Here is a 288,358-nt window from a genome sequence, read left to right as displayed (position 1 = left end):
AAGGTTTGCACACTCAAACAGACTGAAAATGAAATCCGAATTACAACCCTGGAATAATCCGTACAAACTTAAAGGAGAATCAAAGCAAACTACCAAGACTCCTTCCGAGTAGGGAGAGGAGTAGCCTTCCAATTATTAAGCTTTGTTGTTGGCCCGACAAATTGCACTTCCGCGTTGCTAGAACCTTCTCCAATTTTCACCATGTTCACACTGTCGAACAACTTCTCAAATCTTTCAATTAACTCCCTATCCGGATCAATCACAGAACTGGAAATCGCGGTCACTGGGCGACTCCTCGTACCGGACTTGACAAATAATCTGGAAAGACGTGGGTCCGGCTTTGGAAGGACCCATGCCCTTGGTTTCAATTTCCTGGCTCTTTTTATGTCTGCGGCTGTGGGCTTGAATCCTAGACCAAATGTTCCCAAGTTTTCGGGAAGAGACAGGGGTTGTATGATGCCTTGCAGAGCTGCTCCCAAACCCTTTCCTGGTACAAAACCATTCTTCAACATTTCATACACTACCATGACTGATACGGCGATTATCTTCGGATTTGGGATACACTTTCCTTCTGGAAATTTCTCGACTGACATTGCGTCAGAAACTTGGTAGACCCATGGTCCCTTGTCATCTCCCACTTCAATGAATGGCACAATGGTATTGCCGTGAGCGCACAAATTATCTTCGTCGTGCACAACTATTTCCTATCTGTCCCATTCAAACTTGACCATCTGATGGAGTGTTGATGGTACTCCTTTAGCGGCGTGGATCCATGGTCTCCCTAATAAATTGTAGGAAACAGCTATATCCAGCACTTGGAATTCCATTGTGAATTCTACTGGACCTATAGTCAGTTCCAACATTATGTCCCCGACCGAGTCTTTGCCTCCGCCGTCAAATCCTCGCACACAGATACTGTTCTTATGGATCCTCTCATCTTCTACTTTCAGCTTGCTTAGAGTGGAGAGAGGACATATGTTTGCACTTGAACCATTGTCAACCAATACTCGGGTAACCACGGAACCCTCGCATTTTACTGTCAGGTAAAGGGCTTTGTTGTGCTCAGTACCCTCTACGGGCAGTTCATCATCGGAAAAAGTGACTCTGTTTACTTCAAAAATCTTGTTGGCTATCTTTTACAGATGGCTTACCGAGATCTTGTCGGGGACATGGGCCTCATTCAAGATTTTCATCAGCGACTGACGGTGCTCATCTGAATGGATTAGCAATAAGAGCAATGGGATCTAAGCGGGCGTTTTCCTCAACTGTTCTACAACAGAATAGTCGTGCACTTTCATTTTCCTCAAAAATTCCTCTGCCTTTTCTTTAGTTACAGCTTTAGTTACCGGCGTTGGATTATCTTTAGCTCTTCTTAACTCCTCGGGAGTAAAACACCTTCCTGAGCGAGTCAAACCTTGTGCTTCACAAACTTCTTCTTTGATTTCTTTCCCTTTGTAAATCACTGTCACTCGTTCATAATTCCAGGGAACAGCCTTGTTGTTGATCACTGGAAGCTGAGTTACTAGTTTTATAATAATAGGCTCTATGCGAGCACCCTTCACGACCACAACAGGTTTACTTGCAACCCCTGGCACTACCACTTTAGCTTTCTCTGGTTTCACTACAACAGTGCTTGACGACCCTCTCTCAGCTACTACAGTAGGCTTATCGTCTACCTCTTTCAACTGGACCACTGATTTCCCACTGGTTACCTTCTCCTTCGAGCTGGTTTTGCTGGACGGATCATCATTACCGTCTGTGAGGGCTTCCTGGGCTCCCCCTCTTTGTGCATCAACTCAATCATATGTGTCTCATGGTGAGCTGGCAGTGGATTCTGATTGATATTCGGTGCTTCTAAGGCCTGAACCTCAATCCGATGAGTATCAATAAGCTCTTGCACAACTGTTTTTAGTTTCCAACACTTCTCTGTATCATGCCCAGGGGCTCCTAAACAGTACTCACAACTCACCGAGTGGTCAAGAATTCTAGGAGGAGGATTTGGCATTTTAGGCTCAATTGGATTCAGCATGTCCAACTGCCTCAACCTGTGGAAAAGACTGGTATATGATTCCCCCAGTGGAGTGAAAGTCTTTTGCTTCTGTAACCTCTCATTCTTGAAGGCTTGGTCGGAAACCCGTTCCGGGGGAATTTCTGTAGGCTCTTGGGGTGGATATGTGTTTTGTGGAGCTGGGTACGGATTTTGTGGAGGCGGCGCACGCCATTGTGCGTGTGCCGGAGTTTGGGTATAGGTTTGTGCATTATGGACGGAAAAATGGGGATCTGGCGGTGGGTAGTAATGTTGTCGAAGGCTATATGGAGTGTGGGGGTAATTTTGGTGGTAGGGTCGTGGTTGGCTATAGTAGGGTGACAGGCCTCTAGATCTGAACCAGGCTCCGGACTCAACAGTCGTGACATCTTCTTTCTTCTTCTTCCCCAGTACACCCCCAGTGCCGCTTTGAATGGCCTGAGTGGTTGCCTTGATCGCTGAATAACTCATGATTTTGTTGGACTTAAGCCCCTCCTCGACCATGCCTCCCATTTTTACAACCTCATTAAAAGACTTGCCAATTGCGGACACCAAATGACCAAAGTAAGTTGGCTCCAAAGCCTGCAAAAAGTAATCAACCATCTCGCTCTCTTTTATTGGGGGATCTACCCTTGCTGCTTGCTCCCTCCACCGGAAACCATATTCTCTAAAGCTTTCACTGTGCTTCTTCTCTAGTTTAGTCAAAGATAGTTGGTCTGGAATGATCTCAAGATTATACTGAAAGTGACAAGCGAATGCTTGTGCCAGATCATCCCATGTGTACCATCTTCCGTGATCTTGGCGGGTGTACCACTCCAATGCTGCTCCGCTCAAACTCTGACTGAAGTAAGCCATTAACAATTCATCCTTTCCTCCGGCTCCCCTCATCTTACTGCAAAAACCTCTCAAATGAGCCACCAGATCACCGTGTCCGTTGTACAAGTCGAATTTGGGCATTTTGAACCCTGCCGGTAGTTGTACATTTGGGAATAAACACAGGTCTTTGTAAGACATGCTTACCTAACCTCCTAGCCCTCTCATATCCCTGAAGGATTGTTCTATGCATTTCATTTTTCTGAACATCTCCTCATGTTCGGAATTTTTGGCTAGTCTCTCAGCTTCTCTCGGGAGATCAGAACGTGGATCATAGGGGTAGGTTTCGGGAGCTTTGAAGGTGGGCTCCGGGGGATAATACTGGTTGTCCTGATTTTGGAACACAGGTTCACTCGGGGATCTATGGAGTGCAGCTGGTGGAGATGCTACAAAGATAGAGGTGACTGGCGGAGGAGGGTATGGAATTGATTTTGGTGGTAGAGCTTGCGGCATATGAGAAGTAGTGCCATGTTAATGTTGATAAATGGGAAAACCTAGATCGATGGCGAGATGATCCTGAGACTGGGCTAATGGTGGGGTAAAAGCCGGGTTGGCTAGGTTAGATGGCGGTGATTGCTCTATGGACCAGGTCTGGTACATTTCGGCCATCTGTTGCTTAAGCTTGAGCATCTCCTCTTTCATTTTATTGACGTCCAACTCCTCTACCTCAACACTAGTGTCGACATCCGGGATAGACATGATTTCTGGTATTGGTCCTTTTGATCTGGTTTGGTAATGATAATGTGCCAGTATCCTCTAAATAAACTAACTGCTTGAATTCTCTGGAATACAACAAACTTGTCAGTTCTTAGAGTTTAACACATATGCAATTACACGTTGGGATGCAATGCACCTAGGCAATTAACCATTTTCTATCATGCATTTGCTTCGGTTGCGTGCGTCATTCCGGCCTCTCATAATTGTGCCCCTTCTTTTAAACTTCCTTTATTCTATCCTCCTTTATTTATTTTTCATTTCCCCTTATTTTTTAGTGGTGGTCGAATCCTATAGAGATTGCCTACGTATCATGTCCCCGCATGAATCAGACCGTGCGTAGTTCTGTCAGATAAGTGTGAAAGTAAATAAAATATTTTTGGGATTTTCAGCTTTTATAAAAACAAATGCTTCGATCACAAAGACTCAATACTAACAAATTTCAAAAGACTAACAGACTCTGATGCAAAGACAAAATATAGACTCTGAAATTAAGCTATCATACTTTAAAGAAATACAGACTCAAAACAGAGAGAAAATATAAACCCAACATGCCTTAAGACTCTGACAGAAAAGGAAATACAGACTCAAACTGAAAATCATAAGTACATCAATGCTCCTGGTGTTCGTGGGACATCATTCGGTCTCGCCACGGGCCTATGTGCAAGATCACTTTGAAGTCGGTCCAAGCTGTACATTATTTGTTTAACAAAGGTCATCACCGCTGCAAAGAATGTAGTGCGAGTCATATCCTCACAAATGTGGCACTTCATAACGATGTAGTCAGCGATGTTTCTAATTCTCTCTCTTATGACGTCCTCTTCTTGTAACAAATGCCCAATCTGCTGGGCCCTAGCCTCCAAAGTTTGCTTGGCTGCATAGTTTTGTTCCTGAAGTTGTTGCAAGTCTATTTCTAACTGCGTTAATATCGTGTAACAGTGTTCCCTTTCAACCTTGAAGTCTTTTGCCTGCTTGATCATTTTGTTTTCCGTGGCGATGACCCTTTTCTTCAACCCCGCGACCTCATCATCGTACCTTTCTCTTAACTGCTTAACCAGGCATATCCGTTCATCTGCATTTTTAGCCAATTGTTTTTGAGCCCTGGCCAGTTCACTTTCTGCTTTGTTCAAATAGAAACTATATTTACTTACTTTCTACTTTAGGTTAGCTACGAGCTTTTCATCTATGTTACTTCGGACTGGATTTTCTGCTGCTACTTTCAGTTTCTGCATTTGAGCTCGAAGGGCCTCATTTTCTTTGGCTAGCCTTTTCTTTTCACCCTCATCCTCCGCTGCTTGTAAGCCATTCTCGAATTGAAGGTCTTTGACTTGCTTCTCCAACTTTCCTATCATGGCCATGTACTCGTTTTCCTTGGCCAACCAAGCCCATGGTTCTTGCGATGCCTCGGCGAATTCCTGAATGTGCGATTTTTTGGCCGGTCTTTCTGATTCAGCCCTTGCAGTGTTCTTCTTTCTATACCAGGCAAGGTAGGCGGATGAGACCTCTCCTTTAGATAGGTTCCGCACTCGGGTGCTAGCCGTCAAATATTGGCACTCATTCTAAATAGAACGAACCATTACTTTGTGAAATTGGTTGTTGGAGCTAATCTCAACCGCGTGGACACTGAGATCTTCATCTGGATGTATCACCTGACACCTTCCTAATTGTCTCATCACTCGGTAGGGCGCGTAAGGTTGAATACCTCGAAGACCCATTAGGAGGAAGTAAAGCCCTGTGGCGGGTATATACACAATTTCTTCAACAGGAAGCCAACCTAGTGTCCATTCTATTTGTCCCGTAGTGATGGCGCGAAGGCGGGCTATCCATTCTCCAAACCCCTCCGGTAACTTGAACCCTGAAACCCTTGTGTTGAATTCTTCAATGCAGCTTTTCTCTGCGGATCCATAACTCATATACTGAGGGTGGTGGCACAAGTGCTCGATCATCCACATTTGTAGTAGCAAATTGCATCCCTCGAAGAAGTCTGCCCTAGCTTTACAAGCTGTGAGAGCTCGGTATATCTCAGACACTATCATAGGGGCGAGAGTGCTCTTGGCGTTGGTAACCAGGACCTTGACAACTCCAGCCACCCGCAAATCGATATTCCCGTCTTTTCGGGGAAACACCACAAGACCTAAGAATGCTACCATGAAAGCGAAACGCCTATGCTCATCCCATTTTGTTCGGTTCCCTTTACTACAAACCCCGTTTTCTGGATCATTGAACCCTCCTACATGCCCGTACTTCTGGTATATAAAACGTAGAGTGGAAAAAACCCCTTCCAACTCAGAATATGGGATTCCCTTATTTATCTTTAGCAAATCCATGAATTTGTGAGAGTTGACAGCCCTTGGAGCGATCAGATACTTATGCCTCAAACCTGCAGTACTTTTCATATAACCTGCTATCTCTTCCAAGGTCGGGGTGAGTTCAAAATTCGAGAAGTGAAATACGTTATGGGCCGGGTCCCGAAACGTAACCAAAGCCTTTATGATGTATCCTCTAGGTCTGATTTTTAATAACCAGGTGAGACTCCCCAAATTTAGATTGACCTTATCTTGCTCTGACTTGCCCAAATCTTCCCACCACATACGCAACTCCAAAGGGATCTTATTCATAACTGTTACCGGCAAATTCTGACTCGTGCTTATTCTGAATGTTTATTGGGGTGTTTATGCAAGATTTAAGACTTATTTGACTCAAAATAAAATTAACACATATTTTTCAAAAAATAAAAACCTGATTTCGCAAATACGGCCTTTCAGCACTTCGAGAACGAAAATTTTAAGGCTGTGTTGGCTCATTGGTGAAAACCTTGAAAAAAATGACCACAGGTGGTTGTTCTTGCAAAAACGGCCTTCCGACGCCCTTTTTTTAAGGACATTCGGCTATTTCTGACAAGAATGGCATCACCCTAACTAAAAAGTAAAATTTTGTTCTTTTGGCTATTTTTGCGAAAAAGGAAGTTGGACCCGATGAGGGTTGCCTACGTATCTCACACCCTGTGAGAATCAAACCGGCATAGTTCGGACAAATAAAACGAACTATTTTCAAAAACAAAACCCCTTTCTCATTTTTAAAAAATTCGGCAGAATTTCAGCGCCATTTGGACACTGGTTTTTCTTTAAACATGTGATTCACTCTCTTAACCCTCTACACTGCTATTTCTTTCCCAAATTCTCTGCTTTCATTCCAAAGCCGGTCAACATATAAATTCGAAGCAAATAAATGCGCAAGTAGCAAGTAAGATGCATCAGGATGGTCTTTTTATTTCAGGTGTACCTGTCCTAGACAGACCCAACCCCTGTGTTGAGTCTCCAAAGTCAGAATGCACATGGTGCAAACAAACGTTCCTACTAGGGATCCGACATGAGGTATTGTTATACTAGGTTTAAAAAACTAGGTTTATTTGTTCTAGACCTGGCTTACCCGAGTGGACAACTCGAGCTGAGGAGGGGCTGCGTACCGGTAACCAAAAGATCATCCGGCTTTGCAACTTGTCCGAACCTCGTTCTATTTAGGATTTGACACTAACAGAAAGAAGTCACGACCAATGTGCACTCCTTAGGAGGGAGAAGAGAGGGGTTTCGTAGCACTTTATATATACAGTTAAGATAATATCAAAGCGGTAAAAAGCAACAATTAGCACATCAGGCCCAAACATGTAATAAAATCAGATAATTAATAAAGCCAAATAATAACAATTATTCTAAGCTCGAATTCTGAACCCTGAATAAGAGATTCTGGGTTCGTTCCCCAGCAGAGTCGCCAGAGTTGTCACACCTCCTTTTTACCTACAACCCCGGAAGGGAGTATATGAGAGTTTTTCCAATTAAAGGACAATCGAAACGAGATTTATTATTAAGAATTCAGAGTCGCCACTTGGGAGATTTATGGTGTCCCAAGTCACCAGTTTAAATCCCGAATCGAGGAAAAGATTGACTCTGTATTACAGTCTGTGAACCAGAAATCCGGGTAAGGAATTCTGTTAACCCAGGAGAAGGTGTTAGGCACTCCCAGGTTTCGTGGTTCTAGCACGGTCGCTCAACTGTTATATTCGGCTTAGTTATATGATTTTAAACTATTTTGAACCTATGTGCAAATTCAACTTTAACTGCTTTTATTCATTTTTAAGAAGATTGCAACGTTATTAAAACACGTCTCGAACTACGTCACATAAATGCACTCGCGGTTCGCAACACAATTCCAGCTAACGTTGAGATTTGGATTTGGGTCACATAAATGCGCACCCGAGTTTAGGAAGATAATTTATTAAAACAACGCGCCTAAAGCAAATACACATTTGCAACTTTGCGAAGGCCGTAGAAATTTCCCTAAATGGCATGCCTTGAATTCTAAGGATTAAAACTTTTAATCAAGGTTACGAAGGCTATAAGCTACTTGCGTTATACGGTATAGCTCACCTCAATTTAATTTAAGAAGACTAGTTGATTAAGATAAAACTTAAAGGGATTCGCCACCCAAACTTATATAACAACTAACTGAAGAGTTAAAATTAACGAAATGCCACAGGCTCAAGTAGTCGAGAGGTAAGCAATCTTATGATAAAGGTCTTCGAGCTTGGGCCCAGAATGAGCCCAATTTTGGTGTTGAAAAGGAAGGCCATGAGCATATGGTATGCAATCTAGCTCTAATTTTGAACTCTATAACTGGGCCAGCTCTAGGCCCAATTTTCAGAAACTATGCATGTACAAATCAATTAAGTACCAATCAACCCAAAAAGCGCATGAAAATATGAGATCAAACTAGCGATTAATTCCGGGTTTCAATTACCAGTTGTGCTTCTAATTTCATATGACATGCATTTAAGTCCAACCCATGATGATAAAAAATCCGGCAATAAGAAACGCATTACTGGGCTCATAAAATAAGCTCAAGTAGAGAGTCCGGGGATGGATGAACCACACCTAAAACGGAGGCTAGGGGTTCGCAGGTCGAACCCATACAAGAAAAGGATGGCCTTAGGAATTTTAGAAGCCTCACAACTGAATTAATGGCAGACTAACATGCAAACAGACCCTTTCCAGATAAATCCTCATTCAGAACAAACTACGATTAAAGCTTAAATTGTACATAATATGTCTTAAGCCACTAAACCTCTACCAATCTTAATATGTATATCAACATGTTTCATTACGTAGTCATACTGAACCTCAAGAAACCAACCTAAATGTTACTGCCAATACAGGCCAAAACATTTCTTTAACTACAGCCAATTTCACACAAGGCTGATAACTAAACAGAAAAATCAAACCATTTAAACATCGATTCCATACTATAACGTCCTATTCATGATCGATGCACCAATCAGAATCTTTCTAAAGCTAAGTATTATAGCTAACATGAAATTGACAAAAGGAGAAATGAGAGTCAATAACAAATAGTACAAATCTTCATCACGTTTCTAGATCCAAACTTCAGATTACACTTAAGTGATATCCATAGTGCTGAAAATACCTGGAAAAGAGGGTAAACAATGAAGAAATGAGATTCAGCAAGCTCAAACAATCAGCAGTACAACAGATAACCTCAGATTCAAACCAACAGGTGTCGAGATCGACCCCAGAAACCCGTAGAGCATCTACTTGTTCAACCAACTTCACATCCGACTCAAAACGAAATCCATTCTTCTTTAAACACTTGAATGAACTAAACTAGACTAGACAAATTGAAAATTTGAGAAAAGAAAAATCGAAACAAGAGAGATTAATGAAACAGTGAACTAGGATTCATTTCAGGAATTCGAAATCTAAGAAATTACCAAGATAACTTAATGAAATAATAGTTTCTACAGCTGCCTGGTATTTTCAGAATTTCTCCTCTTAGTATTTTTAGAGTATCCGGATCTCCCTCCCCCCTCTTTTAGAATATCCAATTGCTATGTATATCTTAATGCTTATATCTCTCTCTCTCTGCCTCCCTCTCCTCTAATGTTCTCTGTGTATTTATATTCCTAAAACTTATCCTTTTCCAGCTCTTAATTTCAACAATTAAGGAACAATTTCCCCCCACCACCCTCTGATTTTCAAACACTAGAACAGGAATCTCAGTACCCTATTACCCCCCTTTCCTATTATTCTATTCAGCTGGTATGGGCAGCCTGATATTTAAATTAGGCGTGCCCTGACAGCCCATGTTGCTTCTAGTTTTCCACTAGTAAAGGCATTAATCCAACCTATCATTCCCCTTTTTCATTAGTTAATTCAAAAGGTTGTCAATCCTAGTTTTATTTAATGAGTTTTCTCTATCTCATTTTCAAATTACTCCTCTAAAGCATAATCATTTGATCAAAAACCCTGAAGGTTCTGACGAAAATCAGCAAATACCTCACACATGAACAATTAAATTGGCAAGAAATAATCAGTGAATGAACCAGAAGTTTAAGCAAATTCAAACAAAACATAGAAGGAAAGACCTAAACAGACGCAAAAGACAAACAAACAATCAAAGAAAGTGGCAACTTACCAAGTAGATTTGAAATTGATACCAACATTCCAACTCACCCCAAGATAATGTTAATCGCTCGTTCCTTTTCAAGAACTAGCAACCATCATTATCTGGTGGTAAGTTGTCCTTGAAAAGTTCAGAAAAACTCGAGAATAAACACTCCAGGGTTCAGACCTCAGATTGAAAATTCGAGACAATTGAAAGAGATTTGAGGGGAGCTATGCTCAGGTTCGGAAAGAGGGGTTCATGGGGATTATATGGTGTTGATTTGGGGTTGATGGGGTAAACTAGGGTTCGGGTCCGATCTTCAATCTGAAATTCGAGGGATTTGGCTAAGATTCAAACGCAATGGTTTGGGGATTTGAGGTGATGAGGTGAAGGAGAATCAGGGGTGTTAGTTTGGGGTCGATTGGAGGTGGCGCCACCACCAGAGAAAGTTAGGGCGGCGCTAGGGTTCATCTACTCGAATCGATATTCGACGGGTTCCTGGGATGTTCGAAGGATTTGGAGCAGGGATTTGGGAAGAGGAGATCGAGGGGGTTCTGGGGTGTATTTTTGGGAGGGATTGGACCACCGGAACCGCCGTGGGGCGATTTCCGGTGGACGGAGGGCGGTGGTGAGACAAGGTCGTCTCTGAATCGATGAGAGAGACGAATGGGAGGGGTTCTGATTTTGGGGGGTAGGGGTCGTTTGAGGTTTTTTGTATTATTAAAATGGGGTGATTAATGTGAACCGTTGGATGATAGAAATCCAACGTTTGTGATCAAATGGGCACGGAACGGGGTCGTTTTGGTTCTAGGGTTGGATCAGTTCAGAGATTGGGTCGGGTTGTGGGTGAGATTCTGGACCGTTTGATCTCATCAAATCAAAGGTCCAGATTGAGATGCTCGAAACGGCGTCGTTTGATTGAGGCTGGAGACGGACCGGGTTGGGACGGGTTTGGGCCGGACTGGGGGGGGGAAGTTCAGGTGTATTTGATTTGGGCCTCTTGAATTAAATTGAACTTGGCCCAAATTTGACTTCCTTCTCTTTCATTAATTCTTTTCTCTTCTTTTTTTCTTTTTTTTTTCTTTCAAAAATTAAACTTAAAAATCCTAAACTAAATTATAGAAGACTTAAATTAGCTTAAAAATATTAATTAACTTTAAATAACACCTATAACAAATAATTAAACACTTAAAATTAAAAAAAAATCACACAATTTGACCAAAAATACAAAACTATGTTATTTTTTGTGGATTTTCATTTTTTGGAAAACACCTAATTATTAATTAATTATAAAAATATCAAATCTTAAATGCAAATGCTATATTTTTTTAATTTGTTTATTTTTATTTTATTTTTGATGCATCAATAAAATTAAACATGCACACAAATACATGCAAACAATCAGGAAAATCACATAATAATTCCTAAAATAACACATAATCAAAGCCAAAACCTAATTTTTGGGAATTATTTTGGAGTAATTCGTATGAGGCAAAAATCACGTGCTCACAGCGGGCAGCTTTTCAGGTCGACAAGACAACACACATAACGTAAATCGCGCTATCCTATTACATACGGGAATATGACTGTTTATATATATATATATATATATATATATATATATATATATATATATATATATTCCCATATTTATCAAATGTCATCCTCTTCCGACAGTGTAGTTTTCTAATAATTTTAGATTGAAATTCGAAAATCTAATACTAATTTTTATAACATGAACAGGAGGGAGAAATTCATTAATTTACTCCACTGAAAATGTTAAATATCAATAAGATTTAGCAAGAATGTAAACATAATTTTATTTGAAATATTTTGGAACATAAACAAGTACATACACTTATTACAACTACATTACGAAAACAAAATACTACGTGTATCCTTGATAGTTGCGCACATTAGATGAACTTCAACCGGGAGTTGGGCTACCTCTGCCACCCAAACTAGCTGAAGGACATTTCGACGATCGTGTCCTGTTTGCGAGCATATACCATATTTGCGCGCATAAACGGTATCACGAATATCCATTTGGTTCCGTATACGAGTTCTTTTTTTCATATGTCGCTGACGCAAAAACTCCTTGTTACACACCATTTTAAATGGTTTTGTTGGCCAATAATGCTCAGCACCCACTGGTTGCAACTGCCCACTATAGGTGTTTAAGTATGCAACAACACTATTTTGTTTATCAACGTAGTTTGTTGGCCCGAAACCTGTATGTTGAAAGCACCTGATGGCATGTGAGCACGACATGTGGTAGATGGAGCATTTCTCATAAGAGCATAACCTTCTAGATTCATTTATGGTGTGTATATTATTTCCCCAATTTTCATGGATAGCGGTTCGAACTTCATAAATATTTCGATCGTGATCATACTATAAAAATAAATGCCAATATGCTCGCCGCCTGTATTTCTCAAATTTTTTCATTGGTAATGGCATAAATTCAACACCCCTTTTCATCAATAACGTTACAGCTGCAGCCCTTTCAACAAACCTCTCCGCCATCTGCTTGAATAATATCCGCACCATAGCAGTGACAGGCAACTCTCGTGCAGACTTCAATAACCCCTTGAAAGACTCTAATACATTTGTAGACAGAATTCCCTATCTTCTGGCACCATCCGCATACAAAGTCCACTTTTCAGGCTTATGTCGCAGTAACCAGTGATAGGCAGCCTCGTCTTCCTGCCTGATAGATTCCATGTGCCGCCGAAATTTATGCTCTTGGTGATATGTTGTAGCCATCCACATTAAATCACGCATATCCTTGTTGGGATGTGCCTTCTGGAAATTGGCCTTCAGGTTCCTCACACAGTAATGGTGGTAGGCATACAGTTCTTGCCATGCATGCAAATTCTCTACAAAACTTAAAATACCATCATGCCGATAAGATATTAGAAAAATACCTAAACGCCGTTTGACAACGTGCTCTTTCAAGTGATTCAAAAATAATGTTCACGTCTCTTGGCTTTCATTGGCACAAATAGCAAAAGCTAAAGGAAATATTTGTCCATTAGCATCTATTGCAACAACGATCAAGAGCTTAATATCATACTTTCCATAGACATGAGTGCCGTCTATAGATATTACCGGCCGACAATGCAGAAAACCATCAATTGCTGGTTTAAATGGTCAGAACATGTAATTGAATATATATTCTAGTATTTCCGGACTCCGCTCAAGTTTCCATTCAATAACGGTCCCGGGGTTAAAGTGTTGCAATGCGGCCATGTACCTGGATAGAGTTGCAAATGACTTATTCCAGTTACCATAAACAATTTCAAATGCACGTTTGCACCCGAAAAATATCTTTCTTTTGGTAATGGTGCAACCATATTCTTGGTGGACGAATGTAATGCACTCTTTGAATGTGTATCTTATGGATGCTTCAATGTGTGGAATCATGACAAGAGAAATCAAGTCAGCATCCAAGTTGAAGTGATTCCCATTGAATGTGACCATTTCACAAGTGTGGGTGCCAATGTATTTACCCACATTCCACATACATGTTTTCTTCTTGCTCGCACGCAGCATCCAATGACAACCCGTAAAACATCTACGGCAAACAACCTTGTATACATCCGGACTTGACTCCCATACCACCATCTCATGAAACTCTTTACGCTGTACATTTTTGCAGCCCTGCTTAGGCGCGTTTTATCAGAGAAAACAAGCCCTTTGCCAGCACCGTTGGTCTAGACTCATCCCACATTACTGTCTGAATTTCGTCAAAATCCCTTGTGAGGGAATCCACATCCGGTATACTTGGAAAATGATCAAGGTAGGGAATTTCCCTTGAATGAAATAACATTTGGGACTCGTACACTCTTGGTCTAATGAGGGGCGGAGCATACTCCCTCATCAAATCAGGTCCATCATTCTCTTCCTCCTCATTACCACCCTCATCAAGGAAGGGTGTGTCATATTTGAACTCATCGGCATTGTTGTCATAATCAATGTTCTCTTCCTGACTTTGTGCATCTGCCAGATCCCGATTAAATATGTCGTCTTCGGGCAATTGACTCAGGACACGTGGTTCAACTTGCTCGTTTTCACTGTACAAACAACAAAATAATAAGCTACTCAAATTGATAAAATACTTTACATATAGCTATATCACTTCACTTACAAGTCGTAATGTGTTGCCATTCCATGATGGACATTATCCTGTTGGTGATGACACCCGGATGGACCACCATGATTCAACACACCAAAACTACGCATATTCCAACTAGGCATGCATTCATAACTTATAAAATTCATATTTGGACTGTACCCCTATGTATTATATGAGTATTAATACAAGTTCAATACAACATAAATGAATATCGTAACACAAAGGAAAATTGAAGTTTACCACTCGTCTTATGGATTATGTAAAGTAAGAGAGAAATTAATTCCCCGCTCCTCATTCGCCCGTGGAGATAAGTTTAAATCAGGCCAAACTCTTTCAGCCATAACCTATTCGGCAAAAACTGCTCCAGAATAACCACCCGATGACTGAGGGTTATCCCTACTTTGCGCAACCTCATTACTGCGAAAGTCTTCAATCTTCACATACATTTCCAATATTTTTATCAAAAGAAATTTTCGGTATTCATCCGGAGTCCTCAAAAAATCACTCAACGCTTCATCATCCTCGATGTTAAACTCATCATAACAAGCAACCCCTTGCGAAGTGATAGAATACGGATATCTTCCGGTTACTTTAAGGTTCACCGAATATTTGCTCACACTCATTTTATTACACAACAAGGATACCAGTCTATCGTACTCCACTGTAAGTGGCAACTTAATATGACACTGTGGAGATAAACTATAGCTCACCAAGTTATTCTCCACCACAACCTCCCCCCCCCAATATAATGAAACCCTTACTTTTCGCTCTTCAGACATTATGATAAAATGCTTGAGAATTTAACAAGAAGAAAAAATTAACAAGAGTTGAGAATATTTCTGAATGGATTTTTGCAAAATCCTTAACGCCTTTAAATAAGGCAATGCCCAATCCGAGAGGAGTGTGGGGGGGGGGGATTTTTCGAGGTAAAACGTCCTTTTAAAGGGTGCTATGCCCATTTAAATTATTGTTATGTCAGTTAAGCGCAAAAGATTTATTGGTGGGCCTAGAAAATATATATAATGCTTTATTAAACCACGCTATACATGAACGTCTAATCAACTTCACGTATAGCGTTTTTCTAAAAGGCGTTTTATATAAAGCGTCCTTTAAAAGGGCGCTTATATATAGTTTGATCACTAAATTTTTTTCCACTTATTTTAATCTTTTGAGTCCAAAAAGACCATATTTAGGTTTTGAACTTTATACTCACTGGGATCGGATTTAACATTAGATTTTGTCTGGCTGAAATTACTATTACTACTTATTAATAAGAGGGAATAACAGGCACCTCAAGGTCAATGTGTGCTTCTTGGAATTATAGTGTGAACTGAGGATACTTTTGTCATTTCATTAGCTAATCTTGGTATGACCGCTCAGTTATGAGCTATTGTGGGCGGAACGTGGCCCTCTTGGGTGAACGTGACCTTCTCTGTATGTCCAATTTCATTCTCTTTAGTAATTACACACATAGCTTTAAAATGAAAGCCTTGAAGCACGTGTTTTCATCTTTCTCTTCTTTGCTTTTTTCTTTTACCAAATTTTAAAATTAACATTTTACAACTAAAAATAACAAACTAGCTAAACTACTGGAAAAGTTGGAAGATTTTTCAAACTCCAAAATCTAACAAAATGAAGTAAATTCTTAGTTGCCATCAAACTAGCTAACAAAAGTTTTATCACATATTTAATATCCATCAACTGCAACTTCAAAGTTGCAGAGCTTAAATCAAGTAAACATTAATGCACAATAATACATTTGTTATAAAAGTTGGGGGTTGAAATAAACAAAGTTCCTTACCAATCAATTAGATATTACTTAAAACCAGAGTATAATCTTGAGGAAATATAGGGAGTTGTATGAATAACAAGGATAAGATATACTTAGACGTACACAAAAGAGAACTGCGTATAGTTACAACTGGAGCATTGAGTATAGTATGGTACTTACAAAGAATGCATAATTACTAAAAAGAGTTAAAAGTGGCTTTGATTAATGAGAATATAACTCAAAATGATGTAAGTAATGAAAAACTACACCTGGGGCAAAATTTGACCTACCCACTCTTCCTCAATCACATTGTTCATTTTAGTTCTAACTCATTTACTAAATTTAAACTAATTTTTTTATATGAAAATTTAATCAATTTAAGTTTAATATTGTAGAAAGCTATATCAATATATTGTAAGTCGCTTTGAGAAACCAAAAAAGTATTAGTTAGTTTTTCAAATCTATCCTTGATCCGGTAAATAATCTGAAAAAAATGAGGATATATAAAGAGTAATTTGAGAAAATATAAATGATAACTCGATTAAAATTCTTATAGTAGTGCTATTAAATGATTTTTTTAATAGATCTGCCTAAGCCTTAAATTTGAATGGGAGAGGAAAATAATTTTACCTGAGAACTTATTTATAATAATTTTTTTTGACAAATCTACTAAGCAGAGTTTTTAGGGCTAATTTTTATATTGTTTTAAATAACTTGATATGATAGTATGTATATATAAATTTAGGCAAAAAATTTAATCATGAAATAAGCTCCTTTTAAAATTTAGAACCTTTTACATTTCTATACACTATATGAAACTATATTACTCTTGCTACTCAAGTTTTACTATAATTACATTTTATATACCCAATTACCATTTATATACATTTTAAAAGAATTAATGATAATAATTAGTGTCCTAAAATTACTCAAACATATCTTCCACTCCCCACGTTTCTCTCTCCACATCCCCTCCCCTCCCCCACCTATCTTGCTCCCACCCACGATTCTAACATTGACAACCATTAAAAAGCTTTGAAGCTTTGAATTCGAATTTGGATTTTCAAAAAATATTATTTGTTTGAATTGGATGTTGTTGCAAAGAATTGAGAATTCTCTATACGTCTCTCCCTATCTCTCACTCCTTAATTTCAGTAATGTAAATCAAAAGAAAAGAGAGCAGCAATTCCACCATTGACAGTCATTAAAAAGCTTTGAAGCTTTGAATTCGAACTTGGGTTTTCAAAAATCATTATTTGTTTGGATTGAGTGTTGTTGCAAACAATTATGAATATGGTTTGGAGTTTGTATCTCAATTTTGAGGGGTTTTGGTGAAGATTAGACTTGGTTTTGGCTGAATTTCAGATTGAAACTCGAAGAAGGAGAAGAAGACATGATATACATTATATTTACGAAATTATAGTAAAATTGTAGAAAAATTGTATTCTGTTGTTTATATATTTTTCTTTTATTTATTTAACTATTGTATGAAAGTTGAACAACATTATATTAAAATTATATTTAAGTTGTATGATATTGTGGTTGTATATAACTAAGTAGAAATAATGTTCGAAAATTGTAGATAAGTTGTATAATATATAATTAGTTGTATGAAATTTATTTTTACTATGTATAAATCAGATACAAAATATACAAAAGACATATTGTATAAATTTTGTATTTAAGTTGTATGTTATTGTAGTTATATTTAATTGGGTAGAAATAATGTGTGAAAGTTATAGATAAGTTGTAGATAAATTGTATAATATATAATTAGTTGTATGAAATTTGTTTTTATTATGTATAAATCAGATACAAAATATACAAAAGACATATTGTATGAAAGTTGAACAACATAGTGAATTCCCCCAAATTCACTGTGATTTCCCAATTTATATTATCTCTGATTTGTTGCTTTGTTTTTTTGTTTTCTTCCAATTCACTTATTTTCTCCTCCTCATTTTGAGTAACTGTTCTATGTGAGAATGCTAATTCATAAGCAGCATTCCGTTGTTTTTTCATGACTTTCCCATATGGATATGGTGGTTGAAGTACTGAGCAAAAACTTAGATAAAAGTAAGAAACTGAAAAATGCAATCATATACTTCTTCTGAGATTGAGATTTTATATGAACATAGTTCCCATTCTTGTTTTCTTATATCCTATAACCATGTAAATTATTTATAGTAGCTTAAGATAGAGGCAAATACTAATTTAATTTAAAGTAACCAATAGCTAATTTCCGAATCCGTTGTTGTTCACCATGAAGTTTTGCGGTATATCCTATGCAGTCAAGGAATTAGAAAAACAAAATTTTAAAAAAATGTGTAACAGAATTGCATTGAAGAACAATATTCCGATGAAATGGAGATAAGAGAAAAAGTAGAATGGGAAAAGAAGAAAAAAAAAACAAAAAAGAATAAAAGAAAACTGAAAAGAAATTAGCAAATGCTTTCGTTAATCTGAATTCTGAAACATTGGCCATGGGTATACATTAGCAGAAGCTCTATAATATTATTGAACAACAAACAATAATTGTTGGTTTTCCCTTATAGTTGGATTAAAAAGATTAAAGAGATAAATAAAAGTAATTTCTGTAGGCTGTAGAGCAAAATTGACGACTTGAATTAGTGAAGTGCATACAATTCCAATACTAAGAAATCGTATGTTTAAATTCATTTCTATGCAAGATCTATAGCTTCTGCCGAAAATACGGGGAGAAAGAGAGAATCTGGAGAGAAGAGGGGAAAGAGAAGAGGAAAAAAGGAAAATGGTGTAACTAAATCCCTTGATTGAATGCACAAATAATGGATTAGGAGTCTTTTAAGGTGGATTATATATATTTCGTAAACAAAACTTATTTATACTGGATAATTAACTAAACATGAATATTAAAAATAATAAAGTTTCAAATAATGTATAGGAATGAAAAAATCCCATTTAGCAGTGTTATTGGGCCCGAGCGCAGCTGGGCCTATCCATACTAGTTTGAGCTAGACGACAATCATTGAGTGGGTGAGGTGGGATTTGTGGTCATTAAATTACTCTTCAGCCACAAACTTGATAAAGGGACTCCTTAATTTGGTTTTTCGTTGTATTTGGGATGATTAAAAGTTCCCTTTAGGATATAGACTTTTCATACTTCATGAACAAATAATATATATATATATATATATATATATATATATATATATATATATTGCTTGTTCATGAAATCTATCAATTTTTGATTTTTTTTTATTTTCAAGTTTCAAAATTGGTTTGGGCTAGTTTTTTGGTGAAATTTTATTCTTTTACTCACAAAACCTAAACTTATTTTCAAGTAAAATACATGTTCAATTCACGTTCAAACATTATTTTTCAACACAACTTAAAAAAAGTTTTTAATCAAGCCTACATTCAAACGTTAGCTAAATTATTTACAAATGTTGGAAGGATAAAATGATTTACAGTACAGGTCAATTTGTTTCATAACAATCTCAACCCTTTATTTTATTGACTGCTTCAACCAACACTAGGACTTACCACTTTTGGTAGTATTTAAATACTGAATTCCTAAGCCACCCACCATGGGTGTCTAAGATTGCTCTTTGTAAAGAAAATTTTGCTAATTTCAAACCACGTTACCCTTAATTACTTTTCCTCTCTTTTCCTAGCAAATCAGGAAACAAATCAAATTCTTTACATTTCAACGGATGAATGAGCATACAAATGCAAGTTCATTGATGCCTCTTGGGAAAAGGACAAGGACAAAAAGGCCATGACCTAAAGAAGAGATGAGTACTCTATGAGAAATAGAGAGTAGACAAGTGAGGTTGCTCAGTTGGTAAAAATACCTTCATTCACGACCGTTAGGTCCTAGGTTCGAGCGTGGAAGCACTATAAATCCAGAGAATTTTTTTAAAAAATAAAGTAGAGAGAGAGCATATTGGAGCATTCTTATCCAACCCTAAATAGCTTTGACCCTAACGAAATACAGTTGGAAAGGCTAATGCCACAAAGGCAGCTTTCGTCGTTCCATAATGCTAGACAGACTCTTAATTGGCAATTGTATTTTCCGTTGTACTCTAGTTATGCACTCGGTGAGTAACAAAAACATATTATTTCAATTAGAGATAAAGTCAGCATTTGAAATTTATGAGTTCAAATTTTTAATTTTTAAGTTATTATGTTTTAAATTAATAATTTATATATATAATTCTTTTCTTAAAATAAATACATGATTTGGATAAAAACTGAATTCGGCCGAACCATAACTTCTAATCTCCCTCTGCCCTTGTTCCTAGTCAAGTAATGTTATACAATACAAGAAGAAAGAAAAAGAAGAAGCAATTTTGCAGTCTAGCATTTAGTCAAAATGTTAATTTCAGCGTCTATATCTTCTTATTTAAGCTAATCTTAGTCTTATATTGTATGACATCCAAATAAAAATTCATAAAAGTTCTTTATATTTTTTGTTGGCATATAGTTGTCTATTAGGATTAAAAAACTCATAAAAGAATTAGAATATAAAGTAAACATACTAATAAGACTAAAACTTAATCCAGTCAATTGGTATCGTCTATTTGATTATTTTTTCTTCCATGTGCCTTCTATTATACTAATTTGGCATGAATTTCAAGAATTGTAAATCCTTCAAAATAAACACTATTCATGTGATTCTAGGTTATCTTAGTTTTCTTTTAGAGCAACAAGTTCACTCACAATATTTCAACTCGATGAATCGCTTCACTTAATATCGCAAAACACGTCCAAATCAAAATTTTAACATGCTTGGCCAAATTTTTACAATCAATGTATTTTGAAACAACAACAACAACAACTTCACCTAGTATAATCTCACAAATGAGCTCCAGGAAGGATAGTGTGTGCATAGACCTTATCCCTACCATATGGATAAAAAGACCAACTTATTTGAAAGTGTTTTCTTATAAAAGTACTATTAGGGTAGAGCAATTTATATTTGATCAATCAATATAAAAAACACTTTTAAGCATCAATTTATATTTCTAGTTTTTTTATATCCGAACTAGCTTGCGCACAACTCAACTAATGTCACGGAATGCCGTCTACCTCCCGCCAGCAATAGGTACCAGGTAATCCATTCATCAAGGCTTAGAAATATGTGAAGGAATTACCTAGTATTTTTGTCTTTCGACGGATTTTAACCTGATACCTCAAGCTCTCAACCCATTTCATTGACCACTAAGCCATACACTTGGGTGCTTTGGCTAGTTTCTCAAAAGTAATTTTTTGTTTTATGAATAAGAACATAAAAAGATTTAGAAAAAATGCATAAAGACCCCATTCAACTTGTCCTGGAAAATCGTTTACATGCCTAAACTTTATGGGTGTCCTAACACCCCACTATTATTAAAACAATTGTATTTATTTACTCCCTCCTAAGCCCTAGCCCAATTATAATAACTTGAGTGGGAAACACGTGCTTTTATTATGAAGCCACGTAATTAAATTGTTCAGTAAATAAAAATAACAACCTTCCTCTATTTACTAAAACACTTTCATTCACCTCGTTAATAAAAATTCCCAAATTGAAGAACCTTAATGCCCCACCTTTAAAGATTCGATTTGCCTAACCAAAATCGATTTGCCTAACCAAAATCGAAGGGACCTGTTGCAAAATCCTTTGATTTCGTTGTTCCTTAGGGCTCCGTTTGTTGTTGTTGTTTCATTTGACGAGTTGGTGAAAGACTCGTTCGAAGCTGAAGGTCTTTAAAGAATCAAGTTCAAAAGTTATCTCTGTTTTAGTTTGGAGGTAAATACATCAATCATAGCATTTTCTATCATAAACCCTAAATGTTATCTCTATTTTAGTTTGTTTAATTTCATCCGTAACTAAGATTTTGAACTTGCTTCAAATTTCTTCACTGTAATGTTTTCAATGTAAAATCTAGTAACAGAAATATAATTTTTAAGGTGTAATAATAACCAAATTTCAGTTTTTTCTTATTGCATGTATTGTGACTTCTTATATCGGGGTCTAATAGTAACTATTAATCCTTAATTAGTTTATTTTCTACTATATTCAGGTATTTTAATATCTTTTGTACTTGTTACACTGAGATTGGAAAAATCTCCATGGATAAGCTACATTTCTTTTCAATGGAGGATTATGTTAGTGGAATGATTACTGATTGTGTTGATGTCGATGTTGTTGGGTTCTATATGTTTTGATGCAATGAAAAAGTCATACTTAGCTGGTTGTAGGCCATGCATTGGGTTGGATGAATGTTTTTTAAAATGGGTATGTAGAGGCCAACTACTTGTAGCAGTTTGCAAAGATGAAAATAATCAGATGCTTCCACTTGCTTCGGTTATTGTTGAGATTGAAAATATGCACACTTGGAGGTGGTTTGTCAACCTTTTAAAGGGTAATCTTCAGCTTGGAGATGGTACAAATCTGACCATTGTAACAGACGTGCAAAAGGTAAGCACTTGTAGTTTATTGTTATTTTTCTACTGCTATTTCACTTAAAACTAAATACCATTATTTATTTTTTAAGGGCTTGAGAATGTTATAATAGATCTACTTCCGAATTCTGAGCATAAGATGTGTGCAAGACACATCCTAGCTAACTGGTCTAAGAAATGGAGGGGCATAGAGAGAAGGAACTGTTTCTAGAGGTGTACAAGGTCTATCTATGAGTGGTAGTTGAAGAAAAATCTGGATGAAATGAAGAAATTGGTGAATAAGATAGTTGATGAACTGTTGTACTATAACATTGAAAGATGGAGCAAGGTGTATTTCAACACAGTCTGCAAGTGTGATAGTGTTGATAATAATATGACAGAATATTTCAATGCTTGGATTTTGGCAGCAAGGCAAAAGATTATAGTGACAATGCTTGAAGAAATAAGGGCGGAGACGATGAACATAATAGGTCAGCTCAGGCAGTTTGGAAACACTTGGATTACTGATTTTTCACCAATGACCATGAAAATCTTGAAAGAGAACATAGAAAGGTCAATGAAATGCAACATTTTCTGGAATGGTGAGTTTGGATTTGAAGTGAAACAAGGATCAGGTGCAAGTTAAGTGAAACATCTGGTGAACATCAACAAGCAAACATGCACCTGCAGAGCTTGGATGTTAAAAGACATACCATGTGCTCATGTAGTTGCTGCCCTGCATTATAAAAATCTAGAGTATTTAAACTAAATTTCTCACTAGTACAATAATGCCACTTACATGAAAACATACAATTACTTTCTTCAGTCTGTCTTGGGTATGAATATGTGGCCAGAGTCACAAAACCCAAATGTTATACCACCTCATGTCAAGAAGATGCAGGCAGACCAAAGAAGGTTAGAAGAAAAGAGCCAGGTGAAAATAAGACAGGAAAATTGTCCAAAAGTGGTGTGGAAATGACATGTAGCAATTGTCATAACAAGGGTCATAACAAGAGAGGGTGTCATAAAGCTGCTAGAAGTAATATTGTTGTTACTTCAGCAAGTTTTGCGTCTGCAAGTGTTGGTAGTTCAAAAGCCACCAAAGCAAAGTACTGGAAGAGGAAGGGGTAGGCCAAAAGGTTCTAAAGAAAAGGTGAAGTTCTTCCTTTTAATATCTTCTTTCTCTTTTTTAAATAATTATCAGATTCTTACTTTTAATTGGTTGATGTAGGATGTTGGTACTAGCACTGATGTAAGAACATAATATAACAGGCCAAGGATGGTTGAGATGAGAGTTTTACACACTCAAAGTGGCTTCAAATTTAAAATGTAAGTTCTAACACAACCTCTCATATTTAGGTGAATTCATTGTCTAATTTTCTATTGGATTTTGGCAGCCTGGAATGTCCTCTACAAACTTTAAAAATGTGAGATCTTCAGCAGAAGTAACTGGAGATCTAGGCCATCAACCAACATGGGGTGTTAAATGGAAAGGTAAAGAAGCTATGACATCAAGGCAGCTTCAACAATTGAGAGGCAAGAAACTCATTCAAACAAGGTCTAGGGCTGCTAAGTTGAGCAAGGAAAGCACCACTGCAAAATAACCCAATTGATCAAGCTATTGTTTTTGTTGATGACTGTATTGCAATAGACTGCTTTATGCTAAAATTTTAAGCAGCTATGGACTGCAATTCTGTATTATGATAAGGATTTTTAGGTAGCTATAGACTGCATTTCACATTTTGTTATCTTATGGTGTCTGTTTTACTGCTGCTACAATGACAACAAACAAATATTTTGTTATCTCATTTTGTGACTGTTTATTATGTATGTTTCTTTTAGGTCAATGCGACCAAATGTGTGTTTTAATACAGTTTATGCAACTGCCATATTAAGTCTTTTGTGTGTCTATTGTTGATTGCCAAGTTCTGGGCATACAAAGAAACAAACAGAACACACCTACAACACTTCGCAATGTAAAAACATGACTTCATTAGAAACAACACTTGATTACATTCCGTTGAAAGGTTCATTACATTCAAATAAAAGGTCCATGACAAACATACAAAATAAAACCTACAAGCAACAACTACATACATATTGATATGACAAAATTAGATTCAAAATGTCAACCTCATTGCATCTTCTTTCAATGATATTCCTGGATACCTACAAGCAACAAGTATAATACACATCCCCAATATAATGAACCAAAGTACATTTTTTCTAGCCTTGGACTTAGCCAATTTACTCTTCCACTTCTTTTTCTTCTCTTTAATGTTCTCCATATCAACTTGCAATTTCACCAATTGAGCCTCAATCTTCTTCATCTTCTCCCATTCTGTGGGGTTTCAACCTTTAAAGTTGCCCTCGGCTTGGCAAGATTTTCAAAGCCTTCTAATGCAGTCTCAAGTTCACCCATTTTGTCAAGCAATTTTGGAATAACAAACTTGGACCTAGGATCAATTTCGGAATCCTTCCAAACCCAAAAATCACAAGATCGTGGACCCTAAGATGAATAACAAAAGAAAATGAATCAATGATAATTTTTCACAACTCAATTATTGAAAGAATTTTCACTATCATTTATCCCATAGTATGAACAAACCCAATATCTTCGTCCTAGATTTCGAGCGGTCCAAGCTGTTAACAAAGGCAACACATAGCCATGGTTGCGTCGAATTTCTCCACTTGACTCATTTTCTTCCTCTTTCGTGCAAAGCCTTGTCAAATTCAAGCCTTTTGAAGGCGTTGCAACAACTACAACACAAACAGACAATGACAAAGTCAGATAATTTGCCTTTGCTTTCAAAGATCAGATAATTGAATTTTAGGAGAAAGACATAACAATAATAAAAGAAAGAAATTAGGATTCTTAAAAAGGAGAAAGATTAACCTTTGTTTTCAAAGATTAAAACTTCAAAGGGCAATTTGATGCAATTTCAGCAGAATTTAGAAGAAGAAGAAATTAAGGTTCTTCAATTGGGTTTGGTAAAATATTGGGGAAGAAGGGATTTTACCGTTGGTTAGGGGTTATATTGACGTTATTTTTTTTTGGGTGTTTTCAACGATTAAAAGAGAGCAAGGACGCGTTCAATTCGGTTGTCTAAGACGTGCGGTTGGCCAGGGTTTAGTAGGGAGTAAATAAATACAATTATTTTAACAATAGTGAGGTGTTAGGACACCCGTAAAGTTTAGGTATCTAAATATTTTTCCAGGACAAATCGAATGGGGTCTTTATGTATTTTCTCAAAGATTTACTCAATAGTTAATACTGTTTAAGTAGATAAATAATTTTAAATATTTGTTATAAAAGACTATATTCAAGTTTTCATCTCAAATTAGGTAAAATATGAAAATTAAATTGAAAGTACTTATTCTTTCAAATGATTTAAATATATTAAAGCCAATAAATATAGATATTGTCACCGCAAAACTCATCATATGTTAAAAAATTATACTAAAAATATAAACAAATTCGTAAATATTAGGGGAATTACATTTGGAATAGCTAAATATTAAGTTAAATTAGTACGGTTATTTTAGTGTATATCATAAAGAAGAGCAGTATTTTTGGCTAAATCAATATAATACCTGAGACCGCTTGATTTTTGCCCAAGTGACCTTTTTGATTTTTATTTCTTATTCAAAAGACTACAGAGGGATTCTTTACAACAAAGAGAAGGGAGAGCGTTGGCTAATGCCTTCAAACTTTGGCAGGATCGCTTCCAATGTACTTTAGGAAATAAGTTACAAGAACTCCAGTCCTGGCCTAGTTGATAGTAAACCTTAAACCACGTTCCTTCTCACAACCCTTTCATGCCTAATCACACTTTAACGGGTTAATTGAGGACCACCGATGAAGTTGCCTTAACCAAGGCTTATTAACAACTGTCTGGGCTATATAGTTCCAACCTTCAGCACCATTGGGATGACTCAATTGTTGCTTAATAGCAAATCATGTTTTGTGTGTGTGTGTGTGTATATATATATATTTGTTAAAAGCATTTTTAGCAAGAGAAAAATTAAAAAGAATATATGCTCTATTCAAAAAAAATTCTTTCTTCTAAAAGCTTAGTCAAATTATTTAACTTGAAAAAACAAATAAAATACGTAAAAAAAGAGACTGTGTATACGGTCAAAATCATATGCCTCCAATTTTGTAGGCTCGAGAAATAGCATCGAGGGCAAAATCTCGATATAGACCAAGCTTGGGCTTGAAGGTATAATAAGGGGCTCGAAGACCTAAGTGCTCGAGGAACGTCGGAGACAAGTACGACCAACTCCGAGACAATACCGTTATGAGTTTGTTACAGAAGGACAAGATTCCGCCACGTCCCCAAGATCATAGCGTAAATCCCGGAATAGATTTGTACGAATTAGTACGAATCCGTACTAGGTGGTTATACAGCTGTCCCAATAAGATTCCTAACTGTAAATAGAAATGTACCTTATTTAGGGTTCCCCTATTATATAAAAGGGACCCCTATCATCTGTAAAGATCATCTAATCATTGACAAAAAATATACTCTCTTGCTTTTCTCGCTCATTGTTCATCAGAATTGTCCTTTAGCTTTATTATTTTTGCTTTATTGTTCTTGACCAATCTCGAGGTCACTTGGGCTCGAGGTCGAGGCTGGATTATCTATTGGTTTGGTCGTACTTATTTCGTTCATCTATACTTCAAATTTCTTGATTATTAATTAGTATTGAACTAAATCACGCATCTTTAAAATCACAAATCAAATTTAATTGTTACTCATATTTTTGAGGTAAACAGTTTGGCGTCCACCGTGGGGCTAAATATAATAATAATTATTTAATTATTGATTCTCATAACACATGTTATTTTCACACTTATTCTTGTCAAAGATTGTTTGATTTCAGGATAAAACATGTCAAACTCACAGAATGCACCCGTACACGGTGATGACAGTCTTGGGTTCCACAGAGAAAATGATAACTTAATTTCTTAAGGGGTCGATGTACCACCGATAAACCCTGAGGAAGTGCCAAATGTGGAACCAGTGGATGTTAGTTCACACATTACTTTGAATGCAGATCTAGGTGCAGACCCCGAAGCAAGTGTACTTAGGGAAGTCAGATTTGGTGGCCAAAGAACAAAGTTTGTAGGAGATGGGGGAATCGGACTCCAAGTAATATTCGAGATGCTACAGGCTCAACATATTGCCATCACTCAACTTCAAAGTCAGAACAAAACTCCAAGTATAGTCGAGCTAGAAAACACTCGATGTACTGAGCGGTGCCAAAGAGATCAAACTGTAACGGCTTGGAGACTGACCCTACAATTATGAGGATGCTCGAAGAACTCACCAAGAGGATCGAGTCTGGGGAAAAGAAGATTGAGGACAATGAAAAAAAGGTGGAGACTTATAACTCCTGTGTTGATCAAATATCGGGGGCACCCCCAGTCTTGAAAGGTTTGGATGCCAAAAAGTTCATACAAAAGTCGTTCCCTCTGAGTGCGGCTTTGATGCCCATCCCCGAAAAGTTTCGTATGTACGATATACCAAAATACAATGGAACAAGCGATCCTAACGAGCATATTACTTCATACACTTGCAGGATCAAAGAGAATGACTTAAATGACGGCGAGATCGAATCAGTATTGTTGAAATTATTTGGGGAAACATTGTCGGACGGAGCCATGATTTGGTACCACAACTTGCCCCCGAACTCTATCGATTTGTTTGCTATATTAACAGACGCCTTCATGAAAGCACATGTCGGGGCTATAAAGGTGACAATGAGGAAATCAGAAGTTTTTAAGATAAAACAGATGAACGACGAGATGTTAAGGGAGTTCGTGTCCAGGTTTCAAATGGAGCGAATGGAACTACCACCAGTCTTGGATGATTGGGCAATACAAGATTTTATCCAGGGTTTGAATGAACGGAGTTTGATCGCGTCTTGATAATTAAAGCAAAATCTGATCGAGTATCCAACTATGACGTGGTCGGATGTGCATAACCGTTATCAATCGAAGATCAGGGTCGAGGATGACTAGTTGGGAGCCCCATCGGGCTCAATTCATCCTAATAGATTGGCAGCTAAGCCCTCGAGGGATACAAACATGGAATCAAGATCGAACAAGGAACAATATCAGCCATATGTTGATCGAAGAAACAACGGTTTGGGTCGTAACGCCGCTCAGAACGATCAGAGAAATGATCGAGGTCAAAGCTCTCGGGGACTCATGAGCAGGAATGGGTTAGATAAGCATACTGACCCCGCAGAGGCACCTCGATTGTCAGAGTATAATTTCAGCGTAGATGCATCAGAGATTGTGTTAGCTATTGGAAGAATAAAAGACACCAGGTGGCCTAAGCCTATACAATCTAATCCTTCTCAAAGAAATCCAAACTTGATGTGTAAGTATCATGACACACATGGCCATAGAACCGAGGAATTCAGGCAGCTAAGGGAGAAGGTAGCTCGGTTTTTCAACGAGGGTCACCTTCGAGAATTTCTCAATGATCAAGCTAAGAACCACTTCAGGAAGAGAGATATAAGAAGAAAAAACGAGCAGGAAGAACCACAACATGTAATCCACATGATCGTTGGCGGTGTCAATGTCCCACAAGGACCTGTATTCAAACGCACCAAGGTGTCGATCACCAGAGAACAGACTCGGAGCTATGTGCTCGAGGATGTCCTATCATTCTATGACGAGGAAGCAGAAGACATATCTCAGCCACACAATGATGCCTGGTAACTTCTATTCTCTTAAATAAAATTCAAGTTAAACGTGTTCTAGTGGATCCAGGTAGCTCAGCAAACATAATCAGATCGAGGGTCGTAGAACAACTCGGCCTACAGGATCAGATTGTACCTGCATCCTGGGTCCTAAATGGCTTTAACATAGTGAGCATAATAACGAAGGGGGAGATAATCCTACTAGTGAACGTGGCCGGGACCATCCAAGATATAAAACTCTATGTCATCGAAGGTGACATGAGGTATAATGCACTTTTTGGGAGGCCATGGATCCACAACATAAGAGCAGTACCTTCAACCCTTCATCAGATGATGAAATTCCCAATAATAGATGGTGTGAAAACGGTCAATAGAAAACAACATGCTGCAAAAGAAATGTTTGTAGTCGAGGAGGTGACTCCGACACCAATGCCTTCAACCTCGGAAAAATCGAGGGCCAAAGATAAGTAAGCGGCCAAATTTCAATCACTGATCCCAGCCCCAATCGAGTCGGAGGAACAAATAATCGAAGAAGAAGAAGAGGATATCCTTACTCCTCGAACCTTCATTATTCCCGAAGAGTCGGACGCAACCAAATCAACGGTCGAGGAACTGGAACAGGTCATACTGATCGAGCACATGCCCGAGAAAAAGGTATACCTGGGAACGGGGTTAACCACCGAACTCAGGAAAAAATTCATTCAATTTCTTATCGATAATATGGATTGTTTTGCGTGGTCCAATTTAGATATGACAGGTATCCCACCAGAAATAACAACACACCGGCTAAGCATCGACCCAGGTTCAAATCGGTGAAGCAAAAGAGAAGGCCTCGGTCCAAAGTGAAGCATGCATTCATAAAGGATAAGGTAGCCAAACTCCTTAAAATAGGGTCTATTCGGGAAGTAAAATACCCCGAGTGGTTAGCCAATGTGGTCGTAGTTTCTAAAAAGGGAAACAAACTTAGAATGTACGTAGATTATAAAGATTTAAACAAGGCATTCCCTAAAGACTCTTTTCCATTGCCTAACATCGATTGCATGATCGATGCCACGGCTGGCCACGAGATCCTAACTTTTCTCGATGCCTACTCAGGTACAATAAATTCAGATGAACCCGGAGGATCAGGAAAAGACCTCGTTTATCACCAAGTTTGCACTTATTATTACAACGTAATGCCATACCAATGTCTCGTTAACAAAATGTTCGAGGAAGAGATAGGTAAATCGATGGAAGTTTACGGGGACTTAGTTCTACGGAAAGTCACCCTCAATACTCGAGACCCAAATGAAGGGAAACCAACCCCGAATTAGGAAGGATCGTACCGAGTCATTAGAGTTGTCGGTAAAGGATCTTACAAACTTAGCATAATGGAAGGCAAACAACTGCCAAACAATTGGAATGTATCACTACTCAAACAATACTATTGTTAAAGTATGCCTTTCTCCTTTTGTCCATTTGAATTTAAAACTAATCCATTGCAGGTGACTGATGGAAGATATCAAGACACTTTTCTACACGAAGGCCTTAGGTTTTAAAGCACGTGTTGCACTCTTTTTCCCTTAGATCGGATTTTGTCCCAAATGGGTTTTACCAGCGAGGTTTTAACGAGGCAACAAATATGTGCTACCTAAGGAGAACTCAACAGTATCGAAGGCTTGTTTTCATTCAACCTCGAATACCGGGGGGCATCACCCTCGGAGGATATATTTTCGAGGAAAATACTTCACGCCAAAGAGGGCCTCGATAGGAGAACTTTATAATGGGCCAAACGGTTAGATGAACTGTGTCCATATAAAATAATCGAGCCTTGAAGGCAAAACATGTATGCATATATCAATTATTCAAAGAAGTATTTTTTCTATATCAAAACACTTTTTGTCTCAAAGAAGTCTACTATTATACGAGTTCTACACTTATAATTCCATGAGAAACGACCCAAAAGCCAGAACACAAATACACCCCGAATACTCGGGGACTATCATTGATAGTCTACATATCCTAGTCATCGAAAACTCGAATTCATAAGACTTCAAAGAGGCATCCCCTAGATATAAAGGCCAAGGCCACCATACTGGGGGACTAACCTTTCGAACAAGTTCGAGAGGTTATAGGGAAACAAGTCCAAGAAACATACCCAAAAGCTACGACCATATTAAAGACTACGGTCATATAAAAAGGCTACGACCGAAATAATACGGCTCAGAGATGTCCGACTTCCACCATAAATTAAAGGCCTTCAAATACTTTGAAAAAAATGGTTAAATCAGGCTACCCTCGGCAAAAGCAAATGATGAAGGGCTTCGATAAAATTAGCCCTCGAATAATTTAAAGGCTTCGATAACATCAGCCTTCGAAAAACCTCAAGAGATATTCAATTATATTTACACAAACAAATTACAATTAAGGTTCCGATCTGTTAAACCTTCGAAAAAACCAACGGGTAAAAAAACCACATGCTAAGGCATAGAAAAATTTTCACTAAGTCTTTTAGCCAAAAAGAGGAAAAAAATATAGCCGCTTTAGAGGTCAAATTGGCCCAACCTAAAAGCGCCTAAGGACCGATATAAAAGAGCCTAAGGGCCAAAACATATAGGGTTCGAGACCTTGCTCTCACTCAACTCGGACTCAAGAGTCCCATCATCCCGAGCTCGTGTCAAATCAACTTAAGCTTAGCTCAAGGATTAAAAAAAACATTAAGAGGTATTCTATTATAAAGATTGCCCATTGATCAATAAAAAAGCTAAGGGTTTATTATATTCTGAGTCCAAGCCACTATTCAGACTAATCATTAGAATTATAGCATCAAAATTCTTCACAAATGAAGACGAAATGGAATTCAATACAAATCGAAAATGAAGCAAAAAGATTCTTTATATTTATAAGAGATGTTTACAAAAGATATTTACAAAACCCACGAGGGACCCTTGCACAAAAACACAAAAACAAAATAAAGGAACCTAATCTACTTCGGGACCATATCTCCGAGAACTACATCTCTGGAAGCCACATCCTCGGGAGCTGCATCTTCGGGAACCTCCTCCTCGGGGACTTCATCTCCATCTCCTCCGCTCTCGGAGCCACTAGCAGAATCCTCGTCATCAGAGAGCAAAACGACAACCTCTTCCTCCAAAGTCTTTGCTTTTTCAATGTCGGCTGAGAGGTTGAAGCCACGTGCTGCACCTCCTCGAGGATTTCTTTTCGGGATTGTCGCCTGGCATGGTCGAGAGCACATGATAACTTAACTTCGGCCGCAACGAAGATCTCCTATTCCCAAGTGTTAGCGACTTCAGCGTCAGCTCGGTACAAAGACACAAATGCCTCTACATCAGATTTGGCCTTTGCAAGCTCAGCAGTAGATTTAGCTTCGAGCTCCTCGATTCTATGGCTCCAGGCCAAGCTTTTTTCCTTTGCGTTTTGAAGCTAGTGTTCGATTGAAGTCAGCTGCTCCTGAAGTGTATCTTTCTCTGAGGTGAGAACATGTGTTGTTTCCACCCTAGGGCTTCAACCTCTTTCATCTTGATCTCCTCTCGAAGCTGCTCCATCAGCTCGCCCTTCTTCTAAGCATGCGAAGTTGAAATGTTAGTCTCCAAATCAAGTAAATGCATAACGGACCCTCAAAGGCTATATTACCTTTTCAATAAGCTCGGTTTGTTCTTAACGAGCCTTCGCCAACTCGACTCGGAGATCATTGATCTCTCCCTCTTTTTTGACGTAGAGGATCTTAAGGTTGTCCCTCTTTTCCACGAGCTTCTTGAGTTTGGTTTTGCACCGGGAAAGCTCGGCCCGAGATTTGGCAAATGCTTATCGGTGAAGCGACACGACCTTCTCACAAAGAAAAAGAGTTAGGCTTAGAAAGGTGAAAATTAAATTCGAAGCGTAGTTATGAAGACAAAACTTACTTGTTTGAGAAGTTTTTCGGCCTCATCAAAAATAAACAAGGCATCAGGATCGGGGACATCTTCAATCCCCGCAAGGCACTCCCGAAAATATCACTTCCTTCATGGGTCGTTCCCATATTAGGAGTCCTCATGGCCTAGGCATCTCGGAATTGCCCCTCAGAGCCCTGCGGCGAATCATCTACATTGATTAGCCCAAGTGATTCACTTGGGATGTTATCCTGTCTTTGAAGGGCCTCGAAATTAGGCTCTTCGAGCTCACCCACCAAGTGTCTCCAGGGATGAGGCACACTTTTTCCACCTGATGGCTCGGGGACTTTGCTCGAGCTCCCCTCCGAGATTTCTTCAGTTCGAGAATGAACCGCATCAGCCATATCGATTCAATAGTCTTCTAAGCGTCAGTGCTTCCTCTTTTCCAAACTACCGACAAGCATTTGTCATATTCCCCCTCTTTATCCTCATCTCGAAGGCGTTGGACCATTTCTGAAGACAGGACCGGAGTATCGACCTTAGGCTTTCGAGCCTTGCTTTTCTTTGGCTTCAGGGAATTTACAGGTGGCCCCCTCTTTCTTTTCTTTTCCTTGGAAGGGTTTGGGGATCTCTTCTTCACCGGGCGAGGCGACCGCATAGCAACGATGTCTCCGAGGCTTGCATAAAGATAAAGTAAGTATTTCGCTAAGAAACATAAGTATGCAAACAAGAGAACTCACCATGATTTTTAGCTTCCTATCAAACTTTGGCCAGGTCACGCCAGTTGCACTCTGTGTATGAGGAAGTAAAGGCCAGTTGCTGAACCCAACCTTCGAGGTCTGGGACCGCACCAGGAAACCAAGCAACAGCTACATCATCAGAAAGGGATTAGATCAAGAAAAAGTGGGGAAAGTAGAATATGAAGTCACTATCGATGAATCTGTACTTACGTTTCATGTTCCATTCCTCGGGGAATGGCATCCTCTTAGCATGAATCAGGTTGGAGGTCCTGATTCGGACAAACCGGCTCATCCACCCTCGATCTTTGTCCTCATCAATGCTGGAGAAGAGAGTTTTCGTAGATCAGTATTGTAGCTTTATCAGACAACCTCGATAAAGGCGAGGGTTGTATAGTCTGATCAGGTGGTCGAGGGTAAAAGGCATCCCCTTGACCAAGCTCGAGAAGTATTTAATTAGGTTGACGATGCGCCAGAATGAAGGGTAGAATTGTTGGCAGAAATCAAGAATCAGTGGGTCTATGGGACCCAGAGCTGGATCTGCAGGACCTAACATGAATGGGTAGGTATACACACTTAAGTACCCTGCTTTATGAGTAGTGATGTCCTCGTTAGGGGAAGGGATCACCACATCCTTGTTCTCCCAGTTGCAGTCCCTTTTCACCTGCTCAAGCTCACTTTCGGTTATCAAGCAGATGTATCGGGACATGGGCTCACATCAGCCTGGTGTCGATACAGGTTTATCGATTTTGAAATCGGATGTTAGTTCGCACGGCAGGGGAATACACTTTTCGATACAAGGTGGCACCACCGTTCTACTTCTGGTCGGCTGCGATGATGAAGAGAATTTTTCCTTTTAGGGAATAGTTTTAGATGTTTTAGCCATTATGGTTTGGAAATTCAAGAGAAGAGAAAAAGTTGATGCTGAAGTAAGAACAAATTAAGAGAAAGGTGAACTCAAAGAAGTTGAAGGAGCCAAAGAAATTTTAAGAGTGATTTGAGAAGTAAAGTCTGCAATAATTATGAAGTTGGCCTATTTATAGAGATCACTTAAGAGTTTTGGGAAAGCCAAATAGCTGACCATCAACTGCCTCCAATTAATGGCCTTGGGAAACCGTGCAAACGCGACCTTTCAGTCACTTTAGTCGCTGACGTCACGAGATTGACATCATGATCGAGGCACTATCTGTATACGGTCAAAATCATATGCCTCCGATTTTGTAGGCTCGAGAATTCGCATCGGGGGCAAAAACTCGATATAGACCAAGCTCGAGCTCAAAGGTTGTCACGACCCAAAATCCCAACCCGGTCGTGATGGCACCTCTCGTGAGGACAAGGCCAGCCAATCAACAAAACAGTACATATCTTTATAATTACTTAGCAGGAATAAGTCTAAATCATGGGCAATATAATCTTAAATGTGAAATAAACGTGATAGAACAAGGAAAACCCTCCCAACTCAGCCCGAAATCGAGGTGTCACAAGTCATGAGCTACTACAGAGTTTACTAATATTTTACAAAGTCTGGAATTATCATAAATAACAAAGATAAGGGAGAAAACGGGGCTGCGGACGTCAACAGCTACCTCGTTACTCCTAGTCACCGCCTGGTCTGGAAAGAATCAGCGCTCAGGAGCGAACTCAGCTCTGCCTGTATCTGCACACATGGTGCAGGGAGTAATGTGAGTACTCCGACCCAGTGAGTAATAAAAATAAATAACGACTGAAAACATGAAATCTCATAACGGCACAATATAGCGCTATCCCAAGCAGTAAAATCAGTTATACAGTAAAATAGTGAGTATCAGATAATTCTTCTTTTAAAACAGTAAAGACAAATAATTTCCACAGTAAGGATAAATCAAAAGCTTGCCCCTCGGGCTCAATATGTAAATCTCAGTATAGTATCAGCCCCTCGGGCTCACTCCCAACTCACCAGCACACAACATCAGCCCCTCGGGCTCACTCCCAACTCACCACACACAAGCAACGGCCTCTCGGGCCCACTCCCAACTCACCTGGGTACCCTGCGCTCACTGGGGGTGTGTACAGACTCCGGAGGGGCTCCTACAGCCCAAGCGCAATATCAATAGGCCTGAAAGCCTTCACACATCACACACGAGGCCTGAAAGCCTCCTCATATAACACTCGAGGCCTGAAAGCCTCCTCACATCACTCAACATATCCTCACGTATGGCCCTCGGCCTCAATCAGTCCAGAAAATAATCATAAGCCTCTTGGGCATCAGTAAAACAATAGTGCTCAACTCAACAACATTATAAATGTCATTAAATCTCGAGTTGAGTATAAATGTAGCTGAGTTCACAAAATAATATAATTCAATTGGACTGAGTTCAAATAATATTTTAATTCGTGAGGAAAATAGTGATGTAAATTCACAAAAGATTTCAGATAATTGGCACGAAGCCCAAATATGGCAATAAGCCCAATCATAGTGAAAAACAATAAATCTTTATCAATTACGCGGTAAAAATATCAACTGGGATGGACCAAGTCACAATCCCCAATAGTAAATGACCCCGCGCTCGTCATACAACGCGTGTCTCATCTCAACATAGCAGTATGTTGTGCAATCCGGGGTTTCAAACCCTCAGTGCATCATTTAAAATCATTACTCACCTCAAGACGGTCCAATGTCTACTCCGCTATGCCCTTGCCTCTCGAATTTACCTCTTCGCGCATCGAATCTGGTCAAAACCACAACGAATACATTACAATAGGCTAAGGGAATATAACCCAATCGAAAAAACTCGAAAAATATCGAAATTCACGAAATTCGCAAAACCCGAGCCCCGGGCCCACTTCTCGAAAAATTACGAAAGCCATATCAGCGGATTCCTCGTCTCACCACGAGTCCGTACATATAAAATTTACCAAAATCGGAGTTCAAATGACCCCTCAAATCTTCAAATCTTATTTTCAAATCCCTAGGCCTAAATCTTCAATTTACTCCTCAAAACACAAGTAATCTAGTCGGATTATTCGATGATAATTCAATATTATAGAGTAGAAATAATCACAAGTGACTTACCTCAAGATTTCCCAAGATTTCTTGCTAAAAATCGCCCAAAATCCGAGCTTGGAAATCAAAAAAAATGACCAAACTCGGACTGCTGGACATTAAATCTGTCCAGAAATTTTCGGTACTGTTCACGCGGGGGCACTGTTCATGTGCACGAGGTCATTGTTCACTGTTCACCCGTGCGGTTACTATTCACGCGCGGGGTACTGTTCACTGCTGCAGAAAATACTGCAGCTTTTAAGAAATTTGCAGCACAACAATTTTTCACTAAAATGGCTCTAACTCCATCATACGAACTTGGAATTAGACGATTCTTGTTCCTATGAGTCACAAATAATAATACGAACATAACCCTTCAATCGAAACTCAATTCGGAGCTTGTTTACCCAGTTCAATACCCATTTCACTCGTTAAACAATTAACTCACATTTCACGTCAAAAACCCAATCACGACTTAATGAAATTAAACCAAAATTTACAGATCAGTCCTATAACTCATGATTTAAATTCTGAAAGTCTCGAAATCAAATTTGGATCTCTAGAACTAAAAATGAACCTTTAGATCATTACATTTATGCTCAAAACGGCAAAAACTTTCCAAAAATGACCCGTTGGGCATCCGAAACACACCCGAGGCCCCCGGGACCCCGACCAATAATACCAACCAGTCCCAAAATACATTACGGACTTGCTCGAGGCCGCAAATCACATCAAACAACGCTAAAATCATGAATCAACCTCCAATCCAAGTTTTATAAACTTTAGAATTTCCAACTTCTATTTCCGATGCCGAAACCTATCAAATCACGTCCGATTGACTTCAAATTTTGCACACAAGTCCAAAATAACATAACGAAGCTACAGAAATTCTCGGAATTCCATTCCCACCGTCGGATCAAAATTTCACCTATCAACCGGAAATCGCCAAAATACTAACTTCGCCAAATTGAGCTAATTTCTTCACCGGACCTCCAAAATTAATTCCGATTGCACTCCTAGGCCTTAAATCATCCCCCGAAACTAACCGAATTATCGGAATTCAATTTCGAGCCCTCTAACTCACAAGTCAATGTCCGGTTGACTTTTCCAAACTAATTCTTCCTTAAAGAGACTAATTGTCCCATTTCATACCATACTCGATCCAAATTGACTCAAATTCACCAAGTACTCATATTGAAACATGAATAAGCATTTAACGGGGAATACGGAATGAAAATACAGGAAACGACGGTTCGGGTCGTTACATTCTCCCCAACTAAAACAAACGCTCGTCCTCGAGCGAGTTAAGAAACATACCTGGAGTTTCAAATAGGTGCGGGTACCTGCTCCGCATCTCCTGCTCGGTCTCCCAAGTAGCCTCCTCCACGGGCCGACCTCTCCACTGTACTTTCACTGATGCTACATCTTTTGATCTCAATTTTTGAACCTGTCGACTCAAAATAGCCACTGGCTCCACATTATAAGTCAAATTTTCATCTAACTGTAATGTACTAAAATCTAAAATATGAGACGGGTCCCCAATGTACTTTCGGAGCATGGACACATGGAATATCGGATGAACACCCGACAATCTAGGCGTCAAAGCAAGCTTGTAAGCCACCTCTCCAATCCTCCTAAGTACCTCAAATGGTCCAATAAACCGCGGACTCAACTTCCCTTTCTTTTCGAACCTCATAACACCCTTCATCGGCGAAACCTTCAGCAAAACCTTCTCGCCCTCCATAAATGACACATCTCGGACCTTCCGGTCCGCATAACTCTTCTGACGCGACTGAGCTGTGCGAAGTCTTTCCTGAATCACCTTCACCTTTTCTAAGGCATCCTGGACCAAATCTGTCCCCAACAACCTAGCCTTACCGGGCTCAAACCAACCCACTGGAGTTCTACACCGCCTCCCATATAAGGCCTCATACGGTGTCATCTGAATACTGGACTGATAGCTGTTGTTGTAGGCAAACTCTGCAAGTGGTAAAAATTCAACCCAAGAACCTCCAAAATCAATCACGCAGGCACACAACATATCCTCCAATATCTGAATAGTACGCTCGGACTGTCCGTCCGTCTGAGGATGAAATGCTGAACTCAACTCCACCTGAGTGCCCAACTCGTGCTGAAAAGTCCTCCAAAACTGAGAAGTGAACTGAGTACCTCTATCCGAAATAATAGTAACTGGAACACCATGCAACCGCACAATCTCCTGAATAAAGATCCTAGCCAGCCGCTCCGCAGAATATGTGGTACACACCGGAATGAAATGCGCTGACTTGGTCAGCCTATCCACAACGACCCAAATCGAATCAAAATTCTTCAAAGTCTGAGGAAGGCCACTCACGAAATCCATAGTAACTCTCTCCCATTTCCACTCAGGAATAATCATCTGCTGAAGCAAACCGCCCGGTCTCTTATGCTCATATTTCACCTGCTGACAGTTGAGACACCGAGCCACATATCCCACAATGTCTTTCCTCATTCTCCTCCACCAGTATTGCTGTCTTAAGTCCTGATACATCTTCGCAGTACCCGGATGGATGGAATACCGCGAACTGTGGGCCTTCTCAAGAATCAAATCTCTAAGGCCATCAATATCGGGCACACAAATATGGCCCTGCATCCTCAATACGCCATCATTACCTATAGTCACATCTTTGGCATTATCATGCTGAATTTCTGTCCTTAAGGACAAGCAAATGCGGATCATCATACTGGTGCTCTCTGATGCGATCATATAAGGAAGACCGAGAAACCACACAAGACAACACCCGACTAGGCTCCGAAATATCCAACCTCACGAACCGATTGGCCAGGGCCTAAACATCAACCGCAAAAGGTCTCTCCCCAACTGGAATATATGCCAAACTCCCCATACTCACTGCCTTTCGGCTCAAAGCATCGGCCACCACATTGGCCTTTCCCGGATGGTACAATATAGTGATATCATAATCCTTAAGCAACTCCAACCATCTCCGCTGCCTCAAATTAAGATCCTTTTGCTTGAACAAATGCTGAAGACTGCGATGATCAGTGAACACCTTACAAGATACGCCATATAAGTAATGCCTCCAAATCTTCAATGCGTGAACTATGACAGCCAACTCCAAATCATGAACGAGGTAGTTCTTCTCATGAGGCTTCAACTGCCGAGAAGCATAAACAATAACTCTACCCTCCTGCATCAACACACAACCAATCCCAACTCTTGAAGCATCACAATACACAGTATATGAACCTAAGGCTGATGGTAAAACCAGCACTGGAGCTGTGGTCAAGGCTGTCTTGAGCTTCTGAAAGCTCTCCTCACACTCGTCTGACCATACGAATGGAGCACCCTTCTGAGTCAACTTGGTCAAGGGCGATGCAATGGAGGAAAATCCCTGAACAAACCGGTAATAATAGCCTGATAACCCAAGAAAGCTACGAATCTCTGTGGCTGAGGACGGTCTGGGCCAACTCTAGACTGCCTTTATCTTCTTCGGATCAACCTGTATACCCTCGCTGGACACCACGTGCCCCAAGAAAGCCACTGAACTGAGCCAAAACTCACACTTGGAGAATTTTGCATAAAGATTCTCCTCCCTCAGTCTCTGTAACACAACTCTCAAATGCTCCGCGTGCTCCTCCTGACTACACGAGTACACTAGGATATCATCAATAAATACAATAACGAACGAATCCAGATAAGGCCGAAATACACTGTTCATCAAATGCATGAATGTTGCTGGGGCATTGGTTAGCCCGAAGGACATAACAAGAAACTCATAATGACCATATCTGGTCCTGAAAGCAGTCTTAAGAATATCTGAATCCCTGATCTTCAACTGGTGATAACCCGAACGGAGATCAATCTTGGAGAATACCCTCGCTCCCTGAAGCTGATCAAATAAATCATCAATGCGAGGTAAAAGGATACTTGTTTTTAATTGTTACTTTGTTCAATTGCCTATAATCAATGCACATTCTCATCGTGCCATCCTTCTTCTTCACAAACAAAACCGGTGCACCCCAAGGGGACACACTAGGCCGAATGAACCCCTTATCTAGGAGTTCCTGAAGCTGTTCTTTCAATTCCTTCAACTCTGCTGGTGCCATACGATATGGCGGAATAGAAATGGGCTGAGTGCCCGACACCAGGTCAATACCAAAATCAATATCCCTGTCCTGTGGCATGCCCGACAGGTCTGCAGGAAAAACATCGGAAAAATCCCTCACAACTGGGACAGAATCAATACTAGGAGTCTCAGCTCCAACATCCCTCACAAATGCTAGATATGAAAGGCAGCCCTTCCCAACCATACGCTGGGCCTTCAAGAATGAGATCACTCTACTAGGGATATAATCAGTCACACCACGCCACTCGATCCGCGGTACACCCGGCATAGCCAAAGTGATTGTCTTAGCATGACAGTCTAGAATAGCACGACACGGAAATAGCCAATCCATGCCCAAAATAACATCAAAGTCCACCATGCTCAATAACAATAAATCAACTCGGGTCTTCAGACCCCCAATAATCACAACACATGACTGGTACACACGGTCCACAACAATAGTATCTCCCACCGGGGTAGATACATGAATAGGTAAAGAAAGAAACTCTCGGGGCGTACCCCAAATAATGAGCAAAATATGAGGACACACAAGAATAGGTGGAACCGGGATCGAATAATATCGAGGCATCTCTGTGGCAGATTGGAACAATATAGCTCTTAACCGTGCAATCATTTTAATTAATAGCAAACTCCCCAACTTGGATCAAAGCCATATAACAAAACGCACTCAATAAATCATAACGCACATACTCTATTGTTGCTGTAATACCATAGTGAGATTGAACTCACTCCTTCATAAGCTTGTGGAAACACAAATCATCTGGAATTTTTAACTCTTCTGCAATTCATGTATTCACTCACACAACAGTTAAGCCCACTCTCTAGGCAGCACAATTTAGATTTCAACGCATATTCTTCACTTGTAAATAAGATCTTCTAATAGCCAACATAAGGATCACACCACCTTAGAACACTCCGCAGGAGATAACCCACATGTTTTGCCTCCAATTAACATTTTATATACCTTCCACCACCATATACATTACACAATCACTTAATCTTCCTGAGTCCAAACTCATACCATAACATGAAATTTACTTCACTCCAGATAGGAGACATGAAAAGATTATTCACACGCCCATAACTCGGGGCTACACATCCAATTACAATGAAAATCAAACACTTAATGGTTCATCTATCATCCAGCAGACCTTCCTCGCCACTTCCGAGTCATATAGATACATCTCGCAGTACTGACATACTCATCACGTAGCTATCCAGACGTCATTTAAACCAATAGGGGCAATACCAAACATATAAGTTCAAAACACTTGCTCACACAATCAACACCTCGGTGCTCAAGCCATAGGCAAAGATCCGACCTCAAATCCTCCAAACCGGCCCAATATCAACTCATAGAGATCAAATCTCGCCCCTCGATCGGGGAATCACAAGCCGTTGATGCACATCTGATACTGAGCGCTCATACGCGCATACGAACACGTGGAAGGAATTTCAAGAGTTACTTTTCAAGCTGAATCAAGGACGCACGATAAGAGTTTCAAGAATATGAAATTTTTCCTAAAGGTTCTGCAACCTCTCGAGGATAAATACATACGTCTCCGTACCGATCCGCGAGACTCTACTAAACCTGCTCATGACTCGTGAGACTTAAGTAACCTAGGCTCTGATACCAACTTATCACGACCCAAAATCCCAACCCAGTCGTGATGACGCCTCTCGTGAGGACAAGGCCAGCCAATCAACGAAACAGTACATCTCTTTATAATTACTTAGCAGGAATAAGTCTAAATCATTGGCAATATAATCTTAAATGCGAAATAAACATGATAGAACAAGGAAAACCCTCCCAACTCAGCCCGGAATCGGGATGTCACAAGTCATAAGCTACTATAGAGTTTACTAATATTTTACAAAGTCTGGAATTATCATAAATAACAAAGATAAGGGAGAAAACGGGGCTGCGGACGTCATCAACTACCTCGTTACTCCTAGTCACCGCCTGGTCTGGAAAGAATCAGTGCTTAGGAGCGAACTCAGCTCTGCCTGTATCTGCACACATGGTGCAGGGAGTAATGTGAGTACTCCGACCCAGTGAGTAATAAAAATAAATAACGACTGAAAACATGAAATCTCATAACGGCACAATATAGCGCTATCCCAAGCAGTAAAATCAGTTATACAGTAAAATAGTGAGTATCAGATAATTCTTCTTTTAAAACAGTAAAGACAAATAATTTCCACAGTAAGGATAAATCAAAAGCTTGCCCCTCGGGCTCAATATGTAAATCTCAGTATAGTATCAGCCCCTCGGGCTCACTCCCAACTCACCAGCACACAACATCAGCCCCTCGGGCTCACTCCCAACTCACCACACACAAGCAACGGCCTCTCGGGCCCACTCCCAACTCACCTGGGTACCCTGCGCTCACTGGGGGTGTGTACAGACTCCGGAGGGGCTCCTACAGCCCAAGCGCAATATCAATAGGCCTGAAAGCCTTCACACATCACACACGAGGCCTGAAAGCCTCCTCATATAACACTCGAGGCCTGAAAGCCTCCTCACATCACTCAACATATCCTCACGTATGGCCCTCGGCCTCAATCAGTCCAGAAAATAATCATAAGCCTCTTGGGCATCAGTAAAACAATAGTGCTCAGCTCAACAGCATTATAAATATCATTAAATCTCGAGTTGAGTATAAATGTAGCTGAGTTCACAAAATAATATAATTCAATTGGACTGAGTTCAAATAATATTTCAATTCGTGAGGAAAATAGTGATGTAAATTCACAAAAGATTTCAGATAATTGGCACGAAGCCCAAATATGGCAATAAGCCCAATCATAGTGAAAAACAATAAATCTTTATCAATTACGCGGTAAAAATATCAACTGGGATGGACCAAGTCACAATCCCCAATAGTAAATGACCCCGCGCTCGTCATACAACGCGTGTCTCATCTCAACATAGCAGTATGTTGTGCAATCCGGGGTTTCAAACCCTCAGTGCATCATTTAAAATCATTACTCACCTCAAGACGGTCCAATGTCTACTCCGCTATGCCCTTGCCTCTCGAATTTACCTCTTCGCGCGTCGAATCTGGTCAAAACCACAACGAATACATTACAATAGGCTAAGGGAATATAACCCAATCGAAAAGACTCGAAAAATATCGAAATTCACGAAATTCGCAAAACCCGAGCCCCGGGCCCACTTCTCGAAAAATTATGAAAGTCACATCACCGGATTCCTCGTCTCGCCACGAGTCCGTACATATAAAATTTACCAAAATCGGAGTTCAAATGACCCCTCAAATCTTCAAATCTTATTTTCAAATCCCTAGGCCTAAATCTTCAATTTACTCCTCAAAAACATGTAATCTAGTCGGATTATTCGATGATAATTCAATATTATGGAGTAGAAATAATCACAAGTGACTTACCTCAAGATTTCCCAAGATTTCTTGCTAAAAATCGCCCAAAATCCGAGCTTGGAAGTCAAAAAAATGACCAAACTCGGACTGCTGGACATTAAATCTGTCCAGAAATTTTCGGTACTGTTAACGCGGGGGGCACTGTTCATGCGCGCGAGGTCATTGTTCACTGTTCATGCGCGGGTACTGTTCACTGCTGCAGAAAATACAGCAGCTTTTAAGAAATTTGCAGCACAACTATTTTTCACTAAAATGGCTCTAACTCCATCATACGAACTCGAAATTAGACGATTCTTATTCCTATGAGTCATAAATAATAATACGAACATAACCTTTCAATTGAAACTTAATTCGGAGCTTGTTTGCCCAGTTCAATACCCATTTCGCTCGTTAAACAATTAACTCACATTTCACGTCAAAAACCCAATCACGACGTGATGAAATTAAACCAAAATTTTCAGATCAGTCCTATAATTCATGATTTAAATTCTGGAAGTCTCGAAATCAAATTTGGATCTCTAGAACTAAAAATGAACCTTTAGATCATTACATTTATGCTCAAAACGGCAAATTTTTTCCAAAAATGACCCGTTGGGCATCCGAAACACACCCGAGGCCCCCGGAACCCCGACCAATAATACCAACCAGTCCCAAAATACATTACGGACTTGCTCGAGGCCTCAAATCACATCAAACAATGCTAAAATCATGAATCAACCTCCAATCCAAGTTTTATGAACTTTAGAATTTCCAACTTCTATTTCCGATGCCGAAACCTATCAAATCACGTCCGATTGATTCCGACCGTCGGATCAAAATTTCACCTATCAACCGGAAATCGCCAAAATACTAACTTCGCCAAATGAGCTAATTTCTTCACCGGACCTCCAAAATTAATTCCGATTGTGCTCCTAGGCCTTAAATCATCCCCCGAAACTAACTGAATCATCGAAATTCAATTCTGAGCCCTGTAACTTACAAGTTAACGTCCGATTGACTTTCCCAAACTAATTCTTCCTTAAAGAGACTAATTGTCCCATTTCATACCAAACTCGATCCAAATTGACTCAAATTCACCAAGTACACATATTGAAACATGAATAAGCATTTAACGGGGAATACGTAATGAAAATATAGGAAACGACGGTTCGGGTCGTTACAAAGGTAGAATAAGAGGCTCGAAGACCTAAGTGCTCGAGGAACATCGGAGCCAAGTACGACCAACTCCGAGACAGTGCCGTTATGAGTTTGTTACAGAAGGACAAGATTCTCGCCACGTTCCCAAGATTATGGCGTAAATTCCAGAATAGATTTGTACGAATTAGTGGTTATACAACTGTCGCAATAGGATTCCTTACTGTAAATAGAGATGTACCTTAATTAGGCTCCCCTTATTATATAAAGGGGATCCAATCATTTGTAAAGATCATATAATCATTGACGAAGAATATACTCTCTTCATTTTCTCGCTCATTATTCATTAGAATTGTCCTTTAGCGTTATTATTCTTGACCAATCTCGAGTTCACTTGGCTCGAGGTCGAGACTGACTTATCTATTGGTTTGGTCTTACTTATTTCTTTCATCTATACTTCAGATTTCTTGATTATTGATTACTCCCTACGGTTTACAATAAGTGACCAATTTGCTTTTGGCACGCCCATTAAGAAAATATTAAATTCTATACAAAAATACCTAGTATGACTAAACTACCCTTAATTAAATATTTAATGTGAGGAGTAAGAAAACTTTTTAGGGATATGTACATAGGGATAATTTTGTAAAAATAAATTGAATTCTTTCTTGATTATATAAATGAACACTTATTTTGGAGCAAAATAAAAAAGCAAATTGATCACTTATTGTGGACCGGAGGAAGTAGTATTGAACTAAATTACGTATCTTTAAAACCATAACAAATTTAATTGTTACTCGTATTTTCGAGATAAACAAGCTGCCATAAAAAAGAAAGTAAAAATAAAATAAATAAGAATTCAGTTAGTACAGACGCATGTGATATTCAAATGTGAAGAGAATCTAATAAATTTACCGAAAAAAAGATGTTTCCGGAGGCTTTCAGTAATATAGATCGATAATAGTACGGGAAAAGAGAACAGCTTTTTACCCCCACTTCCCGTAGTCTTTTTCCTTAGACCCCTAGCCTTTTCAGTCTTAGTCTTAGTGGTCGTTGGACATAAGAATTGTAAAATTTCAATAAAAAAAAGTAATTTTTTTTGTAAATAAAAATGGTATTTGAAAATTAGAATTGTGTTTGGATATGAATATAATTTTGGGCTGTTTTTAAATTTTTAAGAGTAATCTAAGTTAAAATTTTGAAAAATAATTTTTTAAATTTTTTTAAAAATTTTGAAAAATTACAGAATATATATCCAAGTGAAAATTAAATTTTTTATAAATAAACGCTCATACAAGTAAAAGTAAAATTTTTTAAAAAAGGAAAAAATTTCTTTATGTTCGAACAGGCTCTTACTCTTATTCGTCTATGAAACAAAGCAAAAGATATCTGGGCTTATATATATGTAGTCCCCTTTTCTCTACTTTTTGTTATCTAAACGTTGTGGCATATACTCACTTCTTCCTGTTTGGTCTAACGAGCGGCCGGTTTTGTTGTATATCCTAGGGCTTTTCTTTTTATTATCAGCTTTTACTTGATTTATTTATTGTTGCATATGTTATTTTCTTGAAGTATTTTTTTTTTCTCACGATCTTCGTTGTTGCTATGGAGGTTTGGTCTGGGAATGGTAGGTGATAGGAGTTGAATAAAGTTGGTGGGTAGTTTTTGGACAGGATTAGGGTTGTGGTTATTGTAAGAACGTGCATTGACTTTTTTGTCCTTTTTATGTTTGGATGATGTAAGAAAGATTAGGGTTTTGAGAGTGGAGTTCCTTCAAGTTCAACAGAGGATCTAACTGGTAAAAATTAAGCTGCTGACCTATGGATCCCTCAGCCCTATCAATAATAATAATATTGTTGGATAGGTTTGTGGCTTGCATATGTCAGGAGCTTCATTATTCTAAGTTGGATCCTTTTTTGGATTGAAGGGAGCTCTACATTCATCTCTCTTCATCTTATTTTCCCTATAATATTATCCCTTTAATTACTCTTGTCTGCTGTAGTTTCTTAGATATTTGTTATATAGTCTGCTTTCTGTTTAATCCAGTGTTACCTATGTTTTTAAAATCTTTAACAGCTGATTATATCCAGTATTTCTTCCTATATTTTAGTCTCCTCTAGATCTTGTTTTGCTATTTCTGGGTTCTGAAGTATATATGTAAAGATTATTTGTTATGCGACATGCATTTTTTCTATATTTGTTCTATTTTGTAGCTAGCTACTCTTTTAACTTTCTCATCATTTGATTTCAGAAAAAAAATTTGTAGATCAGAGAGTGCCAGAGGAGCAGCTTTCTGTTGTCCAGATTTGAGACGCTGAGCAAATATTTCGGGCATTACATTCCTTTAATCTTGCAACTTGAGCAATAAGGGGTCGTTTGGTTGGAATAGGGCTTATATACCGGTATAAGTTATGTTGGAGTAAATTATGCTTAGAGTAGTTATGCTGAGATTGTTGTTTATTTACTGTTTGGTATGTTGTATTAAGAATGATAATTGTGTAATTTATAAGAAGAAGGTATAAGTTATACCAGTGCTAATTACCCCATCTTTTATAAGGTATATTCCGGTGTTAAATATTAAGGTGATATTGAATTTTTATACCACTTCTATACCTTCTTATACCTCATGCCAAACGACCCTAAGAATGTTTATTTGCTTCAAAACCATAGTGTAATTTTTTTTTGTATTGCTCAAGTTTTTTAACTTCGGTGACTTAAAGTCTTACACTGCAGTACCAAATTCTTTTACACGGGGTCGTTTGGCAGGATGCAATAATTTTATGTATTAATAATACATTATTTGGTACACATTTTGAACTTATGCAAGCATTAGTTATATATCCTATTTGGTATTATCCTATGCATAACTAATGCATAGAAACAATGGTATTAGTAATGAAATGAGTTGTAATGTATGCATTAGTTTAGTTAAAGACAAAATTGTCCTTCGAAATTTATGCTTGATTAAAATATGATAGTTAGCATATTAATGCAAGTTCAAAATAATCCAAATAGTGAAAAATAAAATTATATCCCTAGTAAATAAATAAATACTTAGCATATTTTTTATTTTATAAATAAATATTTAATTTAATTTTACAATATAGGTAAACAAATCAAATAATTTTTTTTGTAAACTTTTTCATATAAAAATATTTCTCGAACATATGTTTCTTTTAAAAAGTTAGAGTGTGAACTAGTTTTGAGGGCATTTTTGTAAACAAACAATTCTTTTAGAAATTGTGCAATGCTTTAATACATCAAATCAAACAATGGATAAGAAATATGTCAGCATAACTAATACCAATATAACTAATACCAGCATTATTATTATACCCTACTCAGCATTATTATTATGCACCCTACCAAACAACCCCTATGTATTCTGGTGTTGTATATATAAAATAAACTAACAATTTTAGACGGCTGTTAAGCTTTGATTTAGCTTATTCTTATTCCTTTGATGTTATTGGCATATAAAATGCGATAAATGCTGTACTATTTTTACAGGGGCTGGCTAGGCGAAGTTAATCACTTAATTACTGGTTCCTTTATTTCCTTGGTATACTCGGGACTTCTACTTAGTAGTATTGTAGTAGGATTTATTGGGGTAAAATGGCTTACAGATACAATAATCCTTGTCTTTGAAACAGTTTGAAATTCATTTTTTTGTATTAGTATAGATACTTGTGCAAAAGCTAGAACTTATATAGTGGGCGTTTGGACATAAGAATCGTAAAATTTCAAAAAAAAAAAGTGAAAAAAAATTAAGTGTAAATGATATTTGAAAATTAGAGTTGTGTTTGGATATAAATATAATTTTTGGTTATTTTTAAAGTTTTGTGAGTGATAAATTTTTAAAAATTATATTTTAAAATTTTTTAAATTTAAAAAAATTTCCGAAATGTATTTTCAAGTAAAAATTAAAAATTTTATGATCAAACTTTGATTTCGAAAAAAAAAAAGTAAAGAATTTTCGAAAATAATTGAAAATGTTCTTATATCCAAGCGGTTTGGGACAAAAGTTTAGGGTTTGGGAGAGCATTCATCTCCTTGCTGAAAAGCTTTCCAACAAATCAGACTGGTGCTTGTGACAACTCAATAATCTCGAGGCCCGTGCTCGTAAAGCTGTAATGTGCAAGTCCGCACGTCAAAGGAAATTAAACATTGTTTTCTCGTATCTAGATTGTATGCAATATTGAAAAATTAAAACTTGAATTGTGGCCGGTGTTTGGACATAAATTTAGTTGAAAATTTTAAAAAAGAATTTGTTGAAATTGTGTTAGAATTTTTTTTTGGAAGTTGAACTTTTTTTTTATATATGTATTTTATTAGTAAAAAAAATTAAAAGTTTTGTGAGTGGAGAAAATTTTTCATCCAAAAATTATCTTAAACTAATTTTTGGGAACATAATTTTTTTTTTCAAACTTTTCAAAAATTGGTCATAATACATGAACAAACAATTTTTTTTTTTTGAAAAAAGTAGCCAAAATCTATGGTCAAGCATATATTCTGTTTTAGAAAATATTTTGTGTTCCATAATTTTGAATTATTTTAACTACTTTTAGCATTATATATCGTTTTATTGCGTTGAATGCTTACTGGATCGTCTGACTAGCTGGCTAGTTCTATTCACTCGTTCATAAAATCAATAAAGATAACACTCTCTTCGATCCCATATATTCAATCGTATATTCTTTTTAGTTTTTTGAAAATTATGACTGGTTTTTAAATTTTAAAATAATTTTATTTTATTTTCTTAAAGTTTTTACAAAAACACAAACGGTATAATTGTTTAATTATTTCAAAATGTTTATAGCTACATAGATATTAAAATCATATTTATTATCACAAGTTTTGAAGTCTTTCATATAGGGAGATAGTAAGTTATTAATGAGATTTTAATAAGTTTTTATCTCAAATAAAAGGGCGATAGTAAGTTATTAATGAGATTTTAGTAATTGTCATGTTAAACCTTTCTTTCCCTTCTTCAGAGCTTCCTTTTTTCATATTTTCTGCAACATACAAGAGAACATGCCATTAGCATCGGAGTTTAGCGCGGGACTTTAGTTCCCTAGCTAATATACGCCTTTTGCTAGGGATGTAGCTAGAGAAGTCCTATTTTCTTGCAATTTTTTTCGATTAAAAATTTAGTCACAAAATAGCTAGGAATTAACTAGGGACTATTCCTTGCTAAATGATAGCTACGGATTTTTCCTAGCCAAATTTATAACTATTTTTTTGCGGGAAGTCTAATTTGGTGCTAATTTTTTTTTTTTTCAAAAGATTGTAGGTTAGCTAGGGACACAATCCGTAGCGGATCCCTAGCAATGTGCTAGCTATGAAAGTCTCCTTAGCTAACCTATAGCCAAATTTTAGCGGGAATCTTATTTTGGTATTAATAATTTTTCTGAAATATTTGTCTTTTAGCTAGGATTACATTCCGTGGCTAATTCCTAGATAAAAAGTAGCTACAGACATTTCCTTGCAAGTCTATTGCTAAGGTTTAGCGGGAAGTTCCATGGCGCTACTTTTTTGTGTCAAATTTAGCGGGAAGTATGATTATTATTATTATTATTATTATTATTATTATTATTATTATTATTATTATTTATTATTATTATTATTATTATTATTATTATTATTATTATTATTATTAGAGTTTTATATCCATGTTTGAACTTTTGATTGAAATTCCTAAAGATCTGTCTTTGGGCTTTTGATTGAAATCCTTAAAGGCAACCTTTTTTCTTAAAATTGTAAAGTAATTAGCGCTTAAAAGTTAAAATCCTTAGTAATCTTATTTTAATTGGACTACTCTCGTTAAAATCCGCTAAATGCCCACGGACTCTTTCGCGTCTCTTCATCCCTCTAAACCGTCTTCCAATTCAGTGAAGGAAGAACTCTGATTATTGCTGCCGCTTGTAAGCTTTCGCGAAGGTAAGAATTTCTCCTATACCTAAAGCATTTGTGCAAAGAGGTCTTTTGTGAGTGTTTAATTTATCATGAGTGTTCATCAGTACCTTTCTCGCACCAGAAACTCCTTTCATTGTTTAATTTTACGTTAACTATGCAACTAAGAGAGATCAGTTCTCCCAACGATTTATATTCCTATCTTATATATAAAAATTGAACTTTCAGTAATGTGATTTAAACTGTTTCTACTTGTATGTTTTGTTTGGTTTTTGCTGATTATGAAATTGTTGTCTATATATTTTTATTGAACAACTATTTCTGGGTTTGAGAGGAAAATAATGAAGATTTATTTCTACTATTGTAAACCAAGTAAAATTAATTTAGACGAGGGCAACATGATTAGTGAAGAAGAATGCAACTAATATATTCTTATACTTGTAATATATGACTGGAAAAAAGAAGTTTATGTACCCTTTGTAGGTTTACTAGCAAACAAAACTGAGTGAGATAGTAAATTTCACTTACAAACATGTGTCTAATAGATAACAGATCCAACCCCTACTAGTTATTTTCTCTAAGTATTTTTTCTCTTAATTAAATGGTACGGTTATTCTGAATCCTTCTCAATTAGTTATTTATGGTATTGTCAATCTGTTTAAATTGATGAACTAAGAATATAAGAAGGTTTGGATCTCGTTTACTTTGAGTATTAACTAACTAATATATTATTAAGTACTAAAAATAGTATTTTCTCATTGTTTGTTAGATAGGAAGCATGAGTTCTTTTAGAGATGATCGTATCTGGATGTATAATAGGCTAGTGCCAAGTCGGAAAGGAGTTACTTCTGCGTTCATAAAAGGTGTGCACGTGACTTCGTTTCTAATGGGAGTATAAGATGTCTGTGTTCAAGATGTAAAAACATTAGTGGATTTCTTGAACCTCATGATGTTAAAGCACATCTGTACAGGATCAATTACATGCCTAACTATTATCAATGAGAATTACATCGGGAGCCGTTTGTACCAATTTCTAGGCCTTAATCTAGTGCTAATACAAGAAGTGAAATAGGTCATGACAGGACAACAGTAAATCCGTATTGCATTATGGTCTTGGATGTAATTGGTCCTAGTTTCAACTTTGAAAGTGGTGGATTTGATTTGGATGATGAAGAAGAACAACCTCCTAATCGAAATGCTCAAGAATATTTTGATATGCTAAAAGCTTCAGAAAAGCCATTGTTTAATGGATGTGTTAATCATTCTATGGTATTAGCAATGTGCAGGCTGCTGAACATTAAGTCTGAGTTTAACATGAGTGACAATTGCTATAACAAGATTTTGCTATTTTTGAAGGAGATCTTATCCGAAGATGCTAAGTTACCTCATGATTACTATAGGACTAAACAAATAGTTGCCAAACTTGGGCTAGAATATGAAAAGATAAATGTACGCGACACAGGTTGTATCCTATATTACAAGGATAACAATGACAAAATAAATTGTCCAAAGTGTGGTAAACCACGCTATAAGCCTAAGAGAGGAGGCAATGGAAGGCAAAAGGATGTTCCATATAAAGTACTATGCTACTTTTGTATAACTCTGAGATTACAGAGGTTATATATGTCAACAAAGACCGCTGAACATATGATATGGCACCAGAAATCTCATCGAGAACCTGGGTTAATGAGTCATCCAAGTGATGGAGAGGCATGAAAAAAGTTTAATCAATGCCATCCTTACTTTGAAGTTGAGCCTCAAAATATTAAGCTTGGACTTGCAGCTGATGGATTTAGTCCTTATGGTCAGATGACCCAACCTTATTCTTATTGGCCAGTAATCATCACACCATACAATCTTCCACTCGGAATGTGCATGAGTAGCCCGTATATGTTCTTAAGTATTCTCATTCCTGGTCCAAAAAGTCCTGGAAAGAATATAGACTTATATTTACAATCTCTTATTAATGAATTAAAGCAATTGTAGATTGATGGGGCTGAGACTTATGATTCTTATAAGAAACAAAATTTTCAAATGCGAGCTGCACTTATGTGGACTATCAATGACTTTCCAGCTTATGGAATGTTGTCTGGATGGAGAACCCACGGTCATTTGGCATGCCCTTGTTGTATGGGGAAAAGTAAGGTATTTCATTTAAAAGATGGAAGAAAGGCTTCATTCTTTGATTGTCATCGTCAATTTTTGCCAATAGATCATTCATTTCGGAGGGATAAAAAATTATTTTTTAAAGGAAGAGTTGAGCACTCTATTCCTTCTCCTAGGTTGTCTAGTGAAGAAGTTTGGAACAACGTGCGTGACTTGCCAAAGATTTTTTATGATCACGCCTCTGATAAGTTGCCAAGATTTGGGGATCAACATAATTGAACAAAACAAAGTATTTTCTAGGAATTACCATATTTCTGCGATAATATTATTCGGCATAATCTCGATGTGATGCATATCGAGAAAAACATGTTTGATAATATATTCAACACAATAATGGATGTAAAGGATAAAATGAAGGACAATTTAAAAGCTAGAATGGATGTGCACACTTATTGCAATCGTCCAAAGCTTGAATTGAAGGAGCATCAAGGGAAACTTTTGAAGCCAAATGCAATATACTCACTAACAAAAGAACCAAAAAAGTCGATATGTGAATGGGTGAAAAGTTTAAGATTTTCAGATGGTTATGTCTCTAATTTGTCTAGATGTGTAGACATGAAACATTATAAATTATCAAGGATGAAGAGCCATGATTGTCATGTATTTCTAGAAAGGTTGCTACCAATTTCATTTCGAGATTTTTTGCTAGAGCCAATTTGGAATGCCTTAATAGAGATCAGCTTACTTTTTAAAGGTTTATGTGCAATTGTTTTAAAAGTAGAAGATCTACAATAGCTTGAAAAAAGCATAAAGATTACAATCTGCAAGACAGAGAAAATATTTCCTCTTGGTTTCTTTGATCCTATGGAACTGTTGATTTATTTAGCATATGAAGCAATAGCTGATGATCCAGTTCAATTTCGATGGAAGTATCTTTTTGAGTGGTAAGAGTCTAAACTGAATCTTTGATTAGACAATTAATTTATTTGCTTAACAAAATATTAAAATATATTTTAATTATAGGGAGCTACACACTTACAAAAAGAAGGCGAAAAATAGAGCTCGTGTTGAGGGATCAATATGTGAAGCTTATATCATTCAAGAAATTTCAACATTCAGTTCCCATTCTTTCCAGCCTAACGTGCAAACTAGGCTAAAAAAAGTTACTCGAAATGATGATGGAGATGAAGTTCATGCACCTGATGGTTATTTGTCCATCTTTCTGCATCCAGTACGTTCGAGTGAGGGAAAGATGGTCAGTATTTGGCCGATAATGAGTGGGATGCAACACGTTTGTATGTTCTGATAAACTATGAGGAGGTTCAACAATTCGTCCTATAAGTTAAAATTTTTGACCTATTTAGTGCATATATGTTTCATGAATGGGCTAACATGATGTGACGACCCGGTCAGTCATCTCATGAGTTACCACTCTGTTTCCCCCATTTCTACTTCTTATTGCTTTATCTAGCTGTTCTATATATGATCGGGTTGGTTGGCTCGGGTTTGAAAATGATTAGGTAAGGTTTGAGACACTTAGTCTCTTTTGAGGAAGCTTAAGTTGAAAAAGTCAATGGGATGTTGACTTATGTGTTAGAGGGATCAGATATGCATTCCGATGGTTCAAATAGCTTTGGGAGGTGAGTTGGGACTTAGGAGCGTGATTGAAATGTGTTTTAGAGGTCCGGAGTAGATTTAGGCTTGAATTAGCGAAATTGAATTTTTGGCATTTTCTGGTTGGTAGGTGAGATTTTGATATAGGGGTCGGAATGGAATTCTGAGAGTTGCAGTAGTTTTGTTGCGTCATTTAGGATGTGTGCGCAAAATTTCGGGTCATTCGGACGTGGTTTGGTTGGGTTTTTGATCAAAAGTGGAATTTGGAAGATTTTGGAAACTTAGGCTTGAATCCTATGTGTTTTGGTTGATTCGATGTTGTTTGGGGTGTTTTGAAGGTTGGTAAAAGTTTGAATAAGGTTATGGGATATGTTTGTGTTTTTTGTTGAGGTCCCGAGGGCCTCGGGGTGATTTCAGATGGTTGACGGAGAAGTTTGGAATTTTGGCGAGCTGCAGATTTTCTGCTTCTGGTATTTCCACACCTGAGGATTGAGGACCGCAGGTGCGATGCTGCAGATGCGATGAATGGGGACGCAGAAGTGGAAAGGATCTAGGGAGTCAGAAACCGCAAAAGTGGTTGGAGAACAGCACCTGCGATGGCGCAGGTGCGGATAGTGGATCGTAGATGCAGAAAGCTGGGACTTAAGTGAGGACCGCAGATGCAGTGGCCTTGATCGCATAAGCGGTACCGCAAATGTGAAAATGCCCGGGTCAGAATGTATAAAGTGTTTCCTTCGCGATTTTTGAGCTAATCCACCATTTTTAAGTCGTTTTTGGAGTTTTTTGGACGATTTGGAAGAAAGATTTCAAGGGAACTTCATTGAGGTAAGGATTTTGGACCTAAAACTCGTCACTATGATATTATTTCACGGATTAAAGTTATAATTAATGGAATTTAAGGGTTAAAATTGGGGAAACTAGGGCTTGGTATTGGATACCTAGACTTGAGGATTTGAGGGACCATTTGTGGCTGGATTTTGGTACTTTTAATATGTACGAACTCGTGGGGAGATAAAGAATCTATTGATGTGAATTTTGTTGAATTCTGAGATGTGGGCTCGGGGGTCGGATTTTGGTAATTTAGGGATTTATGTTGTATATTGATTATTTTTGCTTGGGCTTCATTCCCTTAGCATATTTTGACGCCATAATTCTGATTTTGGATAGATTCGACGCGAGTAGAGGCCGATTCGAAGGGCAAAGGCATCGCGGTCTAGAGTTTGGACCATTATTGAGGTGAGTAATGATTGTAAATGCTGTCCTGAGGATATGAAACCCTGGATTGCACATCGTTGTGATATATTGAGGTGACGCACATGCTAGATGACAAGCGTGGAGTCGTGCACTGTTGGGAATCGTGACTTAGTCCGTCCCGAATGACTGTTTTACCGCGTATTGGACTGAAAACTATTTACTATCATCCTGATTTGGGCTTAATGCCATATTTGGGCTTCGTGCCAACTATTTGAAGGGATTTTTATTGATATTCCTCACTGTTTTGACTTTATACTTGAACTCAGTCGTGCTATATTCTATTGTTTTTCATAACTTATCCATGTTTACTCTGCTTTAACACTTAGGTGGTACTTTAAATGATATTTTGGGCTGAGCACTATGTTTTACTGTTGCCCAAACGACTGTGAAATTCTTACTAAGTAAGGCCGAGGGCCTATGTTATGAGGAAACACCTGATTTTGATTATGAGGCTGAGGGCCTGAGACTTATACGCCACGAGATGGCTTGTTGATATGAGACCGAGAGCCTGGTGATGATGCCACAAGATGCCTTGATATTGCGCTTGGGCCGTAAGGGGCCCCTCCAGGAGTCTGCACACCCCCAGTGAGCGCGGGTACCCATTGTGATATGAGAGATAGCCCGAGGGGCTGGTGTTGTTCTATGATCTTGCCGATGGGCAATTCTTTATGTGTTTATCTTTCTTATTGCCCGTCATTTATCTGCTTAATTGTTAAAAAGACATTTTATGAAATTTAAACTAAATTATATGACTTTACATATCTTTACTGATTTACTCTTTTTACTAGTTTTACTGCTTCATTATAGCCTGTAATGTGCCTTACGTATTTTCATATCTCTCAGTCATTTACTTATGAATATAATCACTGAGTTGGAATACACACTTTACTCCCTGTACCCCGTGTGTAGATTCAGGCGTTGCTGATTCCGTTAGCGAGTGTTGATCTTTCCAGCTTGGGCAGATCTGAAGATTCTCTAGGTAGTTATCGGCGTTCGCAGCCCAGAGCTTTTTCCCTTATCTTATTTCTCTTTGTTTTAGATTTGTTTTGAACTCTGTAGGCTTTCTTGTCTTATTCCAAATTTTTAGATGCTCATAATTAGTGACACCCCAGTATCGGGCTGTGTTGGGTTGTATTCCGCGAATTATTTTTATTGTCACTGCTTACTTTTGGATTTATAGCATGTTTAAGACTAAATGCCTATTGTTAAATTGCTTAAACTGGATTGGTAATGTGTCGACTGGCATTGTCTTCACGAGAGGCGCTATCATTACCAGGTCCGGGTTTGGGGTCGTGACAAGTTGATATTAGAGCCTAGATTACATAGGCCTTACGAGTCATGAGCAGATTTAGTAGTCTCTCGGATCGGTTCAGAGACGTCTGTATTTAACCTCGAGAGGCTGCAGAACCTTTAGGAAAAACTTCATATTTTTGAAATTCTTGTCATGCAAATTTGTTGATCTAAGTACTAAACTTCTTTATTCTATTATCTCACAGATGGTAAGGACACGCGCTACCGTTCAGGATGGATGACCACCAGTACCACTAGCTGTGGTCACTAGAGTCCGAGGATGCGGTCGTGGTAGGGTCAGGGGTGTGGCCTGCTCAACAGCTAGGGCAGTACCTACAAATCCACCAACCGCCTAGTTCATGATCAGGTCCCAGTTGTAGATGCTCCAACAACACTAGTTCAGGCACCAGCTGTGCCCATTGTGATTCTGGGTCTTCAGGAGGCCTTGGCTGAGATTCTATCCGTTTGCACTGTTCTAGCTCAGGCGATTTCAGTCACTACAGCCGTAGCTACTTCTCAGGTCGGGGGAGGCAATCAGACTCCTACCACTTGCACACTTGAGCAGGTCGTGCAGGGACTTCAGAAACCGGGGGCACATCCAGCCCAGCCGGTTGCAGCTGCTCAAGACTATGTGGTTCCTGCCATGCCAGAGGACGAGCAACGTAGGTTGGAGAGGTTTGGTAGACTTCAGCCTCTAACTTTCAGTGGTGCAGAGGGCGAGGATGCCCAAGGTTTCTTGGATAAGTGTTAGAGGATGCTTCGTACAACGGGTATTCTGGAGACCTGCGGGGTCACTTTCACTACTTATCAATTTTCTGGAGCTGCCTTCACTTGGTGGGAGACTTTTGAGAGGCGTAGGCCTGTTGGTGCAGTACTCCCTACCTAGCAGCAGTTCTCCGTTCTCTTTCTGGAGAAGTATGTGTCGCAGTCCTGCAGAGAGGAGATGCGTAGGGAGTTTGAGTGGTTGTGTCAGGGAGATGACTATGACGCAGTATAAGATGAGGTTCTCCGAGTTAGCTCGTCATGCTATTTGGTTGGTTCCGATAGATAGAGAGAGGATTAGGAAGTTTGTTGATGGCCTCACTTATTCATGACCTAGGAGAGGATGACTGGTGATACCTTTGAGGAGGTTGTGGATATTGCTCGTTAGATTGAGTCCGTTCATCGCCAGGAGCGAGATGAGAGGGAGGCCTTGAGGATCTGATAGTTATAGTAGTGCTATGTTGACAGGTCAGTTTCAGCACGACAGAGGCCGCCCATTCAGGCATGCTAAGCCAGCTCGCCCAGGTTATCGTTGGGCATCATCGGGTCATGGTTCTCATAGTCCTCATCAGGGCCAGTCATCACTTAGTGCCCTTCCAGCTCAGAGTTTATCCCGTGCTCCATCAGTTCAGGACTCTTCTATGCCAGGTGCATCTGCTAGTCATTCCGGTGTTAGGGGCTCCCTTTAGTCCCCTTATCCAGCACCCGGGAGTTTCTATGAGTGTGGAGAGATGGGTCATATGTGGAGGTAGTGTCCTTGTCATCTCGTGGGTCTATCTCAGCAGAGGGATCAGTCATTGGCTTCACCGCCAATTACTTCATCATCACCCACCCAGCCAGCTAGGGATGAAGGTTAGTCAGCTAGGGGTCGCCCTAGAGGGGGAGGTCAATCAGGTGGTGGTCAGGCCCATTTCTATGCACTTCCAGCTAGACCTGATGCCATTGCTTCTGATGCTATTATTACAGGTATTGTTTTAGTCTGCCACAGAGATGCCTTTGTATTATTTGATCCCGGTTCCACCTTTTCTTATGTGTCATCATACTTTGTTCGTTATTTGGGTACGCCCTGTGAGTCTCTTGTTTCACCTATTCATGTATCTACCCCGGTAGGCGTTACTATTGTTGTAAATCGTATGTACCAGTCGTGTGTAGTGACTATTGAGGGTCTAGAAACTCGAGTGGATCTTTTACTATTATATATGGTGGACTACGATGTTATTTTGGGCATAAATTGGCTATCTCCATGTCGTGCTATTCTGGATTGTCATGCTAAGGCAGTGACATTGGCTATACCAGGTGTGCCACGGATTGAGTGGTGAGGTTCAACTGATTATGTTCCCAGTAGGGTAATCTCATTCTCGAGGGCCCAGCGTATGGTTGGGAAGGGTTGTCTTTAATATCTAGCCTTTGTGAGGGATGTCGGTGTAGAGACTCCTAGTATTGATTTTGTTCCAGTTGTGAAGGATTTTCCCGATGTGTTTCCCACAGACCTGTCGGGCATGCCACCGGACATGGATATTGATTTTGGTATTAACCTGGTGCCGGGCACTCAACCCATTTCTATTCTGCTATATCGTATGGGACCAACAGATTTGAAGGAGTTAAAGGAGCAGCTTCAGGAACACCTTGATAAGGGGTTCATTCGGCCTAGTGTGTCACCTTGGGGTGCGCCAGTTCTATTTGTGAAGAAGAAGGATGACACTATAAGGATGTGTATTGATTATAGGCAATTGAACAAGGTAACAGTTTAGAAGAAGTATCACTTGTCTCGCATTGATGATTTATTCGACCAGCTTCAGGGAGCGAGAGTGTTCTTCAAGATTGATCTCCGTTCGGGTTATCACCAGTTGAAGATCAGGGGCTTGGATAATCTTAAGATAACTTTCAGGACCCGATACGGTCATTATGAGTTCTTGGTGATGTCTTTTGAACTGACCAATGCCCCAACAACGTTCATGCATTTGATGAACAACGTGTTCCGGCATTATCTCGACTTGTTTGTCATAGTCTTCATTGATGATATTCTGGTGTAATCGCATAGTCAGGAGGAGTATGCGGAGCATTTGAGAGTTGTGCTGCAGAGATTGAGGGAGGAGAAACTTTATGCAAAATTTTCCAAGTACGAGTTTTGGCTCAGTTCAGTGGCTTTCTTGGGGCACGTAGTGTCCAGCGATGGTATTCAGGTTGATCCGAAGAAGATAGAGGCGGTTCATAGTTGGCCCAGACCGTCCTTAGCCACAGAGATTTGCAACTTTCTTGGTTTGGCAGGTTATTATTGCAGGTTTGTTCAGGGGTTCTCATCTATCGCATCGCCCTTGACCAAGTTAACTCAGAAGGGTGCTTCATTTGTATGGTCGGATGAGTGTGAGGAGAGCTTTCAGAAGCTCAAGATAGCATTGACCACAACTGTAGTGTTAGTTTTGCATTAGCTTCAGGTTCATATACCGTGTATTGTGTTACTTCGAGAGTTGGTATTGGGTGTGTATTAATGCAAGATGGTAGATTTATTGCTTATGCTTCTCGTTAGTTGAAGCCCCATGAGAATAACTACCACGTTCATGATTTGGAGTTGGCTGCCATAGTTCATGCGTTGAAGATTTGGAGGCATTACTTGTATGGTGTGTCTTGTGAGGTGTTTACTGATCATCGTAGCCTCCAACACTTGTTCAAGCAGAAGGATCTTAATTTGAGGCAGCGAAGGTGGTTGGAGTTGCTAAAGGATTATGATATTACTATATTATACCATCTGGGGAAGGCCTATGTGGTGGCCGATGCTTTAAGCCGAAAGGCGATGAGTATGGGGAGTTTGGCATATAATACCAGTTGGGGAGAGACCTCTTGCAGTTGATGTTCAGGAATTGGCCAATCGGTTTGTGAGGTTAGATATTTCGGATCCTAGTCGGGTATTGACTTGTGTGGTTTCTCGGTCTTCCTTATATGATCACATCAGAGAGCGCCAGTATGATGATCCGCATTTGCCTGTCCTTAAGGACAGAGTTCAGCACGATGATGATAGAGATATAACTATTGGTGATGATGGGGTGTTGAGGATGCATGGCCGAATATGTGTGCCCAATGTAGATGGGCTTCGGGAGATGATTATGGAGGAGGCTCATAGTTCGCGGTATTCCATTCATTCGGGTGCCGCGAAGATGTATCAGGATCTGAGAAAACATTATTGGGAGAAGAATGAAGAAGGACGTTTTGGGATTTGTAACTCGGTGTCTTAATTGTCAGCAGGTGAAATATGAGCATCAAAGACCGGGTGGCTTGCTTCAGCAGATGGATATTCCGGAGTGGAAGTGGGATCAAATCACCATGGACTTTGTAGTTGGGCTCCCACGGACTTTGAAGAAGTTCGATGCTATTTGGGTGATTGTGGATCAGCTGACCAAGTTTGCGCACTTCATTCTTGTGTGTACTACCTATTCTTTAGAGCGGTTGGCAAAAATCTATATCTGGGAGATTGTTCGTTTGCATGGTATCCTAGTTTCCATCATCTCAGATAGGGGCACTCAGTTTACTTCGCAGTTTTGGAGGTCTGTGCAGCGAGAGTTGGGTACTCAGGTTGAGCATAGTTTTTCACCCTCAGACGGACGGGCAGTCCGAGCGCACTATTCATATATTGGAGGATATGTTGCATGCTTGTGTCATTGATTTTGAAGGGTCATGTGATCGGTTTCTACCGCTTGCAGAGTTTGCTTATAACAACAACGAGCATTCAGATGGTTCCATATGAGGCTTTGTATGAGAGGCGGTGTAGATCTCCAGTTGGTTGGTTTGAACCAGGTGAGGCTAGGCTACTGGGGACAAACTTGGTGCAGGATGCTTTAGAAAAGGTGAAGGTAATTCAGGAGAGGCTCCGTACAGCGCAGTCGAGATAGAAGAGTTATGCTGACATGAAGGTTCGGGATGTGTTCTACATGGTTGGTGAGAAGGTTCTGTTGCAGGTTTTACCCATGAATGGTGTTATGAGGTATGGGAAGAAAGGTAAATTGAGTCCTTGGTTCATTGGGCCTTTTGAGGTGCTTCGGAGGGTTGGGGAGGTGGCTTATAAGCTTGCTTTACCACCTAGCTTGTCGAGTGTGCATCTAGTATTTCATGTTTCTATGCTCCGTAAGTATATTGGGGATCCGTCTCTTGTTCTGGATTTCAGCACGATTCAGTTGTATGGTGATTTGACTTATGATGTGGATCCAACAACTATTTGGGAACGTCAGGTTCAAAAGTTGAGATCAAAGAACATAACTTCAATGAAAGTGCAGTAGAGAGGTCAGCCCGTGGAGGAGGCTACCTGGGAGACCGAGCGGGAGATGCAGAGCAGATATCCTCACCTCTTCGAGGCTTCAAGTATGTTTCTTGACTCGTTCGAGGACGAACATTTATTTAAGAGGGGGAGGATGTGACGGCCCGACAAATCATCTCATGATTTACCGTTCCATTTCCCCCATTTCTGCTTCTTATTGCTTTGTCTAGCAGTTCTATATGTGATCGGGTTGGTTGGCTTGGGTTCAGAAAGGATTAGGTAAGGTTTGAGACACTTAGTCTCTTTTGAGAAAGTTTAAGTTGAAAATGTCAACCGGATGTTGACTTATGTATTAGAGGGCTCGGATATGAATTTCGATAGTTTGAATAGCTCCGAGAGGTGATTTAGGACTTAGAAGCGTGATCGGAATGTGTTTTGGAGGTCCAAAGTAGATTTAGGCTTGAATTGGCGAAATTGGATTTTTTGGCGTTTTTCAGTTGATAGGTGAGATTTTGATATAGGGGTCAGAATGGAATTCCGAGAGTTGCAGTAATTCCATTGTGTCATTTGGGACGTGTGTGCAAAATTTCGAGTCATTCGGACGTGCTTTGGTTGGGTTTTTGATCAAAAGTGGAATTCAGAAGATTTTGGAAACTTAGGCTTGAATATGATGTGTTTTGGTTGATTCGATGTTGTTTGAGGTGTTTTGAAGATTGGTACAAGTATAAATAAGGTTATGAGATATGTTTGTGTTTTTGGTTGAGGTCCCGGGGGCCTCGGGGTGATTTCGGATGGTTGACGGAGAAGTTTGAAATTTTGGTGGGTTGCAGATTTTCTGCTTCTGGTATTTCTGCACCTGCGAATTGAGGACCACATGTGCGATGTTGCAGATGCGATGAATGGGGCCGCAAAAGTGGAAAGGAGCTAGGGAGTCAGAAACCACAGAAGTGGTTGGAGAACCGCACCTGCGATGGCGCAGGTGCGGATAGTGGATCGCAGATGCGGAAAGCTGGGACTTAAGTGAGGAACGCAGATGCGGTGGCCTTGATCGCAAAAGCATTACCGCAAATGCGAAAATGCATGGGCCAGAATGTATAAATTATTTCCTTCGCGATTTTTGAGCTAATCCACCATTTTTAAGTCGGCTTTGGAGCTTTTTGGACGATTTGGAAGAAGGATTTCAAGGGAACTTCATTGAGGTAAGGATTTTGGACCTAAAACTCGTTACTATGGTATTATTTCACGGATTAGAGCTATAATTAATGAAATTTAAGGGTTAAAATTGGGGAAACTAGGGCTTGGTATTGGAGACATAGACTTGAGGATTTGAGGGACCATTTATTGTTGGATTTTGGTACTTTTGATATGTACGAACTCGTGGGGAGATAAAGAGCCTATTGATGTGAATTTTGTCTAATTCCGAGACGTGGGCCCGAGGGTCGGGTTTTGATAATTTCGGAATTTGTGTTGTATATTTATTATTTTTGCTTGGGCTTCGTTCCCTTAGCATATTTTGACATCGTAATTCTAATTTTTGATAGATTTGATGTGAGTGGAGGCCGATTCGAGGGGCAAAGGCGTCGCGGGCTAGAGTTTGGACCAGATTGAGGTGAGTAATGATTGTAAATGATATCGTGAGGGTATGAAACCCCGGATTGCACATCGTTGTGCTATATTGAGGTGATGCACACGCTAGATGACGAGTGTGGGGTCATGCACTGTTGGGGATCGTGACTTAGTCCGTCTCGAATGACTGTTTTACCGCGTATTGGTTTGAAAACTATTTACTATCATCATGTTTTGGGCTTAATGCCATATTTGGGCTTTTTGCCAACTATTTGAAGGGATTTTTATTGATATTTCCTCACTGTTTTGACTTTATACTTGAACTCAGTCATGCTATATTCTACTGTTTTTCATAACTCGGCCATGTTTACTCTGCTTTAACACTTAAGTGATATTTTAAATGATATTTTGGGCTGAGCACTATGTTTTACTGTTGCCTGAGCAGCTGTGAGATTCTGACTGAGTAAGGCCGAGGGTCTATGTTGTGAGGAAACACCTGATTTTGATTATGAGGCCAAGGGCCTAAGACTTATATGCCACGAGATGGCTTGTTGATATGAGGCCGAGAGCCTAGTGATGATGCCACGAGATGACTTGATATTGCGCTTGGGCCTTAAGGGCCCCCTCTAGGAGTCTGCACACCCCTAGTGAGCGCGGGTACCCATTGTGATGTGAGAGATAACCCGAGGAGCTGGTGTTGATCTTGCCCGAGGGGAAATTATGTGTTTATATTTCTTATTGCCTATCATTTATCTGCTTAATTGTTAAAAAGGCATTTCATAAAGTTTAAACTGAACTAAATGACTTTACATATCTTCACTAATTTACTGTTTCTTTACTGCTTCATTATAGCCTGTAATGTGCCTTACCTGTTTTCATATCTCTCAGTCGTTTATTTATGATTATTAGTCACTGAGTTGGAGTACTCACTTTACTCCCTGCACCCCATGTGCAGATTCAGGCGCTGCTGATCCCGCTAGCGAGTGTTGATCTTTCCAGCTCGAGCGAATTCGAAGATTCTCTAGGTAGCTGTCAGCATTTGCCATTCAGAGCTTCTTCCCTCATCTTATTTCTCTTTGTTTTAGATTTGTATTGAACTCTATAGATTTTCTTGTCTTATTCTGAATTTTTAGATACTCATGACTAGTGACACCCCGGTATCGGGCTGTGTTGGGTTGTATTCCGCGAATTGTTTGTATTGTCACTGCTTACTGTTGGATTTATAGCATATTTAAGACTAAATGCCTATTGTTAAATTGCTTAAAACTAGATTGGAAATGTGTCGGCTGACCTTGTCTTCACGAGAGGCGCCATCACGACCGAGTCCAGGTTTTGAGTCGTGACATATAACTAAATTTTATTACTCTTGTAGTATTTTTGAAGCTGAATTAAAAAGTAATTCATAAAACATTAGCCTTCAGCAAATTGAGAAAGAGATAAATAGTAGATTTGCCAAATCCGACAAAGAAAAGAACTAGTCTCATGTTGTTCAAATGTGATTGGTTTGATCCAACAATGGGCCGAGGGATGAAGGTCCATAATCAATATGGTCTAATCGATATCAATCATAAGAAAAGTTTCTCGAGCGATGCCTATGAACCTTTCGTATTGGCTGAACAAGCAAACAAGTCTATTTTATAGAATATCCCAATATAAGAAAAGATAGGGTTGATTGGTGGGTAGTGTGCAAAATAAAAGCTAGAAGTCGTATTGATTCCCCAAATATCCTGTTCCAAGAAGATGAGGATTTACCCACAGTACTTTCAAATGTCACTGATGATCTTGACTGTTTACGTCATGAAAATGGTGATCTGGAAGTACATGACTTTGAAAAAGAGACTGCTGAAATGGAAAGAGCGCATGGTATTGATGATATAGAAAGTGATGAAGAAATAGAAGAATGTGGTTTTGACTCTGATGAAGATGAAGAAGAGAAACAAAGTGATTAAAATTTGAGCAAAATTATTGTGAAAATAATGACATTGAATGATAACAAGATGTTGAGTATGACAAATGACTTTTATTGAAAGTTTTTTATTTGTATTCTTTATTGTGATTGTTGATATTTTTTGTAGCTTGGTGTCATTTATAAGTGAAGATTGTGAAGTTTCTCAATCAAATTAAAAATTTACTAATATATATATCTTTTGAAATCTCTCCCTCTCCCACTCTAACTATATCTTCTGTTCTTGAGATCCCACATTCTCTCCATAAAAAAAAGAATTTTTTTTCATAATGTCCCCACCAGGTTGAAATCACAACCTGACTCCATTTCCTTACTTCCTTTTCATCTCTATGAAATATATACACACTGTAAACAATGAGTAGTCTAAACACTGCGGCCAAATATTTTTTCATTTGTGATTTGTGTAAAGCATTTCACTTTGGCATTTTTCCTCTCAGATTTTGTAGCATTAGCAGTACATATTACATGATAGCAACATGGTACGTCCCATATGGAAATTGGTAGTTCTCATTGCTCACATGGCTATTTTATTTTTGCTCTTCTACCATTCGTTTGCTCATCTCAAAATCACATAAAAGATTATTCACCAAAGCAGTTATAAACACATAATCCATGAGGTTATTCATATTTTCATCTCTTATGATATTGTTTTCTAGTAATTACCTTTGGATCAGTAATTACCTTTCCTTTAGTTTATTGATCATTTTGTGACTGTTTTCTAAACAATCACCTTCTCTTTTCTCTTTTCTGTATAAGCTAACACCAATTAAGAATCCATATACAAGTAATGCATTAGGATTATTTATCTTAAAATTTCCAACACTAGTAATGCACTGGGATTATTTATCTTAATACACTAAGGGAGGTGGTTGTTCACATTTTCATCTCTTATGATATTGTTTTTAAATAAATAGTTTCCCAACATTGGTAATGCATCAATTGACTATTATTTATCTTAAATTTTGAACTCTTGGGTTGTCATATCAAATTATGCTACATGAATTTCTTCTCTGGGCATCCATGGGTTTATTGATGCCTATTGGGATTCTTGTAATAAGAATTTAAATATATAGGTCTTTGTTATTCTTTTTCTAGCAAAATATTTGGCTCGTCAAATTTTTTATATTTTATATTTCCTGATTGGCTGGTATATTGTTGTTGTTGTTATTATTATTGTTATGTCACGATCCAAATTCCCACCATCGGGACCGTGATGGCGCCTGTCACGACCCAAGTTCGCCCTCCGTGAAATGTCGTGACGGCACCTAGTCTCTACAACTAGGTAAGCCTAACAATTGCGGAAAAAGAACAAAATGCGGAAAAACTAATAAAACTGATAATAAGCAAATATAGAAGCGTTTAAGATGCCGCTCGGCATATACTAATACAAGATCTCAAACTGAAGCTACATTTCCCAAAACCCTGAAACTTATGAAATCACAAGCTTTTGAATGACTACAAGTGTCTAACTCCAGAATATCTAAACAAAAGTAAATACAAAAGGGCTAATACTATAAGGGAGAATGGAAAGGGACTCCTCAGTCTGCGGACGCGGTAGATATACCTTGAAGTCTCTGGAGAATCGCCTCGCCTCACGGGTAGTTGGGCTGAATCGATTTACCTGGATCTGCACATGAAAAACACGCGCAGAAAGGGCATGAGTACACCACATCGGTACTCAGTAAGTGCCAAGCCTAACTTCGATCAGGTAGTGACGAGGAAAGTCAGGGCCCTACAAAGTTTAGATAAAAAACAAGGTATAACAATATAGAATAAGAGAGTATAATTAAGTGCAAATAGTAAGAAGTAACACAGGAAAGTAAGAATAACAACAACTATAACAGAGCCAAATAATCACAGAAGGAATACATCTCAACACAAAGATAACAACTGGGGTTCTCCTAGGATACCGTCCTGTAGTCCCAAATATAAATATCCAGTGGATCTCCTGGGTGCCACCCGTAGTCCAACTCATAGTGCGCGGGAATCTCCCGGAATACCAATCCGTAGTTTCAAATGTAAATACCCAGTATTGGGGGAATCTACCGGGTATAGTCCCGTAGTTCCAATATAAAAGTGCAAGGGGATCTCCCAGAATACAAATCCGTAGTACGAAAGTAAACATGCAGGGGGATCTCCCGGGATAGCATCCCGTAGTCCTAAAGTAAACACACAGTAGCAACATGAAGAATAATCAATTCAGTTCAAATTCTATACCAAGGTAAAACATGTATTTCTAACCTAGCATGCTGCACAGAATCCAAATAAGGCAGTTTGAGCAAGTAAAACAATTAAGTCAATTAGACATGCTTCCCTAAACTAACAATAGGCTTAAATTGCAAGTAGTGTAGACAGGAAAAGAAACATAATTATAGTTAATTAATGAAAAATAGGATTTTCAACAATTAGCACAAATACGCACTCGTCACCTCACATACAAAGCATTTCAAATATCAATAATACCAAATCTTAAGGGGAGTTCCCCCCCACAAGGTTAGGCAAGCCACTTACCTCGAACCGACTCAAATAATCAACCTGAAACCACGCTCGTGCCACGAGTACTCAACTCCAAATGGCCCAAATCTATTTAATTCAATTTCATAATGTAAATATAACTTCAAATAACTGATTCCACTAATTAATTCTAAGCTAATACGCGAAATTAGGAAAAATAACCAAAACGCCTCCTGGGCCCATATCTCGGAATCTGGTAAAATTTATAAATTTGGAATCCTCGCACTCCCACGAGCTCAGTCATACCAAAAGTACCAAAATCGGACCTCAAATTGTCCCTCAAATCACCACTCAAAGTGCTCCAATTAAACAAGCCCTAACCCTCAATTTACCACTGATTTTCCTTCAAATTTCATGCTAAAAATGATAAAAATCACCATAATAACGAGCTTTAGGACCAAAGACCTTACCTCAATGAATCCCTCTGAAAATCTCCCTTGAAAATGCTCCCCAAAGCTTCTTCCCGTTTGAAAAGAGATGAAAAATAACTCAAATTCGCGAAGGCATCTATTTATATGTTCTACCCAGCAAATCCGCTTCTACGGCCATGGGACCGCACCTACGGTCCCGATTCTATGGAACTAATGTCGCAGCTGCGACAATTCATTAAACAACAACATCCTCACATGCGATCTCTTTTGCGCAGATGCGGTGCCGCTTCTGTGATGGCTAGGCCGCATCTGCGGCCATCCCTAAAATGCCTCAGACTGCACCTGCGGTCCTCCAAGCGCATCTGCGGGCTCGCACCTGCGGTCCCCAAACCGCAGGTGCGGTTATGACAGCAAACTCAGCAGCTTCAACTACAAATTCCCAACTCCAAACTTTTCGTTAACCATCCGAAATCATCCTGAGGCCCCCGCGATCTCAACCAAAAGCATGAACAAGTCATATACCACTATCCAAGCTTATACCAATCCTCAAAACACCTAAAACAACATCGAAACATCGAATTAACCATGGATTCTAGCCTAAGAACTCCAAAAACTCTCAAATTACGCTTTCGATCAAAAAGTCTATCAAACCTCATCTGAATGACCTGAAATTTTGCACACATGTCACATTCAACATTACGGAGCTAATCCAAATTTAGGAATTCCATTCCAACCCTTATATCAAAATCTCACTATCGAACCGAAAACTTCAAAAATTCAACTTTTGGCATTGCAAGCCTAAATAAGCTACGGATCTCCAAAATACAATCTGAATATGCCCCTAAGCCTGAAATCACCCAACAGAGCTAAAGGAACCAACAAAATTCCATTCCGAGGCCGTCTTCACACTGTTCCGACTACGGTCCAAATTTTAAAACTTAAACTCTCATTTAGGGATTAAGTGTCCCAAAACTCTCTGAAACTCCAAATAAATCTTCCCGTCAACTCACAATAGCAGAAACAAATACGGGGAAAGTAGTTAACAAAGGATTAATACGTTAATTTTTAAAATGACCGGCCGGGCAGTTACATCCTTCTACACTTAAACATTCGTTTGTCCTCGAACGAGCATAGAGACATACCTGAAGTAGTAAAAAAATGAGGGTAACAGCTGCACATATCCTGCTCGGTCTCCAGGTCGCCTCCTCGACGGGCTGACCCCGACACTGAACCTTCACGGATGCAATGTTCTTTGACCTCAGCTTTCGAACCTGCTTGTCCAATATCACCACTGGTTCCTAAACATAAGATAGATCCTTGTCCAACTGAACTGAAATGAATTCCAACACATGCGACGGATCATCGTGATACTTCCGGAGCATCGAAACATGAAATACCAGATGAACTCCTGCTAGGCTAGGAGGTAAGACAAGCTCATAAGCAACTTCCCCTACACGCCGCAATATCTCAAAAAGACCAACAAACCTCGGACTCAACTTCCCTTTCTTCCCGAATATCATAACGCCCTTCATAGGCGAAACACAAAGTAGAACCCACTCTCCAACCATATAGGAACATCACAAACCTTCCGATCCGCGTAACTCTTCTATCTGGACTGGGCTGTACGGAGTCTATCCTGAATCACCTTAACCTTCTCCAGTGCATACTGAACCAAGTCTGTGCCTAATAATCTAGCCTCACCCGGCTCAAACTAACCCACCGGGGATCTACACCGCCTACCATATAGAGCCTTGTACGGTGCCATCTGAATGGTGGACTGATAGCTGTTGTTGTAGGCAAACTTCGCCAATGGCAATAATTGATCCCAAGACCCTCCAAACTCAATCACACACGTACAGAGCATATTCTCAAGAATCTGAATAGTGAGCTCGGACTGTCCGTCCATTTGAGGGTAAAATGCTATACTCAACTCCACTCGAGTACCTAACTCATGCTGTATGACTCTCCAAAACCGTGATGTAAACTGAGTACCTATATCTAAAATGATGGAAACTGGAATACCATACAGACAAACAATCTCCCGGATATTAATCGACCTTTCGCTCCGAAGAATAGGTAGTATACACAGGAATGAAGTGTGAGGACTTGGTTAGCCGATCCACAATTACCCAAATGACATCGAACTTTCTCGAAGTCCGTGGGAGTCCAATTACAAAGTCCATGGTTATCTGCTCCCACTTCCACTCCTGAATCTCTATCTACTGAAGCAACCCACATGGTCTCTGGTGCTCATACTTCACCTGCTGACAATTGAGGCACCAAGGTACAAACCCAACTATATCTTTCTTCATCCGCCTCCACCAATAGTGCTGCCTCAAATCCTGGTACATCTTCGTGGCACCCGAATGAATGGAATACCGCGAACTATGGGCCTTCTCTAGAATCAACTCCCAAAGCCCCATCAACATTGGGTACACATACCCGACCCTGCATCCTTAATACCCCGTCATCATGAATAGTCACATCTCTGTCATCACCATGTAGAACCTTGTCCTTGAGGACAAGCAAATGAGGGTCATCAAACTAACGCTCTCTGATACAATCAAATAAGGAAAACTGATAAATCACACAAGCTAGAACCCGACTAGACTCCGAAAGATCCAATCTCACAAACTGACTGGCTAAGGCATGAACATCCATTGCCATGGGCCTCTCCGCTACTGGTAAATAAGCTAAACTCCCCAAACTCTCTGCCCGGCAACTCAAAGCATTTGCCACCATATTGGCCTTGCCCGGGGATACAAAATAGTGATATCATAGTCCTTCAGCAGCTCTAACCACCTCATTTGAAGCAAATTAAGATCCTTCTGCTTGAGCATATGCTGCAAACTCCGGTGGTCAGTATAAATCTCACAAGGCCCACTGTACAAATAATGGCGCCAGATCTTCAAGGCGTGAACAATGGCAGCTAACTCGAGATCATGTACAGGATAATTCTTCTCATGTACCTTCAATTGTCTGGACGCGTAGGAAATCACCCTATCGTCCTGCATCAATACCGCTCCAAGGCCAATCCTCGAGGCATCATAATAGACCGTATAAGACCCCGAACCTGTAGGCAATATGAAAACTGGGGCTATAGTTAAAGTTGTCTTGAGCTTCTGAAATCTCGCCTTACACTCTTCTGTTCACTGGAACGGAGCACCCTTCTGAGTCAGCCTGGTCATATGGGCTGCAATGGATGAAAACCCCTCAATGAATTGACGGTAATAACTCACCAAGCCAAAAAAATGACGAATCTCTGTAGCTATGGATGGTCTGGGCTAACTCTGCACTGCTTCCACTTTCTTTGGATCCATCTGAATACCCTCAATCGATACCACGTAGCCTAAGAATGCCACAGAATTCAACAAAAACTCACATTTTGAGAATTTTGCATATTACTTTTTTTCTCTCAAAGTTTGAAGCACTGTCCTCAGGTGCTCGATCCTCCTGACTCCGGGAATACACTAGAATATCATCCATAATGACAATGACGAACGAGTCAAGATATGGCCGGAACACACTATGCATCAAATGCATAAAGGCTGCTGGGGCATTGGTCAGCCCAAACGACATAACAAGGAACTCGTAATGACCATACAGAGTCCTAAAAGCAGTCTTCAGGATATCTAGCTCCCGAATCTTCAACTGATGGTAACCTAAACGCAAGTCAATCTTAGAAAACACTCGTGCACCCTGTAACTGGTCAAACAAATCATCAATACGAGATAAAAGATACCGGTTCTTCACTATAACTTTGTTCAACTGGCGATAATCAATGCACATATGCATAGAACCATTCTTTTTCTTCACAAACAAGACAAGATCACCCCAAGGTGATACACTAGGACGAATGAAACCCTTATCAAGAAATTCATGTAACTGGTCCTTCAACTCCTTCAACTCAGGAGGGGCCATACGATATAGAGGAATAGAAATGGGCTGAGTGCCCGGCAATAAATCAATGCCAAAATTAATATCTCTATCGGGTGGCATACTTGGAAGATCAGCTGGAAACACATCAGGAAAATCCCGTACTACTGGGATTGAATCAACTGTAGGGGTATCAATACTTCTCTCACATAAGCTAGATACACGTCGCACCCCTTCTCAACTATATGCTAAGCCTTAAGGAATGAAATAACTCTACTGGAAGTATGATCTAAGGTACCCCTCCACTCTACTCGCGGTACTCCTGGCATAGCCAATACCACAGTTTTGGCGTGACAATCAAGAATAACATAATGGGGCAACAACCAGTCCATGCCCAAGATAACATCAAAATCTACCATGCTGAGCAATAATAAATTGGCTCTGGTCTCAAAACCACTAAAAACAACCACACACGACCGATAAACACGGTCCACAACAAGAGAATCTCCCACAGGAATAGAAATATAAACAGAGGAACTCAAAGAATCTCAAGATATACCCAAATGCGGGGCAAAATAAGAAGACACATAAGAATAGGTGGAGCCTGGATCAAATAAAATGATGCATCTCTATGAAAAACCAAGACAATACCTGCGATGACAGAATTAGATGTGACAACCTCGGTACGGGTAGGAAGGGCATAATATCTTCCTGGCCTCCCCCTCTAGGGCGACCTCTACCTCCCCGACCTCTACCTCTAGCTGGCTGAGCAGGTGGGGTAGCAACTGGAGCTGTAACCATAGACTGAGAACTCTACGGGGCATGCTATGGCTTAGAAGTCTGTGGAGGTACACCCCTCCTAAGTCTGGGGCAATCCCTCACCATGTGGCGTGTGTTACCACACTCAAAACAAGCTCTAGGAGGACATGACGGCTGTGATTGGCTCAGGCCAGGTCTGCTGGACTATCCACTGAAAGCACCCTGCACAGGAGGCGTACTAGATACTGGAGGTGCATAATAAGGCTCCTGAGGCCTAGGAGGAGCTGGAATACCACTGGATACTGGAAGAGCTGAATGAACGGGGTGACTCATATAACCCCTACCATGACGAACAACAGTTGGAGCACGGGCACTAGAATAATGGCCCGACTCTCGAGACCTCTTGGCCTCCCTCTCCTCTTTATCCCGAGCATGCATACCCTCCACTCTCCTAGCAATGCTCACCACCTACTGATAAGAAATATCCATCTCCAACTCACGAGCCATGCTAGACCTGATGCTGGGAATAAGCCCCTCAATAAACCGGTGAACCCTCTAGCGAACAGTAGAAACCAAGGCTGGTGCATGTCTAGCCAAGCTAGTGTAACAGACAGCATACTCCGAGACAGTTATAGTACTCTGGCACAAATTCTCAAACTCTACGCGCCATGCATCCCTGAGGATCTGAGGAGCATACTCTCTCAGGAACATATCTGAAAATAGAGTCCAAGTCAGGGAAACTGCCTCATCCGGACTGTCTAACTCATAAGTACGCCACTACTCATAGGCAGCTCCTCAAAGCTGGAAAGTAGTGAAGGAAACCATGCTCGATCCTAATATACCCATGGTACGGAGAATATGGTGGAACTCATCTAGAAATCCTAGAGCATCATATGATGCTAGACCATTGAATACATGAGGCTTGTATTTCTTGAACCTATCAAGTCTCAACTGCTCATCCTCGAAAGCCGCTACCCTATCCTCGGGCTGATCTGGGACTGCAGGATGTGCAGGAATAATCTCTGGGACCTGATCAACATGCACTCACAGCTTAGGGGTGCAGGTAAAAGGAGTTTGTGCTCCTCCCCTGGCATGAGATGTAGTTACAGCAAGGGGAAGCAACCCTACCTGAGCCAGAGTGGTGTACATGCTCATGAACTACGCAAGAGTCTCTTGGAGCGCTGGAGTAGTAGTAGCAGTAGGTGTATTAGGAGCCTAGACTCCGGCTGGAATTGTTGGTGGAACCTTGGTGGCAGCTCGCGCGTGTGCTCTAGCTACACCACGTGCGTGTCCTTGGCCTCTACCCCGACCCTGACCCTTGACGGCTCTAGTAGGGGCCGCGGGTGTCTGATCATCTCTGGTAGCACGTGTCCTCACCATCTGTGAGAGAATAGAAGACAGAAGTTTAGAATTGTGATATCAAAATCTCGCACGACAAGGAAATCAAATAAAGTGGAATTTTCCTAACAGTTAGATAGCCTCTCATAGATAAGTACAAACGTCTCCGTACCGATCCGCAAGACTCTAATAAACTGGCTTGTGATTCATGACTCCTATGAACCTAGAGCTCTGATACCAACTTATCACGACCCAAGTTCGCCCTCCGTGAACTGTCGTGACAGCACCTAGTTTCTACGACTAGATAAGCCTAACAATTGCGGAAAAAGAACAAAATGCGGAAAAACTAATAAAATTGATAATAAGCAAATAGAGAAGTATTTAATATGTCGCTCGACATATACTAATACAAGATCTCAAACTGAAGCTACATTTCCCAAAACCCGGAATCTCATGAAATTATAAGCTTTTGAATGACTATAAGTGTCTAACTCCAAAATGTCTAAACAAAAGCAAATACAGAAGGGCTGATACTATAAGGGAGAATGAAAGGGACTCCACGGTCTGTGGACGCGATAGATATACCTCGAAGTCTCTGGAGAATCGCCTCGCCTAAATGGTAGTAGGGCTGAGTCGTTGTACTTGGATCTGCACATGAAAAACATGCGCAGAAAAGGCATGCGAACACCACAACGATACTCAGTAAGTGCCAAACCTAACCTCGGTCGGGTAGTGACGAGGAAAGTCAGGGCCCTACTGAGTTTAGATGAAAAACAAGGTATAACAGTATAGAATAAGACAGTATAATTATGTGCAAACAGTGAGAAGTAACACAGGATAGTAAGAATAACAACAACTATAACAGAGCCAAATAATCACAGAAGGAATACATCTCAACACAGAGATAACAACCGGGGATCTCCCAGGATATCGTCCTGTAGTCCCAAATATAAATATCCTGTGGATCTCCTAGGTGCCATCCCGTAGTCCAACTCATAGTTCGTGGGGATCTCCCGAAATACCGATCCGTAGTTCCAAATGTAAATACCCAGTATTGGGGGAGTCTACCGGGTGCAGTCCCGTATTCCAATATAAAAGTGCAGGGGGATCTCCCAGAATACAAATCCGTAGTCCCAAAGTAAACATGTAGGGGGATATCCCGGGATACTATCCCGTAGTCCTAAAGTAAACACACAGCAGCAACACGAAGAATACTTAATTCAATTCAAATTTCATACCAAGGTAAAACAAGTATTTCTGACCTAGCATGCTGCATAGAATCCAAATAAGGCAATTTGAGCAAGTAAAGCAATTAAGTCAATTAGACATGCTTCCCTAAACTAACAATAGGCTTAATTTGCAAGTAGTGTAGACAGGAAAAGAAGCACAATTATAGGTAATTAATGAAAAATAGGATTTTCAACAATTATCACAAGTACGCACTCGTCACCTCACGTACAAGGCATTTCAAATATCAACAATACCAAATCCTAAGGGGAGTTCCCTCACACAAGGTTAGGCAAGCCACTTACCTCGAACCAGCTCAAATAATCAACCCGAAACTATGCTCTTGCCACGATTACTCGACTCCAAATGACCCAAATCTATTCAAGTCAATTGCATATTGTAAATATAACTTCAAGTAACTGATTCCACTAATTAATTCTAAGTTAATACGCAAAATGAGGAAAAATGACCAAAACGCCCCCGGTCCTATGTCTTGAAATCGGGTAAAATTTACAAATTCAGAATCCTCACACTCTCACGAGTTCATTCATACCAAAAGTACCAAAATCTAACCTCAAATGGTCCGTCAAATCACCACTCAAAACTCTCCAATTAACCAAGCCCTAATCCTCAATTTACCACTGATTTTCCTTCAAATTTCATGCTAAAAATGATAAAAATCACCACAATAACGAGTTTAAGGACCAAAGAACTTACCTCAATGAATCCTTCTGAAAATCTCCCTTGTAAATGCTCCCCAAAGCTTCTTCCCGTTTGAAAAGAGATGAAAAATAACTCAAATTCGCGAAGGCATCTATTTATATGTTCTGCCCAACAAATCCGCTTTTGCGGCCATGGGACCGCACCTACCGTCCAGCTTCTGCGGAACTAAAGTCACATCTGCGACAATTCATTAAACAGCAACATCCACACCTGCGATCTCTTTTGCGCAGATGCGATGCCGCTTCTGTGGTGCCTGGGCCGCATCTACGACCATCCCTAAAATGCCTCAGACTGCACCTGCGGTCCTCCAAGCGCATCTGTGGGCTCGCACCTGCAGTCCTCAAGCCGCAGGTGCAGTTATGAGAGCAAACTCAGTAGCTTCAGCTGCAAATTCCCAACTCTAAATTTCCTGTTAACCATCCGAAATTATCCCGAGACCCCCGGGACCTCAAACAAAAGCACGAACAAGTCATATACCACTATCCAAACTTATACCAATCCTCAAAACACCTTAAACAACATCGAAACATTGAATTAACCATGAATTCAAGCCTAAGAACTTCAAAAACTTTCAAATTACGCTTTCGATCAAAAAGTCTATAAAACCTCGACCGAATGACCTGAAATTTTGCACACACGTCACATTCAATATTATGGAGCTACTCCAACATTCAGAAATCCATTCTGACCCTTAGATCAAAATCTCACTATCGAACCGAAAGCTTCAAAAATTCAACTTTTGGCATTGCAAGCCTAAATAAGCTACGGACCTCCAAAACACATTCTGAACATGCCTCTAAGCCTGAAATAACCCAACGGAGCTAACAGAACCATCGAAATTCCATTCTGAGGCCATCTTCACACTATTCCGACTACATTCTAAATTCTAAAACTTAAGCTCTCATTTAGGGACTAAGTGTCCCAAAATTTTCCAAAACTCCAAATAAATCCTCCCGTCAACTCACAATAGCAGAAACAAACACGGGAAAAGTAGTTAACAAGGGATCGAAGCATTAATTCTTAAAATGACCGGTCGGGTTAATGTAAGGAAACAATAGAAATAGAAATACATAAGAATAGAATTTAACAGTTTAACTTAATACCAATACGAAATCCATAATAATACTTCACCCATAACTGGTGTCACAATCTCATGGACTATCTACAAATACTACAAATAATGGTTTGAACAAAGAAAATACATGTCTGTCTCAGAAATAGAAAAGAACAGAAAGAAATAGGATAGAAGGGGACGCCAAGCCCTGCGGACGCTTGCAGGACTACCTCGGGTCTCCGCTGGACTGAAGGCAACAACCTCTAACTATGGTCCGTATGCTCCAATACTGGGATCTGCACAAGAAGTGCAGAGTATAACATCAGTATAACCGACCCCATGTACTGGTAAGTGTCGAGTATAACCTCAGCAAAGTAGTGATGAGGCTAGGACACGACAAACAACATAACCTGCAGTTAAACATTATCTAACAGAATAACAATAATAGAAGCTAATCAAAAAGTAACAGGAAGGGGCAACATGATATGGGGAATACCATTATAAGGAAACACAGAAGCAACAGAAATGAAAAAATTAAGGCACTTGAACCGATAACAGTAATTAACCACAACAAACAAAAAATGAATGTATGACATCACCCTTCATGCTTTTACTTTCGATTCTCACCATGCAATCAATAATGAAAATCTGCACGGCATCACCATTCGTGCTTTATCACTCTTTCCTCACCATATGCATAAGTATGAATGCGCACGGCATCACCCTTCGCGCTTTATCACTCTTTCCTCTCCTAAATAGTGGAAAACAATAACATCCTGGCAAGGGAATCAACAATAGAAATAAATACATTACGGCAAGGGAATCAACAATAGACATAAATACGTCCCATCAAGGGAATCAGCTATAACCAATCTCGTTCCAACAATTAACTTCACAAAATAAACCTCAACTTGAGCCAATACTCAACAATAGGCAAATACCGAGAAAATGATCATAAGTCTTACTCAATATGGATAATCATCAATCTAGGCATGAACAGTACTTAATAAGAATCACAATGATCACAGAACAAGACTTACGGGCATGCTCGACACCAACGTATAGATGCTCGTCACCACACCTATACGTCGTACACAACATTAACACGTAGCAAATAAGACACAACACATATTCCCTCAAGCTAAGGTTAGACCAAACAGTTACCTCGATTCCACGGCTACAAATCAAGCCTCAATTATCGCTCCCTCTAGATTTCACCTCCAATTCACTTGTATCTAGTCATAATTAGCTTAATAACATCAATAAATGCTAAAGAACTCACACCCAATGCTTAATTATAGTTTTCCCAACAATTTTCCCAAAAAGTCAAAAATCGACCTCGGGCCCGCTTGGTCAAAACCCGAAGTTCGGACCAAAACCTAATTACCCATTCACCCCAAGCCCGGATATGCAATTGGTTTTGGAATTCGACCTCAATTTGAGGTCTAAATCCTGAAAATTCAAAATTCCCAAATTTCACCAAAACACCCAATTTCTCATGAAAATCCCTAGATTTTGTGATGAAATCTTGTAAAAAGATGAAGTAGATTGAAAGAAATAAGTTAAAAGTTGTTTACCTATGATTTGGAGAAAAACCTTTCTTTGGAAAATCGCTTATGGGAGCTTAAGGTTTGAAAATTTGAAAGAATGAGTTGAAATCCCGTCTAAGTTAGAATTTACACAGTCACAGTTATCCCATTTGTGATGCCAAGTTCGCAAATGCGAACTCGCAAATGCGAACTCGCAAATGCGAACTCGCAAATGCGTCCAAGGCTTCACAAATGTGAAGGTTGTCCCGCCCTGCTGCCTTCGCAAATGCGAACATTGTTCGCAATTGCGGCTACTATACATATAGCATTTGTGACGATGAACTTCACATTTGCGAAGGTCCCCTGCCCAACCCAGTCTTCGCAATTGCGATGAACCTTCGCAATTGTGGTGATCGCATTTGCGAGCAAGACTTCACAAATGCGAAGTTTGCAGACCTGCAATCACACCATCAATTTCCTTAAGTCTCAAAACACTCTGCGACCTATCTAAAACTCACCTGAGCCCTCGGGGCTCCAAACCAAACATGCACGTAAGTCCAAAAACATCATACAGACTTGTTCGTACGATCAAATCATCAAAATAATATCAACAACTACGAATTTAGCATCAAAATCAATGAAATTCTCAAAAACACCTAAAGTTACTATTTTCACAACCAAGGGTCCGATTTATATCAAATCAAGTCCAATTCTTACCAATTTCATAGACTCGACTTAAACATCATATTAAAGTCAACTTAATAATTTCTTACCAAATTTCATAGACCAAGTCCCATAATTTTTTACGGAGCCTCCAGGACCGTCAAATTATAGGTCCGGGTCTATTTACCCAAAATGTTGATCAAAGTCAACTTAAATTCAAATTTAAAGGCAAAATTTGAAGTTTCCTCAAATTTTCACATAAGGGCTTTCCGGAAGCGTGCTTGGACTGTGCACACAAATCGAGAAGAAAGAAAATGCGGTCTTGAAGGCCTCGAAACTCCATATTGGGTTCTAAAACACGAGATGACCTTTTAGGATCATCACATTATCCACTTCTATAACAACCGTTCATCCTCGAATGGACATAGAAAAGTACCTGAGTCGGGGAAAAGATGGGGATATCTGCTCCGCATATCAGACTCGAACTCCCAAGTCACTGCCTCAACAGGTTGGCCACTCCACTATACATGAACTGAAGGGAAATTCTTCGATCTAAACTGACAATCACGCAAGCACGATAAACATGATCTACCATAATAAAATCACCTACCGATGTAGATACATATACATGAGCACTCAAAGAATCATGAGTACAACCAGATAAGGGGCAAAATAAGATGACATATAAGAATATGTGGACCCTGGATCAAATAGAACTGAGACATCTCTACTGCAAACTGAAACCGTACCTGTGATAACTACATCAGAGGCCTCAGCCTCAGTCTGGCTGGAATAGCATAACATTGGGGCTGGGCCCCACCACTCTGAACTACATCCCTAGGACGGCCTCCTATTGGCTGGCCTCCATCTCTTGCTGCCTGACCTTCACCTCTAACTGCTTGACCTCCACCTCTAACACCTCAACCCCTACTTCTAGTTGGCTAAGCAGGTGGTGGAACACCCGATGCTAGAACCATGTCACGAGAACCCTAGTGCTGAGAACTGCTCGAGGCTCGAGGGCAAAATCTAGCAATGTGCCTCGTATCGCCACAAGTATAACAAGACTTCAACTGCTGAGATTGCTAACCTTGAAACTGACCTTGATGGCCTGAATAACCACCCTGAAACTCTGGAGCGGAGATTCACTGTTATGATCTGGTGGTGCACTATAGGGAAACTGATCAGAACACTGCATATGAGAACCACAACCACCTGGGGCACCGTGAGAAGCCTGAAGTGCTGATTGAAACAGCCTGGGAGGATGACCTCTACCAAAAGAATCCCTGCCTCCAGACGAGTCACCACTGAATTTGCCAAAATGACGAGGCCTCTTGTCAGACCCTTGACCGCTCTCTTGAGCTAGAACGATCTCAACCCACCTAGCCACATTTGCTGCATCCTAGAAAGAAATCTCGTTACCTGTCTCCTTAGCCATCTGCAATCTAATAGGCTGAGCGAGTCCCTCAATAAAACACTTTACCCTCTCTCTCGGTGGGGAGTATCAGAAGAGCATGATAAGCCAAATCAATAAACCTCGTCTCGTACTGGGTGACAATCATAGAACCCTACTGAAGACGCTCGAATCACCTGCGGTACTCCTCTCTCTGAGTGACGAGAAGTAACTTCTCGAGAAATAACTACAAGAACTGGTCCTAAGTGAGAGCTGGTGACCCAGCTGGTCTGGCCAAACAATAATATCTCCACCATTTCTTGGCAAAACCTGACAAACGAAAAGCAGCAAAGTCGACCCCATTGGTCTCCACTATCCCTATGTTCCGAAGAACCTCGTGACAACTGTCTAAATAATCATGGCGATCCTCTGAAGATGTACCACCATAGGTAGTAGTGAAGAGCTTGGTGAACCTGTCCAATCTCCACAAAGCATTTGAAGACATAGTTGATCCATCACCGGTCTGAGCTACAACACCTAGTGGAACCACCCCAACTAGCTGAGCTGCTAAAGTCTGAAACTGGGGAGCCATCTGCTCCGGAGTGCGAGTAGCGGGAGTCTGTGCTGCCCCCAACCTGAGAGATGACTGGTGCTACTAGAAGTATGCCTTCTTGAGTGACACATTCCATAAGACCCACTAGACGGACCAGAGCATCTTGGAGTACTGGGGTAGCGATGAACCCCTATAGGACCTGAGCTGGGCCCACTGGAACTGTCTGGGCCGGAACCTCATCATCAAACTCCACCCGAGGCTCCGCCACTGGTGCTACTGCTCTGGGCTAAGCTCTGCACCTACCTCAGGCTCTAGCACAGACTCGACCTCATCCTCTGCCCCTCGTAGGAGCTGCTATTAGGGGCTCGGGCTGCTGATCAGCTGATGAAGCGGTACGAGTTCTCGCCATCTGCAAAAGAATATAGTAGAAGTTCAATTAGCATTGAGAAATCAACCGCACGACAAAGATGAATAGAAGTGAAACTGTTCCTAACTCTGTAGCCTCTGGGGGGTAAACACAAACATCTCCGTTCCGATCCCTCAGACTCTACTAAGCTTGTTCGTGAATTGTGAGACCTAAGCAACCTAGAGCTCTAATACCAACTTATCTCGACCCGAATTCCCACCGTCGGGATCGTGATGGCGCCTAACATTGAACCCAAAAGGCAAGCCAACGGTACTGATTATTTTACCTTTTTACCTTTATCTTTAACAATTTACCGCGTTAATATAAGGAAACAACGGAAATAGAAATGCGGAAGAATAGAATTTAACAGTTTAACTTAATACCAATACGAAATCCATAATAATACTTCACCCTCACAGACTATTTATGAATACTACAAATAGTGGTCTGAACAAAGAAAATACATGTCTGTCTCCAAAATAGATAAGAATAGAATGAAATAGGATAGAAGGGGATGCCAAGTCCTGCGAACTCCTGTAGGACTACCTCGGGTCTCAGCTGGACTGAAGGCAACAACCTCAAACTATGGTCCGTATGCTCCAATACCGGGATCTGCACAAGAAGTGCAGAGTATAGCATCAGTACAACCGACCCCATATACTAGTAAGTGTCAAGCCTAACCTCGGCGAGGTAGTGACGAGGCTAGGACACAACAAACAACATAACCTGCAGTTAAACAATATCTAACAGAATAACAGTAATAGAAGCTAATCAAAAAGTAACGGGAAGGGGCAACATGGTATGAGGAATACCAGAATAAGGAAACATAGAAGTAACGGAAATGAAACAATTAAGGCACTTGAACCGATAACAGTAATTAGCCACAGCAAACAAAAAATGAATTCACTGCATTACCCTTCGTACTTTTACTCTCGATTCTCACCATGCAATCAATAATGAAAATCTGCACGACATCACCCTTTGTGCTTTATCACTCTTCCTCACAATATGAACAATAGAAATGTGCACGACATCACCCTTCGTGCTTTATCTCTCTTCCTTACCATATGCATAAATATAAATGTTAGTGTGCACGACATCACTCTTCGTGCTTTATCACTCTTTCCTCACCATATGCATAAGTATGATTGTGCAAGGCATCACCCTTCATGCTTTATCACTATTTCCTCACCCAAATAGTGAAAAATAACAACATCCTGACAAGGGAATCAATAATAGAAATAAATATGTCCCGGAAAGGGAATCAACAATAGACATAAATACGTCTTGGCAAGGGAATCAACTATAACCAATCTCGTTCCAACAATTAACTTCACAAAATAAACCTCAACTTTAGCCAATACTCAACAATAGACAAATATCGAGAAAATGATCATAAGTCTTACTCAACATAGATAATCATCAATCTAGGCATGAATAGTACTTAATAAGATTCACAACGATCACAGTATAAGACTCACGAGTGTCACACCTCCTTTTTCTACCTGAAAGGGTATATGGGAGTTTTTCCAATTAAAGTGACAAAATCGAAACAGGATTATTTATTCAAATTAAGAGTCGCCACTTGGGATAATTTATAGTGTCCCAAGTCACCGGTTTAAAATCCTGAATCGAGGAAAGTTTGACTCTGTTTTATAGTCCGCGAAACACAAAAATCCGGGTAAGGAACTGCTAACCCGAGAGATGGTGTTAGGCATTCCCGGGTTCCGTGGTTTTAGCACGGTCGCTCAACTATTATTATTTGGCCTAATTATCTGATTAATCACATATTTTATACCTATTGTGCATTTTTAGCTTTTCAACCACTTTAAATTATTTAAAGCAACGGATTCCCTCGTTGGGTGATTCCCTCTTCACAATGGATATCATCCGTCAATTCAGAGCAAACTTTCTTGACTTTATCTTGTAAATTGAGGTGCACTTGAACTCAAAACGGATCACTTCAAATTGTCTGGGATGCACTCTCTTGTAACAAATTCTTGTCATTCTATTAACTTCCCAAATTATCTGCCCTAGTTTCATATAGCTCGGGCTTCAAATGATCTCAAAATATCCAAATCTGTACTCATTTCCCTCAAACATCCCTACCATCTTCAAAATTATTTCATTGCTTCATAATTAGACTAACTTTTAAGACCAGGCCTAGAATTATACGTGCATGTCATGTCACTAGAGCCAGCATGAAAAGAACTATAAAAGGAAAAGGGAACTAAACAAAAACTGTCTAGAATAATAGAAAATAGAAAATTGCATTAGACATGTGGTGAAAGGGTTTGAACAACAAAACAAGTAAAATAAACTGGGGTTACAACCCTGGAACAAAACTAGACAACACTAAACGAGCTACTACGACTAAACAAACTAGGCAAAATAAAAGGATAGAAGGGTTTGAGTCACAAGACAATATCCAAATTACAACCCTAAAATAACCTGGACAACAAAATAAACCACCAATACTCCCCTTGGCTAACCAAGAAAGGAGCGTCTTTTCAATTACCAAGCTCGACATCTTAGCCACTGAGTTCCACATCAATATTACCAAGACCATTACCAATGTCAATATCATTAACTTCGGTCAGCAAGTTCCCAAGAGGATTCTCATACTCCCTGTCCTAACACATCATCCCCACAAAGTGTGCATCATCATATGCAGGTAAAGGATTCTGTGCGATATTCTGCGTGTCACTATCCTGAATCACAATTATCCCTTCTTGAATCATTCTTTCTATTTTTCTTTTCAAAGTACGACAACCTTCAATGCTATGCCCTTGGATATTAGAGTGGTACATGCACCGTACAGTAGGATCAAAACCTTGTGCTTATGGGTCCGGAGTATAGCCGAGAAGCGGCTCAATCGGGCCAGAATATTTTAACTTTTCAAATAAACTTGTGTAGGATTCTTTGATTGGCGTGAGACAATTTCTTTGCCTTTGTTCCCCTCCATGCCCCAGTTTTCTAGGGTTGTTGGATGCTCTAAAATGTTGTGAAGGCAAAAGTGTATTATGAGGTGCTGACGCTCGCTGTAATGGCCCGATCAGACGTTTTGAGGTCTAGCGCGTCGTTTAGCAATTTGAAGTACTGATTAGCTTCACTTCAGGTATTGTGACTTGTACGCATGGTAGGAATTGAGTTCTGGGAAGTTCGGAGTTGATTTGGAGAGAGAATTCTCATTTCGGAAGCTTTAAGTTGAAAGAATTGACTAAGTTTGGATTTTTGAGTAAACAACCTAGGAATCGGGATTCGATGGTTTCAGCAGGTTCGTATGATTAATTAGGATTTGGGCGTATGTTCGGATCGGGGTTTGGAAGACCCGGGGACTTTTCAGCGCCTATAGTGGAAGTTAGCATTTTTGGAAGAATTTCATAAGTTTGGGTTGAAGTGAATTTTAATGTTATCGATGTTTGCTTGGGATTCCGAGTCTAGGAATAGCTCCATATGGTGATTCTGGTGTTAGGAGCGCGATCTCAAGTGAATTCGGAGGTCCGGGGGTCAGTTTGGAGTCATTTGACTAAAGATAGAAATTTGAAGGTTTTTAAGGAGTTTGACCGGAAGTGGACTTTTTGATATCAAGGTCGGAATCCAATTCCGAAAGTTGAAGTAGGTCCGTTGCATTGAATGCGACTTGTATGCAAAATTTGAGGTCAATCGGACGTGATCTAATAGGTTTCAACATCGAATGCAGAAATTTGAAATTCTAAAGTTCATTAAGCTTGAATTGGAGTGCGATTCATGTTTTAGTGTTGTTCAATGTAATTTGAGGCATCGACTAAGTTCATGTCATGTTATGGGACTTGTTAGTATACTTGGTTGGGATCCCATGGGGCTCGGATGAGTTTTGGAGGATTTTTTGGAAGACTTTGGCGTTTTGAGCATAAATATGTAATGATCCATTTTTAGTTCTAGAGATCGAAACTTGATTTCCAGAATTTCAAGATTTTGATAATGAATTATAGGAGTGATATAGAAAGTTTGGTCTAATTTCATCAAGTTGCGATTGAGTTTTTAGCGCAAAACATGAGCTAATTGTTTAACGAGCGAAATTGGTATCGCATTGAGTAAATGATCTCCGAATTGAGTTTCGATTAAAGGAATCGATTCGTATTATTATTTGTGACTCATAGGAACAAGAATCATCGAATTCCGAGTTCGTATGATGGAGTTAGAGCATTTTTAGTGAAATTAAAAGTTTCTGAAATTTCTGGGCAACTGCTGTGTTTTTCGCAGGTGCGTGAACAGTACTGCACCTGCGTGAACAGTAACCACAGGTTTAAAACTGCTGGACAATGTATAAATTGAGCATTCCGAGATTTTTACTCATTTTTGGAGCTATGGAGCTCAGATTAAAGCGATTTTTGAGGCGATTTTTACCATATAGATTGGGGTAAGTGTTCTATATCCAAAAGTGATTATATTTAATGATTCCATGGTTATTTTAATCAAGTATTAGTGAATCAAATGGAAGAAATTGGAGAAAATTTGTAAACTTTTCAAAAACGAAAATTCTAGATTTGGAGGTCGATTCATTATCGGAATTTGATAAAATTGGTATGGTTGAACTCGTATTGGAAAGGGTTATCAGATTTTGTGACTTTTTCTGGAATCCGAACATATGGTCCTGAGAGCGATTTTATCAACTCTTCGAGCGGAGTTGAGAATTTATCTAAATTGAATTGTTGTGAGTATTAGAGCCTGTATTTATGGATTTTCTCATTTCTTGGCTAGTTTTGGAGCGTTGCGCATCGATTTGAGTCGTCAGAAGGCCGTGGAAGCCGATTATGGAACCTCAGAGCGAGGTGAGTCTCCTTTCTAACCTTGTAAGAGGGAATTGTCCCCATAGGTGAATTAATTGGATTTGTGCTCCTATTTGTGGAGGCTACGTACGCGCGAGGTGACGAGAGCCCGTGCGTAGCTACTATTATGTTTAAGTTCGGGTAGTCTAGGACTTAAAAACATGCTATACTTGGAATATTTGTAATCTTATTGATAGTTGAATTGCTTAAATCCTATCGAATTGGTAAATGAATTTCTAAAAGGATTAAACTTCATTTTATAAAATTGTTAAAAGAGAATTGGCTTTTCTTTGGATAATTGTTCCCTGCTGACTTCTTGATTGATTATCTGTATGTGTTTAATTTCGGAACGGGCCAAATGCCTCGGTAGATTAAATAGATGCATCTATGGTTCGCGCCATTCGACCCTCTGCCAGTGCACAGTTTAAATATTGTTGGATCGGGCCATACGACCTTGGCATGATATGCACATGCTTGTATTGCTTGCTTGAGAATTTTAAATGTTGATAATTGCCCCTTCCTGGCCAGAGATAAATTGATAAAGATAATGAAAAGTAAACCTTTGGAAATCCTTTATTATTTGAGATGTTGTTTCCCTGCTTTCAGGCTTTTTGAGTTAAATTTTTCTTTATGAAATCCATGAATTCCTCACATTTTTTCTATATTATCATTGGACCATTAGTAAGTGTCGAAGTCGACCTCTCGTCTCTACTTCTTCGAGATTAGACGGGATACTCATTGGATACACGTTGTTTTCGTACTCATACTACACTTGTTGTGCATTTTTGTTGCATAGGTTCAAGTGTGGCTAGTGGCTTAGTGGCATAGCGGCATGGTTGATACAAAGACTTAGGTGAGCTGCATTTATCTAGATGACACGCAGCCAGCAGAGTCTCCTTTAGAGTATTTTACTGTGTTTTCCATTTCTGTCCACTTGTATTCCGAACAGTGACTGTATTTTATTGCATTCTCTAGTAAATGCTCATGCACTTGTGACACCGGTTCTGGGATGATTATGTGGTATCTTATATTAACTTCTTAACATTTATATTTAATTTGAAATGATTACCAAAATTGAAGGAAAATTGTAGTTTTCAAAAATTATTAAAACGAGAATTTAATTGAGTATTTTGGTTGGCTTGCCTGACAGCAGTGTCCGGCGCCATCACGACCCTTAGTGGATTTTGGGTCGTGACACTCGCCATAAGGATTGACCTAGTGGTTGGACAGATTACCGGATGTTGTTCGGAGGATAATACTGGGTGGATTATGTGGAGCTTGGGGATAGGTTTGGGGTTGGGGTTGAGGCTGATATATTGGTGAGGCAAACCCGTTGGACCAGGTCGTGATCTTGAGACAACCATGGCAAAATCATCATGTTCCTTCTGACCCAGCAAGCTTCCTATGTGGTTCTGAATTGCTTGTGTTGTGGCTTTTAAAGCAGAATAGCTCATGATCTTACTCGACTTCAGCCTATCTTCTACCATTTCTCCCATTTTTACCACATCATTTAAAGTCTTACCCACAACCGAGATCAAATTTCCAAAGTAAGTTGGCTCTTGAGCTTGAAGAAAATACTCGACCATCTCGTCTTCTTCCATCGGGGGATTGACTCGGGCAACTTGCTCTCTCCATCTGAGCCTGTATTTCCTAAAGCTTTCATTAGGTTTCTTTTCCACCTTGGTAAGGGACATGCGATCCGAGATAATTTCTATATTGTACTGAAAGTGTCGGGCAAAGGCCTGAGCCATATCGTCCCATGTGTACCACCAGCTAGCGTCTTGGCGGGTGTACCACTCCAGAGCTGCCCCGCTCAGACTCTGACTGAAATACGCCATCAATAATTTTGTCCTTCCTACCGTCGCCTCTAATCTTACTACAGTAGCCTCTCAAATGGGCCATGAGATCTCCATGTCCGTCATACAAATCAAACTTTGGCATCTTAAACCCAGCAGACAGTTGGATGTCAGGAAATAAGCATAAGTCTTTGTAAGCCATATTCACTTGGCTTCCTAACCCTTGCATATTGGCTGTTCCAGACTCTTTACTTTTATAAATATCTCCTCTTACTCCACGTTCTTGGGTGGCTTCTCAGTTTCAACATGAGGCTTAAAGTGAGGAGTGTAGGAATAAGGATCCGAGACTTTAAAAGTGGATTCTGGAGCATAATATTGGGCATCGGGGACTTTGAACACAGTCTCACTAGAGGATCGAGGAAAGGTAGCTGGTGGATGAGCTACAAAAACATGAATGGTCAAAGGAGGGGGATATGAGGTGGTTTTGGTGGGTGGAGTGTGAAAAGGTTGTGGGGAGATATCAGCAGCAGTGGGAATCTGATTCTGACTCAACAATCATATAAGGCTTTCAGGGTAGTTAGTGGGAAATAATGGTGGAGGAAGCCCACTAATCCAGGCTTGGTATATTTCAGTCATCTGTCCTTTCAACCTTATGACCTCTTCTTTCAACTCAGATTCTGACTCAACAATCTCCTTAGACGGATCAATAACACCCATGTCCAAGTCTTTGCTAGCCATGGCTACATTGCTTTTTGACCTTGTATTGTACGGATGAGTTACTTAAGAACCACAAACCAACCACCCTTCTGCTCAATGAAGATAACAAAAGAAACAAAATGGGGCTATCCTGTTAGCATTAGGGCTTTTAACAGCTAAAAATATCACATTGTGTGCAATGCACCTAGCAACAATTAACGATTCTAGAATGACTTCGAGGGTCACAAGATCACTTGGCATCATCCCAATTTTGTTCATTTCAATCTTCACTTTTCTTTCTTTTCTAGCACTTCTTGGCTTGCTTATTTTCCTTCCTCTTTTTTTAATTATCACTCTTTTCTTTCTTCTCATTTCTCACATCCCGTAATTTCATCTTTTTTTTTCTTTTTTTTTCTTTTAATTTTAAAAATGATTCGATCGAACCCTATGTAGGTTGCCTAAGTATCATAACGCCGCATGAATCAGACCAAGCGTAGTTCTGAAAAATCAAGAATAGACTAAATAAACTAACGTTCACTTTTTTATTTTTTCCTTTTTTTTACCTTAATGACTACTCTGATGAGAAAAAAGAAGAAAATCTCTCCTTTTTTAGACTTAATATTCTATAATCTATTCTAAACTTAATCTTAAACAAGCATATATTTTCTCTTTTTCTTTTCTTTTTAAAACAAATACTCTAAGAGAAATTATTAAGGAAAAAACTCTACAAAAAAAAATATTTTTTTGATTCTTTTGTTTAGGAAGGAAATCTATATATAAATATAAAAGTGGGCAATAGAAAAGTGAGGTGGCACCTCTCTTAAGCCAAGAAACATATTTATCCTTTTTCTCCTTTTTTTGGGGTTTTCATCATTTTTTCCATTTACTTTATATTAAAAATTCTATCTTCATAACCTACATTTTTAATAATCTCAATAACTCCCATGCTTTTCATATTCATAACCTCTAAATATTTAATTTGTAAGTTTATGACAATTTATTATATGTTCCTACATATATGTATATATATATATATATATATATATATACCTATATAAGGACAATTATGTTATGAACAAATATGATTGTTACTAACTTTATATTCTACTTATAATGGTTTGAGCTATCTCTATGTCAAAGGCTATAGAGTGGAAAAGAAAAATTATACTAAGGTATGGTTTAAATTCTACTCTTTATTTTTTTATTTAAGGCAAATACACAAAGATATTCTGTATACTTCAAATATTCGTTGTTTAGTTACAGCAAATTGTCAGTTCCCTTTACTGTATCCCTCTGATCATTCCCTTCGATTTGTGCAACATTCAATCATTTATTACCACATGAAAAAGGAATCCTCTTACAAAAAAAATTGATCTTTCACACAGATTTGGAGTTGGTTTTCCACACACGGAGGACTTTTTGATAGCGACTTTTCGACTACCAAACAGTTGTGAATTACTCAAATACATAATAGTTTTGTAAACGATGTGACTTTTCAGCAGGAGAAGATATATGTTTTTAAAAATTTTAATGCAAAAAAAGGAGGAATTAGATAAATTATCATTCTAATTGAAGAGATGTGCCACGTCCCTAGTCAATGGCCTTCCAACTTCTCCTCTTACACCATCTTCTTAGTTTTCTCCATCTCTCGCTTTCCCTCTTTTACTCATCAACACTCATGACCAGGTAATTCAAGCTCCTCACTGACAAAATTCAACTATGTATATAAGTAAATTCACACTCCTCTATTTTATTTTATTTTGTATAGAAGATGTAGCATTTCCTAAAGAACAAACGAAAGACTGTGAATTCACACTCCTCTATTCCATACAGGTGTGAATCTAAAGAAGACTGTTTAAGAGGAAGTGTCAAATGATGAGGCAAAAATCGAAGTAAAGCCTATTTCACAATTCTCACTAATGGTCTTTGATCCTGTCATCTTTAGGTGTATGTTGTATAAGTTGAAGTAGTGATTTTTTTTCAAACAAGACATAGAGATTTTGATATCTATTTTTTGTTGTATATATTTATACATTACAATTGTAATAACTTTGAGTCGTAATTTTCTCCTATGTCGAAGTGAGATTCTAATGTGCTTTTCTTTTGCTGTTATATATAGATTCATCATTTTTAAAAACATATTTTTCTATATGTTCTTAATTCTTTTTGCTTCTATTTCTTTTCTTCAATGAACTCTTTTGAATTGTTTTTCGATGTCTAAAGTTGATTTTTTTCTTACACTAATAATGTCACAACCCGGATTTTCCACCCTCAGAGTCGTGATGGCGCCTACTCGTAGAAGTTAGGCAAGCCACGAAATTTAGAAATTTTAACTCCTTAATTTTAGTCCTTTTTAACAATTTGTAATAACAGGTGATCAATATTTAAATAATAGCGAAAGATGAAATTTAAGTGGAAGACTTAGATAAATATAATACCAAAATCGATACGAATAAAAAGCCAACATATATCTCTACCCAGAAACCGGTGTCACAACATTCATGGACTACCTAGGAATGCTACATACAAGTGTCTGAAAAAGGGGATATAGTCTGTCTCGGATATAACAGAACATCTAAATAGATAGAAGAAACACCGGACCTGCGAACGCCTGCAGGTCTACCTCGGGATACCGGTGGACTGAAGGCTGGCTCCCCTACTGCTGCTGTCCCAGTGTTGCTCCAGTATCTGCACAAAGTGCGGAGTATAGCATCAGCACAACCGACCCCATGTGCTGGTAAGTTCCTGGCCTAAGCCTGGCGAGGTAGTGACGAGGCTAGGACCAGACTCCAGATAAACCTGTGCAGTTATATATATGGCGGAAAAATAAACTGGTAGAAATAATTAAAGCTGGGAAGGGGAAACATGCTTCGGGGAAATAACAGATAGGAACAGAATCTCAAGAGAATTATAAGGAAACCAAAATTTAACTTCTAACAAGGATAAGGAAAACAAAGGCAGATTTCACTTTCGGTTCACATCTTGTAGCAGGCATGCAACTCGATCCCACTTCTCATATCTTGTGGTAGGCGTACCACCCACTCCCATTTTGTTATATCTTGTGGTAGGCGTACCACCCGCTCCCATTTCATTAAATCTTGTGGTAGGCGTATCACCCGCTCCGATTTACAAGCCAACATAAAATCACAAGGGATCCCAGCAAGGGAACAAAAGCAATATAATAACTTCCCGGTAAGGGAACAATAATATAAAAACAAATATTCCGGCAAGGTAGAATCAGCTATAACCAATCTTAACTCAACTCCTACTCAGATCAATTAATACCAATACTCAGTCATAAACAAAGTCCACGAAAATAGACTAAATCCTTGCTCAATATCGAGAATCATCAATTAAAGCATCCGTAGTATCATTTAAGAACACAACAACTATCAATTTAAGACTCAAGGTCATGCTCAACACCAACGTATAGATACTCGTCACCATGCCTATACGTCGTACTCAACAAGAAGCAATTAGCAAATTGGACACAACTCCTAATCCCTCAAGCTAAGGTTAAACCGGACACTTACCTCGATGCCACGAACACAATTCACGATTCAACTATAGCTTTACCCCTTGATTCCACAACCAATTTGCTCATATCTAGTCACAAGTTACTTGATTACGTCAATAAAAGCTAAATAAATCAACCCCAATGCATGAAAATGAATTTTCTAAAGTTTTACCCAAAAAGTCAAAAATCGCCCCCGAGCCCACATGGTCAAAACCCGTCGTTCGAACTAAAACCCGATTACCCATTCCCCACAAATCCAAATATATAATTTTTTTTGAAATCGGACATCAAATTGAGGTCCAAATCCCCAATTTTTGAAAAACCTAGGTTCTACCCAAAACACCCAATTTCCCCCATGAAAATCATTGATTTTCAGTTGAAATCATGTTAAAAGATGTTAAGGAGTAAAGAAAATGAGTAAGAAATCCCTTACCAACATTTTGGATAAGAAAGGTTGTTTGAAAAATCGCCTCTTATGTTTTTGGGGTTTTGAAAAATGAAAAATAACTGAAAATCCCATCATTTTATACCCCTTTTAGACCCCCTGCGCGAACCGCACAAAATGGACTACGGCCGCACAGTCCTTCTTGAGGATACTGCAGTCCAGTACCCCTGTGTGGACCGCATAAAGTCGACTGCAGCTGCACATCCCTCCACTACGCACCACACAAAATCGACCGCGGACCACACTGGCCCCTTCCGCGGTCGCACACGTTTTCTTGCGGACCGCACTGGTGGGTTCAGAGACCTACAACTTCTCTGAACCTGTAACATCTGGTTTTAAGCCTAAGACATCCCGGAACCTACCCGAAACTACCCGAGCCCTCGTAATTCCAAACCAAGTGTGCATACTAACTCAAAAACATCATATGGATCTACTCGTGCGATCACGTCATCAAAATAACATGTAAAATCATGAATTAAACCTCAAAACTCAACATTTTCATCAAGAACTTTCAAAGTTCATAACTCTTCAATCGGAAGTTCAACTCATGTCAAATAAACTCTGTTTAACCAAATTTTATAGTTATCTTTCAAATACTATAACAAGTTTGTACCGGGTTCCGGAACCAAAATATGGGCCCGATAACCATGGTTTCAAGCATTAATTCTTTTCTTTATTTCTTTGATAATTCAGTAAAACAATTTCTTTCAAAAATTGATTCCTAAGGCTTGGGACCTCGGAATTCATTTTCGGGCATACGCCCTAGTCCCATATTTTACTGTGGACCTCCCGGGATTGTCGGAACACGGATCTGGGTCCGTTTGCTCAAAATGCTGACCAAAGTCAATCATAATCAAATTTTAACTCTAGAATTTCTATTTCTCATTTCTTTACATAGAAGGCTTTCCGGATATAGGTGCAGACCACACACATAAATCAAGGTGGGGTAAAAAGGAGGTTATTAAACCTCGGAACACTGAATTCACTTGCAACACAACTGATGACCTTTTCACATTCTCCACCTCTAAAACAATCGTTCATCCTCGAATGGATAGAGGAATGAAGTACCTGAGTCGTGGAAAAGATAAGGATAACGGCTCCGCATATCGGACTCAGACTCCCAGGTCGATGCCTTAGGAGGCTGACCTCTCCACTGAACACGAACAGAAGGAAAACTCTTCGACCTCAACTGACGAACCTGCCGGTCTAGAATAGTCGTCTCCTCCTCATAAGACAAGTCCTTGTCCAACTGGACAGTGCTGAAATCTAACACATGGGATAGATCGCCGTGATATTTTCGGAGCATGGACATATGAAACACTGGATGCACGGCTGATAAGCTCGGCGGCAATGCAAGTCTATAAGCCACCTCTCCCACTCGATCAAGAATCTCAAATGGACCAATGAACCTAGGGCTAAACTTGCCCTTCTTCCCAAATCTCATCACGCCCTTCATAGGCAACAGTCGAAGCAATACCCGCTCACCGAGCATGAATGCCAAATCTCGAACCTTGCGGTCGGCATAACTCTTTTGTCTAGACTGAGCTGCATGAAGCCTATCCTGAATAGTCTTGACCTTGTCCAAGGCATCCTGAACTAGATCCGTACCCAACAACCAAGCCTCTCCCCGCTCAAACCATCCAACCGGAGACCGACACTGCTTACCATATAAAGCTTCATACAGAGCCATCTGAATACTCGTCTGGTAGCTATTGTTGTAGACAAAAGCTCCTAAAGGCAAAAACTAATCCTATGATCCTCCAAAGTCAATAACACAAGCTCGGATCATATCCTTCAGAATCTGAATGGTTCGCTCGGACTGCCCATATGTCTGAGGATGAAACGCTGTGCTCAACTCAACCCGTGTGCCCAACTCTCGCTGAACGGCTCTCCAGAAATGGGAGCTAAACTGTGTAGCTCAGTCCGAAATGATAGACTCGGGCACACCATGAAGGCGAACTATCTCTCGGATATAGATCTCAGCTAACCTCTCGGAAGAGTAGGAGACTGCCACATGAATGAAATGCGCTGACTTGGTCAGCCTATCAACAATAACCCATACTGCATCGAACTTCCTTTGAGTCCGTAGGAGTCCAATAACGAAGTCCATAGTGATTCTCTCCCACTTCCACTCAGGAATCTCAATCTTCTAGAACAAACCACCAGGCCTCTGATGCTCATACTTGACCTGCTGACAATTCAAACACCAAGCCACATATGCAACGATGTCCTTCTTCATTCTTCTCCACCAATAATGCTGCCGCAAATCCTGATACATCTTCACGTCAACATTTTAGGTAAACGGACCCGGACCCATGATTTGATGATTCCTGAGGGCCCGTAGGAAAATATGGGACTTGGGCGTATGCCCGGAATCGAATTCCAAGGTCCTAAGGCCGAGGAATGAATTTTCAAAGAAAATTATTTTCTGAAATTGTTTAAAGAAATTTGATTAGAACGTGATGGTATCAGGTCCGTATTTTAGTTCCGGCACCTGTACAGGTCTTATATATGATTTTAGACATTTCTGTAAAATTTGGTGAAAAACGGATGTCATTTGACATGATTCGGACCTAAATTGCTAAAGTTGATATTTTAAGAAGTTTGAGAAAATTCTATGATTTTGAGGTTTAATTCGTTGTTATTGAGGTTATTTTGGTAATTTTATTACAAAAATAAGTTCTTATGATGTTTTTGAGGTTGTGTGTATATTTGGTTTGGAGCCCTGAGGGCTCGAGTGAGTTTTGGATAGGCCACGGGTTGCATTTTGAACTTAGAAATTGCAGAAAAATTTTGCTGGTATGAACAGGCCTACAGGCTTCGCATTTGAGAAACCTGGCTCGCAAATGCGAAGGCTGGATCGCAATTGCAAATCCAGCCCAGACCTGCCTTGGCTCGCAAATACGAAGGTTTGCCTATTGGCCAGGGATCACAAATGCGATGTCCTCTTCGCAAATGCGACAATAGTTTCGCAAATGCGAAAGTTTGGAATTTCTGAAGGGTTCGCATTCGCATTTCCCAGCTTATTAGGGGTCGGGGTTCACAATTGTGAACCCCTGTTCGCAATTCCCATACCTGCAACCTGCAACTTTTATACTTAATCGATTTTAAAACCCATTTTTCATATTCCCTCAAACATAAACACACTTAAGCGATTTTTCAAGGATTCCTTCTTCTCCAAATCAATTGTAAGTCGGTTTTTCAATTGTAAGTCATTTTAACTAGTTTTCTTCAATCATTAACATCTTTTAACATGATTTCAACTTAAAATAAAAGACTTTCATGAGGGAAATTGGGTGTTTTGGGTAGAACCTAGGTTTTTCAAAAATTGGGGATTTGGACCTCGATTTGAGGTTCGGTTTCAAAACAAATCATATATTTGGGTTTGTGGGGAAATGTGTAATAAGGTTTTGGTTCGAACCTCGAGTTTTGACCATGTGGGCCCAGGGGCAATTTTTGACTTTTTGGGTAAAACTTTGGAAAACTCATTTTTATGCATTGGGGTTGATTCATTTAGCGTTTGTTGATGTAATTAAGTAATTTATGACTAGATACGAGCGAATTGACGGTGGAATCAAGGGGTAAATCTGTAATTGAACCTTGAGTTGTATTCGTGGCATCGAGGTAAGTGTTTGGTCTAACCTTAGCTTGAGGGATTAGGAGTTGTGTCCTATTTGCTATTTGTTCCTTGTTGAGTACGACGTATAGGCATGGTGATGAGTATCTATGCGTTGGTCTCAAGCATGACTATGAGTCTTATATTATGATTTTCATGATCTCGTTGTATTATTCATGCCTTGATGAAGATTTTTATTTGTTGTGTAAAGTTGTGGAAAGAATTGTGACCTATGAACATTGAGGAGCGTTGGCTCCAGTTGTATAACGAATTGTGAAAATATAAGTGATAATCGAAACTCTAGAGCATTGGCTCGTATTGTGAAGTGAATTGTGAAGTAAAAGTGAGAAAAAAGAGATCATTATGTTGCCCCTTGCCGGGCTATTGTTGAATTGAGGTTGCATTATGTTCTTAATTGATATTACAGATGCTTAGATTGATGATTCTTTGTGTTAGGTGTTGTAACAAGTTTGGTTATAGTTGGGTAGTTAGGTGTTGTAACAAGTCTAGTTATAGCTGAGGTAGTTAGATGTTGAAACTAGTTGAGTTATAGTTGAGATAGTTAGATGTTGGAACAAGTTGGTTATAGTTGTTTGTCCCTTGCCGGGACGTATATACTTGTACTGTTGAGTTCCCTTGCCGGGATGGTGTAGTCTATTGTTGATTCCTTGCCGAGACGGTTAATTATGATTATTGTTGACTATATATTGGAAACAGGTTGCGCGCCGCAACATTATTATATATATATGGATCGTGTTGCACGCCGCAACAATTATATATGTGGATCGGGTTGCATGCCGCAACAGTTATATATGTGGATTGGGTTTCACGCCGCAACAGTTATATATTCGGATCAGGTTGCACGCCGCAACAGATATTATATTGGATCGGGTTACACGCCACAACAGATATAATATTGGATCGGGTTGCACGCCACAGCAGATGTTATATTGGATCGGGTTGCACGCCGCAACAGTTATATATGTGGATCGGGTTGCACGCCGCAACAATGTTAAATGATAAGGGATCGGGTTGCGCGCCGCAACAGTATTGTTATTGTATTGTTGTAGACATCGAGTGTTCTTTCATACTTTATTAAGTTTCTGTTAGAATTGTTATGTTTCCCAGAAGCATGTTTCCCCTCTCTTTTAAACTGTTATTTCCTGTTTATATTTTCGCTGTATATTATATAACTGCACAAGTTTATCTGGAGTCTAGTCCTAGCCTCGTCACTACCTCGCCGGGGTTAGGCCAGACACTTACCAGCACATGGGTCGGTTGTGCTGATGCTACACTCTACACTTATGTGCAGATACAGGAGCAACTCTTGGTCAGCAACATTAGGGGAGCCAGCCTTCAGTCCACCGAGACACCGAGGTAGCCTTGCAGGCATCCGCAGGCCCGTCGTCTCCTCTATCTTTTATTATGTTCTGTTATCTCTTGTATCCGAGATAGACAATATTTTCTTTCTTTCAAACAGTTGTGTGTAGTGATCTTAGTAGTCCGTGGATATTGTGACACCAGTTTCTGGGTAGAGGCACATGTAGATTTTCGTATTATTTTGGGTTTTATATTTATTTAAATCTTCCGCTTAAATCTCATATTCCGCTGTATTTAAATGTTTATCACTTGTTAATGTAGTTTGTAAGAAGATTAAAAAAAAAGAGTTAAGGATTTCTAATTTCGTGGCTTGCCTAGCATCTACGAGTAGGCACCATCATGACCCCCGAGGGTGGGAAATCCGGGTCGTGACAAAGCTGGGTGCCCTTTTTGCATATTAGCTTGTGTCAAATGAGAACCCTGTAAATCAGTCTTACCATCCTTTCTTTGTCTTAGTTTCGAAAGAGAGTTAGACCGAAAGGGATTCAAAGAAAACAAACAATGGAATGGAAAATGAGTTTAAACCAAGAAGAGTCCCTTTAGGGAAAAGGAAAGAAGGACTTATCTGAAGTACATGCGGACTTCAATGAACATGACATGCCTTTTGAACTGGATGCCTGATCTGTGTAAACCGTCCGACTCTTAGAATTTCATCACAACTTTTGCCTCAAAATCGACATTTGATTCCTGGACAATGAACATTTGATTTTGATTTTTTTTGACTTTTTAAGATGAGAAGGGTTTACACCGGAAAGTAAGACAATAAAGTAAAACATACGGATCAAACCCTGAGATAATCTGGACGCAGAAAGAATAGCAAGACTGCCTACCGAGATTACCGTCTGATAGTGAACTTTCAGGCTTGACAACCGTTTTTTTTTGGATTTTCTTCTATCTCGGCAATGAATGCAATGACCTTCAATGGCCGGATCAAATTCCTCATCTTCACAAATTATTCCGACTACTGGCCCGATGTTGTGAGCAGGCAACTTATTGTTCAGCACATCAGGAGCCTCTTCGCCCCGAAGAACGATTTTTTCAGCTTCAATCAAGTCTTCAACTGCCCTCTTGAGGGTCCAACAGTCGTATGTACTATGTCCCACTGCTCCAGAGTGGTATTCACATCCAGTGTCAGCTCGGTGCGATGGGGACTCGGTGTTTGGCCGATTTGGGGCCACTGGCTGCAGCAGACCTCGCATGGCTAGCTTTTGGAACAAGCCCGAGTATGATTCGCCAATAGGGGCGAACTGATTCTTTTTGAAAGGTTCTCTTGGGCGAGGATTGTACTGGGGAACATTTGGTTGAGGATTATATAGAGCTTGGTAAGGATGGGTATTTCTGGGGGCTAGAGCTCGATTTTGTGTACAATGTTGTGGTCGCGTGGAAGGTTGTGCGTTCATCACCGCATACCAACAAGACCAACCACCTGAACAGAACCTGACTAATTTGCTCACACCACAACCTTATTAGTTTTTATACATTTAACATATAGAAAATCACACGTTGGGATGCAATGCACCTAACAGTTAAATGCTTCTACCATGGGTTTGAACGGTTGCATGTTTCATCCCGACCTTAACTAACCCTTTCAGTATGTACCTCTTTTCTTTTATTTCTGCCTCTCTTTAATCACTCTTGATTTTCTCATTTTATTTCTGGCACTCTTTTATTTTTGGCACTCTCCTTTTCTCTTTTTTGTTTTTGTCACTCTCTTTTTTTTCTTTTTTTTTTTCACTCTTTTCTTCTTTTTTTTCACTCAATTTTTTCTTTCTCTTTTTTTTTTTCAGTTTATTTTTTTCACTCAGTTTATTTTATAACTATGATCGAATCTGATGAGCATTGCCTACGTATCATGACGCCGCCTGAATTAGATCTTGCGTAGTTCGGGAAGATCGGGAATAAAGTAAATAAGCTAACTTTTTTTTTTGTTTACTTTATAAAACTCAGACCATGAAAGCTTTAAGAAAAAGAAAACTATTTTTTTTTAAATTTGTTTTTGGAATTTTTGAAAGATGCTTTAAAAGAAGAAAGTAAATATTTTTTTTTTTGTATTTTTAATTTTTATTTTTTGAACGAAAGACTTCTAAAATTCCTTTTCTTTTGATTGGAGCTTTGGGAATTTCAAAAGTAAAAGGAAAATGTTTTTGTTTGAATTTTCATTTGTTTTCTTTTTTTCTAAAGAAGAAAGAAAATATTTTTGGATTTTTGATTTTGCTTCTTAATTTTCGAAAGAGAAACTTTTAAGAAAATATTTTGGATTTCTGAGTTTATTTTTTTTAAATTTACAAAATTACTTCTAAAGAAAAACAAAAACATTTTTTTGAACTTCAATATTTTAAAATTATTTTTTTGAAAGAAAGACTTTTAAACAAGGAAAAGGAATTGTTTTTCTTCTTTTTCTTTCTTTTTTTGAATATTTGGGAAAAGATTTCTTAAAAATGTAGAAAAAATATTTTTTTTGATTTTTGATTTGACTTGTGGATTTTCGAAAGAAGGATTTTTTATAAAAATATTTCGAATTTCTGAGTTTCTCTTCTTCTTTTTTTTTTTTCTCTTTTTGAAAGTACTTTTGAAGAAAAGTGAAAATATTTTTGGACTTCAATTTTTTCAAATTTTTATGGACATTTACAAAAAAAGACTTCTAAATAAGAAAAGAATATTTTTAGATTTTTGTTTCTGATTTTTTCGGATTCTTTTGGAAAAAACACTTCAAAATGAAGGAAACCCGTATTTTGGATTTTGAATTTTTATTGATTTTTCTTTTTATTTCTTTTTTTCCGTATGAAAGGCTTTAGAAAGAAGGAAACCATTTTTTTTAGCAATCCGCTAGGTGCGCCTAGGGCTAATTTTTTATTAATAACAGAAAATTAAAAATACAACAATTAGGAAGAGTAGACATAAGGGGGACAATAGCACCAGTATTGTTACACAAATGCCTTGGCTAAGGACCAAGGCAACACAAACCGGGCTAAACCTTACCTTACTAATCCTATTGAGGCATACAATAGCCTCGCGAACTAACAAGCATGTATAAAATATGAACTTGAAAGGACCAAATATTTACTAATAAAGTGGTAAAATAAAATGTAGTACCCATTTGATTCTTTTCCCTTCTTTTCCAAACTTGTAAAAACTTCTATTTGTAATTCTTTGTCGATTCCCTCTACCGTGTGCAAAATGTATTCAAAAATCATCATTTCCTTTTTGAACGGTTGGACCTCGTAGAAGTAGTTGGGGCAACCTGCTTTTGTTTGGAAACTCTCATTGGAGGTCGCCTAACAATTCCTTCGTCACTTACCTTGCCTTCCCAGCTTTTATCTCTTGTACGAATGTTGTGATTTGGTCCGATGCGCGATGGTGATAAATCCTGTTGCCTACACAGTGCAAACATTGGATCGTCCTCTCTTGCTAGATTGAAGTCTATCCCCAAATTCACAGATTGTAGAGCATTGGCACTCAGCATTGATTCCAAATAAATTCTCTCATCATCTGACATAACGTGACTGATTGTAGCAATTTGCTTCTGTCCAGATGTTGTTGTTGTGACTTGTCGATGACCTATAGGATTATCAGCTGGAATAAGTTGTTGCTGTCCAACATATGTCGAAGTCGATGCCAAATTGGACATTGTTGTTGCTTTTCGACCATAATGGTTTTGATCAATCTGTTGCTGCGCAGATTGATTTGCATCTAGCACTACAATCGAATTGGCTTCAGGTATATTTGTGCCATTACGCTGTTGCATCGCGTCGAGCCAAACTCTATCCTTTTGTTGCTGTCCATCTTTTGGCACCTGAATTACTGATTGTGGACTGTTTTCAATTAGTTGTTGCTGTCCCGTATTTGGTGCTGCTTCATGTCGATCACAAATAGCAGTAGGAGTGTTCACAATTTGCTGCTTCTGCCTTTGTGCCCCAAAAGTAGTTACATTTACAGCTGCTGGACTGGAGCAGCTGTTTTGATCCATGTGTTTGTGGTGCATTACTCTCCACCAGCTGTAGATTCTCTTCATTGTTCATCTGAGCAATCTCATTCCCATCTCTCAATCTTTGATGTTTTGCATGTGGAGATGCATTTTGCCTTGAACTGGCTGATTGTGCGACAGAAAACTTTGAGTTTTGGTGTTCCTTTACATTGCCTAGGGATTTTGGCTGCCTATTTGATGTTTCATCTCGATCAAACAGCTGCTTTCTCATCCCAACATCAATCAATACATGTTCATTGTTCAAAACTCCAAAATAGCTAGCCATTGTATTGTTCTTTAAACCATTATCCTTATTTTTATGCACTGGATGCGTATCAGCTTTACACAATTGTGCAGCTGCTGTTGTTTTTCTATATTCTCAACAGCATTAGCAACAATAGTTTTCAAAATCTCAATAGTAGGCTGTTCAACTCCAGTTAAATGTTTAGAATAATTAGCCTGTATATTTGATGTTGTAAGACCTGTAGTAGTTGCATACCCCACAGCCATTGCACTCACTTGATCTTGCCCCTTATCAGTCACTACAGTTTCAAGGGATGTTGCGTTACCAACTGATTCACCAACTTCCGCAGAAGGTCGATCATCAACTATAGCTGAAGGAGTATATAGATCCAGTTGTGTAGTCAATGCACCAGTAGTTGTCAAGGTTCCAGGTGCTGTCTGCTCAACTCCAGTTTGTACCATTGATTCATCTCGATCAACATTAGAAAGTTTAGCAACAGATGCAGCAGTAGCAATCTCAGATCGATCACCACTTGCCTTCAACGTAACAACTACTGGTTTTTCTCCTGCTTTGCCCAGCCCTAACACTGTTACTACTGATTTATCAGTTGGTTCACTAGCATATCGATCACCAGATACCTCAACCTAGTTTCCATGCAATTTATTAACACCTCGAACACACAAATTCTTCGCATCATTAGCCACTTTTAAATTTTGTCCAGGATGTCGAACAGCTGTACTACCCAAAACATTAACATTTTCAAATTGTTGCTCCTCAACTTGCTGTGCATTATGTTCTGCAACATTAGTTGTGATAATCCCAGCAGCATTAGGTCGACTACCTGTTGTATTCAATGCAAAATTAACCTCCAAATGTGAACCTACAGGACCTGGTTGTTTTACAATTTTGTCATCTGGCTTTTCCTCAGCTACTGTTGCATTAGTTTTGGATAAAAACGCTTCAACAGTTGCAGCTATTGAACTATCATCCATCATCAGCTGAGAATGCACAGGTTCAATAACTGAAGCTTTAGAAACCCAAGCTAAACCTCGCTCAGCCTCAATGTAATTAGCACCCTTCAAATCTTGGGAAACTCTAGCAATGGCTTTAGCAATTGGAAAAATTGCACCAGATACAGAGTTTCTTCCTGTAACAACAACAACAACCCTTTCATTTACATTGGCAGCATTTGATTGTGGACCATTAACAAATGAGTTTCCTTTGTTATTTCTGCTAATTCCACTCCCCTTACACTTGCACCTTGCTGCACATTCATACGATCACATCTACCATCAAACCTTGATGAAGTAGGATCCACGTGAGAGTTATTCCCTTGATTAGTCCTAGGTATTATCAGTAAATTCTTCACAACTGTACTTAGTGCTCTATCAACTGGAACTTCTTCAACTCGTTTTTGTAGAAATTTAGCATTCAAGTAATCTCTTGCATCACCTTGTAGTTTTTCAATATTACTTTGATCATTACTGTCCTCTCCATCTACTGCTACCATGATATTTTTCTTTTTAAGAAAGCGACATGCCGAATCGACATGTCCTTGGTGCTTACAAACATTGCAATATCCTGGAAGATATTCAGAGACAACTTCTTGAAAAACCTCAACGATCTTACCAGATTCATTGTCAATATGTTGTAATCGAATACGTTGTGGCAGCTTAGCAACTAAGTCGACAATAACTCTGACCCGAGCAGTGCTTGGTCTAGATTTCACCTGTGTTGCTTTGTCAATAGCTATTGGCTTTCCAACTGCCGATGCAATAGATAGTAAAGACTTTTTAGAAAACTAATCTGGAGATAAGTTTGGTTATGAAATCCACACCACATCCATCGTTGTTTCTTCGTTAGGATTGAAACCAATTGTCCAAGGAAAGATACGATATTGATGCTCTTCTCCTTCGAATGGAAAGTAGTTCACTGCTCTTGCTAGAGCAGTAACTAAATCGTCATGTTGATCCAAACGGATTGACAATTGTTTTGGAGCTAGTTGACCAACCAAACAATGGCCTTTAATTCCCAGAACTTTAGGCAGCAAATTACGTAGATCATGCAAACCTGGGGATCACGGCGATAATTTGACGACAACTGCTTGGTGAAGTCCCTCCTCCACATCATAACTTTTTCTTTCCTCCATTGTAAATTGTATTGTAGGCTCTCTATGAACAATTTGAACTAGTTTTAAAATCAGTTTTGTGGCCGGATGATTTGTAATCAATTAAGAGGCATACATTTGTTAGGTCTTGTTGTTGGGAAAATGGTCGCTATGATTATGGTTACTCTCTCCCACAACCAAAGGCTGGGGAGAGGTCGATGCATCCATGGAGTTCTTCAACACTCCATTTTCATAGAAGTAGAAACAGTAACGTTGAAGATTTCTTAAGAAAGAGCTGCGTGCTATAGTAACTTCGATCTAAAATTCAAGATCTCTTATAAAAGGCTATGGATTTGTGGATGAAAACAATTGGGGTTTGTGCGCGGAAAACCATTTTTTTGAGTTTTAAAAAAAACTTCTTTTTTTTTGGAATTTTCTAAGGAAAATATTTTTTTGGATTTTTAAAAATTGGGGCCGGAACCGATGAGATTTGCCTACGTATCTCACATCCGGTGAGAATCAGACTCACGTAGTTCGGTCAGTTTTGACGGAACAAGGGAAACATGACACTTGAAAATTTTGGCTTATTTTGAAATGACTTTTTTTTCTAGAATTTCGACAGAGTTTCGAGCTATTTTCAAATACCGAAGTTTTCAGAACCGGGTGAATTCTCTATCCTACCTCACTCTTGGTTTTTCTCTTGATTTTCTTTTCCTAGCCGGTCATGCAAGCCGAAACAAATAAATATTCACATAGCACGTAGGGTGCATCATGATGGTCTTTTATTTGGGGTACACTTGTCCTAGACGGACCTAACCCCTGTGTTGAGTCCCCAAGGTCAAATGCACGTGATGCAAAAAAACATTCCTACTAGGGATCCGGCATGAGGTTACGTAATTCTAAGTTTAAACCTGGGGTTGTGTTTCCTGGCTTACCCGAGCAAACAAACTCGAGCCGAAGAGGGGGCAATGTACCGGGAGCACGAAAGTCTCCCCGGCCTTGTTGCTGGCCCAACCTCGTTCTATTTGGTATAACTTCTAATAGAAAAAGTGTGCCACGCAAACATGTGCACCATTTTTTAGAAGACTTAGAAGGGAGGCGTAAGAAGACATTTAAATACAGTTCAAGTAATATCAAAGCGGTAAATAAATGACAATTAGCGTATTAAGTCCACAAAATACAGTAATATCAATAATAAATAAAGCCAAATAAAAATCACATTAACAAGCTCGAATTCCTGAACCGTGAACCAGAAGTTCTGGGTTCTTATTCCCCAGCGAAGTCACCAGAGCTGTCACACATTCTTTTTACCACCCGAAAAGGGGGATATAAGGGAGTTTTTCCAATTAAAGTGGCATTATTCGAAATGGAATTATTTTAATTATTTTTCAGAGTCGCCACTTGTGATAGTTTATTTGGTGTCCCAAGTCACCGATTTATTTTAAATCCCAAATAGAGGAAAGTTTCGACTTTATTTAAAATTCTGCGAACCAGAAATTCTAGATAAGGAATTCTGTTAATCCGGGAGAAGGTGTTGGGCATTCTCAGGTTTTGTGATTCTAGCACGGTCGCTTAGCAATTTATACTTGGCTTAAATTGTTCAACTACTCAATTTAAGACCTATGTGCATTTATCCCTTTAACCGCTTTTAGTTGCTTGATTATTCGTACTTAACGAGTTATTTTTAAAACGAGTCACGCGTACGTGTACTCATTTTGTTTGGCGCGTCAAAAATCATGTCATGCGTGTAGACATATGATTTTTGACCCTTCCCAAGATTTTTTATATTTTAGCATGTAAATATCTAGTTTAGGCCTCATATCGCTATTTCAACAAATTTTGACTCTTTTACTTTATTTGGTCACAAAATGAAAATTACAAAAATATTTTAGTTTATGTATCTTTCATAAATTTATATAAAAAATAAACAAAAATAGTACCTTATTTTTATTTTTATATAATCTTGAGAACACAAAAATAGTATCATGTTTTAATATAGTTTAGTTTAATTAATTAAGATCAGTTTTATATTTTTATATTATAAATTATATATAATTTTAGAAGGAAGAGTTAGCTTTGGGGTTGGTTTATCCCATTTTAATCTTATAGTCCATTTTTTAGTCTTTGGCCCAATTTTAAGGCCCAATAATACCAAACCCATACCCCTTTAACATAAAAACCCTTTCTATATAACCAAAAAGAAGCCTAATTTCCTAAACCTTAGACCTCTAAGGGAGATCCGCCGTTTTTCTCACCATAGAACCCCCCTCCCAAAACGTCGTCTTTTACAGACTCACAAAACCAACGAAAGGAATCCATCACATTCTTCTCCGTAAGACCAAAAACACCAGCAGACCCTTAAAAATGCATCAGTCGATTCCCATTCTCTGAATCTTGAAGAGCAGCAACACTCACAAGAGAAAAGGGGGAACTAGCAGCTCTCGTCCTCTCTTCATCTTAAAAAAACAGCAGCACACTCCATCACCTCCCTTCACCTCTTAGCTATCGGCGTCCAGCCGGAAAAACTCTAAGAACGCCCAGAACACACACCCATATAAGCAGACAAACACACACAAAGAATCGCCGGAATTCAGCTACACACCAAATTTTCAAGCTTCGTCGATCCTTTCACTCACCCGAGCTTCTACTGGCTTCTTCCTTTCTCTCGATACCTACTGATGCTACTACCTTAGGATGCGTTGGTGGTCCGATTTAGGCCAAAATAATTAATTCAAGCAACACTTTCCGATCGAGCTCCGATCTTTGAAAGATTCCCGTTCATGGCTTCGTCCAGTTGTTAAGTTCGAAAATGTTAAAATTTGTTTCGTCAGTGTAAAGGTCTTAAGGTTCAAGTACGCTCATTGATCAGAAAATTGTTCCAAGTTGCTGGTTTTACTTCAAAAGTTCGAGCGCTGCTGAAATAATCATTCATCGAGGTTTTTGTCATTGATCACCAGTGAGGTTTCTGTTTAATGGTTCCGGTTCCATTTGAGGTTTCCGGCGAGACGTTTTAACAGAGGTCTTGTCCGTGATTTTGAAATTTCAGATTTTGCTATTGAGGTCCACTCTCTTCTCTGTTCTTTACATAACTTAAATTGCATTGTGTGGTTGATCGAGATATGTGTTTGCCTAACATGCTTTAATAGCTATTATGCAAATGATTTGCAATTTTATTTAAAGATGTGCTTGAGTTGATTAACTTTTGGTTGAATATATGGTTGCACTTGTTGAATCCCACGCGTGACAAAGAAGATAACCAATTTTACAAGTGAATAAATTTGGGAAAGTGCTCTAACATATGGGTTGTTGGACGATACCTTTAATGGTGGGTTTCGATAGTGTTAATGGATTGTTTCTTAATATACGTTTGTTACATTGTTGTTCAGGCTTGAATCATCCCCTTCACTAATGATATATATTTTTTTATGTCCGATAGAAATAGGCAACTTTAGGAGCTCCTCTTAAATTGGGTAGTCAAATCTTTAGGGTGTTCGTGTTTGGCGTGTATATTAGGCACATATTAATAAATAAATCATCGTGATTGTGGACACATTCACATGACATAATTACGATTCTAAAAACAAAGTTGGAGTATGCGTTCGCGCAGCTTCGACAAACTTTCTTAATAATAATAAAGCGTCATTGATTGTGGACACGTTCGCGTGACATGATTTTTGACGTGCCAAACAAATGGGTACACTGTCACGACTCTAAACCCGAAACCGGTCGTGATGACGCCTCTCGTGAAGACAAGGCCAACCACTTAAACCCAATTCACCTTTTTAAACAATTAGATAACATAAAAACAGTCTAAAACATGATATAGTAATACCAAATAGTGAATAATGCCAATAAAGTGCGGAAGTACAACCCAAAACAGTCCTACCCGGGGTGTCACAAGTTACGAGCATCTAACCATACCAAATCCTTAAATGTAACTACAGAGTTTTAAATACTGAACTAAGAACATAAGGAAATAGATAGGGAGGAGCTCCGATCTGCGAACGTCAACAGCTACCTAAAGACTCCTCGAAGATTCGCCTGAAGCTGGAATGAATCAGCACTCCGGAGCGAGACCAGCTACGCCTAAATCTGTACACAGGGTGCAGGGAGTAAAGTGAGGACTCCAACTCAGTGAGTAACAAATGTAAATAAAGACTGAAAGTAGGAAAATACGTAAGGCACAAGGCATTCTATAATGAAGCAGTAAAACCATTTAAAAGCAGTAAGACAATGAAAAGCCAAGTAAAATCCTCTTTCAACCAGTAAACAAGTAATTGACAGGTAATTAAGGTAAATTAAACAAATAGAAGTTTGCCCCTCGGACACAATATCAGTAAATTCGCCCCTTGGGCAACATCTCAGAACAGTACCAGCCCCTCGGGCAATCACATAGAACAATACCAGCCCCTCGGGCAATCACATAGAATAATACCAGTCCCTCGGGCTATCACATAGAACAATACCAGCCCCTCAGGCTCAATCTCACATCACAATAGGTACCCGCGCTCACTGGGGGTGTATAGACTCCGGGAGGGGCCCCTTACGACCCAAACGCAATAACAAGCCGTCTCGTGGTATCAAATCTAGGCCCTCGGCCTCATATCAATCAAGCCACCTTGTGGCGTATATATGTATCCCAGGCCCTCGCCCTCGTATCAGTATTAGTGTATCCTCACAACTAAGCCCTCGGCCTTACTCAGTCCGAAAATCATCACAAGCCCCTCGGGCACTAGTAAAACAGTATTTCTCAGCCCAAAACATAATTTAAAATATCATTTAAGTCTCAAAACGGAGTAAAAATAGTTGAGTAGTAAAACAGTGGAGAATAACATGACTGAGTTCAAGTAATAAGTCAAAACAGTGAGGAAATAGTAATAAAAATCCCCAAAGGGTTCAAATAGTTGGCACGAAGCCCAAATATGGCAATTAGCCCAAATCATGAGGATAGTAAATAAGTTTCAATCAAATACGCGGTAAAATCATCAATCGGGATGGACCAAATCACAATCCCCAAAAGTGCACGACCCCACGCTCGTCATCAAGCGTGTGCCTCACCTTAATATAGCACTACGATGTGCAATCCGGGGTTTCAAACCCTCAGAGCACCATTTACAATCATTACACACCACGAACCGGCTAAATATCTAGCTCGCGACGCCTTTTCCCCTCGAATCGATCTCTACACGCGTCGAATCTATCCAAAAATCAGAATGAGGACGTCAACATATGCTAAGGGAACAAAGCCCAGCGAAAACAATCAAGAAAGGACACAAATCCCGAAATTACCAAAACCCGAGCCCCGGGCCCACTTCATGAAAATCAGAAATTTTTACATCAATAGATTTCTCATCTCCCCACGAGTCTATGCATATCAAGAATACCAAAATCGGAGTTCAAATGACCCCTCAAATCCTCAATTTAAGGCCTCTTAAACTCAAGCCCGAATTCTCCATTTTTAGCCTTTTAATTCCTTTAATTTCATTCTTAATCCATGAAATACTACCATAGAAACGTGTTTTAAGTCAAAAATCTTTACCTTAACAAAGTTCCCTTGAAATCCCTCTTCCAAATCGTCCAAAAGCTCTCAAGCCGAAGTCAAAAATGGTGGAATAACTCAAACTCACGAAATGAAATAACTTATATGTTCTGCCCAGGACTTTCCGCATCTGCGGCACTTTAACCGCATTTGCGGTCTACCCTCCGCTTCTGCGAAAATCACTTAAGGAACCAAATTCCGCATTTGCGATACACTCGTCGCAGATGCGGCTATCTTGACTGCTTCTGTGGTCCCTGACAAATTCCTCCCCGTCCACTTCTGCAGCCATTCCAACGCATATGCGGCGACGCACCTGCGGTCCCCAAACCGCAGGTGCGAAAATAGCAGAAGCAACAATATCAGCTGCTGCAACAAAATCCCAATTTCTCCGTCAACCATCCGAAATTACCCCGAGGCCCCCGGGACCTCATCCAAAAGCACAAACATAATCCAATACCTTATTCAAACTTGTTCCAATCATCAAAATACCTCAAACAACATCAAATCTACCAAATCACATCGGATTCAAGCCTAAGTTTCAAAAATCTTCCGAAAATACGCTTTTGATAAAAAACCCAACCAAACCACGTCCGAATGACCTGAAATTTTACACACATATCCCAAATGACAAAACGAAGCTACTGCAACTCTTGGAATTCCATTCCGACCCCTATATCAAAATCTCGCTATCAACCGAAAATCGCCAAAATATCAACTTCGCCAATTTAAGCCTAATTCTACTCCGAACCTCCAAAACCCATTCCGATCACACTCCTGAGCCATAAATCACCTCCCGGAGCTAACTGAACCATCGGAACTAGTATCCGAGCCCTCTAACACATAAGTCAATATCCGGTTGACTTTTCCAACTCAAACTCCCTTAAAAGAGACTAAGTGTCTCAAACCTTACCAAAATCATTCCGGATTCGATCCGACCAACCCGATACCATAAAACACGGATAACAAAGAAATAAGAATTAGAAATGGGGGAAACGGAGCGGTAACTCATGAGACAACTGGCCGGGTCGTCATAATACACATACGTGTGGCCTGTTTTCAAGATAATTTTTTAATTAAAAGGCAAATGCACATAGGTTCTAAAATGGAGTAATTAGACAATTTGATTAAGCCATATATGATCAAAGCGACCATGCTAAAACCACGGAACCGGGGAATTCCTAACACCTTCTCCCGGGTTAACAAAATCCCTTAACCGGATTTCTATGTTCGCAGACCATAAATAAGAGTCAAACTTCCTCGATTCGGGATTTTAAACCGGTGACTTGGGACACCAATAAACTATCCCAAGTGGAGACTCTGATTTTAATTTAAATAATCCCGTTTCGATTGTCACTTAAATTGGAAAAACTCTTTTATGCCCTTCCAAGGTAGGAAAAAGGAGATGTGACAGCTCGGAAGACTCTGCTGGGGACAAGAACCCAGAATCTTTGGTTCAGGGCTCAAGAATTCAAGCTTGTTAATATGATTTTTACTTGGCTTTATTTATTGTTGATATTACTGTATTTTGTGGATCTAATGTGCTAATTGCCGTCTATTTACCGCTTTGATATAATTTGAGTTGTATATAACTGTCTTCTTACGCCACCCCTCTGAGTCTTCTAAAAATGGTGCACACGTTCGCGTGACCCACCTTTTCTGTTAGAACTTATACCAAATAGAACGAGGCTGGGCCATCAACAAGGCCGGGTAGACTTTCGTGCTCCTGGTACATTGCCCCCTCTTCTACTCGAGTTGTCCGCTCGGGAAAGCCAGGTAAAGAACACAACCCCAGGTTTAAACTTAGAATAACATAACCTCATGCCGGATCCCTAGTAGGAACGTTTGTTTGCATCACGTGCATTTGACTTTGGGGACTCAACACAGGGGTTGGGTCGGTCTAGGACAAGTGTACCCAAAAATAAAAGACCATCCTGATGCATCCTATGTGCTACATGTTGCATTTTTTCAAGGGTAAAAGGGTCATTTGGTGGACCAATGATAGTTGAGGGCAAATGAAAAAAAATAAAAAGAAAAAAAGATAGTGTGAAGTGTGAAAATAAAGCAAGTAGGGCCCAGTTATATTTCCTGTCACATTTTTGTTAAGAAAAAGACCAAAAAAACATGGAAAATCCAAAAAAGAATTTGCATTTTTTCATCATTTTCCAAAAAAAAAAGGAAAAAGAAATTCCAAAAAGAGTTTACATGTTTCATCATTTTTTTTAAAAAAAGACAAAATATTTTTTTCTAAATTAGTTGTTTTTTTAGTTCTCGCCCGTATCCAGTCTTCCCGAACTACGCGAACCTGATTCTCATCTTTCGGGGCGTGATACGTAGGAAACCCACATAGGGTCCGGTCTTCCTAGTAAATCTTAGGTTCTTGACTTCGCGGAGTCTTAGCCAAATCTTGCAGTTTTAGCCACTTTAGCCACATCGGTTAATTTTAGAAAAATAGTCACAATCATGTCTTGCATGTGTCTAACAGGAAGTGTTATTGTCTCACATCGTTATAGGTCTTTAACTTTATTTGGTCTTAATTTTCTCATACAGGTGTGGACTTACTTATCAGAGTTTGAGCATGACAGACACTCCAGGACCATCCAGTCAGGGTTGCTCATTCAAGAGTTTGCATAAGGAGATTTTTTTAGTTATTATGTTTTGAGTCTGTTGTTCGTTTTTCTATGTCATCTTTTACCTTCTAGTTTTGTACAGTAATGTCGAGTATTTTAGGTGATGTTAGAGTTTGTCATAGTCTAGTTAAGTTTGCCGAGTCTTTTGCTATTGTATTTCCTATTTTTGTATTTGGAAAATGTGTTACAAATCAAAAATCCAAAAAAAAGAATTTTTTTTGTGTTTTTATATTTCCGTTAGAAGTTTTCTTTAGAATACTAATTCTAAGAATAAAAAAAATCATTTTAGGTGGTTTTCCTTTATTGAATTAATATCTAGAACTCAAAATAAAAAATTGCTTTTATATTTCCTTTTAGTACATTAAGACTAAAAACTCAAAAAAAAAAAGAATTTTCTTTTAGCACCTCTTTAAAAGTTTTCTTTAAGATATTAATTTCAAAAATTCAAAAAGTTTTTCTTTTGAGGTTCTTCTTTGGGTAATTAATGAAAAATGAATTAAAAAATATATATATTCTTTCTATTTTCACTAGAACTTCAGGATATTGTACATAGAAGAAAAAAAACATACTTTATATGTTGTTTATCTTTAGAGTTTCTTCTTTAGGTAATCAAAAACTGAAATCCAAAAATATTTTTTTATCTTTTTCATTTCTCGTTTCGAAATCATTTTTCAAGGATATCAAATGAAAATTCAAAATATTTTTCTTTGGTTTATTCTTTATATTTCCTTCCTAAGAAAAGAAAAGAATAAAAAATATTTTTTTTTCTTCTAGGGTTTTTCTTTAATAATTTTCATAGAGTACTTGTTTAAAAAAAGAAGAAGATATATGCTCGTTTAAGCTTGTGTTTAGAATAGGTTATAGAACATTAAGTCTATAAAATTAAAAAAAAAAGATTTGCTTCTTTTATTTCTCTTTTTTCACAAGAGTAGCCATTAAGGTAATAAACAAAAAAGAAAATAAAAATGAGAACATTAGTTTGTTTACTTTGTTTCGATCTTCCCGAACTACGCAAAGATCTGATTCATGATACGTAGGCAACCTACATAGGGTTCGATCGAATCATTTTTTTTATTTTATTAAAAGAAAAAGGAAAAAAAAAGAAAAATGGGTGAAATTATGGGATGTGAGAAATGGGAAGAAAAAAGAGTGATAATTAGAAAAGAAAAAGGAAGGAAAATGAATAAGCCAAGAAGTGTTAGAAAAGAAAAGAGAACATTCAAATGGATAAATTGGGATGATACCAAGTGACCCTGTGACCCTAGAAGTCATTCTAGAACCGTTAATTGTTGCTAGGTGCATTGCACACAATGTGATATTTTTAGCTGTTAAATGCCCTAATGCTAACAAGATGTCCCCATTTTGTTCCTTTTGTTACCTTCATTGGGCAGATTAAGGGAGGTTGGTTTGTGATTTTTAAGTAACTCATCCATACAATACAAGGTCAAAGAGCAAGGTAGCCATGGCTAGCAAAGACTTGGACACAACGATTGTTGATTCGTCTAAGGGAATTGTTGAATCAGAATCTGAGTTGAAAGAAGAGGTCTTAAGGTTGAAAGGACAGATGGCTGGAATATACTAAGCCTGAATTAGTGGGTGTCCTCCACCATCAGTTCCCACTAACTACACTGAAAGCCTTGTCACCATTCCGCCACTGTCACAAGTCCAGGATATATCCCCACAACCTTTTCACACTCTACCCGCCAAAACTACCTCACATCTCGCTCCTTTGGCCCCTCATGCCCTTGTAGCTCCTCCTCCAGCTACTTTTCCTCGATCTTCTAACGAGACTGTGTTCAAAGTCCCCGATGCCCAACACTATGCTCCAGAACCAACTTTCAAAGTCTCGGATCCATACTCTCACGCTCCTCATTTTGAGACTCCTGGTGAAACTGGAAAGCCTGCTAAGATAGTGGAACAAGATGAGATATCCAGGGAGGTAAAAATCTTAGAGCAATCTTTAAGAAACATGCAAGGGATAGGGAGCCAGATGAGCGTGGCTTATAAAGACTTGTGCTTGTTTCCTGACATCCAACTGCCTGCTGGGTTTAAGATGCCAAAGTTTGATTTGTATGACGGGCTACGGAGATCCCGTGACTCATTTGAGAGGCTATTGCAGTAATATGAGAGGCGCCGATAGGAAGGACAAATTATTGATGGCATATTTTAGTCAGAGTCTGAGTGAGGCAGCCCTGGAGTTGGTACACCTGCCAAGATGTTAGCAAGTACTACACATGGGACGATATGGCTCAAGCCTTTGCCCGACACTTTTAGTACAATATAGAAATCGTCCCGGATCGCATGTCCCTCACCAAGATGAAAAATAAGCCTACTGAAAGCTTTAGGGAATACATACTCAGATGGAGAGAGCAAGCTGCCAGAGTCAATCCCCCGATGGAAGAAAACGAGATGGTCGAGTACTTTCTTCAAGCTTAAGAGCCAACTTACTTTGGGCATTTGATCACGACTGTGGGTAGGCCTTTTAATGATGTGGTAACAATGGGAGAAATGGTTGAAGATGTGCTGAAGTCGAGCAAGATCATGAGCTATTCTGATTTAAAAGCCACAACACAAGCAATTCAGAATGACACATGAAACTTGCTGGGTCAGAAGGAACATGATGATGTTGCCATGGTTGTCTCAGGATCAGGACATGGTTCAATAGGTCCGGCTCACCAATATACTCAGCCTCAACCCCAACCCCAAACCTATCCCCGAGCTCCACATAATCCACCTCAGTATTATCATCTGAACAATGCCAAGTCATCTGTCCAACCACTAGGTCACTCCTTATGGCGAGCGCCAGCATCGCATAATGCACTCTTTCTTTCACGACATTTTCGAGTACCCAACAACCCTAGAAAATAGGGGCAGGGAGGGAAACAAAGGCAAATAAATAGTTTCACGCCAATCGGGGAGTCCTACACAAGCTTGTTTGAAAAGTTAAAGCATTCTGGCCTGATTGAGCCGCTTCTTGGCTATACTCAAGACCCATATGCAAAAGGTTTTGATCCTATTGTACGATGCATGTACCACTCTAACGTTCAAGGGCATAGCATTGAAGATTGTCGTGCTTTGAATAGGGAAATAGAAATAATGATTCAAGAAGGGGTAACTGTGATCAAGGATAGTGACAGGGAGCATGCAAATCCTCTTGGGAACTTGCTAACTGAAGTTAATGATATTGAAGTTGGTAATGGTCTTGGAAATATTGATGTGGAACCCAGTGGCTAAGATGTCGTGCTTGGTAATTGGAAAGACGCTCCATTTCTTGGTTAGACGGGGAGGAGTTTTGGTGGTTTATTTTGTTGCCATTTATGTTGTCTGGGTTATTTTCACGGTTGTAATCCGGATATTGTCTTGTGATTCAAACCCTTCTATCCTTTTATTTTGCCTAGTTCGTTTAGTCGTAGTAACTTGTTTAGTATTATCTAGGTTTGTTCCAGGGTTGTAACCCAGTTTATTTTGCTTGTTTTGTTTTTCAAACACTTTCACCGTCTGTCTAATGCAATTTTCTGTTTTCTATTATTTCTAGCCATTTTTTTTGTTTAGTTCTCTTTTTCTTTTATAGTTCTTTTCTTGCTGACTCTAGTGACATGGCATGCACGCGTAATTCTCAGTCTGGTTTTAAAAGTTAGTTTAGTCATGAAGCAATGAAGCAATTTTGAAGATGATAAGGACACTTGAGGAAAATAAGTACAGATTTGGACATTTTGAGATCATTTAAAGCCCGAATTGTGTGAGACTGGGGCAGATGGTGTGGGAAGTTGAGAGGATGACAAGAATTTGTTATATGAGAGCGCGTCCCAACAATTTGAAGCGAGCAACTTTGAGTTCAAGTGCATCTCAAGTAACAAAATAAATCCAAGCGATTTTGCTCCAAACAGACAGATGGTATCCATTGTGAAGAAGAAATAACCCAACGAGAGTTTTGTACTTGACAAGACACACAAAAAAAAATAGAAAGCATATCAAGGATATCAATGGCAAAGCTGTAAAAGAAATGTTGTATGTGCTCTTCCTTTTTTCATTTTAAGTTGTATGTGTTGTACTTGGTATTTTCACGGGAGACCCTCTCAACTACCCAAACACTTATACCATTCGATACCCTTTTGAGCATGTACTGATTTCTTTGACCTCCCAATCCAAAAGGAAAATTCAAAAAAAAAGAGAAAAATAGAGACAAAAAAAGGAAAAAAAGAGAAAAAGAAAAAGGGGGGGGGGGAAGGGAAAAAAGAAGGAAAAAGAAAGAATGAAAAAGAAAAAGGAAAATAGTAACAAAAAGTATTCTTGTGAACTATGTTTGACCTGATTCTTGTCACCACAAGATACGTAGGCAGCCTTACGGTTCGGTCATACCAACTAAAATATTTCATAATCCCACGAAAGCAGGAGTGGGGCAGTCTTTCTTAGCAACTCAAAAAAAGAAAAGAAAACAAGAATCAATTTCCCTTGTTTTAGAAATTGGGGCAAAGTTTTTAGAATAGATTCCAAAAGTTATAAATAAATTAACCTTGTTATCTTAGTTGTTTTGAACCTTTGTGATATCCTTTCTTTCTAACCCTATCCAAAAGCCACATTACAGTCCAAAAAGACCTCCCAGATAATCTTTGAGAGTGCCGAGTCAGACATGCCCTGAGCATATGATATTTCTATCGTGGTTAATGCCTTGTCATTTGCAGAATCAGAGGAAAAAAGAAGAAAAGAGAAAATGAGAGAGTCTTATCAGTGAAAACCTTCACAGGCACCATGAGGCGACGGTAAGTTGAGAGAAAGAACAAAATGAGAGAGGCTTGATGGTAAAAACCCTTCGGGCACTACAAGTCGAATAAGGATCATGAATCAAATAGGATAATCGGAGCATTGAAGCCCAGTTTCACGGCGAAGAGGTACAACAAGAGTTGAACATTAGACTTGCTTGATAGATTAGGCCACTTAATTCAAAGGTAAATGTCATGGTCATTAGAGTTGGTATCCACATCTCCTAAATTTCTACTTCGTAATTTTCTCGTTAGGTATCATCTCTTTCCATTGTCCCTTACTATGTTCCTTTTGTCTTGTTTACTTCCTCTTCTTGAGTCTGTTCGGTCAAAACAAGTGAGAAATGACTTCAAAATCTGCTACCAGCTTTCAAATGCACAAAGCGGAGTCTGGTTAGCACATCAAAGCGACATAAGTCAGGAAAGAACAGTATACGCACTGAATGGATAACAATCGGCGTGCTTTGGGATTCATAAGAAATGTAACGGTTTGGTAAATGTCAATTCATGAGCAAATTCAACAGATAAAAGGTATTGAGTCTGAATGAATCAGAAGTATTTTCTGTGATAAGGGTGACAGAGAAAGTGGTTAGTCAATAAACAAGCAATGTCTTTCAAGTTGAAATCAAAGTTATCATGGAAAGTGAAAGAGCAATCACCCTCAAAGTCAAGGCCACAAACCAACCATCATGTTTAAACTCACAAGTTTTCTTTGTCTGAAACAAGGATGCAAACTAGGTTCATATCAAAGCTTGGAAGCTTGAAATTTTCAGGTGTAATGCCCAAATTCTGCTCACGCAAAGGCTATTGAGAAGATCAGACATCACCCCTAGGAGAAACACTTCCTAGTCTGGGTTTTCAAGTTATATTTTGTTGTAGGAGACACACTTCCTAAATTGAGATTTTACCCTTAGGAGACGCAGTTCCTAGTTTGGATCATATGAGTTTTAGTCACTAAAGTTTTCACCCCTATGAGACACACTTCTTAGTCTTGGTCATTTAAATTCACCCTAGAGACGCACGTCCTAGTTGGAGTCATTGAAATTTTACCTGTTAGGAGACGCACTTCCTAGTAGCGATTTTCAGATTATACTTTTTAGGAGACGCACTTCCTAGCTTTGGTCATTTAAATTTATTCCTAGGAGACACACTTCCTAGTCTGGTTCATTGAAGTTTCACCTGTAGGAGACGCATTTCTTAATCAAGGTCTTTCAAGTTATTCTTTTAAGAGACGCACTTCCTAAATTGAGATTTCATCCCTAGGAGAGGCACTTCCTAGTTTGGTTCATTCAAGCTTTACCCTTAGGAGACACACTTCCTAAATTAAGATTTTACCACTAGGAGACACACTTCCTATTTGGTTCATTTAAGTTCATTCCTAGGAGACGCACTTCCTAGTTTGAGTCATTGATGTTTCACCCCTAGGAGATGCACTTCCTAGTCTGGGTCTTTCGGGTTATATTTTTGTTTTAGGAGATGCACTTCCTAAATTGAGATTTTCCCCTAGGAGACACACATCCTAGTCTGGTTCATTTAAGTTCATTCATAGGATACACACTTCCTAGCTTGAGTCATTAAGATTTCACCCCTAGGAGACGCACTTCCTAGTCTGGGTAGTTCAGGTTATATTTTTGTTGTAGGAGACGCACTTCCTACATTGATATTTACCCCTAGGAGACGCACTTCCTAGTTTGAGTCATTGAAGTTTCACCCCTAGGAGACACACTTCCTAGTTTAGGTTTTTCAGGATATACTTTTAGGAGACGCACTTCCTAAATTGAGATTTTACCCCTAGGAGACGCACTTCCTAGTTTGAGTCATTGAAGTTTCACCCATAGGAGACGCACTTCCTAATATAGGTTTCAGGTTATATGTTTGTTTAAGTATACGCACTTCCTATCTTTGGTTATTTAAGTTCATTTATAGGAGATGCACTTCCTAGTTTGAGTCATTGAATTTTTACCCATATGAGACACACTTCCTAAATTAAGAGTTCATTCGTAGGAGACGCACTTCCTAGTTTGAGTCATTGAAGTTTCACCCTTAGGGGACGCACCTAGTCTGTGTCTTTCAGGATATACTTTTAGGAGACGCACTTCCTTAATTGAGAGTTCATTAATAGGAGACTCACTTCCTAGTTTGAGTCATTGGAGTTTCACTCATAGGAGACACACTTCATAGTTTGGGATTTCAGGTTATAATTTGTTTAAGGAGACGCACTTTCTATTTGGTTCATTTAAGTTCATTTCTAGGAGACGCACTTCTTAGTTTGAGTCATTTAAGTTCTACCCTTTAGGAGACGCACTTCCTAGTCAATGTCTTTCAAGTTATATTTTGTTTTAGGAGATGCACTTCCTAAATTGAGATTCCTCCCCTAGGAGACGCATGTCCTAGTTTGGTTCATTCAAGTTTCATCCCTAGGAAACGCACTTCCTAGTTTGGGTCATTCAGGTTTATTTTTAGCAAACGCATTTGCTAGTCAAAGTTTCTTGGTTTTACTCATAGGAGATGCACATCCTAGTTGAGTCTTTAGTTTACTCTCATCATTGCATCAACATCATAAGTGGTTTACAATATTGCTAACAACTCACAAATCTTCCTAGTGCAAACTGGGGCAGAAAATTTCGTTTGTTTTGTTTGTTTTGATTGCAGGCACCCACATGGAAAACAAAAGAACACAGAAAGTTTCAGTAAATCAGGTGCCCACCTAGAGAACAAGGGAAGACAGTTCAAGTTTCAATGGAAGACAGTTCAAATTTCAAGGGAAAGCAGTTTCAAGGGAAGACAGAAAGTTTCAACAATCAGGCGCCCCCCTGGAGAACAAGGGAAGACAGTTCAAGTTTCAAGGGAAGACAACTCAAGTGTCAAGGGAAAGCAGTTCCGAGGGAACACAGAAAGTTTCAGAAATCAGGCGCCCACCTAGAGAACAAGGGAAGACAGTTCAAGTTTCAAGGGAAGACAGTGCAAATTTCAAGGGAAAGCAGTTCCCAGGGAACACAGAAAGTTTCAGCAATCAGGCGCCCACCTGGAGAACAAGGGAAGACAATTCAAGTTTCAAGGGAATTTGTTTCGGAATTATCTCAAGTTTCAAGGGAAAGCAGTTTCGAAGGAAGACGAGTCAAGTTCAGCAATCAGGCGCCCATCTGGAGAACAAGGGAAAACGGTTCAAGTTTTGAAGGAAGACAGTTCAAGTTTTGGCAATCAGACACCCACCTGGAAAACAAGGGAATTCAATTCAGAATGCAATTCACGTCAGCAACAAAAGAAGCTTGCGGCAAGAATGCGAGTCAGCAGTCTGAGATGATCAACGGAAGTTAGTCACAATCCAGAATTAAAAAAAAGAAAAGCAATAAGTCAATCCAAATGCAGAAGTAGATGAAAGATGTGAGCTACTCAAGACATGGCTGAGGTCATAAGCACTGCATGTCCGGTCTTGATCCGAAAAAGCTGAAGAAGAATGAACTAGCACCTGTAGCTAGCAAGCGTCAAGGTTCAAATCTAAAGTCCGCATAAAGAACCATTCAAGACTCAAGATCAAGCTTCAGAAGACTTATAGATAGGAATCTTGTAACTCATAGTTGACAAGCTTAGTTAGTTTTTTTCATTTTTTTGATTTTGATGTAATAACAGGACCGTAGATCGGAACCTCGACGGAACGACACCTCAATCGGCTCTCCACCTCAGTATACTCCATCATTGTTTCTACTTCTGAACTACACGTGTCCTGATTCCTTTATAGCCAAGGATATGTAGGCAGCTCAGATACCAGGGCTCGATCACATTTTCTTTTCTCTTAGTTCTTGGTCTCCCTAAATAAGGGCCGGGTCAAAAAACCTGTCTAGTCGTTCTTTGTATGAAAATACTTCGTATTTTCAGTCAAAGAGGGGCAACTGTAGACATGTGATTTTTGACTCTCCCCAAGATTTTTTATATTTTAGCATGTAAATATCTAGTTTAGGCCTAATATCGCTATTTTAACTAATTTTGACTCTTTTACTTTATTTCGTCACAAAAAATGAAAATTACAAAAATATTTTAGTTTATGTATCTTTCATAAATTTAGATAAAAAATATACAAAATAGTACTTTATTTTTATTTTTATATAATCTTAAAAACACAAAAATAATTTAATGTTTTAATATAGTTTAGTTTAAATAATTAAGATCAGTTTTATATTTTTATATGATAAATTGTATATAATTTTAGAAGGAAGAGTTAGTTTTGGGGTTCGTTTATCCCATTATAATCTTGTAGTCCATTGTTTTAGTCTTTAGCCTAATTTTATGGCCCAATAATACCAAACCCATACCCCTTTAACATAAAAACCCTTTCTATATAACCAAAAGGAAGCCTAATTTCTTAGACCCTAGACCACTAAGGGAGATCCGCCGTTTTTCTCACCATAGAACCCCCGTGAACGTCATCTTCTACAGACTCACAAAACCAACGAAAAGAATCCATCACCTTCTTCTCCATAAGACCAAAACACCAGTAGACCCCTAAAATTGCATCAGCCGATCCCCATTCTCTGAATCTTGAAGAGCAGCAACACTCACAAGAGAAAAGGAGGAATCAACAGCTCTCATCCTCTCTTTATCTTAAAAAAACAGCAGCACACTCCATCATCTCCCTTCACCTTGTAGCTACGGGCGTCCAACCAGAAAACTCTAAGAATGCCTAGAACACACACCCATATAAACGGTCACACAAAGAATCACCGGAATTCAGCCACGCACCAGATTTTCAAGCTTAGTCGATCCTTTCACTCATCCGAGCTTCTACTAGCTTCTTCTTTTATATCGATACCTACTGATGCTACTGCCTTAGGACGCATTGGTGGTCCGATTTAGGCCAAAATAATCAATTCAAGTGACACTTTCCGGTCGAGCTCCGATTTGTTGAAAGATTCCCATTCATGGCTTCGTCCAGTTGTTAAGTTCGAAAATGTTGAAATTTGTTTCGTCAATGTAAAGGTCTTAAGGTTCAAGCACGCTCATTGGCCAGAAAATTGTTCCAAGTTGCCGGTTCTACTTCGAAAGTTCGAGCGCTGCTGAAATAATCATTCGTCGAGGTTTTTGTCGTTGGTCACTAGTGAGGTTTCTGTTTAATGGTTCCGGTTTCGTTTAAGGTTTCCAGCGAGACGTTTCAATAGTAGTCTTGTCCGTGATTTTGAAATTTCAGATTTTGCTATTGAGGTCCATTCTCTTCTCTGATTTTTTACATAACTTAAATTGCATTGTGTGGTTGATCGAGATGTGTGTTTGCCTATTTTGGTTGAATATATGGTTGCACCTATTGAATCCCACCTGTGACAGAGAAGATAACCAATTTTACAAGTGAATAAATTTAGGAAAGTGCTCAAACATATGGGTTGTTGGACGATACCTTTAATGGTGGGTTTCGATAGGATTAATGGATTGTTGCTTAATATACGTTTGTTACATTGTTGTTCAGGCTTGAATCACCCCTTCACTAATGACATATTTTTTTGTGTCCGATAGAAATAGGCAACTTTAGGAGCTCCTATTAAATTGGGTAGCCAAATCTTTAGGGCGTTCGTGTTTGGCGTATATATTAGGCACATATTAATAAATAAATCATCGTGATTGTGGACACGTTCGCGTGACATAATTAATCTAAAAACAAAGTCAGAGTATGCGTTCGCGCAACTTCGATCAACTTTCTTAATAATAATAAAGCATCATTGATTATGGACACGTTCGCGTGATATGATTTTTGACGTGCCAAACAAATAGGTACACGTATGCGTGACCTGTTTTCAAGATAATTTCTTAATTAAAAGGCAAATGTACATAGGTTCTAAAATTTAGTAATTAGACAATTTGATTAAGCCAAGTATGATCAAAGCACCGTGATAAAACCACGGAACCAGGAATGCCTAACACCTTCTCCCGGGTTAACAAAATTCTTTACCCGGATTTCTATGTTCGCGGACCATAAATAAGAGTCAAACTTCCTCGATTTGTGATTTTAAACCGGTGATTTGGGACACCAATAAACTATCCCAATTGGCGACTCTGATTTTAATTTAAATAATCCTGTTTCGATTGTCACTTAAATTGGAAAAACTCCCTTATACCCTTCTAGGGTAGGAAAAAAGAGGTGTGACAACGCGTACATGTCCACAATTAATCACGCTTTATTAATGTTAATAAAGTTTGGCCGAAGTTGCACGAACGCATACCTTGATTTATTTTTAGGAAAAAAATCATAATTACGTTATGCGATGTATACATAATCACGATAATAGACTAAGTCACGCCTAAAGCAAGCTACGAATGAAACAGACGAAGACAAAGGAACGATGGTGCTTGACTCATTTGAAAAAGAAAAAAAATACTAATAAGAAGCCTAAGTAGTAAGCAAGAAATAATATTGTACTTGAACAAATACTCACAACAGTGAAGCACAAGTTCATCGTAGTGACACTACGGCAATACATGATCCAAACAAGTCGAGCATTAATTCACTCTTAGAAAGGAAAAAAAACACTGGAATAACCACCAAAATAGCACATATTAAGCAAAGATGAGATTAACAAACCCTCGCCATCGTTTTGCCCGTAACTCTATATCTAAATGATTAAAACATAATACCAACAACCCCATCTTGAAGTAGCTCATCTGGCTTAGATTCAGAATAGGCAATTAACACAAATAGAATACTTAGAAGATTCATCCCAACACTCTCCGACTTATATATATATATATATATATATATATATATATATATATAATATTTTCTATAGAAGATGAATTCAGTCTAACCAAACACATTCACAATTCGAGAAACCAAAAGCATCACATATGATTTTAGAAAACATATTTTGCTTACAAATCAAACCAAGGAAAATTCAGGTGAAATTGAAAGGCGACGAGAGTTTTATATAATAAGACCAAAATGATTCTGAGTACTTTTATTGAGATCACATAAAAATTGTGCAAATTTTAATTTTGCAAACAAAATAATTTCAGAAACCGGAAACAACCAAGGCAGATTTCTCTCGTTCTTTCAAAACCAAAAAAAGGGTAAGGAGAACACACAAATTTCTTCTTTAAAATTGCTTCCAAATGCTAAACTTAAACCAAATCCAAACGCCACCTGAACTACTAGTCACAACAGCAAATCCAAATAAATTTTAACAAAATTACAGCTCATGATAGATAATTAATCGAGTAATGAATGGTAAACACACGAACTTGTTCGAACGAGATTATCTTTAATATCAATAGAAAAAGACGGTGGGTACAAGCTCAGTGAGAAAGTAGAAACAAAATCACTCAACAATCGCGAACCTGGATTCGAACCACGAATGGACCTTAAAACAGCACCGGAAAAAATAGAAACCAACAGCAACTCAATCAAACTCCATTGATTTAAACCGAATCTGAAAGAAAAAAATGAAGAAAACTGAAGAAACTTGCAATTTTTATATGAAATAACTAGGAAAATCAAAAAAAGAAGATCAAAAATCACAACCAAAAATCCTAGAACTCTTTCCCACTCTCAAACTTTTTCAGACTTTTCTATCTAAACCCTAATATTTTCTTTCTAAAATCTCTCTCCCCAAAAGATTCTGTCCCTAATGCAAGATGACCCCCAGTATATGGAAGCTCCAGAAGCTTCTATCTTTTTTCCAAGTCATGAAAAATCTTGCCTTTCTAGAAAATCCGAAATTCTATCTCTTGAAACTATTCAAAGACAAGTGGAGGGATGTGATAACCCAAAATATCATCTTTAAATTAAATAATTATCATGGTATTTTAAGACCTTGAAAAGTGCTATCAATAATTCCTCGACTTGCGTGCACAGTCCGTATAATTTTTCGGAAGGTTTTTTATGTGAAAAAGGATTAAATTGTGAATTAGAGCCTTAAAACTCAACTGAGTTTTCTTCGGTTAACATTTTGAGCAAACAAACCCGGATCCAAGTTTTGACCATTCTGGTAGTTCCGTATCGTGATTTGTGACTTGGTCATATGCCCGAAATCGAATTCGGAGGTCCCTAGATCAAATTATCGCCATTTAACAGAATCTAGAAATCTAAAGCTAAAGATTTCTTAAGTTTGATCAGAGATTTGCTTTTGAGCAAACGACCCCGGAATAGAATTTTGATGATTCCAATAAGTTCATATGGTGATTTTGAACTTAGGAACATGTTCAGATTTGGATTTGAATGTCCGTAGGACAATTCAGGGCATTTTGGCGAAAGTTGGAAAAAAGAAGATTTTTGGTAAAGTTTGATCGAGAGTTGACTTTTTGATATCGGGGTTGGAATCTAGTTCTGAAAATTTTCATAGCTTCATTATGTCATTTATGACTTGTGTGCAAAATTTGAAGTCAATCAGATTTGATTTGATAGGTTTTTGCATCGAATATAGGAGTTGGACGTTCCTAGTTTCATTTGGCTTGAATTGGGGTGTGATTTGCGGTTATAGCGTTATTTGATGTGATTTGAGGTTTCGACTAAGTTCGTATGATGTTTTAGCACTGGTTGATACATTTTGTTGAGGTCCCGAGGGCCTCGGTGGATTTCGGAAGGTTAACAGATAGAAAAGCTGCTGAAATTCTCTTTGGGCTGCTGCTGCATTTTTTTCACAACAACATGAACAGTAGCCGTGAACAGTCCGTGAACAGTAACCTAGAACAGTAGCCGTGTACAGTAGCATGAACAGTAACATATGTGAACAATACCGTAACAATTCTGGACAGTTTTAAGTCCAATAGTGAATAGTTCGGGTTTTTGCCATTTTTTTGACTTTCAAGCTCGGATTTTGGGCAATTTTGAGTGAGAAATCACAGGAATTCTTGAGGTAAGTCCCTTATGATCATATTAGTCAATATTATTGAATTATCATCAAATATCCCGGCTAGATTACGTGTTTTTGAGGTGTAAATCGGGAATTTGGGCCTAGGGATTTGAAAATAAGATTTGATGATTTGGAGGCCGAATTGTTGTCGGATTTTGGTAAAAATTTGTATGGTTGGACTCGTGGTTGGATGGAGGTTCATATTCCATAATTTTTGTCGGGTTCCGAAATGTGGGCCCCACGGGCGAATTTTTAGTGCAATTTCGGATTTTTAATGGAAAATGTAGAATTTCATATGGAATTAATTCCTATAATTTTTATTGACTTAATCAAATTATTGTGGCTAGATTCGAGGCATTCGGAGGTTGATTTGAGAGAAAAAGGCATTGCAGAGTAGAATTTTGCTCGGATTGAGGTAAGTAACGGTTATAAATTTGGTTTTGAGGGTATGAAACCCCAGACATTGTGTCGTATGACTATTTTGGAGATGATGCATATGCTAGGTGACGGGCGTGTGAGCATGCACCGTAGGAATTGTGACTTGGTCCATCTTGCGAGACTGTGGAATCAATTGGCCTATTGTTTAATACATGTTCCCTCTGTTTTCATAGAAATTGGTTGTATTTCATGTTAGAAATTATGTTTAGGCCTTATGTGATCACTGTTGAAACCTGAGAGGTCGTGTACTTGCTGAATTAGCTGCTAAATTGCTGTTTGTACTCAGTCATAGCTTTTCTTGCTTATTATGCCTTTGTCTATTACTGTTTATTGTTGATACATGATATTACTTCTGTTTGGGCTATTTATATGATTTCTGAGAGTTCGAGAGACAGGAGAGATTGATGACTGAATGAGGTCGAGGGCCTAGTTGTGAGATATTGATACTATAGCACGTGAGTTGTCCGTGCGGATCCAGATATTGATACTATAGCACGTGAGTTGTCGTGCAGCATGTGAGTTGTCCGTGCAAATCTAGATATTGATAATATAGTACGTGAGTTGTCTGTACAGATCTAGATATTATATTATAGCACGTGAGTTGTCCGTGCAGCACGTGAGTTGTCTGTGCAGCACGTGAGTTGTCCGTGCAGCATGTGAGTTTTTCGTGCAAATTATAGCGTTTGGGCTGAAGGAGCCCCTCCAGGAGTCTGCACACCCCAGTGAGCGCATGTATATTATAGCATGTGAGTTTTCCGTGCAGCACGTGAGTTGTCCGTGTAGTTTATAATGCTTGGGCTGAAGGAGCCCCTCCGGAATCTGCACACCCCCAGTGAGCACAGGTACCTATTGAGTATGATTATTGAGGGCTGAGAGCCGAGTAATTGAGATGTTGAGATGAGATGAGTGGTTGTTGCCTTGAGAGGCCATATTTGTTTTCAGTTAATTGCTACACTTAGTTGCTATTTGTCCGTGTCGTACATATTTCTGGAATATTTGATATCTGGTTTATTTGAGTACGCACTGATGAGACTTAAACTGTTAAATCGAAAGTATGACTACTCTTATTTGAAAGTTATTGAGATAACTATATTTGCATAGCTCGTCACTACTTCTCAGTTCCTTATTTATTTCTGTTACTTACTGAGTTGGTGTACTCACGTTACCCCCTATACCTTGTGTACAGATCAAGACACTTCTGGTCACGACAGTTACTGATTGAGGAGTGAGACTCAGGAGACTATTGAGGTAGCTGCATGGCGTTCACTGACCTTGACTCTCCTTTCCTTTCATGTTGTATTGTTCTATATTTCTAGACAGTGTTTTATCAGTCGGATGTTGTTATCATTTAGATGCTCATGCACTCAGTGACACCGGGTTTTGGGGATGGATTGTATAGTAATTTTGGAGTTATGTTCTATTTTTAAAAGGATTTCGTTAATATTAACTGCTTCCGCCTTTATTTAAAAGTTCTACTGTGTTGAGATGTCTAGTTGAGGCTTGCCTAGTTCTACGATAGGCGCCATCACGACATATTAGATTTTGGGTTATGACAAGGGAGTAGATCGAGTGAGACTCAATCCTACGCCTCCCATTCATCCTAATCTCATCTTCAAATTTATTTCGGATAAGATGAGCGCGTGAGGGAGAATGAGTAAGATTCAATTTGTACAAAATCCATTATTTGTCAGGCCACGTGGAAGGGAATGAGAGGAGAGACCATGTAATGGTTAGAGGGGAATTTTTCGGTGAATATGGGCGGTGGTGGCGCGGAAGAAGGTGGAGGAGGAGTGAGGGCGCCGTTTGGGAGATGGGGGAATTAGGTTTAGGGTTTTGGGGTGTTATAATTGGATTTTTATATGGTGGTGGGAATTAATAAGGGTTGTTTGATCAGATGGGATAAAGGGTGGAGATTAAAAGGTAAATTGGGGCGGGTCGGCCGAATTTAGGGAGTTGGAATGGTGAGTTTGGGGCCAAAATTTGGGCTTGAAACGAATGGCCCAGTCCAATTTCAGCTTGCCCTTCTCTTTCTTTTCTTTCTTTTGCAATGTTAGCCATTCTAATTAACACAACACTTAAAAATTAATTTGCAAGATCAATTCCTTATTTGAAACATCTGCTTAAGCTAATTAATTTGTGGATTCTAAATATAAACTAATTAATTGAACCTAATAATGCAAAATAAAACTAAGGAGGATTATATGTATTTTGTGATTTTTTATGATTTAAATCATTTGTTAAAAAAAATTCCTAAATTTCTATTAGAATAAAATAATATAAGCTTTTTTGGATTATATTGGGAGTAATTCGCATTAGGAAAAAAATTAGGTGCTCACACCTGTGATGACAACATCGAATGACTCAACCTCAGGCTTGGCTGGGAAAGCATAACATTGGGGCTGGGCCCTACCACTCTAAACCATATCCTTGGCACGGCCTTCTGCTAGTTGGCCTCCACCTCTAGCGGCCTGGCCTCCACCTGACCTCCACCTCTAGCGGGTGACCTCTACCTCTGGCTCCTTGACCCCTACCTCTAGCTGGCTAAGCAGGCGGTGCCGGGATCATGGGATGAGAACCCTACTGCTGTGACTGAACACCCATTAATCTCAGAAAGGTCCTCCGGATATGTCCATGCTCACCACACTCGAAACATCCATTCTGATACTGCAACTGAGGAAACTGAGACTGACCCTGACAAGTCGACTGACCGCGATAATAACTCTAAAGAGGAGGTGCTCTAATAGGAGCTGGTGGTGGACTATAAGCTGGCTGTCCTGAAGGAGGTGCATAAGGGCCACGACCCCCTGAAGCTCCATGGGATGTCTGAAGTGCTGAATGAAACGGCCTGGTAGGATGGCCTCTACCAAAGTACCTCGACCTCCAGATGAGGTCCCACTGAATCCACCAGAGTGACGAGGACTCTTGTCAGGCCCCTGACCACTCCCTAAGCTAAAACTATCTCAACTTATCTGGCCACATTGGTTGCATCCTAGAAAGAAAAACTCACTCCCTGTCTCCTTAGCCATCTGCAATCTGATAGGCTGAGCGAGTCCCTCAATAAACCTCCTCACCTTCTCTCTCTCTCTTTCTCTCTCTCTAGGTAGGAAGTATAAGAAGAGCATGACGGGCCAAATCAACAAATTTAGTCTCGTACTGAGTGATAGTCATAGAACCCTACTGAAGGCGCTAGAACTGCCTCCGATAGTCCTCTCTCTGAGTAACATGAAGATATTTCTCCAGAAATAGCTGAGAGAACTGATCCCAAGTGAGAGCTGGCAACCCAGCTGGTCTGGCCAAACAAAAATACCTCCACTATTTCTTGGCGGAACCTGACAGACGAAAGGTAGCAAAGTCAACCCCATTGGTCTCCACTATCCCCATATTCTACCTCGTGACAACTGTTCGGATAGTCCTGGGGATTCTCTAAAGTTGTACCGCCATGGGTAGTGGTGAAAAGCTTGGTAAACTATCCAATCTCCACAAAGCCTTAGAAGACATAGCTGATCCAACGCCGGTCTATGCTGCCACACCCGACAGAACTACCCCAACCGACTAAGCTGCTGGAGTCTGAAACTGTGGTTCCATATGCTTTGGAGTGTGAGTAGCAAGATTCTGTGCTTCTCCCTTAGCCCGAGAGACGGCTGGTGCTACAGGAAATGTGCCGGCCTGAGTAACACTTTCCATAAGGCCCACTAGACGGACCAAAGTATCTTGAAGTACCGGGGTAACGATGAACCCCTCTGGAACCTGAGCTGGCCCTGCTAGAACGAACTGGGCCGGAGCCTCCTCATCAAACTCTACCCGAGGCTCCGCAGCTGGTGATGCTGCTCGAGCTCTAGGCTGAGCCCTGCCCCTGCCTTGAACTCATCCTCTGCCCCTTGTAGGAGCTACCACTAGGGGGCTCGGGCTGCTGATCAGCTGATGAAGTGGTACGTGTTCTTGCCATCTGTGAAGGATCAAGAGTAGAGAGTTCAATTAGCATTGAGAGACCAAATAGCACGACAGAGAAGAATAGAAGTGAAATTGTTCCTAACTCTGTAGCCTCTGGGATAAGCAAAGACGTCTCCGTACTGATCCCACAAACTCTACCTAGCTTGTTCGTGAATTGTGAGACCTAGGCAACCTAGTGCTTTGATACCAACTTATCACGATCCGAAATTCCCACCATCAGGTCTTTAATAACGCCTAACATCGCACTCGCTAGGCAAGCCAATGTTAGAGTTCTATTAACTCTTTTCCTTTACATTTCATAATTTAAAAATGAACAAAACTAAATAAAGTTGAAATAAATACGAAAGTACATAATTACTCGGTTATATATATACTATTAACAATGCCGAAATTGTTACCACCTAGAAACTGGTGTCACAATCCACGAACACACTATGAATATCTACAAACATTTATCTGAAAAGAAATTACATCTGTTTCGAAAGAAAAGAATACAGGAATGTAGAAACATAGGAGGGGACACCAGGGCATGCAGACACCAGCAGGACTACCTTGAGTCTCCTAGATGAAATGCCTGCAACCGACCCCTAGATCAGCCACAACCAGCTTCAAAATCTGCACAGAAAGTGCAGAGTGCAGTATCAGTACAACCGATCACATACACTGGTAAGTGTCGAGCCTAACCTCGACGAAATAGTAACGAGGCTACGATGAGGCAATTACAATATAACATGCATACAGTGCATAATAATATAGAAAGAAGAACAGAACAAATGAATAGTAACTTGCAGGGAAGGAGTAGAGAATTCCGGTATCTCTTCAGTAACCAACTATAACCAATCATTAAATGTAAAGCTAATTTACAGAATAACTTGTACAGTAAAAGAAAAGTACAAAAACACATAAGCTGATGCGGCGCACATCCCGATCCCACCATATAATCAATATCAATATAAATATTCACCCTTATTACTCTGTTTCAATCCACCCTTATTTCTCCTGTTGCAGCATGCAACCCGATCCCACCGTATAATAGTAATTCACCCTTTTTTCTCCTCAACATATCACCCTTATTACTCCTGTTGCAGCGTGCAACCCGATCCCACCGTACAATAGTAGTTCACCCTTATGTTTCCTCAATATACCACCCTTATTACTCGTTGCGGCATGTAACCTAGTCCCACCAGACAATAACATTTCACCCTTATTCCTCCTCAATATACCACCCTTATTCCTCCTATTACGGCTCGCAACCCGATCCCACCATATCAGTACCAATCACACAATAAGAACATGAATTTCACAATTTAACTCAAAACCCTCCGCCATATTTAAGCCTCAAACAAAAGCAAACAGAAGGATATACAATTATGAAACTTCACTTAATTTATACTACACAGCGAGACCAACTAAGTTATACCATAAAACACTGATAAACTAACTTAAATCAATAATGAAATACAATGAAACTACGGAATAGTCAATATCTTCAAAAAGGAAAACAACATCTAACAAGAAGCAATTAAACATGGAAATACCAATAAGCATGTAACAGTTAAGACAGGAAGACAATATATTAAGGACGGGGAAAGAAATAGGCTAAACAGATGATTTGGCGACGCATAGGTACTCGTCACCTCACCTATACGCCACACACATGGATTTTCAACATAGCAATTAAGTCGGGGATTCCTAATCTCTTAAGTCAAAGTTAGACACAATACTTACCTCAATCCAACGGCCAACTCAATGTTCAATTACCACTTCTCCTCTAGATTCCACCTCCAATCTACTCCTATCTAGTCATAATTAACTTAATAACATCAGTTATCGCTAAAGAAATTAATTTCAATACATATTATATGTTTCCCAACATTTCTTCCAAAAAGTCAAAATCAACCTCGGGCTCGCTTGGTCAAAACCTGAAATTCGGACCAAAATCCAATTACACATTCACCCCCGACCTCAGATATACAATTGGTTTTGGAATCCGATCTCAATTTGAGGTCTAAATCCCCAAATTTCAAAATTCCTAAGTTCTACCCAAAAATCCTCAATTCCACCATGAAAAACCCTAGATTCTAGGATGAAATCTTGTAAAAAGAAGTAAAAGATTGAAAGAAATGAGTTAAGATTCATTTACCTATGATTTGGGGAAGAAATGGTCTTTGGAAAGTCGCCTCTTGAGGTTTAGGTTTTGAAAAATGGTAGAATGAATGGAAAATCCCGTCCAAAATTGTTTTTGAACAGTTGCAGGTATCGCATTTATGATCAGGGGTTCGCAAATACGAAAACCCCAAATGCAAACATTCTTTCCAAATTCGAAGAATGTTCTGGCTTGCTATCATCGCAAATGTGAACAATTGTTCGCAAATGCGGCCTAAGCTTATTGCAATTGCGATCCTGAGCTTCGCAATTTGCGAAGGTCCCCTCCCAATCCTTCTGCTCGCAAATGCGAAACTTCTTCACAAATACGAGGCTCACATTTGTGAGCTAGTGCGAAGTCTGCAGACCTGAAGCGTACCAACAAAATTTCTTAAGTCCAAATCACTCCGTAGCCTATCCGAAACTCATACGATCCATCGTGGCTCCAAACCAAACATACACGCAAGTCTTAAAACATCATAGGAACTTGTTCACACGATCAAATCGCCAAAATAACACTCAAAACTACGAATTTAGCACCAAATTGCATGAAATTTTCAAGAAAATTTCAAAACTTCTATTTCCTCAATCAAAGGTCCGAGTCATGTCAAGTCAGTCGTTTCTCACCAAATTTCACATATAAGGTATAAATATCATAACACACCTGTGCCAGGATCCAGAACCAAAATACGGACCCGATACCAATGAGATCAAATAATAACCAATTTCATCAAATTTATTTTTCGGGCTAGGGACCCTGGAATTCGATTCTGGGCATACGCCCAAGTTCCATCTTTTACTACGGACCCACCATGACTGTCAGAATATGGGTCCGAATCCGTTTACCCAAAACGTTGACCAGGGTCAACAAAAATAATTTTTTTAGGCCAAAATTTTTTATTTTAACAATTTTTCATACAAAAGCTTTCCGAAAGCACGTCCTGTCACGACCCCACATGCCCGGTCATGATGACGCCTATCACATTACTAGGCAAGCCAACCTAACCATATAACCACAACAAATTTCTCTTATAAGACCATTTTCTAACACGGGTTTAAATACCAAATTTTTTCATAATAAGTGTTTAAAACAATTAAAATGTGCGGAAATCAATAAAACATAAACCAACACAGCCCAAACATCTAATGTCACGAGTCTAGAGCCTCTAACCTATGCAAATCTGACTATTTAATACAAAACAAGTCTAAAATGCGGAAAAATAAGGATAGAGGAAGAAAGCAGGGCTGCGGATGCCATGCAACTACCTTGCAATCTCCGGCAAACTCTGGATAAGCTAAGGACCCTCACTCTATTACTCGGGCACCTGGATCTGCACACAAGGTGCAGGGAGTAGTGTGAGTACGCCAACTCCGTAAGTAACTAAAGTAAATAAGGTCTGAAAGCAGTGACGAGCAGTTAAAAATTATATAAATGAATAAACGACATGATAACAGATCAAACTCCACAGTTTAAAACCAGTTTCATCATAAATCTTCAGTTTCAGTTTAAATACTTGAAATCATATACTTAGAAATTTTTATACAGAGGCTTATTTTAGAAGAAGAGTAAAATCAGTAACGATATAATAATTGGGCCCCTCGAGCAAGGTATCATTCAGAATATCGCCTCTCGGGCAGCCTCTTAGTCCCTCGTGACTCAAATCTCGTCACTCAGTACTCACTCTCAGCACTCAGGATCATTAATATCTCATAATAATAGAATTATAGTAACCGCTGCGGCGTGCAGCCCGATCCTTAGTTTATAGTCGACTACGCTCACTGGGGGTGTACAGACTCTGGAGGGGCTCCTACATCCCAAGCGTCATATATATATATATATATATATATATATATATATATATATATATATATATATATATATATATATATATATATATATATATATATATATATATATATATATATATATATATATATATATATATATATATATATATATATATATATATATATATATATATATATATATATATATATATATATATATATATATATATATATATATATATATATATATATATATATATATATACCTCTCTCAGTCATTAACCTCACAGCCTCTCGGGCACAACCATAGAAATTAGGGAACTCAGTCCAAACAGTCCTCACATTTAAGAATTAGAGTGATAAAACTAGTTTTAAACAATACACAGTTAAAACATGACTGAGGATATGCTATCAAACAAGTAAAGTAAGGAAAAACAATAAAAATGCCCCTAAGGGTCTCAACAGATCGGCACAAGGTCCCAAATATGGCATACAACCTAAAATACAGTATAATGACTAAAGTACAGAATATCATAAGGTTTCAAATCAAATACGCGGCTTAATAGTTGCTACGGGACGGACCAAGTCACAATCCCTCCCGGTGCACGCCCACACGCTCGTCACCTAGCATGTGTGTCACCGAATTTATCAAAATAAGTCAAATACAGGGGGTTTTGTCACCTCAGTTTAAGATTTACAATGGTTACTTACCTCAAACCGGTAAAAATACTACTCCGCGATTCCTTTGCCCCTCGAATCGGCCTCCACTCGTGTCGAATCTATCCAAAATCAAAATCACAACAAAATATGCTAAGGGAATGAAGCCTAAGCGAAAATAATCAAATTATACCAAAAATCTCGAAATTGGCCAAAACCGACCCCCAGGCCCACATCTCGAAAATCGGTAAAAAAAATCACATCAACGGAATCCTTATCCTTCCACGAGTCCATACATACAAAGAACACTGAAATCGAAGTCCAAATGACCCCTCAAATTCCCATCTAAAAGTCTCTTAATCTCAAGCCCTAATTCTGAATTTTTAGCCTTTCATTTCCATTATTTACAGCTCTAATCCGTGAAATAATACCATGGAAAGGAGTTTTAGGTCCAAAATCCTTACCTCAATAAAGTCTCCTTGAATTCTCCCTTCAAAATCGCCCAAAACTCCAGAATTCGCATTTGAAAATGGTGAAACCCTCTAAATATCGCGAAGGAAGAAATATATACATTCTGATCCAGGCCTTTTTGCACATGCGGTCAATCCACCGCATTTGCGATACTGCTTCTGCGGTCCTAAGTGCCGCATCTGTGGTTTCCACTTACTCGACCAGTTTGCGCTTCTGCAGTTAGCAATACCGCACCTGCGCCATCGTAGGTGCGCCTCCTCGCCCACTTCTACGGTTTCGGCTAGCCTTGCCCTTTTCTGCTCCTGCGGTCCTTTTCTTCGCATCTGCGGTATCGCACTTGTGTCCCCCAATCCGTAGGTGTAGAAATACCAGAAGCAAAAAATCTGCAGATTCTCAAATTTCCCAAACTCTCCGTCAATCACCCGAAATCACCCCGAGGCCCCCGGGACCTCAACCAAAAGCACCAACGTGTCCCAAAAGCTTATTCAAACTTGTACTAATCTTAAAAACACCTCAAACAACACCTAATCAACCAAAACACATCGGATTCAAGCCTAAGTTTCCAAAATCTTCTAAATTAAGATTTTGATAAGAAACCCAACCAAACCACATCTGAATGACCTGAATTTTTGAACACACATCCCAAATGACACAACGGAACTAATGCAACTCTCAGAATTCCATTCCGACCCCTACTTCAAAATCTCACCTATCAACTGGAAATCACCAAAAATCCAATTTCGCCAATTCAAGCCTAAATCTACTCCGAACCTCCAAAACTCATTCCGATCGCGCTTCTAAGTCTCAAATCACCTTCCAAAGCTATCTGAACCCTCGAAACTCACATCCGAGCCCTCTAACACATAAGTCAACATCCGGTTGACTTTTTCAACTTAAGCTTCCTCAAAAGAGACTAAGTGTCTCAAACCTTACCAAATCCTTTCCGAACCCGAGCCAACCAACCCGATCACATATATAACTGATAGACAAAGCAATAAGAAGAAGAAATGGGGGAAACGGGACAGTAACTCATAAGACAACTGGCCGGGTCGCCACATCCTCCACAACTTAAACAAATGTTCGTCCACGAATGAGTCAAGAAACATACCTGAAGCCTCAAACAAATGAGGATATCTGCTCCGTATCTCCCGTTCGGTCTCCCAGGTAGCCTCTTCCATGGGCTAACCTCTCCACTGCACTTTCACTGAAGTTATATCCTTTGACCTCAACTTTCGAAACTGACGACCCAAAATAGTTACTAGCTCCACATCATAAGTCAAATCATCATCTAACTGAACTGTGCTGAAATCCAAACATGAGACGGATCCCCATATACTTCCGGAGCATAGAAACATGAAATACCGGGTGCACACTCGACAAGTTGGGTGGCAAGGAAAGCTCATAAGCCACCTCTCCAATCCTCTAAAGCACCACAAATGGTCAAATGAACCGAGGACTCAATTTAACTTTCTTCGCAAACCTCATAACACCTTTCATGGGCGAAACATTCAATAGAACCTTCTCACCAACCATGTAGGACACATCCCGAACCTTCCTGTCAGCATAACTCTTTTGTATCGACTGCGCTGTATGAAGCCTCTCTTGAATCACCTTCACCTTTTTCTAAAGCATCATGCACCAAGTCTGTCCCCAATAGTCTAGCCTCGCCCGACTCAAACCAACCAACTGGAGATCTACACCGTCTCCCATACAAAGCCTCATGCGTAGCCATCTGAATACTCGACTGGTAGCTGTTGTTGTAAGCAAACTCTGCAAGTTGTAGAAACTGATCCCATGACCCTCCGAAATCAACGACATAAGCGCGCAACATGTCCTCCAATATCTGAATAGTGCGCTCGGACTGCCCGTCCATCTGAGGGTGAAAAGCTGTGCTCAACTCAACCTGAGTACCCAACTCTCGCTGCACAGACCTCCAAAACTGCGAAGTAAACTGAGTGCCCCTATCTGAGATGATGGAAACTGGGACACCATGCAAACAAACAATCTCCCGGATATAGATCTCTGCCAACCGCTCTGAAGAGGAGGTAGTACATACAAGAATGAAGTGCGTGGACTTGGTCAGATGATCCACAATCACCCAAATAACATCGAACTTTCTCAAAGTCCGTGGAAGTCCAACAACAAAGTCCATAGTGATCCTCTCCCACTTCCACTCTGGAATATCCATCCGCTGAAGCAAGCTACCCGGTCTCTGATGCTCATATTTCACCTGCTGACAATTGAGACACCGAGCTACAAATCCCATAATGTCTTTCTTCATTCTCCTCTACCAATAATACTGCCTCAAATCGTGATACATCTTTGCGGCACCCGGATGGATGGAATACCGCGATCTGTGGGCCTCCTCCAGAATCAGCTCTCGAAGCCCTGCATCCTCAACACCCCATCATAACCAATGGTCACATCTCTGGCATCATCATGCTGAACTCTGTCCTTAAGGACAAGAAAAAACGGATCATCATACTGGCACTCTCTGATACAATCATATAAGGAAGACCGAGAAACCACGCAAGCCAATACCCAACTGGGCTCCGAAACATCTAACCTCACGAACCGATTGACCAAGGCCTGAACATCAACTGCAAGAGGTCTCTCCCCAACTAGAATATATTCCAAACTCCACATACTCACTGCCTTTCGGCTCAAAGCATCGGCCACCACATTGGCCTTCCCTGAATGATACAATATAGTGATATCATAATCTTTAAGCAACTCCAACCACCTTCGCTACCTCAAATTGAGATCCTTCTATATGAACAAGTGCTGGAGGCTACAGCGATTACTAAACACCTCACAAGACACACCATACAAGTAATGTCTCCAAATCTTCAATGCCTAGACAATGGCAGCCAACTCCAAATCATGAACGGGGTAGTTCTTCTCATGGGGCTTCAACTGATAAGAAGCATAAACAATAACTCTACCCTCCTGCATCAACACACAACCAATACCAACCCTCGAAGAATTACAATACACGGTATATGAACCTGAAGCTGATGGCAACACTAATACGGGAGTTGTGGTCAAGGTTGTCTTGAGCTTCTAAAAGCTCTCCTCACACTCATCCGATCATACAAATGAAGCACCCTTTTGAGTAAACTTGGTCTAGGGCGATGCGATAGACGAGAATCCCTGAACAAACCGGCGATAATAGCCTGCCAAACCAAGAATGCTGCGAATCTCTGTGGCTGAGGATAGTTTGGGCCAACTTTGAGCCGCCTTTATCTTCTTCAGATCAACCTGAATACCCTTACTGGACACCACGTACCCCAAGAAAGCTCACTGAAGTGAGCCAAAACTCACACTTGGAGAATTTTGCATAAAGCTTCTCCTCCCTCAATCTCTGCAACAAAACTCTCAAATGCTCCACGTGCTCCTCCTGACTACGCGAATACGCCAGAATAACATCTATGAAGACTATGACAAACGAGTCAAGATAAGGCCGGAACAAGCTGTTCATCAAATGCATGAACGTTGTTGGGGCATTGGTCAGCCCAAAAGACATCACCAAGGACTCATAATGACCATATCGGGTCTTGAAAGTTGTCTTAAGAATATCTGAGTCCCTGATCTTCAACTGGTGATAACCTGAACGGAGATCAATCTTGGAGAACACTCTCGCTCCATGAAGTTGGTCAAATAAATCATCAATGCGAGGCAAATGATACTTGTTCTTAACTGTTACTTTGTTCAATTGCTTATAATCAATGCACATCCTCATAATGCCATCATTCTTCTTCACAAATAGAACCGGCGCACCCCAAGGTGACACACTAGGACGAATGAACCCCTTATCAAGGAGTTCCTGAAGCTGCTCCTTTAACTCCTTCAACTCCACTGGTGCCATATGATACGGCGGAATAGAAATGGGCTAAGTGCCCGACACCAGGTCAATACCAAAATCAATATCTCTGTCCGGTGGCATGCCCCGCAGGTCTGCACGAAACACATCGGGAAAATTCCTCACAACTGGGACAGAATCAATACTGGGAGTCTCAGCTCTGACATCCCTCAAAAAGGCTAGATACGAAAGACATCCCTTCCCAACCATACGCTGGGCCTTCAAGAATGAGATCACTCTACTGGGAACATAGTCAGTCAAACCTTACCACTCGATCTGTGGCAGACCCAGTATAGCTAATGTGACTATCTTGGCATGAAAGTCCAGAATAGCACGACACAGAGATAGCCAATCCATGCCCAAAATGACATCGAAATCCACCATACACAATAATAAAAGATCCACTCGGGTCTCCAAATCCCCAATAGTCACCATACACGACCGGTATACACGGTCTACAACAATAGTATCGCCCACTGGAGTAGATACATGAATAGGTGAAACAAGAGACTCACGGGGCGTATCCAAATATCGGGTAAAGTATGATGACACATAAGAAAAGGTGGAACCGATGTCAAATAATATAAAGGCATCTCTATGGCAGACTGAAACAATACCTGAAATCACGGCATCTGAAGCAGCACCATCTGGTCTACCTGGGAGGGCATAGAAACGAGCCTGGCCACCACCTAATCGACCTCCCCCTCTAGGGAAACCCCTAGCTGAATGATCTCCACCCCTAGATGGTTGGGCGGGCGGTGAAGTAACTAGAGCAGAAGTCGAAGACTGACCCTTCTGCTGCGACAGACCATCATGAAGACGAGGATATTGCCCCCTCATATGCCCAAACTCTCCACATTCATAACAACTCCCCAGTGCTGGAGATGGGGACTGAAGGGAACCCCTGGTACCAGAATGACCAGTAGAAGGACCTGGCATGGAAGAACCTTGAACCGATGGAGCACGGGACGAACTTTGGGTTGGAAGGGAACTGAGGGATGAATGGCCCTGATGAGAAATATGAGATCCATGACCCGATGATGCCCCACAATAACCTGGGTGAGCTGACTGAGCTTTCCTGAATGGACGGCCTCTGTCCTACTGGAACTGACCCCTCGAAGGAGAACTACTAAAGCTACCAGATCCCTGAGGCCTCTTGTCCTCCCTCTCCTCTCGCTCCTGGAGGCGAACCGACTCAATCTCACGGGCGATGTTGTTAAGAAGCGCATCTCATACTGCATCACAATCATCTCTCCCTGAAGCAACTGCTCGAACTGCCTGCGTAGTTCCTCTCGGCGAGACTATGGCACATACTTCTCCAAAAAGATAATAGAGAACTTCTACCAGGTAAGGGGCGCTGCATCAACAGGCCTACGCCTCTCATACGCCTCCCACCAAGTAAAGGCAGCTCTAGAAAACTGAAAGGTGGTAAATGCTACACCACCGGTCTCAAGAATACCCGATGTACGAAGCATCCTCTAGCACTTATCCAAGAAACCTTGGGCATCCTCTCCCTCTACACCGGTGAAAGTCAGAGGCTGAAGTCTGCCAAACCTCTCTAGTCGATGCTGCTCATCGTCCGGCATAACTGGTACCACATACTCCTAGGCTGGTGCAACTGGCTGGGCTGGAGGTGCCCCGGTGTCTGGAGTCCCTGCACAGAAACGGGAGTCTGGCTGCTCCCCTGGCCTAATAAGTAGCTACGACCGCAGTAATTGATACCGCCTTAGCCAAATAGGTACACACTAATAAAATCTAAGCTAAAGCCTCCTGAAGGCCTGGAATCACAATAGGAATAGCTGGTGCCTGAGCTGGTGTTGTTGTAGTATCCACAACTGGGACCTGATCCTGAACTGGGGCAGCTGGTGGATCTGCAGGTGCTGCCTTAGCTGTTCTGCCCCTACCACGGCCTCGACCTCTAGTGGCCCTAACTGGTGGTACTATTGGTCGTCCATCCTGCCCAGTAGCACGTGTCCTCACCATCTGTGAGAGAATAACAGAAGTTTAGTACTCGGATCAACAGATTCACACGACAAGAATTTCAAGAATATGAAGTTTTTCCTAAAGGTTCTGCAGCCTCCCGAGGATAAGTACAAACATCTCCGTAGCGATCTGCGAGACTCTACTAAATTGGCTCATGACTCGCGAGACCTATGTAACCTAGGCTCTGATACCAACTTGCCACGACTCCAAATGCCCGATCATGATGGCGGCTATCACATTACTAGGCAAGCCAACCTAACAATATAACCACAACGAATTTCTCTTATAAGACCATTTTCTAACACGGGTTTAAATACCAGATTTTTTCTTAATAAGTGTTTAAAATAACTAAAATATGCGGAAATCAATAAAACATAAACCAATACTGCCCAAACATCTGGTGTCATGAGTCTAGAGCCTCTAACCTATACAAATCTAACAATCTAATACAAAACAGGTCTAAAATGCGGAAAAACAAGGATAGAGGAAAAAAGCAGGGCTGCGGATGCCATGTAGCTACCTTGTAATCTCCGGCAAACACAAGATAAGCTGAGGACCCTCACTCTATCGCTTGGGCATCTAGATCTGCACACAAGGTGCAAGGAGTAACGTGAGTATGCCAACTCCGTAAGTAACTAAAGTAAATAAGGTCTGAAAGCAGTGGCAAGTAGTTAAATATCATACAAATGAATAAATGACAGGCTAACAGATCAAACTCCACAGTTTAAAACCAGTTTCGTCATAAATCTTCAGTTTCAGTTTAAATACTTGAAATCATATACTTAGTAATTTTTCAGCAGAGGCTTATTTTAAAAGAAGAGTGAAATCAGTAATGATATCATAACTGGGCCCCTCGAGCAAGGTATCACTCAGAATATGGCCTCTCGAGCAGCCTCTCAGTCGCTTGTGACTCATCACTCAGTACTCACTCTTAGCACTCAGGCTCATTAATATCTCATAATAATAGAAATCATAGTAACTGCTACGGCGTATAGCCCGATTCTTAGTTTATAGTCGACTACGCTTACTGAGGGTGTACAGACTCCGGAGGGGCTCCTACAACCCAAACGTCATATCGTGGTGGCGCACAACCCAATCCATTTATATATATATATATATATATATATATATATATATATATATATATATATATATATATATACATTGCGGCGTTCAGCCCGATCCATATATGTATCGCTGCAACATGCAACCCGATCCATAATTCATACATATATAAATATCCTCACCATTAGGTTCTCAACCTTTCTCAGTCATTAACCTCACAGCCTCTCGGGCACAACCGTAGAAATTAGGGAACTCAGTTCAAACATTCCTCACATTTAAGAAGTAGAGTGATAAAACCAATTTTAAATAATACACAAGTGAAACATGACTAAGGATATGCTTTCAAACAAGTAAAGTGAGGAAAAACAGTAAAAATGTCCGTAAGGGTCTTAACATGTCGTCACAAGGCCCCAAACATGGCATACAACCCATAATATAGTATAATGACTAAAGTACGGAATATCATAAGGTTTCAAATCAAATACGCGACTTAATAGTCGCTACGGGACGGACCAAGTCACAATCCCTACCGGTGCATGCCCACACGCTTGTTACCTAGCATGTGCGTCACCGCATTTATCAAAACAAGTCAAATACCGGGGTTTTGCACCCTCAATTCTAGATTTACAATGGTTACTTACCTCAAACCGGTGAAAATACTACTCCCCGACGCTTTTGCCCCTCGAATCGGCCTCCACTCGCGTCGAATCTATCCAAAATCAGAATCACAGCGTCAAAATATGCTAAGGGAACGAAGCCCAAGTGAAAATAATTAAATTATACCAAAAATCTCAAAATTGGTCAAACTCGACCCCCGAGTCCACGTCTCGAAACTCGGTAAAAAATCACATCAATGGAATCCTTATCCTTCCACGAGTCCATACATACAAAGAACACTGAAATCGTAGTCCAAATGACCCCTCAAATTCCCATCTAAAAGTCTCTTAATCTCAAGCCCTAATTCTCAATTTTTAGCCTTTGATTTTCATTATTTACAGCTCTAATCCGTGAAATAATACATGGAAACGAGTTTTAGGTCCAAAATCCTTACCTCAATGAAGTCTCCTAGAATTCTCTCTTCAAAATCACCCAAAAATCCAGAATTCGCGTTTGAAAATGGTGAAACCCTCCGAAAATCGTAAAGGAAGAAATATATAAATTCTGACCCAGGCCTTTTCACACCTGCGGTCAATCCACCGCATCTGCGATACCGCTTCTGTGGTCCCAAGTGTCGTATCTACGGTTTCCACTTATTCGGCCAGTTTCCGCTTCTGCGATTAGAAATACCGCACCTATGCCATCGCAGGTGCGCCTCCTTGCCCGCTTCTGCGGTTTTAGCTTGCCTTGCCCTTATCCGCTCCTGCGGTCCTTTTCTTTGCATCTGCGGCATCGCACTTGCGGTCCCCAATCCGCAGGTGCGGAAATACCAGAAGCAGAAAATCTGCAGCTTCTCAAATTTCCCAAATTCTCCGTCAACCACCCGAAATCACCTCGAGGCCCCCAGGACCTCAACCAAAAGCACCAACATGTCTCAAAACCTATTCAAACTTGTACCAATCTTTAAAACACCTCAAACAACACCAAATCAACCAAAATATATCAGATTCAAGCCTAAGTTTTCAAAATCTTCTAAATTACGCTTTTGATCAAAAACCAAACCAAACCACATCCGAATGACCTGAAATTTTGCACACACATCTCAAATGAAACAACGGAACTACTGCAACTCTCGGAATTTCATTCTAACCCCTACATCAAAATCTCACATATCAACCGGAAATCGCCAAAAATTCAATTTCGTCAATCCAAGCCTAAATCTACTCCGGACCTCCAAAAACTCATTACCATCGCGCTCCTAAGTCCCAAATCACCTCCCCAAGCTATCTGAACCCTTTGAACTCACATCCGAGACCTCTAACAAATAATTCAACATCCGGTTGACTTTTCCAACTTAAGCTTCCTTAAAAGAGACTAAGTGTCTCATACCTTACTAAATCCTTTCCGAACCCGAGTCAACCAACCCGATCACATATAGAACCGATAGACAAAGCAATAAGAAACAGAAATGGGGAAAACGGGGAGGTAATTCATGAGAAAACTGGTCGGGTCGTCACACGTCTGGACTGCACATGCAAATCGAGAAGAGATAAAATGAGGTTTTTAAGGCCTCGGAACACAGAGTCGAGTTCTAAAATAGAAAATGACCTTTTAGGTCATCACACCTAAACAATCTCCTTCTCCTGTGGCCTTTCCAAGCTATAGTATCCTTGCACGTTTTTTTTCCTATAAGCATAAATTCCATTCATTTTATACAAAAATGTGGTAATGATGGCATATTGGCTTTGACCAAACTTTATTTTTCAATTAATTTTGTATATATACAACGTTGAAATATATACAAAATAAATTGTCACTATACAAAAATATACTAAATAAACTGTCACTATATAAAATAAAATGTCACTATATAAAAAATATACTAAGTAGACTGTTACTATATAATTTGTATACAATAGAATATCACTATACAAAAAATATACAATAGACTGTCACTATACAAAAAATATACAATAGACTGTCATTATACAAAAAATATACAATAGATTGTTACTATACTATATATAATAGATTATCACTATACAAAAAATATACAAAATAGATATTTTGGACTATTAAATATAATATATTTAGGCCGGAGGGACATTTCGTGTCAATGGAAGAAAAACATATGCTATTAAAATTTTGAGGGGCTATAGAAGGCCATTTTCTCTTTTTCTTTTTTTAAGTTCTCTAAACATTCATATATTATGACTCAATTGCACATACATTCGCTATATATTTTAGATCAAATACTAGAAATCATTTGAATTAGAGAGTTTATCAAGAGGATATACTTCGGTCGATAGCCATATATAGAAAAAATGACACTGTATAGTCGTCAAAAAAATGTATAAAATTTTTATACGTTTTGTGTGTGTGTGTGTGTGTGTGTGTATATATATATATATATATATATACAAAAATATATAAATTTTATACGCTTTTTTGATTATCAAATATAAATAGTTTTTGGCACGGACTAAAAGTGATAATACCCCGTATATATGGCAACAAATCACTATCAATTTGGTCCAGCATTGAACTGTATTTGGGCATAGATCTTCCGTCACATGGACTTCCAGTACACCAGAATTGAGTAGAAATGACACCAGGTAGCTACACTGCTGTTTAGGAACTAGTCAATACGTTCTAAATTTAAGTTTTTCAATTCAAAATTTTAGGACAAAAGTGCCTAGAATTATCCTGAAGTTAAGATTTTTAGTTTAAAATTATAGGACAAAATAAGTACTGGCTAATCTTTAAACATCATCCCTAAAAATGACAATATGTGCACTTGCCCCCAAAATTGACATGCTTTTTATTAGTATTAGTATCAATTTGGTACTGGTTCCTTTTTTTCCCCCTCTAAAGACACAGTTCTACTAAATGTGGATAAAAAAAGGTTCTCATCATAGGAGTAATCTATTCACAGGAAATTACCATTTGTGTTCAACAACAAATTTGGAGCCCCAATGAATCCCAAAGCCCAGGGGCGGAGCTAGCCTACACATTAGGGGTTTGACAAACTAACTGAGTTTGTACCTTGTATTTTTATAAAAAATTTATTAAAAATATACAAATCATTAATTTAAAACCCCAGTAAAGTAAAAAGCCTAAAATCTTGAATTCACTAGCTTCAATTCTAGCTCAGCTTCTGCCAAAGCCAACCACATTAATTTAATATTCATGGATTCAAAAGAACGTGATTGACATCAGGTTTGAAGAATTAACCCAAATAGCCGCTCAATCAATCGCTTAAACTAAAGATAATCAGCAGACATATCAATATGTATAATTCATGTACAACATTTATATAATCGTATATAATCAATCTATAATTTATATATACTGGTTGAACAAAGTAAATAATAAGTCCGTAAGACTATTTGTGTAAAGATATATGGTGTTGCAAGTACTGGAGGGCTATATGGTGGGTTATGGTGCATTACTTTATTTGGCATGAGAGGTACGGGTGGATCTATCATCCTTCTTCCAACAAAGGAATCAGAAATAGACAGATTTATTATTAGTGATTAATAAAGAGTTACAATTTTAAAAGTTATCGAAATTTAGTCACTTTTTCATGTAAATATAAAATCTGAATAAAAACACCCTTAAAAATTTGGAAAAATTCTAACATAATATGATGGAGTTCAAATTTTTTACATATGAGATTCCAGCATAAATTATAAATATAATTTTTTAGAAATTATGGTTATCTTCATACCAATGTATATCATAACAAAAATAATTGTATTATTTGTATATCTCAGTGTATAACACATCAAATTATGTCTATACCAAAATGATATTACAAGTTTATTTTCCGTCTTTATGTATATAAAAGATTTATTTTTCTTTTTTGTATATCTCAAATTTTTAATATATCTTAGTGTATAACACATAATATTATTTTTATATACGTAGAAGTAGAGAATCAATCAGTAATATATGGGTTCACACCATAATGAACTTAATGCAAATAATCTACCAAATACTGTTAAACTCATAGATGTAATGAAAATCTGTTCACCCCAATAACTACAAATCACGTACGTCTAATTTGAAATAATTTGCCAATTTTTATTATAGATCATACATTTTATATTTTAAACGTTTGAAATGTTAGAAGACCTATCATAAAAGAAAAAATAATTTAACTCCTCAAATAGTAATAGTATCGTATAAAATGAGACAGACGAGGACTAAATAGTCATTCCCCAATTGAATTGAAGAATATCTTCGTCTATCTACAATGAAACGACCAAGTGGTGAAAAAGCTAGCAGAGATAAAAAGTGCAACCCAAGGTTCAACTAATTGAAAATTAAAGAATCCTAAAAAAACTATTAGTAATTAACCTTCCTTGGTCCTTTAAAAATGCTAATTAAATACTATTCTATACTCATATATAATTCCATATCACTATGTCGGTATATGTTAATTTAACATAAGATAAATAAAATGTAAACAAACATCAATCCCTTTTCCATCAAGTTTCCGTTAAGTCAACAATCAATAATATAAATAATTTACAGACTAAATGCTTAAAAAGTCTTCTAACAAAAGAACTATTACCAAAACGATGGTCAGAAAACAATCAAACTCCTGTTTCTCTTCACCTCAGCTTTCTAATCCTAGTCCTCCTCCTCAGCCACCGGCCGCCGCCTGCAACTGCAACGACGTGGCGGAGTTTACGTGTACTTTGTGCTTAAATTACTATGTGTATGTTGTCCATTTTCTATCATTTGTTGTTGTGTTAAAGACACCATACAAGATTGTTAAGCGATTAACAGGACGTGTCAAAATAAGACTTGTTTTGGATTGGAGAAAAAGGTTTTGCCTGGAGATTATTCTTCGTTTTCAGACATGGATGTAGAATCTCAGAATAAGCCTGCTGGTCATGCCAAGAAGAAGGGCTTGCTTCTGTCCAAGAATTGAATATTGATTTATATACTCAGTAATTAAACATTAATGTTTCTTCTTTTATGTTTAAATTTCTGTGTGTTCACGGGTGCGCTAAGAATTTTTTACATAATTAAATGAGATAAAGAATTTGTTTCTTATTGAATAGGTTGATTAGAACACTGTTCGACCAAAAAGTATTAAATCTTTTTTAAACCAATTAATGAAGAAAATATTGAATAAATCTTAGCCAAACATAATTAATTCTAAATTTAAGCATATTGAATATGAGAATCGAAGGAAGCCGAGCTTGTATAGCATTTCTTAAGATGATTAAAAGACATCAAACATAAATGACAAGCTTACATCTTTGATATATCGTTCCGTACTTGCAAGAGCAAAAAAGGAAAAGAGGAAAAATAGTTGGAAACTATGAGATCCATCTTTATTCATTCAGCAAGAATGATTACAAAGGGTTGTAACCAAAATCTGGGCCTCTGCTTTGTTATTGGAGGTCCGCTCCTGTTCTCATCTTTGATACATTGTTCCTCTCTCTTTCTTGGATGGGAACCCCTTTTTCTTGCTTTCTTATATCACATTCTCCCTCCGTTTTAATTTATGTGAACCTATTTCCTTTTTAGTCCATGCCAAAAAGAATGACCTTTTTCCCTATTTGAAAACAATTTACCTTTATGCAATGATTTATAGCCACACCAAATATATGTGCTTCATTTTACATCACAAGTTCAAAAGTCTTCTCTCTTTTCTTAAACTCCATTCCCAGTCAAATGGGTTCACATAAATTGAAACGGAGGGAGTATATATTATCAATATTCCCCTTTATCCGACGGTCTTTAACCAGCATACCCTCTCATGGTTATACTCTTCCTTACTTGCCCAAGTATTACGACATATGTTCTGTCGTGTAAGCCTTCCGATGGCTCGATCTCGGTAGAGGCCTAGATACTCGTCGCTATTACGCCTCATGGGCACGACTATGGCTTGGTCGACCCCTAACCATTTCTTTTAGTGATAACCCACTTGTGGTCAAATTTTGACCCATACAATTAGTCCCTCCACCCGTTGGGGTCGCCTTTTGGCGAGCTCGATGGGCGGATTCTGTTGTTTCAAAAGTTAGGAGAAATCTGAATGTTATGCGAGGAACGAGGTCCTTGTGGCAAGGTAGCGATTGACGCTTCAAGAATTTCATTGGACCGTTACGTCAGTTCAGAGTTGGATCATCACATCGATTCAGGGTACCATGAATACTTATTATGCGTCATTATGGCGCACATTTTCCAAGCATCGCGTCGTTTCCTGTGCCTTTTCCATTTCCTGATTGGCGGCTCTTGGATTTCCCGTTCAGGACATTTATCTCTCTATAAATAGGGGGAACCTCTCATTCGATTGTCGCGCTTTTCAATTTTTCTAAGAAAGAACTTTGCAAACTTCCTCCTCATTCTCTAATCTTTCATACTTCTGCTTTCTCTAGAATTCGCCGTGACCATTACCTTTTTTCCTTCACCGTTCTTGTTTATTTCGATCAAAGAAGACAGTTGGTTAGTGCTCCTCCCAATCCGATAGAGTTGTTGGTGCTCCGGTGCCAGAAAGTGATGTGTCCCTATTTGAAAAGGGAGTGGACGTGGTGGAAGACGAGGGATTTCCGACGGTGTATGAGATAGTTTCTCGTCTGAGGAAGATGAGGGCTGATTTTATAGCCCTTCCGGAAATGAACTGAAGCCGGTTCATTCCACTATGGATGCGGTGATCACGGTGCTCAAAGCCAAGTAGGGAATCCCCGATCATATCGAAATATTGTCGGCAGGGAAGGACATAGTGCATTTGTGTCGCACCCCCTTTTTCCCTCCACGGAGAGAGGTCCGGGTTTCGACATTCATGGGGGGTAATAACTCATTTCCTTTTGGGAATTGGGTATTTTGAAGAGTCGCCACCTAACGAATTATGGTGCGTTAGGGCACCTAGAGCGATTAACTCTTAGATTGGTTTGCATTATCAGATATTAAGGGTAAGAGTTCGAGATAACCTTGAGGGGAAGGTGTTAGGCACCTCTCTCGGTCCACAACTGTGGGTCCCGGCGGGTACCCCTCTCGATCCACACCTTGAAGGGAAGGTGTTAGGCACCCCTCTCAGTCACCTCTATCTCCTTAAGTATCATATCATGCAAGATAGTTGTCATGGCTCTCATGTAGATAGCCCCAGCATTCTTTAGACCAAACGCATCATCTTGTAGCAGTATACACTCCATGGTGTAATAAAAGCTATCTTCTCTACATCTTCTTTATCCATCTAAATCTGGTGATAACCCACGAAGCAATCTACAAAGGATTGGAGTTCATGCTTGGCGCAATTATCGATCAAGATGTGTATATTTGGTAGTGAGAAGTCATCCTTGGGACTTGCTCTGTTTAAATCCCTGTAGCCAACACATACCCTAACTTTCCCATCCTTCTTCGGAACTGACACAATGTTAGCTAACCAAGTTGGGTACTCGACCACCCTGAGAACTTTGGCTTTGATCTACTTCGTAACTTCCTTTTTGATTTTCAGACTCATGTCTAGTTTGAACTTTCTGAGTTTCTGCTTGACTGATGGACAACTGGGATTAGTAGGCAACTTGTGAGCCACTATAGATGTGCTCAAATCGGTCATATCGTCATATGACCATGCAAAAATATCCTCATACTCTCTTAAGAACCGAATGTACTCTTCCTTCTCTGCCGGCGATAAGTAAATGCTGATGCGAGTCTCCTTGACACTCTGGGCATCTCCCAAATTTACTGCTTCTGTTTCGTCCAGGTTGGACTTAGGCTTGTTCTCAAAATTCTCAACTTCCCTGACAATTTCCTCAGGTATCTCGTCTTCCTCATTTGAATTACTATTCTCGTGTTGCTTTTCCTCATTACATGTCACAGTTACTAGTTCATCAGAAAAAGTAAATAACATTGTAGAAAGAAAAAGTGTAAAAATAGTAATGAATAATAAAAAGCAAATGCATTTGATCAAAACCGAAAAATCATCCAGACAAGTGCAGCTCGATGAATCAAGCATATATTTTGAAACAAGTAAATCTTAATACAAAATTACTGAAATCTTAAATGCCTAGAATGGATATAGAAGTAAAATCTGCCAAGCTACCCAGGGACTCGGCGGACTCGGGATGGTGTGGCTGTCTAGTTCCTGAGAATGGCTCCCTTCTTTACGGTCTGAATAGTGAGGCCTTCTTCCTCCTCCTCCTCAATTATGGCACTGCAGTTCATGTCTTCATCCTCCAAGAACAAATTCTTCAACCCAGCTAGTGCTTCTTCTTCTGTGATCCCCCATATCGTATCAGCCTGGTGAAAAGCTTGTTCCAAACGTGGCACTAGCTGCTCAAGAGGGTAGTACGGTCCACGCCATGGTGACGACCAATCCCTGTACTCCTGCCATGTGTACTGGTATCTGAGACCAAAGGCAGTACCATGATTTTTCAGCTGTATCGATTTAGTGATACCTTGGAGGTTCTTTCCCAACCCTTTGCAGGGTTCATATCCCGACCATGCTAGTATGCTTTCTATTTTGTTACTCCATCACTTATCCTTCTCGATGGCATTGACCCGTTCAATGTGATGATAGGTTTCCCCTCCTAGCCTTCTTCTATGTCCAATAACGGGGATGGTCTGACTAGTGTAGATGGGGTTACTTCCATCCCCATGAATGATTACCTCTTGACGGTTCCATTTAAACTTCACGGTTTGATGTAGTGTGGAAGGCACGGCTCCAGTAGCATGGATCCATGGTCAGCCCAACAGAAGATTATATGAGGCGGGTATGTCGAGCACCTGAAACTCGACGTCGAACCAAGTTGGTCCCATCTGCAAGCAAAGGTTGATTTCCCCGATTGTGGCCCTTTGGGACCCATCGAAATCTTTCACGTTCATGCTTCCTACCATATTTCATGAAAACCTTTGTCCAACCTTTTTAGAGTGTCCAACGGACAAATATTGAGGCTTGAACCTCCGTCAACCAAGACCCTAGCAATGATCTTGTCTTCAAATTGCACCGTAATATATAATGATCAATTGTGATTCAGCCCCTCAACTGGTAGCTCATCCTCATGGAAGATGATATTATGACTTTCTAGTACTTGCCCAACCATGTTGGCCATTTCTTCGCTGGTGATTTTATCGGGTACATAAGCCTCGCTCATCACTTTCATTAAAGCATTCTTGCGTGCTTTTGAATTCTGCAATAGTGACAGGATAGATATCTGAGCAGGGACTTTGTTCAGATGGTCGATGACAAAATACTCCTTTGCCTGTACTTTCCTCTACAGGTCATCTGGCCCCGTCTCAATGATAGGCTACCTAGTAGTGGCATCCTTACTTGATCCTCCCAAATGTTCCGATATATAGACTCTTCCAGTTCTGGTCATTCCTTGTGCGGCGTCAGATTCCTCTACCTTGGCCTTCCCTTTTCGCCGAGCCTCAGCAACATAATCTTAGGGTATTTCTTTGGAGTTGAATGGGAGTGTGGTTGATACTATCACAGTGAAAGGTGTGACCACTTCGACTTCAAATAGAGTGGGGGTGGCCACGGGCGGAGCCACCCCTACCTCGAATGGAACTGATGCATCTACCTCAACCTCGATTGGGGACTGAGTCTGTACCACAATAGGAGTAAGTGTGACTGCAACTTTAAAGTCATCGCCTTCTCGAATAATCCCAATCGGCCCCTTAGGGTACCATTCTTCATTTGTCTCTATCACATGTATACCATCACCTCTATGATTAGGGAGGGGATTGTTGCAGACATTAGGTGCGGCTTCCTTTGCCTGTATGACTTTGTTGTCAATCAACATCTGGATCTAATCCTTCAATGTACGACACTCAATAGTGGTGTGCCCCTTCATACCGGAATGATACGTACAAGTCTTGTTCGGATTGACCCATTGGGATGGATTTTCTAATGCTACTGCGGGAACAAGAGTGATGTAACCTGCGACTTTCAACCTTTCATACAACTGGTCGATGGGCTCAGCAATGGCAGTGTATTGTTTGGGCGGTTTGCGGTCGAAGTTGAGTCTTGGTCTTGGATAATTTTGGTGAGCCGGTGGTGATTGGAAGTGGGATAATTGGGAGTTATAGGTGTGATGGACAGAGGTTGGTTGGGAATATCTGGGAGATGAAGGCTGATATGTAGGCGTTGATGCTTGGTATGTGGGTAGAGGTGTTTGATATGTGGGTAGAGGTGTTTGATATGTAGGTGGAGGGGTTTGATAGACAAGTGGAGATTTTGGACCCTGAGCTACCATTACTGTTCCAACATCTTTCCTCTTTGATATGCCACCTGACTATAATGCCTTTTTGTGGTTTGCAGTGCCTCGAAGTTTGTTACCATCCCGATTTTGATCCTTCTTCGATTCTTTATCCAAGTTTGATGATGTCAGAGAATTTGTGATTTTCGATAACCATCAACCTTTCATAATATTGCGGATCTTGCGCTCTAACGTAGAATTTGTTCATTTGTTCTTCGTCCAAAGATGGTCTGACCTTGGCTGCTTCCGACCTCCAACGAGTAGCGTACTCACAGAGAGTCTCAGTAGGTTTCTTCTTAAGATTCTGGATGTAAAACACATCTGGTGCGTTCTCTGTGTTGAACCTGAACCGGTCCACGAAATCTGACACCATACTTACCCAATTGGACCATTTCTTGGGATTTTGGCTACTATACCAGGACAAAGCATCCCCAGTAAGACTCCTTATAAAGAGCTTCATCTGAATCTTTTCATCCTTTTCGACCCCGCCAAGCTTGTCACAATAGGTCCTTAGATGAGCCCTGGGATCACTTGTGTCGTTGAACATCTCAAACTTGGGAGGTTTGTACCCCTCAGGTAATTCCACATCTGGCTTTATGCACATCTCTTCGTAGTTTAAACCTTCTATTCCTCTGTCACCCTCAATACCATGAACTCGGCTTGTTAAGTTCATGAGTTCTTCAACCATGTTTTTAATGAGCAGGTCCTTCTCGGAGGATTTCGGTGTACAAGAGATTGGTTGGGTAGAATGAGGTGTAGTTTCCACATATATAGGGTTGCTTTGATGGGTTCCAGGGACTTGGGTGTAGTGATGGTCATTGGTGGAGTTTTGTGGATCGGGAATGGGTGGTGTGTTTTGGGGAGTGTAGTAGTGGTGGTTGGCGAGTACTGAATTAGTTGATGGTGATATTGTTGTGGAGTTGGTATTGGCAGTTGATTGATATTTTGGGGTAGAGTTGTGTATTGATTCGGTGCGGGAGGATTTTGTGGGTGTTGGTTTTGTGTGTTCTGAGGAGGTATTGGGTTCTTTGTGTTCTGTTGGTTGATGTCGGGGACATTCAGGGTGAGTAACAAGTTTGCCAAGTTGTGAACCTGCTCAAGTTCTCCTTGCAGTTCCAATATCTTTTGTTCCAGTCTCAGGACTAGATCATTTGGGGCCGGAGTACTACGGCCATCTAAGGTTTCTACGTTCTCAACATTCTCCTTTCGGATTCCACTTAAGTCGTCCATTTTTGCTTTTCCTCTGCCTTTTGTGTTGCTTGGAGGAGGAGGAGGTGGAGGGCCTCTGGATCTAGTATGATACGCTGATGAGGACAGCATGAGTGAACCAACCTAAGGGGATGAGAATAATAAAAATAAGGAAAAACAAAAAAGGTAACAAGTCAGTGAGGATCCTGAAATGTTTGCAGTATTTAAACACGTATTGCGGAAATATAAATTCGTGTCCTACTTTGGGAACCTCGTTGTGCCCGAGGTAGGTCTAGCAAAAAATAAGTTTGGAAAACTTTTAATGCCAATAATTGCTTCATTTCATAATATAAAAATAGACGAATCCCAAAACGACACTAAGACAATAAAAATAAGTCATTACTGGAACTTGGCCTTATTACATTTTAGGAAAGCAAATAAATCTAGCCTATTTAGTCCTAGAAAGACCTTCCCTAGATTTGATCTTCCTGACTCCATCATATAGATCCCCCAGCTCGCGCGGCCCCATCAGCAAGTAGGCTCTGGCCAGATGTCCTCCTTCACCTCCTTCAGTATTCTAGAAATTTTCAATCCTCTTTATGACTTTACCTTCCTGCTCCATGATTACTCGTTCCAGATATTCCAGTTTCCTGTTGGAAGTGACTTCCATTTCTTTCCATTCCTCGATCAACCTTGCATTCCTCTCATGTATTTCCCGGTGTTCATTTTCAGAGTCGTGGACCCTCTTGTGCATCCTGTTGTATTTGACTTGAGCTTCAACTTCTTCATCTATAATTCTATTCCCTCGACCGGCCCCTGGTGTCACCATTTCTTTCAGATTATCCTTTAACCATGCCGGGTAGAGAGGCTTGCACCCTGCATGATACCTGTCTGGCTCAATGGTGTTCTTCTCCACAATGATTTTGCAGTGCCACATGTGCTGAGCTTGGCACTTGTAAGGGGCGTCATCGTCTTGATAGTCTGCCCTGAAATGACTCATCTTGACAACCCTTAGTATAACCTGTTTCCTGCATGCTTGCCTCATAACTCGGATAGGGACATATGGGTATATCCCTCTCAACCCAATCAACCCCAAGTGCGGAGCATCCCTGGGTCTGATGATGAATTCGCCTGTTGGGAACCATTCAAACATCCATTGCACCTGTTCCTCGGTCAGATTGTCGAAGAACTCTACCCATTCTTTGGCACTTTCTGGCTGAGCAAATCTGTCTAGAATATAAGTCATCCGCTTGGGGGGGATGGAAGGCAATATTCGTTCCAAGCCCTTCGCGGAAATTCTTGGCGATAAAAAATGCTCCAACAACCATAACTGCAGCAACAAGTTACAACCCTCGAAATGCTTGACCCCTCTTTGACAGCGCTCCAGATCCCTATAGATGTCGGCTATGATCATGGGGACTTTGGTATATGTCTGTCCATTAATCCCTTCCATCAAAGTCTTGGCGACCATGGCCAACCTAGTGTGGATTCTTCCCTTTTTCACTGGGAACACTATCAGGCCTAAGAAGCACACAATGAATACAAACACTCTACGGTGGATGTGACCCAAAGAAGTGAGAGAGATCTCATCATGGTAGGTACAGAAAGACTTGCTATGGCCATACCTCTCTTATAGGCATTCGAAAGGTATGTAAAATTCCTTCAAGCGCAATAGGTCGACATTCTTCTTCAGCCCCATCATCTTTAAAAATCCCCTGCCCGTACGATTTTCTGGTACCAATAGCCCTGGACTATCCCAAGTAAATGCCGCAAGCCCTCCAATTTCCTCTAGAAGCGGTGTCATTTCTATGTCGCCGAAATGAAACACAACCCTTTCACTATCCTAGAATAAAGTGACAGCCTCGATCAACTTGTTGTTTGGATCAATATCTAGTAAGGAAGGCAAGTTACCCAGGTACTTTCTCACATGTTTCTTGTCACTTGAGGTAAGGTCCTCTCACCAATCTAGCAACAATGGTGGGATGTTGCTAACCATACCGAATCTGGGGACCTCGTGCCTCATTTTCTGCAAAACAAAAGGGTTAGGCCTTACCCCAACCAGACTCGACTATTTTTATATTTACGATCAGCATATCGGCATTTAGTTCTCCAAATTTATGCACAGAACGTGACTATGTCTATTGGGATTATGGAAAACCCGATGGACTTTTGGATAAGTCTTATATTAAAGGATAATTATGTGGACAATATATTAATCCGACTAGGTCTGACCATGATGCATGTACAATTTTGACCAGAGTAAGGCTACTATAGGGTTTTTAGACTAGTACCCTCAAGTAGACAACTTGAGGGGGAAGGCACGAAACCGTCGACTGCACTGCTGATCGACTGATTTTACCACAAATAAGCCTTTCCGAATTTAAGGGTAGTAAATAGGAAGAGTGCAACCACTCATTTAAGCATTGCTATAGGATTTGATATGCACGAGTGGAATATGATGTGGAGTATGATTTATGTAGCAATTAATATCATGAGTCAAGTATTTGCACGTAGGAAAAATAAATACAGTATTTAAATAATTGAAAGACAGTTACAGGAAAAAAAAAAAAAAAAGACAAGTCAGTTTCAGGGATAAAGGATCATAAATACTTAAAAAACTGATAGTTAAATTCAAATAAGGGAGAATGGTACGGGATAAGGCATGCTTGGACTAATTCATAAAAAATAAGTTCATTATGGTAAGAGCCTAAAGGCTTCCCCAGCAGAGTCGCCATGCTGTCATGCCCCCTTTTTCCCTTCGCGGAGAGAGATCCAAGTTTCGACATTCATGGGGGGTAACAACTCATTTCCTTTTGGGAATTGAGTATTTTAAAGAGTCGCCACCTAACGAATTATGGTGCGTTAGGGCACCAAGAGTGATTAACTCTTGGATTGGTTTACATTACCAGAGATTTAGGGTAAGGGCTCAAGATAACCTTGAGGGGAAGGTGTTAGGCACCTCTCTTGGTCCACAACTGTGGGTCCTCCCGAACTTATATTTATGAATTAGTCCTTTAATAGATAAGTAGTTGAAACAGATAAATAAAGCATGTTGGGCATTGTATGACTCAAATAGTAAGACAAAGGATTTGAACAAGTTGTGTGCATATAAAACAAAGTATTAAACAAAAGGAATTTGGGGAAATGAGGGGTCCTAGGTTGGTTAGCCTATAGGATCACCCTACGCAATGCCCAGTAAACACTCCTTAATGAGGGGATACATGTGGCATTAGTGCGTAGTCATCATATCCATATCTACCCTTCCCACCCCTTAGCGGTTATTAAAGCGAGTGTTGGTTAGCGATCTCTATTGCGTGCTGTTACCTGTCCCTTCTTAGTGGTCCTGGAGGAATTTAGGACCTCTACCTATAGGCTGTTATAGATAGATCCCTAAGGTTTAAAGGAGAAAATACTAAGGTGACAAGCAAGAACACATAGGACTTCAAAAGGTAAAAGCATGAAATAGCAGATAAGAGGCTCAGGTTCACCTCCACAGGTAATGCATGTAAATAGCACGACTAAAACACAAATAAGGGCAATGTTGTTAAACAGTATCCTAAGACATGCTGTCTAGGCGAATATCAGAATACATGAAATAGGCAATCTTTATTTTGTTACCCAGAAGCAGGGCCCTAATCATTTTGCCTACTGATTTTAAGCTTGTTAATCATTAAGCGGTACACACAAAGGGGTAGTTTCCAATTTTACAAGAAATTAGATTACTTAAGGCTTGCCTAGGTGTAGGATAATGCCCAATTATTACCAGAACCATTAGAAGTTCAGAAGACGTCTTTGCCTAAAAGCATGTTGTTCTAAGTGTTACAGAGATGTAGGGTTATTACTAATTTGTTTAAAAGCAGGATGAAACTGTTTATACTCCTTTTCAGGCATCAGTAGTTTAACTAGGCGTAGTTGAGTGAGTATTAACGAGAACCTAAACATGGTATCTAATATGCACAAATAAGGTTCATAATGGTTAGATGCAGAATTCCTAAAGAAAGATTAATGCACAACAGGTTATAGCATGATTTCAAAATGCATAGGTGACAGTTTATCTTTAATGTCATTTATCCTAGAAACAGGATTCCTAAGTGATAATAGAGATGTCAAAATGAGATGTTGAAAGCAGTACACATGAAACCTAGGAGCATGGTATCTAATGCATGATAATGCTTTGCATGTATTAGTCCTAAACATGGATTCTAATGCACATACAGAAAATATAAACCTAAAGCATGTTTTCTACCCATTGATGTGACAACATGTATGACCACCCTCTCCTTTTTACTAGCCAACCCCAATATTCATTTATAATAAATTATTACAGGCCAATATCGAATGAATTACATGAGTAGATAAGAAAAATAAGCAGTTACACTCTAGGGAGCCTAAAGCAGGCCAAAATGATTTTCCAAAGCCTCCAATAGCCTCAAATGCCAAATTCCATAGACAATCATTGTCTAGGTGCGTCAGAGTTCCCTAAGGATCTCAAGGATTTCGGGCAGTGCTCACACCTAGACTTTATAACCAGAACCTAGTAAGTGCAGTATAGAAGAGCTAGCTCTAATGTATCAGAGTTCAGAGGGATATCATAGGGATCCCTAAGCAGTCACACATTAGAGGGGAAGAACTTAAAACCTAAGAGTAGATGTGAAAGTGCTTGAAAGGTTTGAGCAGGGAAACAATTTGAAAAGGGACTAGTTTGAAATAGTTTTTGTAAAAAGACAACAAAGACAGTTTTGAAAAGAGAGTCGGGTAATAAGCAATAGTCCAAACACAACATCCAAAACAGGTTCATACACAGCCAAAGAACATGGAACCAAGGCTGGTTCAGCAATTACAAACAGGGGGTAAAGGGATTAGGGGACACATAGGTCACATAGTTACATGAGCATAGCAGTTCTTGTGGGGGGTTTATGGGATTAGGAAATAGCTAGTGATACCAACACAACATGGATTTCAGAAACAATCATAGAATCAAACATTTGAAGTGACAAGTCAGTTTGCAAGGTAAATGCATACCCAGATTGGATAGCAAATATATAAGCATTCAAACAGGGTAGAGTCACACTGAGGCAACCTATTAGGGGAGTAGAACTTATTCTAAAATGCCCTAAGAGGGTTAGACTAGCATGCTAGATGAAACAGTAATGTAAACATATCAGTTACATGTTGAACAGCAGAACCATAGATTGAAACAAATTAGAAATATAATGAACTGAAGTAGTAAAAGAAACATATTGGTTTTGGGACTTGAATTAAAATCAGAACATATCAGTAAGGAGATAGCAAACACAAAGTGAAGAATACGAGAGCACAATAATTAGCATTGGCTTGCAGCCGGCTAACTTAGGATAGTAGCAAGTAACACAGAAAGAGAGCAGAAAGTTTTGAATGAGAGAGAGAGAATTTTGAACCAATGTGTTCGTGTGTTTGTGTTAATGAGGGAGTATGCATATATATATATAATGAGAGAGCCTATATATAGTTGTTCAAAACTAGGTAAAATAAGGCAAGAATCACAATTGTATAGTAATTATGGAACTCAGAACCAATTAGAGCAAAATCAGTACAAGTACTCCCTTAATTTAAGGGAATCAGTTCAAACGGTAAGAACAAGTAACAAATAAGTAAAGAAATATATATAAGGAAATAAATCAATGTGTAGACAAGGAAATAATTCGAACATAGTAGGCATAGAGTAAACCATTAGGGCTAGGTTCAGAAAAACTCTAATTAAGGAGATAGTCAGTAAGAATCAAGTACCAATACAACCAAGGTAAAGGAATCAATCAAATTGAGTAGAAAGGTAGGTATCAAAGATCTAAAGGAAAATGTTCAAATTATACCAAGAAATAGGGAATCCAGAATCAATAAAAGAGAAAGTCATGAGTCAGTGTTTAGCATATAAATAAAGTAAGACATAGATGGTCAAGAGTCAACATACAACTCTAGCAAACATGAGAGTCAAACAATACTGATTCAATAAGAAAGAGGTAAGTTTTGAACAGTCAAGGTGAACACAGGCACATAGAATCAATGTAAGTTTAGGCTAAGAAACTCAGTAGAAACATATCAATGCAAGATAGTGGCAAGAAATCACAGAAACTCAAAAACGAGAACCGATCAATCATGCTGATACACAAAACCAAACAAAAAACCCCTAAAATTAGGGCTTTCAAAATAGTCGAGTTAAAGATGTAGCAAACTCATAGAATCAGTCAAGATATGCAAGAAATAGTAGTTTAAACACAAAGAATCAGTTTAACGAGGTTTTAAAAAGAAGTTCCGAAAACCCTACTGTTAGAAGAAGATGAAAACACTTGAAACTACATGATTCTTATAAAAAACCTTAAGGATAGTGTAAAACATTCGAGAAACAAACTCAGATCATCCTAGATCTGTACAGACCTAGGAGGTATAGAAGAGACATTAGGGTTTTTGAAGAACCCATAAAGAGACGAAGAAACCTGTCCAGAAACTCAAAGATCGTGGCAAATATAGAATGATTATGCTTGGAATCATACTGGAATAGCCAGGAATAAGCAAGAGATGAACCCTAAATATAGGTCGGCATGGCGCTAGGCCCTTGAAGACCTTAGAGAAGGCAAGCATGGCATGAGAGAAGCCATTGGAGGCTTAAGAGACGATGAGAGGTCACCGGAGATGACCGGAGATGGGAGGTCGGTGGTTGAAGATTAGGGTTAGGTTGAGAGTGTTTTGAGATAGGAGAGGATCTTAGGGCGGCGGATATAGAGAAATGACTAGGGTTAGGGGGTCGTTTGGAATTAAAAAGGAAAGAACAAATGAGGGTCGTTGATCTTTTAGATCAACAGCCAGGATCTGATGGGTTTTGGGTCGGGTAGGATGTGTTTGGGGCCTGGGTCATATTATTTAATCTGAAATTGGGTTGGGATATTGGGTTGAATTGAGGCTAAAATTGAAATGCAATTTGGCTAGGTTTTAAATAGCCAATTTAACTCTATATAATTTATAATAAATAATAGATGATTTTTAAAAAGTAATTTCGTATGCTAAAATTATTTAAAGTAGATATTTAACATTTTAAAAATATAGAAGATCATTGTATGCATATAAAACGTAATTGTACATAATAGGGCTAATATTGTAATTATATGCAAATTGGCTTTAAAAATATAAATGCAATTATAAAAAATACATAAAAAATATTTAGGCAATATTTTGGTCTAAATATATGATTTAGATGGCTAAATTTCCACAAGAATAATTTGAAAGATAATTATTAGAAATTTTATAAGTAAAAGGGGAAGAAATAAATCAATTTAAAGCCTTTAAAATTATAGAAAAAATATAAAAACCTTGTGCATGCTTATATATATATATATGCTATTTTGAAAGTATATATGTCTATAAAAATATATAAGGAAAAATTGGGTATCAACAATTGCACCGCCCGGGCTACTGCGCGTTTCGCACGTACCCCTTTGTCATCGGGTACACACTCCCCCTTCCTTCTCTGGTGGTGGATTTCTGTCGCTTCTACAAAGTGTGCCCGACTCAACTCTCTTCGTATGCATACAAGCTCTTTCTTATGCTCATCAAGTATGTGGAGTTGGCCGGCCGAGGAATTTCCCTAGGGTGCATGCTCCACATCTTCGCCCCTCATTTTTTTGGGGTACGATGATTCATATGCGCCGTCGAGGAACCAAGAGTTTGGTGGTGAAGATGGACGATAAGGCCACCGCTTTTGGGAAAGCCACTTTTATGTGCGGATAGAGCACCTTGTGGTGAACTCGGCAGGATTTCCAGAGACGTGGAACTTCACTTGTAAGTTTTTCCTTGTTTACTTGTGATTTCTCTTAAGATGGTCGTCGATCGTCTTCTTCTTAGTGACTTTGCCGAGGACTCGTTTTTTGCTTTTGCAGCCGAGAGACTACCTCCCCCGCTAGTTGCCGATATCCGTGAGTGGGTAAGCATAATTCTCCCCCACATGGTGGGAATTTGTGAGTGGGCGCTTTTCCATGAGAAGTTTGGGTGCAAGCCTCTTACTGGTGAGTCGGCTTGTTCTAGTTTTGCTTTGTTTTCTGCTTCATATTTTTTTTTAAAAAAACCTTGTTGTTATATGATCTAATACTTCCTTGTTAACATGTCGGAGAGGAGTGAGAAGGACAAGGGATCCTCCGCTAGCATTCTATCAATCGACGCGCTTTGCCCGGCCTGCACCGAGAACTACTGCCGGACCTATGTCCACTGCTGAAATTGTGCGTTTGGAGGTTACACCTCAGCTGGAGACTACGATCCCCGCAGTCCATTCAGCAGGTGAATTTTCCCACGTGGGTAGTGGAGAGGCCCCGTCGAAGAGACGAAGGGTAGTGTTGGAAGAGGATTCTCTAGTCGAAACTTCTTTGAGGGGCGTCCTTGCCCCGACGGTTCTCAAAGTCGGAGGTTGTGCCAACCCAGCCGTGGAGATGACACCTGTTGTGAGCATTCAAGGGGATAATGTGACGGAAAGACGGAGTTTCGAGGCCGCCTTTGCTGTTTCGGGCGGCCTTTCAACATCTCAGCCGAACCGCGCCCCCACTTCGACTAATGAGATGGGAAGGGCGTTATGGTTGAGGATTATGAATCCGAGTCCGACATTGACCCTGAAGACATGAGGATGTTTGAGGAGGGCTTTACCCAAACTGTAGTAGAAGCAGGAGGCCCTTCCCGAGTACTCGAAATTCCGTCTGATCTCAACCTGCTGCAACACACAATGGAATTCGTACCGCAGTTCGATCTTCTATGCTCCACCATCGAAAGCGGAGCTCTTCAGGATGTCAGCGACTCCGAGTTGTCACGTGGCGTGGCCGCGATTGGCCTGAGGGTGAGTTCCTTTTTGTTTTCATTGCTTTGTGACCTTTGTCCTTACTGACTCCTTTCTTCTCTCTTCTTCTTCTCTCTTCTTCTTCTTTTTTCTTTAGACTTACATGCTGGAGGTCGAGAGTGCCTGTAGGGCTGAGACACGGGCCGAAATGTTTCTGAAGATGGATACGAAGTATCGACGGTATCGCAATAGATACCGTGAGATGCATGAGCAGCTTAGAGCGGGTGCTAGTACCCAATCTACCAGGGAGGAGTTGGAGAAGAGAAACTTATGCGGTCTATCCGCATATATAGTGAGCTTGAGGAGCTGCTTCATACCAAGGAATAAGAGCTTGAGGTGGGCAAAGGGGTTGTCGTAGAGTGTGAGGACCTTTAGGCGAAGGTTCTATCTTTACGAGCTGAGCTTGAGCAAAACGCTGCTAAGGTCGACGCCCTGAGTGCAAAATGGATGGAGAAGGTGGCCGGGCTAGAAAGGAAAGTGGCTGAGATGGAGGGAGCCGAGAATGCTTGAGTCTAATTTTTGGCAAGAGCAGTGGCACTAGAGGATACTATCCACGTTCTTAAGTCCAAGCAGGAGTCTGAGATAGCGACGAACATGCTAAGGGAGGCACGACTCGAAGAGCAGATTGGTGAGCTAGATCGGGATGCTTTGATCTTGGGATATCGAGTTGCGGCTCTCGAAGCAGAGAAGGCGCAGTTATTGGTTCAAGCTCCCCCTCAAGAGTCTGCTTCAGCCACTATTCCCTGCCACCTGTATGAGCTATGGGTCCATACCGAGGCTCAACGTGATATATACAAAGGTTTATGAGAGCCGGGGAATGTCCCAGAGGCCGCCTTTGAAGATGCTCGGGCGAAGGCACGCGAGGCTCGTACTGCCCGCGGTTACGACCCTGCGACGTCGGAGGCTGGTGAGGGCGTTGATGTTGAGAATCGGCTCCCTTCTGACGATGATGATGTTGGGGAGAACAGCGGTGGAGATGATGCCGAGTGAAACTTTGCTGCAAGTTTTGTACTTAGTTTTTTTTTTCCTTCGTTGTTTATTTTCATTTTTTTCCTAAGGGTCTGTTTTGGCCTTTTGTAAGGTGTGGCTGTTGCGCGCGTATATTTCAATGAAATACTTGATTTGCCTTTGTATGTGTTGATAGATTATAATAAGCTGTGGAAGCAATCCCAGTATTAAAATCACATGTAATCTACACAACTAGCATAAATGGGATTTCACGGGTTACCTCTTGAAACGTGAACAAAGCTCTTTTATCACGTGAGCTTCGAATTCCACAGCAACTGAATGAATTGTCCACCACCCGCACGATCATGATCTCCAAACGTTCCACGGTCTTCTACTGTGTTACCCAAATAATATCCGGAAATAGTAATTTCGTGTGGGCGAAATTTCTAGGAAAATTTGGCTGAAATTTTCGGCCACCGTCACTACATCCTCTAGGTGGAATATGTATTTATAGCACAAGTTTTAAGGGTTAAAACCCTTTTTCAAAACCCGTTGGGTTTTCTTTTCCACCGGAAAAAAACGATTTCTTTATTTTCTATTATTCAGGCACAGTAGGGACCACATAATTTAATTAACAAGGCTCCAATTATGGAATTAATTTCTAATTTTTGAAATTAATATTTACCATAATTAATTACGAATTATTCCACTAAAAATTAGTAATTTCACTCCTTATTCAATTTCGAAATTCATCCATTAAATCTTATTTAATTCCCCATGTTATGATTTAGATACTAATCAATTAAATTAAATTACTGAAGATTTAATTTATTAATTATTTCCTTTAGACTTTTGCTAACTTATTTCATGTGTCGGATACAAAATCCACCGACCGAGTTTACACATGAAAACTTATAAGCTTTCATAAAGGTGTATCATCAATCTCTAAATCGAAACATGGATTCCATCAACTAACTATTACTTCGCCAATGTATATTATTATCCAATTTACCAGGCATATTGACCCACGAAAGAATCTTGTCTTTTAATAAATCATAATAATAATAATGTACACATCTAATAATAATTATATCAAGATTAAGAGTATAAGTACATTTAATGGCTAGAGAGTTTATTTTATTAAGTCAGTATAAAATACTTATTTCTACTTGGACCGTTCAATACATACAAAAGGTACTAGCACAAGAAGTTGGAATCAAACTATTCCCATAATCAAGATAAATTATATTTAATCTTGTGCTACAATCATTCCTGATGGTTTGTCCAATTCCATCATTAGATTGTGAACTAAAATTTTATACTTATAAGAACCGATGATTTAATTTTTCGTGTATAAGCTAAACTCTATACACTAAATCATCTACTATATAAGCAAAGGACACAAACTATTAGAATATACTTTATCTAAACGCATGGTTAATAGTATATGCCCCAACAATCTTCCACTTAGACGCGTAACCATGTATCTACAACTTTCTCAGACATTCTTTTACTTGACTATTAAAAGTCTTCACCAAATAAGGTTATGTTAAAGAATCTTGCCAAGTTATATCTGATGCAATATTTGTCCAGTAGTGCTTGTCGTAACTATCTAGTTTGGTATTAAACTCTTCAGGAATCCTGTTACCGAAACTATCCCAAGAGTATGCACCGAACTATGATTTTCTTTAGCATTCTACCACTACGATGAAGTACTACTAGTATTACCTTCACTACCTTACGACATTGAAATATTAATGACTTCTTACTATAGTGTTCAATATTCAAAATATCACTCCCATTTGATAAAGGTATATAATGTCATTTAACGTTCTCCCACTACTTAAATGCAATAGAATGTCAATTCCAACGTGCGGGTTTTGATGTTCTTGAACATCTAGTTATTTCTTTGCTTAGTTCCTGTAAAAATAGTTTACTTCTAGGAACATGTTTTATTAAACAGTCCTTATCTAGAAAAATGTATTTGTTTTAACTATTTTGTTATTTTCTTTAGGACAAGAGAATAAAACTCCATTCGTTTTCTTGGATATTCGATAAACATGCACCTATCCATTCTTAGTTCAAACTTACATATCCGCTTTCCCTTTCAGCATATATGTGGGACAATCCTATATTTGAACATGCCACAGACCGAGCTTACATTCAGTCCACAGTTCTATAGATGTCCCAGGTACTAACTTAGAAGGAACTAAATTCAGAATGTAATTTGCAGTTTCCAGGAAATATTCCAAAAACAAATAACGCAAATCTGAATAACACGTCATTAATCTATCCATGTCCAAAAGAGACTTATTTCTTCTTTCTACTACACCACTTTATTATGGAGTTTACGGTGTAGTAAATTAATATGTAATCCCTTATTCTGATATGTAACTAAAGAACTCTTTAAAGAGGTGCTCGCCTATCAAGACCTTAAACCCGAACCCAGTCGTAATGACGCCTCTCGTGAAGACAAGGCTAGCCGACACTAGCCATTTCAGTATTTAGTAGTTAAACATGAAGAAACAGTCTAAGCATGATAAAATAAACCAAGTTTAAGCAGTTAATAGCATAAATCGCGGAAAATAACCCAACACAGCCTGATACCGGGGTGTCACTAGTCATGAGCATCTAACAAGACGGAATACTCCAAATCAAACTACAGAGTTTAATACAGAAAAAAAAGAACATGAAGAAGTAAGATTGGGAAGAGCTCCGGGCTACGAACACCAACAACTACCTAGAGACTCCTCGGATTCGCCTGAGCCGGAATGATCAGCATTTGGGAGCAGGACCAGATACACCTGAATATGCACACAGGGTGCATGGAGTAAAGTGAGTACTCCAACTCAGTGAGTAATAATCATAAATAAAGACTGAAAGCAGGAAATCACGTAAGGCACAAAAGCATACTATAATGAAGCAGCAATACCATTAAAATAGTAAACCGGTGAAAGATAGGTAAAAATCCTTTAACTCAAATTTAACTTCATGAAAAGCATTTTTCAACAATTAAGCATGGTAATTGACAGGAAATCAAGAAAAGATAAACACATAAAGGTTCACCCCTCGGGCACAGTATCAACAAATACGCCCTTCGGGCAACATCTCAGAACAATACCAGCCCCTCGGGCTCAATCTCAGATCACAATAGGTACCCGCGCTCACTGGGGGTGTGCATACTCCTGGAGGGGTCCCTTACGGCTCAACCGCAATATCAAGCCATCTCGTGGAATCATCACTAGGCCGTGGGCCTCATATAAATCAAGCCACCTTGTGGCATACATATCTCAGGCCCTCAGCCTCATAATCAGTATCAAATATTTCCTTACAACATAGGACATCGGCCTTACTCACTCAAAATCCTCACAAGCCACTCGGGCAATAGTAAAACATGATTCTCAGCCCAAAAATATCATTTAAAAGATCATGTAAGTGTTAAAACAGAGTAAACATGGCTGAGTATGAAAACAGTGAAATATAACATGACTGGGTTCAAGTATAAAGTCAAAACAGTGAGGAAATACCAGTAAAAATCCCCGAAGGGTTCAAATAGTTGGCACAAGGCCCAAATATGGCATCCAGCCCAAAATCATGATGATAGCAAATAAATTTCAGTCAAATACGCAGTAAAATAATCATTCGGGACGGAATAAGTCACAATCCCCAATATTGCACAACTCCACGCTCGTCATCAAGCGTGTGTTACCTCAATATAGCACAACGATGTGCATGTCCGGGGTTTTATACCCTCAGAACATCATTTAAAATAATTACTCACCTTGAACCGATCAAATCTCTAGCTCGCGATGCCTTTGCCCCTTGAATAGGCCTCCACTCGCGTCGAATCTATCCAAAATCAGAATGAGGACGTCAAAATATGCTAAGGGAACGAATCCCATGTCTCGGAACTCGATAATTTTTACACCAATATATTCCTTATCTCCCCACGAGTTCATACATATCAAAACTTCTGAAATCCGACCTCAAATGGTCCTTCAAATCTTCAATCAAAGGTCTAAGTTTCCAAGCCCTAGTTCTTCAATTTTTGTGTTAATTTCTATGATTATTTAGGTGAAATTCACATTAGAATCGAGTTTTAAGTCCAAGAATCATACATCCAAGTGATTTCCCTTGAATCCCTCTTCAATCCCCTTCAAATAGCTCCAAAAACGACCAACAATGGAGGAAATAAACCCCACATTCGCGGACAAGACGACCTTTTAAACCTTCTGCCCAGGCCTGAAATCCTTCTTCGCGAACGCGGTGAAAGCCTCGCGTTCGCGAAGCACAAAATAATTTTGACCAATTTCCCTCTTTTACGATCGCGACCTCCCCATAGCGAATGCGATGCTTTGCTCAGACAGACCTTTGCGATCGCGTTCCCCTTATCGCGAACGCGATGAGTTAAATTTTCCTGAAGCTCAGCTGCTCATTTCTTCTATGAGAACGCAACAACACTCCCGCGAATGAGATGCACAGATGCCCAACCCTTCGCGAACATGGAGCCTTCCTCGCGAAGGCGAAGGATAAATTTCCAACTTCCTCAACTGACCCTTCGCAAAAGAGAGGGTCCACTCATGAACGCGAAGAGTAAAATACCTGCAACAGCTGAAACCAAAATCTGCAATTTTCTTCAACTTAAAATGATCTGTTCAACCCTCTGAAACTCACCCGAGGCCCCGGGGACCTCAACCAAAGGCACAAACATATCCCAAAACCTTATTCAAACTTGTACCAATCTTCAAAACACCTTAAACAACATCAAATCAACCAAAACACATCAGATTCAAGCCTAAGTTTCCAAAATCTTCCGAATTTCGCTTTTGATCAAAAACCCAACCAAACCACGTCTGAATGCCATGAAATTTTATACACATATCCCAAATGACACAACGGAGCTATGAAACTCTCGAAATTCCATTCCGACCCCTATATCGAAATCTCGCCTACTAATCGAAAATCGCCAAAATATCAACTTCGCCAATTCAAGCCTAAATCTACTCTGAACCTCCAAAACTCATTCTGATCGCGCTCCTCAGTCCCAAATCACCTCCCCAAAGCTATCTGAACCATCATAACTTACATCCGAGCCCTCTAACATATAAGTCAACATCCGGTTGACGTTTCTAACTTAAGCTTCCTCAAAAGAGACTAAGTGTCTCAAACTTTACCAAAATCATTCCGGATTCGATCCGACCAACCCGATACTATATAACACGGATAAACAAAGCATAAAGAAGTAGAAATGAGGGAAATAGAGCGGTAACTCATGAGGTGACTGGCCGGGTCATCACATCCTCCCCAACTTAAACAAATATTCGTCCTTGAACGAGTCAAGAAACATATCTGAAGCCTCAAACAGGTGAGGAATCTGCTGCGCATCTCCCACTCGGTCTCCCAGGTAGCCTCCTCCATGGATCGACCTCTCCACTGCACTTTTACTGAAGCTATATCCTTTGACCTCAACTTTAGAACTTGACGACCCAAAATAGCTACTGGCTCCACATCATAAGTCAAATCATCATCCAACTGAACCGTGCTGAAATCCAAAACATGAGATGGATCCTCAATATACTTTCAGAGCATAGAAACATGAAATACCGGATGCACACTCGACAAGCTGGGTGGTAATGCAAGCTCATAATCCACCTCCCCAATCCTCCGAAGCACCTCAAAAGGCCCAATGAACCGAGGACTCAATTTACCTTTCTTCCCAAATCTCATAACACCCTTCATGGGTGAAACCTTTAACAGAACCTTCTCGCCAACCATGTAGGACACATCCCCATCCTTCCTGTCCGCATAACTCTTTTGACTCGACTGCGCTGTACGAAGCCTCTCCTGAATCACCTTCACTCTTTCTAAAGCATCCTGCACCAAGTGTGTACCCAATAGCCTAGCCTTACCGGGCTCGAACCAACCAACTGGAGATCTACACCGCCTCTCATACAAAGCCTCATATGGAGCCATCTGAATACTCAACTGGTAGTTGTTGTTATAAGCAAACTCTGCAAGTGGTAAAAACTGATCCCATGACCCTCCGAAATCAATGACACAAGAACGTAACATGTCCTCTAATATCTGAATAGTGCGCTCGGACTGCCCGTCTGTTTGAGGGTGAAAAGTTGTGTTCAACTCAACCTGAGTACCCAACTCTCGCTGCACAGACCTCCAAAACTGCAATGTAAACTGAGTGCCCCTATCTGAAATGATGGAAACTGAGACACCATGCAAATGAACAATCTCTCGGATATAGATCTCTGCCAAATGCTCTGAAGAATAGGTAGTAGACACCGGAATGAAGTGCGCGGACTTGGTCAGCCGATCCACAATCACCCAAATAGCATCGAACTTCTTCAAAGTCCGTGGAAGTCCAACTACAAAGTCCATAGTGATCCTCTACCACTTCCACTCTGGAATATCTATCCGCTGAAGAAACACCCGGTCTTTGATGCTCATATTTCACCAGCTGAAAATTGAGACACCGAGGTACAAATCCCACAATGTCTTTCTTCATTCTCCTCCACCAATAGTGTTGACTCAAATTCTGATACTTCTTCGCGACACCCAGATGAATGGAATACCGCGAGCTATGGGCCTCCTCTAGAATCAACTCCCGAAGCCCATCCACATTGGGCATACAAATCTGGCACTACATCCTCAACACCCCATCATCACCAATGGTCACATCTCTGGCATCATCATGCTGAACTCTGTCCTTAAGGACAAGCAAATGCGGATCATCATACTGGGGCTCTCTGATGCAATCATATAAAGAAGACCGAGAAACCACACAAGCCAATACCCGACTGGGCTCCAAAATATCTAACCTTACGAACCGATTGGCCAAGGCCTGAACATCAACTGCAAGAGGTCTCTCCCCAACTGGAATATATGTCAAACTCCCCATACTCACTGCCTTTAGGCTCAAAGCATCGGCCACCACATTGGCCTTTCCCGGATGGTACAATATAGTGATATCATAATCCTTAAGCAACTCCAACCATCTCCGCTGCCTCAATTAAGATCCTTCTGTTTGAACAAGTGTTGGAGGCTGCGATAATCAGTAAACACCTCACAAGAAATACCATACAAGTAATATCTCCAAATCTTCAACGCATGAACTATGGCAGCCAAATCTAAATCATGAACGGGGTCGTTCTTCTCATGGGGCTTCAACTGACGAGAAGCATAAGCAATCACTCTACCCTCCTACATCAATACACAACCAATACCAACTCTCTAAGCATCATAATACACAGTATATGAACTTGAAGCTGATGGCAAAACTAACACTGGAGCTGAGGTCAAAGCTATCTTGAGCTTTTGAAAGCTCTCCTCACACTCGTCCGACCATACAAATGAAGCACCCTTCTGAGTCAACTTGGTTAAGGGCGATGTGATAGATGAGAATCCCTGAACAAAACGGTGATAATAACCCACCAAACCAAGAAAGCTGCGAATCTCTGTGGCTGAGGACAGTCTGGACCAACTTTGAACCGCCTCTATCTTCTTCGGATCAACCTGAATACCCTCGATGGACACCACGTGCCCTAAGAAAGCCACTGAACTGAGCCAAAACTCACACTTGGAGAATTTTGCATAAAGCTTCTCCTCTCTCAAACTCTGCAACACAACTCTCAAATGCTCCGCGTGCTCCTCCTAACAACTCTAATACACCAGAATATCATCAATGAAGACTATGACAAATGAGTCAAGATAAGGCCGGAACACACTGTTCATCAAATGCATGAACACTACTAGGGCATTGGTCAACCCAAAAGACATCACCAAGAACTTATAATGACCATATCAGGTCCTGAAAACTGTTTTAAGAATATCCGAGTCCCTGATCTTCAACTGGTGATAACCTGAATGGAGATCAATCTTGGAGAACACACTCGCTCCCCGAAGCTGGTCGAATAAATCATCAATGTGAGGCAAAGTATACTTGTTCTTAATCGTTACCTTGTTCAATTGCCTATAATCAATGCACATCCTCATAGTGCCATCCTTTTGCTTCATAAATAGAACCGGCGCACCCCAAGGTGACACACTAGGCCGAATGAACCCTTTATCAAGGAGTTCCTAAACCTGCTCCTTTAATTCCTTCAACTCCACTGGTGCCATACGATACAGCAGAATAGAAATGGGCTGAGTGCCCAACACCATGTCAATACCAAAATCAATATCCCAGTCCGGTGGCATGCCCGGCAGGTCTGCAGGAAACACATCAAGAAAATCCTTCACGACTGGAACATAATCAATACTGGGAGTCTCAACACTGACCTCCTTCACAAAGGCTAGATGCGAAAGGCAACCCTTCCCAAACATACAGTGCGCTTTCAAGAATGAGATCACTCTACTAGGAACATAATCAGTCACACCTCGCCACTCAATCCATGGCACACCCAGTATAGCCAATTTGACGGTCTTAACATGACAATTCAGAATAGCACGACATAGAGATAGCCAATCCATGCCCAAAATGACATCAAAATCCACAATACACAATAATAAAAGATCCACACGGGTCTCCAAACCCCCAATAATTACCACACATGACCGGTACAGACGGTCTACAACAATAGTATCGCCCACTGGGGTAGATATATGAACAGGTGAAGCAAGAAACTCACGAGGCATACCCAAATAATGAGCAAAGTATGATGACACATAAGAAAAAGTGGAACCGGGATCAAATAATATAGAGACATCTCTGTGGCAGACTGAAGTGATACCTGTAATAATAGCATCTGAAGCAATAACATCATATATGCCTGGAAGTGCATAGAAATGGGCCTGACTGCCACCTGATCGACCTCCCCCTCTGAGGCGACCCCTAGCTGACTGACCTCCACCCCTAGCTGGCTGGACGGGTGGTAGTGAAGTAACTGGCGCTGAAGCCGATGACTGACCCTTCTGCTGAGATGAGCTCGCAAGACGACGAGGGCACTACCTCCACGTATGACCCATCTCACCACACGCATAACGACTCTCAGGTGTTGGAGAAGGGGACTAAAGGGAACCCCTCGCACCAGAGTGACTAGCAGATTCACTCAACATAGAAGAGCCCTAAACTGAAGGAGAACAGGAGAAACTCTGAGCTGGAAGGGAACTAAGTGATGACTGGCCCTAATGAGAACTGTGAGAATCATGACCCGAGGATTCCCCACGATAACCTGGGCGAGCTGGCTGAGCATGCCTAAATGAACGGACTCTGCCGTGCTAAAACTTACCTCTCAAAGGAGTACCACTGTAACTACCAGATCCTCGAGGCTTCTTGCCCTCCCTCTCCTCTCGCTCCTGGCGACGAACATACTTAATCTCATAGGCAATATCCACAACCTCCTCGAAAGTAGCACCAATCACCCTCTACCTGGTCATGAGAATACGAAGCTGATAAGTGAGGCCATAAACAAACCTCCTAATCCTCTCTCTATCTGTCGGAACCAACCAAATAGCATGATGAGCTAACTCGAAGAACCTCATATCATACTGCATCACAGTCATCTCCCCCTGACGCAACCACTCAAACTCCCTATGCAACTCCTCTCTGCGGGACTGTGACACATACTTCTCCAAAAAGAGAACGGAGAACTGCTGCCAGGTAAGGGGTGCTACACCAACAAGCCTACGCCTCTCAAAATCCTCCCACCAAGTGAAGGCAGTTCCCAAAAACTGATAAGTAGTGGAAGCAACCCCACTGTTCTCCAGAATACCCGTTGCACGAAGCATCCTCTAACACTTATCCAAGAAGCCCTAGGCATCCTCGCCCTCTACACCACTGAAGGTCGGAGGCTGCAGTCTACCAAACCTCTCCAACCTATGCTGCTCATCCTCTATCATGACAGGAACTACATAGTCCTGAGCAGCTGCAATTGGCTGGGCTGGATGTGCCCCCGGCGTCTGAAGTCCCAGCACGACCTGCTCAGGTGTGCGAGCAGCGGGAGTCTGATTGCCTCTTCCGACCTGAGAAGTAGCTGCGGCTATAGTGGCTGAAATCGCTTGAGCTAGGCCAGTGCAAACTGAAAAGATCTGAGCCAAGGCCTCTTGAAGACCCGGAATCACAATGGGTACAGTTGGTGCCTGAGCTGGTGCTGCTGGAGCGTCCATAACTGGGACTTGATCTTGAACTAGGGCAGCTGGTAGATCTGCAGGTGCTGACCTAGCTGCTCTGCCCCTACCACGACCGCGTCCTAGGCCTCTGGTGGCCACAACTGGTGGTACTTGTGGTCATCCATCCTAACCAGTAGCGCGTGTCCTCACCATCTATGAGAGAATAGAATAACAGAAGTTTAGTATTCGGATCAACAAATTCGCACGACAAGAATTTCAAGAATATGAAATTTTTTGTACAGGTTTTGCAGCCTCTCGAGGATAAATACGGACGTCTACATACCGATCCGCGAGACTCTACTAAACTTACTCATGACTCGTGAGACCTATGTAACCTAGGCTCTAATACCAACTTGTCACGACCCTAAACCCGGACCCGATCGAGATGTCATCTCTCGTGAAGACAAGGCCAACCGATACTACCCATTTCAGTATTTAGCAGTTAAACATGAAGAAACAGTCTAAGAATGATCAAATACACCAAGGTTTAAGCAGTTAATAGCATAAACCGCGGAAAATAACCCAACACAGCCCGATATCGGGGTGTCACTAGTCATGAGCATCTAACAAGATGGAATACTCCAAATCAAACTACAGAGTTTAATACAGAAAACCAAGAACATGAAGAAGTAAGATAAGGAAGAGCTCCGGGCTGCGAACGCCAACAACTACCTAGAGACTCCTCGGATCCGCTTGAGCCTGAATGATCAGCACTCGGGAGTGGGACTAGATACGCCTGAATTTGCACACAGGGTGCATGGAGTAAAGTGAGTACTCCAACTCAGTGAGTAATAATCATAAATAAAGACTGAAAGCAGGAAATCACGTAAGGCACAAAAGCATGCTATAATGAAGCAGTAAAACCATTAAAACAGTAAACCTATGAAAGATAGGTAAAAATCCTTTAACTCAAATTTAACTTCATGAAAAGTTTTTTTCAACAATTAAGCATGGTAATTGACAGGAAATTAAGAAAAGATAAACACATAAAGGTTCACCCCTTGGGCACAGTATCAACAAATCCGCCTCTCGGGCAACATCTCAGAACAATACCAGCCCCTTGGGCTCAATCTCAGAACAGTACCAGCCCTTCGGGTTCAATCTCAGAACAGTACCAGCCCCTCGGGCTCAATCTCAGATCACAATGGGTACCCGTACTCACTAGGGGTGTGCAGACTCCTAGAGAGGCCTCTTACGAACCAAGCGCAATATCAAACCACCTCGTGGCATCATCACTAAGCCCTCGGCCACATATCAATCAAGCAACCTCGTAGCGTACATATCTCAGGACATCGGCCACATAATCAGTATCAAATGTTTCCTCACAACATAGACCCTCGGCCTTACTTAGTCAAAATCCTCACAAGCCACTCGGACAATAGTAAAACATGATTCTCATCCCAAAAATATCATTTAAAAGATCATGTAAGTGTTAAAATAGAGTAAACATGGCTGAGTACGAAAATAGTGAAATATAACATGATTGAGTTCAAGTATAAAGTCAAAATAGTGAGAAAATACTAGTAAAAATCCCCGAAGGGTTCAAATAGTTAGTACAAGGCCCAAATATGGCATTCAGCCCAAATCATGATGATAGCAAATAGATTTCAGTCAAAAATGCGGTAAAATAGTCATTTGGGACGGACTAAGTCACAATCCCCAATAGTGCACGACCCCACGCTCGTCATCAAGCGTGTGTGTCACCTCAATATAGCACAAAGATGTGCAAGTACGAGATTTCATACCCTCATAACATCATTTATAATCATTACTCACCTCGAACAGGTTAAATCTCTAGCGCGCAATGCCTTTGCCCCTAAAATCGGCCTCCACTCGCGTCTAATCTATCCAAAATCAGAACTAAGACATCAAAATATGCTAAGGGAACGAATCCCAAGCGAAAATAATCAATTTACAACATAAACTCCGAAATTACCAAAACCCGACCCCCGGGCCCACGTCTCATAATTCGATAATTTTTACATCAATAGATTCCTTATCTCCCCACGAGTTCATACATATCAAAAGTTCTAAAATCCGATCTCAAATGTTCCTTCAAATCCTCAATCAAAAGTCTAAGTTTTCAAGCCCTAGTTCTTCAATTTTTGGGTTAATTTCCATGATTATTTAGGTGGAATTCACATTAGAATCGAGTTTTAAGTCCAAGAATCTTACCTCCAAGTGATTCCCTTTGAATCCCTCTTCAATCTCCTTCAAATAGCTCCAAAAACGACCAACAATGGAAGAAATAAACCCCACATTCGGGGACAAGACGACCTTTTAAACCTTCTGCCCAGGCCTGAAATCCTTCTTTGCGAACGCGGTCAAAGTCTCGCGTTCGCGAAGCACAAAATAATTTTGACCAATTTCCCTCTTTTCCGATCGCGACCTCCCCATAGCGAACGCGATGCTTTTCTCAGACAGACCTTCACGATCGCGTTCCCTCTATCGCGAACGCGATGAGTTAAATTTCCCTGAAGCTCAACTGCCCATTTCTTCTATGCGAACGTGACAACACTCCCGCGAATGTGATGCACATATTCCCAGCCCTTCGCGAACGGGGAGCCTTCCTCACGAATGCGAAGTCTAAATTTCCAACTTCCTCAACTGACCTTCGCGAACGCGAGGGTCCACTCACGAACGCGAAGAGTAAAATACCTGCAACAGCTGAAACCAAAATTTGTAATTTTCTTCAACTTAAAATGATCTGTTCAACCCTCCGAAACTCACCCGAGGCCCCAGGGACCTCAACTAAAGGTACCAACATATCCCAAAACCTTATTCAAACTTGTATCAATCTTCAAAACACCTCAAACAACATCAAATCAACCAAAACACATCGGATTTAAGCCTATGTTTCCAAAATCTTCCGAATTCCGCTTTTGATTAAAAACCCAACCAAACCACGTCTGAATGACCTGAAATTTTGCACACACATCCCAAATGACACAACGGAGCTATTGAAACTCTTGAAATTCCATTCCGACCCATATATCAAAATCTTCCCTACCAACCGGAAATCGCCAAAATATTAACTTCGCCAATTCAAGCCTAAATCTACTCCGAACCTCCAAAACTCATTCTAATCGCGCTCCTAAGTCCCAAATCACCTCCCGAAGCTATCCGAACCATCGGAACTCTCATCCGAGCCCTCTAACACATAAGTCAACATCCAGTTGACTTTTCCAACTTAAGCTTCCTCAAAAGAGACTACGTGTCTCAAACCTTACCAAAATCATTCCGGATTCGATCCGACCAACTCGATACCACATAATACGGATAAACAAAGCATAAAAAAGCAGAAATGGGAAAAAATAGAGCGGTAACTCATGAGACGACTGGCGGGGTCATCACATCGCCACTACAATCAAGTAACTTAATATATTTCCTTGGTGCTTCTCTGTTTCAAGTCTTAAAAACCTTGAATTACTTAATTCATTTAGACTTACGGTTCATCAAATAAATATATTAATATTTTGAGTAATCATTTATGAATGTTATAAAAATACTCAAAACTATCTCTTACCAGTATGTTCATTTAACCATATAAATCAGAAGAGATTTGTTCTAGCTTATCACTAGCTTTATTTCCTTTTGAAGGGAAACAACCTTTAGTCAAATTTCCTTCTAAACATGATCTACAAGTTGGTAGTGCCTCTACTTTCAATGAACCTTAAGGACCATCCTTGACCAACTTGAAATCCTATCCACATTAATATGACTTAGACAAAAGTGCACAGATAAGTTTTACTCAATTTTGAAAAATATATTCTCTTATGAGGTAGACTAATATTGTTCTGTTCAGGAGAGACATTAATATACAATAACAAGGTCATGCATTCATGTACCACAAGAGATAAAAAATTTATCAAGCTCAATAACTAAAGAGTTATTCGAAAAATAAAATAAATATCCATCTCTTATTTTTCCCAGAAACTGAAATTAAATTCCTTCTAACAAAAGTACATATATTGCCATCCTTTAAATTAATGCCTTATCACTAAAAGAAAACTTTAACAAGTAATATGACAAATTGCGTAAAGTCATTGTGGAGTTGAGATAAAAATATTAAATAGATCATAATAAGCCAAAACACTGAATAGTAAAATTCAGACTGCATTCAATATTTATATACATACATGCATCTCGAATAATAAATTTCGATGGGAAAAGAATCATTCATGCAAAGTATATTATATAATGCAAGAATTATACAATTCAAAATAAATAGGACCAACTCAGATGGAGAGTATACTATTTATTTTCAATCAATTATATATAACTTTTTTAATACGAAAATTTTAAACACACTAAACATATATGTCATGCATCTTGAATAGCAATTTTGATGGGAAAAGAACTACTCATGCAACATACATATGTAATGCCAGATTATTCACTCCAATAATTAAAACAGACCTAACTCAAATGGAGAGTATACTGTTAATTTAAGTCAAGTGAACACCATAATTAATAGCTCTAGCTCCATTGATCCAACATGTATACTCAGATGGAGAGTAATCACGATATCAATTACTAGTATTTCACCTAGTGAGCTTACAATAAATTTATCCGATATGGAGGAAGACCTAAAGTCAACGCGTAAATTTATTACTCACTTGAAATTAATAGTGGAAGACCATAGAAAAATATTTCTGTCACCACTTACTTATGATTGTATTTTAGTTACAAAATTGATTCAACCCTTTTAACTCAGATAAAGAGTTAATACAAGTTATCAACAACTAGTAACTATATCCAGTGAGTTCATAATAAATTTATCCGATATGGAGGAATACCTAATGTAAACGTGTAAATTTATTATTTCACTATAAATAAAAATTGGAGACCATAGGAGTTAATTCCTATCATTTATTTATCACAACCACGAACTTTTCTCTGAGGATCAAGTTTCAATAATTAAAAAAATGCTCAATACCCTATTAAAATAGTCTTAAAACGCTAAAATTAACGATTTTCACTACATAGCAGGGAGTATTGTTCATTGGGCTATTTTTAATAAACCTATCAAATTTCAGATCAATCGAAGATCGTTAAAATCACAATCTCCAAAAATTGCGACCAAATTTGGAAATTACCATTTTAAGCATTATATAAGAATTTAAAATATGACCTACATTCTTATTGTCACGCCCCAAAATCCACTAAGGGTCATGATGGCGCTGGACACCGCTATCATGCAAGCCAACCAAGCTACTTAATTAAATTCTCGTTTTAATAATTTTGAAAACTATGATTTTCCTTCAATTTTACCATTAAAAGATAATCGTTTCAAATCAAATATAAATATTAAGAAGTTAATACAAGATACCCCATAATCATCCCAGAATCCGATGTCACAAGTGCATGGGCATTTACTAGGAAAGAAATAAAATACAGTAATTGTCCGGGATACAAGTACACAGAAATAAAAATACAGTACAATACTCTAAAGAAGACTCTGCTGGCTACGATCGTCTCGATAAATGCAACTCACCTGAGTCTCCACATCAACCATGCCGTTATGCCACTAGCCACACATAAATCTGGCCACAAAAATGCACAGCAAGTGTAGTATGAGTACGAAAACAACGTATACCCAATGAGTATCCCGTCTAATTTCAAAGAAGTACAGACGAGAGGTCGACTTCGACATTTACTAGTGGTCCACTAGTAATATATTTTTAATGCGAGTAATCATGGATTTATTAAGAATGACAGTAATTTCAAATAAGTCCCGAATAGGTAAAAGTTCCTTTTTATATTAAAAGTCTCCGGATTCATAATCTGTTAATTAACAAATATCTCAAGTCGGGGAGAGCAAATATCAATATCAATAAATCTCAAAGCAAGGAATACAAGCATGCGCAAATCATGCCGAGGTCGTACGGCCCGATCCAACATAAATGTAAAATGTGCACTGCCGAGGGTCGAATGGCGCAAACCATAGATGCATCTATTACCTCGCTCGCGAATCATACATGTGACGCGGTCAATTTTAAATAAACAACCATCCTACTCGCGAAACATACGTGTGATGCAGGCACACATAGAAATACATGCTCAAACAGCCAATTAAGACTTTATCGGGGAACATTTATCCAAATAAAATCCAATTCTCTTTTAACGATTTAAGAAAATGAAGTTTGGTCATTTTGGAAATTCACGTACCAATTCAATAGAATTTAAGCAATTCAACTGTCAATAAGATTACAGATATTCCAAGTATAGCATGCTTTTGGGTCCTAGACTAACCGTACTTACATATATTAGTAGCTACGCACGGACTATCGTCACCTCGTGCGTACGTATCCCCCACAAATAGGAGCATATAACCAATTATTTCACCTATGGGGACAATTTCCTTTTACAAGGTTAGAAAGGAGACTCGCCTCGCTCCGAAGATCCATAACCGGCATTCCACGCTCTTCTGAAGACTCCAATCGATGCACAATTCTCCAATACTAGACAATAATTATGCAAATCCATTAATATATGTTCAATTACTCATTACAATCCGATTTATAATAATTCCTAACCCCGATCGAAAAGTTGACAAAATTGCCCTCGGGCCCACGTGCTCGGATTCCTAAATTTTTCGAAGACAATCTTTACCCATAACCTCACGAACTCAAATACATAATTTACTCTCAATTCCATACCCAAAATCGTAGTCAAATTCCAAGAATATCGATTTTCTAGGTTTTCCCTCAAACCCCCAAGTTTCTACAAATTTCATGCTCAAACCTGTACATAATCAATGTGTTTAACTCAAGATAGTTGGGGGATAACTTAACTTATCATTGATGATGAAAACCCCCCTTGAAACCCTCCAAGAATCGCCCAAGCCAAGAGAAAAATGAGATAAAATGGCCAAATCCCGATTTTTAAAATACTCACTGCCTCCAGTCCTTTTGCACCTGCGGTCCCGCAGGTGCGGAACAATTGCCGCTTCTGCGGTCTTCCCCCAAGCCTTCAACTCCCACATCTACACTTCTCCTTCCGCAGGTGCTGTCCCGCATCTATGGCAAAATGACCACTCTGTGGTCCCAGCCTAGCCATCCATTTCCGCTCCTGCGGCACGACGTTCGCATCTGCGGCTCCGCACCTGCCACCCTAGTTTCACAGGTGCGGTTGCACCAGCAACCAGCAACTTCAGCCTTCTCCAAAATTCCATTTTCGATCCGTTAACCACTCGGAATCCACCCGAGGACACCGGGACCCCAACCAATCATGCCAACCAGTCCCAAAACACATTACGGACTTTCTCGAGGCCTCAAATCCTATCAAACAACGCTAAAACCATGAATTGGCCTCCAATCCATGTTTTATAAATTTAGAATTTCTACTTTCGATGTTTAAACCTATCAAATCATGTCCGATTGACCTCAAAATTTTGCGGAAGTCATATTTGCCATTACGGACCTACTCCAACTTCCGGAATCGAAATCCGACCCCGATACAAAAAGTAACTCTCAGTGAAACTTCTTAAAAACCTTAAAATTTCTATCTTTAGCCAAATGACTCCAAAATGACCTACGGACCTCCGAATTCACTTTCGATCGCGCTCCCAACTCCAGAATCACCATACGGAGCTACTCCTAGACTCGGAATCTCAAACGGACATCGATAACACTGAAATGCACTTCAACCCAAACTTATGAAATTTCTTCCAAAATGCTAACTTCCACAATAGGCGCCAAAACGTTTCCGGGTCTTCCAAAACCCGACCCGGATATACTCCTAAGTCCAAAATCATCATACGAACCTGCTAGAACCTTCGAATCTCGATTCCGAGGTCATTTACGCAAAAATCCAATTTTAGCTAATTCTTTTAACTTAAAGCTTCCGAAATGAGAATTCTCTTTCCAAATCAACTCCGAACTTTCCGGAATCCAATTCCCACCGTGTGCACAAGTCATAATACCTGAAGTGAAGTTGCTCATGGCCTCAAACTGCTGAACGACGCGCTAGAGTTCAAAACGACTGGTTGGGTCGTTACATTCTCTCCCATTTAAACATACGTTCGTCCTCGAACGTGCTAAGAACTATGCTGGAGTTGTTCGAAATCACTGTTTAACACCTCGAGCACCTACCCGTGCTACCACAACTCAGCTGGGAATCCTAGCTCGATCAATCTGAAGATATCCTTTTTCACTTAGGCAAATAAGCCTTAGAGCCTAATTCCAACATCCGGAATTCTCTGCCAGGCATGTTCCAACATAAGCTCACCGAATCAATAACTACACGCAGCAGCAAAACATGACTGCGTACCTTAGCTGAATTCACACCTTGCACCACTTTCCTCACATGACCATAATAACATTCTCTGATCCATTTAGTCGAAATTCCATGAATCTGATGCTCCCATTGCACCTCATGACATACATAGGTCTTTCTCTAACTCTTACAATACCGCCACGATGGAGGAGATGTGTAGAAATTCATAACCAACTGCTGAATCAACAAATCATTGGGTCTATACTCCTGACAAGAACCATCACCTCATTCTGAACCAAATAATGGTCTTAGCTCCTTAATATGCTTCATATAATCAGATTGCACTGATCTTAAATCCAATGATGTCGTCTCACCCTATACGAACTGCTCAGGTAATAAGCCACCCCAGACATGATCGAAAGTTCTCATATGCCATCACAATGTGCTAATAGGCTACCAATTCGAACATGATACACAAAGGAAACGAACTCTGGAAAGGAAATCCAATTACCCCACTCGCGAATCATGCGTGTGACGCGGTCAAGATAACTAAACAGACACCCCGCTCGTGAATCATACATGCCACGTGGGCACATAGCTAATATGAGCTTTCCTCAGGGAAATAGGAAACAAAACACATAAAAATAGATACGGGGAACTGTACTCAACATCACACTGTTGCGGCGCGCAACCCGATCAAAACAACATACCCATGGCAGCGTGCCACCCGATTTATACATAAACTTCACATAAGGAAATACACACCGAGCTAGATTGCTCAATACATCAAAATACCGAATGTCGGTCACCAGCACGTCAAGTGCATAATACCATCCCTGGGGAGACATATAGCGCTATAAGCTACCAACTCAAGCACAACTGAGGTGCGATATACGATCCGAATCTCAATAGCCATTCTGCTCATATAACATCGTCTCTACGCGGAACCTCAACACATAAGAAATTCACCAAGCCATCTCACAACTCACATGGCGCAATACATCATTACATGAAATAGTTGACGACAAATTAACACCCCGACTACTCCTCTATAAGGAGCGCATTGCTGAAATGAACACATCTGGTCTGGTATAGAGCCCATATTCACATTTAAATCCATCCACAGACCTCATGTTGATTCTGATCTCACTGAACTAGGCTAATAACCTTTCAAAGGTCCATAATCACTCACCTTTTCTTATAACACACAAGAACAACCATCATAATTGGAGTAATCCTCCACAGTCAATAACCAAATAAACCGAGTGCCCTCCAGGCATCAATTCTCAATTTAACGACATCACTACAATCTTCATACTTAGTTTAACTCTTCAATCAATCAAGTGACTACATGCCACACTTATACAACCTTCCCGTGGGGCACACTCCCACAACCATTCCGTAACAGATGATAGGTCTGTACATCCAAACAACCGGCCGCACTAATGCTGAAAAGCGATCAAGAATCCTTAACTAGGATGCAAAGCCTTTTTCACAAAGCACCAATCTCAGGTGACGCTGAGGACAATACCAATTTATTTTAAACATCGAAACTCCCTTCCTGCTCATCCGAGTCCGTGACATCCTTGTCAACACTAAACTGCAACCTTGATCCGTACTTCAATTTCCATACCACTTACTGTACCCAACATGCCAATTCAACTATGGCTAATCAATCTATCTACTTCCAATTTATCCTTGATTGCCTTAGAAATAATAATAACTCCATTCAACACATAACACACCCCATCCGCACTCATACTGAGTGACCTTGAATCACAAGACCTCATGTCTCAAATCCCACGAACCGTTTCATACCTCCCTTGTGCGCACATTCACATCCTTAACCAGTATGCCCCTTCTAATGATCCCTTTACGAATCCGAAGTCTTTTCTCATTTTCCTCCCAAATGCTATACTACGAGTCAAAAAATCATAGAACATTCTGGGCCTCTTCTCATAAGCTGCTACAAAAGCTTGATTCTTAACCGTACTTGTAGGTTCGAAATCGTTAGGCACCGCACTTTAACTTTTGAATTCACTAGGACTATTGTTGAGAGCCACCCGCTCTGACTTGGCCCCGAATATAATCAACTCTACGAACCTTCTAGCACATGAATACCCTCACGGCCAAACACCCGACAGAATCACTTCCCTTGAAACCCCCATTTATACAAGGCATAAATCTCGAATCCTTCTCCAAGTCTGAACATGAGCCAATAAGGCCAACTATCGCACACCTTTAACAATTCCTTTGCTCAAATTAACACTTATGTTCTTTCCCGTAGCTGAAATAACCCATCAATATGCTAATAACCAGAAACCTCGCAAGTAGTTAACCATGCAACCCAATCATAGGCAGTGGGACTCTCCAACTTAGCTTGAAGCCACTATTAGACGCTTCTAGAATTCACCAAGATTCTTTATCTCTTATTGACATGACCTCGCGCAATTAAACCGCCAGATTCCTTGAAATCCTTCCATTAGCACTTCATGAACACCCTGAATTTCCATCAACATCCACATATTCGACCTCTTACCGGAATGGCCAGTAAAATCCTCCGCAGAAGCTCCGCCAATCACGCGACCGCTAACCTGCTCACAAGGGGATAACCCACCTGTGGAAATCACTTTCCGACATCTTCCAACACTGCTGCACGGGGTACAATCACTGCGACATCAATAACCCATCCTGAGTCTGAGCTCACTCTCTAGCTGCACAAGTCCATTCACCCCTCGTGGACATCAATTAGATGTGCGACAACATCCTTCCAATTCAAAGTTATGTTGTATCCTTCTTCATGTCAAGCGGCTCCTTTCCGTCATATCAAATCTCATATCGCATAATAGCCCATGCTCCAAATTAAATCCGTAGGCCCCAATCACCAATCTCTAAAATTCCCAAATCATTCCAAACTCTCCTCAAGGTGCATGGTCATCCTACCACCAAGCCAATATGCAACTCCGCCACTCTCCCACTTTGGTGGAACTCACCCCTTTAATCGACTACTCGACCTTTGCCTCTTATACCTGGCCTTCTAAAAGTTTTAGCCACCGCCTGTCACTCCCCACATGTCCTTCCTCATCCTTTGCTGCTCAGTTGTTGCCTTAAATAAAAATCTATCTTCGTAACACTTGAACCCACAAATCGCTATTAACTTTAAACCTTTCCGGAGATCATCTTTCTCGAGCCATCGACATTAGAAACACCGATTCAATCTTGAACCATCACACCGCGATATCCAATCGTCGTTTCTCCAATATTATTTCACAATATCCTACCCCAAGGGCGAATTGCAGAAGACCATGATGAACTTAACACATAAAATTGAGGACGACGACACTACATAGCAAATGAAAACTCCACCATGCTCGAAAATACCAAGTCTCGTTACTCCATCACCCCAAATCTGGACATTCATAGGCCAATTGCTTTTCCTCTGCCGAAAATGAGATATCCGATCTCTGAATCGTGCACTGAGTAGACTTCCTTTCAAATCATTCACCGACCCAACACATAGGCAAGTAACCTACCATTAAGTCAATACTATGTGATAACCAATTGTGAGCATCACATCAATCTATGCATAGCCTCAAAGCTCTCAGGAATACTATTACTGAGCCGAAAGGACAAGATATCCTTCCGCAAGGCAACGAAATAGCCCAATCAACTATTCTGGGAGAAACATCCCGCACCACATCGGTAGTACCATTACAATTCTTCAATTCTCAATTTATAGCAAGCGGTTCGCATCGCATAAGATCGAATAGGAAGTAAATAAAGGCATAAGCCTCAAAGGAATCAAACCGCACAATGAGGAATCAAGAAGGGAAGTGCTCCTAACAGCCTCGTAGCCTCTCGAAGATAAGTACAGACGTCTCCGTACCGATTCGCAAGACTCTACTAGACTCGCTCATGACTCATAAAACCTAAGGGAACCTAGTGCTCTGATACCATGTTGTCACGACCCAAAATCCACTAACGGACATTATGGCGCCGGACACTGCTGTCAGGCAAGCCAACCAAGCTACTTAATTAAATTCTCGTTTTAATAATTTTGAAAACTATGATTTTCCTTCAATTTTACCAGTAAAAGATAATTGTTTCAAATCAAATATAAATGTTAAGAAGTTAATACAAGATACCCCATAATCATCCCAGAACCCGGTGTCACAAGTGCATGAGCATTTACTATGAATGAAATAAAATACAGTAACTGTACGGGATACAAGTAGACAGAAATGAAAATATAGTACAATACTCTGAAAGAGACTCTACTGGCTACGGTCGTCTCAATAAATGAAACTCAACTGAGTCTCCGTATCAACCATGCCATTATGCCACTAGCCACACATAAACCTATGCAAACAAAAATGTACAGCAAGTGTAGTATGAGTACGAAAACAACGTATACCCAATGAGTATCCCGTCTAATTTCAAAGAAGTACAGATGAGAGGTTGACTTCGACATTTACTAGTGGTCCACTAGTAATATATTTTTAATGTGAGTAATCATGGATTTATTAAGAACGACAGTAATTTCAAATAAGTCCCGAATAGGTAAAAGTTCCTTTTTATATTAAAAGTCTCCGGATTCATAATCTGTTAATTAACAAATATCTCAAGTCGGGGAGAGCAAATATCAATATCAATAAATCTCAAAGCAAGGAATACAAGCATGCGCAAATCATGCCGAGGTCGTACGACCCGATCCAACATAAATGTAAAATGTGCACTGCCGAGGGTCGAATGGCGCAAACCATAGATGCATCTATTACCCCGCTCGCGAATCATACATGTGACGCGGTCAATTTTAAATAAACAACCATCCTGCTCGCGAAACATACGTGTGATGCAGGCACACATAGAAATACATGCTCAAACAGCCAATTAAGACTTTATCGGGGAACATTTATCCAAATAAAATCCAATTCTCTTTTAACGATTTAAGAAAATGAAGTTTGGTCATTTTGGAAATTCGCGTACCAATTCAATAGGATTTACGCAATTCAACTGTCAATAAGATTACAGATATTCCAAGTATAGCATGCTTTTGGGTCCTAGACTAACCGTACTTACACATATTAGTAGCTACGCACGGACTCTCGTCACCTCGTGCGTACGTAACCCCCACAAATAGGAGCACATAACCAATTATTTCACCTATGGGGACAATTTCCTTTTACAAGGTTAGAAAGGAGACTCACCTCGCTCCGAAGATCCATAACCGACATTCCACGCTCTTCCGAAGACTCCAATCGATGCACAATGCTCCAATACTAGCCAATAATTATGCAAACCCATTAATATATGTTCAATTACTTATTACAATCTGATTTATAACAATTTCTAACCCCGATCGAAAAGTTGACAAAATTGCCCTCGGGCCCACGTGCTCGGATTCCTAAATTTTTCGAAGATAAACCTTACTCATAACCTCACGAACTCAAATATATAATTTACTCTCAATTCCATACCCAAAATCTTGGTCAAATTCCAAGAATATCGATTTTCTAGGTTTTCCCTCAAACCCCCAAGTTTCTACAAATTTCATGCTCAAACCCGTACATAATCAATGTATTTAACTCAAGATAGTTGGGGGATAGCTTACTTTATCGTTGATGATGAAAACTCCCCTTGAAACCTACAAGAATCCCCCAAGCCAAGAGAAAAATGAGAGGAAATGGCCAAATTCCAATTTTTAAAACACTCACTGCCTTCAGTCCTTTTGCATCTGCGGTCTATTGGTCGCTACTGCGGTCCCGCAGGTGCGGACCAATTGCCGCTTCTACGGTCCCGCAGGTGCGGACCAATTGCCGCTTCTGCGGTCTTCCCCAAGCCTTCAACTCCCGCATCTACGCTTTTCCTTCTACAGGTGTTGTCCCGCATCTACGGTAAAATGACCGCATCTGTGGTCCCAACCTAGCCGTCCATTTTCGCTTCTGCGGCACGAAGGCCGCTTCTGCGGCTTCGCACCTGTGGCCCTAGTTTCGCAGGTGCGGTTACACCAGCAACCAACAACTTCAGTCTTCTCCAAAATTCTATTTTCGATCCGTTAACCACCCGGAATCCACCCGAGGACCCCAGGACCCCAACCAATCATGCCAACCAGTCCCAAAACACATTACGGACTTGCTCGAGGCCTCAAATCATATCAAACAATGCTAAAAACATGAATCGGCCTCCAATCCAAGCTTTATGAACTTTAGAATTTCAGACTTCTACTTTCGATGTTTAAACCTATCAAATCATGTCCGATTGACCTCAAATTTTTGCACGCAAGTCATATTTGCCATTACGGACCTACTCCAACTTCCGGAATCGAAATCCAACACCGATACCAAAAAGTCAACTCTCGGTCAAACTTCTCAAAAACCTTAAAATTTCTATCTTTAGCCAAATGACTCCAAAATGACCTACGGACCTCCGAATTCACTTCTAGACTCGGAATCTCAAACGGACATCGATAAGACTGAAATGCACTTCAACCCAAACTTATGAAATTTCTTCCAAAATGCTAACTTCCACAATAGGCGCCAAAATATTACCGGGTCTTCCAAAACCCTATCCGGACATATGCCCAAGTCCGAAATCATCATACGAACCTGCTGGAACCTTCGAATCCCGATTCCGAGGTCGTTTACTCATAAATCCAATCTTAGCTAATTCTTTCAACTTAAAGCTTCCGAATGAGAATTCTCTTTCCAAATCAACTCCGAACTTCCCGGAATTCAATTTCGACCGTGCGCTCAAGTCATAATACCTGAAGTGAAGCAGCTCATATCCTCAAACTGCTGAACGACGCACTAGAGCTCAAAACGACCGGTCGGGTCGTTGCACTTATTATATACCAATTCATATCAAATCAACATGTGTTATCATGTTCCAGATTGGACATAAACAAAATGATAGAAAGAATGATTTTTTGTATGTAAAACCTCCAAAAAACTCATCTAAATGATTTCGAATCGTCAAAATACGATGTGATTTACTGCATAGCAATGAGTTTTTCTTAACTGATCGTTTCCGATGATCCTACTGAATTTCAGGTTATTCAGAGATTGTGAAATTCACGATCGCCAAAAACTTGACCAAATTCGAATAAATTATTTTTGGCGTAGTTAGGATTAAATCCATGTGATTTGCATTCTTGATATATATCATATCAAGTTAAATCATCATGTTTCAAATTTAACACAAATATATCCGATATATAAAGAATATTTTTCATATTTATAACAAATTCAATTTAATAAACTGCTTGAAAAAACATCTAAATGGCCTAAAAATTCCCGAAAACAACATGATTCACTGTATAGCAGTGAGTGTTTCTCACTGGATCGTTTTCAATGAACCTACCAAGTTTCAGGTCAATCGGAGTCCGTCAAATTCATGACCACCAGTTTGTAACCAAACTCGGAGAACAGCCGTTTTAAGTAGTTTCATGAATTAAAATAAATATGATATTGATTTTCATTCTCCTTATAATTATACTATGAGCTCAAGGCATATATTATGTTCTTTCTATTTCTACGATACATAATATCTCCTTTTGCAATAAATTATCCTTTATTAAATACACAAGAACCTAAGATATTATATTTTCTCATGTTCGGTGAAAACCCCAATATCTCTTTTCATGGGTGGAGTTAGTTTCACTAGTACCCAAAGATAAAACTCTATTTCTAGTTAAGAACTTCCACCATTAATGTAGATTTCTCAAGGATAATTTTCACATGGTATATTAAGCAGATTTCAATGACTCAAATAAATAGACCATTTTATGGATCCTACTTATTAATCACAATGCTCAATCCATGAATAAATATAATTTCACATGTAAAAATTTTTATGAATTTTTCATGAGTTCAAATAAACAAACCACTTCAGTGGTAATTATTTATTCTCATAAAATTCTCAATTTACAAGTGAATATATATGTAGCTCATAAAACTATTTTATGGCAGAATATGGACCATAGCTTAAAAGCCATACCAACAATATAAAACTCATACAAAATACCATCATATTTCACTTAATTAGAACCTCCAATCAGAGAACAAAATTCTTCATCGAAAATCCAAAACTAGTAATCACATAGGGCATGAAAACATAAACTAAAATTTGAGAAATTATTTATGCACAAATATGTCAAACGCTCCAATCATTAGTCATTCAGGATATCAAATAGAAGATTTCACTTTCTTACAAAATAATTATATCATCATACAATATCAATTATACTTTGTAAGACCTAGTCAATAAAATCTTACACCTCTATTATTGAATTTAATACAACAACACGTCTATTTGCTAATAGCCAATGTGTAAACCTATTATATGACCAGTATTTAATCATGGTGACCATGAGGAGTCACCCCACCAGCATTGAATTAAAAACGAATTAAAATTATTAAGAAATAATTTCCAGAAAATAGAAAAACGTCAAAAACACAGTCCAAATGACCTCAAAACGCCGAAAAATACCATGATTCACTGTAAAACAGTGAGTTTTTCTCACCGCGTCATTTCCGATGGACTTACCAAATTTCAGCTCAATCGAAGTCCATCAAGTTCGCTGACCTCCGAAAATACCGGCTATTCGGTCAAAATCAGGTTTTGCGTTTGTCTAGGGGTTACCCCAAAAAATTCAGATAATATCAATCAAATATCAATAAGAAAACAGATATCTCATGATTACAAGAATAATCCAAAAAATTTGCACAGTTAATTCATAAAACAGCAGTGCAGCTTTTCAGAAAACTATATATACATGTAATTCAAAAACGCACATAACACGATATTCTTGTTTCATGAAAAAATTAGTTATCTAATTAGATATGAGTGGGTTCTGATACCAATTGATGAATTATAATAAGCAGCGGAAGCAATCCCAGTATCAAAATCACATGTAATCTAGACAACTAGTATAAGCGGGATTTCACGGATTACCTCTTGAAGTGTGAACAAAGCTCTTTTATCATGTGAGCTTCGAATTCCACAGCAACTCAATGAATTCTCCACCACCCGCACAATCACGATCTCCGAACGGTCCACGGTCTTCTACTGTGTTACCCAAATAATATCCGAAAATAGTAATTTCCTGTGGGCAAAATTTCTAGGAAATTTTGGCTGAAATTTTCAGCCACCATCACTACATCCTCTAGGTGGAAAACCTTATGTATTTGTAGCACATGTTTTAAGGGTTAAAATCCTTTTCCAAAACCTGTTGGGTTTTCTTTTCCACCGGAAAATGATTCCTTTATTTCCTATTATTCAAGCACTATAGGGACCACAGAATTTAATTAACAAGGCTCCAATTATGGAATTAATTTCTAATTTTTGAAATTAATATCTACCATAATTAATTACGAATTATTCCACTAAATTTTTTTAATTGCACTCCTTATTCAATTTCGAAATTCATCTATTAAATCTTATTTAACTCCTCATGTTAAGATTCAGATACTAATCAATTATTAAATTGCTGACGATTTAATTTATTGATTATTTTCTTTAGACTTTCGCTTAACTTATTTCATGTGTCGGATACAAAATTCACCGGCCGGATTCACACATGAAAACTTATAAGCTTTCATAAAGGTGTATCATCAATCTCTAAACCGAGACATGGATTCCATCAACTAACTATTACTTCGTCAATGTACATTATTATTATCCAATTTACCAGGCATATTGACACACACAAGAATCTTGCCTTTTAATAAATCAAAATAATAATAATAATGTACACAACTAATAATAATTATATCAAGATTAAGAATATAAGTACATTTAATGACTAGAGAGTTTATTTTATTAAGTCAGTATAAAATACTTATTTCTACTTGATTCATTCAATACATACAAAATGTACTAGCACAAGAAGTTGGAATTAAACAATTCCCATAATCAAGATAAATTATATTTAATCTTGTACTACAATCATTCCTTATGGTTTGTCCAGTTCCATCATTAGATTGTGAACTCAAACTTTATACTTTTAAGAACCGATTTAATCTTCTGTGTATAAGCTAAACTCTATACATTAAATCATCTACTATATAAGCAAAAGACACAGACTAATATATGATCTATTTAAAACTTTATTAAAATTGAATAAATAATTATTCCATAATAAATACTATATCTAAACTAAACCCATGGTTAATAGTATATATCCCAACATGTGTATATTTTGATTTTATTTCTCTTTATTTTTTCCGTTTGTTATTTTATATATATATATATATATATATATATATATATATATATATATATATATATATATATATATTGTTTTTTGGCGTAGACCTTCGAATTTCTTTGTGATGAGTCCCTGATCTTTTTAATTGGGAACCGACTTTACCCAGATCGAGTAGGATCTCATCGCATGAGTCCGAATGCAGTCACTTTAGATCTGCAAGTTCAGGTGAGGTTGACTTCTGATTTATCAGCTTAGGTGGAATCAACGAATTTTTAGGTGAAGTCAATTTCTGACTTATATATTCGAACGATGTCGAACTTGGAGTCGCCGTCTTGGGCAAAGTCAATTTTTTGGCTTATATATTCGAACGAGGTCGAACTTGGAGTCGCCGTCTTGGGAGAATTCAATTTTTGACTTATATATTCGAACGAGGTCGAACTTGGAGTCGACGTCTTGGGTAAAGTCAATTTATGACTTATATTATTTGAATGAGGTCGAACTTGGAGTTGCCTTCTTGGGCGAATTCAATTTATGACTTATATATTTGAATGAGGTCGAACTTGGAGTCGCCGCCTTAGGCGAAGTCAATTTCTGACTTATATATTCGAACAAGGTCGAACTTAGAGTCGCTGTCTTGGGCGAAGTCAATTTCTGACTTATATATTCGAACGAGGTCGAACTTGGAGTCGCCGTCGTGGGCGAAGTCACTTTCTTACTTATATATTCGAACGAGGTCGAACTTGGAGTTGTCGTCTTGGACGAAGTTAATTTCTGACTTATATATTCGAACGAGGTCGAACTTGGAGTCGCCGTCTTGGGCAAATTTTTACTTTTACTTGGCTATGGCCGACAACCGTAAAGATGTGAATTTGAGAGATCAGAATTGCAATCCGTTGTAAATTCGAGCAAGGTTGAATTTTCTTTTATTTAACGGTGGTCGATGACCGTAAGGTGTTAACTCGAGCGAGGTCGAATTGCAACCTATTTAACATGGCCGGTGGCCGTAAAGATATTAATTCAAGCAAGGTCGAATTGTAACCCGTTGTATTATTTTTATTGGAGCACGTCGCCGTACTATTTATGCGTGCGTCCGGGTAAGTCTCGGTGTGCTTGGTTTTGCTTTCACTGGATAATACTATGCGTTTCGGGGGTGATTCCCAGTTCGCTGCACTTTGCTTTCATTGGAGGTTACTATGCGTTTCATGGGTGGGTCCCAGTTCACTGAACTTTGCTTTCGTTGGAGATTACTGTGCGTTTCATGGGTGAGCCCTGTTTTGGAGATTTTCTTAATAGTCTATCCGTGCTGAATTGTTTCTATTATTTGTAATACGGTATGACTTAGAGGGCTTTGCTCAGTCATTGCTTGCGAGGTGGTATGGTACGAAACCTTTTCCTGGGGTGTTTTGGTGGCGTTCATTCCTTATTCGCGTACCTATGAGAGTACTCGTGTTCCTGTTCTGAACCAATCAAGAGAACGTAATAAGTTAAACCCAAATGAAATTGCTTGTTACCTTGGCCTGGCAAGTCGGCAAAAGGAGGAACGACACTCTAGGGTCGCTCACTTCATCTCGTACTCGAATGATGGTTTCATATTTGGTAGCCGTGTTCGGCTTCGTCGTTAATCGCGTCTAGGCTTCTCGTGGGTTGGACTTACCTTGCCTATTGGGATACCGAGACCGAGTCCCAGTCCAACCTCGTTCGATATGTGCAAACAATAAGGGAAACATGTTATACTTTGTTCATAAATCACCCAGTGCACGTGAGTATGAAAATAAGGCAAGATATGCCCGCTATTTCAAAGGATCACACAATAGGCTGTTGTCCTTCCTAAGAGGTGGAAGTACGGGCCGACATATAAGGTGAATACGTCAAATATGGTTGCATTCATGCCAAGCGCATAGTGACAGTGATTCTACTTTAAACATTCATATGACGTGCCAGACCCATCGCTACAGGGGAGGCGTGGATTTTGCATAGACATCGGTCACAATTTCTATTTAATATAGATATTTGACCTAGATTGGTACGATTATCTCAAAAGCTTATCTACTATTCTTTCGAGTTGGTATTTTTACCGAGATGGTGAGGCTATGACATCCTGGAAGTAATACTTGGCTGGTTCTAGATCTAAAGGAAACTGAAAGATTTGGCTAAGAAATCCCCACGGACGGCGCTAAATTGTTTGACCAAAAAGTGTTAAACTTTTTGTTAAACCAATTAATGAAGAAAATGGAGGATAAATCTTAGCCAAACATAATTAACGCTAGATCTAAGCATATTGAATATGAGAATCGAAGGAGGCCGAGCTTGTATAACATTTCTTAAGATGATTGAAAGGCATCAAACATAAATGACAAGCTTACATCTTTGATATATCGTTCCGCACTTGTAAGAGCAAAGAAGGAAAAGAGGGAAAATCGTTGGTAACTATGAGATCCATCTTTATTCATTCAACAAGGATGATTAAAAAAGGGTTGTAACCAAAATCAGGGCATCTACTTTGTTGTTGGAGGTCCTCTCCTGTTCGCAACTTTGATATATTGTTCCTCTCTCTTTCTTGGATGGGACCCCTTTTTCTTGACTTCTTCTCTCACATATATATCATCAATCGTCCCCTTTATCTAACGGTCTTTAACCAGCATAACCTCTCATGGCTGTACTCTTCCTTACTCGCCCAAGTATTACGACATATGTTTTGCCGTGTAAACCTTCCGATGGCTCGATCTCGGCAGAAGCCGAGATACTCATCGATGTTATGCCTCGTGGGCACAACTATGGCTTGGTCGACCCTCTACCATTCCTTTTAATGATAACCCACTGGTGGTCAAATTTTAACACATACAAACACCTTGGATTATTGTTGCAGTAATGATCTTAAGGTTTTGTAATAAATAACTATGTTCCTGTAACAAACTTGAAATAACCAATTCGTACACAAGTAAACTCACTTGTAGTGTTGCCCTTACTAAATAGAATTTCAAGGAATATCAATTGAAATGACATAGAAGAATTGATAAGAAGAAAGAGGTGAGAAACAGAGACCGATGAAGAAGGGATGAGGAAATCAATGATACAAAGTAGAGATGAGAGAGAACATATTCAACATCACAATTCGCATAATCCTTCTTACTAACCTCTTGTCCCTTTTTAAACATTTGCTAATGGGCATGGATTCCAAATAAAACTCTCTAATATTATACTCAACCCAGTAATCCCAATTGACTCAACCTTACTCACTTCTTCTAGCCCATAGACTCTTACGGAGTCAGCTTGGTTCACAACAATACTTCCGCCCTCAAAAATAACTTTGTCCTCAAGGTTCGAGCAAAGAATAGTATTAGCAACGCACTCTCTGCCAAATGTCTCTAGACAAAAGTGTTCTGGGAAACAGAAGGAGAATATGTGAACTATCACAACTTTGTCAACGGGACATGAGATGGTGGCCACTGTAGTATTGACAACCTTTGGTTCTATGTCACCACAAATCCTAAGACAAGAAGTTAGAATCTTGGCAGGGAGAGAGTCACACTTGACTTGAGCTTCTTGGCCAATTCATTCCAAACCAGCAGCAAGAGTAGTGATGGCTTTAAGAAGAATGATAATCATGGGATGCTGTAACATGGCTCCTTGTCCACATAGGATCATAGCAACTTTCAGCAACATCAAGGATAAATTGGAGGCAAAGAAATATTTAGTAGTGCCTTCCAGTAGAACTTAGGATCACAGTTTTCTCCAAATAAAACATTGTTGCATATACAGCCTGATAGAAGGAGAGTAACTTGGTGTAAACTTGACATATAATCACCGGCAAGAGTGGATGCATATATTTCGGTCATTTTCCAAAGATTCGAACTCAATAGCGATGATTCAGTTGACATATTTCTTTCTCACTATTGCACGACATAGTTATGTAGGAAATATAAAGTTGACAAAAGCCAAAGTCACTCCCAATTGCCATTGGCTACTGCCTTGGACATGGATGCTATCACCATTAATTAGATAATTGATAATTTCAGAAGCCATGCAGTGAGCATCATTGGTGCATACCAGTTTTATCTCGTCGGCGCAATTTATATTCTCAGCTGCAGTGAAAAACTTTGTTCCAACAAGTGCAACTACATTAAGATGGGCATCACAACATAACTGTAACATCAACTCATTATACATGTATTCTGTTGGACCGAGTTCAAGCAGATCCCCAAGTATAGCAGCTCATGTACTCTTGCAGTTGATGTTTCTTAACAACTCAATGTCATCCTTGGCCAAAATTAATTCTCCAGAAGAATTAGTTACAAGAGGTAAGAAGGCTATCTTAGGTGAATAAAGAAGAAAATTTTGGTTTGTGTCAGCATAAGAATAGCTACCAGGGAAAGCAATAGCCAGGGGTGCTTGAGACCTCTCACAAATCCAATCAGCAATATAGAAGTGAGCTAAACTTGGTAAAGTAGTCACTGACAATGCGAAAGGAGATTGCAAATTGTAGGATTTCACAAACCATAGTTGTCCGGGATCCCATACTCTAGTCTTAGAGTTGGAATATGCGATGAAGCACAACCTGCTAATACATTCCAGCAATGGTAAGACCGTCACGTACTCTATAGAATCAGTTAGAGCCCAGAACGCGAAACTTATTCTAGGATCCCATACACTAAGAGCTGGCACAGTTGCATAAATGGTTACTATAAGGAATTTAGCAGCAAGATTAAATCGAAATTGACCCAAAATACATTGATCATTGAATTCCCCAGTAGAACTTCAATCCTCATCTTCAAGAAGTACTTTACATAATGCACTACACACGTCAGAATGGCGGCCTCCTTCTCTCGTTGGCATATCTCGTTCCAGATGTTCATGTGGCATTACAGAAATTTGTGTACCTCCCAAAACTTGGCATGCAGATAATTCCACTCCATTGTTTCACGCTTTTATGTGTGGCGACATCCCAAAAATCAGCATGCACCAAGGATACAGATAGTTGATCTACTAAGCAACTGAAATACTCTGCACTCTCGCCATCAGCATGCACCAAGGATACAGATAGTTGATCGACTAAGCAACTGAAATATCTGCACTCTCGCCACATTTACCGCCTAACTCTGTTTGGGTGATAAATGGAGCGAATCCCTCAATTTATTTTAAATCTGCAGATTCAACAGTTAAAAGCACATATGAAGTAGCCCTAAAATATTGCCCTGTGTCGAACCAATTTTCCACACAACTATAAAATGGGATAGTCCCTATTGTTGCTTCGGACGCATAGTAGAGAGAAGCACAAACCTTCGTATGACAGTAATAACAAGTATCAAACACATGACCATAGCCCAAATTGACATTAACGGGTACAATAAGTGTTAGACCAATAGAAAACTTACCACATGGGACCAAGCTAGCAAAAGGATCCTGTCACGACCCCGGTTCGTCCTCCGTGAATCATCATGACGATGCCTAGTCTCTACGACTAGATAAGCCTAAATTGCGGAAGAAAACCAAATTTGCAGAAATAAAACAATTTAAAGCAGAAATAAGGTGATAAACAGCGTTTAAAACTGCCGCTCGGTATACACAATATTTAACTCTCAAAAACCAATACATATTTTCAAAACCCGGAAACCCACGAATCACAAGCTAAGGATACTACATTGTTCTAACTCCAGAATGTCTAACAAAGAAACGAAATACAGAAGGGCTAATACTTAAAAGCGAGAATAGAGAGGGACTCCTCGGTCTGCGGACGCGGCAGATATACCTCGAAGTCGCTAGAGTAGTCGCCTCGCCTCAAAGGTGATAGGACTGAGTCGGGGTACCTGGATTTGCACATGAAAAACATGCACAAAAAGGGCATGAGTACACCACAGCGGTACTCAGTAAGTGCCAAGCCTAACCTCGGTCGGGTAGTGACGAGGAAGGTTAGGGCCCTACTGAGGTTAAATCACATACAAAATATAACAATGTAGAATAAGATAGTATAACTAAGTGAAACAGTACGAAATAACATAGAATAGAAAGAACAACAACAACTAGAACAGAGGCAAAATAATCACCGAAGGAACACGACTCAACACGGAGAAAACAACCGTGGATATACTAGGATGCCGTCCTGTAGCCCCCAAATGTAAATGTACAGTGGATCTCACGGGTGTCATTCCGTAGTCCAACTCATAGTGCGTTGGGGATCAACCGGAATCCCGTTTCGTAGTCCCTAAATGTAAATACCTAGTACTGAGAGAATCTACCGGGTACAGTCCCGTAGTTCCATATATCATTGGGATTCTTACCCAATGATCTCCTCTTCAATTTCCTCTTAAAATCACCCTCTCCCGAGCTCCAAATCGAATTTCCAACTTTTGAAACTAAACCCTCGAAATTTCCTATTTCTGCCCAGCTGTTACTGCATCTGCGGTCCTGGGACCGCAACTTTTGCGGAACATTTGTCGCATATGCGACTTCTTACTTAAAGCCAGCTTCCGCATTTGTGGCTCCCCATCCGTAGATGTGGTACCGCTCCTGCGGAGACCCTACCGCTTCTGTGCCTCCTGCTTGACCTCTCCCATTCCGCTTCTGCGACCACAGAGCCACTTCTGTGGCGCCGCACCTGCTGGACACAAACCGCATGTGCGGTTATGACAGAAAACCAGTTGAAGCTGCAACTTCGAAACTCCAAAATTCTTCCGTAAACCATCCAAAATTATCTCGAGGCCCCCGGGACCTCAACCAAACCTACCAACATATCCTATAACTTCATTCAAACTTGTTCCAACCTTCAGAATGCTCAAAAAAATATCAAAACATCTATTTTTCATCGGATTCAAGCCTAAGAATCCCAAAAACTCTAAAAATGCACTTTCGATCAAAAAGTCTATCAAACCTCGTTCGAATGACCTAAAATTTTTCACACACGTCACATTCAACACTACGGAGCTACTCCAACTTCCGGAATTTCATTTCGACCCTCGGATCAAAATCTCACTACCGAACCGGAAACTTCAAAATTCGACTTTTCGACATTTCAAGCCTAAATTAGCTACGGACCTCCAAAACACAATCCGAATACGCCCCTAAGCCCGAAATCACCCAACGGAGTTAACAGAGCCATTGAATTTCCATTCTGAGGTCATCTTCACACTGTTCCAACTACTGTCAACTTTCCAACACTTAAGCTCTCATTTAGGGACTAAGTGTCCTAAAACTCTCCGAAACTCAAAACCGAACATCTCGGCAAATCAAACATAGGGAAAGTAGTTAATAGGGGATCGGGGCATTAATTCTTAAGACGACCGGTCGGGTCGTCACATCCTCTTACACTTAAACATTCGTTAGTCCTCGAATGAGCATAGAGACATACCTGAAGTAGTAAAAAGATGAGGGTAACGGGTGCGCATATCCTGTTCGGTCTCCCAGGTCGCCTCCTCGACCGGCTAGCCCCGCCACTGAACCTTTACTGATGCAATGTTCTTTGACCTCAGCTTTCTAGCCTGCCTGTCTAATATTGCCACTGACTCCTCAACATAGGATAGATCCTTGTCCAACTGGACCGAACTGAAATCCAACACGTGCGACGGATCACCGTGATACCTTCGGAGCATCGAAACATGAAATACCGGATGAACCCCTACCAAGCTAGGAGGTAAGGCAAGCTCATAAGCAACCTCCCCAACACGCCTCAATATCTCAAAAGGGCCAATAAACCTCTGACTCAACTTTCCTTTCTTCCCAAATCTCATAACGCCCTTCATAGGAGAAACCCGAAGTAGAACCCCCTCTCCAACCATATAGAAAACATCACGAACATTCCGGTCCGCGTAACTCTTCTGTATGGACTAGGTTGTACGGAGTCTATCCTGAATCACCTTAACCTTCTCCAAAACATCCTGAACCAAGTCTATGCCCAGTAATCTAGCCGCACCCAACTCAAACCAACCCACCGAGGATCTACACCGCCTACGATATAAAGCCGCGTACGTTGCCATCTCAATGTTGGACTGATAGTTGTTGTTGTAGGCAACTCCGCCAATGGAAAGAACTGATCCCAAGACCCTCAAAACTCAATCACACACGCACAGAGCATATCCTCAAAAATCTGAATAGTGCGCTCGGACTGTCCGTCTGAGGGTGAAACATTGTACTCAACCCTACCCAAGTACCCAACTCATGCTGAACAGCCCTCCAGAACAGTGATGTGAACTGAGTACCTCTATCTGAAATGATGGAAACCGGAATACCATGCAGACGAACATTCTCCCGGATATAGATCTCTGCAAACCACTCCGAGGAATAAGTAGTACACACAAGAATAAAGTGAGCGGACTTGGTCAGCCGACCCATAATCACCTAAATAGCATTGAACTTCCTCAAAGTCCGTGGGAGCCCAACTACAAAGTCCATGGTGATCCACTCCCACTTCCACTCCGGAATCTCCATCTGCTAAAGCAACCCACCAGGTCTCTGGTGCTCATACCTCACCGACTGACAGTTGAGGCACCGAGTTACAAATCCAAATATATCTTTCTTCATCCGCCTCCACCAGTAGTGCTGCTTCAAATCCTGATACATCTTCGCAGCACCCGGATGAATGGAATACCGCAAACTATGGGCCTCCTCCAGAATCAACTCCCGAAGCCCATCAACATTGGGTACACAAATCCGATCCTTCATCTTCAATACACCATCATCACCAATAGTCACATCTCTGGCATCACCGTGTTGAACCTTGTCCTCGAGGACAAGAAAATGAGGGTCATCATACTGACACTCCCTGATACGATCAAATAAGGAAGACTGAGAAACCACGCAAGCTAGAACCCGATTGGGCTCTGAAAGATCCAATCTCACAAACTGGCTGGTTAAGGCCTGAACATCCATCACCATAGGCCTCTCCGATGCTGGTAAATAAACCAAACTCCCTAAACTCTTTGCCCGGTGACTCAAGGCATCGACCACCATATTTGTCTTGTTCGGGTGATACAAAATAGTGATATCATAGTCCTTCAGCAACTCTAACCACCTCCTCTGGCGCAAATTTAGATCATTTTGCTTGAATAGGTGCTGCAAGCTCCGATGGTCAGTATAAATCTCACAAGGCACACCGTATAAATAATGGCACCAGATCTTCAGGGTGTGAACAATGGCAGCTAACTCAAGGTCGTGGACCGAATAATTCTTCTCATGTACCTTCAACTGTCTGGACACGTAGGTAATCACCCTACCGTCCTGCATCAACACCACTATGAGGCCAATCCTCGAGGCATCACAATAAACCATATAAGACCCCGAACTTGTAGGTAGTATCAAAATTGGGGCTGTAGTCAAAGCTGTCTTAAGCTTCTGAAAGCTCGCCTCACACTCCTCCATCCACTGGAACGGAGCACCCTTCTGGGTCAACCTGGTCATTGGGGCTGCAATCCATAAAAACCCCTCAACAAAACGGCGGTAGTAACCCGCCATGCCAAGGAAACTGCGGATCTCTATAGTTGAGGATGGTCTGGGCCAACTCTGCACGACCTCTATTTTCTTCGGATCCACTGAATACCCTCACTCGACACTGCGTGGCCTAGGAATCCCACTGAATCCAACCAAAACTCACATTTCGAGAACTTAGCATATAACTTCTTCTCTCTTAGAGACTGAAGTAGACTTGTCAAATGGGCCGGGTCGACCCACGAATCGGCCTACATAACCCATTAAAATTGACCTGTTAACCGACCCATGACCCATGAAACCCTAACCGGACCAACCCATTAATTTAATGTGCAAGGGCCGGGCTATAATTTTTTGACCCACTAAATCGGACCGGAACTGGTAGCTGACCCACAGGTCAACCGGCCCGGACCAGCTCTCTCTCTCTCTCTCTCACACACACACACACACACACACATATATATATATATATATATATATATATATATATATATATATATATATATATATATATATACATACATATATTCAGACAAATGGTTAAAAAATGATTCTAAACATTGAAAAAATAATATAATACCAAACACTATGAGGCGTCTTGTCGAAATAGTTGAATTCCATATGGTTTAGACTATTAGTTATAGAAATAATCGAATTCCATATGTTTCTCAAGTCTTCATGTTAACAAAGTATGATTTTTCTTTCATTTTATTCTAACGGGTTTCAAGGACATGTAGTAATTTCAAGTTCGTATATATGTATAAAGTTTGAAAATTTTATTGTTTATTAGTTTTTAACTTTTTAAAATTAAATTGGATTCGGCCCATAAGGGCTCGAGTTAAGGGATTATGGGTTACGGGTCTGGTTTGGGTCAACATATTTTGATTAATGGGTCAAATCCAGACCGTCCCCTATAAGAAAGTGAACCAGACAGGCCCGGTTGAGGACTCATGGGCCAAGAGTCAAAGGGTTCGGGTCCGGATCGGGTCGACCCATTTAACATATCTAGTCTGAGCACGGTCCTCATGTGCTGCTCATGATCTTCCCGACTCCGGGAATATACTAGAATATCATCAATAAAGACAATGATGAACGAGTCAAAATAAGGCCGGAACACACTGTGCATCAAGTGCATAAAAGCTGTTGGGGCATTGGTCAGCCCAAATGACATGACAAGGAACTCGTAATGACCATACCGAGTCCTGAAAGCAGTCTTCGGGATATCTGGCTCCCGAATCTTCAACTAATGGTAACCCGAGCGTAAGTCAATCTTAGAAAACACTCGTGCGCCCTGAAGCTGGTCAAACAGATCATCAATACGAGGCAAAGGATAACAGTTCTTAACTGTAACTTTGTTCAACTGGCGATAATCAATACACATACGCATAGAACCATCATTTTTCTTCACAAACAAGACAGGAGCACCCCAAGGTGATACACTGGGCCGAACAAAACCCTTATTAAGAAATTCCTGTAACTGATCCTTCAATTCCTTCAACTTAGGAGGAGCCATACGATACGGAGGAATAGAAATGGGCTGAGTGCCCGGCAACAGATTAATGCCAAAATCAATATCTCTATCAGGCGGCATGCCTGGAAGATCAGCTGGAAACACATCGGGAAAATCCCGTACTACTGGAACTGAATCAACTGAAGGGGTATCAATACTAACATCTCTCACATAAGCTAAATACGTGTCACACCCCTTCTCAACCATACGCAGAGCTTTAAGAAAAGAAATAACTTTACTGGGAGTGTGATCTAAAGTACCCCTCCACTCAACACGTGGCACACCTGGCATAGCCAGCATCACGGTTTTGGTGTGACAATCAAGAATAGCATAATGGGGCGACAACCAGTCCACGCCCAAGATTATATCAAAATCTACCATGCTGAGCAACAATAAATCGGCTCTGGCCTCAAAACCACTAAGAGCAACCAAACACGACCGATAAATGTGGTCAACAACAAGAGAATCTCCCACAAGAGTAGAAACATAAACAGGGAAACTCAAAGAATCCCGAGATACACCCAAATGCGGAGCAAAATAAGAAGACACATAAGAATAAGTGGAGCCTGGATCGAATAGAACTGATGCATCCCTGTGACAAACCAGTATAATACCTGTGATGACAGAATCGGAGGCAACAGCCTCGGTACGGGCAGGAAGGGCATAGTATTTAGCCTGTCCTCCCCCTCTAGGGAGACCTCCACCTCTAGCTGGATGAGCATATGGGGTAGCAACTGGAGCTATAATCATAGCCTGAGAACTCTTCGGGGCACGCTATGGCTGAGAAGTCTGTGGAGGTGCACCCCTCCCAAGTCTGAGGTAATCCCTCACCATATAGCGTGTGTCACCACACTCAAAACAACCTCTAGGAGGACGTGGCAGTGGGAACTTTGCGGTACGGGTACTCCAAGACCCCTGAACACCTGAAAACACTATGTGAAATCTGAGATGCAAACTGAACTGGCTGACCCACAAAACCTCTACCATGACATAATCTTCCTCCAAAATAAGGATCAGTGGGTCTCTCCAATCTACAAGGTCTCCTCACTTCCCTATACTCTCTCCTGACCTCATCCGTCATCTCTCTCCTAGACCCACCCATCCTCTACTCGGCGAGAGGTCCTCACCACCCGTTGAACTGGGACCACAGGCTGTGTTGCTATGATACCTGGAACCCGACCAATGAGAACTCAGTGCTCTAGAGTGGGGGTGGCAGAAGTCTGGGTCCCTTCCCTGATCTGTGAGGTAGTTGGTACAACCTGAATCAACCCCGCCTGACCTAGTATACCAAACATGCTCAGGAACTGTGCTAATGTCTCCTGAGTGCTGGAGAAGTAGTAGCAGTAGATATATCCGGTGCGTGGCTCTGGCTAGAACTGCTGGTGGCTCCTCGGTGGCAGCTCGGGCAGGTGCTCTAGCTGCACCGTGTGCGCGTCCTCGGCTTCTACCCCGGCCCCAAACTCTAACGGCTCTCGCAGGGGGTGCGGGTGTCTGATCATCTCAGGCAGCACATGTCCTCACCATCTGTGAGAGAATGGAAGGCATAGGTTTAGGATTCGTGATGTCAAAAATCTCGCACGACAGGGAAATCAAATGAAGTGGAATTTTCGTAACGGTTACATAGCCTCTCGTAGATAAGTACAGACGTCTCCGTACCGATTAGCGAGATCTAATAAACCAACTTGTGATTCATGACTCCTGTGAATATAGAGCTCTGATACCAACTTGTCGCGGCCCCAGTTCGCCCTCCATGAACCATCGTGCCGACACCTAGTCTCTACGACTAGGTAAGCTTAAATTGCAGAAGAAAACCAAATTTGCGGAAATAAAATAATTTAAAGAAGAAATAAGGTGATAAACAGTATTTAAAAGCGTCGCTCGGCATACACAATATTTAACTCTCAAAAACCAATACATATTTCCAAGCTCGGAAACCTACAAATCACAATCTAAGGATACTACATAGCTTTAACTCCAGAATGTCTAACAAAGAACTGAAATACAGAAGGGCTAATACTTAAAATGAGATAGAGAGGGACTCCTCGGTCTGCGGACGCGGCAGATATACCTCAAAGTCACTGGAGCAGTCGCCTCGCCTCAAAGGTGATAGGACTAACTTGCGGTACCTAGATCTGCACATGAAAAACCTGCACAAAAAGGGCATGAGTACACCAAAGCGGTACTCAGTAAGCGCCAAGCCTAACCTCGGTCGGGTAGTGACGAGGAAGGTCAGGGCCCTACTGAGGTTAAATAACATACAAAGTATAACAGTGTAGAATAAGACAATATAACTAAGTGCAATAGTACGAAATGACATAGAATAGAAAGAACAACAACAACTAGAATAGAGGCAAAATAATCACCGAAGGAACACGGCTCAACACAGAGATAACAACCGTGGATCTACTAGGATACCATCCTGTAGCCCCCAAATGTAAATGTCCAGTGGATCTCCGGGTGTCGTCCCGTAGTCCAACTCATAGTGCGCCGGGGATCTACCAGAATCCCGTTCCGTAGTCCCCAAATATAAATACCTAGTACTGGGGAAATCTACCGGGTGCAGTCCCATAGTTCCATATAACTGTGCAGGGGGATCTACCGGAATCCCACATCCGTAGTCCCAAATAAACAGAAAAGGGGGATCTACCGGAATCTCTTATCTGTAATCCCAAATAAACAGCCAAGGGGGATCTACCGGAATCCCACATCCGTAGTACCAATGTAAATACACAACAACAACAGGAAAAATATTCAGCAAATGTCAATTTCATATTAAGGCAAACATGTAATTCTAGTCTAGCATGTTGCAAAGAATTCAGGTAAAACAGTTTGAGCAAATAAAGCAATTAAATCACTTAGACATGCTTTCCTAAGCTAACAACAGACTTAAAGTGCAAGTAATATAAACAGGAAAAGAAACATACTAGCAATTACTTAATGAAAACTGGATTTCCAACAATTAGCGCAAGTATGCACTCATCACCTCACGTACAAGACATTTCAATTACCAATTATACTAAATCCTAAGGGGAAGGTCCCTCACACAAGGTTAGGCAAGCCACTTACCTCGAACCGGCTTAATAATCAATCCGAAACCACGCTCTTGCCACGAGTACTTGACTCCAAATGGCCCAAATCTATTGAATTCAATTTCATAACGTAAATAACACTTCAAATAACTGATTCTACAAAGAAATTCTAAGCTAATACGCAAAATTAGGTAAAATGACCAAAACTCCCCTCGGGCCCACGTCTCGAAATCAGTTAAAATTTATATTTTCAGAATCCTTACACTCTCATGAGTTTATGCATACCAAAATTATCCAAATCTAAGATCAAATTCCTAATCAAAAGTCGAATCCTAGGTCTAAGAACTTTCTTCCAACTTTTCCCCAATTTTCATCTCCAATCCGAAATTAAATGATGAAACTAACTATAGATTGATGAAATATAACTAGAAAGGGTTAAAGAATTGTTACCCAATGATCTCCTCTTCAATTTTCTCTCAAAATCGCCCTCTCCCGAGCTCCAAATCGAATTTCCAGCTTTTGAAACTAAACCCTCGAAATTTCCTATTTCTGCCCAGCTGTTACCGCATATACGGTCCTGGGACCGCTTCTGCGGTCCCTCTTTTACGGAACAAGGGTCGCATCTGCAACTTCTCACTTAAAGCTAGCTTTCGCATTTGTGGCTCCCCGTCCGCAGATGCGGTACCGCTTTTGCGGAGACCCTACCGCTTCTGCGGCTCCTGCTTGACCTCTCCTATGTCGCTTCTACGACCACAAAGCCACTTCTGCAGCGCCGCACCTGCGAGACCCAAACCGCAATTGCGGTTATGACAAAAACCAGCTGAAGCGGCAACTTCAAAACTCCAAAATTCTTCCGTTAACCATCCGAAATCATCCCGAGGTCCCCGGGACCTCAACCAAACCTACCAACATATCCCATAACTTCATTCAAACTTGTTCCAACCTTCAGAATGCTCAAAACAACATCAAAACATCTATTTTTCATCGGATTCAAGCCTAAGAATCCCAAAATTTCTAAAAATGCGCTTTCGATCAAAATGTCTATCAGACCTCGTCCGAATGACCTGAAATTTTGCACATACGTCACATTCAACACTATGGAGCTACTCCAACTTCCAGAATTCCATTCCGACCATCGGATCAAAATCTCACTACCGAACCGGAAACTTCAAATTTGACCTTTCGGCATTTCAAGCCTAAATTAGTTACGGACCTCCAAAACACAATCTGAACATGCCCCTAAGCCCGAAATCACCCAACGGAGATAACGGAACCATCGAATTTCCATTCCGAGGCCGTCTTCACAGTATTCTAACTATGGTCAACTTTCCAACACTTAAGCTCTCATTTAGGGACTAAGTGTCCCAAAACTCTCCGAAACTCGAAACCGAACATTCTGGCAAATCAAAATAGCAGAAATAAACATAGGGAAAGCAGTTAATAGCAATCGAGACGTTAATTCTTAAGACGACCGGTCGGGTCGTCACAGATCCAAAATCATAGTTGCAAAGTGACTGAGCTGTTCGGCAGTATCTCGTTGAGTACTTTTGGCAAACCATTGGGTATTGCTATCTGTAGCTTCTTCATCGCTGATTGGAGCATCTGCTTGCGCCTTGACGATTGCTTTAGGAAAACAGCTATGTAGCATTTTTTCGAAAATCTTAGGTGAGTGATTATCATCCAAATTAGCGGCAAAGTGAGAGGTATGTGTATTTGCATCTGTGTCGTGGCACGCAGCTGTAACAAAATAAATTTCCTCAATTGCTTTAGGAAAGCCTTTAGTAGGCATTTCATCGAACATATGCTTGACCTCTAAGTTTCCATCTTCAAAAATTGATTCAAACCCAAAGAAGTTGGAAACATTACTCTTAGCAGTTAGAGGACTTACATAGGTCTCTGATAGTTCTAATGTTCCCGAACAATTAGAGTAAATTTGGAAATCAGTTGAACACCCTATTAAAGCAGGGGGAATCCATTTGCGATAATGCAGCTTCAGTTTCTCCGTAAAATGCTTCCAATCGACGAATTGTTTGTTCCGATATAGCCACTGGAACCATGCTAAAGCTTCGCCATCCAAGTAAGATGATGCTAAAGAGAGTTTAAATTCGTCGGCAATGGAGTAAAATTCAAAATACCTCTCGCCTCTAAAATCCAAGCCTCCAGATTTCCACCACGGAACCACCTTAATTCCACTGAAACTGGGTTGTTACGAAGAGTAGGTATTGTCGGACTGCGGATTGCTGGATCCCGGGGTGGAATGGACGTTGTAGCCTTTTCCCCCACTAGCTTCATTAACAACGAACGAATATCGGCAAAATCCTTAGAAAGCAAATCCTTCATTTCCTGAATTGAATCATGAATTGAGTCATCAACGAAAGCCTTGAGTACTTTTTGGTCCACCATTAGAGACCTCTGGATGAAAGCATCAATGTAACAAACTTGAAATAACCAATTCGTACACAAGTAAACTCACTTGTAGTGTTGCCCTTACTAAATAGAATTACAAGGAATAACAATTGAAATGACATAGAAGAACTGATAAGAAGAAAGAGGTGAGAAACAGAGACCGATGAAGAAGGGGATGAGGAAATCAGTGAGATGAGAGAGAACATATTTAACATCACAATTCGCATAATCCTTCATCACAATTCGCATAATCCTTCTTACTAACCTCTTGTCCCCTTTTAACCATTTGCTAATGGGCATGGATCCCAAATAAAACTCTCTAATATTATACTCAGCCTAATAATTCCAATTGACTCAGCCTTATTCACTTCTTCTAGTCCATAGACTCTTACGGAGTCAGCTTGGTTCACAACAGTTCCCTTTTAATACATGAATGAAAACAAAAACTATGATTCATGACTAATCTGTTTTTGTTAGTTAAGTGACTGAATTCCGTGGAATAAAGTTCGAATTGAATTTATATTAGATGGAATCACTATAAGTCTACACTTGACATTAGATCATCGAAAAGTTTGAGAATATTCTGTCGAACAGTTCTATAAAAAATTTATAAAGTTTTGATAAAATAGGCAGAAAAGGGGATTTACGCGATCAAACCGCTTGAAGATTTAGTCATTTATTTATCATAGAGAAGAAAGCTAAGATACCAAAAGAAGAAAAATACAACCGCTTTGTCAAGAATGGATTCGAACCCATGCCCTTTCGGACCAGTACCTAAAACTGGCGCCTTAGACCAACTCGGCCATCTTGACACTGTGAGATAGATTTCTAACATTTGCTCTTTCTATTGATTGGTTACACATTAGAGAAAAGCTTGTTAAACATTGAGAAGATTTGAAATGTGTACATGTTCAAGTTCCTTCTCTTTTCCAGTGATTAGATAATAGGAAAGCCGAAAGGGTACGAAGGAAGCCATAGTCAATTGGACGAATGATTTTATGTCAATTGTCAACAAACTTCAAATCCATGTGCTTGGTGGCGTATGCAGGAAATTTTTTAAGCGGTGTCGAAATTTATAGAAGAACTGGAATATAACTTTGATTATCATACTTTTAGACAAGAAATAGCTATAGTCAAATGGCTTTGTTGAGTCTTAAGTTAGAAAAGGTCTTGAGTTCAATTCTATTTCATCACTATTTTTAACCACAAAGCCTCTATCAAATATTTGCAAAAGAAAAATATGCTAATTAATATTTGAACATTTGACCTCTTAGAGCAAAATCAAGCACCTAACCAACACATTAAGATATAATTTATGTCACATGATATATTTTTTTTATTTATCTATTTCCGTACAATATTAATACATATATTTAGTAAAATTTTCCGACGAAGCGGTGTCGCGTGACATCGCTTCAACAAGCGTGCATCCGCCCCTTATTGTGCTGGACTATTGCACTTGTTGCTATTGTTATTCTATGTCTTGGCTAATTCCAACGTAAAAATCATAGTTAAGTAGTTCATATATACAGTGTGCTAATTAACATGATCCTATCAACTTGAAGGAAGTTGATCTGTCTACATATTTGCTGATGCTCCAGAAAAAAAAAAGGAAGGAAAAAGAAGATCCTATGAGAACACGTCTCTTCTATTAGATATAAAAAAAAAAGCGGTGATTACATGCAACATATATGGTGCAGATTCAAGATTTAAAATTTATGGGTTCAATCTTTAAGGTTTTTGGAATTAAACCCGTTGTACTTCAAGTCGTGAAAACAGTCTTTTGCAGAAATGCAGGGTAAGCCTGCATACAATAAACTCTTGTGATCCGGTCATTCTTCGGGTCCCGTGCATAGCGAGAGCTTAGTACACTAAACTGCCCTTTTATATTTTTAAATTATGGATTCAAACCTAATATTTATTATAATTATAATAAACTCTTACGTGCGGAAAAAATTGAGTTCAATTGAATCCGATAACGTTACAATAGATCCCCGATATGATGTCGACATGGAACTAATTTAGGCGCTTCTAGAAGTAAGTAGTTAACAGAGCATGGAGGGCAAAGTTTGAGGTTAAATGGCCTTATTAAGAGTTAAAGTTCATCGAAAATATAAAAATTATTTGAATGGTCAATACATATAGCTTAAACTCTATCATTGAACTCCTTGAAAATCCAATATAAGGTGTACTTTTTCTACTTGACAAATCTTTTGGTTTCGACTTGGCATTTGATGGCCTACCACTCAATAGTGGGTTGGTAAGTAACAAAAGTTAGGTTTATTAATTCTTTGTCAAATGCCACTTATCATTGTGCCACCACCAAGAAACTGTTGTTTACACTTGTCTCAATGAGTTTGATCGAAGCATGGTATTGTCACTGAAAAACGAGGATGTTTAAATCAAATAAAATCTGGACAGATGGAGACATACTAAAGTTGATGTATTATACTTATTTTGACTCATTTCTACGAGGGGCACTTATTCGTTGGTGTTAGAAAAATGAAACCTGAGAAGAAGAATCTATAATTTCAATCATTGTGATGAAATAGCTGGCGACTCCTAGAAATCAGTGTGAGAAGAAACTCTTAGTTTTTCCCTGAGCTAAGGTCTATTAAAAATAATTTCTTTTATCTCACACAAAATAGAATTAAGATCTGCATATACTTCATCCTTTTCATATAGTACTTGTGAGATCATACTCGATATATTGTTATTGTTGCAATATGAGAAAAAAAATGTTATACCAACCTTGCAATTTAAACTTTTAAGTGATATCATTTTCTTAAATCAATACGATATCAAAGTAGGCAAATCCGAATTTAAAATTTTGCCATCACTCATCAACAAAAATATTTTAGTAGTTGAACAAAGAAACGTAAGTATTCATTTTCTAACCGCTAAAACACCCCCTCTATGATGTGATAATGTTGATAAATAAATAAAATTACTTGGGGTTTTTCTTTAAAAGAAAAAAAGATTATTATTTACCCATAAAATAGCACAGTTGAATTTATACATGATTTCTAAACAAGTGAACTAATTAATTTGATCTTGAAATAATAAAATAATCGAAGAATTATGCATTACTTAGCCTCAAAATGTAGATGAAACGGCAGAAGCAACAATTCCGGGAACAACAATAATGAAATCAAAAGGCGAGAAAGTAAGATTGTATTAAGCTTTGTATAGAATGTAGTATAAGTTTACCAAAAATTCGTGTCCTTTACAATGATAGTTGAGCTCATTATTTATAGCTACGTCTAGGGAAGAAGGTCCTAGGATCATGCCCCTCGTTAATGTCAATTATGAGGGTCATTGATGAAGATGTAACGGTGAGCATAAATACCAAATTTCTTGTAACGGGCAATATAGCTGTATTTAATACCATGGAATATTCTCTATTAAATGCTATCGGACGAGGAGTATTTATTACATCCTTATGAGTGTTACGTTATTCTCCCCAGTGACAAACGGAACAGTTGCCTTCGGTTTTGGACATTCCCTCGTCTTAGGTTCTACATGTTCCTTTTTTGGACGGCCACGTGGCATAGCATATTTTACCCAATACAATTACATTATAGTTTTGATTCGTGAACTCTTATGAAATTAGTGCTGATGGCACATTGGAGACACTGATGCAAGAAATGTACTACTAATAATGGCAATTATCATCACCGAAAGCAGGTTGCGCATGGCGCATGCTTCCCTCTCAATCCTTTATTTATGCACTTACGCTAATGCTATAAAATTAAAGAATACATGGGATGGGACATTGTCTTCATTATGATCTTCCGAAAAGTGATAAAAGTTTGTGGTGCTATTTTGCGTTCACGCCGGATTGGAAAAGAGCCGCACTTAAGGAGTGTGATGTAATACAGCCTAACTTAATATAAGCATTAGTATATACTTCTACTGCTTGAACCCGTGACATATAAGTCACAAAAAAAAGTGATAAAAATTTATTTATATAAAACGCAGATCCAAATGAGCTCTCTATCATTAGTTAAATTCGACTATTGTCATTTTTCTTCACACACTTTGGAGAAACAATTATATGTGACATGCTCAGACTCACAGAGAATGTGATAGCCTGCAAACCACACAAGAAATGTAAGCTGCACTAGACAAATTATGTGCGACAGGCTCAGACCCAAAAGACATTAAAGGTGGATCGATCCCAGGTCTGTCATAGATAAACCCTCCAAACCAACTGGGCCACCTGAAGGGCCACACCATAATCTTGGCAATCATAGTTTGAGATAATTAAACATCATGCGCTACTACTTTAATTTAATCAAACTCTTTTCCTAAATACTCTAATTTATTACCAATGCCTTTTCTATAAATTGAGCCAATACTAAGCCAATTGCAGCTCATCCCAAATTCCTTCAACTCCTCTATTGCTTCACTCTAGAAAATTAATTAACACATCATTATATTCAGTGAACAACAGCTGACAATGGAGAGAGCATCAAAACTTGTGCTTGTCACAATACTAGTACTGCTTCTTGCTGAAGCACATATCTCATTTGCTGCCACGTGTAGTCCAGTTCAGTTGAGTCCTTGCCTAGGTGCTATCAGATCATCAACACCACCATCTAAACTCTGCTGCAGCAAAATCAAGCAACAAAAGCCTTGCCTTTGCCAATATCTCAAGAATCCAAATCTAAAGAAGTATGTTAACTCTCCTGCTGCCAAGAAAGTTGCTCGTACTTGTGGAGTTCCATACCCCAGGTGTTAAATTAAAACTACACTTCCTATATTGATTAGGGAGTTAAACTTGACACTACTATAGTTTAAGCCAACCTATCAACATTATATCTATTTTCCTGCTTTGTTCTAATTTTAGTACTCTCTGTCTGCACCTGTCGTATACTAGGTGTTCTACTATTTACATGAAATAAAAATACGGAGTAGTATTTATCTCATCTGGTGTCTGTATCTTGGCTGTGATTTTCTTGGAATACAGATATATTTAAGTATTAACGTAAAAGTTTTCTACTTGGGTTTCATTTTTAATGAACAACTGCCATTATATTTTCTGTAATAATCATTCTCTTTCTCTTGCTGCAATGGAGATTGGAGAAGATTTATGACTATATTGTGTACAAAATTCTTTTGTCAAAAATAAGCATAGCAAAAACAAAATGAACAGTGAAACACAAAAAAGCTGATGTAAGCTTAAGAGTCAACCAAAGTGCAGAGCTTTTGAATCCACTTATTTTCAAAAATATTACAGTTGGAGTTTTAAATTGAGAGAGAGAATTATAAGCGCGCAAAGGTATCAGGTTTAATATTGTACATACTATTGCAGAATAAAATTGGAAACAGTAGTTATACCCCTGATTTATTGGTACAACATAAGGCTAAAATGTCATTGCAGAATATAACTGGTTTAATTCTGCAAATTATAGTCTGATAGAGAGGGACATTTCAATTGGATATTTTCTCAAATACTTGATGCTGTTCTGAATTTATCAGTCTGACCACACAGTTAAAGACAACTTGAATAGTCAAATAAGGAGACTTGTCTACATTTAATTAAATACAGTTTTGTATACGGGTAAAACCGGTTTCGTGATATACCCCGGTCCCCGACATGATAAGCCAATCTCGAGACATGATAACGAGGGACCGAAAGTGAGGCAAAGGTCTCATCGATTCAGAGTCTGGGACCACGACGCTCACCCTCGAGAATATCGGGGTCATGGTTCGGGATCATCCTTAGCCTTGAATAACTTCGAAGAACGTTGTCCGGTAATCAAGCACGGCCAACAGAGGGCCATGATATCCGTGACAGGCCAGATATTACAGCGGGGATCTCGACATGTATCGAGAGGGAACCGACAATCAGTTAATTAGAAATTTTTTATCTTTTATAAGAACTGTACCTAGCGTGAGGCTCTCCAACTATATAAAGTGGGTCAAATGATTCATGACACATTATATCACACATTCAAAAGCAACATATTATTTTTTTTTTCTAATGTTAGCCCTTTTTTCTTGTTTATCACTATTGACCATTGCGAGCCTGGATTAAGGGTGAGCATCTCACTAAGGCTGAAACTATCCTATATGTGTAGTTTGAATTTATTTTTATCTTTACTTATCCAATCTAACCCAATTTATTGCTTTGTATCAAATTAATCCACGTATCCTCAAAACCACTTACAAATTCAATTGTTATCCGATTTTGAGGGTAAATAGTTTTGCCTCCATCATAGGGCTAAGGATAATAGTGACTATTCGATAGAAACTTCTGTAACACACCCTATTTTACACTTGTTCTTTGGTGTATCTTTGATTTCAAGTTAAAGTTTGAAATGTCGAACTCCCAGGCTGCCCCTCTAAACATGGATGCTGAATCTGACCACTATGGCGAGAACAACAATGTAGTGCTCAGTAACGAGGTGCTCCCCGTCGACCTCAATAGATTTCCAGTTTCAGACCCGATTGACGCTAGCTCGCACGTGGACATCAATGCAAATTTGCATACCGATCCTGAGAACAACATCCGCAGAGAAGTCCGATCGGTTTCACAAAATACGCACGGCGACGAAGATAACAGGATCAACTTGCGGGTGATCTTCAAAATATTACAGGCTTAACAGACAACAATATCCTAGCTCCAGAACCAAAGCCGCGCCCTGAGCAGGATTGAGCCTGAACCGTCCTGGGAATTCGCCTGCAGAAATGAACCGGCCATGGAGAGGCCAAATGAAAGTGAATCAGGGACTAACCCCGATATCATAAAAATGCTCGAGGAACTAACAAAACGGGTAGAATCAGGAGAGAAGAAAATCAAAGCCAATGACAAAAAAGTGGAAACCTATAATTCCAAGGTTGATCAAATACCAGGAGCACCGGCGATATTAAGTCTGGATTCCAATTTTCAAAAACCATTCCCTCCGAACACAGCTCTGAAGCCTATCCCTAAAAAGTTCCATATGCTAGAGATTCCTAAGTACAACGGAATGGCCGACCCAAATGAGAATGTGACCTCCTACATATGCTCCATCAAAAGGAATGACTTGGAAGATGACGAGATCGAGTCTGTCCTGCTGAAAAAGTTCGGGGAATCTCTGTCAAAGGGAGCTATGATATGGTATCACAACCTACCTCCTAATTCTATTGACTCGTTTGTTATACTTGTAGATTCCTTCATGAAAGCACACACTAGGGCTATCAAGGTCGAGACCAGGAAGTCATACCTTTTCAAAGTAAAACAGAGGGACAATGAGATGCTCAGAGAATTCGTGTCCAGGTTTCAAATGGAACAGATGGACCTGCCTTTGGTCGCGGACGATTGGGCCATTCAAGCCTTCACCCAGGGACTTAATGTTCGGAGCTTGTTGGATTCACAATAGTTAAAACAAAATCTGGTAGAATATTCGGCTATTACTTAGGCCGGCGTACATAACTGGTATCAATCAAAAATCAGGGTCGAAGATGATAAACTTGGGCCCCCTACCTGGTCCGTTTATCCCGTTAGAACTATCGATAGAGTCAAGAGAGACATTAATCGTGAACTGAGATCAAACAGAGATCGTTATCAACCATATAACAGGGACCGAAGAGGTAACGGATCTAGGCGAAACCCCGTGAGGACTAAAAGGAGGAGTGATCAGGGTCAAAACAACCAGGGACTCAGGAGCAAAAACAGTTTCTATAGATCCATCGAGCTTTAAGAAGCGCCAAGATTATCGGAATATAACTTTAATATTGACGTCGTCGCCATCATATCTTCCATTGGACGCGTCAAAGACACCAAATGGCCTTGACCTCTACATTCCAATCCAGCCGAAAGAGATCCTAATCTAATGTGCAAACATCATGGCTCACGAACACAGAACAGAGGATTGCTGACAATTAAGAGAGGAAGTAGCATGGCTATTCAACAATGGACATCTCCGAGAGTTCCTGAGCGATTGAGCCAAGAATCATTTCAGGAATAGAGATACTACTAAACAGATCGAGTAGGAAGAACCTCAGCAAGTCATTAACATGATCATCGGTGGGTTCGACGTTCCTCAGGGGCCAATGTTGAAATGCACCAAAGTATCCATCACAAGGGAATAACAAATTCGGGATTATGTGCAGAAGGAACCTTGTCTTTCAATGACGAAGATGCAGAAGGGATCGTGTAGCCTCACAATGATGCATAAGTAATATCTGTACCCATAAATAAATCTTAAGTTAAGCGTGTATTAATTGATCCAGGTAGCTCGGCCAACATCATTAGATCGAGGGTCGTGGAATATCTCGATCTACAAGATCAAACTGTGCATGCAGACCGAGTTTTAAACGGATTCAACATGGCATGTGAAACCATCAAAGGAGAAATAACATTACCGGTGAACGCTGCCAGGACCATCTAGGAGGCCAAGTTCTATATGATCGAAAGAGATATTAGGTACAATGCTCTATTCGGGAGGCCATGGATCCACAACGTAAGGGCAGTACCCTCGACCCTACACCAAGTGTTATAAATTTCCAATGCACAGAGGGATTAAAAAATATCAACGGAGAACAACAAACCATGAAGGAAATGTTCGTGGTTAAAAAGGTAATCCTGATATCCGCACTTACAACGACAAAAGGTCCAGTTTCGGTCGTCAAAGAAGAAGCCAAATGGCAATTACCAACACTGTACCTGACCCAACTGGAGAAGCTAGGGGCTGATGAAGATGATGACTACGGGGTCCCAGGTCCTTCATAATACCCTATGATTCCAACACCACCAAGTCAACGGTCGAAGAACTAGAGCAAGTCATACCGATTGAGCATTTGCCTGATCATAAGGTATACTTGGGCACGGGGTTAAGCCTCGATCTCAGGAAAAAAACTCATTCAATTCCTTATAGCTAACATGGATTGTTTCACTTGGTCCCACCTTGATATGACAGAGATCCCCCCGGAAATAACCACTCATAAGATGATCCTGGACCTGAAGTTCTATCCGATCAAACACAAAAGGAGACCTCAGTCCGAAATCAAGCATGCATTCATCAAAGACGAGGTATCTAAACTCTTTAAATAGGGTCGATTCGGGAAGTTAAATACCCGAATTGGTTAGCAAACATAGTGGTAGTCCCTAAAAAGGGAATAAATTAAGAATGTGTGTGGACTATAAAGATTTGAATAAGGCATGCACCAAAGACTCTTTCCCTTTGCCAACATCGATCGCATGATCGATGCGACAACCAGCCACGAGATCCTCAGTTTTCTCGACGCCTATTCTGGGTACAACGAAATTCGGATGGACCCAGGTGATTAGGAAAAAACGTCCTTCATCACTAAGTATGTTACCTATTGCTATAATTTAATGACATTCGGACTAAAAATGGGTGCCACTTACTAACGCCTAGTAAATCGAATGTTCGAAGAACAAATAATAAAATCAATGGAAGTTTACATTGACGACATGTTAGTTAAATCTCTACGAGCAGAGGACCGTTTAAAACATTTGCAGGAAACCTTTAACATATTGAAGAAGTACAATATGAAGCCGAACCTGGAGAGCGTTCAGAGTCGTGTCCGGGAAATTTCTTGGATTCTTGGTATCCAACCGGGAAATCGAGATCAGCCCCAATAAGATCAAGGCCATTAAAGACATCACTATTGTGGACAATGTCAAAACCGTTCAAAGGTTAACCGATCATATAGCCACCTTGGGTCGATTCATCTCGAGGTCCTCCGACAAGAGCCATCGGTTTTTTCACTATTAAAGAAAAAGAATAACTTCTCATGGACCCCGGAGTTCCAACAAGCCTTGGAGGAACTCAAGCGGTATCTCTCGACCCACCTCAGCTTCATACTCCGAAGATAGACAAACAATTGTCCCTGTATTTAGCAGTATTCGAAGTAGTGGTAAGTGGGGTCCTTGTCCAGAGAAGAGGAATGCATGCAATTTCCAATCTATTATGTTAGCAAAACTCTGGGCGAGGCCAAAACTAGGTATCCTCACCTAGAAATATTGGCGCTTGCTTTGCTAAGCGCCTTTATAAAGTTGAAACCGAACTTCCAATGCCACCCCATATGTGTTGTAACTACTTACCTATTAAGAAACATAATGCATAAACTTGAACTCTCGGGATGATTGGCCACATGGGACGTGGAGATCAGCGGCTACGATATCAAAGTATCGACCCCGGACCGCCATTAAATCTCAATTTTGGCAGACTTTGTGGTCGACTTTATGCCGGCCTTGATACCCAAGGTCGAAAAAGAGTTTTTATTGAACTTGGGGACTTCTTTGGGAATCTGGACCCTCTTACGGAGGGTGCCTCGAACGCAAGGGGGTCTGGACTTGCATAGTATTAAATCCACCAATAGGTAGTGTAGTTATGAGGGAGGTCCACGAAGGCACCTGCGTAAACCATTCCGGTGCCAAATCATTAGTTCGAAAGTAATCAGAGTCGACTACTACTGGATCGACATGGAAAAGGACGTGAAGGAGTCCATACGAAAATGCGATGGATGTCAAAGCCACACTCTGATTTTTCATCAGTCCGTAGAGCTGCTACATTTGGTCTTGTCACCCCGACCATTCATGAAATGGTGGATGGACATCGTCGGCCCCTTTCCATGGGCACCCGATAAGGCTCAATTTATATTGTTTATGACTGACTATTTTTTTAAATGGATGGAAGCCCAGGGATTTGAGAAATTCAGGGAGAAGGAGGTCATTGATTTCATCTGGGATCACATAATATATCGATCCAAAATGCCGACCGAGATCGTATGTGACAATGGAAATTAGTTCATCGACAGCATAGTAAGCAAGGTTTTCGAAGACTATAAGATCAAAAGGATCCTCTCAACACCCTATCTCCCTAGTGGAAGCAGGCAAGTGGAGTCCACGAACAAAACCATACTCCTAAACCTCAAAAAGAGATTGACTGACGCCAAAGGAAAATGGAAAGAAATCTTGCTCGAAGTCCTATAGGCATACCGTACGACCTCAAAGTCCAGTACCGGGGCCACCCCATTCTCGTTGGTTTACGGTGTCGAAGCTCTAATACCTGTCGAAGTGGGAGAACTGAGTCACAGGTTTCGATATGCTACCGAAGAGTCAAACAATGAGGCCATGAATACGAGTCTGGAACTGTTAGATGAAAGGCTCCAGGCTACCCTCGTCTGGTTTGCCGCTCAAAAATAACGGATCAAAAGGTATTAGAATCGAAGATCCAACCTTCGACACTTCAATGTCGGGGACTTGGTGTTAAGGAAGGTCATAACAAGCACCTGAAACCCAAACAAAGGGAAACTAGGGCCGAATTAGGAAGGTCCATATCAAATTATCGAGATCACCGGAAAAGGATCGTGCAAACTCGGAGCAATGAACGGTGAGCGACTCCCGAACAACTAAAACGTAACTTACTTGAAATTATATTACTGCTAAGGTACGACCTAATTCATTTCTTCTATTTACATGTTGGACTAACATTTGCAGGTGATATTCAAGAAACGATGTAACTTTTAGGCCTGAAAGCACGGGTTGCAATCGTTTTCCCTACCTGTTTTGTCCTAAATGGGTTTTCCGGGAAGGTTTTTAACGAGGCAATAGCGGATTGTACTAACTTAGAATTGAAAACTGGCCATCAAATGGTGGCAAGGATCATATCAACAGTATTCGAGACTTCTCTATGATCAGCTTCAGATATTTGGGGGGCATCACTTTCGGATAATGATTTTAACAAGGAAAGAAACTTTGTGCTCGAACAGTTTAGACTCGGTTGACAGGATTTACTGTAAGGGCCAAACAGTCAAATGAACCGTGCCCACATAGACCACCAGAGCCCTAATACAAATCTTGTACACATGTGTAACCTTATATTTTATGCACAAAAATGAAAGAAAGTTTCTACCTTGCGGATAAATATTTTGACCCTTAAAAATTTTGTTGTTTTCTTTCTTACATTTGGTCCCCTAAAGACATCGAGCCTGATAAGTGGGGATTTTAACCTATTATTTTCTCTTTCTCACTTGCGGTTTGGGCCTAAAATGCGTGAAGGTAATCCCAAAAACTAATGTAATATGCTTGTTTGTAGGAATTGTTCATAATGAGTCAAAGTAGCCATGATCAACTCATAAAGGAGTCAAAACTTGAACAAAGACCAAGACTGGGCCAAGAGCTATGGAATGCGGACCGCGACAGAAAAGTGCGGTCGCAAAAGTGTCGACACGGACACAGTCATTAATTCGGAGATTGCGAAAGGGAGAATCAGAGAGGTGGTTTTTAGGCACAGATATGGACGCGGACCACATCAGAAATTGGCGGCCATGAAAATACCACAGCGGCTGCTATTGGAATTTTGCGGACCACGTTTGCGAAGGTTCAAAGAGCTCACTAAAAAGGCAAAAATATTAAGAGCGGATCGTGTCAAAATTATGTGGCCGTGGAAAGCTCTCACGCGGATGCGGTGACTATTATGAGGCCCGCAAAACAAGGTTCAACCCAGTCCCAAATGTGAAGAAACGCGGACCACGCTCAATATTACGCGGCTGCGAAAGCAAGAGTGCGGCCGCGGTCAAAATTACGCAGCCGCAAAACCTCCTCAAGGGAATTTTTGTCCGTAAATTTTAGCCTAGTCTATATAGATCTTTTTTACATTTTTAGGTTATGTTATATTTTGCTGAGCACGTGAGACGGCTAGTTTTTCCTATTTGGCCAATTTTGTACAAGATTTACCTTATAACATTAGATTTTCATATTTTAATTTAGCATTATGGATTTTATCTTCTCTTTATCTTTGATTTTTACTATTATCATGAGTGGCTAAACCCATAGCTAGGGTTGTGACCCAACCCTAGTGTGGGTATTTTATGGATCTTGAACTTTAGGGATTGAATGTGTATGGGTTAGTGATTTTTAGCCTAGTTCTTACTAGAACTATTGAATTAGCGGTTGCAAATACTGATTTATGCCTTTATGACTTTGTCTCTACTTGAGAAAGAGGGACCAAGTCTAGGAAAACTAGGCTAAAAAGGAATTGGGATGAACTCAAGAAATTGATAGCCCTAATTAAAGGGTTAATCCTAGAGACAGTAATACCCAACTTGAGCTAAAATCACTTGAATTGCATGAATACCCATTTGGACTTGAGAAAGCCAAATTGGGCAAAATCACTCAAACTACCGAGAGGTATAGAGTGAGTACCCGAGTGTGATAGATATATTACGACCTCAATTAATCACATGATTGCCCTAGATTCTTGCTATCCATTAGATATCTACCTAGGCGAAGTCACTACCGTAGTCCCTTTAAATCTTTGAAAACAACCAACAAAAATATTGTACTTAGTTTCAAATATTGCATGCTATAGAATAGAAGTAGAAAATAAACCAACCATTTGTGGAAGTGCAATTAAGATCAAAACCCACAGCTAGACTCGGATATAAACCTAACTCCAAACAAATTAATTCCCTGTGGATTCGATCCCGACCTTTGTTGGTTAAAACTGCATCGACCATCCTCGCTACTCAATAGTAGTGCAAGCTTGGACTCGATCAATTTTTGACGCCGTTGCCAGAGAGTTAAACCTGTTTTAGCTATATCTCCGAGTATTTGTGTGTTTTGTTTTTCTTTCCTTCCGTTTTTCTGATTTATTTGTGAATTGCTTTTAGGTACCAAATGGCTCTTAATAATGATGCCCTTGGAAATTTGTCACTGGGGGAGGAGGTAGATGATGATAATGTAGATGAGATTCAACCCGAACCTCAAGCACAAAGGAGAGGCCGACTGCCTCATGATAATATTCCAAACCCTCCCCCACCTCCAGCAAGGACAACACACTAGGTGTTACCCAATGAAGGCTATACAAGTGCAATAGTCCCGCCCCAGTTTAGGGCGGGAAACTTCCAAATAACTAATGTCATGCTTACACTCTTGGAACAGAGGGGTTTATTCACCGAAGCTCCACACCAAAATGCATACAAGTATCTCAAGGGTTTTGTTCATATACTGGGGGAGCAAGCAAACTAATGTTTCTGAGGAGGCATTGAGGTTAAGGCTTTTCCCATTTTTTCCAAGGGGGAAAGCTTTGGATTGGCTTGAAAGGTTTCCCAACCAATCCATCACCACTTGGGATGAGTTGGCCGAGAAATTCATAGCAAAGTTCTTCTCTCCAGGGCATATGGAAACGCTATGAGATAAGATACTCTCTTTTAAACAAGAGACAAATGAACCGATTCATGAGATTTGGTAAAGGTATCAGACGATGGTTAAAAAATGTCAGAACAATGATATGACCAAAGCCATGATCCAACAAACATTCTACCGTAGCATCAACACTACCATCCAATGTGTAGTTAACCAACTCGCGGGGGGAAACTTCATGAACACACCTTTTGCTTAGGCGTGTGAAATACTTGATCAGATGGAGGATACTTCTTTGGCGTGGCAAAGTCGAGCTAGTGTTCCATAAGGTGATCCCAATGTCATTCACCTACATAAGGACCTCTACGACCATGACCAAACAATAGCCGAGTTAACTACTACAATGAACCAACTGGCCAAAGCTCAATTGCAATAAGTTCAAGGGCCAAAACAAGTGAATGCCATGGAAGGGGTGAATATGATAGTAAACAAGAGGAGGCAACAAGGTCAACAAGTTCAAGGAAATCCAGATCAATTTGAGCAAAGTGGTAGTGGTTACAATCGAGATAATGTGTGATGATCAAATTGAAGAGGTTCAATATGTGAACAACTACCAAGGTCAACGGGGCAATGCTCTGAATCAACAACAGTGGAGATCCCAAGGAAATTGGGGAAATCAAAATCAATAGGAAAATTGTAATAATAACAATAACAACCAAAGCAACTGGGGGAACAACAATCAAAATTGGGGCAACCAAGGCAATTGGGGTGGCAACAATAATAGTAATTGGGGAGGTAATAACAACCAAGGAGGTTGGAACAACAATAATCAAGGGAATCAGGGGTCGGGCTTTCAAAGGCCTCCGATGTATCAACAACCAAACAACCCTCCTCCATATCCATCACAAGGTCCTAGCTCTTCCAATAATGAGATGGGACGAATAGAGTCAATGTTTGAGCAAATGATGAAGGAAAACGCCGACTCCGATTGGCCTCCCACAACACTTCTATCCGCAACTTGGAAGTCCAACTTGGACGAATTTCTTAAGCTTTGAATACTCACCCTAATGGGGGACTACCAAGTGATACGGTAGTAAACCCGAAGGGTGAGAACAATGTGGGCCATACTATGGCGGTGACGACAAGAAGTGGTAGATGTGGAGTTGCTAGTACCTCTAATCCAAGAAAGATTGTGAGTGATGGTGCAAGATGATGATGAACCAAGTAATGAGTTGCAAGTGAATGATGAGAATGTGAATGATGAAGTGAGGATAGACATTGATGACAACGTGGAAGAGATACAAAATGATGTGAACCCGTCCAGAGAACACGTGATAGACATACCGGAAATGGTAGTGCCCAAAGCCAAGGCTCCTTTGCCAAGTCCTCCTCCACCTTATCCTCAAAGGCTTGCAAGACAAAACAATGAGAACCAGTTCAAGAAATTTATTGATATGATGAAAATTTTGTCCATAAATGTGCCTTTAGTAGAAGCTCTAGAGCAAATGCCGGGATATGCCAAGTTCATGAAGGACTTGGTGACGAAGAAGAGATCAATGAACTATGAAACAATCAAAATGACACACCAAGTTAGTGCTATTGTGCATTCCATGACTTCAAAGTTAGAAAACCCCGGTGTCTTTACAATCTCATACACTATTGGTAGTGCCAATTTCGCCAAAGCTTTGTGTGACTTGGGGGCAAGCATTAACTTGATGCCATATTCTGTGTTCAAGACATTGGGGATTGGAAAACCAAGGCCCATATCCATGAAGTTGCAAATGGCGGATAGGACAATGAAGAGTCCAATAGGGATAATTAATGATGTGCTAGTTCGGGTCGACCAGTTCATACTTCCCACGGATTTTGTGATACTTGATTGTGAGGTTGACTATGAGGTGTCGATCATATTGGGGAGACCTTTACTAGCTACAGGAAAGCCTTAGTTGATGTGGAAGCAAGGGATCTCACCTTCCGGGTGGGTGATGAAAAGGTTGTGTTCCATGTTTGCAAGTCAATGAGGCAGCCTAATAGCAATGAAGTATGTTCATTTGTGGATCTTGTGACCGAGGTGATTGTTGAAGACACCAGTGCTGTGATTAACATGGAAGACCCTTTGGAAGCTGTGTTGTTGAACCACGATGAGACTGAGGATGAAGGCTTGGTAGAATATTTCAATGCTTTACAAGGAATGGGATCATATACATATGAGCCCCGGAAACTTTCCTTGGATCTTGAGAATCGGAACACTCCACCAACAAAGCCCTCAATCGAGGAGCCCCCCACATTGGAGTTGAAGCCTTTGCCTTCACACCTCAGGTATGAGTTCTTAGGCCCTTGTTCCCTATTACCTGTTATTCTTTCTTCGTGCTTAACTAACATCCAGATAGATGCCACCCTTGTGGTGCTCCAAAGAAGAAAGAAGGCAATTGGATGGACTTTGGCTGACATTCGGGGTATCAGCCCCGCCTTTTGCATGCACGTAATTATACTAGAGGATGATGTTAAACCCTCCGTAGAACATCAAATGAGGTTTAATGAGGCCATGTAAGAGGTCGTCAAGAAGGAAATTATCAAGTGGCTAGATACAGGGGTTGTGTACCCCATTTCAGATAGTTCATGAACTTTGTTGGTATAATGTGTGCCGAAGAAAGGGGTATGAATGTTATCACAAATGAGAAAAATGAATTGATCCCCACTAAGACTGTCACTGGATGGAGGGTATACATGGAATACCGAAAGCTGAACAAAGTGACCCACAAAGACCATTTTCCATTGCCTTTTCTTGATCAAATGTTGGATAGACTTGCCGGTCGTGCCTACTATTGGTTTTTAGATGGGTACTCAAGGTATAACTAGATTCTCATTGCACTGGAAGACCAAGAGAAAACCACCTTCACTTGTCCGTATGGCACATTTGCTTTCTCACGGATGCCGTTTGGTTTGTGTAATGCACCAACTACCTTTCAGCGATGTATGATGGCAATATTTACGGATATGGTGGAGGACTTGCTTGAAGTGTTCATAGATGATTTTAGTATTATGGGTGACTCCTTTGAAGAATGTTGGGTAATCTTGATAAAGTCTTGGCACGTTGTGAAGAAACTAATTTGGTGCTTAATTAGGAGAAGTGTCACTTTATGGTAGATGAGGGCATTGTCCTCGGCCATAAGATCTCCAAGAATGGTATTGAAGTGGATAAAGAAAAAATTGAAGTGATGCCAAAACTCCCTCCTCCTACTTCCGTCAAAGGAGTGAGGAGATTTTTAGGGCATGCGAGGTTTTACCGTCGGTTCATCAAGGATTTCTCGAAGGTGGTAAACCCCTTGTGCAAGTTGTTGGAAAAAGATGCAAAATTTGTGTTCAATGATGATTGCATGAAAGCTTTTGAGCTACTCTAGTATAGGTTGACTACCACTCCCATCATTACCGCACCAAATTGGAGCTTACCATTTGAGCTCATGTGTGATGCTAGCGATGTGGCAATAGGAGCGGTATTGGGGAAACACATCAACAAGATATTCCATCCGGTCTAGTATGCTAATAAGACCATGAACGACGCCCAAGTCAACTATACGGTGACTGAGAAAGAACTCTTAGCCATTGTCTTTGCTATGGAAAAGCTCCGCCCATACCTCATGGGTACCAAAGTGATTGTTCACACTAATCACGCGGTGCTTCGCTATTTGATGAGTAAGAAAGACTTAAAGGCTAGATTGATGAGGTGGGTACTTCTTCAACATAAGATTGATCTTGAAATCATAGACCGAAAAGGGAGTGAGAATCAAGTGGCGGACCACTTGTCCCGTTTGAACGAGGAGGGGAGACCCTATGATGGCCTTGAGATCAATGATTCGTTTACGGATGAACAACTCATTTCCATGTCTTTGATTGGGATGCCTTGGTTTGCCGATGTGGCTAACTATCTTGTGAGTGAAATTGACCCAAATGAGTTCTCTTTAAACCAAAGGAAGAAGATTAAACGTGACTGCTTGGATTATTATTGGGATAAGCCATATCTTTTCAAAATTTGCACTGATGGTGTTATCCGGAGATGTGTTCCAGAAGAAGAGCAATTAGGTATTCTTGAGGCTTGTCATTCCTCACCTTATGGTGGTCACCATGGAGGGGCTAGAACTGCTACATCGGTCCTAAGCTGTGGATTCTATTGGCTTACCTTGTACAAAGATGCTAGTGAGCTTGTTAAGCGATTTGATGAGTGTCAAAGAGCCGGTGGGATTTACAAGAAGAATGAGATACCTCTCACCACCATCCTTGAGATTGATATTTTTTATGTTTGGGGCATCGACTTTATGGGTCCATTTATTAGTTTATGTGGGAACACTTATATTCTTGTTATGGTGGATTATGTCTCCAAGTGGGTTGAAGTTGTGGATTTTCCCAACAATGAAGCACGGAGTGTGGTGGCTTTCTTGAATAAAAACATATTCACAAGGTACGGCACCCCAAGGGCCATTATCAATGATAGGGGTTCTCATTTTTGTAACAAAGCCTTTGACACTTTACTCTCCAAGTACGGTGTCACTCACAAGGTATCAACTCCCTATCACCCCCAGGCAAGTGGACAGGTTGAGGTCTCCAACAGGGAGATCAAGAGTATTCTTTCCAAGACTGTCAATGCAAACCAGAATAATTGGCCAAGGAAACTTGACGATGCTTTATGCGCCTATAGAACAGCGTACAAGACTCCAATTGGTATGTCTCCATATCGGTTTGTATTTGGTAAAGCATGTCACCTCCCGATGGAATTAGAGATTAAGGCCATGTGGGCATTGAAGAAGTTGAATCTAGAATGGGATGTAGCTGCAAATCTTAGGGTGGACCAATTGAATGAGCTTGATGAGTTCTGATTTCATGCTTACTCCAACTCATCATTTTATAAGGACAAGATTAAGTACCTACATGATAAGTATATCCGTAACAAAGAATTCAAAGAAGGTAACCTTGTTCTCTTATTCAACTCTCGGTTGCGTATGTTTCCAGGAAAGCTAAAGTCAAAATAGAGTGGTCCCTTTGAAGTGGTGCATGTAACTCCCTTTGGTGCTATATATTTGAAAAACAAGAATGGTGAGATATTTAGAGTCAATGGGCACCGAGTGAAGCAATAACCTTGGTAAAGTTGATGATGGCCACATTATGGCACTGATCTATTTCAAGTGAATGATGGTAACATGCGTTGTATCGCGACATTACCCATATGTTTTTCTTTCTTTTTGATTTTCTTCTTAGTTTAGGCTTTGTTTCGGACTAACTGGTTGTGAAGTTTGTGTAGGAATTGTTTGTGTAGTGCAGGACTTTGGCTGGAAAAATTTGCCTAAGTGTGGGGAATTTTGTGGACCACGCCCAAAATCTCGCGGTCCGCATTAGCAATGCGGTGGCACTTTTTGTACGCGGATGCGTACTTGAAGAGCTCTAAATATCATCTCTCTGAAGTTGAGTTCGCGTATGCATTCATAATTTAATGGACCGTAGTGACTTTCGCGGCCGCGCTCAATATTTTGCGGACCGCGATCAAATGCTTGAATCTGTTCTTCATCAGGTAACAAAATGCGGACCGCGGTAGAATTTTGTGGTCGCGCTCAAGTAAGTTGTGGGTTCCATATCTGCTAAGTATAAATAGGGGGTCCCTAAACCTTTTACACTTTTTGAACCCTAAATTCTCACCGAACTAAGAGCATTGTTCATCTTATCTGGCTTTCAATCTCATCTTTTTCGAATCAAGCGTTATTTTTCTGCTAAAAAATCACACCTGGTATGTTCAAATCCATGAATTAATTTTATCTGCTTCTTTTCTTTTCTTTTTGTTTTAATTCTTCTTTTCAATTTTTAGTTAGAGTGAAATACAACCCTTAATCTAAAATTTTTGATTAATCCTATGTGGGTAATGTTTACATGCTTGATGGGGGATAGAGTTAGTAACTTTGATTGATAATTGCACTAATTTTTGCACTTATTGAAAACCCTAGGTTTCAAATGTTCATCAGTGCCCGTTTTGTTTGAACTTCGCAGTCCGCTGTATGTTTTTTTGTGGTCCGCGGTCAACTTTTTCGTGATCCGCATTCCCTAATTTGTGAGAAGTGAGTATGAATGCATGTTTGCGGATGCGGTGATTTTTTCGCGGTCCACATTTGAATTTACGCGGCCTCGGCCCAAATTTTGATGTCCGCGCTCTTGAGCTTCAGAGACTCTATTAATAGCTTTCGTGGTCGCGTCCACTTTTACATGGTCTGCACTTGGTCTTTCATGGGCGCATTCATTATTTTGCGGTCTGTGCTCAACTAGGATCTGAGAGTTAGTAGTCTGAACCTAACCTCTACGCAGTCCGCGGTTACGTTTTCGCGGTCCGTGATGGGCACTTCGCGGCTGCCCTCACTTTTTAGTGGTCCATGATGCCTGGTCTGAGAAACAGGTTCTGCATTTCAACTGCATTTTTTTAACATATGCTTGAAGATTTATTCTAACTATTTTTCATTGCTTGTTTATTGCAGACAATGGTCCAATTCAGAGGTGGAAGCGATGCATCTAAAGGGAGGGCAGAACCCTCCTGAGGTAGGGGTAAAGGAAAGACCAAAAATCAATTGGCAAGATCAGAGATTCCATCAAAGATGCGGATAGAGCAACGAACCAATCAGATACTAGTGAGTATGTCCCTTATCAGGAAGCTTCGGAAGGAGACTCTGTGCCCACTCATGTCCCCACACAGTCCCCGGGGAAATACCAATTAAGAGATGAACCTACCTCCTCTTTTGAGTCGTTTGATAGCTTAGAGAAAGGTAGTGAGGCTTCGGCACCATCTTCCCCACCTGTTACAACTTCGACTTCACTAGCTGCACATATTTCTTTGGATGATGATGATGAGGTCTCGGATGACAGGAGAGGGGTGATACCAATATTGGGGGTTGGCCAGATCCAAAAAAGTCGATGTGTTGGCTGACAGATTTGTGAGTGAATTAGCTTATCAAAAGTTTCGAGAATGGTGGCCCCAAAGGTCAATCACCCTCGAGAGACAATTCATAGAGAGAGACCTCCTTCCCGACAATCCAAATGTAAAAAGGCAGTTTGAGGAGAGACTATGGTGGAAATGGTTTACCAGCAAAGTTCTGGATGCCAATGAATACCTTGTCAAAGAATTCTATGCAAACATTTCCCACATCAAAAAGGGCACTACTGTGACACGGGTCTGGAACGTGAAGATCCGGTTTGATGGCCACACGTTGAATGAATTTGCTTGTTTCGAGGATATGGAAGTCGTGCAATACTTGGAGAAGTTCGCACTTGGTGAATCAGCTCGTCCATGATTGGCGGAGATATTATCCCCTGGGATGACACCGACATGGCTTACAATTAGAGTCCTGATATACAGAAATACCCTCAGCTTTTGAAGCCAAGGGGTGGTCCACTTTTGTATGCAGCCATCTCGGTCCGTGTCATCATGACAATATCCTTCCCTTCACCCGGTGTGTCTTGATAGCCTCCATCATGGTGGGGTACCCTATCACTATGGGGAACTTCATGTACTATCACATTGCAAAGGCACTTGGAAAGGAGGAAAAATCCTACCCCTACCCCAACTTCCTCACCATGTATTTCGAGGACCAAGGAGTAGAGATGAAGAGCTATGACACAAAGACAAAGCTAAAGAAGCCTTTCTCCTGGTATAGCACCAAAGGACCGGACAACCCTAAAGCAAAGGAAAAATTCGCTATCTCCACTAACCAGTCTGAAGAGCCAGGGGTAGTGGCCGCTGGGTCAGAGCCTTCCATAGTAGGGAGATCATCAGTTGCCATACCCCCTCCTTCATCCGGGCCATCCATCACCATGCCATTGTCTATGCCCCCTTCTTCTACTTACCCTCAGACTGCACTGCGGGTTTCTCATACTTTATCCAGCATCAACAACTGGATGTAGGAAGCTACATCAAAGTTGTTTGTCTTATCCAGCACACTAGCAGCACAATCAGCCCTGGCACAGCCCCAAGTACCTTCATCAGTGGAGGAGTCATTGAAGGAGCTTCTGGACAACCAGAGGAAGCTCATGGACAACTAGAACAAGATCATGGACACTTTGGATGTTCATGGAAGGGCTATAAAGGATCTAGGCAAGCAAGTCAAGAAGATGAAGAAGACTCGGGACTCAAAAGGAGTCAGTGGAGCAGCTGAAAAAGGATGTAGAGAGGTTCACTGCTGCTGGAGACATCCCACTGGACTTGCTCTTGGAGGAGCAAGTCACAGTAGCACAAGCAGTAGAGCATAAGGCACTAGCAGTTGGCCAATCTGAGGAGCCAGTTGCCACTACACATACTGTTGTAGAGATGATCTAGATGTTACACAACCCCGTGGTCCCCCAGTAAGATTTAGAGATCCAGTTAGAGGACCCGGAGGGATCTGCTGATCCTATGCAGTCCGAGGAACCTACTCATATGCCGGACCCTATGCAGACTACATAGGGAGTTTTCTTTACTCTCTAACCCTTTCCCTGATCTTATTTTGATATTAGCATTGAGGATAATGCTATCTTTTATTTGGTAGGGTGGTCTATTTTGATTTGGATATAACTGGATAACATTGGTATGTAATAACTATGAGACTCTTTTTTCTTTTTTTACTTCTCTTTATTTTACTTTTGGTATGTATATATTCGTTACTTTCACATTTGGTATGTATATATTTTTACTATTTGATGTATATATTCTTTTTCATTTATGTAAATATTCATTTTACTTCAAATTTTGTATATATGCAGTTGATTTTCGTATTTTACTTTATAGCTTCTTATTCCCTTTAGTAGTTTCTTGTTAAGTTGTTAGCTTCTTTTTACGTGTTATGTGGACAATAAGCCTTTGGTTTTCTTAATGCCACGGTTCTTTCCAAAAGTGGATGTTGTGTGAACCGGGTGGCTCTTCCCGATGATGGATGGCGTGACAACCTTCTTAAGGGAGTGAGTCCGTTTTCTTTATGTTTTTGTGTAAATAGTAGTAATGAATAAAAGTGTCTCACGCAAGCTTCACTTGGGCCTAACACATTTACCTTCGACCTTATGGTTGGAAACAAGTTGATTGGCAAAGAATAGTTCTAGTTGTGATCTTTAGACTCTTGTGTTGACTAAACAATCATCGAGTGGCTTCTTGGAGCCATTTGTGATGCTCAATCTTAGCTAGGGTTGTCGTAGGCCCTCAACTCTTTTCTCTTTAACAATCCAATAGCTTGTAAGGTGAGGTATTGAATTGTAAGTCCAATTCCCATGCCAATAAGTCTAGAACTTGCCCTGAATATTTGTCTAGGCAAAATCCTAAGTGTAGCTCGACTTGAGAAATGATTATAGGCTCTCCTTGATCCGATTTGAAACTTTAAAGCATCCATAGCCAACCAAATATGATATCCCTAGTCAACCCCGTTGAGCCGAAGCCCTTTTTCTTTCAATAACCATGATAAAAGCCTTTATTCGTTCTATAATGATCCTCTCTTGGCACTAGATCTTTCCTTAGCATTTACAAGTGGCAAAAGCATAAGTTTAGGGGAGAGAAGAGGAATGTGAAAGTGATAAAAGGTACAAAATGAATAAAAGGGAAGGCAAAAGAAAACAAAGAAAAAACCAAAAAGTCAAAAAGAAAGTGAATAATATAGAAAAGTGAAGGGATTCAATGAAAGCAATGATGAATGGCATAAAATGATTAGAAAAGGAGAAAAATGATCGTCATGAGCAAGAAAGAGTGATAGTGTGTCTCTCTAGTTCCCCTAAGGAAGAAGAAAATGACTCAAAGAGTCAAGAAAGTGTGAGCCAAAATGAGAAAATGGAGTGCTTAAGAAAAGATGAAACCATCATATACCAATAAGTCCTACCTTGAACCAAAAGCCTTCATTACATTCCCGCAAAAGCCCTATATGATTTTGAGTTGAGTGAGCTTACAATAGTGGTGATTTACATAAGGGGCAAGCTTATGGTACTTAGAGCTGGACTTGTGACATTCCCTTGAGAGAGATGAGCGTACTTCTCCACAATCCTTGTTTTGAGTGTTACAATCTAAAGTGAGATTTTCTTATGGAGGGTAGAGGAGGAAGAGTTTGGGATCCACAATGACCTACGTAGTAGAGTGAGCTTCCTTGGTGAGATAAGTCAACTTTTGATGCTCTTGTGTCGTACTAGAACTATGGAACTCAATGGGTTGTGTGTTGTTGATGATTCATTTGTGTTAAGGGTAATTGTTAGTCCCAATTGATGCATGTTTGATTCACATTAGGGCAGCTGAAATATCCTTCTGTTTTGTTTTGGTGGAGGTGGAAATTACCTTATTTGCTTGAGGACAAACAAACTTTTAATTTTGAGGGAGTTGATAAGTGGGGATTTTAACATATTATTTGCTCTTTCTCACTTGCGTTTTGTGCCTAAAATGCGTGAAGGTAATCCCGAAAACTAATGTAATATTCTTGTTTGTAGGGATTGTTCATAATGAGCCAAAGTAGCCATGATCAACTTGTCGCGCCCCCTTTTTCTCATACGGAGTCCGGGTTTCGACATTCATGAGGGAATAACTCGTTTCCTTTTGGGAATTGGGTATTTTGAAGAGTCGCACCTAACGGATTATGGTGCGTTAAGGCACCTAGAGCAATTAACTCATGTAACTAATTTGGTTTACCAGAGATTAGGGTAAGGGATCGAAATAACCTTGAGGGGAAGGTGTTAGGCACCCCTCTTGGTCCATAACTGTGGGTCTCGGCCGAACTTATATTTATGAATTAGTCCTTCAACAGATAAGTAGTTGAAACAAATAAAGCATGTTGGGCATTGTATGACTCAAATAATAAGACACAGAATTTGAACAAGTTGTGCGCATAAAAAGAAAGTAAAGTTTTTAAGCAAAGGGAATTTGGGAAAGAGGGGTCCTAGGTTGGTTAGCTTACAGGATCACCCAACGCAATGCCCGATAAATACTTCTCAATGAGGGGCTACACGTGATATTAGTGCGTAGTCATCATATCCCGTTCTACCCAAGTCCCTCCCCTCGGTCATATCCTAAAGCGTTCTAATAACCTTGACAATGCCTATGCGTGCACTACCCGTCCCTTCCTTGTGGTCCTGGAGGTATTTTAGGACCTCTAAATCTGGGCAGTTATAGACATTCCTAAGGTGTTTTAAAAGGAGAAAATTCTAGGTGACAGGCAAGAACAGTTAGGACTCCATATAAAACAAGTTAGAGGCTCATAGTTACCTCCTCAAACATACCACATAAGTGCACGTCTTCAAGCAACATTCAAAGAGCAAAAATCCTAGAACATGATATCTAATTGAACAGGGGTTATAAGGTACTGAATTAGGTCAATATGTGAAGGATCCTATTTATCTTGTCTACTGATTAAACCTATTAAATCTCTACAACTTTGAGTAGCAAAAATAGTTTCAGAGTTGCAAAATTTAAAATCGCCTTATAGACTTGACTAAACGCATAACAGTGATGTCCTAAGAACATAGCTACATTGATATAGTAAAGCAGTGAACAATTTTAAATTGATTATTGAGTTCCTATAGGCATGCTGCCTAGTGATAGTGAAGGCAGTATTTGAAAGAATTCATTTAAGGTAAACAAACCACTGATTAGGCTAGTTTCGAAGTAAACTAACAAGAATTGAACTGACTTATTGATTTTTATTTTATAGGCAAAATTCTGGTTTTTATTCCCTATAAGCATGATATCTAGTTGTTAAGAACTGGTGTTAGAAACTTATAGGCATGATATCTAATGAAAAACAAATGTAAATACCCGTTGTAACAGAAACTGAACTTGATCTCATTCTATAGGCATTGTATCTACTTATGAAGTTGATTTTACACCTATAAACATTATTTCTATTATTGAAACCACCTGAACCCTATAGGCATGATTTCTAACATTGTAAGGCAAACACAGCAAGTATAAAATCCTATAGGCATGGTTTCTACCCATATTACCCCACATATATGTAACTACCCAACCCTTTTCACTAATCACCCCAATATTCGTTTACAAGTAATTATTACAAAACCAGATGAATGAATTACATAAATAGATAGAATAAAAAGGAAGAAATTACACTATAATGAGCCTGACATAGGCCCAAATGATTTTTCCAAGCCTCCAATAGCCTCAAATGCCAAAATTCATAAACAATAGCATTGTCTATGTGCGTCAGAGTTACCTAAGGATCTCAAGGATACCAGGCAGTGCTCACACCTAGACTTTCCATAACAGGGATTGAGTAAGTGCAGTGTGGAAGGCCAGCCTCAGTGTGCCAGAGTTCAGAGGGATCTCAGAAGGATCCTAAGGCAGTACACACACTGGAGGGGGAAGAACCTAGGGACTTAGGAGTAAAGTGAGAGTGCTTGCCTTAGTTTTGAAAAGGTTTTGACAAGAAAACAGTACTGGATTGATTCAATAAGTAAAGAAGTTTCGGCCTGATCTGTAGTAAAACAGTTTGAAAACAATGGTGAACATTTTTAAAGAAAATCAGCAAACAAACAGGCTGGCTACATAACATAAAGGTCCAGCATCTCTTAACAACAGAATTCACACAGGGGTAGTGGGAATTGGGGACATACAGAACCCATCAATGTCATAGTAAAGCACATAACAACAGGAATACAGAGTTTTTCTAAAGTTCTATAGGATTAAGGAATTAGTCATACAATTGGAAGTAGAGATATAGAGCATGAATCACAGAACAACCATGTGGAAACATATTATGCTGGATAAATTAAACATAGAAACAGAGTTACCTAGAGATATTAGGCAACTTAGCATAACAGATTAAACCAAAACCTAAGTAAACAGGTTGACCAAGACATGCTGACATCCATAGGACAACTCAGGTTGAGGCATGCTAGATAAAGCAATAGGCAGGTCCTTAGGCATGCTAATCACAAGTTAAATAGGACAAAATTCATACATGCTAGTGATTAAGCAGTGTAGTTTAGGCATGCTAGGTGAAACAATGATTTAAACATGCTAGTTACACACTGAACACCCAAATAGTAAGTAGGAACAAGACTGGAAATTAATGAACTAAAGCAATAACAGAACACATATGGTTTTGGACTTAAAATGGAATTATGACATACCAGTTAAGGAGAGTAAACACAGAGTATAGAGCAGTTGTAGTGCAATAGCTAGCCTTGGCTTACAGCCAACTAGTTCAGTAAAAGTAGCAAGTTAACAAGAGAGAGCAGAGAGCTTTTAAGTGTAAGAGAGAGTTATTGAACTCGTCTTCTGGAAGTGAGAATAGAGGAGAGTATGCATAGTAGTTGAGAGCAGAGTAAAATAAGGTAAAGGAAATCAGTCTTCAACAATTAAAGAAGCCACAAAATCAGCAAGTCTTCCCTTAATTAAGGGGTAATTAACCAATGGTAAAGAGCAGGACATATTTAAGGAAAGACTGTGAGCACGTGATTTTTGCCTCATACGAATTACTCCAAAATAATTCCCAAAATTAGGTCTTGTCTTTAATTATGTGTGATTTTCCTGATTGTTTGCATATATTTGTGGGCATGTTTAATTTTATTAATGCATTAAAAATAAAAAAATATAGCATTGACATTTAAGATTTGATTTTTATATTTTTTGGATTTAATTAATAATTAGGTGTTTTACAAAAAAGAAAATTCAAAAAAAATAATAACATATTTTTGTAATTTTAGTCAAATTGTGTGATTTTCTTTTAAATTTGGCATTTAATTATTTGTGATAATTATTAGTTAGAGTTAATTAGTATTTTTAAGTTAATTTGGTGTTTTATAATTTAATTAGGATTTTAGTTTTAATTTTTTTGAATGAAAAAGAAGAAAAGAAAAGAAAAAGAGTTAATAAAAGAGAGGAAATCAAATTTGGGCCAAAAGATCCCCAAGCCCAAAACAAAACCCGTCCAAACCCACCCCAAACCAGCCCAGACCTGTTTGCCAAACCCGGTCCACCCCTACCAGAACCAAACGACGTCGTTTGGACACGTTTTGATCAGGGCCATCAATTTCATTTGATCGAATGGCCCCAAAGCTTTGCCCATTACCCGACCCGACCCATTTCATCTGAGACCGATCCGGTCTTTAAATCACTCAAACGACGTCGTTCCAATTAGTCAGATGATCCACGCCATTGATCTCGTTTGATCTAACGGCCTGGATCCAATTTCACCCCACTATATATTTGACCAAACAGACCCCACTCCCCTCATAACCCCCCATCTCATCTTCCTCACCAAAACCCTAGAGACCAGCCGCCACCATTCCCCACCGCCTTCTGGTGGCGGCGCCGGCTCCAATCACTCCCAAAAATACACCCCAGAACCCCCTCGATCCCCTCTTCCCGGATCTGTAACCCTTTACCTTCGAACATGCCTGAATCCCTTTGAATATCGATTCAAAAGGATGAACCCTAGCGCCGCCCTAACTTTCTCCGGTGGCGGCGCCGACTCCAATCCCTCCCAAATTAACACCAGACAACCTCCACAACCCCCTTAGGCCCAATATATCATTAGTTTCCCTCGAATGTATCCAGAACTCCTCGAATATCGAATCTGAGTTCGCGCCTTAGAACCTTAAAATTCCGACCAGTGCATGAAAGATCGTTTGGTTGGATTTATAGGCTTATTCAAACTTGTTTCATCACAAAATAATAACGCTCGTTTGTTCTGCATCAGGAACAAACGTTTGGTATTATTTTGGGTTGATTCAGAGTGCCAAATCCAAGTTCGAGCCTATCCAGTGAGTTCTTTCCTAGTTTTTGTTTATTTTCATTAGTGTTATTCTATTATTCGTCTTCCTCGTCTCTTTTTATATTTCATTTGAAATTCGATCAGTTCTTTGGTATGAATTATTTATGTTCACTGTTGTTTCTTTAAGATTTGGTTTTATAGATTTGTTTCATATAATTAGGATATCAGCTTGTTGTAAGACTGTGAAATTGTATCTCGTTAATCACTCAGTCAAAATAAGTAGGATTAGTTCAATAAGTTTGGTATTAAGCTCTTGTTTAATTGTGTCAATAAGAACTGATTAATATAAGTAATTCAAGGGTTTACCTACTTAAGAAGTTTCTAGTGGATAGTAAGGTTAGGATTGCACTAATGGATTAAATAATTAAGTGGATAATTGAGTGGACAATGGAGTGGAGGATTAAAGAAATGAAAAGTTAAGTTGGTAGTGGAAAATGCACTAATTGAATTCCCATTTAAGGGAGCTGAAAATCAAAAAGAAGGTGGCGGAGAGAGAAGTATACACTCGATATACACTCTGGATACACTAGATATACAGGGGTAGAATTCATTTTGGAGAGAGTAAAAAAGATAGAACCAAATTTTCTGAAATATTGAGAGCGGAAGAACACCAGAGAGAGTTCAAAGCTAGAAAGAGAAAACAAAGAGAGATTTCCGGACTATTTTTCTTCTCCATTTTTACTGGTTTTCTCCGTGTTGCTGGGATTTCTAGATTGAGGTGTTGAAGCTACTATGTTGGGCTTTCTGCTGTTGTATTTTGCTGTTTGTTGTTGCTAATTACTTACCCCATTTTTCTATTCTACATACCAGGTACACGTCCTGGAACTCGATGTTTGAAAATATCCAGTTGAAAATGAATGAAGTGGAGTTGAAAATGAAAATATTCGTATTGATGGACTGTTAATTATAAGTTTGTGCATTTGAACCATTAAGTGTGTGTTAGATATTTAGAAATGCATATGAGTTTAGTTGAGTATTCATTGTAATAATTCCGTGCTGGACTAACATAATAGTTTCTATTAGTTTAGTTAATTTCCGGTTTTCCTAGATCTGTATAAATGGTACTTTCAAGCTGTGATTAATTAGGCTGTAGACTGTTAAAGTAGTGGGATACTTCTTCTGATCATGGGAGCTTTATATTTAGTAGTGATGATGTGAGTTAATCTATAATTCTGGGTTTGAGTGGTTGTGTGTGCGTTCGAAATCAGAAAGTTAAAAGTAGATATGAGATATGTAATTTGTAAGGTTAATTTAGGCAATCCATTTTCATCCAACATCCTTAATTCTCGAGTTTCAATTCTCATATGTGGTCACGTTAGTGTTTAATCAAAGTTCATGAGTCAACATTTTAATAAAAATGAGTCATAGTAGGGAATTTGAAATTTGAACTAGTATGCACCATGTTTGAAATTGTGATCATAGGCAGTTTACCTGGGTCATGAAATCTAAAATCAGTTGCTTTCCAACTCATGTTTAATGTTGCATTGAATTTATTTTACTGGCTAGTTAATTTTAGTAGTAGATTCATCAGATTTGTGTTCTTAATTAAATTGAAATTCCATTTAGTGTAAAAGACAGGGCTTAACAGGCTAGTCCCTAAACGTTTGGGCCTCAGGATAATTGATGCACGACCCAGGCCAGTTTTGGCCCCTTTCTCATTTAGGCCTGGGCCAAGGTCTGTTTTGGCCAATTTTATCGTGTATATCTAGTTTTAAATTTCCTCTATTGGGCTCACATCGGAGCCCAATGGTCGGAAGTTGGTGTAAAAATATTACTTAGTTTGCATCAGTCCAGTAACAAATTAATTAGGGCCAAATTAAGTAGAAAACTATAGATTGCTCTAGGTTTGCACTTTAAAATAATAAAATGGGATGAGCCTCGCTAAAAAGAATACATAAATCGCGGGTCCCTCGATAATTGTATATATTAAAATACTTACATTTCGGGACGGCCCGTTTAGCGAATATCACGGCCTTCCCCAAAATAATAACGCGTTAGTTTCTTTAGGCGCGTATTTTAATAACATTACCTCCCTAAACTCGGGTGCGCATTTATGTGACCCAAATCCAAATCCCAACGATGTTAAAGTATGTCCAAAAACCACGGGTGCATTTATGTGACGTGGTTCAAGACTTATTTTAATGACGTTGCAATTTTCTTTAAAAATGAATAAAAGCGGTTAAGGTTAAAATTTGCACATAGGTTCATAATTGTTAAAATCAAATAATTTAAGCCAAATATAACAGTTGAGCGACTGTGCTAGAACCACGGAACTCGGGAATGCCTAACACCTTCTCCCGGGTTAACAGAATTCCTTACTCAGATTTTTGGTTCGTGGACTGTAATACAGAGTCAATCTTTTCCTCGATTCAGGATTCAACCGGTTACTTGTGACACCATAAATCTCCCAAGTGGCGCCTCTAAATCTTTAATAATAAATCTCGTTTCGATTGTCCTTTAATTGGAAAAACTCCCTTATGCCCTTGCGGGTGTAGGTTAAAAGGAGGTGTGACAGCTCTGACGACTCTGCTGGGGACACGAACCCAGAATCTCTGGTTCAGGGTTCAAGAATTTGAGCTTAGAATAACTGTTATATTTGGCTTTATTTATTATCTGTTTTATTCACATGTTTGGGCATAATGTGCTAAATGTTGCTTTTTACCGCTTTGATATTATCTAAACTGTATATTAAACTGCTACGAAACCCTTCTTCTTTCTGAGTCTTCTAAATTTATGGTACACACGTGCACGTGGCCCACCTTTCTGTTAGAAGTCATACCAAATAGAACGAAGTTGGGCCAAGTAACTAGGCCGGGTAGACTTTCGTGCTCCCGGTACGTTGCCCCCATTTCGGCTCGAGTTGTTCGCTTGGGTAAGCCAGGTCTTGAACAATATACCCCAGGTTTTACACTTAGAATAACTCAGCTTCATGCCGGATCCCTAGTAGGAACGTTTGTTTGCATCATGTGCATTTGACTTCGGAGACTCAACACAGGGGTTGGGTCTGTCTAGGACAGGTGTACCTGAAATGAAAAGACCATCCTGATGCATCTTACTTGCTACTTGTGTATTCATTTGTTTCGGATTTGCATGTTGACCAGCTTATAGGAAAAAGTTAGAAAAGGAAAATCAATGTGAGAACCAAGAATGAAAATTGGATGTTCTCGAAAAAAAAATATAATAATAATTTCCAAAATATTTTGAAATCCTGAAAAGGAAAGGAAATGTCGTGTTTCTTTTTAAAAAATGGTTTTATTATTACGAACTACGTAAGTTTGATTCTCGATGGATGTGAGATATGTAGGCAACCCACATCGGGCCCAACTATTTTAAAAAAAAATAATAAAATAAATAGATAATAAATAAATAAAAATGTGGGTACATAAATGTCATTGTGTTGTCATAAGTAAGGCGATGTCATTCTTGTCCAAAATATGCCGAATGTCCCAAAAAGGGCGCCGGAAGGTTGTTTTTGCAAGAACAGTTGCCTTTGGTCGTTTTTTTTTCAAAAATAAAATAAACAATTGCCGGTTAGCAAACGCAGCCTTTAAACCTTCTTCATCGAAGTGTTTTTTAGAAATATTAATGATTTTTTTTTCAAAATGAGTCTTGATTTTATTTTTTTAAAATTAAAATCACTCACAGGTACAAAATGAGCACCATCCAAAACCCACCGTTCACAGATGTAGATGAGTTTCTATTTCGGCTTCAGATGTGGTGGTATGGGTTAGGAGGAGATGGTCAGAAATGGGTCATTAAGTATTTGGGAGCTCTCACAGATATTATGAAAGTTAAACCGCGTAATGATTTGATTACGGTACTAGTGACTTTTTGGGACCCTGTTCACAATGTCTTTCGCTTCTCTGATTTCGAGCTTACTCCCACATTAGAAGAAATAGCTGGATATTCCGGTTTTGACGGAGATTTGAGAAACCAGAATCTTATATTCCCAAAGGCTCCCTCAGTACACCGATTCTTTGGTCTTCTGAATATCAGTAATCAAATCAGAAAAAGCAACGTAGCCAAAGGGTGTTGTTCTTTCAACTTCCTATATTCAAGGTTCGGAAAGCCGAATGGATTTGAAATTCATGAAAAGGGCCTTACTAACAAACAAAACAAGGACACCTGGCAGATTCACCAACGCTTCGCTTTCATGGTGGCTTTTCTGGGAATCATGGTCTTCCCAAACAAAGAGCGGACGATTGATATTCGCATAGCCAGAGTCATACAAGTCCTCACTACCAAAGAACATCACACTCTTGCCCCGATCATTCTCTCAGACATTTATCGGGCGTTGACTTTGTGTAAATCCGGGGCAAAATTCTTCGAAGGGTGCAATATTTTGTTGCAAATGTGGTTGACTGAACATCTCCGACATCACCCCAAGTTCATGCAGTATGGTCCGAGCAAGGACAATTTTATTAAGAGTATGAAGAATGAATAAAAGATTATAAATTTCCAGAAGGGGTGGAAGCCTGGATATCCCGTTTAAGATCTTTAATGGCAAGTCAAATTGAGTGGACTTTGGGATGGCTCCCGGTAAGAGAAGTGATACACATGTCAACCTTAAAGAGTTATTTGCTACTGTTGGGTTTAAGAAGCGTCTAGCCGTATGCGCCACAGAGAGTTCTAAGACAGCTAGGGAGATACCATGTGGTGCCTGATGATGAAGATTTATGTGTGTAAGTGATCGAACTACACCCCGAAGCCACTCTCCCTGAGGTTTTAATCCAGCAGATTTGGAATGGTTGTCGATACTTGAAAGATGATACTCAAGTTCCAGATCCTGCGAAAGGCGAGATAAATCTGGGATATGCTAGGTGGTTTGAGAAAAGATCCCGCGTGGATGATGTACCAGAACCTAATCCTAGAAGGCCCATAAAAAGACCGCATGTTCAAGCCTTTGATGACAAAATCCAAGAACGGTTGGCTTGGGGTGAAAAGGAAAAGGGGTACAAAGCAACTATTCATGCCTTAGAAGAAAGCCTGAGGAACCTCAATTTGGAGAAAGACTTACAAGCACAAGAAGCAGAAGGTGAAAAGAAGAGTCTGATTAGCGAGAATAAAACTCTCCGCGCTCAGTTTCAATAGATGAAGAAAGCCTATGAAGCGCCAGTGAGAAGTTGGAAAGATCAGAAAATCATTGCCAATCTGATGGAAAAAATGCAAGATTATGACTACATCTTGACAAAGACTGAAAAGGCGTTAGACAAAGCTAAGGAAAATATCATACAGTTAAATGAGGAGGCCAAATCTAGTAAGGAACGCCAAGTAATGAGATTCGAAGAAGAAATGGGTCAATTCAAGAGAGAGAAGGACCATTGGATACATTCAGAAGCTCAATTCCATGCACAGTTGGAAGACATGAGAAGGTACAATAGAGAACATCAGCATGCATATATTGATAGGGAGAGAGCACGGGCAAGACTCGATCAGGCCAGACTTCGGGCTCAATTGGAGTCGGCTTTAGATCGAGAGGGCCACAAAAGAGATATAGACACCACTCGCCAACAACAGTTACAAAACCAAGACTAGAATCTCCAGGACTTTAGAGCACAAATCCATGATTTGGCTGTTTACACCTCTCAAAGTTATGTGAACTGCCAAGGGATGGATTATGAGAGGTTTTTAGAGCATGCACCTACTTTTGCCCGTCATCTTGCAATGGAGTTAGAAAGAATGTACCGTACACTAGGAGGTCATCCGGGTCAAGCCCCACCGTGAGCAGATGTTCCAGTGATTAAAAGCAAAAGATTGTGGAGTGAAGCGTGGTCATAGTTGTTGGAACTTTTCATATAATAGTCATGTTTAGTTTAAGTCCATGTTGAGTCTTTTAAACAGTTATTTTTGAAAGTATTGTCCAAATGTAATGTCATTTCTGTCTTTGTACTGTTTCGTTTGTTAAAATAAATAAAAGTATTAATAATTGTTTCCGCCAGAACTACGCTCAGTCTGATTCATGCAGGGTCATGATACGTAGGCAATCTTCATAAGATTCGACCACAACCAAAAGAAAAGAATAAAATGAAAGAAAGGGGAGGGAAATAAAGATAGGCGTGAGTGACAATAAAAGGAAAGATCAGGAAAAGCTGGGATGACACAAGCAACCGAGCAAATACATGATAAAAATGGTTAATTGCCTAGGTGCATTGCATCCCAACGTGTAATTGCATATGTGTTAAACTCTAAAAACTAACAATTTTGTTCATTTCCAGAGAATTCAAGCAGTTAGTTTATCTAGAGTATACTGACACATTATCATTACCAAACCAGATCAAAATGACCAATACCAGAAATCATGTCTATCCCGGATGTCGACACAAGTGTTGAGGTAGAGGAGTTGGACGTCAGTAAAATGAAAGAGGAGATGATCAAACTTAAGCAACAAATGGCCGAGATGTATCAGGCCTGGTCTAAAGGACAATCACCCCCAGCTTACCCTGCTAACCCTGCTTCCACCCCACCACCGGCTCAGACTCAAGATCATCCTGCCACCGATCTATCCCCGAGCTTTCCCATTTACTAGCACTACCTGGGCACCACGTCTTATACACCACAATCTCCACCCCCTAAATCAATTCCATACCCTCATCTACCAGTAACTCCTGTCTTCGTAGCACCTACACTAGCTACACTCCACAAATCTCCTAGCAAGCCTATGTTACAGGTCCAGGACAACCAATACTACCCTTCGGATCCCACTTTCAAAGCTTCAGAAACCCATTCATATACTCCTCGCTTTGACCTCCCAATAGAAGCTGATAAACCAGTCAAAAATACCGAACAGGAGGAGATGTTCAGGAAAGTTAAAAGCTTAGAACAATCGTTTCGAGACATGCAGGGGTTAGGAGGTCAAGTCAGCATGGCCTACAAGGACCTATGTATGTTCCCGAATGTGCAATTACCGGCAGGTTTCAAGAGGCCCAAGTTCGATCTATATAGCGGGCACGACGATCCAGTAGCCCACTTAAGGGTTTTTGCAGCAAGATGAGGGGAGTTGGAGGAAAAGATGAATTGTTAATGGCTTACTTCAGTCAGAGTTTGAGTGGATCAACATTGGAATGGTACACCCGCCAAGACCATGGGAGATGGTACACATGGGATGATCTGGCACAAGCATTTGCTTGTCACTTCCAATACAATCTTGAGATCATTCCAGATCGACTATCCTTGACTAAACTTGAGAAGAAGCACAGTGAAAGCTTTAGAGAATATGGTTTCTGGTGGAGGGAACAAGCAGCAACGGTAGATCCCCCAATGAAGGAAAGTGAGATGGTAGATTACTTACTACAAGCTTTGAAACCTACTTACTATGGCCATTTGGTCTCAGCTGTGGGAAAGTCATTCAATGAAGTAGTAAAGATGGGGGGCATGGTAGAAGAAGGCCTCAAGTCGAATAAAATCATAATCTATTCGGCTATCAAAGCGACTACTCAGGCTATTCAAGGCGGGATAGGAGGGATTGGGAAGAAGAAAAGAGAGTAAACGGCAATGGTTGATTCAGGAACTTGGTCCGGATCCAGAGGTTCACCTTACCACTACAATCAACCTCGACCCCACCAACAAACTTATCACCACAATCCACCCCAACACTACTATCCCCCACCAGAACCTAATTTTTCTGTCCACCATGCACAAGTATACAACCAACCTCCTACCGACGCTCAATGGCGTGCTCCTGTCCTACCAAATACTTATCCACATCCACGAGCCTACAAAACACTCCCGGACCAAGTTTCAGGCCAAGTCAAGCACTCAAGGGTGAAAGGTTGCAGAAAAAGAAAACCTTTACTCCGTTGGGAGAATCCTACACTAGTCTGTTTCACAGGCTAAAATAGCTAGACATGATAAGGCCGGTATAGTCCAAACTGCCAAATCCTCCTCCAAAGAATCTTGACTATACTGTCAGTTGTGAGTATTGTTCTGGTACCCCGGGTCATGATACAGAAAAGTGCTGGCACTTGAAAAGTACGATACAGGAGCTGATGGATACCAATAGAATTGAAATTCAAGCTCCCGAGGCACCTAATATCAACAGGAATCCGATGCCAGCCCATTAAGAGGCAAATATGATCGAAATAGTGCATGCATAGGGGGAACCCAAGAAGCCATCACAGACCGTCATGATGGTTCGGTCCAGTGGAGTCAAGATAGATGAACAATCAGTAGATGAGAAGTTGGTGCTCAAGCAGAGCAAAAAGAGTGTGGAGCCATCTATGGCAGTAGAGAAGAGGTCTTTAAGCAAAATTGCAACGAAACAGGAAGGGGTAAAGGTGATTGTACTGGGAGCGGCCAACAAACCCATCATAATCGTGGAAGGAGCCCGTGCAGATCGGGTTATTATCAAGCCAGTAAACCAGTTACCAGTAATCAACAACAAGGCTATTCCATGGAATTATGAACGGGTAACGGTGATGTACAAAGGGAAGGAAGTCAAGGAAGAAATCTGTGAAGTACAGGGTTTGACTCGCTCAGGAAGGTGTTTTACTCCCGAGGAGTTAAGAAGAGCTAAAAATAATCCAGCACCAATAAAGAAAGTCGTAACTGAAGAAGAAGAAGAATAATTCTTGAGGAAGATGAAGCTACATGACTACTCTATCGTGGAACAATTAAGAAAGACGCCCACTCAAATTTCCCTATTGTCATTATTGATCCATTCAGATGAGCACCGTCAAGCTTTAATGAAGATCTTGAATGAGGCACACATTCCCGATAAGATCTCCATGAATCACTTGGAAAAAATAGCCAACAAAATCTTCGAAACAAACAGAGTCACGTTTTCTGATGATGAATTGCCTGTAGAAGGTATTGAGAACAATAGAGCTCTTTACCTCACATTAAAATGTGAAAACTCTGTGGTGACCCGGGTATTGGTTGACAACGGGTCAAGCGCAAACATTTGTCCTCTCTCCACTCTAAGCAAGTTGAAAATAGAAGATGAGAGGATCCATAAGAACAGTACTTGTGTGCGGGGATTTGACGGTGGAGGTAAAGATTCAGTTGGGGACGTAGTGCTGGAGTTGACGATAGGTCCAGTCGAGTTCACAATGGAGTTTCAGGTGCTGGATATAGCTGTTTCCTATAACTTATTATTGGGTCGACCCTGGATCCACACCGCTAAAGCAGTCCCATCAACACTACACCAGGTAGTCAAATTTAAATGGGATAGACAAGAAATAGTTATGCATGGGGAAGACAGTTTATGTGCTCGCAGCAATGCCATTGTACCAGTCATTGAGGTGGAAGATGACCAGGGACCATGGGTCTACCAAGTTTCTAACACGATATTGGTAGAGAAAGTTCCGGAAGGGAAATACATTCCAAATCCAAAGATAACCGCCGCATCAGTCATGGTAGCCTATGAGATGTTGAAGAATGGTTTTGTACTAGGTAAAGGATTGGGCTCATCTTTGCAAGGCATCATACAGCCGGTGTCTCTTCCCGAAAACTTGGGAACATTTGGTTTAGGATTCAAGCACACTGCCACAGACATAAGAAAGGCCAGAAAGCTAAAACAGAAGGCATGGGTCCTTTCAAAGCCAGTCCCATGCCTTTCCAAATCATTTGTCAAGTCTGGTACCAGAAGTCGCCCGGTAACAACAATTCCCAGTTCTATGATTAATCCTGACGAGGAGTTAATTGAAATATTTGAAAAGTTGTTTGATGGTGTGAACATGGTGGAAAGTGGTGAAGGTCCTAGCAACGCAGAAATTCAATTCGTTGGGCCAGAAACAAAGCTTAATATTGGAAATCCACTCGTCTCACCACTCGAAAGGAGTCTTGGTAGTTTATTTCCTTCGGATTGTCTGGATCATTCCAGGGTTGTAATCCAGATTTTTTATCTTTCAGTCTGTGTGAAGTGTGCAAACCTTGTTATCTTTTCATCATTCAATGAAATGCAATTTCCCTTTCTTTATCATTCCTGATAGTTTTTCTTTTGTTTTTCTTTTCTGTACAGTTCTTTTTATGCTGGCTCTAGTGATATGGCATGCATAAAAAATCCTCAGCCCAGTCTTAAAAATCAATCTAATTCCAAAATAATAGTTCAAGAAGTAGGTTGTGATTACGAATCAGAATACGATGAGGATGAGGCCTTCAAAGAGATTAGTAAGGAGTTAATTCACTTCGAAGAAAAACTCAAACCCAACCTGAATGATACAGAAGCCGTCAATTTAGGAGACACAGATAATATCTGAGAAACTAAAATAAGTGTCCACCTCGAGCCAAAGATCCGGGATGAGTTAATCAAAGCACTCATCGAATTCAAAGATATTTTTGCATGGTCATATGACGACATGCCAGGCTTGAGCACTGATTTAGTGGTCCACAAATTGGCCACCGATCCAGTGTGTCCTCCCGTCAAGCAAAAGTTGAGGAAACTCAAAACTGATATGAGTGTGAAAATTAAAAAAGAAATCACCAAACAGTTAGATGCAAAGGTCATTCGGGTCACTCAATATCCTGTTTGGTTGGCTAATGTCATGCCTGTGCCAAAGAAAGACGGCAAGATCAGAGTATGCATTGATTACCGTAATCTCAACAAAGCAAGTCCGAAGGATAACTTTCCATTACACAATATCCATATTCTGATTGATAATTGTGCCAATCATGAGATAGGATCTTTTGTGGATTGCTATGTTGGGTATCATCAGATTTTAATGGATGAAGAAGACGCAGAAAAGACGACATTCATCACGCCGTGGGGAACTTATTGCTACCGAGTAATGCCATTTGGTTTGAAGAACGTCGGGGCAACTTACATGAGAGCAATGACTATAGTGTTTCATGACATGATACATAAGGAGATTAAGGTATACGTGGATGATGTGATCATAAAATCAAAGCATCATGCCAACCACGTTGGGGATTTGAGGAAATTCTTCCTGGGACTGCGCAGGTACAACCTCAAGCTTAACCCTGCCAAGTGCACATTTGGTGTTCCATCCGGAAAGCTGTTGGGATTCATAGTCAGCCGGCGAGGCATCGAGTTGGACCCATAAAAGATCAAAGCCATTCAAGAATTGCCACCTCCGAGGAACAAGACTGAAGTGATGAGTCTGTTAGGGAGGTTGAACTACATCAGCAGGTTTATTGCTCAGCTCACGACAACTTGTGAGCCTATTTTCAAATTGCTAAAGAAGGATGTTGCGGTCAAGTGGACTGATGAGTGTCAAGAAGCATTTGATAAAATAAAAGGATACTTGTCAACCCACCTGTGCTGGTTCCGCCAGAACCAGGAAGACCCTTGATTCTTTATTTAACATTCTTGGAAAATTCATTTGGTTGTGTACTGGGGCAGCATGACATCACCGGCAGAAAGGAACAATCCATCTACTATCTTAGCAAGAAGTTCACATCTTTTGAGGTTAAGTACACTCAGCTGGAAAGGACATGTTGTGCCCTAACTTGGGTGGCACAGAAATTGAAACATTATTTGTCATCCTACACTACTTACCTCATTTCACGCTTGGATCCATTGAAGTATATCTTTCAAAAGCCTATGCCGACAGGAAGACTTGCAAAATGGCAGATTTTGCTCACAGAGTTTGACATAATCTATGTGACTCGGACTGTGATGAAAACCCAAGCATTGGCCGATCATTTGGCCGAAAACTCGGTCGATGAAGATTACGAGCCATTGAGAACTTATTTTCCCGATGAAGAAGTGATGCATATCGATAAATTGGAGCAAATTGAAAAACCAGGCTAGAAACTTTTCTTTGATGGGGATGCCAACATGAAAGGAGTCGGGATAGGAGCTGTGCTTATTTCTGAAACAGGGCATCACTATCCTATTACGGCTTAGCTTCGATTTTATTGCACCAATAATATGGCTGAATATGAAGCCTGTATTTTGGGTCTAAGGCTAGCTGTAGACATGGATATCCAGGAAATTTTGGTCTTGGGAGACTCGGATCTTCTGGTACATCAAATTCAAGGAGAATGGGAAATGCGAGACTTGAAGCTCATATCGTACCGACAATGTTTACATGATCTTTATCAACGGTTTCAATCAGTAGAGTTCAGGCATATTCCAAGGGTCCATAATGAGGTCGCCGATGCTTTAGCTACCCTGGCATCAATGTTGCACCATCCAGACAAAGCTTATGTCGATCCTTTGCATATTCAAGTCCGAGATCAGCATGCTTACTGTAACATGACTGAAGAAGAACTTGATGGCGAACCATGGTTCCACGATATCAAGGAGTACATTAGAATGAGGGTATGTCCAGTGCAAGCCACGTGGGATCAAAAGAGAACAATTCGACGGTTGGGAAATGGATTCTTCTTAAGTGGAGGAGTTTTGTATAAGAGAACACCAGACCATGGATTATTAAGATGCATAGATGCTAGACAAGCTACGGCTGTCATGTCCAAAGTACATTCGGGAGTCTGCGGACCACATATAAGCGGATATGTGTTGGCAAAGAAAATTCTCCGAGCAGGCTACTATTGGCTTATCATGGAGCGAGATTGTATCAATTTTGTGCGCAAATGTCATCAGTGCCAGATACACGGAGATTTGATTCATTCTCCACCATCGGAATTGCATACAATAACGGCACCATAGCCCTTCGTTGTTTGGGGCATGGATGTCATTGGACCAATTGAGCTAGCAGCATCCAACGGGCACAGGTTCATTCTGGTAGCCATTGATTATTTTACCAAGTGGGTTGAGGCTAAAACTTTCAAATCGGTGACCAAGAAAGCAATGGTCGATTTTGTTCACTCAAATATCATCTGTCGATTCGGAATCCCAAAGGTGATCATCACAGATAATGGTTCTAATCTTAACAGTAACTTGATGGAAGAGGTATGTCAACAGTTTAAGATTACACATCGCAATTCTACCACATATCGTCACAAGGCGAATGGAGCAGTCGAGGCAGCCAACAAAAACATAAAGAAGATACTTCGGAGAATGGTAGAGGGTTCGAGGCAATGGCACAAAAAATTATCATTCGCATTGTTGGGATATCGCACTACTGTTCGCACTTCGGTAGGTGCAACTCCTTATTTGTTGGTATATGGCACTAAAGCAGTAATACCTACGGAAGTTGAAATCCCTTCCCTTCAAATTGTCGCTGAGGCTAAGATTGATGATGATGAGTGGGTCAAAACCCGTTTGGAATAGTTGAACTTGATTGATGAAAAATGGTTGGCAACAGTATGTCATGGTTAGTTACATCAAAAACGAATGGCAAGAGCATACAACAAAAGGGTGCGTCCCCGAAAGTTTGAAGTGGGTTAGCAAGTGCTGAAACGTATTCTTCCACATCAGGTTGAAGCAAAAGGCAAGTTCGCCCCGAATTGGCAAGGGCCATTCATTGTGACCAGAGTATTATCCAATGGCGCTCTATGTTTAACAGATATCGAAGGAAAATGCATAGACATGGCCATCAATTCTGACGCGGTCAAGAGATATTATGTATGATTTCTTTGTTATAATTGTTGATTGTTTGTACTTGGCATTGTTTCAAAGATTGAAATGACTTTGTTCTAATATCTAAACACTTTACCCTTTGTTCCCCCTTTTGAGCTGCATTTGTTTCTTTCATACCCCTCTTTTGGAATCAATAACAAAAAGAAAAGGAAAAGAAAGAAAAAGAGAAAAGAAAAAAAGTGAAAAGAGAGAGTATAACAACAAGGAAATTTAGGTGTGAACTACGTTTGACCTGATTCCTATTAAGGATACGTAGGCAGCCTCATGGCTCGGTCATAGTAAAATAAAATATCAAAAGATCCCCAAGAAAAAAACTGGGGCAGAAGTTGTACTTGTAATAAGAAATGTGATTCCAGGAGTTGTAATTTTAAACCCATGTCAAACTATTTTGAGTCTTTGATACCCTTTATTTCTAACCCTATCCAAAAGCCCACATTACAGTCCAAAGAAATATCTTCCGACCAGTCTTCGAGAGATACCAAATTGAGCAAATAGAGGTAATTCATATCAGGATAACACTCTGGTCCAAGCAGGAAAAGTAATGAAAATGAGAAAATCTTATTGGTAAACACCCTCATGGGCACCATGAGGCGACGAATGCTGAGAGAAAGTAAAAATGAGAGAGTCTTATCAGTGAAAACCTTCACGGGCACCATAAGGCAACAAGGAATTGAGAAACAAACGAATGAGAGGGTTTGTCGGTGAAAACCCTTCAGGGCACTACAAGTCGAACAAGGTCTGTAAGTTGGCGGAAAGTAAAATTAAGTTGTGGAAATCGTGGAGAACAAAGTAAAACAATTGGAAAGGAGATTGGTTAAATAGACTGGGCTTATTAATCCAAAATGCATACCATGATCATTGGTGCCAATGACTCCACTCAGATAAGTTCCTTTTTCCTATCTCCAATAGTCATCCAAATCTGGATTTTCTTCTTTATTCTTAATTCTCAAAACCGTCGCAGTTCATTGCTGTTAATTTTTACTCCCCTAAAGCTCTTCCAAGGTTAACATTGTTCCGACAAATAAGAAGGAATGTTAAAGTATACTACCAAGATTCAAAATTGCACAAATCAAAATACGGCTAGTACATGCTGGAGATAATATGATGAAAAATGAGACATAGGGTGTAAGCAAAAGTGGAATCGGTGGAATGGTTCAGTAATGTCATGGGACATATACAAGTTCAGACAGAAGGGTCAGAAGTGAAAACAACAGTTGGGGATCCTGTAGTTGAAGATCAGTCATGAGGTCAAAACAGTCCTTTCGACCAGTTCAAGGCAGTCTATTGAAGCAAAGCAGGGCAAAGAGAAAACCCTCCCCAGCAAGGATGCCACAACTAACCACCACGTTTTGAACAGACAAGATTTTCTTTGGTTTGAAACAGGGGCAAAGATGGCATTTGTTTCAGGAAGCATCCTGTGAGGGAAGCAAGTACCATGCAGGTTTGATCGTATAAATTTTCAGGACACTCCTGGAAAATGGGACTTAGCTTTAATTCAAACATTCATGAGTAGAAAAATCTAGTATAAATGTACCCCAAAAGAATATAAGTTGGCTTTAAAGCTTTTATTGTTAGGATAGGATTTAATTTGAAATTTTCAGGACCCTCCTGGAAAATGGGACCTAGGTTAAACTTTAAAACAATCATAAGTAGTAAATATAGGACAAATGTGCACCAAAAGGAATATAAGTTGGCTTCAAAGTTTGCGTAAGAGTTATCAGGACCCTCCTGGATAATGGGACATAGTTTAAAATTGGTTTAGATAACAAGATTTAGCAGAAGTTATGCCTTTAAAAGATATAGCTTAGATTTAAAATTGTCGTTTAGTTAAGAGTTGTCCGGCCCCCCTGGATAATGGGACATAACTTTCAAATTCTTAATAATATTTGGTAATATGATTCAGTTTAACACTCACAGATGCGCCCAGCTACCAAATTGGGGCAGAAAATTTTCTTTTGTCTATTTTTGTTGAAATCAGGCGTCCACCTGGAGAACAAGGAACAACAGTTGAAGTATCAGGAATCAGGCGTCCACCTGGAGAACAAGGAACAACAGTTGAAGTATCAACAATCAGGCGTCCACCTGGAGAACAAAGAACAACAAATGAAGTATCAACAATCAGGCGTCCACCTGGAGAACAAGGAACAACAATTCAAGTTTCAGCAATCAGGCGCATACTAGGAGAACAAGGGAGTACAATTCAAGTTTCCACTTTCAAGTTCTTACTGATATTTGGTAACATGATTATATATGCCCATCTACCAAACTGGGGCAGAAATGTTTCTTTGCTTTTGTCTATTTTGTTGAAATTAGGAGCCCACCTGGAGAACAAGGGAATACATTTTGAGTCGCAACAATCAGGAGCCCACCTGGAGAACAAGGGAATACAATTCAAATTTCAAGTAGTCAGGAGCCCGCCTGGAGAATGAAGAAAAGAAGCAATTCAAATTTCAAATAATCAGGAGTCCGCCTGGAGAACAGAAGAAAGGAAACAATAGTCAAAGAAAGACATTTAAAGGGGTTCAATAGTCAGGTGCCTGCCTGGAGAAGAAGGGAAAGCATTTCAAAGAATACCATTCAAGTCTGTCACCAAGGAACTTCTGAGGAAAATACAAGTCAACGAGGCAACATCGGTCACAAGATCAAGTTTGAAAATAAATCTTTATAAAGTATAGATTATAGCTTAGTCTAGTTTATTCATTTGCCATGGTGTAATAAGGAGGTCAGTAGGCAGTATCAGCAGTAACAACAAAACAACTTCATGGTAGGCCCAACCGCCAAAACTTCCTGAACTACATTGACCTGATTCTTTTATAGCCAAGGATATGTAGGAAACCTTTGAAGCAGAAGTTCGGTCAAATCTTTCAAAAAATGCTTCCCACGGAGTATTCAAACAGGCAAAAATCGCTCGTATCTGCTCACTTTATCTTTGCACGAAAACTCTTCGTGTATCCGGACAAAGAGGGGCAGCTGTGAGCACGTGATTTTTGCTTCATACGAATTACTCCAAAATAATTCCCAAAATTAGGTCTTGTCTTTAATTATGTGTGATTTTTCTGATTGTTTGCATATATTTGTGGGCATGTTTAATTTTATTAATGCATTAAAAATACAAAAATATAGCATTGGCATTTAAGATTTGATTTTTACATTTTTTGGAATTAATTATTAATTAGGTGTTTTACAAAAATGAAAATTCAAAAAAAATAATAACATATTTTTGTAATTTTAGTCAAATTGTGTGATTTTCTTTTAAATTTTGCATTTAATTATTTGTGATAATTATTAGTTAGAGTTAATTAGTATTTTTAAGTTAATTTGGTGTTTTATAATTTAATTAGGATTTTAGTTTTAAATTTTTTGAAAGAAAAAGAAGAAAAGAAAAGAAAAAGAGTTAATAAAAGAGAGGAAATCAAATTTGGGCCAAAAGATCCCCAAGCCCAAAACAAAACTCGTCCAAACCCACCCCAAACCAGTCTAGACCAGTATGTCATACCCGGTCCACCCCTACCAGAACCAAACGACGTCGTTTGGACATGTTTTGATCAGGGCCATCAATTTCATTTGATCGAACGGCCCCAAAGCTTTTCCCATTACCCGACCCAGACCTATTACATCTGAGACCGATCTGGTCTTTAAATCACTCAAACGACGTCGTTCCAATTAGTCAGATGATCCACGCCGTTGATCTCATTTGATCTAACGGCCTGGATCCAATTTCACCCCAGTATATATTTGACAAAATAGACCCCACCCCCCTCATAACCCCCATCTCATCTTCCTCACCCAAACCCTAGAGACCAACCGCCACCATTCCCCACCACCTTCCGGTGGTGGCATCAGCTCCAATCACTCCCAAAAATACACCCCAGAACCCCCTCGATCCCCTCTTCCCGGATCTGTAACCTTTTACCTTCGAACATGCCTGAATCCCTTCGAATATCGATTCAAAAGTATGAACCCTAGCACCGCCCTAACTTTCTCCGGTGGCGGCGTCGACTCCAATCCCTCCCAAATTAACACCACACAACCTCCACAACCCCCTTAGGCCCAATATATCATTAGTTTCCCTCGAATGTATCCAGAACTCCTCGAATATCGAATCTGAGTTCGAGCCTTAGAACCTTAAAATTCCGACCAGTGCATGAAAGATCGTTTGGTTGGATTTCTGGGCTTATTCAAACTTGTTTCATCACAAAATAATAACGCTCGTTTGTTCTGCATCAGGAACAAACATTTGGTATTATTTTGGGCTGATTCAGAGTGCCAAATACAAGTTCGAGCCTATCCAGTGAGTTCTTTCCTAGTTTTTGTTTATTTTCATTAGTGTTATTCTAATATTCGTCTTCCTCGTCTCTTTTTCTTTTTCTGGTCAATTTCATTTGAAATTCGATCAGTTTTTTGGTATGAATTATTTCTGTTCACTATTGTTTCTTTAAAATTTGGTTTTATAGATTTGTTTCGTATAATTAGGATATCAGCTTGTTGTAAGACTGTGAAATTGTATCTCGTTAATCACTCAGTCAAAATAAGTAGGATTAGTTCAATAAGTTTGGTATTAAGTTCTTGTTTAATTGTATCAATAAGAACTGATTAATATAAGTAATTCAAGGGTTTACCTACTTAAGAAGTTTCTAGTGGATAGTAGGGTTAGGATTGCACTAATGGATTAAATAATTAAGTGGATAATTGAGTGGACAATGGAGTGGATGATTAAAGAAATGAAAAGTTAAGTTGGTAGTGGAAAATGCACTAATTGAATGCTCATTTAAGGGAGCTGAAAATAAAAAAGAAGGGGGTGGAGAGAGCGGTATACACTCGATATACACTATGAACACACTGGATATACAGGGGCAGAATTCATTTTGGAGAGAGTTAAAAAGATAGAACCAAATTTTCTGAAATATTGAGAGCGGAAGAACACCAGAGAGAGTTCAAAGCTAGAAAGAGAAAACAAAGAGAGATTTTCGGATTATTTTTCTTCTCCATTTTTGCTGGTTTTCTCCGTGTTGCTGGAATTTCTGGATTGAGGTGTTGAAGCTACTGTGTTGGGCTTTCTGCTGCTGTATTTTTCTGTTTGTTGTTGCTAATTGCTTACCCCATTTTTCTGTTCTACATACCAGGTACATGTCCTGAAACTCGATGTATGAAAATAACCAGTTGAAAATGAATGAAGTGGAGGCCTATTGTTGTTGAAGTGGAGGCCTATTGTTGTTGAAGTGGAGGCCTATTGTTGATTTACTGCTTTCATTATACTGTAATAACCGTACTGATGGACTGTTAATTATAAGTTTGTGCATTTGAACTGTTAAGTGTGTGTTAGATATTTAGAAATGCATATGAGTTTAGTTGAGTATTCGTTGTAATAATTCCATGCTGGACTAACATAATAGTTTCTATTAGTTTAGTTAATTTCCGGTTTTTCTAGATCTGTGTAAATGGTACTTTCAAGCTGTGATTAATTAGGTTGTAGACTGTTAAAGTAGTGTGATACTTCTTCTGATCATGGGAGCTTTATATTTAGTAGTGATGATGTGAGTTAATCTATAATTCTGAGTTTGAGTGGTTGTGTGTGGGCTCGAAATCAGAAAGTTAAAAGTAGATATGAGATATGTAATTCGTAAGGTTAATTTAGGCAATCCATTTTCGTCCAGCATCCTTATTTCTCGAGTTTCAATTCTCATATGTGGTCACGTTAGTGTTTAATCAAAGTTCATGAGTCAGCATTTTAATAAAAATGAGTTATAGTAGGGAATTTGAAATTTGAACTAGTATGCACCATGTTTGAAATTGTGATCATAGGTAGTTTACGTGGGTCATGAAATCTGAAATCAGTTGCTTTCCAACTCATGTTTAATGTTGCATTGAATTTATTTAACTGGCTAGTTAATTTTAGTAGTAGATTCATCAGATTTGTGTTCTTAATTAAATTGAAATTCCATTTAGTGTAAAAGACAGGGCTTAACATGCTAGTACCTAAACATTTGGGCCTCAGGATAATTGATGCACGGACCAGGCCAGTTTTGGCCCCCTTCTCATTTAGGCCTGGGCCAAGGTCTGTTTTGGCTGATTTTATGGTGTATATTTGGTTTTAAATTCCCTTTGCTGGGCTCACATCGGGGCCCAATGGTCGGATGTTGGTGCAAAAATATTACTTAGTTTGCATCAGTCCAGTAACAAATTAATTAGGGCCTTTCTTTTATTTTAGAGACAAATTAAGTAGAAAACTATAGATTGCTCTAGGTTTGCACTTTAAAATAATAAAACGGGATGAGCCTCGCTAAAAAAAACACATAAATTGCGGGGCCCTCGATAATTGTATAAATTAAAATACTTAGATTTCGGGACAAGCCGTTTAGCGAATTTCACGGCCTTCCCCAAAATAATAACGCGTTAGTCTCTTTAGGCGCGTATTTTAATAACATTACCTCCCTAAACTCGGGTGTGCATTTATGTGACCCAAATCCAAATCCCAACGATGTTAAAGTATGTCCAAAAACCACAGGTGCATTTATGTGACGTGGTTCAAGACTTGTTTTAATGACGTTGCAATTTTCTTTAAAAATGAATAAAAACGGTTAAGGTTAAAATTTGCATATAGGTTCATAATTGTTAAAATCAGATATTTTAAACCAAATATAATAGTTGAGCGACCGTGCTAGAACCACGGAACTCTGGAATTCCTAACACCTTCTTCCGGGTTAACAGAATTCCTTACTCAGATTTCTGGTTCGCGGACTGTAATACAGAGTCAATCTTTTCCTCGATTCGGGAATCAACCGGTGACTTGTGACACCATAAATCTCCCAAGTGGCAACTCTAAATCTTTAATAATAAATCCCATTTCGATTGTCCTTTAATTGGAAAAACTCTCTTATGCCCTTGCGGGTGTAGGTAAAAAGGAGGTGTGACAAAGACAATCAAGTAAGACTTAGGTACAGAGTAGACAATTAGGGGTAAATACACAAGGGTTCAATTAATGAAACAGTTAGTGTAGAATCAGTAAATAACAAGGTTAATGAAATAAGGTAAGGAAACTAAATAAGGTTGCAAAATATGGGAATAATCGAGAATCAATATATAGGTATTACCATAGCAAAGCAGTGAATCAAGGACTCGAAATAACACTGATTAAAAGAAAATAACATAGGTTTCCATGAATAAGTAAATAAGCCAAGTTAAGACAGAAAGAGTCGAAGGTTTAAAGGAAGGTTTTCAAATCAAACCAAGAAACATAGAATTCAGAATCAATCAAAGAGAAATTCATGAGTCATTGTTTAGCATATAAATAAAGTAAGACATGGATAGTCAAGAGTCTATATACAACTCTAGCGAGCATGAAAGTTAAACAATACTGCTTCGATGAGAAAGAGGCAAGTCTTGAACAGTCAAGATGAACACAAACACATAGAATCAGTGTAAGTTAGGCTAAGAAACTCAGTAGAATCATGTCAAGGCAAGATAGTCACGAAAAATCATAGAAACTCAAAAACGAGAATCGGTCAGTCATGCTGATACATAGAACTAAACGAAAAACCCCTAAAAATTAGGGCTTTTGACATAGACGAGTTAAAGATGTAAGAGACTCATAGAATCAATCAAAATATGCAAGAAATAGAAGTTTAAACACAAAGAATCAGTTAAACAAGGTTTTAAAAAGAAGTTCCAAGAACCCTAGTTTTAGAAGAAGACGAAAAACACTTGAAATCACATGATTCTTGTAAAGAACCTCGAGGATAGTGTAAAACATTCAAGAAACAAACTCAAATCGTCCTAGATTTGTGCAGATCTAGGAGGTATAGAAAAGAAATTAGGTTTTCAAAAGAACCCATATAGAGATGAAGAAACTTGTCCAGAAATCCAAGGATCGTAGCAAATATAGAATGATCTTGCTTGAAATCACACTGGAATAGCCAAGAACAGGCAGGAGATAAACCCTAGATGCAAGTCGGCATGGCCCTAGGCCCTTGAAGACCTTAGAGAAAGCAAGCATGGCATGAGAGAAGCCATTGGAGGCTTAAGAGACAATGAGAGGTCACCGGAGATGGGAGGTCTGCGGTTGGAGACTAGGGTTAGGCTGAGAGTGTTTTGAGAGAGGAGAGGATCTTAGAGCGGAGAATGTGGAGAAATGATTAGGGTTAGGGGGTCGTTTGGAATTAAAAAGGAAAGAACAAATGAGGGCCATTGATCTTTTAGATTAACGACCAGGATCTGATGGGTTTTGGGTTGAGTAGGAAGTGTTTAGGGCTTGGGTCAGGTTATTTAAATAGGAATTGGGCTGGGGGTATTGGGTTGAATTTAGGCTAAAATTGAAATACAATTTGTCTAATTTTTAAATAGCCTATTTAAAACTATATAATTTATAGTAAATAATAGATGATTTCTAACAAATAATTTCATGTACTAAAATTATTTAAAATAGATATTTAACATTTTAAAAATATACAGGATCATTTTATGCATATAAACGTAATTATGCATTAATAGGTCTAGTATTGCAAATATATGCAAATTAGTTTTTAAAAATGCAAACGCAATTATAAAAAATGCAAAAAAATACTTAAGAACTATTTTGGCCTAAATATAGGATTTAGATGGCTAAATTACCATAACAATAATTTGAAGGATAATTATTGAGAATTTTATAAGTAAAAGGGGAAGAAATAAATCAATTTAAAGCCTTTAAAATTAAAGAAAAAATATAAAAATCGAGTGCATGCTTACATATGCATATATATGCTATTCTGAAAGTATATATGTCTATATAAATATATAGGGAAAATTGGGTATCAATAGTTGTCCATCTTTACCCGGAAAGAATGAAAGAGTTTCGGGTAAAGAAATGATGGTCAATTTTGATCGGGCGGAATGCTTTGGAATCATTGCAAGAACAGACATGAGGTGCCGAAGCGGTTAAGGTTCGGGACAGTTGAAGGAACTGGAGCGAGACCGCTCCTACTAGGATAGAAGTTGTGAGCACCTAAATTTTGTCCTACATGAAAATAACTCCTAAAAATAGACCAAAAAATAATTTTAATTGATTTTTAGGAGTTTTTCTTTATTTAGTTGAATTTCATGCATTTTTTATATTTTAAAATCATAGAAAAATCACAAAACTTGTCACGTTTTAATTTTAGGCTATCTTATGTTTAATTTGCATTTAGGAATTAATTATATTATCGTATGCATCTTTTAAATTACTAAAAAAATCAAAAAAAATTGCGTTCTTAGGTTAATTAATTAATTAGTTGCATTAATCCATAATTAGGCAAAATAAATAAATAGGCTTGCCATATAAAAATTAGATTTAATTAAGGTTTGAGTTTTAAATGGCTAGAGTTTGCAAAAATTTAATAAAGAAGGAAAAGGAAGAATTTGGTTGTATAGAATTGGACCAAAAGAGGTGGCCCAAATGCTTAAACCCATTAGCCCCAAACCCCTTACCCTTTAATTAAAAACCTAGATATATTAAAAGGGACCTAGACCTAACATCACATCCTAGACCTAGAAAAATAACATCAGGAGGAGACCCTCCCTATTTTCTTGAAAGATCGGCACCGCAGGACCCTAAAAGGAGACCCCCACCGTTCTTCTTCACTTCACAATCTAAGAACACCCCTGTTCCTCGACTTTTCTCCAAATCCCACGCCAAAAACCAGATTTCCCCCTCTTCTCATCTCACGCTCCTCTAATAATCATCTCACTCACACACAGTAGAAGAATATATTAGAGCTAAGAAATTAAAAAAGAAAAGCCCTAAATCGAAAACAAAATGCTCCAGGAATCCAAGCACAAGTCCAAAAGAAGAGGAAATAGTTCCGATTTTTGTTTAGTTGCTGCATATTTTGGAGTTCTCAAGCTTTTTTTCTGAGATTAAAATCAGAGTATTCAGGGATTCTCGAGTGTAAGCGATTGAAGGTTGATTTTTGCCGTGGACTGTTGTTGTTGATGCTTGTTGTCTTGTTGAGCTTCAACTGGTCCTTTGTCCAGCCTCAACTTGGTTTTTTTGGGGGGGATTTTTATGGTCAAGGTATGAGTTCTGATTTCAAATAATGTAATTTTTGTTTGGATGTGTTTTTTTTTTGCTGACCCATTGCGTCCGAATTTAAGAAATGATTCTTTTCTTGTGCGCCATTTCTGTGGCTTCTGCTTCCTCCTCTCGCTTCCCTTCTTCCAATTGAGAAGAAATAGGTATTGTAGAATACATATTTTTAATTCCAAATTCGATTACTTTGAATATCCAAATACACAACTCAATCTGAACCTACTTTTCTTCAATTTATAAATAAAGGTAGAAAAAAATAATTTGCTAAAAGGATACGTTGTGAAATTTTCAGAGGGAATCAGAAGTGGTGTAAATGGGAATGACAGAATCAAAGGGGAAATCGAAAGAAGAACGTTTCTCTTAGTAGTACTATATTACATTTTCCATTTTGCAGGTCGGTGGAGAAAATTAGTTAAAGTTAAAGGGCTCGTTGACAATTAAAAATTGACATAGGCTTAATTGGAGATGGGTACGGTTCCCGTGGCATAGTCATAATACGTAATCCCAAATACAGAGGTGCATTTCATGTAACCCGGTCATAACAACTTCGAATAATAAAACTCATTTGAAATAATTTGAGGTGTGTCATGCTTTAAACTTATAATACATGGCCCTCACAAATTAGATCAAGAGCTAACCTTTTTTTTTTTAAAAAATAAAATAAATCGAGGTGTGCCATACGCAAACAAAATCCATAACCTATGGCCCTCACATAAATAAAAATTAGTATAGAAAATACCTTGAACCTTCGTAGTTGCTTTAGGCGCGATCTTTAATTAATCCAATCATAGCTATGGGTACGGTTCCCGTGACATAGTTATGATTTCTAATTACTAAATTCGGGTGTACATTTCATGTGACCCAATTCCAATCTCTCAAACAATGTTAAATAGAACGTGTCGCGAACCGCGGGTGCATTTCATGTAGCGTGGTTTATGACATATTTTAAATAACATTGAATCTTCCTAAAAGCGGTTTAAAATATTTAAAAGCGGTTATAAATTTAAAAATGCACTAGGTTTAAAACATGTATTAATCAGATAATTAGGCCAATTTTAATAGTTTAAGCGACCATGCTCAAACCACGGAACCCAGGAATGCCTAACACCTTTTTCCGGGTTAACAGAATTTCTTATCTAGAATTTTTGGTTTCGCAGACTTTTAAATAAAGTCAAATTTTCTTGATTTGGGATTTTAAAAATAAATCGGTGACTTGGAACACCAAATAAACTATTCCAAGTGGCGACTCTGAAAAAATGAATAAAATAATATTATTTCGAATAATATCACTTTAATTGAAAAAACTCTCTTATATCCCCCTCAGGAGGGGGGGAGGGGGGTAAAAAAGGAGGTGTGACAGCGGTTGCTTACTGGTTACCTGTAGATAAAAGATGCTACAAACATGTATTTGCGAAAATTTAAAAATGATGCAGATTCCCTTTGGACCATGAAGGTTATCTTCGGACGGTAAAGATGACGTCCTTGGACCATAATGTGCTAGGCCATGAATTGTTTAGTGAGGGGTTCGTAGGCCATGAAATGATGTTCTCAGGCCATGAAAATGGTGCCTCCGAACCATGACGCCCTTGAATAATTATATGCAAATTTGAGAGAGATCCTCAGGTCATGGCATGGTGTCTTCCTGTTATGAGGATGATGCCTTTAGACTATGACGCATTTGGATAGATTGGCGATATTTCAGGCCATGATATGCAGTAATGATAAGACAAGACTTAGTCTTGTGAACTGGAAGGCAGAGCTTAGCCCGATTGAAAAGCAAATAGATAGTGCTAGAAATAGAGCAATATTTATGCCGAGAGGGACAATGCTTAGTCCCATGCAGATGGGGTGGCAAGGATTATCCTCATGCAGATATGAAGGCAAGGATTAGCCTCGTGCAAATAGGGAGGCAAGAATTAGCCTCATGCAAATATGGAGGCAGGGATTAGCCTCATGTATAGAGGCAAGGATTAGCCTCATACAGATATGGAGGCAAGGATTAGCCTTATGCAAATTGGGAGGCAATGATTAGCCTCATGCAAATATGGAGGCAAGGATTAGCCTCATGCGAGTATGGAGGCAAGGATTAGCCTTGTGCAAATAGGGAAGCAAGGATTTGCCTCATGCAAATAGAAAGGCAAAGGTTAGCCTCATGCAAGTAGGGAGGCAGGGATTAGCCTTGTGCAAATAGGGAGGCAAGGATTAGCCTCATGCAAATAGGGAGGCAGGGATTAGCCTCATGCAAGTAGGGAGGCAGGGATTAGTCTCATGCAAGTAGGAGGTAAGGATTAGCCTCATGCAAGTAGGGAGGCAGAGATTAGCCTCATGAAAGTATGGATGCAAGGATTAGCTTCATGCAAGTATGGAGGCAAGGATTAACCTCGTGCAAGTAGGGAGGCAGGGATTAGCCTCATGCAAATGTGGAGGCAGGGATTAGCCTCATGTAAATATAGGGTACAGGGATTAGTCCCATGCAAAGAGTGAGTAACAAATAAGAGTAGTGTATTTCTTAGCTGGAGATATATTCAGTGTCTGATGGCCGGGTAGATGGTGAATTTGCTTTGTGTATATATGTTTGCGAGTCCTATTGTTATGTCAAATGTGCCTGCGTTCAAAGAAAAATTGTAAGTTTTGTGGGGGAGGTTGGTTCATGCTTTGGTTTGCTGTCTTTGCTTTGCTTCGTTCTGAAAGCCTTTCGAGTTCCCCTGGGTGACATCTGATTGTTACGGAAATAGAGTTTTTGAAAAAATACACAATTATTGATAAAAATAGAGTTATTTTGAAATATGTTGATACATTAAGTAATTTTAGATGAACTAGTGACCGTAACATATCTCAAAGGCATTGCAACTCTCTTATATTTGGGATTTTGAGGGTCCTCCTCAAAATTCTGCCCCATTTAGTAGATGATCTTTGACTGTTTGCAGATATCGAAATTTTGAGAATCTTTCTCAAAATTCTGCCCAAGTTTCTTAACTAACTTTCTGGCATGTGATGGCGTTGGCTGGACTTGCTCCGAAATTTTAAGGGTCCTCAAAATTCTGTCCTAGTTTCTGAACTTGAGGGAAATTAAAATTTTATTATGATATGACCGAACCCATAAGGCTACCTACATATCCCCTCTTAAACGGGAATCAGGTCAAGCATAGTGCAATTACATCAGAAGAAAAATGTAAATACTCTAAGCATAGTATCTCTTTGACTGCGTCTGAATTGATTGGTTTTGGCCAGATTTCTCCATCCATTTTTGCGAGTATGAGTGCTCCTCCTGTCAGTACCATGTGAACCATGTACGGACCTTGCCAGTTGGGAGAGAATTTCCCTTTGGCTTCATCTTGATGTAGGAAGATTTTCTTCATTACCAGCTGCCCTAGTGCGAACTGTCTGGGTTTTACCCTTTTGTTGAAAGCTCTAGACATTCTATTCTGGAAAAGTTGGTCGTGACACACTGCGTTCATCCTCTTTCCATCGATGAGGGCCAATTGTTCATAGCGACTCCTTATTCACTCTGCATTGCTGAGTTCAGCTTCATGTATGACTCTCAAAAAGGAATCTCTACTTCGGCTGGGATGATAGCCTCGATACCATAAACCATCACGTATGGAGTTGCCCCGGTTGATGTGCAAACCATAGTGCGGTATCCCAATAAAGCGAAAGGTAACTTCTCATGCCATTGTTTGTGGTTCTCTACCATTTTCCTTAGTAACTTCTTGATGTTTTTGTTGGCGGCTTCTACGGCTCCATTCATCTGCGGTCTATAGGCTGTGGAATTCTTGTGCTTGATTTTGAAAGTTTCACACATAGCTTTCATCAAATCACTGTTGAGTTTAGCGGCATTATCAGTAACAATGGACTCGGGGACTCCAAATCGGCAAACAATTCAATCCTTGACAAAATCTGCCATGACTTTCTTGGTTACAGCTTTGTAAGATGCAACCTCTACCCATTTTGTGAAGTAATCAATGGCTACCAGAATAAACCTGTGTCCGTTTGAAACGGTGGGCTCAATTGGATTAATAAAATCCATTCCCCAGGCGGCGAATGGTCGAGGTGAGCTTGTTGCATTGAGCTCGTTTGGCGACACTTTTATCATATCGGCATGCACTTGACATTGAAAGCATTTGCAGACATACTGGATGCAATCCGTCTCCATGGTCATCCAAAAATAACCGGCTCTGAGTATCTTCTCAGCCAAGACGAAACTGTTCATGTGCGGGCCACAGGTCCCGGCGTGTACAACCTCAAAGTAAAGAACAAATGAGGGTCGTTGATCTTTTAGATCAACGGCCAGGATCTGATGGGTTTTGGGTCGGGTAGGAAGTGTTTGATGCCCGGGTCGTGTTATTTAATTAGGAATTGGGCTGGGGGTATTGGGTTGAATTTAGGCTAAAATTGAAATATAATTTGGCTAAGTTTTAAATAGCCAATTTAACTCTATATAATTTATAATAAATAATAGATGATTTCTAAAAAATAATTTCGTGTACTAAAACGATTTAAAATGGATATTTAACATTTTAAGAATATAGAAGATCATTTTATGCATATAAAAGTAATTATGCGTTAATAGGTCTAGTATTGCAAATATATGCAAATTAGTTTTTAAAAATGCAAACGCAATTATAAAAAATGCACAAAAAATAATTAAGCACTATTTTGGCCTAAATATAGGATTTAGATGGCTAAATTACCACAACAATAATTTGAAGGATAATTATTGGAAATTTTATAAGTAAAAGGGGAAGAAATAAATCAATTTAAAGCCTTTAAAATTATAGAAAATTTTTAAAACCTTGTGCATGCTTACATATGCATATATATGCTATTTTGAAAGTATATGTGTCTATAAAAAAAATAAAGAAATAAATTGGGTATCAACACAACTCATAAAGGAGTCAAAACGTGAACAAAGACCAAGACTAGGACAAGAGCTATGGAACGCAGACCACGACAGAAAAGTGCGCCCGCGAAAGTGTCAATGCATACGCGGTCGTTAATTCACGGACCACGAAAAGGAGAATCAGAGAGGTGGTTTTTATGCACAGACATGGACGCGGACCGCAATAGAAATTTGCGGCCGTGAAAATACCACAGCGGCCGCTATTAGAATTTTGTGGACTGTGTTTGCTAAGGTTCAGAGAGCTCACTAAAAAGGCAAAAAGCTTAAGAGAGGATTACGTCAAAATTATGCAACCGCGGAAAGCTCTCACGCAGACGTGGTGACTATTATGCAGCCCGCAAAACAAGGTTCAACCCAGTCCCAAATGTGAAGAAACGCGGATTGTGCTCAATATTATGCGGCCACAAAAGCAAGAGTGCGGCCGCTGTCAGAATTACGCGACCGCAAAACCTTCGCAAGGGCATTTTTATCCAGAAATTTCAACCTAGCACAAATAGATTTTTTTCACATTTTTAGGTTATGTTATATTTTGTTGAGCACGTGAGACGGATAGTTTTTCCTATTTGGGCATTTTTGTACAATATTTACTTTATAACATTAGATTTTCGTCTTTTAATTTAGCATTATGGCTTTTATCTTTGATTTATGCTATTATCATGAGTAGCTAAACCTATAGCTAGGGTTGTGACCCAACCCTAGTGTGAGTATTTGATGGGTCTTGAACTTTAGGGCTTGAATGTATATGGGTTAGTGATTTTAGCCTAGTACTTGCTAGAACTATTGAATTGGTGGTTGCAAACACTGATTTATGCCTTTATGATTTTGTCTCTACTTGAGAAAGAGGGACCAAGTCCAGAAAAACTAGGCTAACAAGGAATTGGGGACAATTAAAGGGTTAAACCTAGAGACAGTAATACCCGACTTGAGCTAAAATCACTTGAATTGCATGAATACCCATTTGGACTTGAGAAAGCCAGATTGGGCAAAATCACTCAAACTACCGAGAGGTAATGTGACGACCCAAACCGATGGGCCGGAACGGGTACCATGTACCTTACTCAACTGAGTACCAACGTAAAGTATCTTTCTTAATACATCATCATATACACATGTATACGGGCATAATAGGCCAACATGATCCTTTATAAACTCAAAAACATAGGCCGACAAGGTCGTACAATCTTTTATGTACACGACATATGTCTACAAGCCTCTAAGAATACATAAATGTCATAAGGGTCGGGACAGAGTCCCGCCATACCAAACAATACACGTCTAAATCATACTAACCAAACGAGCAACTCCGAAGCAAATGGAGCGCACCAACATCTTTCGCTGAGCTGATAACCTACTTGGAGGGCTCTCGACCTGTCTATCGGGACCTTCGGGCATGAAACGCAGCGTCCCCAGGAAAAAGGGACATCAGTACGAATAATGTACTGAGTATGTAAGGCACATAAATAAATACATGAGAGATATGGAAGACATATAGAGTACATGACTCAACGTGTAATTCTGAATAACTTTGTAAATCATAAATTACTTTTAACGTCATGCATATGCGTATGAATTTCATGTCGTGCATTGGTACATATTTCATAATATCATCAGCCTCTGAGGGCATCCCATCATATCATATCGGCCACTGTGGGCAAAATCATCATCGCATACCAACTGATGAGGTGGTGGTACGTATATAACGCCATAACCTTTCCCATATCCCATATAGATATAATCATACATATATACGCGTATATAATGCCATTTGAATCATACTTACATATATATGCGTATATTACGCCGTTTGAATCATATTTCGACCACTGTGGGCAACATCATCATCATATACCAGCTGATCAGGTGGTGGTGTGTATATAACGCCGTAACCTTTTCCCATTCTATATACATATATTTACATATATACACGTATATAATGCCATCTGGTCATGGGTAAATGCACATGAATAGAATGCATGAAACGTACGTCAATAAAATCATTCGGAAGGTCATAAGACCACTTTGCCTCTTGAGCAATATCATAAAGTAACATCTTTTCAACTTTCATATTTTCTGAGACCCATGAACAGATGATAAAATATTATGGCACATGGGAATTAAAGAATATTGATATTTCTAATACTTCTATGAATAGAGTCACTTATGTAATTTGTGCATTTGCACGTTTCGTTCGTATCATATGGATCATGCCAAAAGAAAGAAGGGATAGCCTTAACATACTCAGAGTAAGGAAAACTCCGTATAATATTTTGTTGGAAACCTTCGAACTTAGAACAAAAATCGGATTAAGCTTCTGCTTTTTTTTTTCTTTTTTTTAAATTCTTGAACGCAAACTGCTCCTTCTTCTTTGAATATTGAACGGAATTTTTCTTAATTTGTGAAAGCTTGGACAAAAATTGCTCCTTTTGAATTGAGATGAAGTGTTTCTGTTTCTTGAGAGTTGAGAGAATAACGTTTCTATTCTTTTAATCGAAAAGAATCATATTCATTTGATTCATAATAGACTTTGTGGCAGATACTTGGTTTAGTCATCATTGTGACTTCTTAGTCACATTCTTGATATATAGGATTTTTGCCACATGTTTGGGGAATGATTATTATGTTTTTTATCCACTTATTAGTTAATCGGGTAATGTTTCATTACCCGGTAATTAACCAATTACCCGCATAATTTAAAAATTACCATAAATTACTTAAAATTCTATTTATTTTTAAAATACATCATATATACTTTATATATTATACTACCATGGTCATATGGTACCTTTCATGGTACTAGTTCATAATTATTGGCTATTATTGCTCGACCTGTATTTTATTTCAAATTGATCACTTTCAACGAAGCTCGTTTTCTTTAATCCGTGTACCCTCTTATTCTTTATAACACTTATTTATTGCTTTCTATAAATAACGTAAGTACGTTAACGTCAAGATGATCTCATCCCCGATCCTTACATCGGTTAACTGAAAACAAAATTTTAACGTACAATACTTCAGGGTGCAACATCGTCGTAATATTGCGGGGTGTAACAGGTAAAGAGTGAGTACTCGAGTGTGATAAATGTATTATGACCTCAATTAATCATATAGTTGCCCTAGATTCTTGCTACCCGTTAGATACCCACCTAGGCAAAAGTCACTAGCCTAGTCCCTTTAAATCTCTGAAAATAACCAACAAAAATATTGTACTTAGTTTTAAATACTGCATGTTATAGAATAGAAGTAGAAGTATAAAACAAACCAACCATTTGTGGAAGTGCAATTAAGATCAAAACCTGCATCTAGAATCGGATATAAACCTAACTCTAAACAAATTAACTCCTTGTGGATTCAATCCCGACCTTTTGGGTAAAACTGTATCGACCATCCTCGTTACTCAATAGTAGTGCAGGCTTGGACCCGATCAGAGCCCAAGATCCACCTCAGTCAGGGATTGTCATCCAAGGTAGGCTTAGAATGCCCGGGATATCGAAGCCTGGAGGCACAAAGCCTATTAGGCAGTGCCCGAACTTTAAAGGCTACGGCCATCCCTATTCGGGAACGGTTATCTTGGGTAAGCCCGGATGACTTGGCGTAACAAGCCTATTGGGAAACACCCAAACTTAAAACGCTATTGCCATCCTAAAACAGCTCAAAGACGTCCGAGATCCATAACCAAAACATGAGGCCTTCAAAATTTCTAAACCAATTCAAAAGGTGCAAATTGTAATCTAAAATATTCTAAGTATTTTGGGGAAAAGCTTCCGGTCGTACTGAGCCCCCAACGAGTCTTAAGGAAAATAATATCAGGAACGAGGCATGTTCGAACCTCCAAATAAGACCTAATTATTACGTACTAAGGCATTCGATATCTTTGCAATCATAAAGAAAAAGCAAAAACGGTTGAAATTTGTTAAAAGGAAAAAGCCTTATATATATATATATATATATATATAAGATTTTTACAAAGGCCAAACGAACTTGAAAAAAAATATATAATACAAAAAAGCAAAAACATGTGGAAAAACATCTAAGCATCTTGGTCCACGCCAGAGCCCGCCTCATCATTGGGGCTATCGGGTTCTCCGCCGGAGCCCTCAGAGTCTTTTTCGTCCTCGGTGTATGCCAACTTCTTGGCCTCGATCTCGTACCCCTTAGAACTTTCAATCTCGATCGATAAATCAAAACCCCGAGCATGAACCTCCTGGAGGGCCTCTTTTCAGGACTACCGCTTAATATACTAAACAATGTCTTTCAAGCGAACCTGGGCTGCCTCAGCATTGGCTATATATTGGGCCACCATCTCGTCGACATCGGCCTTGGTTATTTCAGCCACCGACTTGGCCACTTTAAGCTCCTTGGCGAGGGTCTCCCGATCGACAACAAGCGAGCTCAATTGAGACTAGAGCTCCTCGAATTTCTAGGACCATGCGTCTTCTCCCTCACTGCTCGGAGTTGTGCCTCCGCCGAGGCCAATTGCACTCGAGCAGTTTTCTTTTCCGAGGCCAAGCGGTCCATTTGTTTCTTTCCAATCTTTGGCCTCCGCCTTGATTATATCCATCTCTGCCAAAGCTGGTCGATCCGATTAATCTTCTGTTGGACATGCGAGTTTTGACTATTAGTCACTGTGTCTAGCTCACAATCACTAACTTCAAAGATTTTTACCTGTTCCACCAGATCGGCATGTTCTTTCTGAGCCGCGTCCAACTCGGCTCGAAGGTTCTTAGCCTCTCCTTCACGTTGCTCGCTGAGAAGTTTGTACATGTCTCTCTTTTCGACGAGCTCTTTGACTTCGGCCTCGAGTTGGCTTAGCTCATCTCTATACCAAAAGAAGGTCCCATGGTGATGAACTAAGGCCTTCAAATATGAGAAAAAATATTAGGATTACCAATAACCAAAGCTGAAAAGTGAAAAGGTTTGCTAACACCTTACCCGGTTCAGCATTTGTTGTGCTTCGTTGAACATGCATGGGGAATCCAACTTGTCATTTTTTCCTGGTCTTCTTTGGTTACCAGGCATCGGAGGTAACTAGATACCCCACATGGGTAGAAATAACCTAGGCATCCTCCATAATGGTGATGATAATTGACCACTTCCGACCAGGATCCTCACTCGGGGAAGGGAACCGTTTGACTAGTCTCGAGATCGAACTAAACCCATCTGCCCCTGAGGACGAGCTTTTCCTCGATACTTCTAAATCACCTAATCCGGTGACGTCCTCCGTAGCGGTGGAGTCCATGCTGTTAAAAAAGCTTTAGAGAGGGTTGTCCACTCTATGGACCCCCTCATTCGATCACTTCTTTGTCGTTCGAGCGTTATCAAACATCGATTTCGTGAACAAAGGCAATCCTGTTATGTCGATGAGCTCGTGCGAGGCATAATCGGCATCTTGAGGGTTCTCAACCCTCGCTGCTGCATCGACCTCACGAACTTGAGGGGGATTGACCTTCGTTGTTTCCCCGTCAGCTGTCACCCGTTCCTCAACCGCTGACAGCCCATGGACCAAAAAAGGATCATCCTCTTCGGGCTCATCCCCGAGTTGGAGGAGTCAAGCACTCGAGAGCTGGTGCTCTCTTTCAGCTTACATACTAACCTTCTTCTCGTTTTTTTCTCTCCAAGCTTAGGGAATTCGGAGCCCTCTTTCTTTTCTTCTCTTCGGTCTGCCTAGGAGAAGGAAACTCCACAGGCAAGTCCTCACCACCAACTGGAGGCCTAAGCTCGACATCTTTAGGCAAGCCTGCAAAAGGGAATGAAGGATATAAGGACTTGATGTTAAAAGAAGAAGCCTAACACAACCTAATCGGGAAAGAAATCTTACCATGGGAACGGACCTTCGAAAGTTTGTGCCACAAGCACTCAGAGTAGGGCATCTATGAAACGATACCTTTGACCTACTCCTTGAGTCAAGGGACAACATTTGGGACTCGAGCGACGACTGCACCACCGCGAGTACCAGTAAGGAAAAGAGAAGTAAAACATAAAATTAAACATTTGAAGGAAAGATATACTTACGTGGCATATTCCATTTCTAGGTGAATAGCTCGCAATCGGCCGGAATCAAGTCAGAGGTCCTCACTCGGACAAATTTGCCTTGCCAGCCTCGATCCCGGTCCTCATTGATACTTGAGAATGGAGATTTGCTAGCCTAGCGCACCAGCTTTATCAGCTCCCCTCAGAACACTCGGGGACTGTATAAATGGACTAGATGATTCACAGTGAACCGGCAGGAGTCAATTTCGCTCACAAAAAATCGAAGAAGGATCACAATCCTCCATTTTGAAAGATGAATCTGACTGAGGCATACCTCGTACCTCTTACAGAAGTATACGATGACCGGTTCCACTGGTCCCAATGTAAAGGGATAAGTGTAAACACTTAGATATCCCTCGACATGGGGGTAATGGCCTCATCGGGGTCAGGGACCATTATGTTTTTATCAGCCTAGTTGCAATCTTTTCGGACTTTAGGGAGGACCTTTTCTGTAATCGAGCAGATGTATCTCGAGACCTCCTCACACCGACCCTGCACGGAGGAAGGCTTTTCAACCTTGAAATCATAATTGAGTCGATCATCCCCCGGGGATGAATATTTTCAAGGGGGGTTTGGGTACTGGTTCATCAACGGCCATGCCCGGAGCAGTCTCCTCGACCTTAGCGGCCACCCGCGAAGTAGAAGGATCTTCTTTCTGAGGAATAGTTTTGGATGTTTTTGCCATTCCTTTAGAAAGTAAAAATGAAGTAAAATATGGAAAATATGAAGAAGGAAAAGAAGATTGGACGTGTTGGCTTGACAAGGGGATGGATAGAAATTCTTGCAAAGGACCTGTTGATACCCAATTTTTCCCTATGTATTTTTATACAAAATACTTTCAAAATAGCATGTACATGCACATATAAGCATGCCCCAAGAGTTTTGGTATTTTTCCCTAATTTTTAAATTTTTGAAATCAATTTATTGTCTATTTTAGCAGTGCAAATTCCATAATTATTCCCAAAATCGTCAGTTTTGGTGAATAATTTATTTTATTCCCATATTTATACCAAAATTTAGTTAATATAATTTTTGTATATTTTTACAAATTTATTTGGTATTTTAGAAGCTAAATTGCATATAATTGCAATTATAGCCTACTTTAAGATTAATAGCATTTTATAATTGTAAAATTGGTTCCAATATTTTTAAATTGATATTTATATTATTAATTGTGTCAGCACTTTTAATGTGCTTTTAAAATCGTTTTAACTATTTTATATAAAATAAAAAGGGAAAACGGGCTATTTAACATTTAGCCTCATTTCATTGCAATTATAGCCCATTCGGATTTCAATTTTAGCCTCAATTTAACCCCAACCCAATTAACCCAAGACCCAACCAAATCCGCCCCAGCCCAATCCTTAAATTAACCCGGCCCAGTTCCGAATTAATCTGAGCCATTGATTAAATAAAATCAACGGCCCAGATCCCCCTTTCCATAATTAAACCCTGACCTACCCCCTTCCCCCCGTCCCATTCTTTCGACACTCCTCATTTCTCTATCTCTCAAACTCTCTCGAAGGTTCGTGAAAGTCTAGCCTCTCTCATCCCATCTTCAACCTCCGACTCACCGGAATCCATGGCCTCTCAGGCCATGGACGACCTATACTCACTTCCTCCGACTCTTGCATGCCTGATGCTTGAAGGATAGAGGCCAGACCTTGAAGGTCTTCACTCAGACCTTCATCGATTCAAAGATTCCAGCCATCTCCAACCTTGCTCCGGTGGCTCTTGTTCTTCTAAGCCTGTTTCTGACCTCATCCGACTTAGATCGGACTTTCTTCCAAGCCTTTCTCATTTCTAGGGTTTCTCCGAAACCCTAAGCTATTCGAGGTTCTTTCCCTGTTTGTTTTCTTATATCTATGCTACATCTATGTTCTACTGGAGTTTTGAAACATTTTCCCCAATCTTTTCTTTCAAAATTTGTTTCTCTTCGATTTAGGGTTTCTGAAAAAATCTTAAAATGTTTTCTGACTCTTCTTCTTCTTCTTTTTTGTGTGAATTTGTCTATGTTATGTTTGTATGTTCTCTTTTCTACCTAGCGTGTTCTTCTCCCGTATCTTTATGTTTGCCTTATTTTGCATGTTCTTCTATTGTGCTCCGTTCTTTCTTCTACTGGTTTCTATATCATGCTTTCACACGTTTATCTTATGTGTTCATTTACCCCTGTGTTCCTTTACTATATTTTCTACTAAGCTCTTAGTTCTTATTTGCCTTCTTCTGGACTTTGTTCTTTCTAAACATGTTTCATCTACTGTTTCCTTAAGTTTACACTACCTCTTTGTCTTCTGAACTTGTTTAAGTTCCAAGCTTTTCTTAAAACATGTTCTTTATGCTTCAAATCAGCTTTTTCACTATGTTTGTTTCGAACCTGCTATTTTACCTGTTTGTTTTCTCATGAGTCTCTGAAAAAGACTTCTGATCCTGTTTCAGCTATTTGTCTTCTCGTCTCTACATCTGATTCGAGTCGAAAACCCTAGGATTTAGGGTTTTTGGCGAATTTAATCTCGTGCTCGGACTAGGGTTCTATTATGGAACCCTGGATTCTCTCAAACTAAGTTTGAGTCTATGTACTGAATTTGAGCCTCTTTGTTTATAACTCTGAACTTTTCTATACTAGATTCTTTCTAATTAGCATGACAGTTCTTTCTTGTTTGACATGTTTGTGTGCTTTATATATAAGGAATTCTTTCTTCAAAAGGGGTTTTGCCAACTACTAATTGATTGATTCTGAAATCCTCTAATGGGGTTTGATTGATTGTTATTGATTTTCTTTGATTAAACCTTTCTTCACCTTTTCTAGTTGGGTTCATTCATACCAAAACTCAAATTCTGATTCTACTGACTGTTGATTGATTGTCTTTCCTTATTTGGATTGTTAGCGAAAACGTAAAAGAAAGAACACAAGATTTAACGTGGTTCAGATCAAAATAATCCTACGTCCACCAGAGAACAGTTGCCTTTTTAATATTAACAAAGGAAGGGGAGAGTTCCCAATTACACTTAAGAGAATTTCTCTCTTAACTCTCTACTCACTACAATGTGTTGTATTATTTTTGGGATGGTTTCTACAAATGAAGGAGTGCATCTATTTATAGAGGTAAAGACCTCCTCTTGATGTCATTGGTGACATCAAACTACCTCCTCTTGATGTCATGGGTGACATCAAAGGAGGAAGCTTCCTCCTAGCATCCACACCAACTCTTTCCACCAACTCTTCCAATTGGCATGCCATTGTTGACTAAACATAAACCAACATTTTCAATCTCCACCTTGGTTTGCGTTTCGAGCGTGTGAACAACTCTGGCCAAAACTTCTAAGCTTACTGGGCAACCCCGTTCATTCTTTCAAGACTCCTTATCTCTCTATCTCTCAAACTCTCTCGAAGGTTCCTGAAACTCTAGCCTCTCTCATCCCATCTTCAACCTCCGACTCACCGGAATCCATGGCCTCTCAGGCCATGAACGACCTATACTCACCTCCCCCGGCTCTTGCATTCCTGATTCTCGAAGGATCGAGGCCAGACCTCGAAAGTCTTCACTCAAACCTTCACCGATTCGAAGATTCCGGCCATCTCCGACCTTGCTCCGGTGGCTCTTGTTCTTCTGAGCCTGTTTCTGACCTCATCCGACTTAGATCGGACTTTCTTCCAAGCCTTTCTCATTTCTAGGGTTTCTCCGAAACCCTAAGCTATTCGAGGTTCTTTCCCTATTTGTTTTCTTATATCTATGCTACATCTATGTTCTACTAGAGTTTTGAAACGTTTTCCCCAATCTTTTCTTTCAAAATTTGTTTCTCTTCGATTTAGGGTTTCTGAAATAATCTTAATATGTTTTCTGACTCTTTTTTTTTTTTGAGAATCTGTCTATGTTATGTTTGTATGTTCTCTTTTCTACCTAGCGTGTTCTTCTCCCGTATCTTTATGTTTGCCTTATTTTGCATGTTCTTCTATTGTGCTACGTTCTTTCTTCTACTGGTTTTTATATCATGCTTTCACACGTTTATCTTATGTATTTATTTACCCCTGTGTTCCTTTACTGTATTTTCTACTAAGCTCTTAGTTCTTATTTGCCTTCTTCTGGACTTTGTTCTTTCTAAACATGTTTCATCTACTGTTTCCTTAAGTTTACACTACCTCTTTGTCTTCTGAACTTGTTTAAGTTCCAAGCTTTTCTTAAAACATGTTCTTTATGCTTCAAATCAGCTTTTTCACTATGTTTGTTTCGAACCTGCTATTTTACCTGTTTGTTTTCTCATGAGTCTCTGAAAAAGACCTCCGAGCATGTTTCAGTTATTTGTCTTCTTGTCTCTACATCTGATTCGAGTCGAAAACCCTAGGATTTAGGGGGTTTGGCGAATTTAATCTTGTGCTCGGACTAGGGTTCTATTATGGAACCCTGGATTCTCTCAAACTAAGTTTGAGTCTATGTACTGAATTTGAGCCTCTTTGTTTATAACTCTAAACTTTTCAATACTAGATTCTTTCTAATTAGCATGACAATTCTTTCTTGTTTGACATGTTTGTGTGCTTTATATATGAAGAATTCTTTCTTCAAAAGGAGTTTTGCCAACTACTAATTGATTTATTCTGAAATCCTCTAATGGGGTTTGATTGATTGTTACTGATTTTCTTTGATTAAACCTTTCTTCACCTTTTCTGGTTGGGTTCATTCATACCAAAACTCAAATTCTGATTCTACTGACTGTTGATTGATTGCCTTTCCTTATTTGCACAAACCGTGTTGCTATCAAACTCTTTCCTTAAATAGTTCCTATGTATTTTCCCTTCTTGTACTACTTTGGAAAAGATTCTGATCAAATTCTTTCCTTAATTACCTTCTACCCGGTTGAAATCAAATCCCTTAGCTGAAGGAAAATTCTATGTGATTGATTGTAAACTATTTTCTTACCTTTCTTACTTGTTTTTCTGCTCTATAAAAGGGATAATTCAATACTTTTTACAACACACTTCGAATTGCATACTCTTACACACTACTACTACCAAAACCTGCATTCCCTCTTGCTCTCTTCTCTACTGTTGTTCTCTGCTCATGCTTATTATTAGCTGGGTGAAAGTCAAGGCTAATATACTACTACTACTTTGTCTTTGCATCCTGCTCTTGCTTTTTTACTGGTATGTCTTGATTCAGTTCCTAGCAATCATCCTAATGTGTTTACTTAGAACCTTTACATCTATGCCTATTACCTGCAAAGTTTGACATGTTCATATGTTGTTGTTTGCTTTACTTTCTTGCGAATGCTTGATCCCTATACCTTTACCCTCTAAGTGTTTGTAAATGGGGATTCAGGGCATGGCAACATGAGTTGTTGTCCATGAATGGAATTTTAACCCCAAGTAAAGGGTGTCAGTATGTTTTATTGCTGATCATGTCCTTTGCCCACTTTTCCTTTGTCTACTATTTCTGTTATGAATCCCCTACCCTTAACCCCTATGTATGCTGAGTTAAGGCTCATGATCTGGTAGCCTCTTAAATGGCTGCCCAGGCCTGAGCCTGGCTTTCAATAAGCCCTAACTCCTCAACTTGAAATGACAAGTTGGTCAGGGGTGTGCCAGTACTTCAAGTTGCTTGGCATGACCACCAGCTTATCACTCCCCTTCCCCTGCACTTGCACCTACTCTTAGATTTTAAGTTCTGCCCCCTCCTATGAGCCTTGCTTTGGGACCTTGAGTTCCCTCTGAACTTGGACATTTGAGGGTTGGCCCTTCCACACTGCACTATGTCCTTGATTCTGAAATATATTTGGGGTGTAAGCATTGCCCGAAGCCCCTTTAAGACTCTTGGGAACTTTGACACATCCCAAATAAGAGAAAGGCTTTTGAACTTGATCTTTGGAGTTGGTTTACTTCATGCTTCAGATAGAAGTACGAATCAGGCTCTCCTTGGTTGGGACTTTTAGTTTTTTGATGTAATTTTTATTTTATTTTTCTTTTATCAATTCTGGTTTGTAATAATCTTGTAATAAACATTTGGGGTCGGCTAGTGGAAAATGGTGGGGACCTATGCATGCAAGGGGTAGATATCATGCCTATAGGGGTTATCATTTATAAAATTCTGCATCTCATCTAGAGATCATGCCTATAGGAATTACTATGTTTTAAAGTTCTGCATTTTATAAATCATTGAAACTCTGCACTCTCACATAGATACCATGTCAATAAGATTTTCTGCATTCTCATATAGACACCATGCCTATAGGGCTTTCTGTATTCTGCATATGCATCTATCATTATGCAAACGTGTATATAGGTTTAAATAACAACCAGTATTTAAGACACCAGGCCTATAGGACTTCTGCACTTCTATAAACGTTTAAAATCAGTAACGCCTAGATATCATATCTATAGGATTCTTGCAATTGTTTAAGATCAATGACACATAGAAACCATGCCTATAGGATCAATTAATTGAATCAGCCTCGTTTCGAATCTAAAACCCGTCTTAAAATCTGCAGATCCCTTTTTTCAAAAATCAGTAAAGCTTTTCCTTAACATCAGTATACTTTGAATTATTAGATATCATGCCTATAGGTTTTACCTAGGCAAGCTTTAGGGTAAGTGCATCAGTCTTTGACAATTCCAACCAGCAGGCAGGTCTGATTCAGATTTCTTATCTGAAGTATGTAATAAATCAGTCTGCCTCATGCATTTTTTTAAGTTTAATTCAGACCTAATCAGTACATGTAAGACATGCTAAACTCTATGCTTTTCTGACTTGAGGAGGTTTATTTGAGCCTTTCAACTGTTATGTGTTTTCCCATATCTGCTTTATGTGTTTTGTTTGTCGCCCTAGAATTTTATCCTTTTAAAACCATAAAAGCCCCAACTCCCTCCCCTTCAGGATTAGTAGTCTCAATGCCTCCGAGATTGATAGGATTGGGAGGATAATAGCATGCAATAAGTAACGATACCATTCCGCGCTTTAATACCTTAACGGGGTGGGAAGGGTAGAATATGGATATGATGAGCGGTGCACTAATATCACGTGCGACCCCTCTTCTGAGGAGTGATTGCTGGATATTGCATTGAAGTGATCCATATTAATCACAAACCTAGGACCCCCTTTTCTTTATTCGCTTCCTTTAGAGTTGTTTAAACTTTTCAAATCCTTGCTCTCTTTCTACTTACTTTCATAAGTTTCAACCTAATTGCAATCTTGTATGTAAGTCCTTATTTGAGCCTTGATTGTTTACTTGTAAAGTCACAATTGTAGCATAGCCGGGAACCACGCGTGTGGATCCTGAGGGGTGCCTAACACCTTTCCCTCGGGATAATTTCTAGCCCTTACCCTAATCTCTGGTCTCTTCATCTCAAACTCTTCTAAAAAGTGTCCTAATGCACTATAATCATTAGGTGGCAACTCTTCAACTTCTAAACCCAATTCTCGAAAGGGAATAGAGTTGTCCTCCCAATGTCATATACAATTTATGACCCCACGGTTAGAGAAAAGGGGGCTTCGACAGCATGGCGACTCTATTGTGGAGATTCTTTAGGCTTTTACCATTGCATGTTGCTTGTGACATTACTATCTCATTAATTGCTTTATTTACTGTCTTTTATTCACTACGAAACTGACTTGGCTCTTCATGTCTTTTCTTTCCTTTAGCTGCTTTCCTTTACTACTTTATTTCAATACTGTTGTAGTTACTGCAATTATTGTAATCATTTATCTTATGAACGTGAAAATACATGTCAATTTGTTTCATTCTTGTAAGCTGCATCTTCAACATCATATTCCACTTGTGCCAAACAAATACCATAGCAATGCTTATAATGAGTGGTTGCGCTCTTCCAATATTATCACCCTTTAAATTCGGCAAAGGCATATTTGCGGTAAAACCAGTCGATCAGCTGTGCAGTCGACGGTTCTGTGCCTTTCCCTCTTGAGTTGTCCGCTCAAGGGTACCTTTTTAATACCCCAATAGAAACCTTACTCTGTCTAATTGTGCATGAATCATGGTCAAACCTAGCCGAGTCAGTTATGTTGTCCACATAATGACTCATTAAGATAGCCTTGTCCAAAGTCCATCGGGTTTCCCTAAAACCCAAACGGACACCTACATGTTCTGTGCATTTATTTGGAGAACTAAATGCTTTTTATGCTAATTATCGGTTTAAATAGTCGAGTCTGGCGGGGTAGGGGTCTAACACTTTGTTTTGCAGAAAATGAGGCATGAAGTCCCCAGATTTGGCATGGTAACCAACATTCATCCAAGGCTGCTGAATTGGTGGGAAGATCTCCACTCCAGTTATCAGACACTCGTCCACAAATACTTAGGGAATCTGCCTTCTCTTCTAGAAATCCATCCTGACAATAAAATCATAGAGGCTGCAACTCTATTTTGGGATAGTGATAGGTCCGTGTTCCGCTTCGGGGACCTTGAAATGACTCCTTTGCTCGAAGAAGTAGGAGGCTTAGTTGGTATTCCTTGGGAGACTCCGGGTTTGCTTATGCCAGAGAATTGCAAGGGTAGGGGTTTCCTTAAGATGATGGGACTGAAGAAGAACCCAGACTTGACTTGTTTGAAAGACTCTTACATCCCATTCGACTATCTGTACGAGAGGTACGGCCATAGCAAGTCATACCGCACCTACTCAGATGAATTTTCCCTCACCTCACTGGGGCATATTCACAGAAGGGTCTTCGTATTCATGTTTTGTTTCCTGGGGATGATAGTGTTCCCTATAAAGAAGGCTAGGATCCACACTAGACTGGCCATGGTAACCAAGACTCTGATGGAAGGAATTGGCGGACAGCCTTTCAGTATAGTGCCCATGATTGTTGCTGAGATATACCAGGCTCTGGACAACTGTCAGCGAAAAGCCAGTCATTTTGAGGGATGCAATTTATTACTTCAGCTCTGGCTCATGGAGCACCTCCAGAAAGGAGAATACCGACAAGAGATCTTATGCAGAGACTGGGATGATCACATTGCCTTCCACCAGCCAAGGCGTATGAATTATATGCCTAACATGTTCGCTCAGCTAGAAGACGCTGGAAGATGGGTGGTGCTATTTGAGAATATAAAAGAAGACCAGGTACAGTGGATGGTCGAATGGTTTCCTACGAAAGAATTTATTGTTCGATCCCGAGACGCACCATTTCTCATACTCATTGGTCTAAGAGGAACTTATCCCTATGTTCCCCTCCGATCCATGAGATAGGATGGAAGGAAGCAAATCATACCAAGGGTCGACAAAATGAGTCACTTTAGGGCTGATTTCCAGGACAATGATAGCCCTCACAAATGCCAAGCTCAACACATGTGGCATTGCAAGCTCGTTGTGGGGAAAGAATATATTGAGCCAGACAGGTATCACGCTGGTTGTGTGCCATACTATTCGGGTTGGTTGGAAGATAATCACAATGGTATGGGTCAGTCCGGGTTCATTCACGGACACAGAATCATCGACGAGAAAGCTGAAGCACGGGTTAAGTACAATCAACTGCGCAAGAGAATTCAAGAGTGTGAAAGTGAGCATCGGGAAATACAAGAAGCCCATCAAAAGTTGATCGAAGAATGGAATGATATGGATATCAGCGCCAACAAACGACTAGGGTATTTGGAGCGGGGTCTAGTGGAGCTAGAAGGAAATTTCCTCAAGAGGATTGAAGATTGTCGGAACGCTGAAGGGAATGCAGGCGGACATTTGGCCCAAGCTTATCTGCTGCTAGGACTGCGCGAGCTGGTGAAGCTGTTCGATTGGGATAAAGATGCCAAATCTGGGGAAGGTCCTTCTAGGACCAAGTAGTTAGGAGTCTTTTATTTTGCTTTTAATGATATAATAAGGCCAATGGCCACTAGTGACATTTTATTTTCTTAGCATCGTTGTGAATTCGTCTTATTTTTATCAATAAAATGAGGCATTTAGCATTATAAGTTCTCCAAATTAATTTGTCGCTAGGCCTACCTCGGGCACAATGAGGCACCCAAATTAGGACGCGATTTATATTCTTGCACAATGTGTTTAAATATTGCAACATTTTCTTTTCATAACCCGCACTAACTTGTTACCTTTTTTGTTTTTCTTTATTTTTATTTTCCTCCCCAAAGGTTAGTTCATGCATTCTGGCACCATCATCATACAGTACGAGATCCAAGGGCCCTCCTCCTCCTCCTCCTCAGAGTCCTATACGGAACAAGGACAAAGGTAGAATAGGAGATTCAAGCGCCAGAAAGAAAATTGAAAGAATTGAGATTCCTCAGGGTACCCCGGAAAGCTTCGGGGTAGCAAGGCTAAACAAAAGCACCATGCATCACACTTTACTTTTTACTAGCTGATTTTATTTCCACATTGTCTTTAATTCTGAAAAGAGCTCTGATACTCAAAACAATTATGAATTTAAAGCATTTCAGTTTATTATATATCTCGCTCTTATTATTTTTCTATCATTCACTTTATTTTACACAGCATTACTATTACTTGCCTTGACGATGAACCAACGATTGTTACTTGCAACGAGACGATGCAACAAACGGATACGGACTCAGAAGAGGATGATATACCAGAAAAGGTCGTCAGAGGAGTTGAGAATTTTGAAAATAGGCCTAAGTCTAACTTGGACGAAACTGAGGTCGTTAATCTGGGAGATACAAGGATGTCAAAGAAACATGCATCAGTGTTCACCTGTTACCATCAGAAAAGAAAGAGTACACAGAGTTCCTGAAGGAATATGAAGACATATTCGCCTGGTCATATGATGATATGACTGGTCTCAGCACCTCCATTGTAGCTCACAAACTGCCAACAGATCTAACATGCCCGCCGGTAAAGCAGAAGCTCAGGAAATTCAAACCCGACATGAGTTTGAAAATCAAAGAAGAGGTTGCCAAGCAAGTCAAAGTCAAGGTTCTCAGGGTAGTAGAGTATCTGACATGGTTAGCCAACATCGTGCCAGTGCTAAAAAAGGATGGGAAAGTTAGAGTTTGTGTTGACTACCGGGATCTCAATCGGGCCAGTCCCAAAGACGACTTCCCCTTGCCTAACATACACATTCTTATCGACAACTGCGCCAAACGCGAGTTGCAGTCTTTTGTTGATTGTTTTGTTGGGTATCATTAGATATGGATGGTTGAGGAAGAAGCGGATGGAAAACCATGGTTTCATGACATCAAGGAGTACTTGACAACAGGGGAATATCCAGGACTTGCCAACGCTACTCAGAAGCGTACACTTCGTAGGCTATCCAGCAACGTTTTTCACAGTGGAGGAATCCTATACAGAAGGACTCCCGATTTGGGTTTACTAAGGTGTGTCGAAGCAAAAGAAGCAGCCAGGCTATTGGACGAAGTGCATGCAGGGACCTGCGGGCTGCACATGAATGGTTTTGTCTTAGCAAAGAAGATACTCCGAGTAGGGTATTTTTGGATGACTATGGAAACAGACTGTATTCAGTATGTTCGCAAATACCATCGCTGTCAGATACATGCAGATATGATAAAGGCACCTCCAAACGAGCTTACTGCAACAAGCCCACCATGGCCATTCGCCGCTTGGGGAATGGATGTTATCGGACCTATCGAGCCTGCCGCATCAAATGGTCACAGGTACATCTTAGTGGCGATCGATTATTTTACCAAATGGGTCGAAGCAGCATCATACAAGGTGGTCACTAAGAAGGTTGTGGCGGGTTTCGTCCGCGACCACATTGTTTGTCGATTCGGAGTTCCGGAATCAATCATCATCGATAATGGTTCCAATCTCAACAGTGACTTGATGAAAGCAATGTGTGAAACTTTCAATATCAAACACAAGAACTCTACAGCCTACAGGCCTCAGATGAATGGAGCTGTGGAAGCAGCCAACAAAAATATCAAAAAGATACTAAGGAAGATGGTCAAAAGGCACAAATAATGGCATGAGAAGTTATCATTCACCTTATTGGGATACCGCACTACAGTCTGCAAATCGACCAGAGCAACTCCCTACATGCTGGTTTATGGTACATAGGCGGTCATCCCCGCCGAGGTAGAAATTTCATCCTTAAGGATCATACAAGAAGTAAAGTTGGATGATGCAGAATGGGTAAAAGGTCGCTACGAGCAGTTAGCCCTTATAGATGGGAAAATGATGAATGCAGTTTTCCACGGTCAGTTGTATCAGAACAGAATGTCCAAAGCCTTCAACAAAAGGGTTAAGCCAAGGAAGTTTACGCCAGGGAAGCTGGTGTAGAAGAAAATATTCCCACATCAAGATGAAGCCAAGGGGAAGTTCTCTCCTAATTGGCAGGGTCCGTACATGGTTCACCGGATTCTAACTGGAGGAGCCCTTATTCTTACAAAGATGGATGGAGAAGTCTGGCCGAAGCCAATCAATTCAGATGCAGTGAAACGATATTATGTGTAACCACTTATGATTCCCTTAATGATGTAATTTGAACTACGCCTGACCTGATTCCCGTTTGAGAGGGGATACGTAGGCAGCCCTATGGGTTCGGTCATAATTTAAAAAATTTCCATTTTCCCCACTATTGGAACGAGGGAAGAATTTTGAGGAGGACCCTCAAAATTCCGAAGTTAATTTTAGTTCATGCATCGCCAGAAGCGCCAGCCCAGTAAACTGGGGCAGAATTTTGAGGAGGACCCTCAAAACTCCAAAGATGTTTTTTTTAGTCATTCAGTACAACCGTCAGAAATGTCCGCTCAGCAAACTGGGGTAGAATTTTGAGGAGGACCCTCAAAATTCCGGAGAAAAAGAGGTTGCAATGTCTTGAACCATGTCGCAGTCGTCGGTTCATCTAAAGAAAGCTATTTTCGATCATATACTTACGCTATATTTACTAAAGCATGCATAACTATTATCTGAATTGCTATTGTTTACTGAGGCTACCCAAATAACACACAACTTCAAGAGCCCGGGGAAGACGAACTAACCTTTCCCCTTACAGAACTCACGATTTTTCTTTGGATGCAGGCACTCAATTCGCAATATCATTAGGTATATTTATGCACTCTCAAGAATACAACTTCTCAGAATCATCACTTATCCGCAATTGCTATCCGTATACAATTTCCCCAACGGTCATATTGTCGTAATTAGCTAAGAGATCTTACTACTAATCGACCTTTTACATTCTTGCACTGCATAAGGCTATCTTTCTGCCTTCTGAGGTTAAGCTCTACCTCCATCTGCATTTCTCTGCATTGCATAAGGCTACCTTTATGCCTTCCGAGGTTAAGCTCTACCTCCATCTGCATCGCATAAGGCTACCTTTCCGCCTTTCGAGGTTAAGCTCTACCTCCATCTGCATCGCATAAGGATACCTTTCTGCCTTCCGAGACTAAGCATTGTCTCCATCCTGCATTTTTCTGCATTTTGCATAAGGCTACCTTTCTGCCTTCCGAGGTTAAGCTCTACCTCCATCTGCATTCTGCATAAGGCTACTATTCTGTCTTCCGAGGTTAAGCTCTACCTCTATCTGCATTCTACATAAGGCTACCTTTCTGCCTTCCCAGGTTAAGCTCTACCTCCATCTGCATTTCTCTGCATTGCATAAGGCTACCTTTCTGCCTTCCAAGGTTAAGCTCTACCTCCATCTGCATCACATAAGGCTACCCTTTCTGCCTTTGGAGACTAAGATCTGTCTCCATCTGCATTTTGCATAAGGCTACCTTTCTGCCTTTCGAGGTTAAGCTCTACCTCCATCTGCATTTCTCTGCATTGCATAAGGCTACCTTTCTGCCTTCCGAGGTTAAGCTTTACCTTCATCTGCATCGCATAAGGCTACCTTTCTACCGTTCGAGACTAAGCATTGTCTCCATCCTGCATTTTTCTGCATTTTGCATAAGGCTACCTTTCTGCCTTCCGAGACTAAACTCTGTCTCCATCCTGCATCGGCTGAAAGATCGCCACCTTATCTTTCTCGCATGGCTGAAATATCGCCACTTTTTATTTACGTCTTGCATCGGCTGAAATATCGCCGAATCCTACATTTCATGGGCTGAAAGATCGCCACCTTCTGCATTTCATGGGCTGAAAGATCGCCAAATTGTCCAAAGGCATCATTGTTCGGAGGCACCATTTGCATAACTTAAGAACGCCATGCCATGGCCTAAGGACCCCATTTTATCTTTTATATATCATTATTCAAAGTCATCATTCTCATAGCCTGAGAACGTAATTTCATAGCCTGCGAATCCTTTATCATACACTTCATGGCCCAGGACATCATGGTCCGAGGACATCATCCTACCCATCCGAAGACAACATTCATGGTCCAACGGGAACTTGCATCATGTTTATGTTTATGCACGATATATGTTTGTATTGCTCACTTGCAGGTACACCGACTATCAACAGTTGTCTCAGCAGGAGAGATCCTACTCCGGTTCCCGCAGTCTATTAGATTTCAACCACCTTTCGCAACATAAACATCGCGTCTGTTCCTTTCGAAAATCTCCATTGGCATATTCCGTCAATGGATCCTGAACTACATATGGCCTGATTCCTGTGAGACCAGGGATATGTAGGCAGTGCAGGAACCAGAGCTTGGCCAAAACTCTTTTCAAATCGCCACTTTCGGTCAAAATTGGCCATCTTATCTTTACCCGACAACTCTTTCATCCTTCCCGGGTAAAGAGGGGCAGTTGTTGATACCCAATTTTTCCCTATATATTTTTATACAAAATACTTTCAAAATAGAATGTATATGCACATATAAGCATGCCCCAAGAGTTTTGGTATTTTTTCCCTAATTTTTAAGATTTTTGAAATCAATTTATTGTCTATTTTAGCAATGCAAAATCCATAATTATTCCCAAAATCATCAGTTTTGGTGAATAATTTATTTTATTCCCATATTTATACCAAAATATAGTTAAGATAATTTTTGTATATTTTTACAAATTTATTTGTTATTTTAGAAGCTAAATTGCATATAATTGCAATTATAGCCTACTTTAAGATTAATAGCATTTTATAATTGTAAAATTGCTTCCAATATTTTTAAATTGATATTTATATATTATTAATTGGGTCAGTACTTTTAATTTGCTTTTAAAATCGTTTTAACTATTTTATATAAAATAAAAAGGGAAAACTGGCTATTTAACATTTAGCCTCATTTCATTGCAATTATAGCCCATTCGGATTTCAATTTTAGCCTCAATTTAACCCCAACCCAATTAACCCAAGACCCAACCAC

At 39.8% G+C, this 288,358-nt stretch overlaps 1 long non-coding RNA gene across 1 annotated transcript; it reads right to left on the bottom strand.

Moving 5' to 3' along the window:
• Nucleotides 1-24,465: 24,465 nt before the first annotated feature.
• LOC104218918 (uncharacterized) lies at nucleotides 24,466-25,374 on the bottom strand. Its single transcript, XR_709110.2, has 3 exons — nucleotides 25,286-25,374; nucleotides 24,998-25,149; nucleotides 24,466-24,898 (listed from the first exon to the last, which is right to left on the bottom strand). It is a non-coding gene; the product is annotated as an uncharacterized lncRNA (long non-coding RNA).
• Between the last annotated feature and the right edge of the window lie 262,984 nt (nucleotides 25,375-288,358).

Source organism: Nicotiana sylvestris, chromosome 6 (assembly GCF_000393655.2).
Source record: "Nicotiana sylvestris chromosome 6, ASM39365v2, whole genome shotgun sequence".
NCBI lineage: Eukaryota > Viridiplantae > Streptophyta > Magnoliopsida > Solanales > Solanaceae > Nicotiana > Nicotiana sylvestris.
The sequence above is the reverse complement of the archived record's forward strand: the minus strand, read 5'-3'. Positions and strand labels throughout refer to the sequence as shown.